We start from the raw sequence: 288,358 nt of genomic DNA, 5'->3' as shown, positions 1-288,358 counted from the left end.
TACCCCTTATTTTTAAACTGTGGCCCCTGGTTCTGGACTTCCCCAACATGGGGATTATTATCACGTGGTGCGATACAGTTTTGCACGCTATTCAATCGGATCAGATAATACTAATAAATACAATCATGTCAACCCCAAGTCCAATAGGTTGAGCAAAGGGGAAGATATACAGTATAAAATATAGTTCTCAACATTGTAGCACATCAGTTCCATGGACAAAGTCCAATGTCCTAAATAAGTTGGCCGTGAATCGGACAGCAGAATTTAACTAGAACACTGAACAAAATGGTGCCAGATTTATAGGTAGCAAAGCGACTTAAAAGAGTAGAGCAATTGTATCAAATGATGGTAGATCCTCCTCTGGGAAGAGGACGCAAACAATCGCCACGCATTGGCGCTGTCTTTTTCGTGCTTTTCCACGAAAATAATCCTTGAAAAGCTGCGCGAATTCCCCGAAAAAAATTCACAATTGCACAAAAAAAAAAGGAGACAATGCTAACGGCGAATGTGTGTTTTCATCTGCAATTAAAGCCGCTTGGTCGACACGGACAAGGTGGGCCGAATGGCCAGTTTCCGTGCTCTACTGCTCTGAGACTACGGACAGGCCATTTGCCCCACACTTTGGCCAGTTCTCATGCTACATACACCTGCTCCTCCTCTCAATCCCATTTACACCAATCCTATTATCAGAACGTCGCAATCCTTTCACCTTCATTCACCTTTCACCATTCCTCCATTTACAGGTGCCCTCCTCTAATTCCCCAATTACTGGTGCCCTACTCTAATTCCTCAATTACTGGTGCCCTCCTCTAATTCCTCATTTACAATAGACAATAGGTGCAGGAGTAGGCCATTCGGCCCTTCGAGCCAGCACCCCCATTCAATGTGATCATGGCTGATCATCCCCAATCAGTACCCCGTTCATGCCTTCTCCCCATATCCCCTGACTGCTATCTTTAAGAGCCCTATCTAGCTCTCTCTTGAAATTATCCAGAGAACCATCCTCCACCGCCCTCTGAGGCAGAGAATTCCACAGACTCACAACTCGCTGTGAGAAAAAGTTTCCTCATCTCCGTTCCAAATGGCTTAGCCTTATTCTTAAAGGGTGGCCCGCTGGTTCTGGACTCCCCCAACATCGGGAACATGTTTCCTGCCTCCATCGTGTCCAAACCCTTAACAATCTTATATGTTTCAATAAGATCCGCTCTCATCCTTCTAAACTCCAGAGTGTACAAGCCCAGCCGCTCCATTCTCTCAGCAAATGACAATCCCGCCATCCCGGGAATTAACCTTGTATTTACGGGTGCCCTCCCCTAATTCCCCATTTACGGGTGCTCTCCCCTAATTCCACATTTACGGGTGCCCTCCCCTAATTCCCCATTTACGGGTGCCCTCCCCTAATTCCCCATTTATGGGTGCCCTCCCCTAATTCCCCATTTACGGGTGCCCTCCCCTAATTCCCCATTTACGGGTGCCCACCCTTATTTCTCCATTTACTGGTGCCCTATAAAAGAGCAAAATCAACTCAGGGGCCTGTTCAGATTATGAACCACTTTGATCGAATTAACAAGAGATCTTTGTCCGTGGAAAGACCAGAAGAAGGAAAAGTAAATTCAGCCACTAATAGAAATTCAATATAGAGATTTGAAATGGAAATGGATATTCAGGGAATGGAGGAATGTTGATTGTGTGAAGGCAGAGATCAGTTTAACTTGGCATCATTTTTGGAAGTGACATCTTGGGCTGAAGGGCCTGTTCCTGACCTATGTTCTAAATCCAATTGCTCAGGGTGGTTACGAATGTTTGCTACACTTGCTGGAAGAGGGTCAGAAAGATTAATACAGATATTTTACAGCAGATTTAATTACGACTTTTAAAAGACATTTGGACAGGAAGGTCGACACCAAATGCTGGAGTAACTCAGCGGGACAGGCAGCATCTCTGGAGGGAAGGAATGTGTGACGTTTAGGGTTGAGACCCTTCTTCAGACTTAAATGGGCGATGTTTCAGGTTGAGACTCTTCTTCAGACAGGAGGGGTTTGGAGGTCTATGGGCCAAATGTTGGCAAATGAGAATCGCCCAGTTTGTGCTGGCAAAAACATGGAAAATGCGGGAAAGATTCAGCAGGTCAGGCAGCATCTTCAGAAAGGGAAACAATCAATGTTTTACTTTGAGGACCCTTCAGCCTGCCCAGTGCTGAGTCTTTCCTGCACGTTCTAGTTCTGTTTCAGATTTCTGGCAATTTAAAACATTTTTCATTTATTGCTACTAATGATGATTGTTTGAACAAGTAACATGTCTGTGGAATTCTCTGCCTCAGAGGGCGGTGGAGGCAGGTTCTCTAGATGCTTTCAAGAGAGAGCTAGATCGGGCTCTTAATAATAGCGCAGGGGATATGGGGAGAAGGCAGGAACGGGGTACTGATTGGGGATGATCAGCCATGATCACATTGAATGGCGGTGCTGGCTCGAAGGGCCGAATGGCCTACTCCTGCACCTATTACCTATTGTCTATCAACACATTGAGGAGGAAGTGGATAGGATAGTACAGGACGGAGTAGGGCTGAATGGTCTCATTTATTCCCACCGCCTGTCAGTATTGTGATAGTGTACAGCTGTCCGTGTCCACATCTCCAGCTCCCCCCCCCCCACCGAGGTTGCAGCTACTAACAACATCTCTCCTTCACACCCCATCTCCCCTCTCGGTGGAATATTTTCAAAACCTACCTTTAGATTTAAAGCCACAGCTTTCATCATCAGAGCTGCTGTCAGAGTCAAAGAGATCCCTGAATTCTTTCTTGTCTTTCTCTTTGCTCTCTTGCAACTTCCTGCGTTTGATCTCCGGGAAATGCAGGTCTTCCAGCTGGAGAGAGGCACATGAAATATAAAATAAGCAGTTACTACAAAGTCAGTCCCATGTGCAGCGGAGACTTAAAACACCAAGCCAGGGTCTGACCCCATCTCCGGTTCATTAGACAGCGATCGGCAACGACCAATTTATAAAACTAACGGCAAATGTGACATCCCTTCCAGACTGACTGACTGCTCAGGCACCTCTGTTTCATCACTGGACCCTTGGTAACTGGAAGGAAGATTATTACACTGGGACACCAAGAAAGAGAGTTTCGAAATTGGTGCCTGGAGCTATGCGGTGAATACCCCCCCCCCCCCCCCCCCCCCCCTCGCCCCCAATCTCTCAGGAAGCTCAAAACTCTTTTCGGTAAAAGAGAATTGCAAAATGTTGTGCTCCTGTTGGAACTATATATATTTTTTAAGCTTTTTTTCCTCTTTGGCAAACACTGTCAACAAGCTGATGCAGTGAATTGGTGGAATGGTTTGAAAGGATCTACCAGATTTGGCTTCATGGAACTCCTACATCAACAGATGATCACGGCACTAATATCGAAGGATTCATGTGTTGGGGACTTAAAACCCATTAGACGAGGGCATCATTGTTGAACACAAATCCTGCTGCTCACTGCCTTTTACAAGGCTCCTTGCACCTTGGATGACTGACAGACCTTGCTGCATCATTCCAAAACACTTCCCACTTTAATGTCTCGGCAACAGAGCTGTTATCTCACAGCGCCAGAGACCTGGGTTCGATCCTGACTACGGGTGCTGTTCATACGGAGTTTGTCCGGTTTGCTCCCACATTGGCGTCTCTAAATTGTCCCCAGCGTGTAGGATAGCACTAGTGTACTGGGGTGGCTGGTCGACGCAGACTTGGTGGGCCAAAGGGCCTGTTTCTGAGCCTTATGTCTAAACTAAACTAAATTAGTGCGGCTCTCGCTGTGTGAACTCAAATTGGAAAAATGATATCCATTAAAAAATTGCTAGAATTGTTCTTCCTGTTTTAATATTTGCCTTCTTGGAATGGCAACAGTGAGTCGGATTTTAAATAAGTAATATTGTTATGATAGATCTGCAAGAGAAGAAAGCAGAACCAACCTTGCACAAAACCTGCTGTGCAGAGACAAACTTAGTGTGTTAGTATTGATGATTTGATTATTTTACCACTCATCATTTTACTGTACAGTCGAAGAATCAAACAGCACACAGTCAGGCCCTTCGACCCAACTTGTCCAAGGCATCTTCCTAAGCTAGTCATAAGTCATAATTTCATAAACGATAGGAGTAGAATTAGGCCATTCGGCCCATCAAGTCTACTCTGCCATTCAATCATCTGTCTCTCCCTCCTAACTCCATTCTCCTGCCTTGTCCCCATAACCTCCGGCACCTGCCCAGTGTCATAAACTGCTGAGAGCCCCATGTGCCAGCATTTGGCCCACATCCCTCCAACTCTTTCCTCTCTATATACCTGACCAAATGACCTATATACATTGTGATTGTGCTACATGTAGGTGCTACCACTTCCTCTGGCAGTTTGTTGCCGAGACCCACCACATTCGGTGGGGATATGAAAAAATAACTTGCCCCCTTTGATCTCGATCCCTTTTGAATCTGTATCTCTCGCCTGAAACACTTGCTTCAAGTTTTAGACTTCCCTGTTCTTGGATAAAAGGTTGTGACTGTCCACCCCATCTAAGCACCTCATCGTCTTAGAAATCTCAATGAGGTCAACATTTGACATGACAATGCCAAGAGGTCACTTGTTCCAGGAAATGTCCCAGCTTCCCCGATTCCCCTTATTACTGAAGCTCTCCAGCCCTGGTATCTGCGGGTGGGATCTTTGGGTGGGTGGGACTTGTTCCAGGCCAGGACTTGATGTGATGTAGGTCTGAATGGAACATCCGCAAGCAACAAGGAGAAGGGGTCTCGACCCGAAACTTCGCCCATGCCTTCTCTCCAGAGATGCTGCCTGCCCCGCTAAGTTACTCCAGCATTTTGTGTCTATGCAGGAGACAATAGCTCGGCTTGGCAGAGCTGAACCCACTGGATCAAACTGCATAGTTATACACCATGGAAGTAGGGCCTTCACCCCAACTTGCCCATGCCGACCAAGGTGCCCCATCTACACTAGTCTCACCTGTCCGCATTTGGCCCATATCCCTCATAACCGTTCATATCCATGCACTTGTCCAAATGTATTTTACAATACCTGCCTCAACTACCTGCCCTGGCACCTTGTTCCAGATACCCACCACCCTCTGTGTGAAAACGTTGCCCCTCGGGATCCTAGAAAATCTTATCCATCGAACCTCAAACCTATGTCCTCTGTTTCCGACCCTGGGTAAAACATTACGCATCTACCCTCTCTCTTCCTCTCATGATCTTATACACCACCCCTCATCCTCCTGCGCTCCAGGGAATAATGTCCTCGCCTGCCCAACCTCGAGCAATTGAAACAAAAAATAAATTGCCCCACCCTAAACTTGTGACGATCCTAGAAAATCTTATCCTCGAACCTCAAACCTATGTCCTCTGTTTCATGATTCCCCGACCCTGGGTAAAACACTACGCATCTACCCTCTCTCTTCCTCTCACGATCTTATACACCACCCCTCATCCTCCTGTGCTCCAGGGAATAATGTCCTCGCCTGCCCAACCGAGAGCAATTGAAACAAAAAATAAATTGCATTTACCCTCTCTCTTCCTCTCGTGATTCGTCTTATATACCTTTCTAAGATCGCACCTCTATAAGATCAAATCCTAGCCTCCCCAACCTTTTCCTACATGCCTGAGCAATTGAAACTGAAAAAAGAAACTGCAGACGCAGGAAACCTGCAATAAATGGTTTATTCATCCTAGCAATTCCCCTCATGATTCTATACCTCATATAAGATTACCCCTCATCCTCCTGCGTTACGTGGGATAATGTCCCAGCTTGCCTAACCACTCCCTATCGTTTGGACCCTCAGATGGTGATGGTGGTGTTCTTTGTGGATCAGGTATCAAAGAATTCAAAGCTGTTTGGCTTAACTTGGCTTAAAACATTGTACCTGAGCAGAAATCTAACTCGTCTCTTCCCAACTTGCGAGTGATTTACGGGATCCTTATTGCTTTTACTCTGCTTATTCAATGGATGGGAGGGTCACAGGCAAGGCATTTAACACCCATGCCCCAAATGAAGAGGGCAACTTCAGAGGGAAGCTGGCAGTCAGCATTGTTGTTGGGGCCGGAGTCACAAACAGGTGGGACTGGGAGAGGGCAGCAGACCTGATAAATGGATATAAAACTATGAGTGGCATAGATAAGAGTAGACCGTTGATTTTAGTTTGGTTTACATTAGAGATACTGCGCAGAAACAGGCCCTTCGGCCCACCGAGTCCACGCCGACCAGCGATCCCCGCATACTAACATTAACCTACACACACTAGGGAACAATTTACATTTACACCAAGCCAATTAGCCCGCAAATCTGTAAGTCTTTGGAGTGTGGGAGGAAACCGAAGATCTCGGAGAAAACCCACGCAGGTCACGGGGAGAACGTATAAACTCCGTACAGACAAGCACCCGTAGTCAGGATCGAACCCGGGGCTCTGGCGCTGTAAGGCAGTATGGCTCCCTATCTCTATGCCACCGTGCCGCCCAAACCTTTTCCCCAGGGTGGAAATGGCAAGGACTGTAGGATGTAGCTTTAAGGTGGGCAAGAGGGGGCAAAGCTTAATGGAGATGCGCAGGGCAACGGGGCAAGTTTTTTCTAACACAGAACGTGGCAGGTGCCTGGCACATGCTGCCAGGGGCTGTGGGGGAGGCAGATATGATAGTGGCGTTTACGGATGGCAAGTAAAGAATTTGTCGGCGTCACTCCTCTGACTAAGCAAAGCTAAGAGGTTTTAAGATCTGAGGAAAGATTAAGAGGGTTTTTAATCGGCTGATTATATATTAAAGGAACAGAGGGATATGGATCAGAGGCGGCTAGTTGAACTTGGTATCATGCTCGGCACAGATACTGTGGGCTGAAGGGCCTGTTCCTGTGCTGTCCAGTTCTATAGCATAACATTGGGGGAAGTCCCAATCTCAAATATGGGTAAATAAAGCATTCAGGGGAACAGTGAGAAGAAATGTCTTCACCCAAAGGGGAGAATCTATAAAGCGTTCTACCCACCAAGAATAGGAAGGCTATGTTAATGAGGTCTGAAGATGGAGTTATTAAGGCATTTTGCAGTAATTAGGGGAAATGAGGTTGGTGTTGGAAAAGGGTCGCAAGGTGAAATATAGACGATGATCTGACGACTAGACACAGGAGACGCAAGGGGATGAATATTTTGCTCCTACAGTTCCCCACAAACCTGTGTAACCAGACGAGATGCTCCATAAAGGGGAGGTCTATAGTTACTATTAGCATTGTAGATCATTTATTTTCATTTAATTATTTTAATTTAGATTCCTTCGTTGTCACATAGAACAGTGCAGCTCAGGAACAGGCCCTTTGGCCCGCAGTGTCTGTGCCGAACATGATGCCAGGTTAATTTAATCTCCTCTGCCTGCACCTGATCCATATCCGTCCCTATCCAAAAGTCTCTTAATGTCCATTATCCTATCTGCCTTCACCACCACCCCTGGCAGCTCGTTCCAGGCACCTAGCACTCTCTGTAGAACAAACATGCCGCGCACATCTCCTATCAACTTAGCTCCCCTTATCTTACAACTATGCACTGTAGTCTTTGACATTTTCACCCTGGGGAAAAAGGTTCTGATTGTCTACCCTGTCTATGCTGAACATGATGTTATCAGGGTGAGTTGCTCAAGCAAAGGAGCATAGAAAAGAAGAAAATAGGTGCAGGTGTAGGCTATTTGGCCCTTCCAGCCAGCACCGCCATTCACATGATCTTGGCTGATCATCCAAAATCAGTGCCTCGTTCCTGCTTTTCCCCCCATATCCCTTGAATCCGTTAGCCCTAAGAGCTAAATCTAACTCTCTCTTGGAAACAGAGCACCAACAAGTCAACTCCCACCGAGCAGCTCGACATAGGTGCACGACGAAGCAACACGTCACACAGTGGCGCAGCGGTAGAGTTGCTGCCTTACAGCACCAGAGATCAGGGGTTCGATCCCGACTATGGGTGCTGTCTGTACAGAGTTTGTACGTTTTCCCCGAGACCTAAAAAGGGTCTCGACCCGAAACATCACCCATTCCTTCATTCCAGAGATGCTGCCTGTCCCGCTGAGTCACTCCAGCATTCTGTGTCCACATCCCCGTGACCTGCGCGGCTTCTCTCCGGGCGCTCTGGTTTCCTCCCACAGCCCAAAGACGTACAGGTTTGTGGCTAAATGTATCAGGGGGTATGGAGAGAAGGCAGGTACAGGATACTGAGTTGGAGACGTGAATTGGCCAAGATTGACTGGCAATTAATGCTAAAAGGGTTGACGGTGGATATGCAATGGAAGGCATTTAAAGACTGCATGGATGAACTACAAAAATTGTTCATCCCAGTTTGGCAAAAGAATAAATCAGGGAAGGTAGTGCATCCATGGATAACAAGGGAAATCAGGGATAGTATCAAAGCAAAGGATGATGCGTACAAACTAGCCAGAAAAAGCAGCATACCGGAGGACTGGGAGAAATTCAGAGACCAGCAGAGGAGGACGAAGGGCTTCATTAGAAAAGGAAAAATGGATTATGAAAGAAAACTGGCAGTGAACATAAAAACTGACTGCAAAAGTTTTTATAGATATGTGAAAAGAAAGAGATTAGTTAAAACAAATGTAGGTCCCTTGCAGTCAGAAACAGGTGAGTTGATCATGGGGAACCAGGATATGGCGGACCAATTGAATAACTACTTTGGTTCCGTCTTCACTAAGGAAGACATAAATGATCTGCCGGAAATAGCAGGGGCCCGCGGGTCAAAGGAGGTGGAGGAATTGAGTGAAATCCAGGTTAGTCGGGAAGTGGTGTTGGGTAAATTGAATGGATTAAAGGCCGATAAATCCCCAGGGCCAGATAGGCTGCATCCCAGAGTACTTAAGGAAGTAGCTCCATAAATAGTGGATGCATTAGTAATAATCTTTCAAAACTCTTTAGATTCTGGAGTAGTTCCAGAGGATTGGCGGGTAGCAAACGTAACCCCACTTTTTAAGAAGGGAGGGAGAGAGAAAACGGGGAATTACAGACCAGTTAGCCTAACATCGGTAGTGGGGAAGCTGCTAGAGTCAGTTATTAAAGATGGGATAGCAGCACATTTAGAAAGTGGTGAAATCATTGGACAAAGTCAGCATGGATTTACGAAAGGTAAATCATGTCTGACGAATCTTATAGAATTTTTCGAGGATGTAACTAGTAGCGTGGATAGGGGGGAGAACCAGTGGATGTGGTGTATCTGGACTTCCAGAAGGCTTTCGACAAGGTCCCACATAAGAGATTAGTATACAAACTTAAAGCACATGGCATTGGGGGTTCAGTATTGATGTGGATAGAGAACTGGCTGGCAAACAGGAAGCAAAGAGTAGGAGTAAACGGGTCCTTTTCACAATGGCAGGCAGTGACTAGTGGGGTACCGCAAGGCTCAGTACTGGGACCCCAGCTATTTACAATATATATTAATGATCTGGATGAGGGAATTGAAGGCAATATCTCCAAGTTTGCGGATGACACTAAGCTGGGGGGCAGTGTTAGGTGTGAGGAGGATGCTAGGAGACTGCAAGGTGACTTGGATAGGCTGGGTGAGTGGGCAAATGTTTGGCAGATGCAGTTTAATGTGGATAAATGTGAGGTTATCCATTTTGGTGGCAAAAACGGGAAAGCAGATTATTATCTAAACGGTGGCCGATTGGGAAAGGGGGAGATGCAGCGAGACCTGGGTGTCATGGTACACCAGTCATTGAAGGTAGGCATGCAGGTGCAGCAGGCAGTAAAGAAAGCGAATGGCATGTTGGCTTTCATAGCAAGAGGATTTGAGTATAGGAGCAGGGAGGTTCTACTGCAGTTGTATAGGGTCTTGGTGAGACCACACCTGGAGTATTGCGTGCAGTTTTGGTCTCCAAATCTGAGGAAGGACATTATTGCCATAGAGGGAGTGCAGAGAAGGTTCACCAGACTGATTCCTGGGATGTCAGGACTGTCTTATGAAGAAAGACTGGATAGACTTGGTTTATACTCTCTAGAGTTTAGGAGATTGAGAGGGGATCTTATAGAAACTTACAAAATTCTTAAGGGGTTGGACAGGCTAGATGCAGGAAGATTGTTCCCGATGTTGGGGAAGTCCAGGACAAGGGGTCACAGCTTAAGGATAAGGGGGAAATCCTTTAAAACCGAGATGAGGAGAACTTTTTTCACACAGAGAGTGGTGAATCTCTGGAACTCTCTGCCACAGGGGGTGGTTGGGGCCAGTTCATTGGCTATATTTAAGAGGGAGTTAGATGTGGCCCTTGTGGCCAAGGGGATCAGAGGGTATGGAGAAAAGGCAGGTACGGGATACTGAGTTGGATGATCAGCCATGATCATATTAAATGGCGGTGCAGGCTCGAAGGGCCGAATGGCCTACTCCTGCACCTAATGTCTATGTTTCTATGTTTCTATGGATGATCAGCCATGATCATATTGAATGGCGGTGAAGGTGAAGGGCCGAATGGCCTACTCCTGCACCTATTTTCTATGTTTCTCTGTTAATTGGCTTCTGCAAATTCTCCCTCGAGTGCAGGATAGAACCAGCGTACGGGGTGATCGCTGATCGGTGAGCACTCCGTGGGTCAAAGGGCCTGTTTCCACGCTGCGTCTCTAAACCAAACTAAACCGCGCCGCAAGTAAAAAGGTCGCAGCGACCACGGACAAAACCCGGGTCGAAGCGAGAAACATCAAAGCCGTCGAAACACTGCACGCCCACACAAGTCTGTAACTTAAAACTCTCGCAACGAGTTTTGAAAAAACAAGTCTCACTTGGTCAGATGAGCTCTGCAACTCACAACATTCACTAATTAAATCACGCGGCCAAAATTCAGAGACCTGAACCTATTAGTGTTCTATAGATAGAAACTGAAAACCTGCTCTGGTGGCAATTTAAATGTGTGTTTTTCATTAACAATCCACTCTAAAATACAGTCACAGATTCGTACAGCATTGAAACAGCATCCAACGTTGTCCATGCCGACCAGGGTGCCCCATCTGTGCTAGTCCCACCTGCCCGTGTGGGGCCAGACCCTTCACAAACATTCCTATCCATGTACCTGCACAAACGTCTTTTAAATGTTGTCTCAACTACCTCCTCTGGCAGGTACACAAAAATGCTGGAGAAACTCAGCAGGGGCAGCAGCATCAATGGAGCGAAGGAAATAGGCAACCCTTTGGGTTTCGGCTCGAAACGTTGCCTATTTCCTTCGCTGAGTTTCTCCCCCATTTTCGTGTACCTTCAATTTCCCAGCATCTGCAGTTCCTTCTTAAATACCCCCTCTGGCAGCTCGTTCCATTCACCCAGCACCCTCCATGTAGAAAAAGTTGCCCCTCAGGCTCCCGTTACATTTTTTTTTCCTTCGCACCTTAAACCCATGTCCTCTCAGCCCCGCTGAAGAAGTCTGAAGAAGGGTCGCCTATTTCCTTCGCTCCACAGATGCTGCCTCACCCGCTGAGTTTCTCCAGCATTTTTGTCTACCTCCTCTCAGCCCCGCTCTGTTACTCCAGCACTTTCTGTTTTGAGCGAGTGAGAAGTGGATACAGATGAGGAGGGGTTTGATAGGCTGATTGGGGGAGTGAGGGACAAATTCTTGTGGTGACAAAGGGGACAAAAGAGCGTCAAAGATAAGGAGAGAAGAGGAGGAGAGAAATGTAAAACCGGAGGGTGGGATAAACGAGATAGGTAGCTAACGGGCCTGTCCCACTTGGCCGACATTTGCACCTCAATTACGCGTCATATGTAAAATAAGTTGTCGCGTTGTTACGCGCGACGTCAGGCCGTCTGGTGCGCGTGACGTCATTAGATTACATTGCGGCACGCTGCGACGCACGGTTACGCACGGTGACGTAACCATGCGATACACGTGAGACGTCGGAATGCCAGCGTGTGACGCCAATGTGTCAGCGTGCAAACGCGATACGTCACTCAGGAGGCGCGCGAGGATTTCGTGCAGCACGAAATCCTGGAGCGCCACGCAATACCGCGGCGCAACTACACACTCTTCCACGCCTCTCCATGCGCCTTTCCCACGCTACCTACATGGCACCCGTGCGTCACAACGCGATGACCACATGACGCGCGCAAATGACGGCCAAGTGGGACAGGCCCTTAACCAAGCTTTGGAAATTGTTCAACACTCTCTTGCTTTGAAACGCTTGAACTTTCTTTCAAAACGCAGGACTACATGAGACATTTGATCTCTCTTATACAGTCGTAGAGTCATACAGCATGGAAACAGGCCATTCGGCCCAACTTGCCCACAGCAACCCGACATGTCACATCTACTCTAGTCCCACCTGCCTGTGCTTGGCTCATATCCCTCTAAACCTGTCCTATCCATTGACCTGTCTAAATGTTTCTTAAACGTTGCGATAGTACCTACATATTATTATATACACAGTGATACTTAATGTCTTGAGGTTAGGTCGATGTAGTTTTAAGTTAAATCAACCCTGTAGTTTATCTTGTTTAAGAAAGTACTGCAGATGCTGGTAAAATTGAACGTAGATACAAAATGCTGGGGGAACTCAGCAGGTGAGGCAGCATCTATGGAGAGAAGGAATAGGTGACGTTTCGGGTCGAGACCTCTCCATAGATGCTGCCTCACCCGCTGAGTTCTTCCAGCATTTTGTATTTAAATCTACCTGTAGTTTATCTGTAGGTCATTGGAGATGGGTGTGGCTAGCTTTGCCAGCTGTGAGGGCGTTTAAATGTCTCTCAACGTACCCGCTCCTTGCCAGTGATTTCCAGTATAATCTCCTTCTCTCTGAGTTTCTTCCAGCTGCTGTAGTACTTCTGCAGCGGCGACACCTCCTCCTTCACCGCCTTCTCCCACGAAGCCTGTGAACAAGATGCAAGAACCCGTTTAAAGTCGACAAAGCGGGGTATCTTTGCTGCAAGGTAGATGCTGGAGTAACTCGGCGGGACAGGCAGCATCTCTGGAGAGAAGGAATGGGTGACATTTCAGCTCGAGACCCTTCTTCAGACCAATAGACAATAGACAACAGGTGCAGGAGTAGGCCATTCGGCCCTTCGAACCAGCACCGCAATTCAATGTGATCATGGCTGATCATCCCCAATCAGTACCCCGTTCCTGCCTTTTCCCCATATCCCCTGACTCCGCTATCTTTAAGAGCCCTATCTAGCTCTCTCTTGAAAGCATCCAGAGAACCTGCCTCCACCGCCCTCTGAGGCAGAGAATTCCACACTCACCACTCTCTGTGAGAAGAAGTGTTTCCTCGTCTCCGTTCTAAATGGCTTACCCCTTATTCTTAAACTGTGGTTCTCAATCGTTGCTCCAACTCTCTACAACCTGAAACATAGATACCTTGGGTCCTGGATTATATTTATCTTTCAGTTTGCATCATGGAAAGCGAGTCACTGAGTCGTTCAGCACGGAATCAGGCCATTCGGCCCAACTCGTCCATGCCGCCCAAGATGCCCCATCTAAGGTAGTCCCATTTGCCAGCATTTGACCCACATCCCTCTAAACCTTTCCTCGCCATGTACCTGCGCACATGGAAGAGTGTCATTTAAATGTTGTTACGGCACTTGGGCGGCACGGTGGCGCAGCGGTAGAGTAGCTGTTTTACAGCGCTTGCAGCGCCGGAGACCCGGGTTCAATCCCGACTACGGCTGCTGTCTGTATGGAGTTTGTACGTTCTCCCCGTGACCTGCGTGGGTTTTCTCCGAGATCTTCGGTTTTCTCCCACATCCGAAAGACGTACAGGTTTGTAGGTTAATTGGCTTGGTAAATCGTCCCTGGTTTGTGTAGGAGAGTGTTAATGTGCGGGGATCGCTGGTCGGTGCGGACTCAGTGGGCTGAGGGCCTGTTTCTGCGCTGTATCTCTAAACTAAACTAAACTCCTCAGCCTGCCGCAACAACCTCCTACGGCAGCTCGTTCCGTCCTCCATACCCTGAGCGGAAACGTTGCCCCTCAGGTTGGTATCAGATCTTGTACCTCTCTCCTTTACACACCTCTTGTTTTTGATCCTTCCACCCTGGATAAATGACTGTGTGCATCCACCCGCTCTATTCCCCTCATGATTTTATACCCCACAATAAGATACACTTTGGCCAGTGAAATCCTGCTAGTGGAAACTTGCTGAGTGCAGATTGTCTGACACATCTCCTGCAGGCAGGTTTCAGCTGAGAAACATTCTCGGTTCCCATGGCATTGTGCAGAGAGCCACAGCATAGGCACGGCACGTAGAAGGAGATACTTGACTACACTGCAGTGCAGGAGATAATTTTTGCAAAAATATTTTACACCTTGCTTTCTTCCTTAAACTTTCACATAGAGCATGGAGTTTCCTTTCAGTCCTACTGTGCACACATTTGCTCCATAGGCAATTTTTATAGATTTTATTCTTGCTTGCTGCCTTGCTAACTTTCCAAGGATCAATTCCTTCAATACACAACCACTCTCCTCCCATTAAATCTTCTAGCCTGCTGTTCTGTCTGACTGCAGAGACTGACAATTTATGACTTGGGGGACAGATTGATATTGTTTTGTTTTAAACCAGCCTGTAGCTTATCTGCAGGTCATGGGTACAGCTCGCTCCGCTGGCTGTCAGGGGTTTTAAATGTTTCTCAGCTCTGGACATTCAGAAATTCCCCAAAATAGGAAGTGAAATACTTCAATAAAACTACAATTATTCAACTGAAGAATAAATATGAACAAAAACAACCTGACCAAAATATATAAATTGCAAATGTTACTCCATTGTTCAAGAAGGGAGGGAGATAAACGTTGGGAAACTATAGGCTTCAATAAAGAAGAGCTGAATGGACATCTTTAGTAGAGTTTAGTATAGACATGCAGCGGGGAAACAGGCCCTTCGGCCCACCGTGTCCGCGCCAACCAGCGATCACACCATAAGCCAGCACTATGCTACATACTGGGAACAATTTACAATTTTTTACCGGCCAATTAACCTACAAACCTGCACGTATTTGGAGTGCGGGAGGAAAGCGGAACACCCGGAGAATACTTATGCGGTCAAGGGGAGAATGTACAAACCCCGTACACACAGCACCCGTGGTCGGGATCGAACCTGTGTCTCTGACGCTGTAAGGCAGCAACCTTACTACTGCACCACCGTGCTGCCCCCTCTTTCTCAGCGAAACGAATGGGTATTCATGTGCTCACATAACTAGGCAATGGTAGCGACTCTAACCCGAGTATTTACTGCAAGTGCCATTATGTTCGAGTCTGTTTGACGCTCCTGTCACGGGTCAGAATGGGTGGATGGGTAGCGCAGTGGGTAAAGGGCCTGTCCCACTTACGCGACTGCTCAGCAACTGTCTTCGACCATCAAGCTCGAGGGCACTCGCCTGAGAAACCTCGAGCTGGATCGAACAAACGCGCGCGCGCGCGCGCACACACACACACACACACACACACACACACACACACACACACACACACACACACACACACACACACACACACACACACACACACACACACACACACACACACACACACACACACACACACACACACACACACACACACACACACACACACACACACACACACACACACACACAGCAAAAACAGGGGCCAGGGAAAGCGGAGGAGCGCTGTCTGAAATTCACACCCACGATGAACAGGAAGGTAAAAGACGGCCGGCATAGCTACGGTAAGTCCTTTAGAGAGCATGGAGGGGGGGGGGGGAGGGAAGGGGGGAGAAGGGTAGAGAAGGGAGGGAGAAGGAGTGGAGACAATTTTAAGAAGGCAGACAACTTATAATAAAGTTTAGCGGGCATTTAACCTACCGGTCGGTTTTCCTTGGTTCTGAAAACTCCAATGAGCCAATTAACATGCCTGGTCAGCGAAGGAGATTGCCTACGGCTGCCCTCGACTGCCTATAACTACATAGTGACCCCACTCCACTGCACTACGAGTTCAAAAGAACCATGCCCACCAATCTTTACTTGCGGAAAACTTTTCAGCATGCTGAGAAATTTTCCTCGATTATAATGAGGCCGCGAGTATGCGGGAACTTCTCTCGAGCATGAAGGAGAGTTACAGTGACCTCCTAGGACCACGTGTCGACCATGTTGCGAGTTTGCGGCGAGCGCAAACTCTTCTAAACTCGCAGATTAGGTCGCCATAGTAGGACAGGCCCTGAAAGCTGCTGCCTCTCAGTGCCAGAGACCTGGATTCAATTCTGACTCGCTGCTGTCTGTGTGGAGTTTGTAGGTTAATTGGCTCTTTATTCATTGATCCTAATGTATAGAGAGTGAACGTGAAAGTGAGGTAAGGGAACGAGCATGTACTCGGGTGATCAATGGTCGGTGTGGAATCAATCAATTCAAAGTCTCCACAGTGTGCGGCCTGCCAAAGCTATTGGCTTCATTTCATGTGTTGAGTGGGTATTTGGCACAATGCCACCTCCAATTTGACCAAACACCAGTCAAAATGTGTAGGACAGAACTTCAGATGCTGGTTTACACCGAAGATAGACACAAAATGCTGGTGCACTCAGGCCGTATCTCTGGAGAGAGGGAATGGGTGACATTTTGGCCTCGACCCAAAACGTCACCCATTCCTTCTATTCAAAGATGTTGCCTGTCCCGCTGAGTTACTCCAGCATCTTGTGTCTATAAACACCAGTTGAAGGTCCCCATCGCTTATCGGAGACGGGAGAATGTCAGGGGAAGTTACGAGTCTTACCACAGCCACTTTATCCACCACGCCAAACGTGGCCCTCTGCCGCCTCTTGGTGATGAAGGACGAGTTCTCCTGCACTTTCTCCAGCAGTTGCCTGATCTGCTTGCAGTAATTGGCCACTTTGCACTCCTTGAGAAAGGTCTTCAGCTGCAGGAGAAAGCCACAGTAAGTCACGAGGAACAGGCCCAGAAGGGTCGCCACCCGAAACGTCACATAACCATGTTCGCCCGAGATGCTGCCTGACCGACTGCTTTACTCCATAACCTTGTGTATGTGGAGGTGTCTGGTGGACAGAGCTGATAACATTCCGCCCACACAACAAGCTGAGCAACGGGCGTCCACATTTATGATAAGAGTGCAACCCTTACAGCAGATTAATTGAAGGATTTTAGGGGTGGCAGGGTGGCGCAGAGGTAGAGCTGCTGCCTTACAGCACCCGACACCCGGCTTCACTCCTGACCACGGGTGCTGTCTGCACGGACTTTGTACGTTCTCCCTGTGACTGCGTGGGTTTTCTCCAGGCGCTCCGGTTTCCTCCCACACTCCAAAGACTTAGGGGATTGTAAATATTGCCCCTAATGTGTAGGATAGTGTTAGTGTACGAGAGGATCGCTGGTCAGCGTGGACTTGTTGCCCGAAGTCCCTGATTCCACGCTGTATCTCTAAAGTCTTTATGGCAGAGGAACCAGCTGTTGAGTCCGCACGTCACCCAAACATTGAATCCCCTTCCCAGCTCCTGCTCTGTAGCCCTGTAGGTTGCAGCACTTCCTACAGGTTTCAGCCAAGATTTACGAGGATGTTGCCAGGACTCGAGGGTCTGAGCTACAGGGAGAGGTTGGGCAGGCTAGATCTTGTAGAGGTGTTTAAGGTCATGAGGCGAACAGATAGAGCGAATCCAGAGACATTTTCCCGGGGTAGGGGAATCAAGAACTAGACGGCACAGGTTTAACGTGAGAGGGAAAAGATTTAATAGGAAACTGGGCGACATCTTTTTTTAAAAAGAGGGTGGTGGGTATTTGGAACAAGCTGCTAGAGGAAGTGGTTGAGGCAGGTACTATAACAACATTTAAGACTTTGATACGGATGGTTTTGAGGGTTATGGGCCGAAAATGGGAAAATGGGTCTTGCTTTGATCAAAAAGCCATGATAAGTCACACACAGAACAGACCCAGAAGACTTAATGTGGAGGCTCTACAAGGCGCTGGTCAGGCCGCATTTGGAACACTGTGAGCAAATTTGGGCCCCATATCTGAGGAAGGATGTGCTGGCTCTGGAGAGGGTTCAGAAGAGGTTTACGAGAATGGTTCCAGGAATGAGTGGAGGAGCATATGAAGAGTCCTCGACAACACTGGGCCAATATTCGCTGGAGTTTAGAAGGTCGAACGGGGACCTCATTGAAACCTACAGAATAATGAAAGGCATAGATGTGGATGTGGAAAGGATGTTTCCACTGGTGGGAGAGTCTAGGATTAGAGGTCAGAGCCTCAGAATTAAAGGGCGCACTTTTAAAAAGGAGGTGAGGGGAACTTCTTTAGACAGAGGGTAGTTAATCAGTGGAACTCATTGCCACAGAGGGCTGTGGAGGCTAAGTCAGTGGATATTTTTTAAGGCAGAGAGATAGACAAGCTCTTGATTAGAACGGGTGTCAAGGTTAGGGAGAAGGCAGGAAAATGGGATTATGTGGCAGAGATCAGCCATGATTCAATGGCGAAGTAGACTCGAAGGGCCGAATGGCCCAATTCTACTCCTGTAACATGTGAGCCCTGGTCACAGCCGGTGTAACCACGCCGGCAACTGTCCAGCAGCTTTCTGCCGCACCGCTTGTCAGACGGCCACCACTGCAATCAAGGAGCCCTTTGATGTGGTAATAATTCACAATCTCCATCAAACGGGTTAAGTGCTGCATGAAGCACTAATGATCAGCATTTATTCTGGCACCTAGTGCAGGAAGTGGTAGCGATTTTTCAAAGAGTGGTGCAACATGCCATAAAAAATATCTGGCAGAGAGAGACGGAGGAGCGGCCAAACGTAGATCCTGCATCAATTCCACACAATTCTCAAACTGGGATCGACATGGCTAGCCGTCCGTCGGGGAAATCACAGTGGATCCACCCAGCACTGGTTCCACCATTGCTGAGGGTTTGTGTCTGCTACCAGGTGCCATGCTTTCGGAAGGACGTGGAGGGCTTTGCAGAGGGTGCAGAGAAGGGGCGGCACGGTGGCAAGGTTGGTAGAGCTGCTGCCTCACAGCGCCAAGGACCCAGGTTCGATACAGACCTCGGGTGCTGTCCATGTGGAGTTTGCACGTTCTCCCTGTGACCATGGGTGGGATTCCTCCGAGTGTTCCGGTTTCTTCCCACATTCCAAAGACGTGCGGGTTTTTATAGGTTAACTGGCCTCTGTAAATTGCCCCAAGTGTGTAGGATGTGCAAGTGGGATAACATAGAACTAGTGAACTGGTGATCAATGGCTGCCATGGACTCGGTGGGCCAAAGGGCTGTATCACTAAAATAAACTAATCTAATTTACCAAACTGCTGGCATGAATGAGGTCTCTAGTTCAATGGAGAAAGAAAGATTCACGATGAGATTGCCAGGATTGGAGGGCTTGTGCATTGCGAAGACGTTGCATAGGTTGGGACTGTTTACCTGGAGTAAATGAGGCCGAGGGGTGATCTTATAGAGGTCTATGAAATAACGAGCGGCATTCATAAGGTGGAAGGTCACAGTCTTTTTTCCCCCATGGTCGGGGAGTCTAAAACTCGAGGGAGGAATGTGGGAGGAAACGGATTACGGGTGAAGAGAGGGCAAAGATTTATAGAGGACCCGAGGGGCAGGTTTATCGACAGAGCGAGTGGTGGGTTTATGCAATGAGTTGCCAAAGTCTGAAGAAAGGGTCTCGACCCGAAACGTCACCCATTCCTTCTCTCCGGAGACGCTGCCTGTCCCGCTGAGTTACTCCAGCATTTTGTGTCTATTGGCGAGATGCCAGAGGAAAAGGGAGAGGCAGGAACAATTACAATGTTTAAAACAAAGATCGACATAAAGTGCTGGAAGAACTCCGCGGGTCAGGCAGCATATGTGGGAAAAAAGGATGGGTGACATTGCTCACACTTGGTAGATGTCTGGATTGCACTGCCAGGGGTGGTGGTGGAGGCAGATACGATAGTGGCATTTAAGAGGCTTTTAGATGGGCAAATAGATATGCAGAGAATACAAGGAAGTTGCCCGGACTCAAGGGTCTGAGCTATAGGGAGAGGTTGAGTAGGCTGGGACTCAATTCCCTGGAGCGCAGGAGGATGAGGGGTGACCTTAGAGAGGTGTATAAAATCATGAGAGGAATAGATCGGGTAGACGCAGAGAGTCTCTTGCCCAGAGGAGGTGAATCGAGGACCAGAGGACGTAGGTTTAAGGTGAATGGGAAAAGATCTGAGGGGTAACTTTTTCACAGTGGGTGTATGGAATGAGCTGCCAGAGGAGGCAGGGACTAATGCAACGTTTAAGAAACAGTTAGACAGGTACATGGATAGGACAGGTTTGGAGTAATTGGGACCAAACGCAGGCAGGTGGGACTGCTGTAGCTGGGACATGTTGGCCGGTGTGGGCAAGTTGGGCTGAAGGGACTGTTTTCACACTGTATCACTCTATGGAGGAATATGGAGCACATGCAGGCAGAGGAGATTGGTTGACTGCGGCAACATGTTTAGCACGGACATTGCTGCCGAAGGGCCTGTTCCTGTGCTGTTCTGTTCTATGATCTAGGTGCAAAAATCCTACAGCAGCAGCACTCTCCCTGCCCTATTCTACACCCTGCTCCCAAAGACCAGAGCTGACTGTGCCTTTGCTGTGCGTTTGCAGAGACCTGCTTCAGTTAGACTCTCTGCACTTCCCATCCCTATTGCAATTAACAACTGCAATGGGTGCTTCTATGATTCATGTCAGCTACACTGTGCTCTTGAATTTAACACCTAATTAGCCCGCAATTTTCTGCGCATCATTTTACTGGCACCACGGTCATGTCTGCGCACTGTGATTTAAATCTCTGTTCGTGATTAAATAAATACAAGGAGCTCCCTTGCTGGTGATATAAAATCTGATAACTCGGCTCCCAACTCCCCTCCTGACGTAGCTAACACCACTTGCGCCTCACACCATGTGTTCTGGGAGCGCTCTGGTTCCACCCCCTCGCTCTCTCCCACACCATGGCAGGTGGCTTGTTGTGGAATCCGCTCCTGCTGAACCTTCCAGTTCAGTAGAGTTGAGTTTGTTGTCACGTGTGCTGAGGTACAGTGAAAAGCTTTTGCTGCGTGCTAACCAGCCAGCCAGAGACAATACAAGATTACAATCGAGCTATTTACAGTATATAGATACACAATAAGGGAATAACGTTTAGTGCAAGGTAAAGCCAGCAAAGTCTGAGGGTCACCAGTCAGGTATATAGTAATTCCGGACTGCTCTCCGGCTGTGGTAGGATGATTCAGTTGCCTGATCACAGCTCCACCCAGCACTCTTGTTCATCAGATATTTTAAATGGGACCAGCTGCTGCCGTTTGCCCAAGACTGATCGTGATTCAAAGGCAGATGGGACTTTGCAAGAAGACACATCAGCACAGCACAGGCACAGACTTTAGACTTTAGAGGAGAAACAGGCCCTTCGGCCCTCTGGGTCGGTGCCGACCAGCGATCACCCTGTACCCTAGTGCACTGTCCTATGCACTAAGGACAATGAACAATATTACCAGAGCCAATTAACCTACAAACCTGCACAGCTTTGGAGTGTGGGAGGATACCTGAGCGCCCGGAGAAACCCATATGGTCACGGGAGGAACATACAACCTCTGTAGTTTGAGTACGAACATTTTTTAACGTCGTAGAAATAGTCGATACATACGATACCAGATCACGTGTATCATGCAGATTTCCATACGCACACTCATACTATATAGCCATACGCACACACACTATATACCCCCCAAACACACACGATACCACACCCAACATATACACACACACACACACACACTTGCTCGACTACCCCTTCATGCAAATATTACAAACCATGTCCACTAATCCCCCATCTACATTAAACGTCACATATTCATGAGCATCTTTGTACCTGAATGGTAACAGGCAGCACCAGCTCCGGGAAGCCGATGGTGTGTGCTTGAGTGTGTAAGTACTCCAGGGTCAGATCGTACAACTGCTCGATCAAACCATCCTGCAACGCAAAGTTTGAAACCATTAGCCACAATATTCCAGCACGTAAATATGAGCTTTGAAATTAATCTTAGGCAGCCACGGTGGCACAGCAGTAGAGTTGCTGATTTACAGCGCTGAAGATCCGGGCTCCATCCTAACTACGGGTGCTGCTGTCTGTACGGAGTTTGTGCGTTCTCCACGTGACCACGTGGGTTTTCTCCGAAATCTTCGGTTTCCTCCCACACTCCAAAGACGTACAGGTTTGAAGGTTAATTGGCTTTGTATAAATGTAAATTGTACCTAGTAGGATAGTGTTAATGTGTGGGGATCGCTGGTCGGTGCGGACTCATGGGCCGAAGGGCCTGTTTCCGTGCTGTATCTCTAAACTGAACTAATCCCTTGACCAACTGACGGTGCCAGAAGAAGGCTCCCCGACCAAAGATATCCTCTGTTCATTCCCTGCACAGATGCTGCCTGACCGCTGAATTCCTCCAGCACTTTGTGTTTTGTTCAAGGTCCCAGCCACTGCAATTCCTTGAGTCGACTGATTATTTAGTGCCTTAGTAATTGCAGTGTGTGAAACATCACTTATTTCAGAAAAACGTTGCACTTTGGGAGGCTCAATGTGAGGAGAGTATGCAGCTGATGGCAAGACCCTTAATAGCTCTGATGTGCAAAGAGATCTTAGAGTCCAAGTTCATAGCTCAATGAAGGTGGCAACAGAAGTAGATAGGGCACAGTGGCACAGTGGTAGAGTTGCTGCCTTACAGCGCTAGAGACTCAGGTTCAATCCTAACTACGGGTGCTGTCTGTATAGAGTTTGTACGTTCTCACAGCGACCTGCATGGGTTTTCTCCGGGAAGCTCCAGTTTCCTCCCACACTCCAAAGACGTGCAGGTTTTTAGGTTAATTGGCCTCTGTAAATTGTCCCTAGTGTGTGGGATTGAACTAGTGTACATGTGATCGCTGTTGGTACGGACTCGCTGGGCCGAAGGGCCTGTTTTCACGCTGCGTTTCTACACTAAACTGAAGTAAGACAGCAGTGATAGAATAAAGCATTTATTCACAACATTCAGCTCCGACTGCTGCAAATCACAAGAGCATGAATGCAAATATCACAGCAAACACGTTGTTGTTCAGCACATCCTCGGGGATAACAAAGATTCCATTTTCGTATTTCATGCTTCGCAAAGGGTTTATTTAGAGAGTGCCAACAATTGATTTGGCTGCACATGTCAACGGTTTTAGACAAACAAGAAAATAAATTGAACGGGAGAAATCTGTAACAAAAGTCTTATTCAACACCCGTGAATGAGACAAATCAAACGGCAACCCATTGAAGTGTTGATATACAGAGACAGCGTCCCACTGTCTGTGACTGCCTGACACTGTGGTGTGATCGAGGAGTTTGTGATGCACTGAGATCTATGGGATGTTAAGTAGAGTTTAGTTTTTTAGATTAGTTCAAGTTCAAGTGAGTTTATTGTCGTGTGTCCCTGTATAGGACAATGAAATTCTTGCTTTGCTTCAGCACAACATAACATAGTAGGCATTTACAAAACAGATCAATGTGTCCATATACCATAATATAAATAATACACACATGAACAAATAAAATGAAATGATAAAGTACAAATAACAGATAATTGGTTATTAATAATCAAAGTTTTGTCTGAGCCAGGTTTAATAGCCTGATACGGGCCCTTCGGCCCAGCGAGTCCGCGCCGACCAGCGATCCCCGCACACTAACACTATCCTACGCACACTAGGGACAAATTACAATGACACCAAGCCAATTAACCAACAAGCCAACAAACCACCAAGAAGAGGAAGGACTCCAACTGGGCTGCAAAATGACCAGCAAGAGGGGTAAAACGGAGGGGAGCGCTATCTACGAAACACAAAGGAAGGAGGTTGCCCACCTGATGACCCCAATGATGTTTTCACCCCTACCCCCACTCAAGATAGTAAGAAGGTGCCAATTATAGTAGGAATTGTAATATCAAGTCCCATAAGCCCACACATTGGGAGGAAACCAGAGATTGTGGTGAAAACTCACACGGGTCGCGGGGAGAACGCACGAACTCCGTGCAGACAAGCACCGGTCGTCAGGATCAAACGCGGGTCTCTGGCGCTGTAAGGCAGCAGCACTACCGCTGCACCACTGGTTCAAATTAGCCAATGGTGCAAGCTGCAGCAGTTGAGCTGCCGTTAGTTAACAGGGCAATTTTTATAGTTAACAGGAGCAACCCTGGAAGTTAATGTATCGTCAGAGTGAGAAAATTAACTCTTAGAATTCAGGAAATGTGGATACAAGGAGCGACAGAAACGGTGTTGAAATAACAGTGATCAGTGTATCTTCAACACAATGAACTTCACTTCATTCCAGAAACAAGGAATTGCAGATAGTTTACCAAAAAAAGACACATAGTGCTGGAGTAACTCAGCGAGCCAGGCAGTATCTCTGGAGAACGTGGATAGGTGGCACTTCGAGTCCCTACAATCAGTCTGAAGAAGTGTCCCGATCTGAAATGTCACCCATCCATGTTCTCCCGAGATGATGCCTGACCCGTTGAGTCACTCCAGTACTCTGTGTCTTTTCCTGGAATGCAGGTGTCATTGGAGGTTCACTTTCTCACGCTTTAGCAGATCGCCAGCAATCCTGGTCACACACTCGTTTCACCGTTGCCATCGGGGAGAAGGTACAGGAGCCTGAAATCTGTGACATCCAAGTTCAGGAACAGCTTCTTCCCGACAGCCATCAGGCTATTTAACACGACATAAAATAAGCTCTGAACAATAACAGTCTATTATTATTGCATTATATCTGTTTATTTATTGTGCATATGTGGTCTATGGTCTATAGACACACTGAACTTTTATCTTCCGTTTTGTACTATGTTTACATATTCTGTTGTGCTGCAGCAAGTAAGAATTTCATTGTCCTATCTGGCACACATGACAATAAAACTCTCTTGAATCATGTCAATACAACAGTGTCAGGGGTGATGGGGAAAAGGCCAAGATCAAAGAGCAAGATAGTCCACTCGACGAAAAAGACGTAGTACGGTCATGGGTAATCTTCGGCCCCATTTCCGTAACCGGCTTCCATCTCCGCACCAAAGATCCCGTAGCGGAGCAAAGAGACTAGTGCGGAGACGGAAGCTGGTTACGGAAACATCCTCGTAAAAATCAAAGATCTTTGGTAAAAATCTTCTCCTCATTTTCTTCTTGTCTCTCTGCCTCTCAACAAAAAGCAAAAAGATGCCTATGTTCCTTCAACAGCGTGAGGGAAGTCTGGCCCGGATCAGCACGGCTGGGACCCCAGGGGAATTTTTTTTTTTTTTTTAAACATTAAAAAAAGAAAATTAACCGAATCATAATTTATTAACACAAACTGTTCCCCCGCAACGTTAATTTCACGGCGAGGGGGATAACCAAAGTCGAGTCGGGATTACTGAAATGGCCGAAGAAATGACCCACGTTCCTCTCCATTGCGTACTACACATCAGCCCAGGAGTGCACTATCATGCTCGCTATAGGATTTTTGGCCAGAACCCCAGCACTTTGTGTGTTTTACCCATTAAATGATCATTCTGTTCCTTCATCGACGATCAGTCACCTTCCACTTACTCGGTAAGCCTTTTCCTGTAGATTTGCATTGGACAGCTTCAGAACCACAGCAAAGTTGATTGGCCGGACACTCATCCGCCCCGGTTTCTTATTAAAATCCATCTGTTGGAAAATCTGGAGAGAAAAACACAATCATAATTAGGACTCAGAAATGGCACTACCATTAGTTTACATTTCGAGCTTTAAAAAATATTCATATGGTTCGCGTTGCAGGTTATACACAAAGAGCTAATTTTCTCCAGAGATGCTGCCTGACCCACTGGGTTGCTCCAGCGTTTTGCATCTATCAAACATGATTAGTTTAGTTTAGAGATACAGCATGGAAACAGTCCCTTTGGCCCATCGAGTCCGCACCAGCCAGCGACCCCCCCCCCCCCCTCACTAACGCTATCCTACACACACACTAAGGACAATTTTACATTCATATCAAGCCAATGACCCTGCAAACCTGTACCTCTTTGGAGTGTGGGAGGAAATCGAAGATCTCGGAGAAAACTCCTGCAGTTCACAAGGAGAACGTACAAACTCCGTACTGACAGCACCTGTAGTCAGGATGGAACGCGGGTTTCTGGCGCTGTAAGGCAGTAGCTCTCTACCCACTGTGCCGCCAAAAGCAAACCCTCGTCCTCCATCAGAGAGAGAAGATCTTCATTGTTTGGCAGCAGATATCACTTCCGGAGTTCCTCAGAGCAGTGTCTTGGGCCCAGCCATCTCCAGCCGCCTCATCAATAATCTCTTGTACGTCACAAGGCCAGAAGTGAACATTGGTTGTTTAGAGTTTCAGGGAATACAATCCCTACCACAAGACCCATTCAAGAGCCATCGCAACGACAACTTTTCTTCTCATCAAAGTCCTAAATAAGCCCCACCAAAAAAAAATGAAGGACCATTTCCACCCCAGTCATTCCCTCTTCTCCCTTCTCCTGTCGGGCAGAAGACACAAAAGCTTGAAAGCACAATAGATGCAGGAGTAGGCCATTCGGCCCTTCGAGCCAGCCCTGCCATTCAATGTGATCATGGTTGTAACACCCGCTTCAGGAACAGCTTCTTCCCCACAGTTATCAGACCACCGAGGGGTCCTCGGGTGTATGTCTGTGTGGAGTTTGTACATTCTCCCCGTGACCTCGTGGGTTTCCTCCGGGTGACCCGGTTTCCTCCCACATTCCAACGAAGTGCGGGTTTGTAGGCTAATTGGCTTCTGTAAATTGTCCCCAGTGTGTAGGATGCGAAAGTGTGATAACATGGGACTAGCATATAGGTCATCGAAGGTTGCCGTGGGCCAAAGGGCCTATTTCCAGGTAGCATCTCTCAACTAAACTATCTATAAATCAGTGGCTGATAAATGTCCTGACAATGACTATTCTGAAAACCTGCTTTCATGCAGAGTGGTGTTGACCTGGAACTCAGTGCCGACAGGGAGATTGAAACAGATCGAGCATTTCCAAAGGAAATTTTATGAGCAATCAGGAAAAACTCTCTTGATTCAGGAATGGCTCTCACTGCACGCAGCCAACATGGACTTGATGGGCCATAAGTAGTCCTCCTGTGCCATCATGACTTCTTTTTTACAGCCTGTGGTGACAAAGTGAGAATTTGGTGGTGAGGTGGGGTTGTGCTGTTGGGTCCTGCACTCGAAGGTATAAATTCTCAGGTAGACACTAAAACCTGGATTAACTCAGCGGGACAGGCAGCATCTCTGGAGAGAAGGAATGGGTGACTTTTCGGGTTGAGACCCTTCTTCAGACTAGTCCAGGGATAGGGAAACGAGAGATATAGGCGGTGATGTAGAGAGATTTTAAAGATATGACACAAAAAGTAACGATGATAAAAGAAACAGGCCATTGTTAGCTGTGTGCTAGGTGAGAACGAGAAGTTGGAGCGACTTGGGTGGGAGAGGGATGGAGAGAGAGGGAATGCAGGGGTTAATTGTAGTGAGATAAATCAATATTCATACCGCTGGGTCGAGATGTTCCTCCAATTAGCCTCACTCTGACAACGGAGGAGGCCTTCGACAGAAAGGTCAGTGTAGGAATGCGAATTAAAGTGTTCGGTATAAAGTCCTAGCCTGCACAACCTCTAACAATAGCGGTGTGCCTCAGAGATGTGTACTGTGTCCATTGGGGTTTATCACTTGTATCAACGATATGGATGAGAATGTGCAAGGCCTGATTATTACGTTTGCAGATGACGCCAACCAAAAGAGGTGGTATCTTAGTCTGTCAAGAAACCTATTTAGAATTACAGAGGAACATCATCAGTTGGACAAACGGGCCGAGAAATGGCAATTAGAGTTTAATTTAAAGTGTGAGGTGCTGCATTTTGAGAAGTCAATTCACTGTGAATTGGCTGTAGAGGGGGGGGGGTTGTATTGTAGAGCAGAGGTATGTAGAAGTAAAAGTACATATTTCCCTGTCATGGCGTCATAGGTAGACAGGGTGGTGAAGATGTAGGGTTGTCAACCTCCTCACTCCCAAATAAGGGACAAATTGTCAAAATACGGGTCAAATACCCAACGGCAATTCGTTGACCGACTCGGCCGTGGCTGGGTGAATGATGAGTTGGCCCGTGTGCTGGACTACACACAAAGCCCAGCCGGCGGGCCAGCTGAAGAGTTTTGGCAAGGCCCGCGCGACATCGGCACCCCATCCAACTCATGAGCCGGTGATCGGCCATGAGAAGGTAAGTAAAGATCCAAAGGCCAGACAGCTGGCCAGGCTGCCAACCAACGGGGCCACGGGTGAGGTGCTGCTGCTGCACTCCATGGGCTGCACTACATCGGCACGGGTGAGGCAGGGCCAGACGTGGCGCTCCGACCTGACAGTCCCCTCGACCCGAGTAGTAGCCGTCAAACACGGGACAATGCCGGTCCCGTACTGGACAAACCAATTTAGCCCAATATACAGGATGTCCCGGCTAATACGGGACAGTTGCCAACCCTATGATGAAGGTTATTGACACATTGGCCTTGATCAGTCAGGGCACTGAGTACAGACATTGGAACGATCTGTTACAGTTGTGCAAAATGTTGGCGAGGCTGCACGTGGAGTATTGATTAGTTTTGGTCACTCTGCCATAGGAAGGATGACATTAAGCTGGAATGAATGCAGTGCAGATTTACGAGGATGTTGCCAGGACTCAAGGGCTTATGTTACAGGGAGAGGTTGGGCAGGCTGGGACTTTACTTGGAGCACAGGAGGCTGAGGAGCATAAAATCATAAGGGGAACAGATAGAGTGAATGCACGACACCTTTTTTTTCCCGCAGAGTAAGGTAATGATAAACTGGACTGCATAGATTTAATGTGAGGGGGGATAGATATATCAGTGTGGTATATATATGGAATGAGCTGCCAGAGGAAGTCGATGAGGCAGGTACACTGATGATATTTGGACAGATACATGAATGGAAAGGTTTAGCGGGACATGGGTCAAACATGGGCAAACATAGCTTAGATGGGGTATCTTGGTCAGCATGGATGAGTTCAGCCAAAGAGCCTGTTTCCGTGATTTAATAAGAAACACAGGGACGACATTTTTACAGGAAGGGTGGTGGGTGTATGAAATGAACTGTCAGGGGAGGTAGTTGAGGTGGGTACTATCACAACTGTAAAAAAATATTTAGACAGGGACATGCATCGGATAGGTTTAGAGGGATATGGGCCAAATGGTGAAGATGTAGGGTTGTCAACCTTCACACTCCCAAATAAGGGACAAATTGTCAAAATACGGGTCAAATCCCCAACAGCAATTCGACTGGACTGGCCCCAGCAAATTCCCAACAGCTTCTACAATAATACCATCACATTGCTGAACTCGGAGTCCCGCCGATAGACTTCTCCAGTCTCTCCGTCCACATTGTTCGATTATTGTTTGATTATTCTGTATTTTTATTTTTATTTCTATATTGCACTATACTACGGACTGACGCTAAACTGCATTTCGTTGTACCCATACTCGTATTTGTGCAATGACATTAAAGTTGAATTGAATTGAATTGAATTGAATTGAATAGAATTGAATTGAAATGCAGGCAGGTGGGACATGTTGGTCAGTGTGGGCAAGTTGGGCCGAAGGGCCTGTTTCCACGCTCTCTCACTCTATGAGATAAGATAAGATAAGATAAGATACATTTATTGTCATTTGGACCCCTTGAGGTCCAAACGAAATGCCGTTTCTGCAGCCATACATACAAACACATAGACCCAAGACACAACATAATTTACATAAACATCCATCACATCGCTGTGATGAAAGGCCAAATAAACTTATCTCTCCACTGCACTCTCCCCCCCCCCATGTCAGAGTCAAAGTCAAAGCCCCCGGCTGGCGATGGCAATTGTCCCGCGGCCATTAAAGCCACGCCGGGTGGTGCGAGGTCGCACACCGGGTCTTGGTGTTAGAGCCCCCGGTGTGCGCTCGTAGAGTCCCGCGGCCATTCCCAGCCGCGCGGGGCGGTGATGTCAGGCCCCGCTCCAGGAGCTCTTCAACCCCGCAACTCGGGCGGGGGAAGTTGCCGTTGTGAGAGCCCTGAAAAGCGGTCTCCCTCCAGGGAGCCGCGGGCTCCCGGTGCTGCCGTCCACAGACCTGTCGTTGGAGCCTCCGACTCCCCGGTAGCAGCAGCAGCAGCAGCAGCAGCGCTCCTCCACCGCTCCGGACTCGGCCAGCCCCGCGACGGCGACGGTGAGTTGTAGCACCAGAGTCCCCGGCTTCTTCCTGTTGGAGGCCGCTCCTCGTTGCGGCCCGAACGACAACGGAAACCCGACGAGAAAAGGTCGGGTCTCCAGTGCAGGGAGAGATTTAAAAAGTTTCCCCCCCCCTCCCACCCCACCCCACACCCCCCCCCACACACACGCCAACAAAAAATAACAAAAACTACATTAAAACACAGACAGAAAATAATAAAACGCGGACAGACTGCAGAGGCCGCTGCTGGCCAGAGCCGCGCCGCCCACCGGAAAATTTGGCGTTCTGCGGGAGAGAGGCAGGGAGAGAAAACACTGCACGGAGGGGTTTAAGCATTGCAGTCAATGGATGGCTCTGGCACCTGCCTAACGGCCTGTATCCCTTTCAGGCTATTGTTCGAACCAAGAACTGCATGACTAACTCCGTGAATCTTCTCCGCACCCTTTCCAGCTTGACAACATATAGACAGAGCTCTTGTTTATTATATTTGAGCAAAAATGTAAGCTGGTTTTCCGGTAAAATTCTGTCCTAGTCACCCACAAGCCTGGACCCTTGGAGCCGTACAGTCCGTACACCTCAATCAATCCAGCACTGCACTGATTGCCCCCCTCATCGTTCATTCCTCCTGGCACTGAATACCAGATGTGCAGGGTCATGAATTATTACCACGTCCTCCAGCAAACTGTTCCAGAAAGCTGCTGCCTGGGTTTTACAAAGCACATCACCTTACGGAGAGAGGCGCTGGGATGTGCACATTGCACGCTGCATTGAAATATTTATTTTCAGCGCTTTCCGAACCTTGGTAATCCCGCACAAGCACGGCCTTATCCATCACTTCAGTGAAGCCTCACAGGTCTATTAGCATCGGTTCCAATCTCTGAATTTAAGGCCCAATCTTCACACACCACTGACGATACACAGATCATCCATGCGGCACGGTGGCCCAGCGGTAGAGTTGCTGCCTCACAGCACCAGAGACCCGGGTTTGATCCTGACCACGGGCGCTTCCTGTACGGAGTTTGTACGTTCTCCCTGTGACCTGCGTGGGTTTCCTCCCACACTCCAAAGACGTGCAGGTTTGTAGGTTATTTGGCTTCGGTACGAATTGTAAATTGTCCCTGGTGTGTAGGATAGTACCAGCGTACGGGATGATCACAGGTCGACACAGACTGGGCTGAAGGGCCTGTTTCCGCACTGTATCTCGCTCCCCTCCATTGAGTCTGTCCAAAGCAAGTGTTGTCTGCGGAGGGCGCTCAGCATCGCCAAGGACTGCTCTTACCCCAACCATGGACTGTTTAACCTCCTACCATCCGGGAGGCGCTACAGGTCTCTCCGTTGCCGAACCAGCAGGTCGAGGAACAGCTTCTTCCCGGCGGCTGTCACTCTACTCAACAACGTACCTCGGTGACTGCCAATCACCACCCCCCCCCGGACACTTATTATTATTTATTTAAATCATTTGCTATGTCGCTCTTCCAGGGAGATGCTAAATGCATTTCGTTGTCTCTGTACTGTACACTGACAATGAATCTGAATCTTAAAATTGAATCTGAATCTAAACTAAAAAGTGTCAGCAAGCAGAAAGACTTCAGACCCTAAAGCGCGCCCCTGGGACCAAGCCACGCATTTATCTGGAGATGAGTTCATCGGAAATGGATAAAAGACGACAACATCATTTCTCCCAGAGAGGGAAGTTGCTGGTTACCTTCCTGCCCCTCTCTCTGATGGACCAGTCGATGGCTCAGTCTCACAGAAGCCACGGTTCAGGTCCGTAACGTATGGGGTTGCCTCAGCTGGGAAGCGACAGTGGCCTTGATGCAGCTCAACAACTCGACTCCCAGGTGACTTGCCACTCCTCAGCTCAAAGGTCTTTCTTACCCAAGGCAAGGACATTTTGTGCTCCAATCTGCTCAAGGCATTCAGGCAGATGGTGCCAGAGAGTGGGATTTTTTTTATCTGATGAAAAATATAACGCAGCCGCGGAATCCAGAGGATTCTCGACCTCAATAAAATCTAACGCTCTGCTGAATTGGTAACTCTCTCTCTCTCCTAACGCTACTTTTAGTATCTTATGTACTTGTACTCTTCGGCCCTTTAGTTCCAAAACTCTCCAAGGCTCCACCATTCACTGTGAAAGTTCTAGCTTGGAATTGCAGCACCTTGCATTCATAGAAACATAGAAAATAGGTGCTTTCGGCCCTTCGAGCCAGCACCGCCATTCAATATTCTGAAGAAGGGTTTCGGCCCGAAACGTTGCCTATTTCCTTCGCTCCATAGATGCTGCTGCACCCGCTGAGTTTCTCCAGCTTTTTTGTGTAACCGCCATTCAATATGATCACTGCTGGCCATCCAAAATCAGTACCCCGTTCCTGCTTTCTCTCCCTATGCCTTGATTACATTGGCCCAAAGAGCTAAATCTAACTCGCTCTTGAATTCATCGGAATTAAACTCCATTTGCCATTCCTCGGCCCACTTGCCCAGCTGATCAACATCGCATTCTATTTCTAAACAGCCTCTTCACTGTCTACGATACAACCTACAGGTCCACCATCGATTTTCCGGCAACTGGTGATCCGTGACCCGGGTTCAATCCTGACCACGGTTGCTGTCTGTGTGGAGTTTGTAAGTTCTCCCTGTGTGACTATATGGGTTTTCTCCAGGGGGCTCCAGTTTCCTCCTGCATCCCAAAGGCGTGTGGGTTTGTAGGTTAATTAATGTGTAAATTGTCCTTAGTGCGTAGGACAGGACTAATGTAATGGGTGATTGCTGGACGGCGCGGACCCAGTGGGCCAAAGGGCCTGTTTCCACGTTCTATCTCCAAACTAAACTAAACACTTTGGTAAGGCAGAAACAGACACCAGTGAAGTGAATATTCTTTTTTACTGAAAATTTGATGGTTGGCAAGGATAAAGGGAATTTGATTTTCTTCATTAAAAGTCCTTGAAAGGTGAATTTGACCTGAGATTTGCGCTTGCTTCTCTCCATCACACTCCAGCAGTGTCGAACAATGGCTCAGTCACAACTACAGCTCGATTCACCCGTTAAGGTCCCAGGCAGAAGGCGGAAATTCAAAAACAAGTTGCAGATGCTGGAAATGAGTCACACAGCGTGGAAACAGGCCCTTCGGCCCAACCTGCCCACGTCGACAAACATGCCCCATCGACACTAGTCCCACCTGCCTGCATTTGGCCCACATCCCTCTAAACCTTTCCTTGTTCATTGGCCACAAGAGAAACGGCAAACACTGGAATCTTGAGCAAAGAAATAAACTGCTGGATGAAGGTGGTATGTCAGGCAGCATCTGTGGAGCAATCAACAATGGATTTCTCCACAGATGCTACTTGGCATGTTGTGGTCCTCCAGCACTCTGTAGATGGAGCCACCCTGCTGCCTGCAACAAATGCAAAGTGATAATGACCAGTCCAAATATTTATGATGAATATTATTTGTCGAAAAAATATCGGAGTGGGCGGTCGAGAAATCTCCCTTGTATTTTGTATTATTTTCAGTAAAATATTTTCCCTTTTCTGTGCAGACCGCAGAGGTGGATTAAATGCTGTGTTGGCACGATGGGGCATCCAACAGTGCAGCATTCCTGCAGCACTTAGAGCTGGTAGAGCTGCTGCCTCACAGTGCCAGAGACCTGGGTTCCATCCTGACCTCTGGTGCTGCCCGCGTGGAGTTTGCACCTTCTCCCTGGGACCATCTGGGTTTCCTCCAGGTGCCCTGGTTTCTCTCCGACATCCCGATTTACAGGATAATTAACCTACCAACCTGCAAGTTAGTAGTTTAATTGTCTTCTGTAAACTACCCCCGAGTGGGTAGGAAGTGGAATGAGAAAGTGGGATGACATGAAACCTGGTGTAAACGGGCTTGGGAAAGTGGGCTAAAAGGCCTGTTTCTATGCTGCATATTCCAATCAATCAGAGACGGCACGATTCTCCGCCTTGATATTTGTGTTCAAACTATTGGAAGCTTATGCCACGCTTACGATTCAGAAGCAAGATAGCTACTCAAAACCATCCATCAGAACCACAGTAAAACAAAAGTACTTTCCGGCCTTAAATCAAAGTCAGCATTTTAAGTATTTCAAAAGATACCAACTCAATCGCTTTGGTGTACGAACCAAATAGAATTTAGCACCAGTAGCTCTTTATGCTTTCCGATAGGTTAGACAGGCCTTGTGATTCAGTGCCGCGCATGGTTTTATATAGACTGAGTTTCCATTGCAACTACGATAACCTCGACCATGAACGTTCCAGTGGTTGAAGCCAGTGATGCACAAGTATCACGTTGGCTGCTTCGTACACCCAGAGATAGGAGGGATCATACGCTGGGTTTGCAGGGGTTTTGGGCTGTCGCAAACCCCATTCCTTTGGACAATATTCCCTATTTAATCGTTCCAAGGAATTGCTGCCTTTTCCCTGCCTTTCAAGAGAGAGAGTTAGGGCGAAAGGATGTGGGGAAAAAGCAGGATCTGGGGTAGTGATTTTAGATGATCAGCCGTGATCATTTTGACCCTCGAAGGGCCAAATGGCCTATTTCTGCACCTATCTTTCTCTGGGGTGAGGGTTATCTATTGTGGCTTTTCAACCATACCGACAGAAGTATCTCAAATTATGAGAGACATCAATATGGTTGCCACGCAGAACCTGTCTACCCTATCTATATCTTTTATACACTTTTGGTAGGTCTCCCCACAACCTCTGGCATGCCAGAAAAATCAATCCAAGTCTGTCCAGCCTCTCCCTGTAGTTAATACCCCCTAATCCAGGCTTGATCCAACTGTTGCTGCTTTACAGCGCCAGAGACCTGGGTTCAATCCTGACTACGGGTGCAGTCTGTACGGAGTTTGTGCGTTCTCTCTGTGACCGCATGGGTTTTCTCCGGATGCTCCGGTTTCCTCCCACATTTGAAAGACGTGCCGGTTGTAGGTTAATTGGCTTTGGTAAGTTGGAAATGTGTAGGATAGTGTTAATGTATGGGTTGATCGATGCGGACTCGGTGAGCTGAAGGGCCTGTTTCCACGCTATACCTCTAAAGTCCTTTATCTAATGGGGCCACCAGAACTCCAGACAATACTCCAACTGTGGCCTAGCCAGAGTCCGACAGAGCTGCATGATGGCATCCTGGTCTGCCTGGATTAGGCGCAAAGTACGATGATGAGGACAGAAGCGAGGGAGAAAAAAATATTGCCTGAACGGCGACATTCAGAACGTATCTGGAAGGGAGGTCAGCATCTTTATTCCACATACACGATTTAAACACAAAGAAAAAGCGTTCATGGGACGTGTTGGCAAGGTCGATTTTGCTTCAGAGGTAAAATTAAGTTGTGCAATATCACCAGCTGCACGTGTTAACAGTTTGGAGTGAGCCTGCTAGTTAGCAGATGTGCTAATCGCTTGGAGTGATGTTGTACATACAGAATGACTGCAGAAACTTAAGAGTGTTCTCAGGCAGCATCCCCGACAACATGCATGGGTGACGTTTCAGGCTGGGACACTTCCTGACGCTGATCAGGAATCACAGAGGGAGATAGACACAAAATGCTGCAGTAACTCAGCGGGACAGGCAGCATCTCTGGAGAGAAGGAAAATGGAGAAAATCAGACTAAAGTAGGGCCTCGACTCGAAATGTCACACACTCATTTTCTCCAGAGACGTTGCTTGGCCCGCTGAATTACTCCAGCATTTTGTATCTATCTAAGGTATTAATTAAGCCAAACTCCCTATTTTTGTGCAGGAAGGAACTACGGATGCTATTTATCACCAAAGATAGACACAAAATGCTGGAGTAACTCAGCGGGACAGGCAGCATCTCTGAAAAGCAGGAACGGGTGATGTTTCGGGTCGAGACCCTTCTTCAGACCCAGATTCTAAAGAAGGTTCTTGACTCTCGCTTCTCCCCAGAGACGCTGCCTGTCCTGCTGAGTTACTCCAGCATTTTGTGTCTATCCCCATTTTTGTATCAAAACATTTTGTTAGCATTCCTAATTACTCACTGTACATACATGCCGGCCTTTTACAAACCAGTCTTCAGTTCACACTGCCACTGCCCTCAGCCTCTCACCATTTAAGGGCCTGTCCCACTTGGGCGTCATTTGCGTGTCACACAGTTGGTGGCGCACGAAGATTTTGTGAATCCCAAAATCCTGGGGCGCCGCGCATCACTGCCTACGTCACCACGCACCTTGCCCGTATAATGCGCACCATGCACGCATCACGTGCACGGCACGATGTGCTCGTTGTGCGTTGAGATGCGTAAATAACGTGCAAATGACGGGCCCTTTAGATAACACATCTCCATTTCATTCTTCCTGCTAAAATAGACAATGCCGTCTCTTCTCCAAAATTGAACTCCACCTGCTGGATCTTTGTCCACAGGCTTAACCTATTTTTCTTTGTAGCCTCCTGTGGCCTCTTCACAGTGCATGAGAACGGACGGTGACCAACATCTTCCCAGGGGCAATTAGAGATGGGTAATTAACGTTGGTGCTGCCACTATGCCATGAATGAATGATCTCTGTTGTAAATCACACACCGAGAGTGCGGATGTTGTTCTTTGCCAGATATGGTTCAGTATTTCCATTGTAGAGTACGTGAGCGGTCAGGGAATTGGAGGGGACTCTGTGCTCAAGAGACGATGTGACATTGCGTGGCGTTTCGTGAACCGGTGTGAATAAAAGCACACCAAGTGATTAATATCGGGTGGTTCCTGTGATTTCACTCAAAAGAGCAAAACGCATGAAGGAATTTAATGGGCCGGACCTCTGACTGAGGGCGAGATGCCCGACATCACCGGCCACCTGCACTGGCGGTTCGAAGCCAGCCAGGTCCCGGCCCAAAATATTGCCAATCCATGCCCAGCACAGATGATGCCTGACCTGCTGAGTTACTCCAGCACTATGAGTTCTATGCACAATTCCAGCATCTGCAGTTCCTTGTGTCACCTGAACAAGCGGTCTGAAGAAAAGTCCCGAACTGAAACATTGCCTAGCCAAGCCCAGCACAGATGTTGCCCGACCTGCTGCGTTACTCCAGCCCTTTTGACTTCTATGCAAGATTCCAGCATCTGCAGTTCTTTCTGTTACCTGGACTGATTTAGTTTAGTTTAGAGATACAGCGGGGAAACAGGCCATTCGGCCCATTGAGTCCACACCGACCAACGATCCCCGCACACTCGGACTAACCAACACACATTACGATTATACCAAAGCCAATGAACCTACAACCATGTGCAACTTTGTCGTGTGGGAGGAAACTGGAGAACCCGCAGAAAATACACGCAGGTCACGGGGAGAACGTACAAACCCGTAGTCAGGATAGGACCCGGGTCTCTGGCGTTGTAAGGCAGCAAGTCTACCGCTGCGCCACCGTGGTCAACGGTCTAAAGAAGGGTCCCGGCATGAAACGTCGCCTATCCATGCCCTACACAGATGTTGTACGATACGCTGAGTTACTCCAGCACTGTGTGTTAAAGAGTCACAGAGTGATACAGTGCGGAAACAGGCCCTTTGGCTCGATGTGGCCACACCGGCCAACATGTCCCAACTACACTAGTCCCACCTGCCCGTATTTGGTCCATATCTCTCCAAACCTGTGCAATCCATGTACCTGTCAGAACTGTTTCTTAAATATTGGGATAGACCCTGCCTCAACTACCTCCTCTGGCAGCACGTTTCAATACACCCACCACCCTTTGTGTGAAAAAGATACCCCTCAGATTCCTTTTAAATCTTTCCCCTTTCACCTTAAACCCGTGTACGCTGGTTCTCGCTTCCCTCACTCTGGCCAAAAGACTGCGTCTATCGATCTGTGCGATCATATCCCGATCTTCCAATCTACATCATTACTGCTCTTACACTTTTTTCTTCATCTGCACTTTCATGAGTGCTGTAACACTATATTTACTTTATCTGCTGCAGTCCCTGATCTTTTCCACTTCAACTTAATCCTATGTCCTCAATACAAACTCTATGTGCTCTATGCAAGATTCTGGCATTGCATTTCCTTGTCACCTAGACAAGCTGTTCCTTCTAGTGTGGTCCATGGGGGCGATCGATTTGCCGCCATTGATAGCTCCAAAGTTGTCGCAGTGCGACTCACACTGCAAATAAATCAAGCCAGCATATTCAAGGAGCACTCACACCTCTGCCAGTCTCTCTTCTCCCTTGCTCCCATCGGGTAGAGGAGCAAAAGATTTGAACGCATGCACCACCAGATTCAAAATCAGCTTCTTCCTTGCTGTTATCAGACTACGGAACAGAAGACGGGTCTCGACCAGAAACGTCACCTGTTCCTTTCCTCCTTGAGATGCTGTCTGGCCCGCTGAGTTACTGCAGCTCTTTGTGTCTGTCTTCAATCATAAACGGGGGGTTGTAGGAAACCAGAGCACCCAATGAAAACCCACGTACAAAGTCAGCACCTGTAGTCAGGATCGAACCCGGGTCTCTGGCATTGTCAGCGCTGTAAGACAGCAACTCTACCGCTGTGAAACTGTGCCACTTGATCAAGTGCAGGTATTTAGCAGTTTGATGAACAAAAGGGGGATAAAATATTTTTGAAATCCCTTATGAAAAAAAATGTCAAGCCCTCCAGTTTCAGGGCATGTGGCCAGACGGACAGCTGCGGCTTGGGGAGGGGGAGATGTCCACTGTGGGCAGCACTCATGTTGGACAAAGAGGGCAGTGGTTTTCAACAGGATGGCACGGTTACGCAGCAGTAGAGTTGCTGCCAGACGCCCCTGTCCCAATTTCCGGAGTTAATCACGAATTCTCCCTTGATTCAAACTCGGAGAATGTCCGTAGCAAGTCCCGTAGGAGTCTGTAGATATTTGGTAGCGGCTCGTAATGCCAGCCGTAGGTACGCGGGGCATCAGGAAAGTCGGGACGTTTTTTCAGCATGTTGAAAAATGTCCACGAGTAAAACAAATAGCCTACGGCTGGCATCTCCGAGTTTGAATCAAGGGGAAAACGCGGGAGAATTCGTGAGTAACTCGGGAAAGTGGGACAGGGCCTTTACAGCGCCAGAGACCCAGGTTTGATCCTGATTCTGGGTGCTGTCTGAACGGAGTTTGCACGTTTTCCCAGTGACTGCGTGGGTTTTCTCCGGGTGCTCCGGTTTCCTCCCACCTTCCAAACGTGCAGGTTTGTAGGTAAATTGGCGCCTGTAAAACGCCCCCTGGCGTGTGGGACATGGGCGAGCGTCGGTCGGAGAAAGGGCCTGTTGCCGCGATGTATCACGAAAATAAACCAAAATAGTGAGCAGAAGCTGGAAGAGGTGACGTCGGGACTCACGGGCTCGCTCAAGGATGGACTTGTCTATCGTGTGGCAGCAAGACTACTCCTTTTATGAGCCCCCACACGACCTCACCTTGGTAAAGAAGCAATGTACAGCAGGGAGACTGCCCCTGCTGGGACCTGCGACAATTAATGTTCACAGATCTTATGTTCAGAGGTCTACACAACACGGAGACCAGCTCAGCAGCCCACCTTATCCACGCTGACCAAGATCCTAGATGGCTTTAAGCCCAGAAATAGAAACGGATAATGCCAGGGATGGTGGTGGAGGCTGACACAATGGTGGCATTGAAGAGTTTAGTTTAGTTTATTGTCAGTGAAAAGCTTTTTGTCGAGTGCTACTCAGTCAGCGAAAAGGCTACAGATTACAATCGAGCCGTCCACAGTGTACAGATACAGGATGAAGGGAATAACGTTCAGTGCAAGATAAAGCCCAGTAAAGTCTGATTAGACATAGTTTGAGGGACTCCAATGAGATAGATGGTAGGTCAGGACCACTCTCTGGTTGGTGATAGGATGGTTCAGTTGCCTGGTAACAGCTGGGATGAACCTGGAGGTGTGCGATTTCACACGTCTGAACCTCTTGCCCGATGGGAGAGGGGAGAAGAGGGAGTGACCAGGGTGAGTTTGGTCCCTGATTATGTTGATGGCCTTGCTGAGGCAGCGTGAGGTGTAGATGGAGTCAATGGCAGGGAGGTTGGTTTGTGTCAGTCTGTGCTATCTATGTCCACGATTCTCTGCAATTTCTTCAAGTCGTGGACAGAGCTTTTCCCAAATCATGCTGCGATGTATTCTGATAAAATGCTTTCCACGGTGTTTCTGTAGGAGTTGGTTAGAGTTGGTGGGGGATATGCCATCGACGACATGGAGACAAGCTTAGAGATCGGCACATGATCATGCAGGGAACGGAGGGATATGGATCACGTGCAGGGTGAGGAGATTAGTTAACCCTGCATTGTGTCTGGCACGGACCTTGTGGGCCGAAGGGCCTGTTCCTCAGATGTACTGTTCTAAGTTCTTAATCTATCGCCTTTGCCACCGTTAACCCAGAACTTCACCTGCGATTACTCACGCAGGGTAAAACACAGGAAGGGCTTGGAATCTCAGCCAAGGCAGGTTTGAGGTGAGAGAGAGAGGGAGAGAGGGGGAGAGGGAGAGAGAGGGGGAGAGAGGGGAGAGGGGGAGAGGGGGAGAGGGGGAGAGGAGAGGGAGAGAGAGAGAGAGAGAGACAGAGGGGGGAGGGGGAGGGAGAGAGGCAGAGAGAGAGAGGAGAGAGAGAGAGGAGAGAGAGAGGGAGAGAGGAGAGAGAGAGAGAGAGGGAGAGAGGGAGAGAGAGAGAGAGAGAGAGAGGAGAGGGAGAGAGAGAGAGAGAGAGAGAGAGGGAGAGAGAGAGGGAGAGAGAGAGAGAGAGAGAGAGAGAGAGAGAGAGAGAGAGAGAGAAAGGAGAGAGAGAGAGAGAGAGAGAGAGAGAGAGAGAGAGAGAGAGAGAGAGAGAGAGAGAGAGAGAGAGACACACAGAGAGAGAGACAGAGACAGAGAGAGAGATGAGGGAAACCGACCAGTAGCCGCAGAAAGGCTCGCTAGAGCTGAGTGGAAATCCACTGAAGGGGTTAACGGGGTTTTGAGACGATTGGAAAATGCTTGTAAAGGCGCTGAGTGAAAGGGTTTACGATGCAAAGATTAAAAACTAAAACAAAATCAATGTGAAAAGATGAAGAGGTCCACAACGTGCGAGCAATGGGCGGACTGACGACAAAAAGCCACACAGAGCGCGTCGGATGCGGTTAGCGCTGTGGAAGGCGAGAGGAAGCAGAGAGCCGGGGCCATGTGTATACGCCACGCCGTGTTACACGGAGGCACGTTACCTTGCAGAGGCACGAGGAGCAGGAGAGAGACAAAAACAACATGCACACACACTGTCACCAGTACAACCGGCAAACATCTTGAGCAGGGGAAGGAAGGAAGTGTCACGCCGGGCGGGTCGGAGCGAGAGGGGAGCGCTGGTGCACGCTGCCGACTCTCGGCGACACACAGGATGTGGGCTCCTGCTGTGCGTGGAGCGTGGAAACCGCGGGCCGCTGCCGTCCATCCGCACGTACCGGAGGTTGGCACTGACCGCCGGCATTGGCCGCGGCGGCTCCACTTCACTCGCCCTGCCGCGTGGGCTTGGTCAGCGTGACCCTCAACCTTTCACCCCTCCTCGCCCCCACTGCCCTTCCTCTCATCAGCGCCAGCACTCCAGCAGCAGCAGAGAGCCCACGCAAAGTGTCGGCACGGTGACGGAGCAGTAGAGTTGCCGCCTCAGAGCGCCTGGAACCTGGGTTCAATCCTGACCTCGGGTGCTGTCTGTACGGAGTTTGCAAGTTCTCACTGTGCCCGCGTGGGTTTTCTCCAGTTTCCTTCCATACTCCAAAGACATGGATGTTTGTAGGTTGATTGGCTTCTGTAAATTGTCCCTAGTGTGTAGGATAGAACTAGTGTGTGGGTGTGATCGCTGGTCGGCATGGACTCGATGGGCCAAAGAGCCTGTTTCCACGCTGTATCTCTAAACTAAACCAGACGTTTTGGAAAAGGTTGAAACTGAATCCAATTAGCAGCCGGCCCAGGGCACAGGTTGGGCAGCTGGGATCTTATTTCTTGGCGCGCATGAGGCTGAGGGATGATCTGATAGAGCTGTGGAAAATCATGAGGGAACTAGAGGGGAATACAAAGTCTTTAACCCCGGGTAGGGGAATCAAGAACCAGAAAACGCGGGTTCGATCCCAACTATGGGTGCTGTCTGTACGGAGTTTGTCCGTTCTCCCCGTGACCCGCGTGGGTTTTCTCCGAGATCTTCGATTTCTTCCCACACTCCAAAGGCGTATGGGGTTAATAGGCTTGGTAAATGTAAAAATTGTCCCTTGTGTGCGGGGATCGCTGGTCAGCGCAGACCCGGTGGGCCGAAGGGCCTGTTTCTGTACTATCTCTAAATTAAAAAACTAAACTAAGTCAAGGTTGACGGTGAGAGGGGAAAAATTTCATAGGACACTGGGAGGCAGCTTTTTTTACACAGAGGGTGGTGGGTATATGGAACGAGCTGCCAGAGTAAGTAGTTGAGGTAGGTACTATAATAACATTAATGAGGTAATAGTACTATAATAACATTTAAAATCCATTTGAACAAGTAAACACACAGGACGGGCTTAGAGGTATATGGACCAAATGCAGTCAGGTGGGACTAGTGTAGATTGGGCACTTTGGTCAGCATGAGCAAGTTGGGCCGAACGGCCTGTTTCCATGCTATATCAATGACTCCATGGCTGTGAATCTCTGCAAATGTATAACCTGGAGTGCTGGGAGGGCTGAGCTACTGAATGAGTTCAAGACAGCAGAGATTTCCGATCAGGGGGAGAGGCAGCAACGTGGAGCTGTGACCAAGACCTGTGGCTGGAGAGAAGGGAGAATGGGTTTGATGGAACGAATGGCCTGCTCCCACGCCTGATTCTTACAAGACCACAGGTGCAGGGCTGCATTTGGTTTAGTTTTAGTTTAGAGATACAGCATGGAGACAGGCCCATCGGCCCACCACACCGACCAGCATTCCCTGCACACTAACACTACCCTACACATTGGAGACAATATCAATCTAAAGAAGGGTCTCGACCTGAAACGTCACCTGTTCCTTCTCTCCAGAGATGCTGTCTGACCCGCTGAGTTACTCCAGCGTATTGCGTTTACCTTCGGTTTAAACCAGCATCTGCAGTTCCTTCCTCCACAGAGACCAGTTACATTTACACCAAGCCAATTAACCTACAACCTGCACATCTTTGGAGTGTGGGAGGAAACTGGAGATCGCCGAGAAAACCCACGCAGGTCACGGGGAGAACGTGCAAACTCCGTACAGGCAGCGCCCGTAGTCGGGACTGTATTAACCGCAGCACTGGTCCTAGTTGAAGCACAGCCAAGGGGCACATGGACAAACGGCAGCAAAGTGCAAAGTCCAGGGACAAGCAGAAGCCGATACCTGGGTGGAGGGGGGGGGGGGGGGGGGGGGGGGGTGTGTGCGTAGCATGCTGCAACCCAGCCGTGCTGCATCAATATTCACCAGAGGCATTGCGACACTCTGCAATACGCGGCCAGACCCTCAAGGCTGAACAACAAGGGCCTCTCACGTCAGAATCTAAATAAACCCACCCAACCTCCCCTCCCACGGTGAAAGCTCACCGTGCTCTCTCCCCATGCATTTACTGCTGTGATTATAGTGTGGCTGCAAAATATTACAAGGCACTAGTTGACAGCCTTGCTGGGGTTGCCAGCAGCAGTCTGTGGCTTAGACAGGGTGCAGTTCGTTAGTCAGAGGGAACTCATTGCCACAGAGGGCTGTGGAGGCTGTCAGTGGATATTTCTTTACGGCAGAGGTAGACAAATTCTTGATTAGAACGGGTGTCAAGGGTCACTGGGAAAACGGGATTAGGAGGCAGAGATCAGCCATGATTGAATGTCAGAGTGGCCTTGATGGGCTCTTACCCAGATGTAGGGGAATTGAGAACCGGAAGGCACGGGTTTAAGATGAGGGGGGAAAAGATTTAGTAGGAACCCGAGGGGCAACTTTCACACAAAGGGTGGTGGGTGTATGGAACAAGCTGCCAGAGGAGGTAGTTGAGGCTGGGACTATTGCAACATTTCAGAAACAATTGGACAGAGAGATGGATAAGATAGGTTTAGAGGGAAATGGACCAAATGCAGATTGGTGGACTGGTGTAGATGGGACATGTTGGTTGGTGTGGGCAAGTTGGGCCGAAGGGCCTGTTTCCACACTGTTGGACTCTATGGCTGAATAGCCTAACTCTGCTGCTATGTCTGATGATCACCAATATCTTTTTGTGATGTTGACAGTGTTAAGTGGGGGGGGGGGGGGGGGGGGGGGGGGGGGGGGGGGGGATAGGTTTTGGTCAGGGTCATGGGAGAGTTTGCATCCAGCTCAGTGGATAGACAGCTTTACTTTGACAAGTTAACCAACAAAAACAAAGAGTGCAGCGTTTACCCAGAGCTGCAGGTACAGTCGTGGGGCAATGGGATTCTGAGGGGACGATGTTTCACACAGACTGGTCTGTCACCTGTTGGTTCATAAGGTCATAAGCTCTTGGTCCAAAATTAAACCATTTGGCCCATCACGTCTACTCCGCCATCCAATCATGGCTGACCTATCTCTCTCTCTCTCTCTCTCTCTCTCTCTCTCTCTCTCTCTCTCTCTCTCTCTCTCTCTCTCCCAACCCCATTCTCCCGTCTTCTCCCCATAACCCGTGACATCCGTACCAATCAAGAACTTGTCCACCTTAAAAATATCCACTGGTTTGGTCTCCAGAGCCGTCTGCGGCAAAGAACTCTGCAGATTCACCACCAGCCGTGCCCATTTCATGTTTCAGATCTTCTTCTGCGCCGTCTCATAAACGCAGCCAATATCATCAAAGACCCACAGTACCCTGGCCACGCTCTTAGTTCACTCCTACCATCGGCATCGAAGTAGTGGGAGTCAGGAAAACCTTGACCACCAGGTTCAAGCACAGCCTGCTCCCAATAACCATCAGGTTCTTGAACACTGCACAACACCAACCTCAACTCTGAACTTCCATGGCACTAAGGACTTCGGATTTTTTTACACTGGTATCTGGCGTCACTATTTGTGGTTATGATATATTATGATCAATGTTCATTACATTTACGGGCCTGCTGTACTGCTACAAGCAAGTATTTCATTGTTCCATTGTCGGTACATGTGACAATTAAACTCTACACATCCTTGTTCTCCTCTGATGCAAAACAAAAACGCATTTCACCGCAGCAGTAATTTTGTTGTATAAAAATATTTAAATATCAAATTGGCTGATCTTCAAGAATGGCTAATCATAAGAATTCGGGGTGGGAGATTGCAACCTTCACGTGGTCCGCCCTGTTTCGACGGATGCAATCAACCTGGCGTGCACAATCAAGGAAGATCAAATAGAACAAGTTGTCCTACATCTTTAGGCTGTGCACGCCATACGCAAGAAGATAAGAGTTCAAACTCTAATAATTATGTTTGCTCGTGTTATATTAACTAAACCATATAACCATATAACAATTACAGCACGGAAACAGGCCATCTCGGCCCTACAAGTCCGTGCCGAACAACTTTTTTTTCCCCTTAGTCCCACCTGCCTGCACTCATACCATAACCCTCCATTCCCTTCTCATCCATATGCCTATCCAATTTATTTTTAAATGATACCAATGAACCTGCCTCCACCGCTTCCACTGGAAGCTCATTCCACACCGCTACCACTCTCGGAGTAAAGAAGTTCCCCCTCATATTACCCCTAAACTTCTGTCCCTTAATTCTGAAGTCATGTCCTCTTGTTTGAATCTTCCCTATTCTCAAAGGGAAAAGCTTGTCCACATCAACTCTGTCTATCCCTCTCATCATTTTAAAGACCTCTATCAAGCCCCCCCTTAACCTTCTGCACTCCAGAGAATAAAGACCTAACTTATTCAACCTATCTCTGTAACTTAGTTGTTGAAACCCAGGCAACATTCTAGTAAATCTCCTCTGTACTCTCTCTATTTTGTTGACATCCTTCCTATAATTGGGCGACCAAAATTGTACACCATACTCCAGATTTGGTCTCACCAATGCCTTGTACAATTTTAACATTACATCCCAGCTTCTATACTCAATGCTCTGATTTATAAAGGCTAGCATACCAAAAGCTTTCTTTACCACCCTATCTATATGAGATTCCACCTTCAAGGAACTATGCACGGTTATACCCAGATCCCTCTGTTCAACTGTATTCTTCAATTCCCTACCATTTACCATGTAAAGTCACGGAGAATAACCTAATGATCACACACAGGATGGTGTGGGGCTGGGAAACAGAAACCCTCTCCATCTTTAATCTAGATGAGCATCTGATGTCCACCAGCATTTTGTGGCCTATCTTGGAATAGAAAGGGTGAATGCCCAGTGTTTTACCCAGAGTCTGGGAATCGAGAACCAGAAGACCTAGGTTTAAGGTGAGGAGGGGAAAGATTTAATTGGAACCCGAGGGGCAACTTTTAAAAAAACACACAAAGAGTGGTGGGTGTATGGAACGAGCTGCCGGAGGAGATAGTTGAGGCAGGCACTATCTCAACATTTAAGAAACATTTAGACAGGTACATGGATAGGAAAGGTTTAGAGAGATATGGGTCAAATTCAGGCAGGTGGGACTAGTGTAGATGGGGATGTGTTGGTTGGTGTGGACACTTTGGGGCAAAGGGCCTGTTTCCACCCTGTATGACTCTATCACTCTCTCTATGACTCTAAGCATTTTGGTTCTAAACAGGGATGTTGCCCGACCCACTGAGTTACTCCAACATTTTGTGTCTATCTTTGGTGTAAACCAGCATCGACAGTTCCTCGTTCTAACATTTGGAGTGATTTTTTTTTTTTTTTTTTTTTAAACTTGCAAGATTAGGAACTGGGACCCAGCAAGTGGGATCCATCTTCATTCCAGTCTGGAGATGGGCCTCAACCCAAAAAATGTCACCCATTGCTTCTCTCCAGAGATGCTGCCTGCCCCGCTGAGTTACTCCAGCAGTTTGTGTCTACCTTCGATTTAAACCAGCATCTGCAGTTCTTTCCTACACATTAACTCCAATCATGCCCACTTAAACTCTGACCTTGCTGTGCCGCTACCTAAACTGTAAAGTGCCTGTCCCACTTACGCGACCGTCACGGGTGACTGCCGGCATCCGTGATAGGCCGTGTGGTCGTGAGGGGTCTCCAAAGGGTCGTAGCGTCTTTCTGGTCGCCAGGCACCGGCAGTCGCCTGTAAAGGTCGCGTAAGTGGGACAGACCCTTCAGTCTGTAAGCACACAGTCAACGCAGAAACAATTCAGGCAGCTCCTTCTTTTTCTTCTTCTTGCGTATGGCGTGCACAGCCATGATCAATGGCAGACATCCAGGCCAGGGCAGCATCCGTTACTGGGTGGATGGCTTTGATGCCCCCATGGGGAAAAAGCCTCAGTGGGCATTCATTCCCGATGTGTGGGATGGGCTGGTGCATGGTGGTCTGGCACTTCACGAGTGTGGAAGCTTTCAGCCACAGACCATCGATGAGAGCAACATCAGTTTTCAGGGCACGTTGGAAGCCAGCCTCTATATTGGTAGCGAAGGCAAGGACTTGGGTCGGCACAGCTTCGACCAGGTCTAAAGCCAGCTTGCTCTCTGGGCAGAACAGGTTCGACCAATGGAGAAATCCTGACAAGCAGGAGGCACACAAACAATAGACAATAGGTGCAGGAGGAGGCCATTTAGCCCTTCGAGCCAGCACCGCCATTCAATGTGATCATGGCTGATCATCCCCAATCAGTGCCCCGTTCCTGCCTTCTCCCCATATCCCCTGACTCCGCTGTTTTTAAGAGCCCTGTCTAGCTCTCTCTTGAAAGCAACCAGCTTGTCAGAAGCTGGAAAGCACTTTCAGATTATCCAAAGTTGGGGGCAGAGAGCGCTGACGCAAATTGTCGAGATACATATAACGGGGAGAGAGAACAAGCAATGAGGGAAGAGGGAACTCATTGTCACAATGATAGATGACTAAAAAGAGAAGGTGGCTTAAATGCAGTATAAATCCTAGCAGTGACTAGTTGGGCCAAATGGCTTGTTCGCATTCTAAGCCTCTATGAAATCCACTGCGAATAAAAACATTTTTTTTCCACTTTGGAGATCCAGTCGGCGTATCACACCACGTATTACACTAACACTATCCTACACACTAGGAACAATTCACAATTTTACCAAAGCCAACTAACCTGCATGCCTGTGTAGGAAAGAACTGTAGATGCTGGTTTAAATCGAAGATAAGACACAAAACGCTGGAGTAACTCAGCGGGACAGACAGCATCCCTGGGGAGAAGGAATGGGTGACGTTTCGCATTGAAACCCTTCAGTCTGAAGAAGGGTCTCGATCCGAAATGTCACCCAATCCTTCTCTCCAGATATGCTGCCGGTCCCGCTGAGTTACTCCAGCATTTTGCGCCGATCTTCAACCGACATACCTGTACGTATTTGGTGGGGCATTTGGCAAAAACACAGTGGGTGCATTATCTGGTAAACTAGGCGAGAAAAGTAGGCGTTTTGAACGGCATCATGGTGATTAATCATAGTGAACAACATAGAACAGTCTCGGCCAAATAGCCCATTGAGTGAGTGTTTGGGCTTACCTCGAGCAAGAAGGGCATCACAGGGATGAAGGTGTTGGTGCAGTCAGAGAGCAGGGTCAATGCTCGAACGCAGTGCAGCCGCAGAGGGTAGTACCGAGCCGTGGGTAACAATCTGAAATACAAGGCAAGAGATAACTACCTCTGATCCGGATCCCTGCCTCTTTAACCCACATCATTTACAGTCTCTTGAATATGAAGAATGGGCTTGCAAAAGTCAACTAACATGGAATATAATAAAAGATCTCAAAGTGCAGGAGTAACTCAGCATGTCAGGCAGCAATGCATCTCTGGTTTTGGGTCCAGATTCAGATTCAGATTCAGATTCAATTTTAATTGTCATTGTCAGTGTACAGTACAGAGACAACGAAATGCATTTAGCATCTCCCTGGAAGCGCGACATAGCAAACGATTTGAATAAATAATAAGTGTCCGGGGGGGGAGTGGTGATTGGCAGTCACCGAGGTACGTTGTTGAGTAGAGTGACAGCCGCCGGAAAGAAGCTGTTCCTCGACCTGCTGGTTCGACAACGGAGAGACCTGTAGCGCCTCCCGGATGGTAGGAGGGTAAACAGTCCATGGTTGGGGTGAGAGCAGTCCTTGGCGATGCTGAGCGCCCTCCGCAGACAGCGCTTGCTTTGGACCGACTCAATGGAGGGGAGCGAGGAACCGGTGATGCGTTGGGCAATTTTCACCACCCTCTGCAATGCCTTCCAGATCCTTCTTCAGTCTGAACCAGACCCATCTCACTGCATTTGGCCCATATCCCTCTAAACCTTTAAGAAGGAACTGCAGATGCTGGAAAATGGAAGGTACACAAAAAAGCTGGAGAAACTCAGCGGGTGCAGCAGCATCTATGGAGCGAAGGAAATAGGCAACGTTTCGTCCCGAAACGTTGCCTATTTCCTTCGCTCCATAGATGCTGCTGCACCCGCTGAGTTTCTCCAGCTTTTTTGTATACCTTCCCTCTCAACCTTTCCAACCCATGTATCTGTCCAAATGTCTTTTAAATGTTGTTGTAGAATCTGCCTCAGTTACTTCTTCCAGCAGCTCGTTCCATACACGCACGGCCCTCTGTGTGAAAATGTCCCTGGTAAATATTTCCCCTCTCACCTTAAACCTATGGTTCTTGATGCCCTTCAAGATCACCCCTCATCCCCCTTGCGCTCCAAGGAATATAGTCCTAGACTGACCAAACTCTCCCTATAGCCCAGGCCCTCAGGTCCTGGAGATATCATATTCATAAGTCATGGGAGGGGAATTCACCTGCCTTCTCCCCCTAACCCCCCGACACCCCTGATCGATCTAGAAAACACACACTTACTAATCCTAATAAAGAACAGGGGGAAGATTAGATGGGCCAGTTATTCTCACTGGGACCTTGGAGTGTGAGGGGTGACAGTGCAGAGGTTTAGAAGATTACAAGGGGTTTGAGCAACATAGAAAATAGGTGCAGGAGGAGGCCATTCGGCCTTTCGAGTCAGCACCGCCATTCATTGTGATCATGGCTGGTCATCCCAAATCAATAACCCGTGCCTGCCTTCTTTGGATAGGTTAGACAGCCACACTCACCAGCTAAAGGAGGTTGTGGAGGCAGATACTGTTATGTTTAAAGCCGGTGTCTCGCGTTGCGCTCGTGCGTGATTTACGCGTTTTTAGAATAACGCGCTTATATAACGACAACCAAAGTTTAATTTTCGGTGTAACGAGCTGAAATTGATGCCTGGCACCGTCTACGTGTGTGTTGCCTGGCCTATGTTTAAGTCACGGACTGGTTTTCAAGCGCCTAACCGCCACGTAATGCACAAGTGCCTGTACGATCTTTAGAAGGTGTTTGGGCCGGTACTTGGATAAGGCAGCATAGGGGGATAGGCACCTAATACAGGCAAGTGGGATTAGTGCGGACATGGGTGTATGAGGGATGGTGATATTGCTCACCTAATGACTACTGGCTAAATTATGGGCAACTCAGTGACGACAACGCACACGGCAAAGACCCACAACCAACAATGAAGGAACTGTTCTTTCCGTTTCGGAGAAACATGGCGGAAACAGGCTCTTCGGCCCACCGAGTCAGTGCCAACCCTCCATCGCCCATCCACACTAGTTTTACGCTATACCAGTTTGCCATGCAACACACAAGGGGCAATTTTGCAGAAGCCAATTTACCGACAAACCTGCACCTCTTTGGAATGTGGGAGCAGACGGACGGAGAAAACCCATGTGCTCACAGGAAGAACGTGTAAAACCCCGTATAGACAGCACCCCAAGGCAAGATCGAACCCGGGTCACTGGCGCTGCGAGGCAGCAGCTCCACCTGCTGCACCACCGTGCCATCCTAAACCTGGGCTCAACTGTTTTGGTTGAGGGATGGGCAGCTGCCAGGACCCTTGAAGAAACTGCCACCGTCACAAGAAACTGCAGCAACCCCTCACTCCAATAATAAACCAGTATCAATGTAGAATAGAATAGAATAGAATAGTTTCTTTATTGTCATTGTAACATGAACCATGTACAACGAAATTTAAAAATGTCAGCCAGTCAGTGCACCATTCAAACATTTCTAAAAGCTAACGATACATACAAGATAAAATATTAAAAGATAAACAACTAAAATAAATATCATGAAAATAGCACGCATAAACACCCAACCCTCCATCCTTCTGTCGATTTCACAGTGTACCACAGAAGAACTACGAGTGGGATTTGAACCCTGTCTCTGTACCATATCTAAATTCTAACGACCTGAACTCCTTCTACGCTCGTTTCGAGAGGTGCAACACCACTCCAGGTCTGCCGACTATCGACAATACCGACAGCGGGCTGGCTACCGAAGCTGAAGGGAGGAATATGCACACATTCTCGCTGTCCGAGCACGACGTGAGGAGGGCATTGACACGGGTGAACACAAGAAAAGCTGCAGGCCCCGATGGCATCTCGGGGCGAGTACTCAAGTCCTGTGCTACGCAGCTAGCTCCAGTGCTCACTACATTATTCAACCTCTCCCTGGACAAGTCCGTGGTCCCTGCCTGCTTCAAAAAATCCATCATTGTACCGGTACCAAAAAATGCCTCCCCAGCCTGCCTGAATGACTACCGTCCGGTGGCCCTTACCTCGGTAGTCATGAAATGCTTTGAGAGGCTGGTGAAGAATCACATCTGCGCCTTCCTCCCTCGGAACATGGACCCGTTGCAGTTCGCATACCGTCCGAACAGGTCCACGGACGATGCTGTCTCCCAGGTCTTGCACACCGCTCTCTCCCATCTGGACAGCCAGAAGGGGGGCTACGTGAGGATGCTGTTCATAGACTACAGTTCAGCCTTCAACACGATAGTCCCCACCAGACTGGCCGGGAAGCTACTGGAATTGGGGCTCAACACCTCCCTGTGTGCCTGGGTCCTGGACTTTCTCACCGCCAGGCCCCAGGTAGTCAAGATGGGAGGGAATACATTGAAGTCCCTCGCCCTGAGCACAGGATCGCCCCAGGGTTGCGTCCTCAGCCCCCTATTGTACTCCCTGTACACACATGACTGTGTGGCTAGGTTCAGCTACAATTCAATAATTAAGTTTGCTGATGACACTGTGGTGGTGGGGCTGATCTCAGACAACGATGAGAAGGCCTACCGGGAGGAGGTGGCTGATCTAGCACTCTGGTGCCAGGATAACAGCCTCCTCTTGAACATCAAAAAAACAAAGGAGCTGATCATGGACTTTAGGAGGGCACATCATCCGAGGACGTACACTCCATTGAGTATAAATGGGGATCCTGTGGATAGGGTGAACTGTTTTAAATATCTGGGAGTCCACATCTCTGAGGATATGACATGGTCATCACACGCCTCAGCACTGGTGAGTAAGGCAAGGCAGCGCCTTTACCACCTCAGGCAATTGAGGAAATTCAGAGTGTCTCCGAGGATCCTACAGTGCTTCTACGCAGCGGCGGTGGAAAGCATCTTGTCCGGGAACATTACCATCTGGTTCGGGAATTGCTCTGCCAAGGACAAGAAGGCTATGCAGAGAGTAGTGCGTTCGGCCGAACGCACTATGGGAACTTCACTCACCCCCCTGCAGGAACTATACAACAGGAGGTGCAACTCCAGAGCAAACAAAATCATGAGAGACCTCTTCCACCCCTGCAACGGACTGTTCCAGCCGCTACGGTCAGGCAAACGCCTCCGTTGCTATGCAGTGAGAACGGAGAGGTTGAGAAGGAGTTTCTTCCCAGAGGCAATTCGGACTGTAAACGCCTTTCTCACCAGGGACTAACTCTACAGATCGTTTTTCCTTCTATTATTTATTACGTAAAAGAATATGTGTGTTATGATTGTGTTTATAATTTGTTTGGTTGTTTTGTTGTTTGCCTTTTGCACAAAAGTCCGCGAGCATTGCCACTTTCATTTCACTGCACATCTCGTATGTGTATGTGACAAATAAACTTGACTTGACTCGACTTGATATCTCCACCCCATTTCCACCCTCCCCACCCACCTCTCCACCCTTCTCTATCTCTACATCCTCTATCTCCTTGCCACTCCCCCATTCACCTCTCCACCCCACCTCCACCTTTCCACCCCATTTCCCCCTCTCCGCACCTCCTCACCAGTCCCTCTTCTCCTTTCCACCCCCTCCCCAACTCTGTCCTCTCCTCTTTCTCTCCACCCCTCCAGCCCCTCTCCCAGCCACCCACCCCCCCATCCACCTCCACACCACCCAACCCCAGCTACCGACACCGAGTCGAGACCTCCCCACTGAGCCACAGACGGCACTAATACAGAACCCAAACACTTTTGCAATAGACTCTGTGGCACAGACTATAGGATGACACATTCTGCTTTGTTGCCAGGCTGATTCACTGCCGGTGCAGATCCAGCCTCAGCAAATATTTTAAGTACAATAACAGTGTAAATAATTCAAAGGAAGGAAGACTGGAAGGGTTTTCCAACAATGACATAATGGCCCAAAAAAGAGTCAGGAACAAATTGCAAACAAAATGTTTCGATGGAGGGAATGAAAATGGAGTCTGCTTCTCTTCCCCCAACATTCTGGAGATGTTGAAAATTGGAGATAAAAGTGAGAGAGAGGGGGGGGGGGGGGGGGGGGAGGGAGAGAGAGAGGGAGAGAGGGAAGAGAGAGAGATGAGAGAGAGGAGAGAGAGAAAAGTTTTCAGAGACTTTTGAGAACGAGAGGAGGGAGAGTTCAAGAGAGAGAGAGGGGGGGAGAGGGGGAATGAGAGAGGGGGAGAGAGAGAGAGGGTGAGGGAGAGAGGGTGGGGGGGAGAGAGAGGGAAAGGGGGGGGGAGAGAGAGGGTGGGGGGAGAGAGGGTGGGGGGGAGGGAGAGAGGGTGGGGGAGAGAGGGGTGGGGGAGAGAGAGGGTGGGGGGAGAGAGGAGGGGGGGGGAGAGAGGGAGGGAGGGGGGGGGGGAGAGAGGGGGTGGGGAGAGAGGGGGTGGGGGAGAGAGAGGGTGGGGGAGAGAGGGGGGGGAGAGAGGGGTGGGGGGGGGGGGGAGAGGGGGGGGGGAGAGAGAGAGGGTGGGGGGGAGAGAGGGAGAGGGGGGGGGAGGGGAGAGAGGGGGGGGGGGAGAGAGAGGGGTGGGGGAGAGAGAGGGTGGGGGAGAGAGGGGGGGGGAGAGAGGGGGTGGGGGGGGAGAGGGTGGGGAGAGAGGGTGGGGAGGAGAGGGTGGGGAGAGAGGGTGGGGAGAGGGGAGAGAGGGTGGGTGGGGGAGAGAGGGTGGGGGAGAGAGGGGGGGGAGAGAGAGTGGAGAGAGGGTGAGAGGGGAGGGAGGGGGAGAGAGAGGGTGGGGGAGAGAGAGGGTGGGGGAGAGAGAGAGGGTGGGGGAGAGAGAGGGGAGGGAGAGAGAGGGGGGGAGAGAGAGGGGGGGGGAGAGAGGGGGGGGGGGAGAGAGGATGCTGGGGGAGAGAGGAGGGTGGGGGAGAGAGGGAGGGAGTGGGGGGGGGGGGGGGGGAGGGTGGGGGGGGAGAGAGGGTGGGGGAAAATGTCGATATTTAAGGTTTATCAGAACATTAATTCTCATGTTGGATATGTAGGAAATGAGGGATATGAATGATATAATAATAATAATAATAATAATACATTTTATTTATGGGCGCCTTTCAAGAGTCTCAAGGACACCTTACAAAAATTTTGCAGGTAGAGGAAAAACATGTAAGGGGAATGAAATAAATAGTAGAGACATGACCAGTACACAAAGTGAAGAGAATTCAATACAAAAAACAATACTAAGGCAATTAATGCACAGATGAAAAGGGAGGGGGACGTGGGGCTAAGGATAGGCAGAGGTGAAGAGATGGGTCTTGAGGCGGGACTGGAAGATGGTGAGGGACACGGAATTGCGGATCAGTTGGGGGAGGGAGTTCCAGAGCCTGGGAGCTGCCCTGGAGAAGGCTCTGTCCCCTAAACTGCGGAGGTTGGACTTGTGGATGGAGAGGAGACCGGCTGATGCGGATCTGAGGGGACCGTGAGGGTCGGTGGGGGGAGAGGAGATCAGTGAGATATGGGGGGGGGGGGGGGGGGCAGATGGTGGAGGGCTTTGTAGGTGAAGATCAGGAATTTGTAGGTGATCTGGTGGGAGATGGGAAGCCAGTGAAGTTGTTTGAGGACTGGAGTGATGTGATGCCAGGATTTGGTGTGGGTGATGAGTCGGGTATGCAGGTAGTTAAGATTTGGTTTTGGCATCTTGTTCAGCACAGACATTATGGGCAGAAGGGCCTGATCTTGTGCTGGTCTATGAAACGGTATTGACCTTAAACAATAACATTCCTCCTCTCTCCACAGATCTTGTCGGTTTATTAATGTCACGTCTAGCGTTGTACAAGGCGGCTTTGTTTTTTGCATACCATCCAAGCAGATCAGATAAGACTACACATTAATACAGTGGAGCCAGACTCGAGTGCAATCGGTCACGTGAAGGGTCCAGAGTGCAGAATATAGTTCTCGGCATGATAGAGATTTACTCCCTTTGGAATGTCCGTTCCACCGCAGCTTTAGACCAGCCACAACCCGGATAGTTTCCATAAAGTTGCTCATGGGCTGAGCAGCTGTAGAGATGCTGCCTTATGCCCCTGTCCCACTTAGGAAACCTGAACAGAAACCTCTGGAGACTTTGCGCCCCACCCAAGGTTTCCGTGCGGTTCCAGGAGGTTTTTGTCAGTCTCCCTACCTGCTTCCACTACCTGCAACCTCCGGCAACCACCTGCAACCTCGGGGAACCGCACGGAAACCTTCGGTGGGGCGCAAAGTCTCCAGAGGTTTGCGTTCAGGTTTCCTAAGTGTGACAGGGGCTTTACGGCGCCAGAGACCCGGGTTCCATCCTGAGTACGGGTGCTGTCTGTACGGAGTTTGTACGTTCTCCCCATGACCTGCGTGGGATTTCTCCAGGATCTTCGGTTTCCTCCCACTCCAAATACGTGCAGGTTTTGTAGGTTAATTGGCTTGGCCTAATTGTAAATTGTCCCTGGTGTGTGCGGGATAGTGTTAATGTGCGGGGATCGCTGGTCAGCGCGGACTCGGTCGGTCGAAGCGCCTGTTTCCGCGCTGTATCTCTAAACTAAAAATGTAAACCTCTATCTGGCTGTTCCCCACAATCCTCCATTCCGTCACAGCCCAATATATAATCTATCTTTAGGCGGCGGCATGTGCAGCTCTTGGGGCCGAGATTCTCCAGCGAGGGAGAGCCTTTGTTCAGCACCAGAGCTGCCCGCAGGGGAAGGCCCACTTTGCCACGGATGTCTAATCGGATTAGCATCCGCGCTTGTGGCCAGGGTTAGTGCAACGCTGCACACAAGACGCCGTGGACGTCTGCAACAGCACGCTATTATCACACTGTCTCCTGAAGAATTTTCCACACAGTGTCGCACAGCTTTCCGGCAATTGGATTGGTTTGCGTGCCTCAATAAGCCATGCAAATCAACCCTAAACGGACTTGTAATGTCCAAGCTGAATGGCGAGCGTTGAGAGTTTAGTTTAAAGTTACAGCACGGAAACAGGCCCTTCGGCCCACCGAGTACGTACCAACACTGATCACCCGCTCACGCTAGTTCCATGTTAACCCACTTCTGCATCCTACACCCTCTGGGCAATTTACAGAAGCCAATTAACCTACAAGTGCAGACATGGGCGTGCGAGGAGAGATGATGACTTTGCTCACCTGCCAATTACAGGCTAAATCACAGTTATAAGGGGAACTCATTAACGAGGCTGCATACGGCAAAATCCCACAACCTAAAATGAAGTGAACTATTTTGTTAGGTTTAAAGATACAGCCCTTCAGTCTACTGAGTCGAAACCAACTACTGATCGCCCGTTCACACTAGTTCTATCTTATCCCACTCTCACATCCACTCCCTGCACACCAGTGGCAATTTACAGAGTGGCCAATTAACTCACAAACCCAGACCCTCTTTAGGATGTGGGAGGAAACCCTCTAGCAAACCCACACGCTCACAGGAGGAACATGCGACCCCCACATAGACAGCACCCGAGGTCAGGATCGAACCCGGGTCACCCTGTGCAGTAGCGATCTCCATGGTCACAATGTTTAATCAATTATGTTTTATTATTTTGTCTGAAGAAGGGGTTCGGCCCGAAACGTCGCCTATTTCCTTCACTCCATAGATGCTGCTGCACCCGCTGAGTTTCTCCAGCAATTTTGTGTACCTTATGTTTTATTATTAATGTGTAATGTTTTATGTATTATTCCTAACTGTCACTGTATGTCATGATGTCACTTGCGGGCGGAGCACCAAGGCAAATTCCTTGTATGTGAATACTTGGCCAATAAACTTATTCATTCATTCAGAAGGTGTGACAGGTCACAACAGGCTCACCTTTCACAAGCAGCAACCTCTCTCTCTCTCTCGAGCAAAGAGTAAAATGCAACTGTCACAACCACAGGGACGTACTCGTCTGCCACAGGGTCACGTAGATAAGTTTGAAAGACGCGATCGAATTGATATTATTCACTTTGAATTTCGCTGCATAATGACTTGGCTTGGTACGGCAGTCACAACACACAGGAATGCAACAGACTGCAGAAAGTGGTGGGTCCACCACAGGCACAGACCTCTCCACTAATTGAAGATAGACACAAAATGCTGGAGTAACTCAGCGGGACAGGCAGCATCTCTGGAGAGAAGGAACGGGTGACGTTTCGGGTCGCGAGATGCTGCATGTCCCGTGGAGTTACTCCAGCTTGTTGTGTCCATCTTCGATTTAAACCAGCATCTGCAGCTCTTTTGTGCACATTTTGTTCCCTTCACTAATTCAATAATTCTTTATTGTCACATGCAGAAGGGCACAGGGTTAAGATGAGGGGGGGACAGATTTAATGGGAATCTGAGGGGGTATCTTTTTCTCACAAAGGGTGGTGGGTGCATGGAACGAGCTGCCAGAGGAGGTAGTTGAGTATATAGAGCCTCCATTGGCAGGTTACTGCCATCACAGCCTCTGTCCTCCACCCAACCCCCTCCACACTCCGCCCTCCCCTCCGTCCTATCATGACGATAAAGGAACCAAGGGATATGGGGAGAAAGCAGGAACGGGGCACTGATTTTGGATGATCAGCCATGATCATATTGAATGGTGGTGCTGGCTCAAAGGGCCGAATGGCCTACTCCTGCACCTAATGTCTATGTTTCTATCATAGACATTTCCTGGTTCCCCCTCTACATTACCTCCACCCAAGACCACAAGAAATTGCAGAATTGTGGACTGAGGCCAGACCGTCACACAAACCAACCTCCCTTCCATCTACACTTCACGCTGCCTCAGCAAGACCACCAGTATAATTAAGGACCAGTCTCACTCCCTCTTCTCCCCCGCTCCCATCAGGTAAGAGGCGGAGAAGTTTGAAAACGTACACCTCCAGATTCAGGGACGGTTTCTTCCCAGCTGTTAATCAGGCAACTGAACCGTCCTCTCACCAACTGGAGACATATACCTCATTGGAGACCTCTTCAATCAGACTTTACAGGGCATTATCTTGTTCTAAACGTTATTCCCTTCTCCTGTATCTGCAGACTGTGCACGGCTCGATTGTAATCATGTACAGTCTTTCCGCGGACTGGAGGGCAGGCAACAAAAAGCCCATCACTGTACCTCAGTACACACGACAATAATAAAACTCTCCTTCCCCTTCCCTCCATCCTGCCACAGACACTCTGCTCCAGCCTATTATACACTCCCTACTCTCCCCTCCCCTTCCCTCCCTCCATTCTCTCCACCACCACAATTTAAAATCTGCTGGCTGTCTCACTTTTACAGGTCTGTAGAACTGTCCTCCACCCGAGACATTAACTCCGCCTCTCCCTCCGCAGGGACCGCCTAACCTGCTGGGCCATCCCCTCCCTGCTCTCCCCAATTTCAGGGGACCGTCACAGTTCCGTGCCTTCCTGCCCGCCCGCTGTCACAGAATGGAGGGCAACGTTGATGATGGTAATTTGTTTTGTTTTTTAAGTGAGATACAGCGCGGAAACAGGCCCTTCGGCCCACCGAGTCTGCACCGACCAGCGATCCCCGCACATTAACACTATCCTGCACACACTAGGGATGATTTACACTTACACCAAGCCAATTAACTTACAAACCTGTACGTATTTGGAGTGTGGGAGGAAACAGAAGATCTCGGAGAAAAACCACGCAGTCACGGGGAGAACGTACAGACTCCGCACAGACAACAACCGTAGTCGGGATCGAACCTGGGTCTCTGGCGCTGTAAGGCCGCAACTCGGGATCGATCCTGACTACGGGTGCTGCCTGTATGGAGTTGGACAAAAATGCTGGAGAAACTATGGAGCGAAGGAATAGGTGACGTTTCCGGTCGAGACCCTTCTTCAGACTGACAGTATGGAGTTTGTACCTTCTCCCCGTGACCTGCGTGGGTTTTCTCCGGGAGCTCAGTTTTCCTCCCCACTTTCCAAAGACGGACAGGTCTGTAGTTTAATTTGCTTCGGTGACGTGTGTAGGATAGTGTTAATGTGTGGGGATCGCTGGTCGGTACGGACTCAATGGGCCGAAGGGCCTGTTCCTATGCTGTACCTCTAAACTAAACTGGAAATGTTGAGGTCAGGCAGCATCTCTGGAGAAAATGGATGGGTGACGTTTCGGGTCGAGACCCTTCTTTAGAGTTGAAAGCCCTTGCAGCTATAGACTAACATTCACCAGTACGGAGGTTGCTCTGATTTCAGTATAGGAATAAAGAGGTTATTCTGCAGTTGTATATGGCTCTGGTAAGACCACACCTGGAGTATTGTGTTCAGTTTTGGTCTCCTAATTTGAGGAAGGACATCCTTGTGATTGAGGCAGTGCAGCGTAGGTTCACAAGATTGATTACTTGGGATGGCGGGACTGTCATAGGAAGAAAGATTGAAAAGACTAGGCTTGTATTCACTGGAGTTTAGAAGGATGAAGGGGAATCTTATAGAAACATATGAAATTATAAAAGGACTGAACAAGCTAGATGCAGGAAAAATGTTCCCAATTTTGGGCGAGTCCAGAACGAGGGGCCACAGTCTTAGAATAAAGGGGAGGCCATATATGACTGGGGTGAGAAAAAACTTTTTCACCCAGAGAGTTGTGAATTTGTGGAATTCCCTGCCACAGAGAGCAGTGGAGGCCAAATCACTGGATGGATTTAAGAGAGAGTTAGAAAGAGCTCTAGGGGCTAGTGGAGTCAAGGGATATGGGTAGAAGGCAGGCCCGGGTTATTGATTGGAAATGAATGACGGTGCTGGTATGAAGGGCCGAATGGCCTCCTCCTGCATTTATTTTCTATGTTTCTATGATGCAGAGAAGAGTGACGATCTGAAAGAAGGTGGGTGGCTTCAGCAGGGGAGAGTTAGCGGGTTCCTCCCTCAACAAACCAGGCTGGTGGGTGCCTCGTCCTGTTTTGTTAAGGAACCCCCACCGAACCGTCCTGTTTGAAATCAAAACACGGCCCACGCTTTCTGTACACTACGGGGCTTTTTCCAAACACCCTCGTGGCAGCAGAGACGCCGACGGCCTGTTCGCTTCCGACAAGGCAGCCCCTTGTTCCAGGAAGCTCCGCACTCCTGCCAAGAGCCGCAGAGAGCAGCGAGAGGCCGGTATAGCAGCACCGCAGGCTGCCCTGGGCAACAGACCCAGCCCAGCCCACACCGCCCTGCTTCCTGTGCTCAGTCCCTGCATTCACTCACACGCACCGAGCAGCCCTCCCTCTGGCGGTGTTTAAACCCACCCTGCAGCATCCGAGGTCTGCCCTCTGTGTTTGATCCCAAGCAGGGGTTACAGAGTGGCTGTGGGGGTGAGGCATGACAGGGTAACACCTCATAATGCCTGAAAGACCCGCAACTATTTATTCATCTTTAATTCAGAGGCAGGCTGGCTGACATTGTTTGCGTGTGTGTGTGTGTGTGTGTGTGTGTGTGTGTGTGTGTGTGTGTGTGTGTATGTATGCATGCTCATGTGTGTATGCGTGCGTCTGTGTGTGCGTTCTCGTGTGTGTGTGCGTCTGTGTGTGCGTTCTCGTGTGTGTGCACGCGTCCGTGTGTGTGTGTGTGCGCTCGTGTGTTCTCATGTGTATGTGTGCGTGCGTGCGTCTGTATGTGTATGTGTGGTTGTGTGTGTGTGTGTGTGTGTGTGTGTGTGTGTGTGTGTGTGTGTGTGTGTGTGTGTGTGTGTGTGTGTGTGTGCGCGCGTGTGTGTGTGTGTGTGTGTGCGTGTGTGTGTGTGCGTGTGTGTGTGCGCGTGTGAGTGTGTGCGTGCGTGTGTGCGTGCGCGTGAGTGTGTGCGTTCGTGTGTGTGCGCGTGTGTGTGTGCGCGTGTGTGTGCGTTCGTGTGTGTGTGTGTGTGTTCGTGTGTGTGTGTGCAGCCACTATAATTACGAAGGCAGCCAGAGCTATTTTAACAGAGTGCTGGGTGTGGGCGGAGGGAGTCTGTGTCTACACGACAAATACCTGAAGGAGGAGGAAAGGAAATAAGCGGTGAAGGAAGAGGAGAGGACGGAGGGGGGGGGGGCTGACGCCAGCACAGGGAGTGGGGAAAAGGCTCAATGCATGTGTTTGTATGTGTGTGAGAAAGGAGGGAGAGAAGGGTGAGAGGGAGGAGGCAAGAGAAGGAGGGCATAGCGAGGCTGGGAACGAGGGGCAAGGGGATGAAGTGGTGAGGGGGCAAAGTTTGAGGGACAGTGGTGATGGGGAGGGACACAGGAAGGGCCAAAGGGGAGGGGGGGGGCACGGGGGTGGCAGAGGTGGGAGTGACTCCAAAGGAGAAAGGGGGATCCGGGGGCAGATGATGCCTGGTTGCAGGAGCAGTTAGTGGGGGGGGAGAGGGGGGAGGGGGGGGGGGATGGGGAGAGAGGCGAGTCGGGTGAAGAACATGGGAGGATGGTATCTGTGGGTAGGGGAAGAAAACTGAGGAGGGAGGAGTCCAAATATGGGAGGGGGGTGTACAAGGGGGAGGAGGAGAGGGGGCGGCCAGAGGTACGAATAAGGAAGAGTGGGGGGGGGGGGGGGGGGGGGCAGAGAGTCTGAGGAGTTGTGGAGTAGGGATGTCTGAGGGTGGTGGTGGGGTGGGGAGGGTGGTGGTGGTGCTGGGGTGGGGACTACAGGTCGGGGAAGCTGATCAACACTAAGCAAGTTTGGAACGTCTCCAGACACAAGCACAGTGGAGGCCGTCCCACTGAGATGCATCACACCTTATTTTGGGAACAGACATGGCCAAGGCTGCAAGAAATTGCAGAGTGTGGCCCAGCCCACCTCACAGACCAGACACCACACCATCAACCCTACCTACACGACCATATTCACCCGTCCTTCTTCCTTTCACTGATAGATTCGGCACTAAATGTTGTGCCGTTTATTTACTGGACTTTATCTTGCACGAAACGTTATTCCCTTTCTCTGTGCAATGTGGGCGGCTTGACTGGGATTCATGGAGTTTTTTCTTTGACTGGACACCACGCAAACAAAAGCTTTTCACCGTGCTTCAGTACACTTGACAATACGACTAAACTAAACTAAACTTCTCCCGCTCCCGTTGGGACACGTTTGAACTCACGCACCACCAGATTCAAGAACAGCTTCTTTCCAGCTGTTATCAGACTCTTGAGTGGACCTTTCATGGAGTCATAGAGTGATACAGCCCCGAAGTAGGCCCTTCGGCCCAACTTGCCAACACCGACCAACATATCCCGTTGTGTGTGTGTGTGTGTGTGTGTGTGCGCGCGCATGTCCCTGTCTGTGTGCGTCTCCGTGTGCATGTCTGTGTGTGTGTGTGTGTGTATGTGTGTCTGTGTGTGTCTGTGTGTGTGTGTCTGAGTCCCCGAAGGGCCCGTTTCCACGCTGTATCTTTAAACTAAACTAAACTAAATCATGTCAATAAGCAGGCCGTGGCCTTTGGAAACTCTATCCAATGGGTTTTTGTTTTCTGTTGCTGCAGGTGAAGTACCGACCATCCATGGGCTAACAACTAGTCTTGGTCGCAGGAGTAAAGGCATCGTGACAAGTGGTATCCAGAGGTCTGGACTAGCAAGGCGCAAGTTCAAACGTAACACAGTAGCTGGAAAATTTAACTTTGGAGAACAATACGAGAAGAATAGGTTAGGTAAATTCACAGTCTTTTGGCTAGTGTAGGGGAATCAAGAACCAGAGGGCAGAGGTTTAAAGATTTCATAGGAACCAGAGTGGTAACATTTTCACACAAAGAGTGTATGCATTGAGCTGCCGTGGGAGATAATTGAAGCAGGGGCTATCGCAACGTTTAAGAAAAACTTAGACAGGTACATGGATAGGACAAGGTTAGAGGGATATGGGTCAAATGCAGGCAGGTGGGATTAGTGTAGATGGGACATGTTGGTCGGTGTGGCATGTTGGGCTGAAGGGTTTGTTTCCACAATGTACGACTCTATGACCAGGGTGGGAGATTGCAACCTTCACGTGGTCCACCCTGTTTCGACTAATGCAATCAATCTGACGTGCACAAAGTTGAACAAGTTGGCCTACAACGTTGTGCCTGAAAGTTGCCCCTCAGGTTCCTATTAAATGTTTCCCCTCATCTTCAACCATCCTCTCATGGTAAAGGATACCAATTGGCAGAGGAATAGACTGGTGACTGCTGAGAGATCTTCAGGCTGCAGAGTCTAACCCTGGGCAAATAATCTTAGTTTGCTAGGGTAGAGTGTCAGGGGTTATGGGGAGATGGCAAGAGAGTGGGGATGATAGATCAGCCATGATAGAATGGCGGAGTAGACTTGATGGCCCGAATGGCCTAATTCAGCTCCTGGAACGTATGAAGTTGTGAACTAGGGTTTTGACCGATTGATTGAAAGAAACAGCATGGAAACAGGCCCTTCAGTCCAGAGCCCACATGGACCCATTCACACTAGTTCTATGTTATCCCACTTCCACAGGCTGTGTTCTAATATGCCTCAGTGAGTGAAATCTACTGCCCTTACCCAGATTGAACATAGTGTGAGAGGAATCTTAAAATGGCCCAGCGTCTCCCAGCTGAACGAGGCTAATAGCCACAGAAAATGTCAGCTATACTTGTATCCGATGAATAAATAATAAAAATTATGCAGCGCCCGTAATGTTAAACATCCCCAGGATCAAACAAGATCTGACACGAAAACACACAAAGTGCTGGAGTAACTCAGCGGGTCAGGCAGCATCTCTGCAGAGCATGGATAGGTGATGTTTCGGGTCAAGATCCTTCTTCAGACGGAACTAGGTTCCCGTCCCAAGACGTTACCTACCCATCTTCTTCGGAGACACTGCCTGACCAGCTGAGTTACTCCAGCACTTTGTGTCTTCCTTTGTAAACCAGCATCTGCAGTTCCGCTTTTCTACCTGGCACGTCATGTGGCCCAACCCCACCTCTCTTTCCAGCTTTCTCCCCACCTTGCTTCAACAAGTCTGAAAAAGGGTCCCGAACCGAAACATCGACTGGCTGAGTTAGAGAGAGAGCGAGAAAGAGGGTGAGAAGCATTCTGACCCCATCACCAGTAAGCAATAATGACAAGGGAGTACAGAGACACCGAGGTAGTTCAGTTTAGAGATAGAGTGTGACAACAGACCCTTCGGCCCACCGAGTCCATGCTGTACACTAAAAATAACCTACAGGCTGGGGACAATTTTACAAAAGCCAATCAACCTGCAAACTTACAAGCCTTTGGAATGTGGGAGGAAACCGGAGCAAACCCACGCAGTCACGGGGAGAACGTGCAAACTCCACACAGACAGCACCCTTAGTCAGGATCGAACGCGGGTCTCTGGCGCTGTAAGGCAGCAACTCTACCGCTGAGGTTTGTGCTGTGTCCAGCACACTGGGAGACCTAATATAAAAGTTATGAAAGGCATCGAAAGGCACACAGAGAGTGGTGAATCTCTGGAATTCTCTGCCACAGAAGGTAGTTGAGGCCAGTTCATTTGCTATATTTAAGAGGGAGTTAGATGTGGCCCTTGTGGCTAAAGGGATCAGGGGGTATGGAGAGAAGGCAGATTGGATGATCAGCCATGATCACATTGAATGGCGGTGCAGGCTCGAAGGGCCGAATGCCCTACTCCTGCACCTATTTTCTATATTTCTATTCTATGAAAGGGTGTAGAGTCAGAACCTTTTTCACCAGGATGGTGACGTAAAAACACAGAGGGTGCAACTTCATGGTGAGAGGGGCAAACCTTAAAGCAAATTGAAGTGTTTTTCTTAAGACACAGATGTAGGAATACTGGGAGTGTTATTTCCACAAGAGCGAAGAGGTTTTTAGACACCGAGATGGAAATGCCGGGAATGGAGGAATATGGATCACGTGCAGGCAGAATTTTTTCTTTACAAAAAGGACTCAAAGTGCTGGAGTAACGCAGCAGGTCAGGCAGCATCTCTGAAGAACATGGATAGGTGATATTTCAGGTCTGCTGAGTTACTCCAGCACTGTGTCTTTTTTGTGTATTGACCAGCATCTGCAGTTTCTTATTTCTACATAGACGCAACTCAGAACTTCCTGAAGAAGGGTCTCGACACGACACTTCACCGATTCCTTCTCTCCAGAGATGCTGCCTGTCCGGCTGAGTTACTCCAGCATTTTGTGTCTCCCTTCAGTTTAAACCAGTATCTTACACACTTTGTGTTTCTAAAGATTAGTTTAACTTGGCATCGCGTTCGGCACAGACATTGCGGGCTGAAGTGTCTGGTCCTGTGCTGTGCTTTCGTATGTGTAGGAACAAACTGAAGATGCTAGTTTAAACCGAAGATGGACACAAAACGCTGGAGGTAAGATTCATAAAGCTCCAAGCTTTTGTGTCTCCCTTCTGCACTATTCCAAGTTCTATATGTCGTTGCATTTCAGCCTCCGAGCCGTGCTCCTTGGGTTGAAAGAGGTTGTTTGGAGCATTTGCGGTTCACGCACCCGGCTGCCCGTAACGGCAGCTCACACTGAGCCTGGAGAAACAGAGACAGCATCACCGAAGCAAAGCAGAGGCTGCCCTCTTGTGGCACAGCACCAGAATCACAGGAGATAGACACAAAATGCTGGAGTAACTCAGTGGACAGGCAGCATCTCTGGAGAGAATCCGAAGAAGGGTCTCGACCCAAAATTCCACTCATTCCTTCTCTCCAGAGATGCTGCCTGGCCCGCTGAGGTACTCCCGCATCTTGTGTCCATCTTCGGTGTAAGCCAGCATCTGCAGTTCCTTCCTACCTGAAGCACCGAGCTCTGAGCTCTGAGCCTTTGAAGAGCGTCTTGCACGTTCAAAGATCATCCCGTTGTTAACCCCGACCAGGGCTGATCTTCTCCGAACGTCTAGTAGATGTCAGTTCAAGAGTTGCTCCCACTCAGCAAGACCACATCTTCAATGTGACACAAGAGAGAGAGAGAGAGGGAGAGAGAGAGTTACCAGCATGGCAACAGACCCTTCAGCTCACCAGAGCAGATCCTCCAGCTGATGGTCCGTTTTCACAAGATTGCTGCCTGGATTGAAGGGCTTGAGTTACAGAGAGATTGGTAAGGCTGGGTCTGCTTTCCCCCGAGTGCAGGCCGAGAGGGAGAAAGGTTGACGGGGATCCGAGGGTTGAATGTTTCACAAGCAGTGTTTGCAGGAAGGGCAACAACGTTCAAGAGGCCGTTAACTGAATGAGCAGGGTTAGAAAATGAACCTGGCAGGCATTCACCTCATCGACGCCCCGCATGATTGTATACACCTGGATAAAGTCACCACTGTGAGGAATATCCCCAGCTCCTTCTGAAACCCACCGGTCCCAAGAACATCCTTGCGTCAACCAACCTTGCGCCCTCCACTCTTCGAGATCGCCCCATTCATTCCCTTCGTCCCACTCCCCATTTTGAATAGAACCCACGTCAGTCCAGTACAGGCCCTTCAGCCCACAACGTCTGTGCTGAACATGAAGCCAAGACAAATGAACCTCCACCGCCCACACATGATCCACATCCCTCCATTCCCTGCATATCCATCCATGTTTCTATCTAAAAGCCTCTTAAACGCTACTGTATCTACCTCCGCCACCAACCTTAGCACCAATGCCAGGCACCTACCTCCCTCTGTAAAAAACTGCACCACACATTTCTTTTAAACGTTGCCCCCTCTGAACTTAAAGCTGTGCCCTTTAGTCTTTGATATTTTCCGTTCCATCTGCAATGAGGAAAGGGCACAAACTGAACCGTTAATTCGGTTTCTCCTGCCACAGATGTTGCCTGCACTTCTGCGTGTTTAGTGTTTGCTTCTTATTTCCTAAGTGTTAAGATGATAGATAAAGATGAAACTGAGAAACAACCTAGTGATGTAAATTGGAGAGGTGAAGACTTAACAGTTTGTTTTAGTTTCAGTTTGGAGATGCAGCATAGAATCAGGACCTCCTGCCCACCGAGTCAATGCGGGCCATCGATCACCCTATCCTACTCGTTCTATGTTATCCCACTTTCCCCACTCCTTACACACCAGGGACAATTTACAGAGGGCCAATTAACCTCTGGTAAGAAGAGGCTGACTCGGGAGCTCCGTGCCGCGGAGAGAGTTTCAAACGCCCCGACACGGGAGTTTCAATCACCCCGACCGGGGGCTTTGATCGTTGGCGGCGGGGGCTTTGATCGCGCCTACCACAGATAGTTTGACTGCCCCGACCGTGAGAGAACACGAGGAACTTCTACCACAGTGAGGAATGTGGAATCCACTGTGGTGGATGTTTATGTGGTTGTGTGTCCTTGTTGCTTTTCACTAAGTATGGCTGTATGGTAACTCAAATTTCACTGTACCTTAACTGGTGCATGTGACAATAAACTGGCCTTGAAACCTTGAACCTACAAACCTGCACGTCTATGGGATGTGGGAGGAAAACGGAACAGCCGGAGGAGACTCCTGCAGTCACACGAAGAATGCTCAAACACAGCATGGACAGCATCAGAGGTGAAGACTGAACCCGGGTATCGGGTGCTGTGAGGCAGCAGCTCTACCAACTGCGCCACTGCACCATTGAGGCAATATAGTCCTCATCCTTGTAGTGCCCAAGTGCCAGAGACAAGGTCCACTGGCCTAATGGTGTAGAGGTGAATCCTACAGTGCCCTAGCTTATGGGAGGCCCGTTCGGAAGTCTGATCACCAGGAAGAGAAAACTGTTCCCAAGTCTGGTGGTACGTGCTTCCAAGCTTCTGCACTTTTTGTATCGGACAGGAGCAGCGAGAGGACGGAATGACCGTGGTGGGACAAGTCTTTGATTATGTTGGGTGCTTTCCCCGAGGCAGCGTGAAGTGTAGATGGAGTCACTGGTTGGGATCTGGTCAGGGCTATGTCGACAATTCTCTGCATGTTTTTGTTGCGTTCCCGAGCAGAACTGTACCCAAACCAAGCTGCGATGCTTCCCAACAGAATGCTCTCTACGGCCCGATCACTCGCTAACCTATCACCCTCAGTGTCTACTGCTGAAGCTCGCAAGTTCAAATCCCACAGTGACAGTCACTGGATTGTTTGAATATTTGATGTCTTCAACTAATGTCACCCTCTCTCACACTGGTGCTGATTATAATGGCCACATCAGCCTCAGTGAAGGGGAAGGAATGAGCAAGGGTAGAGTGTTGGTACCGTGAAAGGTTTCCAAATAGGATAACGTGAACACACAGCAGGGGAAGAGTGCACAATTGTGTAACAGCCACAATGGATCATAGAGACATACATCTCCATAGATGCTGCCTGTCCCGCTGAGTTACTCCAGCATTTTGTGTCTATCTTCGATTTAAATCTTTCCTACACAGAGACATACAGCACGGAAACAGGCCCTTCGGCCCACCGAGTCAATACTGACCAATCCCATTATTATTATTCTCCCCACATTCTCATCCACCCTCTCTCACCCCTATGTCTTGCCATTATTTATTATGAATAAGAATATGTGTGTTATGATTGTGTTTATAATTTGTTTGGTTGTTTTGTTGTTTGTCTTTTGCACAAAAGTCCGCGAGCATTGCCACTTTCATTTCACTGCACATCTCGTATGTGTATGTGACAAATAAACTTGACTTGACTTGCCGACGACACCACTGTTGTTGGACGAATCATAGATGGGGATGAGTAGGTTTATAGAAGTGAGATCGACCGACTGACCAAATGGTGCCAGCACAACAACCTGGCTCTCAACGTCAGTAAGACCAAGGATCTGATTGTGGACTCTCGTAGGGGAAGGATGAGGACCCACAATCCTGTTCATATCAATGGGATGATGGTGGAAAGGGTCAAAAACTTCAAATTCCTGGGCATGCATATTTCCGAAGATCTTTCCTGGACCCAGCACACCAATGCAATTAGAAAGAAGGCACAGCAGCAACTCTACTTCCTGAGAAGATTACAGAGATTCGGCATGTCGAAGAGGATTCTCCTAAACATCTACAGGTGCACGGTGGAGAGCATTCTGACTGGTTGCATCGTGGTCTGGTTCGGCAACTTGAACGTTCAGGATCGAAAAAAAACTACAAAAAGTTGTGACCACTGCCCAGTCCATCACCGCCTTTCACCTCCCCAACGTTGAAGGGATCAATCGCAGTCGCTGCCTCAAACAGGCTGCCAAAATCATCAAAGACCCACACCATCCTGGCCACACACTTATCTCACCACTGCCATCAGGAAGAAGGTACAGGAGCCTGAAGACTGTAACGTCCAGGTTCAGGAATAGCTACTTCCCCACAGCCATCGGGCTATTAAACACAACAACGAACAAATAAGGTCTGAGCTGCAAAAGACTATATTATTATTGAACTATATCTGTTATTTATCGAACTTATTATTTTTTTTTCTCTTCCCCCGTTATGTAATATGTTTACATATTCACATATTCTGTTGTGCTGCAGCAAGTAAGAATTTCATTGGCCCACCCGGGACATATGACAATAAAACACTCTTGACTCCTAGATTCTACTCCACAATTAGGCGGGTTATTTTTACAGTGACTAACCTGTACTTATGAACTTATTATGGGTGTCAGAGGCTATGGGGATAAGGCAGGAGAATGGGGTTGAGAGGGAATGACACATCAGCCATGGTTGAATGGCGGATTAGACTCGATGGGCGGGATGGCCTAATTCCACTCCTATCGCTTATGAACTTTACTTTACACATACACCGCGGAAACAGGCCCTTTGGCCGACCGAGTCCACGTCAACCAGCGATCAACCAGTACAACAGCACTATCCTTATAAACTAGGAACAGTTTACAATTTTACCGAAGCCAATTAACCAACAAACCTGTACGACTTTGGAGTATGGGAGGAAACTGGAGCACGCAGGGAAATCCCACGCGGTCACGGGTAGAACGTGCAAACTCTGCACTGACAGCAGCCGTAGTCTGGATTGAACCCGGGTCTCTGGCGCTGTGAGGCGGCAGCTCTACCACTACGCCACTGTAATGCCCGACTTTGGGATGTGGGAGGGAAAGAGTCAGGAGGGTTGAACCATATGTAACGGGAACGGAATTCTTACTAGCTGCGGCTTTGCGGGTTCGTTAATGCAATAACACGACAAATAAATATACGTTGTTCATTCATCAATTAATAATCACTGTTGCTATGCAACCAGACCATAATAGTGCAAAACCAAAGAACATAATGTCACCAAAACAAAGGCCTTAGTAAGGCCTGAGCAACTGGAGGAAACCCACAAGGTCACAACGAGAAGATTCAAACTCCGGGCAGAGAACAACCGAGGCCAAGACTGAACCAGGGTCACTGGCACAGTGGCATCTACTTACAGCAAGCACTATGCACCACCTCCACCTCCCATACTGATGCCGTGACATCAACTCCATCGATAACATGGAAATGATAGTCCTGATAAAACATCCCGAACAATTAATATCGACACAAAAAGCTGGAGTAACTCAGCGGGTCAGACAGCATCTCTGGAGAAAAGGAATAGGCAACGTTTCGGGCCGAGACACTTTCATCCATCTGAAGAACGTCCCAACCCCGAAACGTTGCCTTGTGCTTTTCTCCAGAGGTGCTGCCTGACCCGCTGAGTTACTCCAGCTTTTTGTGTCTATCTTTGGATTAAACCAGCATCTGCAGTTCCTTCCAACTAATATCAACACTTACTTCCTCAACTCCTGAAATGTTCAGGATAGTTTAGTTTAGAGATACAGTGTAGAAACAGGCCCTTCAGCCCACCAAATCCATGCCGACCAGTAATCCCTGTGCACACTAACACTATCCTACACACACACACACAAGGGACAATTTACAATAACACCAAGCCAATTAATCTACAAAACAGTACGTCTTTAGTGTGGGAGGAAACCGGAGCACCCTGGGAAAACCCTCCCGTTCAGCCCCATTTCCCCATGGAATTGTTGCAAAAATCAAGGATTTACTAGGACTGTCAAGAGGACTTCTGTCTCACAGGAGTAACTCAGTGGGTCAGGCAGCATCTCTGGAGAACAGGAATAGGTGACGTTTCAGGCCAGGATCCTTCTTCAGACTGAATCAAGATCGACTGAATTTTCAGAGTGACAGAAGAGACTGGAGCCAAAGCATCATGTAATCACGTTCTCCAGCTGACCTAACATAACCTGCTGAGTTACTCCAGTACTTCGTCTCTTTTTTTTTTTTTATATGCCAGCATCTGCAGTTCCTGGTTTAGTTCAGTTTTGTTCAAATTTGAGAAAGCGTGGAAACAGGCCCTTCGACCCGCCACGTCCATGCCGACCATCAACTCCTCGTACTATGTTATTCCACTTTTACATCTCTCCAATTTACAGAAGCCAATTCACTTCCAAACCTGTACATCTTTGAGAGGTGGGAGGAAACCCGAGCGCCCAGAGAAAACCAGCGCAGTCACAGGGAGAGCTTGCAAACTCCACACAGACAGCACCCGAGGTCAGGATCGAACCCAGGTCTCTGGCGCTGAGGCAGTGGCTCTACCCGCTGCGTGGCCGTACCACCTTTGCTGCAAAGGGAATGCAGGCAGGTGGGACTAGTGCAGATGGGACATGTTGGTCGGTGTGGGCAAGTTGGTCTGAAGGGGGCGTTTCTACACCGTAAGACTCGTTGACACAATGACCTGGTCGAGCACCATACGGCGCTCAGTGTGTTGGCAAGGAGTCAGCGGTGGGAAGGAACTGCAGAGGCTGGTTTAAATCGCAGCTTGACTGAGATGCGCGTCTCTGAAGAAAAGTCAGAGACGCTGCCTGTCCCGCTGAGTTACTCCAGCATTGTGCGTCCATTACCAGTTAGTACCACTCACTTGATGCAGCCGATGATAACCTGCGTTAAAGGGTAGATGAGCGGCTCCAGAACGTCGTTGGGGTAAACCGTACTCAGCAGACGACACCACAGAAACAAGCAGTGAACGAACTGCCAGTTGTAGACAGACTGATAAGTCTCCTGCAAATAAAGACACACCAGTAGTGAAGTGAGAGAATCAAAATATTCTTAAAGCAACTTGGCAGCTAACAACCCAACGCTATGAATATTAATTTCACCAACTTCCAGTAACCCTTGCTTTCCCTCTCTCCATCCCTCCCCCACCCTAATTCTCCAACTAGTCTCACTGTCCTTCTGATTAATATTAATATCACCTTCCCCTCAGCTAACAATGAACCATTCTGCATTTCCTTAGCATCTGCTTTGATCTGCCGTTTTCACACCTTACCCCTCCATATCTCCAGACTCTCCCCCGACTCAGAAGAAGGGTCTCGACCCGAAACGTCACCCATTCCTTCCCTCCAGAGACGCTGTCTGATCCGCTGAGTTACTCCAGCATTTTGTGTCTACCTTCAAGTTATAATCTTATTTGAATCTACGGGGGACAGTCGGAGCCACCATTACGCAGCAGCAGAGACCCAAGCTAAACCCTGACCCCCTTCGGTGCTGTCTGCGTGGAGTTTGCACATTAACCACCGGGTGGCGCCAACAATGGCTGCCTCTCCAACAGTCTGACTGCCCCTTGTTGTCTTCCTTGTTGTTTTAATAGTGTGTGTTAAATGTATGTTTTTAGTGTTCTTTAGCTTGTTTTATGTGGGAGGGGTGGGGGAAGGGGTTGGGGGAAACTTTTTCTAATCTCTTGCCTCGACGGAGATGCCGTTTTTTCCGTATCATATCTCTGTCCGCACTGCAGCCTAACATCGAGGAGTTGGCGGCCTTTTGCTGGAGACCGACTTCGAGAGCTTCGCCACGGCAGCCTGCGGACTTAACATTACAGAGCTGGTGATCCCCGTCGGTGATCGACTTTGGGGCTCCAACCCCGGGTTGCTGCGGACTTTAACATCATGGAGCTCGAGGTCTCTGGTTGGAGACTGACTTCGGAAACTCCAACCCATAGGAGCTTTGACCACCCTGACCGCAATAAAATAAAGAGGAAGAAGATTGGACTTTATTGCCTTCCCTCAGTGGGGAATGTGGGGAATCCGCTGTGGTGGATGTTTATGTTAACTTTTAAGTAGTTGTGCCTTGTTTATTTTGTGTGGCTGCAGGGTAATTAGTATATCACCGTACCTTAACTGGTGACACTAAAAGACATTTGAAACCTTTAAATAGCAAACGCAGCCACTAACGTTTTTAAGGATTGAAAGGAGTTGTGCGGGTCAAGTTTTTTTACACAGAGGGTGATGAACGAGCTGGCGTACGTTGCCACGGGTGGTGGTGGAGGCAGGCACGACAGTGGCATTTAGGAGACTCTTGGGTAGGCAATTATTCAATTGTAGCGGCACCTAGTGGAGGCCTGGGGAATCAGAAGCCCTCGCTGTTGGCTGGCGTGGTCACGGGAGTGTTTCCGCGCGCGGGCTTTTCATTCATGAATTCATTCATTCAAGCTTCACCCTGTTTTCGAAGGAGCTTTGTTATTTTTGCTGTTTAAAATTTGCTCTTAAATCGCTTTTGTTACCGTTAAAAATAAAGAATTCTACTTTACTCGATCGGCTCGACTTGCCAAACAATGATCTCTCAGGGTTCTGCTGAAATACTCAACTCTGCCACCAGTTGGCAGTAGAAATAAAGAATTGAGTCTTAAAGAGAAAACATTTGTTATTTGACAAAAGCTAGAGTGAACGCGTTACCTTTTTCTTCAGGGTCATGGCGTTGCGGAGATGAATCGCTAGCTGCCGGATGTAGATGAAGGCGTGCTGGTAGGTCGCCTGATGGTCCAAGGCGTACATCTCCGTTAAGCTGCGCTGCATGAAGTTAATCATGGGCAGCACGTTCGGGGAGGTAAATTTACAGTTCTTCACGTAAGCCACGTACATTTGCTGGAGAAAGACACAGAGGGCAAGATTAGACCAGCGCCATCTTTGCAGCCGCAAGAATTTTTGAACTGAGAATTTACTTTCTCACATTCACAGTGAATGGCGGTGCTGGCTTGAAGGGCCGAATGGCCTAGTCCCGCACCTATTGTCTATAACATGGTGCAGAAATCCCCAAAAAGTTAATCTGCAAGTCGAATTGGTAGTAAGGCAGGCAAATGCAATGCTCGCATTTATATCAAGATGACGGATTAGAAAAAACAGGGCTGTAATGCTGGAGTTTCAGCTCACTTTCCACGGATTCAGAGAACAGTAAATCTGCTTACTGTGCATCAGGCCTGCTCCCTCGAACGTCCAGGACTCACATGGGACCCAGTTTTAGTCATAGGGTCGTTCAGCAAAGAAACAGGCCCTTCAGCCCAACTTGCCTATGCTGGACAAGGTCCCCGCCTGTTAGTCCCATTCACTCTCGTATCCCGCCAAATCTTTTCTATCCATGTGCTTGTGTTAGATCAGATCGATCTTTTATTTAAACAAATACAGTCATTACCTTCAGCACCAGATTGAGGTAAACGTCCTGCTTGTCCCTGGATATCTTGTTGAGGATTAGAAAGGCCAGCACTCGCACTGTCTCCTCTCCCGTGCTCCACTGCATGACCACTTGCTGAAAGGTGGCAGAGTAGAAGATGGATCCATTAGCGGGAAACCAAGAGCTTTATTAGAAACTCATCACATAACTGGCTGCAACGCTCATTAAAGTCGCCAAACAAAGTAGTTTGCACCATTAACCCTTCTCATCTTTCTCAAAGATACGAGATCTTTCTCATGTTAGAATATTGAACATAGACACAAAAAGCTGGAGTAATTCAGCGGGCGGGACAGGCAGCATCCCCGGAGAGAAGGAACAGGTGACGTTTCGGGTCGAGACACTTCTTCAGACTGAGAGCCGGGGAGAGGGAGTCTAGAGATATGGATGGGGTAAGGTGTGAAAACAACAGATCAAAGCAGACGATGGTTAGGAAATGTAGAATGGTTCATTGTTAGGTGAGGGGGGGGGGGGGGGGGGGGGGGGGGGAGGGGGAAGGTGACAATCAGTAATATGAATCAGAAGGACAGTGGAACCAGTTGGAGAACTAGGGTGGGGGAGGGATGGCGAGAGGTTCTTGATGCAAGAGATATCAAAACTCGTACCGTTGGGATGTTAGCTGCCCAAGCGAAATTACATAACAAAGGTGAAATATCAAATACTGATTGATAATAGACCTTTCAGCCCACAGAGTCCCTGCCAACCACTGAACACCCATTCACTCTAGTTACGAATAGTCAAACATACGAACATATGGAGAAAAGCATTTTTGTTGCGTGTTTTCCAATCAACATCCACTCCCTGCATATGTGGGACAATTTACAGAAGGCTAAATAACCTACAGGCCTGCACGTCTTTGGAATGTAGGAGGAAAGCGGAACAAGCGGAGGAAACCCAGGCCGTCACAGGGAGAACGTGCAAACTCCACACAGACAGCACCCGAGGTCGGGATCGAACCCGGCTGCACCAACTGTGCCGTGGGTTTTATACTCTGCAATGGTAAAAGGTTAAATCCCAGGATGGCGGGACTGTCATATGCTGAGAGAATGGAGCAGCTGGGCTTGTACACCCTGCCGTTTAGAAGGATGAGAGGGAATCTCATTGAAAGAGATATAAGATTGTTATGGGTTTAGACACGCTAGAGGCAGGAAACATGTTCCCGATGTTGGGGGAGTCCAGAATCAGGGGCCACAGTTTAAGAATAAGGAGTAAGCCATTTAGACCAGAGACGAGGAAACACTTTTTCTCACAGAGAGTGGCGAGTCTGTGGAATTTATCAAACTGAAAGTAGAGATGGGGTAGGAAAATAAACTGGAGGTTTGAAAAGGCCAGAATAAATCAGGGCTGACCACAGATGACCTCAGGAAGGGTGGAGCCCACATTGAGTTGAACTCCCTCTGATAGATTTTCCTTTCCTGACAACCATTCAAACAAGTGGGAATTAAGACTTGCCTTCAGGAGAATGCGGGAGTGTTTTGGGAAGCAGAGGTAGTAAGGTACCAGGTCATTCATGTGTCGGAGGACTGCACTAACCACCGAGACTTCGGTCAAACTGGACAGCAGCTGAAAAGAAAAGAGGAAATGGTTATGTTGCATCTGAACGTTTGTGATAGCCTTTAACTTACTCCACTGGAAACCTCCACACAGATGGTTCACTCCTGCATTGAGTTGATCCACCTTTGATATTGAGCATCTATCTTTGATATCACCTCTCACAAACTACAGTGAATAGAGTTCCATCTGGCCTGTGCCCTCTTCTTGCTGCCACCATCAGGCAGGAGAGACGGAAGCCTGAAGTCCCACACCACCAGGTTCAGGAACAGCTACTATCATCGCGGGTCAGCGTTCCTGAACCGACCTGCACAACCCTAATCGTACCTCAGCTACGGAAGACTCCAGGCCAATTCTTGAATAGTTGTGTGCTAGTTCAGTTTGGAGATACTGCGTGGAAACAGGCCCTTCGGCCCACCAAGTCCACACTGACCAGCGATCCCCGCACACTAACACTATCCTACACACAGTAGGGACAATTTACATTTATACCAAGCCAATTAGCCTGCACACCTTTACATCTTTGGAGTGTGGGAGGAAACAGAAGATCTTGGAGAAAACCCAGTTAGAACGTACAACCTCTGTACGGACAGCACCCGTAGATCGGTCTCTGGTGCTGCAAGCTCTGTAAGGCAGCAACTCTACTGCTGCACCACTAGGCTGCCCACTAATTCATGTTTCTGCACAGGCTTTTCATTCTCACCATCTTGCTGAATTAGATGTAATTTATATACAATTATATACATAACCGTGGCATCGGTCATCAGGACAGATCAATGATGAACGCCCTGGCATGCACAGTAAGGTGGACTCACCCCATGGCCATCATCCAGAGACAAACAAGAGGATATAGAATCATCCCCACAGCTTCCTCTCCTCTTTCCCTTCTGGGGTCCAGTGTTCATAAGGGGCAGGTCTGTACGATCGGGTTAATTGGTCCAATAATCCTTAATTGGACCTGGCTGTGGCTTGTTTGCCAGTGGGGCCGTGAGGGGAGCGGATCTTAAAGGGGACATGTCATCATGTAACGTTCTTGTCCACTCTCAGAGTCTATGTGTCTATGATGCTGCTGCAAGCAAGATTTTCGATATGCTGGAGTAACTCAGAGGGACAGGCAGCATCTCTGGCGAGAAGGAACGGCTGACATTTCAGGTCGAGACCCTTCTTCAGACTGAAGAAGGGTCTCAACCTGAAACACCCATTCCATCTATCCGGAAATGCCGCCTGTCCCACTGAGTTACTCCAGTATTTTGTGTCTACCTTCGGTTTAAAACAGCATCCGCAGTTCCTTCCTACAGCAAGATTTTCCATTGTAGCATACCTCCCGGTGCCAGGGCATCTGACAATAAACTCAATTTGACTGTCGTAAAACCAACTGTCGAGTTCACCAACGCGCCTGTCCTAACCCTTCTGGTCTGACCTATATGCGCCTCAAGACCAATAGCAACTATAGACCTCGTACAAACACTGGAGTAACTCAGCGGGTCAGACAGCATCTTTGGTGAAAAAGGAATAGGTGATGTGTTATGCCGAGACCTTTTGTCAGACCGAGAGTCAGGGAAAAAAAAAGATAAAAGGGTTGTAGATTGATGATGTATGTGATAAGCCAGCATCACTAACTCCACCCCACTATAATACTTATACTAACACTCATCCCAGCACTGCAGCTCAAGCAGCTAGGATGCACTGACAACTTGTCGGCCTCAACACTGCTAAGTATCAAGTGCTCATTAAAGATGTGTTTAAATTATACACTGGCTCTAGCTCTTGTTTACCCAAAACGTCACCCATTCCTTTCCTCCAAAGATGCTGCCTGACCCGCTGACTTACTGAAGCTTTCTGTGTCTATCTTCGGTTTAAACCCGCATCTGCAGTTCCTTCCTGCACACATAGACCTTATATGGTCTTTAATTGCCCTCTTAAAGGGCCCAGTAATCCACTCAGGTCGAGGGTGAATGAGAAAAGACAGGAAATGATGACCTTTTCTATCGCCTCCCGTAAATGACCTTTTACATTTTAAATTCCTTCCACACATATCTTGACTGCTGACTTTGAAATCTATATTTATTGAATTTGTCTCTTCCTCTGCAACTTTAAAACTCAACATATTCTTTCTTCATACAAGCATCCCTTTATTCCAGGAATCCTGATGAAGCATTAGATCAAAATAACTGCAGAATTGTTCAATACCATTTAAAAGAAACAGTTAATCCCAGGATTTACGTTTGTAACTTAAAAGACACTTGGGACAGATACAGGGATAGGAAAGATTCTCTGCCTCAGAGGGCGGTGGAGGCCGGTTCTCTAGATGCTTTCAAGAGAGAGCTAGGTAGGGCTTAAAAATAGTGGAGTCACGGCTCTTTTCTTCTCTATCTTAACCCGTCTCATTTTCTCTGTTAAATTTGAAACAAGAAGTTGTACATGAACTGTAATATCTCGTTATGTATTAGGTACTTATGTACTACATTATTGTACTTACTTCTAATAAAAAATATGAAATAAATAAATAAATTGAGAAGTGGAGTCAGGGGATATTGGGAGAAGGCAGGAAATGGGGTACTGATTGGGGATGATCAGCCATGATCACATTGAATGGCGGTGCTGGCTCGAAGGGCCGAATGACCTATTCCTGCACCTATTGTCTATTTCGAGGGATATGGGGAAAACGTGAATAAATGGGAGTATCTTGTATGTGGGCATGCATGGATGAGTTGGGCCGAAGGGCCTGTTTTCTCCCTTACCTGGATAAGGCCGGCCAGGTAAACACTCACATCTTGTCGGACCTTCTGCCATTGGGAGCTGCTGGAGGGTAGTAATAACCTAGGAGACACAAGCAAAGTCATTGAAGGTACCAACACAATAGGCAGTATACAGGTGGTTGGGCAACGTGATGCTACAAACAGTGTCTGCCACATCCAATGACTGGAAGCCTCAGCCCTTCCTCCCTACTCACACCCTGCCTTCCCCCCCCAACCCTAAAACACACTCACAATACAAACCTGACGTCGGGCTCTTTTGATGCAATATCCTTAAGCCCATCAACCATTTACATGGGACGAGGCCACTGCAGGAATCTTAATTTAGGAGCGTTCACTTTCACCGCAATAAAATTACCAACAATAGTCGTGCATGTGGGATACAGGCAGGATCAGCATTTAGTGGAATTGTTTGCAACAGATGGCCATGGAGGCCAAGTCAATGGATACTTTTACGGCAGAGATAGATATATTCTTGATTCGCATGGGCATCAGAGGTTACAGGGAGAAGACAGGAGAATGGGGTTGAGAGGGAAAGATAGATCAGCCATGATTGAATGGCAGAGTAGACTTGATGGGCCGAATGGCCTAATTCTGCTCCTGTCACTTATGAACTTATTACCCATATTACACCCCTAATTAACCTTGAAACCACCTTCTTGGTATTTTGGCAAGGCTATGCTTACAGTGCTGTTTGATAGGAATCCCAAGACTTAGAACTAGGAATTCTCTGTGGAATTCTCTGCCTCAGAGGGCGGTGGAGGCCGGTTCTCTAGATACCTTCAAGAGAGAGCTAGATAGGGCTCTTAAAGATAGCGGGGTCAGGGGATATGGGAAGAAGGCAGGAAAGGGGTACTGATTGGGGATGATCAGCCATGATCACATTGAATGGCGGTGCTGGCTTGAAGGGCCGAATGGCCTACTCCTGCGTCTATTGTCTATTGAATGAAGGAGCAACAATACATTTCAAGGATACACAAGACACAAGAGATATGGTCCATATCTCTCCAAACCTGTCCAATCCATGTACCTGTCAATGTTTCTTAAATGTTGGGATAGTCCCAGCCTCAACTACCTCCTCTGGCAGCATGTTCCATACATCTACCACCCTTTGTTTCAAAATGTTACCCCCTCAGATTCCTATTAAAACCTTTCCCCTTCACCTTGAACCCATGTCCTCGATATCCCTACTCTGGTCAAGAGACTCTGTGCATCTACCCGATCTATTCCTCTCACGATTTTATACACCTCTATAAGATCACACCTCATCTTCCTGTGCTCCAAGAATAGAGACCCAGCCTACTCAACCTCTCCCTATAGATCACCCTCTAGTCCTGGCAACATCCTCATAAATCTTTTCTGAACCCTTTCAAGCGTGACAATACCTTTCGTATAACATGGTGCCCAGAACTGAGTACAGTATTCCAAGTGCAGTCTCGCCAACGCCTTATACAACTGCAACATGACCTCCCAACTCATCGACGTGCCTTGTAGATGGTGCATAGGCTTTGGTGTGTCAGAAGATGACTCACCTACTGCAGGAAACTCAGCATCTAACCGCATCGCTACAGTACAGAGCACCTATGGTGCAAAGGGAGCACCATATGATCCGTCTGCATTTTTAAACGTGTTGTCTTTAAGTTATGAAGCTTCGGGTGAACATTGTTAACCCGACACATAAATTAAATAACCTTCTGCAGGAAGGAACTGCAGATGCTCAGTTTACATATATTAATATGGATGAGTATCGCATTGCCCCCTTTCATCTGGGTTTTCACACCTTACCCTTCAAAATCTCCATGTCTCCCTCTCCCGACTCTCACTCTGAGGAAGGGTCTTGACCCGAAACGTCACCTATTCCTTCTCTGAAGGGATGCTGCCTGTCCCGCTGAGTTACTTCAGCATTTTGTGTCCATCTTCAATTAACAAATCTTGCTGAGTTATCCGGCATTTCGTGTTTATCGCTGAGATGCTCCTGAATTTTGTGTCTATCATGCTATGTTACTCCAGCAGTTTCTGTTTATCACTCCAGAGATGCTGCAGGTGCCGCTGAGTTACTCCAGCAGTTTGTGTCTATCTTCGGTGTACACCGGCATCTGCAGTTCCTTCCTACGCATCAACTATTTCCCACAACACAGATACGGAGTATTACAGATACTAATTTGTTTTAATTCAAAAACTCAAATGACCCTATTAAATACTAAAGCTGAGGACTGCAACATCAAAGGACCCTTGTGGGAATAAGCAACAAGTGGCTGAAAAAGTGATTTTGGTTTGCACCGGTTACTGTGAAAGAATAGGTCTGTTGTAGACTCTGGTGCAAGAGCCTGCCATGGTCACAACTAAAATGTGTTATTAATTTTTAATATTAACACACACACCCGCTTCGAAAGATTGTACCCGGAATTTCAGCAACTTACCTCTTTTTTCCATCTGGTTTCAACTGAAGGACTTTCTGCAGAGCAGGGAGAAGATCCTGAATGCAGAACGACACCAGGGCATTGAAAACTGTGTGGAAATAAGATGACACAAGTCATTGCTTTGCTGGGAGAACAGTGCTGGAGTAACTCAGCGGGACAGGCAGCATCTCTAGGGAGTTCGGGGGGGGAACGGTCTCTGCAGAAAGCAGAAACGGGCGTGTGCGTCTCTCTGTATGTGTGTGACTGTGTTCCTGTCTGTCTGTGTCTGTGTTCCTGTGTGTGTCTGTGCCCCTCTGTGTGTGTCTGTGCCCCTCTGTGTGTGTCTGTGCCCCTCTGTGTGTGTGTGTGTGTGTGCGCGTGTGTGTCTGTGACCGTGTGTGTGTGTGTGTCCATATGTGTGTGACTGTGTTCCTGTCTGACTGCGTCTGTGTTCCTGTGTGTGTCTGTGCCCCTCTGTGTGTGTCGGTGCCCGTCTGTGTGTGTGTGTGTCTGTGTTCCTGTCCGTGTTCCTCTGCCTGTATCTGTGGCCCTCGCTGCATGTCCGTACATGTGCCTGTATGTGTGTGTGTGTGCGTGTGCGTGTGTGTGCGTGCGCGCGTGCGTGTGTGTGTGCGCGTGCACACATGAGCAATTCACATGCTCTTCCTGTGACACCTCTGTTACCCTGGTGCTCCGATTTACACCTCAAAAACATGCTGACGTGCAACTTACCCGATCAGTGTAACTTGCCTCTAGTGTGTAGGTGGTTGGCAGGAAAATCAGCGGGTAGATGGGAATGTGCAAGGGAATTGTTGTATGGAAATAAGTCTGGGAGCGCTCCGAGAGCCAGCACAGATTTGACGGGCCAAATAGCCTCCTTCACCATCATAAGAATTAGTGGAGAGGGAAGGCAGCTGGTATAAAGGGAGAGGGGAAGGGGTAAGTTAGAGGTCAGTGAATCCCTCGATTCTCCTCTCTGTACACCAGCTATCTTTCCTCCCCACTCTCAGTCCTGATAAAATGCTGACAATTCCTGTCTCACCACAAATGCCGCTCAACCTGCTGCTTGTTATTTTGCTCCAGATTCCAGCATCCGCATTCTCTCGTCACGCACTCCAAATGATACGCTTTTGCCCATAACTCGTTGGGAAGCAGAATTTAACATGCCGGATAGCACCGGCTCAATGGGCCGAAGGGCCCGTTTCCAAGCCGGGCGAGTCTTTGATTGATTGGAAAGCTACTGTAAAATGCCCCTAGTGTAGGGCAGTGGTCCTTAACCTTTTTGGCATACGTACGCTCATACGCGAAGAAAACACTGTATGTGGTATGTACCTTTGTTAGATTCCTAAAAATGGGCTCAACAAATGGAAATGTTATTTATGACCCCTTCATGTCCCCCGGTAAAGCCCCAAACGACCCCCCCATCGGGGTCCCGACCCCAAGGTTAAGGGCCACTGGTGTAGGGAACGGATGAGAAAGTGGGATAGTCGGCATGGACTCAATGGGCTGAAGGGCCTGTTTCCATGCTTTCAATCAATCGACCCAACCCCAACAGCAAGATTATTTCCCCAGCTTTAGACTCTGCAGCCTGAAGATCTCTCAGCATCCACCAGTCTGTTCCTGTGCAAACTATATCCATTTCAGTGAGAGAGGGAAAAGATTTTGTAGGGAACCCAAGGTGCAACATTTGGTAAAGAGCTGCAAGTGAAGAGAGACCAGGCTCTGTTTTTTTTTTCTCACCTCCAGCATGTCACCTCTCCCCATCCCCTACTTACAGTCTGAAGAGGGGTCTGGACCCAAAACAACAGCCATCCTTATCCCCCAGAGATGCTGCCTGAGACACTGAATTAAACCCCTGTGTCACGGTGCGAGTCCACCCACGAGTGATCCAGAGTATAAAACAAATCAAACGTTAGAATTAACGTAGCAGGAACATCGGAACTCGTAGCGCTAATGGCGGGTACTCGGGAAACTTGTTAAAATGAAAATCTTTCAACATGATGAACGATTTCCATGTGTCAAATTTACACTTGAAGCAAAATGTTTAAACTTTTAAACTCGTTGTAAGGACGTAGCAGCCCGTGAGTTTACCGTAGTGACTCGTGAGTCTACCGTAGGCACTCTTTATCTCAGCGGGACAGACAGCATCTTTGGAGAGAAGGAATGGGTGACGGGATGACGCTACCAAAATTCCGCTGCGTCTTTGTGTTACTCCAGCGTCATATTGAAAGATTTTCACGAGTTAACAAGTTTCCCCGAGTACCCGCCGTTAGCGTTACGAGTTCCGACGTTCCCGCTACGTTAATTCTACGTGATTACCACGAGTTTGATTTGTTTGAAACTCGGGGTCTCTCGTGGGTGGACTCGCACCGTGAGACAGGGCCATTACTCCAGCATTTTGTGTCTGTCTCCAGTGAGCCTTGGTAGAGAGACTAACGTTACCACTACTGCCTTCTAGATAATCTGTGCCCTCAGACCGGTGACAAAAACATCAGATCTTTTAGGCCTTGGAGAATGGATAAACCTACATACTACAAATCACTCTATAATCAATTGACAGCGAGTTGTGTTCAGTTCAATGTCAGCAATAATGCGGGGATGTAAACAAGCCAGTGTTGACCTCAGTCACATGTCAACATTCGATGTGCATGATGATTGCATTTTATTGCTGTGTATTAATATTTCTGGCATAATTACATATTGATATTCTATGCTTATAATAATCAGAGAGAGATGGTCTGAAGAAGGGTTTCAACCCCAAACATGCCGATTACCTTCGCTCCATAGATGCTGCCTCACCCGCTGAATTTCTCCAGCATTTTTGTCTACTCCAAGTTTCTCCAGCATTTTAGTCTACTTATGATATAGATCAGCCTCAGAAATGGACAGGGAAATGACAGATCGAGAGTTGAACCCCAGTAAGTGGGAGGTGTTACACTTTTGGAGGTTCAAGGGGAAAATATACAGTTAATGGCAAATCCCTCAACAGCATTGATGTTAAGGAATCTAGGGGCCCCCTAGTCCATCACACCCTGAAAGTGGCAACATGATGCCTGGATTACAGGGTCTTAGCTCCAAGGAGAGGTTGGACAAACATGGATTGCGTTCTTGAGAAGTTGAGGGATGACCCGGGAGAAGTCTCTAAAATTATAAGGGGAATAGATAGGGTAGACAGTCAGAACCATTTTCCACAGAGGGAAATGATAAAGACTGGAAGCCAAAAGATGATTTGCCCCCCCATCCCACTCCACAGAGTGGAACATGTCGCCAGTAGTGGTGATGGAGGCAAATACAACAGTGACATTTAAGAAGCATTTCGATGAGGCATATGGATATGCAGGGAATTGAGGGATAATGGTTCACATGCAGATTAGTTTGATCTGGCATCAAGTTCAGCACGCACATAGTGGGCCAAAGGGCCTGTTCCTGTGCTGGACAAGTGCTGTTCTATGCTAAGCTCTCTGCATGCTAGTATTACAGCAAGTCTACTGGGTAGTTTAGAAAACAAACACCACTTTAAAATTCAGATGGTTTCAGTTGGAATAACTTCTGCATCAGATGCAACGGAGATGAATCAGAGACGTGTTGGCACGCAGTTGCGCACTATCTTTAGCTGCAATCCCAGGACAACAGACGCTGTTCAACAGAATGTGCTCTACACGTTTAGAAAGGCAAGGTCATCGTTTGACCCCTGCTGAGCGAACCATTATTCAGCGAGACCACAGCAGATCTGTGACCTAACACCGTTCCTTGTTACCATTAGATAACAACCAATTGGATAAAAACGTGATGGATAGTCCATAACAGCAAAAATATCTAGGAAGGAACTGCAGATATGTTTAAGAAGGAACTGCAGATGATGGAAAATCGAAGGTACACAAAAATACTGGAGAAACTCAGCAGATGCAGCAGCATCTATGGAGCGAAGGAAATAGGCAACGTTTCGGGCCGAAACCCTTCTTCAGACTGAGCATTCACTGAGTCAGTCTGAAGAAGGGGTTCGGCCTGAAACGTTGCCCATTTCCTTCACTCCATAGATGCTGCTGCACTCACTGAGTTTCTCCAGCATTTTTGTGTACCAAGGAACTGCAGATGCTGGTTTAATCCGACCAGTCACAAAGTTAATTGACCAGTCTGAGTTAATCCGAAGATAGTCACAAAATTCCAGAGTATCTCAGCGGGTCAGACAGGAATAGGTGACGTTTTGGGTCGACACCTTTCTTCAGTCTGAAGGGTCTCGACCCGAAATGTCACCTACTCCTTTTCTCCGCAGATGCTGTCTGACACGCTGAGTTACTCCGCTGACACCTGCAGTGAAAACGTCCCCAGTTCTGGTCGACACACTATGGGAAGGATGCAAATGTTCTAGAGGACATTGGGGGCGAAAATCAAAAGTGCAGATGCTGAAAATCTGAAACGAAACCCTGAAAATACTGGAAGCATTCAGTGAGTCAGACGGCATCCGTGGAAAGGGTTGTAGCCAGGGATGAGATGTCAACTATCGCATCAGGCCGAGTCTGGGAATGAGGCAACACAAGCTTTTCACTGTACCTTGGTACACATGATGATAATAAACTCAACTAAACTATCTGAAGGTAGACAAAAGTGCTGGAGAAACTCAGCGGGTGAGGCAGCATCTATGGAGCAAAGGAAATACGCAACGTTTCGGGCCGAAACCCTTCTTCAGACTGACGTAGGGTGGGGAAAGAAGAAAGGAAGAGGAGGAGCCAGAGGGCTGAGGGAGAGCTGAGAAGGGGAGGAGACAATGAGGGCTATCAGAAATTGGAGAAGTCAACATTCATATCTCTGGAGAGAAGGAATGGGTGACGTTTCTGTGACCAGTCTGAAGAAAGATCTCGACCCAAAACGTTACCCATTCCTTCTCTCCAGAGATGCTGCCTGTCCACTGAGTTACTCCAGCATTTTGTGTCTATCTTTGTTTCAAACGGGCATCTGCAGTTCCTTCATACACATATGCATTCACTTTTAGTTTAGAGATACAGCGTAGACACAGGCCGTTCGGCCCACTGAGTCCATGCCGACCAATGATCACCCATGCGCCAGGTTCTATCCTACACACTAGGGTCTATTTACAGAAGCCAATTAAAAGGAGCAATCTGCTTATTTTGGTGCCACTGTAATTTGGTGTTGAATGACCAGCTCATGGGCCAACAAAAACCAGGCCCCAACATCCAGAGGTCAGAAATGGCTCAGATATTGAGAGTGCTTGAGATCTGGTGGAGATTATAATACAGAATATGGCAAGGGAACAGTCTACCCATGTTCTCCAGAGATGCTGCCTGACCCGCTGAGTTACTCCAGTATTTTGTGTCTATCTTCGGTATAAGCCAGCATCTGCAGTTCCTTGTTATTGCATGCTGTACAAACCCAGACTGAGTTAGGACGGGAGATTTCCCCAGAGGGATTCTAGAAGGCATAGGTTGAGGATGAGTGGCAAGATGTTTAGAGGGGAGATTGGAGGAAGAATATTTTCACCCACAGTGCAAGTGGAATCTAGAAACCACCGGATAGTGGGGGTGGGGGGGGGGGGGGGGGGGGGGGGCTCTGGTGACAATTAAGAAAGGTCACAATGAGCACTTCAATCACCAAGACATTGAAGGCCATGGACCAAGTGCTGATCAATGGGATTACTGTAGATAGGTCTATTTCAGTGTTACGTCTCTTGAAAAAGAAAAGCAGCTTTAATTAATTAACTGAATTTAAATTCCCCAGATACTGTGATGAAAGTAAATCACCTACAGATGATTAATCAAAGATAAAGTCATCACACCACCTTCAAAAGTAGCAATCTTTCCTTTTCATCAAAAGGCACTCTGTCATTTCATTTCACAAACCAAGGTTCTTCATGATCAATATGTTAAAAGAGTCAAGGCATCCCCTCAGGTTACAGCCCAGAGGGACAAAATGCAACAATCCTTGACCATTCAATGAAAAGATACAGACAGGAGGGTTAAAAGATTGGAGTTAGAGGAGCCCAGAGATCTTGTGAGATGTAATCTTACTAGAGAGCAGGGGATCTAGGGCAAGAGAATGGGATTGATTGAAAAACATAGCACGGAAACAGGTCCTTCACTCCACCGAATCCATTCCGACCATCAATCACACTATTACACTAGTTCTATTTTATCCCACTTTTGCATTCACTCCCCTACACGCTTTTCACAATTAACCTACAACTCCAAGCATCTTTGTAATGTGGGAGGAAACCGGAGCACCCAGAGATAATCCACACGGACACAGGTAGAACTTGCAAACTCCACACAGACAGCACCCGAGAGGTCAGGATCGAACCAGGCTCTGGAATTATGAGGCAGCAGCTCTACCAGCTGTGCCACCATAGCATAAAAAAAGGATCTGAACACAAAAGGAGAAAACTTGAAATTTAAGGCAGTTTCACACAATTTGCAATGTTAGGGAATGTATGCGAGCACAGCTTCAGGTAAACACACCTCCATGGATTTCAGTTTATTGATTCATGAAGGTCTCATGCACTCACCAGAACTGTCTTCTACTTTGTACTTCCCAAGATGCCCATCGTCATCTCCTTTCGTTGTAGAGACAGCTGCTTTAAACGCCATGACAATGTCGTGGAACAGCTTATACGTTAACTTGGCCTGCAACAGGAGAGATTTGGGGGATTTTTTTTATGACAGGAAGCTCACTCCAAAACTTGGTCGCATGCAAAACCACTTCTGTCCAAGATGCAGCCACCATTTTGACAAGTACCGCCAACATCCCACCCCAGCTCTCGCTAAGGGGTAAACTCCAGACAGCAATAGCGTGCATTTATACGCCATCCTTAAGGCAGCAATACTAAGTGAGACTCTTGACTGGCAGATATTTAAAAAAAAAAATAATGGCCTGGATAGAGTGGATGTTGAGAGGATTGTTCCACTGGTAGGCGAGTCTAGGATCAGAGGCCATAGCCTTAGAATAAAAGGAAGTACCTTTAGAAAGAAGATAAGGAGGAATTTCTTTCATCAGAGGGTGGTGATTCTGTGGATTTCATTGCCACAGATGGCTGTGCAAGCAGTCAATTAATATTTTGAAGGCAGAGATTGATAGATTTGTGATTAGTACAGATGTCAGGGGTAATGGGGAGAAGGCAGGAGAATGGGGTTGAGGGGGAAAGATAGATTAGCCATGATTGAATGGCGGAGTAGATTTGATGGGCCGAATGTCCTAATTCGGCTCCAAGAACGCATGAGCATGAACTGGCGCTGAACCTCAGGTGTTGTTAGGGGTGAGATCTTTGAGTTTAGCTGGGCAAGGAAAGAAGCATTTTAAGGAAGGTAAGCAAGAGGCAGGCAGGCAGGGCCCTACTGAATTACTCTAGTACTTTGTATACTGCTGTAGATTCCGGCATCTGCAGTTCCTTGCGTCTGCCCTCTTGATCATCGGTGAACTTAATCATTCCATTCTTAAAGCCACCGTGGTTTCAACCTCATGAACACCCAAAACATCTCCCATCACTCTCTCTTGTAACACTCTCCTTAAAATCAGGCTAGAGTCAAGTTTTGCTCACTTCCCTTGATATCTCCTTGTGAAGTTGCAAGTCAAATTATGCTCAAAAACATTTGTGCAGAACTTAGGCCGTTCTAATTAGAAACATTTGTTAAGTTGCAAGTGTATAATAGTGTAAACAAAGAAATTCAATGAATCCAACTTACCTCTGCTGCATCTCTCCAGGAGTCAACCATTCGGATAGTGATTGGTATTAAATCCCGGCCTTTTTTGCTCTTTGGGGCCGTCTCCTTCTCTTCTTCTTCCTCCTCTTCATTACTATCTACCTGGAAGTAAAAATGTTTTATAAGTTCAGACGTCACGGCAACTGAAGTAGGCCATACGGCCCATGGAGTCTGCTCCGCCATTAAATCATGGCTGATCTTTCCAACTGACCAAAAGGTGCCAACACAATAACCTGGGTCTCAACACCAGCAAAACCAAGGAACTGATTGTGGACTTTGGAAGGGGTAGGATGGGGACCCACAGTCCCGTTTATATCAATGAGTCGATGGTGGAGAGGGTCAAGAGCTTCAAATTCCTGGGCTTGCACATCTCTGAAGATCTCTCCTGGTCCGAGAACACTGATGCAATTATAAAGAAAGCACATCAGCGCCTCTACTTCCTGAGAAGATTACGGAGAGTCGGTATGTCAAGGAGGACTCTCTCTAACTTCTACAGGTGCACAGTAGAGAGCATGCTGGCTTGGTTCGGCAACTTGAGCGCGCAGGAGTGAAAAAGACTACAAAAAGTAGTAAACACTGCCCAGTCCACCATCAGCTCTGACCTGCCTACCATCGAGGGGATCTATCGCAGTCGCTGCCTCAAAAAAGGCTGGCATCATCATCAAGGACCCACACCATCCTGGCCACACACTCATCTCCCCACTACTTTCAGGTAGAAGGTACAGGAGCCTGAAGACTGCAACTTCCAGGTTCAGGAATCGCTACTTCCCCACAGTCATCAGGCTATTAAACTCAAACAAAACTCTGAACATTAATAGACCATTACCTGTTTATTTGCACTTTATCTGTTTATTTATTCATGTGTGTATATATTTATAGAATAGTATATGGCCACACTGATCTGTTCTGTATTCATGCCTACTGTATTCTGTTGTGCTGAAGCAAAGCAAGAATTTCATTGTCCTATCTGGGACACGTAACAATAAACCCTCTTGAATCTATCTCCTCTCAACCCCATTCGTAACAACCATTACTAATCAAGGATATGTCAATCTCCGCTTGAAAAATTGACCTCTACAGCCGTCTGTGGCAATGAATTCCGCAGATTCACCACTCTCTGACAAAATAAATTACTCCTCATCTCCTTTCCAAAGGGAAGTCCTTTTATTCTGATTTTTTTTTTTAAAGTTTATAATGGCAAATTTTCAACTTTCCCAGTGTCCTCTTTTCCAGTTGCCATGACAACACGGGTATGGTAGAATTAATCTTACGCAGACCTAATGAGAACAGATCTTCCAGTCGTCATTCCCAGTTCAGTTGGTTGTTTATTGAGGTAGTTGTACAAACAAAGGTTTTCCTAATTCTGCATGCAGGTTGTAGCATGCGCTCCCTCCCTGTGCCTGCCCCTTCCTGTCCCCTATACCCTTACATATACACCACCCTGTGCATCGAAGGACCACCCCCCAAGTGTCCAAAATAATACTGCAATATATATCTATGCAAAATGATATGATATGCCAACAATAAACAGAAAAGGCTCCTGCAAAGTTTAATTTTTATTTTATTTTATTTATTTTTTTAAATAAACGTGTAGGTTGTCTTGTTTGGTTCCAGATTAACACACCACCTGTATGTACCCTACCCACTGTAATAAATGTAGATTATTTATGTTCGGCCCCGTGACGACATCCAATGGTATAGGAAGCCATTCAGCCTGTTAAATGCATATTTACCATTTGGAGAAAGAAAAACAATCCAGCCAGTCCTACCCCTTTCAAACTCTACATATTATCGTTCTTTTATTGCCGAGGACGATACAGAATACTAAGGGCTTGAGATTATAAAATTCTGTTTCCCTCCCAAATGATTTGTCCATTAAATAATGAGTTACTTTGCTGCCTTCTGCCTCTTGAGACTGATCAGGTACAAATACAAAATACAAAGTGCTGGAGGAACTCAGAGGGTCAGGCAGTGCTGTGGAGGGAAGGGACATAACGCTTCGGGTCGGGAACCTCATTCAGATCAATATCAGACAGAAGGATCTCAACTCGAAACATCGCATGTCCATCCCCTCTAGAGATGCTGCCTGACCTGCTAGGTTCCTCCAGCTCTTTATATTCTACTCAAGCTTCCAGCATCTGCAGTTCCTCGTGTCTCCCTTTAAATACAAATGGGCCAAATGGCCTCTTACTCCTCCCATTCTAATGTTCTTATGGTGGTTATAAATTGCTACTTCTTTTTTCCTGGGCTCAAAATATCCACTACCCTTCATGTGAAGTACTACAAACATTGTGATGAACAATAACACAATCTCCTCCTCTCCTCATCTGGCACCATTTTGTCTCCTTTTCCCCTCAAGCCTTTGCTACTATCTCCACCGTCTCCCAGTCATCCCCCTCACCCGTATCCACCTATCACTTGCCAACCTTTGCCCCACCTCCGCCTCTCTTTTCCAGCGCTCTCCAGCCTCGACTCTGGTCAGTCTGAAGTAGGTTCCCGACCCAAAGCATCATCTGTCTTTCCCTCCATAGATGCTGCCTTGACCCTCCAAGTACCAAGGCCTTTTGTTTTTGCTGGTACTGGAGATTCCAGCATCTCATGTCAAGCATCTTGTTAAGGATGGTGCCAGCTGTTGAGGGGGGACCGCTGAGAGGGAGAACAGAGGGGGACCCGGCATGGGGGAGAAACCACCAAGAACTAAGAGGGACCACAATGGAATGTGTTGAAATGGTTTGCGTTACAATGGGAGGCTTGTTACGTTATTGATGCCCTTTATGTGGCAACCCTTTGCATACCTTGGGTGGGCAAAACAAAGAATGTCACTGTGACTTGTCACATGTGACAAAGTATCGTTCATTCAAACTATAATTCATTCATTCATTTATCTACCTTGTGTCTCCGATAATGCAAAGGAAAGCAATTGGGTCAATTAGTCAAATGAAACAGTTGCCCCAAACTAAAACATTGCTATAAGTGTGGCTGGTTGTAAGTTGTTGGGACTGTGACGTCAGCACTTCCCAAACACGTGGCCACCGCACTCACCTCCAGCTCCCCCGGCAAGACGTGCAGCTGGTTTTCACCATCGTCGTCTGAACTGTCCGTGTCGTCGAAGTTCAGCAGCTTTTTGTCGTTTTCCGCGAGGAACTTGAAGAACTCGGGATCCTTCTCCTTCAGCCGCGAGAGCTGCTCCTTGTGTTCCTGTGCGGCACCTTTTGGCTTCTCCTTCCTGTCAGGCAGGACACAACACAAACCATTATTTTGCCATTGTTCCTTGAAATGGGAAATCGCCTCACACAAAACAGAGGTTATACCTGAAGGGTGTGTAGAAAGGAACTGCATAGAAACATAGAAAATAGGTGCAGGAGCAGGCCATTCGGTCCTTCGAGCCAGCACCACCATTCAATATGATGATGGCTGATCATCCAGAATCGGTACCCCATTCCTGCTTTCTCCCCACATCCCTTGATTCCATTAGCCCCAAGAACTAAATCTAACTCTCTCTTAATGCAGATGCTGGTTTATACCGAAGATACGCACAAAGTACCGGAGTAACTCAGCTGGTCAGGCAGCATCTCTGGAGAAAAAGGATTGGTGACGTTTCAGACTCTGAGAACTTCAGACTTAGTATCTGAAGAAGGTCCCGACCCAAAACATCACCCATCCCGTTTCTCTGAAGATGCTGCCTGACCCGCTGAGTTATTCCAGCACTTTGTGTTCATCTTCTTATACTTCAAGGGCTGTCATTTTGAAGATCGTAGGCATAGCATCACCAGGCGAATGACCGTTTAAAACAGCAACCTCATAGCATTTTAAGCAGCAGAAAGCATTTTAGCAGAGTGCGTGGTTTGGGAACAGCTACATCAAAGAGCGCAATAAATTACTGAGCGTTGTGGACGTATCATCGCACAAACCAACCTCCCTTCAATTGACTCCATCTACACTTCACGCTGCCTCAGCAAGTGCCGTGCGAGGGTCCAGATGAGGTAGGTATGTTACAAAACCTACCTGAATCGTCATTGGGAATCTGCCCAAAGCCATGTCCGCGATTTTGGCGCTGTTTGGAGGGGGCGGGTTTAAAACGCGATTTTTACTAGGCTGTTCTAATCGCAGATGTTCAGCCTAGTAAATCATTAACGAAAAATCGCTGCAAGACCCGGTCGCAAAAGGTATTATTAGTTTTATAGGCCTCGATAATATAGTTATAATAGTTTTAAAATTACTCTCTCATTCCGCAACCTCTCGCAGCCCCAGGGTTTTATAAAGCAAACAATTAAAGGTATGTACCTTATTTTTACATTAAATGGGGCATATATATAACCCTCTATATCAAGTTATCTATAGCGAGTAGTTCATTTTGGGCTTTTTATATCCCGCAGTATTTTTCTCGGCATTTGAGGGCACTAATCCAGCGCGATGTGAACATTCTAAACCAGTGCGTTCACATGAACCCACTAGAAAGCCAATTTAAATGGGCATTTATTTACAGCAATTGAACACTAAATTCCTTCCATTTGGCCTATAAATTAATGTAAATTAGATATAAAAATCATGTTATATTGTGAATTATTTGTGAATAATCTTTGGACACTTAGGCTATTTAAAAATGTTATATCATTTAGGTTTAGATTTATTATTGTCACGTGTTGTCTGTTCCGTGTGCTATTGTCACATGTGCATGTTCAAAGTAACCAGCTTTGTTTTGCATGCTATCCAAACTGACCTGATATACATCAATACAATCAAGTTAAACTTAGTTACAACTCCTCCCACTCTTCAAAGACGTACAGGTTTGTAGTTTGATTGGCTCGTTAAAAATTGTTAATTGTCCCTGGTGTGTGTAGGATGGTGTTAGTGTACGGGGATCGCTGGTCGGCGCTGGCTCAGTGGGCTGAAGGGTCCGTTTCTGCGCTGTAATCTCTAAACTAAACACTGTGCTCACCTTTCTTCCTGTGTTTTAGGCTGTAGGGTTTTCTTGCCTTTACCATCTTTGACCTTCTTCCGCACTCTGGTTTTCTTCCTGCTTCCCTCTCCCGTCTCCTCTTCATCTGAGCCGCTCTGACTCCCGGAATCGAACGCCGAGGTCAGGAACTCGTCGACACTGAGCGTGGACAGCTTTCTGCAAAACACGCCGATAGCAATAATAAAAACAAAAACTAAAACTAAAATGCAAGTCACTGATTGTGGGGTCAACACACTGGCAGCACAGTCTTGAGTCCACGGCCTCAACAGCTCCTGTGAGCTGCTTTGAATCCCAATCTCCAGTGCTGTCTGGGTGGAGTTTGCATGGTTGTTCCTTTACCTCCCACGTCCCCAAAATGCGTGGGTCGGTAGATTAATTGGCTGCTACATACTGCCCGGATTATTCAGGCGAGTGGTAGAATCTGGGGTAAAATGATGGGAATTTTGGGTGAATAAAATGGGATGAGTGCACATTTTAAATAAATGGCCCGCGTGAACTCGATGGGCCAAAGGGACTGTTTCTGTGCTGTGCGTCTTCGAGAACAGCAATCTTAGCGTCCATCATTGCTATCTGTTTATTGTCACTTGTAACAAGATACAGCAATGGAGGGTTATGTTGGCTGCAGGATTTCGCAACATTTGGTTAGTTTAGAGATACAGCGCGGAAACAGGCCCTTCGGCCCACTGGGTCCGCGCCGACCAGCTATCCCCGCACATTAATACCATCCTACACCAACTAGGGACAATTTTTACATTTACCAAGCCATTTAACCTACAAACCCGTACGTCTTTGGAGTGTGGGGGGGGAAACTGAAGATCTCGGGGGAAACCAACGCAGGTCACGGGATGAACGCACAAACTCAGTACAGACAGACCCGTAGTGGGGATCTAACCCAGTTCTCTGACGCTTCCTTCGCTTGTAAGGCAGCAACTCTACCGCTGCGCCACCATGGTATCCTATGGCAACCTATGCCCTCCAGTTATTCATTCCCGAACCCTGGGAAAAAGTGTGTAGGGAGGAACTGCAGATGCTGGCTTACACCGAAGATAGGCACAAAATGCTGGGAGTAACTCAGTGGGGCCGGCAGCATGTCTGGGTAGAAGGAATGGGTGACGTTTCGGGTCCAGAAGTCTGAAGAAGGGTCTCGAGCATTTTGTGCATACCTTGGGAAAAACCTGTATGCACTCACCCTGTCTCTGGCCCTCGTAAATTTATATACCCCTAAGATCATCTCTCAGTCTTTTGTTACAAGGAATAAAGTCCAACCTCCCCCTATAACTCGGGCATGACATCTGACGTTTTAGTGTCAAAAGCATGTTGCTGCTGTTTGTGCCATGTCCAGGCAGTGTCCTTGTGAGTAAGTTGCCTCAAGGGAGCCGAGATCTCGGCGGTTGGGAACAAATTTTCAGAGGTTAATTAACCATGCCCAGAAATATCTGCAGGCCTGCAACCTCAGTTCAGCCAGTGAGGTGTTTCAACGCTCCATGGAGCAATACTGTTTGATCTAAATACACAGTGGGACCTAATCAACATACTGTATACCTGTAACTTAACATCCTTTCGTACCTTGGCTGATGAAAGACTGCATGCCAAAAGCTCTCTTCACTACCAGGTCTACCTGTGACACCACTTTCCGACCTGCTGGGTCCTTCGGCTCTACAAACACCCCTGGGGTCCTACTGTTTACAGTGAAGACCCGGAAATGGCTTGACTTGCAAAAATGTAATACCTCACTCTTAACCGAATTCAACTCCATTTGCCATTCCTCTGCCCACTTGCCCAGATGGCCAACATCCAATTTTTGATAACCATCTATTTAATGTCTACAATGTTTTACATTGAACATAGAAAAGTACAACACAGGAGCAGGCCCTTTATCCCACAAATGTCTGGATGAATGTGCATCAGTTGTGTTGAAACGTGTCCGGAGCCCAGCACCCGGGCCGATGCCTCTCTCTCCTCAAATGTTCCGCCACGATGCACCAACAACCGTGCGCCATAGGGAGCCGAGCACCGTGGTCGCGGGGCGAAGGGAAGGAGCCGAGTAACGTGGTCCCAGAGTGGAGGAACAGGGGAGTTGGTCCCTGTGCGGAGGGAGCGAAGTAACGTGGCCCCAGGGCAGAGGAGCCGGGCAGCGTGGTTCCAGAACGGAGGAAGCGGTGCAGCGTGGCCCCAGGGCGGAGGGGACCGGGTCCAGGGAGGGCTGGTCAGGGTACAAGGGTGTAGGGGATGAGAGGGCAGTAAGGACAGGGTCAGAGTGGTGCATAACGGGGGGCGTGAGGGAATCCCCGGGGCATCCCCGCACTCACCGCTTGTTGCCTTTCGCCATGTTGCAAGCGAGCTGATACATTGTAGCCACGCCGGGCCCCGCGTCCACAGCCCGGGGGAGAGGCAGGAGATGTGCGGGGAGAGGAGGCACAGACAGAGGCAAAGGGCACTGCAGGCACCAGCGCAGTTACCCACCAACTCTACACTCCCCTAATACTCTGCATTGCTCTGCATTTTGTTGCTTGCATCGCTTGTTCGGGGTTATTATTTCTCCTGTACACCCCTCCCCGATCTGCAGTGTGTTCTCTCCCCGTGAATGCCCGCCTCTCCCGCGGCGTCAGAGACCCGCGCCCGCCCTTTGATGTGCAATTTCCGATGATGCATCTCCAACCTGCTGCCAGTTAAGGTCGTATCCCTCTCCCTCGTGTGAAAGCGTGCTTGTACACACATGTGTGCATGTCATGCAAGTGTGCGCAGTGTCAACCCACAAGACTATCTACTAAAAGGATGTGTACAAAAATGCACACACATATATGTGTAGGTGATAAATATGAAATATGCACAGAAATATGAACAATACGCAAGAATAAATAATAAATACTTTATTATTGCATAAAATGCAAGATAGACACAAAATGCTAGAGTAACTCAACGGGACGGGCAGCATCTCTGGAGAGAAGGAATGGTGACGTTTCAGGTCATAGATACATAGAAACATAGACAATAGTGTAGGAGTAGGCCATTCGGCCTTTCGAGCCAGCATCGCCATTCAATGAGCTGATCATCCACAATCGGTGGGTCGTGACCCTTCCTCAGACAGATAAATTAAATAAGTAAATAAATGAAATGCATTGAGCATGAATAAACGTTAGATATATTAATATTTGATGTCTAATGTAACTAATGTGCAAGTATATATGATTAAATAATATTCCTTTATATGATGTCATTATGTATGCATCATTATGCACATAGTTTCCCCCTCCCCTGACTCACAGGCAGAAGAAGCATCTCGACCCAAAACGTCACCTATTCCTTTTCTCTAGACCCACTGACCCACTGAGTTACTCCAGTATTTTGTGTCTGTCATCGGTGTAAACCAGCATCTGTAGTTCCGTCCTATACATCTAGAGCCACAGAGTCGTACAGCACGGAAACAGGCCCTTCAGCCCAACTCATTCATGCCAACCAAGATGCCCCAGCCTAAGGTGGCCCACATTTGGCCCATATCCTTCTGAACCTTTCCTATCCATGTTCCTGTCCAAGTATCTTTTAACCATTGTTATCATACCTGCCTCAATACCTTCTCTGGCAGCTCATTCCATATGCCTACCACCATTTGCCCCTCAGATTCCTATTAAATCTCGCCCCTCTCACAAGCCTTTGTTCTCTGGTTCTTTATTATTCATGTTTTATGTCCATATGCATGGAATTTGCATGCATATTACACATGCATATGCATGTTATGTAATGCACCCCTATATAAGAATAACTTATGCATAGTTATTATGTACATATATTAATAATATGTATGTATGAAACAAGCTCACATAACAACATCCGTTCATATCAGTACAAGTATATTATGCTTGTAAACATGAATAATATCCATGCCTTATAGGAATTAATGTATATAATATAATATATATCCATATAAGGTGTTGTAGCTGGTGGCACAATGTATACACAGCATATGCATATGTAATTATTATAAAACATGCATATATTGTATATATCCTTTGCCACACATATTCTGTAAGCATATATTATCCATGTATATATTACTGCATCTATGTGCTTCTATTGTGCCAAATGTGTAGGTATAAATTTGAGTGCGTATTTATGTACAACTATATACAGTGTTTATAGGTAGATGCATTGTATATCAAATGTACATATTTGATTGTGGATTGTGGTTGTCACTTTTAGAAAAGCAATGAGGAGGGATTTATTTAGTCAGAGGATGGTGAATCTGTGGAATTCATTTCCACAGATTGCTGTGGAGGCCAAATCAATGGATATTTTTAAGGTGGAGATTGATAGATTCTTGGAATTTCTGGAGAACATGGATTAGTGTTGTTTTGGGTCGGGTTTCAAGAAGGGTCCCGACCCAAAATGATTGATTTAAAATGGAGATTGAATGGATTAGTAAGGGCTTCAAAGGTTATTGAGAGAAGGCAGGAGAATGGCATTGAGAGGGAAAAATAGATCAGCATTGGCCGAATGATGAGAGGTTTCAATGGACCGAATGGCCTAATTCTGCTCCTATGTCTTGTGATCTTCTGAAACGTTGCCTATCCGTGTTCTCCAAAAATACTGCCTAACCCACTGAGTTACTCCAGCTACTATCTACCTCATTGGAGACCATCAAACTATCTTTTATAGGACTTTACTGGTCTTTATCTTGCACTAAACGTAATTCACGTTATTCCCTTTATCATGTATCAGAACACCGTAGATAGCTCGATTGTAATCATGTATTGTTTTTCCACTGGCTGGTGGAACAAGCAACAAAGGCTTTTCACTGTACCTCGGTACACATGACAATAAACTAAACTCAACTCAACATTGTATGCTTTGTCTACTCAGTACTATCAAATCTATTGTCCTGTACATTATAAACTATGCTTCTCTTGAGTAAGACCATGGCATCTAGTCTATAGTGATGTGAAGTGTGTAAGGGTGGCTGATTAGACCAATCTGGGCTCAAAAGTTCATTTCACATAGGTAGCAGTGGCATTTAACATTAGGAAGGGAGCAGATTTAGTGAACGAGAGAAACAGTGGATGTAGAGTGGACGAGAATTGCAAAAGGATCAAAAATGACTTTATAAAATATTGTTTCACATAACATGTGATTAGGCTGCGGAATGCTCTGTCGGGGGGCCGTGGGAACGGATTCAATTGTAGTGTTCAATGTGAAGCAGGGTGCGCATCTGAACGACAGGGGTTTGTTACATTATGAGGAGCTTGGAGGAGTGGGATCAGATAGAGGGTTCTTACATTGGGCTGGGCAGACTTGATGGAAGAAACTTCTTGTTTTCCATGCTATAGCTATTATCTAAGTAATTTGAAATGATAACATATTTCCTCTTCTCCAATGAAGAAGCACTGCAACCCAATAATGGTGTAGTCTGAAGAAAGGTCTCGACATGAAATGTCACCTATTCCTTTTCTCCAGAGATGCTGTCTGACCCGCTGAGTTACTCCAGCTTTTTGTGTCTAATACGATGTAGAACACGATGCTCTCTTTCCCATTACTGATGCTGGAATCTGAACTGAAAACACCTACTATATCGCAGGAAGAACTTCATCTGCTGTTTCTCCATCTAACAGGAACCATTTTAATAAACCCCTTCTACACCCCCAACACATTTTCCCTTCAGTTAACATTCTTAATTATTGTGAAGCGATTTAGGTGTTTATAGTCTGTCCATGACAATTAACATTTTATTAATATTTAGTTTCAAAATTTACTTCAGTTGTTAAAAAAAAAAAGACACAAAGTGCTGGAGTAATCCAGTGGGTCAAGCAGTATCTCTGGAGAACATGGGTAGGTGACATTGCGGGTCGGGATTCTTCTTCAGACTCAAAACAGGAATCACAGATGGGGAGCAGTAGATGTTGGTTTATTTTTTTAAAAAGACACAAAGTGTTGGAGTAACTTGGCTGGTCAGGAGGCAAACGTGGACGGGTGACGTTTCAGGTTGAGACCTTTCCTCAGACTCTAGGATGATCCTCGATGATCTCGATGATCTTGAAAGGCACAGGTGAGGGAAGCGAATATCCGGGAATCTTGCGGGATCAATTCTGCTTCTGGATTTCATGCGGAGTTCACTAAAGAGGAATTAGACTCAACAATAATGAAAACAGAAAATGCTGAAACGCTCAGCCGGCCAGGCAGCCTCTGTGCAGAGCGAAACAGTTCATAAGTTCTAGGTGCAGAATTAGCCCATTAGGCCCATCAAGTCTACTCTGCCATTCAATCAAGGCTGCTCAATCTTCCTCTCTCAACCCCATTTCCTGCCTTCTCCCCATATCTCCCGACATGCTTACTAATCAACATTACTGATCCACGACATTGCATGGAAAAATAGGTGCAGGCGTAGGCCATTCGGCCCTTTGAGCCAACACTGCCATTCAATATGATCATGGCTGATCATCTAAAATCCATACCCCGTTCTTGCTTTCTCCCCATATCCCTTGATTCCTTTAGCCCTAGGAACTAAATCTGACTCCCTCTTGAATACATCCAGTGAATTGGCCTCCACTGCCTTCTGTGGCAGAGAATTCCACAGATTCACAACTCTCTGGGTGAAGAAATATTTCCTCATCTCTGTCCTAAATGGCCTACGCCTTATTCTTAAACTGTGACCCCTGACAACTGTCATTGTATTTTTGGATTTCCTCTTTCTCAGCCCTGGAGTACGGTCCAGACCTGAAACTGTAATTCTGTTTCTTTTTCCACAGTTGCTGCTTGATCTGCTGAGTGGTTTCAATGTTTTTAGCTTTATTTGCAGATTCCAATCTCTGCAGCTTTTCAAAAATGTCAAGTTAGTTCATTTTTGATTTTCCTACTCAGATAGATTTGTCATCCTGATACAATGATTCAGTCATGTCATATACAGTGACGGAACTTCTGTGTTTTACGTTAGTCAGCAAAATCCAGCTTGGGTGCATACTTATAACACGTGCGTGCACATATGGATATGCTTTGTCTACTTGGCAGTACCAAATCTATTGTAGATAGACACAAAATACTGGAGTAACTCAGCCGGACAGACAGCATCGCTGGAGAGAAGGAATGGGCGATGTTTCGGGTCGTGACCCTTTTTCAGTCTCGACCCGATTACTGATTAGACTAATCTCACGCCACGTCCACACAAGCGACTTGGGTACAGGGATGGTGATATCCTTGGTTCTTGACATTGTCTTTCCTCTCTCCATGCTCTGCACCTCATTACAGCGAGCACCGCTCCTTCTGCGTTCAAACCAAACCCGGTGGTCCAATATAAAACGCAAAGTGCTTGAAGAACTCAGCGGATCAGGCAGCATCTGTGGAGGGAATGGACAAGCAACTTTTCGTGTCTGGATCCTTCTTACTCGCTAGAATTTAGAAGATTGAGGGGGGATCTTATAGAAACTTGCAAAATTCTTAAGGGGTTGGACAGGCTAGATGCAGGAAGATTGTTCCCGATGTTGGGGAAGTCCAGACCAAGGGGTCACAGTTTAAGGATAAGGGGGAAATCTTTTAGGACCGAGATGAAGAAAACTTTTTTCACACAGAGAGTGGTGAATCTCTGGAATTGTCTGCCGCAGAAGGTAGTTGAGGCCAGTTCATTGGCTATATTTAAGAGGGAGTTAGATGTGGCCCTTGTGGCTAAAGGGATTAGGGGTATGGAGAGAAGGCAGGAACAGAATACTGAGTTGGATGATCAGCCATGATCATATTGAATGGCGGTGCAGGCTCGAAGGGCCGAATGGCCTACTCCTGCACCTATTTTCTATGTTTCTATGTTTCAGAGGAGACGATCTAACTAACATTTGTTGTTCCCACTGGTCGGTGGTTAGGCATTATGGTGGCTAATTATTGATGAGAGAAGGAATTTTTCAATGAGATCTTTTAAATTGGTGATCTTTATTTCCAGAATTGGTTTACCTGCGTTGAAGTTGCTCAGCGTTGAAGTCAGTTCAAACGACACTATTACTGACGGGAAATGAATGCCCGTCTGGCCGATGCCTGTGAGCGAACTAATAGTTCATAAGTGATCAATCAATCAATCAGATTCATTCATCACATACACAATAGAGTGCAGTGAAATGAACTTGGGGCAGAATTGGGCCATTCAGATTGGGGGCAGAATTGGGCCATTCGGCCCATCAAGTCTACTCCGCCATTCAATCGTGGCTGATCTATCTTTCTCACTCAACCCCATCCTCCTGCCTTCGCCCCATAACCCCTGACACCCATTTATATAATGATGTCATGCGCTAGCAACGCTCAATACCGTGCGCCCTTAAATCAAAATGGCATTGTGTTGGTGTCTGGGCTGGGAGACTGCACAAGGAATTCTCTTTACAGCGAGTGGGTTCTGCATTCGGGACAGTCCCTGACCTCTCTATCTCTCTGATCGGAGACACTGGCGAACTGGAAGCGCGATCTTCAGGTTAAAACTCCAGTTTTGTTTTATTTTGGATGTCAGTGGGAGGGGAGGGGGAGGGGGTGACTGTTAGTTAGCGATACAAGCCAAGTATCGTTGCGAATCGGACGCTGTTCTCCCTGTGTTTATCGTGCGATCACTTGTTATGGCAACATCCGACATGTACGTGATGGAAGGGTTGCCCTGATTGTATTCAGCATCTATTACGCCGGGAGAGAGAAGTGGCCGCTCGCAGGACGAGTGTGGGCTGAAACGTAGCTTTGCTTTGTTTGCCTTTCACGAGCCCGAAAATGGGCTATCCGCCCGCAAGGGGTGTGAGTGTGAGTGTGAGTGTGAATGTGAGTGTGAATGTGAGTGTGGCGGCGGGTCGGTGGAGGGAGTTGCAGGGTGCGTTTAAGAGACCTGGAGAAACTGCAGTTTGTTAAACTGCATCCCAGTCAGCCCACCAAACGTGGCCAACGCCTGTTTAAAAACCTGTTCATGTTCTCCAACACTTTCCCCGGAGGCTTTAATTTAACCCAGTCCACAGTGTTAGGTTTTCTTCCCAGCCCTGAATATAACACAATCCATGTGATTTGTTTTTGGAATGAACACCTTCCACATAAGGAAGTTGGTGAAATATGAAGGTTAAATATGCGTCTCATTGGGATTGAATGGATGTGAGTTTTTTGTTGTTGTTAATATGTCTTTACCAGGAGATTGACACAAAATGCTGAAGTAACTGAGCGGGTCAGGCAGCATCTCTGGAGAGAAGGAGCGGGTGACGTTTCGGGTCGAGACCCTTGTCCAGTTTGAAGAAGGGTCTCGACCCGAAACGTCACCTATTTCCTTCCCTCCAGAGATGCTGCCTGTCCCGTCGAGTTACTCCAGCATTTGGTGTGTGTCTTCGGTGTAAACCAACATCTGCAGTTCCTTCCCTACACTCTTACGAGCACCTTGAGGTTATTGCTTCAGTATAAAACCCTGCCCTGCTATATAAAGTGCAGCCTGCTCTCCTCTTCCTCTCTGCCCTAACCCACCCACCCACCTCCTCCTTGGATGCTGTAATAAAAAACATGGGAACGCCTGATTGATAAAAGGCAGTGAAATGAAAATCTGGCCCATTGCAGATTACAAGGCAATCTAAATAGATGCACGGCAGACACAAATTGCTGGAGTAACTCAGCGGGACAAGGCAGCATCTCAGGAGAGAAGGAATGGGTGACCCTTCAAGGGTCTCGAACCGAAACGTCACCTATGTCCTTCTCTCCAGAGATGCTGCCTGTCCCGCTGAGTTACTCCAGCATTCGGTGTACACCAGAGATCAGAGAGCAGCATCTGCAGTTCCTTCCCACACTGATGCATGTTTCTTTGAAGAGCATGACGCCCCTTGTGATGGACATGAGGGACAGCCAATCGCGGTGCTAGCCAGCGGCTGATTGACGTCATCGGACCAATCAGCAGCGGCGGGAGGCGGGACTCGGAGGGGGGGGGCGGGTGATAAGTGGATACATTGTGGATACATCTTCCAGCAGCTGCTCTGTGAGTATCCATTACATTTATTCCTCAAATGCTTGGAGCTGCATCAATTTATGTGTATGATTGCATTGAAGAAAGGGTTTCATTTATAAACTATCATGGAGGCATATGCGTCTGGAATATAAATCAATCCGGTTCTCACATCGGGGTCCAACCAATGTGAGCGATCGTGTTGGCTTCTCTACTGTAAGATACCCGGGGAAATAGACAAAGCTCCGACTAGTCCATGTGTGACATTTGGGTGCCTTGTGCTTCCCCCGGCTATAGTTGTGTGTCATTCACCATTCAAATAAAGAGGGTTTTTTTTTGTCACTCCAGATCCATACAGGATGCAGAGATCAAGGTATCATCATTCACAAAAGCGTACGATCTTTTAATGAGTTTATTTTTCCCCTGTGGCTAGGAGAAGAGGAGAAAAAAAAACCCTCTCTCATCCAGTAGCCGGCTCATGTTGAGGGGATTGTCTGCTTGATTTCATTTACCTTGGCTTTCTTTGAGCAGGGAAAAATATTCTGAGTCACTGGGCCTGGATAAGGAATAAGCAGTCTGTAGACACACAGAGCGATGGACACACACACACACACACACACACAGGGATGGACACACACATATACACATACATAGGCACAGCCATACACTGTACATGTATATATATATATACACGCTCTCACACACACACATACACACACACTCGCACAAAAAGGGTCTTGACCCAAAACGTCGCCCATTCCTTTTCTCCAGAGATGCTGCCTGTCCCACTGAGTTACTCCAGCATTTTGTGTCTACCCACACACAGGGATGGACATACATACACGGACAGACACACACACACACACACACATAAACACACACACACGTATACACACACACACACACAGGTACACACACACACACACACACACACACCCACACACACACACACACACACACACACACACACACACACATACAGTGGCTTGCAAAAGTATTCATACCCCTTGAACTTTTCCACATTTTGTCACGTTACAACCACAAACGTAAATGTATTTTATTGGGATTTTATGTGATAGACCAACACAAAGTGGCGCATAATTGTGAAGTGGAAGGAAAATGATACATGGTTTTCAAATTTTTTTACAAATACAAAACTGAAAAGTGTGGCGTGCAAAAGTATTCAGCCCCATTTACTCTGATACCCCTAAATAAAATCCAGTGCAACCAATTGCCTTCAGAAGTCACCTAATTAGTAAATAGTCCACTTGTGTGTAATCTAATCTCAGTATAAATACAGCTGTTCTGTGAAGGCCTCAGAGGTTTGTTAGAGAACATTAGTGAACAAACAGCATCATGAAGCCCAAGGAACACACCAGACAGGTCAGGGATAAAGTTGTGGAGAAGTTTATAGCAGGGTTAGGTTATAAAAAAATATCCCAAGCTTTGAACATCTCACGGAGCACTGTTCAATCCATCATCCGAAAATGGAAAGAATATGGCACAACTGCAAACCTACCAAGACATGGCTGTCCACCTAAACTGATAGGCCGGGCAAGGAGAGCATTGATCAGAGAAGCAGCCATGGTAACTCTGGAGGAGCTGCAGAGATCCACAGCTCAGGTGGGAGAATCTGTCCACAGGACAACTATTAGTCGTGCACTCCACAAATCGGGCCTTTATAGAAACATAGAAATTAGGTGCAGGAGTAGGCCATTCGGCCTTTCGAGCCTGCACCGCCATTCAATATGATCATGGCTGATCATCCAACTCAGTATCATGTTACTGCCTTCTCTCGATACCCCCTGATCCCTTTAGCCACAAGGGCCACATCTAACTCCCTCTTAAATATAGCCAATTAACTGGCCTCAACTACCCTCTGTGGCAGAGAGTTCCAGAGATTCACCACTCTCTGTGTGAAAAAAGTTCTTCTCATCTCGGTTTTAAAGGATTTCCCCCTTATCCTTAAGCTGTGACCCCTTGTCCTGGACTTCCCCAACATCGGGAACAATCTTCCTGCATCTAGCCTGTCCAACCCCTTAAGAATTTTGTAAGTTTCTATAAGATCCCCTCTCAATCTCCTAAATTCTAGAGAGTATAAACCAAGTTTATCCAGTCTTTCTTCATAAGACAGTCCTGACATCCCAGGAATCAGTCTGGTGAACCTTCTCTGCACTCCCTCTATGGCAATAATGTCCTTCCTCAGATTTGGAGACCAAAACTGTACGCAATACTCCAGGTGTGGTCTCACCAAGACCCTGTACAACTGCAGTAGAACCTCCCTGCTCCTATACTCAAATCCTTTTGCTATGAAAGCCAACATACCATTCGCTTTCTTTACTGCCTGCTGCACCTGCATGCCTACCTTCAATGACTGGTGTACCATGACACCCAGGTCTCACTGCATCTCCCCCTTTCCCAATCGGCCACCATTTAGATAACAGTCTGCTTTCCCGTTTTTGCCACCAAAATGGATAACCTCACATTTATCCACATTATACTGCATCTGCCAAAAATTTGCCCACTCACCCAGCCTATCCAAGTCACCTTGCAGTCTCCTAGCATCCTCCTCACAGCTAACACTGCCCCCCAGCTTAGTGTCATCCGCAAACTTGGAGATATTGCCTTCAATTCCCTCATCCAGATCATTAATATATATTGTAAATAGCTGGGTTCCCAGCACTGAGCCTTGCGGTACCCCACTAGTCACTGCCTGCCATTGTGAAAAGGACCCGTTTACTCCTACTCTTTGCTTCCTGTTTGCCAGCCAGTTCTCTATCCACATCAATACTGAACCCCCAATGCCATGTGCTTTAAGTTTGTATACTAATCTCTTATGTGGGACCTTGTCGAAAGCCTTCTGGAAGTCCAGATACACCACATCCACTGGTTCTCCCCTATCCACGCTACTAGCTACATCCTCGAAAAATTCTTTAAGATTCGGCAGACATGATTTACCTTTCGTAAATCCATGCTGACTTTGTCCAATGATTTCACCACTTTCCAAATGTGCTGCTATCCCATCTTTAATAACTGACTCTAGCAGTTTCCCCACTACCGATGTTAGACTAACTGGTCTGTAATTCCCCGTTTCCTCTCTCCCTCCCTTCTTAAAAAGTGGGGTTACATTTGCTACCCGCCAATCCTCTGGAACTACTCCAGAATCTAAAGAGTTTTGAAAGATTATTACTAATGCATCCACTATTTCTGGAGCTACTTCCTTAAGTACTCTGGGATGCAGCCCATCTGGCCCTGGGGATTTATCGGCCTTTAATTCATTCAATTTACCCAACACCACTTCCCGACTAACCTGGATTTCACTCAGTTCCTCCAACTCCTTTGACCCGCGGTCCCCTGCTATTTCCGGCAGATTATTTATGTCTTCCTTTGTGAAGATGGAACCAAAGTAGTTATTCAATTGGTCCGCCATATCCTTGTTCCCCATGATCAACTCACCTGTTTCTGACTGCAAGGGACCTGCATTTGTTTTAACTAATCTCTTTCTTTTCACATATCTATAAAAACTTTTGCAGTCAGTTTTTATGTTCCCTGCCAGTTTTCTTTCATAATCCATTTTTCCTTTCCTAATTAAGCCCTTTGTCCTCCTCTGCTGGTCTCTGAATTTCTCCCAGTATGCTGTTTTTTCTGGCTAATTTGTATGCATCATCCTTCGCTTTGATACTATCCCTGATTTCCCTTGTTATCCACGGATGCACTACCTTCCCTGATTTATTCTTTTGCCAAACTGGGATGAACAATTTTTGTAGTTCATCCATACAGTCTTTAAATGTCTTCCATTACATATCCACCGTCAACCCTTTTAGAATTAATTGCCAGTGAATCTTGGCCAATTCACGTCTCATACCCTCAAAGTTACCTTTCTTTAAGTTCAAAACCATTGTTTCTGAATTAACAATGTCACTCTCCATCCTAATGAAGAACTCAACCATATTATGGTCACTCTTGCCCAAGGGGCCACGCACAACAAGACTGCTAACTAACCCTTCCTCATTACTCAATACCCTGTCTAAAATAGCCTGCTCTCTCGTTGGTTCCTCTACATGTTGATTTAGATAACTATCCCGCATACATTCCAAGAAATCCTCTTCCTCAGCACCCCTGCCAATTTGATTCACCCAATCCATATGTAGATTGAAGTCACCCATTATAACTGCTTTGCCTTTGTCGCACGCATTTCTAATTTCCTGTTTGATACCATCTCCAACTTCACTACTACTGTTAGGTGGCCTGTACACAACACCCACCAGCGTTTTCTGCCCCTTAGTGTTTCGCAGCTCTGCCCATACCGATTCCACATCCTCCAAACTAATGTCCGTCCTTTCCATTGCGTTAATCTCCTCTCTAATCAGCAACGCTATCCCACCTCCTTTTCCTTTCTCTCTATCCCTCCTGAATATTGAATATCCCTGGATGTTCAGCTCCCAGCCTTGATCACCCTGGAGCCATGTCTCCGTGATCCCAACTATATCATAATCATTAATGGCTATCTGCACGTTCAACTCATCCACCTTATTACGAATACTCCTTGCATTGAGACACAAAGCCTTCAGGCTTGTTTTTACAACACTCTTACCCCTTATACAGTTATGTTGAAAAGTGGCCCTTTTTGATTTTTGCCCTGGTTTTGTCTGCCTGCCGCTTACTTTTCACCTTGCTACCTATTGCTTCTACCCTCATTTTACACCCCCCTGCCTCTCTGCTCTTGTACCCATCCCCCTGGCACATTAGTTTAAATTTATGGAAGAGTAGCAAGAAGAAAACCATTGTTGAAAAAAAGCCATAAGAAGTCCCGTTTGCAGTTTGCCACAAGCCATGTGGGGGACACAGCAAACATGTGGAGGAAGGTGCTCTGGTCAGATGAGACCAAAATTGAAGTTTTTGGCCTAAATGCAAAACGCTATCTGTGGCGGAAAACTAACACTGCACATCACCCTGAACACACCATCCCCTCTGTGAAACATGGTGGTGGCAGCATCATGCTGTGGGGATGCTTTTCTTCAGCAGTGACAGGGAAGCTGGTCAGAGTTGATGGGATGGAGCCAAATACAGGGCAATCTTGGAAGAAAACCTGTTAGAGTCTGCAAAAGACTTGAGACTGGGGCGGAGGTTCACCTTCCAGCAGGACAACGACCCTAAACATACAGCCAGAGCTACAATGGAATGGTTTAGATCAAAGCATATTCATGTGTTAGAATGGCCCAGTCAAAGTCCAGACCTAAATCCAATTGAGAATCTCTGGCAAGACTTGAAAATTGCTGTTCACAGACGCTCTCCATCCAATCTGACTGAGCTTGAGCTATTTTGCAAAGAAGAATGGGCAAACATTTCAGTCTCTAGATGTGCAAAGCTGATAGAGCCATACCCCAAAAGACTTGCAGCTGTAATTGCAGCGAAAGGTGGTTCTACAAAGTATTAACTCAGGGGGGCTGAATACTTTTGCATGCTACACTGTTCAGTTTTTTATTTGTAAAAAAATTTGAAAACCATGTATCATTTTCCTTCCACTTCAAACTTATGCAACACTTTGTGTTGGTCTATCACATAAAATCCCAATAAAATACATTTACGTTTGTGGTTGTAACGTGACAAAATGTGGAACGTTTCAAGGGGTATGAATACTTTTGCAAGCCACTGTATATATTATATATATATATATACACACACATACATACATACACACATATAGATGGACACAGACACGGACCCACACACATATATATATATACACACACCAAACACCACACACCCTGAAACGTCATCCATCCATCCCCGTCACAGATGCTGCCTGACCCGCTGTGTTCCTTCATCACTTTCCTTTTGGTGGAAATAGCAGCAGCCAGCACCTGTGAAGAGAGAAACACATCAGAATTCCTGAAAGTAGCATCATGGTCAACATAAGTATCGTGGGCCGAAGGGCCTGTTTATGTGCTGTACGGCTCTGTATTCTATTTCTCGTCATAGTCCATACTTCAGGGAAACAGGCCTTTAAGCCCAACTTGCCCACACCGACCATAATTTCCCATCTACATTAATCTCACCTGCCTGCACTTGGCCAATATCCCTCCAAGTCTTTCCTGTTCATCTACCTGTCATAAGGTCACAAGGCCATAGGTGATACGAGCAGAATGAGGCCATTTGGCCCATCACGTCTACACCGCCATTTAATCATGGCTGATCTATCTCTCCCTCCTAACCCCATTCTCCTATCTTCCCCCCATATCCCCTGACACCCGTACTAATCAAGAATGCTTTAAAAATATCCATTGACTTGGCCTCCACATCCTTCTGTGGCAAAGGATTCCACAGATTGATCTACCTCTCCCTCCTAACCCCATTCTCCTATCTTCCACCCATATCCCCTGACACCCGTACTAATCAAGAATGCTTTAAAAATATCCATTGACTTGGCCTCCACATCCTTCTGCGGCAAAGGATTCCACAGATTCACCACCCTCTTAGACTAACGAAATTCCACTTCATCTCCTTCCTAAAAGAACGTCCTTTAATTCTGAGGCTGTGACCTCTAGTTCTAGACTCTCCTACTGGTGGAAACATTCTCTCCACATTCACTCTATCCAAGCCTTTTACTATTCTGTATGTTTCAATGAGGTCCGCCCTCATTATTCCAAACTGCAGCGAGGACAGGCCCAGTGCCGTCAAACGCTCACCATAGGTTAACCCACTCATTCCTGGGATCATTCTTGTAAACCTTGTCTGGACCCTCTACAGGGCCAGCACATCCTTCCTCAGATTTGGTGCCTAAAATTGCTCACAATACTCCAAAAGCAGCCTGACCAGCACCATATAGAGCCTCAGCATCACATCCCTGTCCAAATACCTTATAAATGTTGTTATAGTACCTTCCCCTATAACAACTACCTCCTCTGGCAGCTCGTTCCACATGCCACCACCCTCTGTATGAAAAAGTCGCCCCTTGTGTTCCTATTAAATCTTTCCCCCCCTTCTCACCCTACACCCTATGCCTTCTAGTTCTTGATGCCTTTATTCTGGGTAAAAGGCTGTGTTTTTACCCTATCCATTCCCCTCGTGATCTTAGACACCTCTAAATGCGGGACAAGGTACTGGGACCGGGGAAAAGGGAATCAAAGGGTGGATCAGAGATTGGGTGGAGAGGTTGACTGACATAATTGGGGAGTTGAAGTATTGTGAATAATCTTAACAATATCTTCCTGGTTACCTATTACCAGAGTCGCATGTTTTGTTTACATAAAACCTGGAAATTTCAGTCTAGTTCCTCGTCAACAAGGATCCCAATCACTATATACCTCTGCCTTGGGGTAGACTGACTCCCCGCCCCAATCTTTGCACATCCCCAATCCTTGCCACTCATCACTTCAATTTCATGTTTCATGTGTTTGATCTTTTTATGGCTGTTGGCAGATCAATTTCCCTCCTGGGATAAATATAGTTCTATCGTATCATATCGTATACAGTTTGTCAGCAACAAATTTATTCATAAAATGCTTTAACTCGGATGAAAAATATTTCTCTTGGCTTTACAGAAATGCAATGATTAGAAATGGACTCCAACATAAGCATGAGGTTTAGTAAGACAAGGAGAATTTGCTGTTAAATTGAAGTAAAGTAAAATTTTTGCCGAGCCTTTAATGATATGAGGAAATCACGTGTTAAATTCTTTTTGGAGTGCAATTCCTGTGATTTTGTGGGAAATGAGGCAGCTAAACACAATACAACAAATTCCCACAAACAGCAAAGGCACTGCCCCGACCTTGCCCCTTGCATCTACTCAGCCCCCGAACCTGTCCCGTAGTTTACGATGATCGTAGCTGATCTCCCCCTGGTCTCATTTCCTCTTCTGAACCAGTCCAGGTGTGGCACGGTGGTGCAGTGGTAGACTTGCTGCCTCACAGCGCCAGAGACCCGGGTTCGATCCCGACTGTCTGTACGCAGTTTGTACGTTTCTCCCCGTGACTGTGTGAGTTTTCTCCGTGTGCTCCGGTTTCCTCCCACACTCCAAAGACGTCAAGGTTTGTAGGTTATTTGCTTTGGTTAAATCGTAACTGGTCCCTAGTTTGTAGGATAGAGTTAGTGTACACGGTGACCGTTGGTCGGCGCGGCACAGGGTGATCGCTGGTCGGCGCGGTGGGCTGAAGGGCCTCGTTCCGCGCTGTATCTCTAAAGTCTAAAGTACACCATCACCCACAATTCCCTAACAAAACACAGAGTGCTGGGGGAACTAGAGCAGGTCAGGCAGCATACGGGGAGGGAACGGACAGTCAACGTTTTGGGTCAAGAGCCTTATTCAAACAGCCCGATCCGAAACGAAAACAAGGGGGAAAAAAAAGTTTTGGTTTATTGTCACTGTTCAGAGTTTAGTCTCGATTAGAGATACAGCGCGGAAACACCTGGAGAAAACTCACGTGGTCACAGGGAGATCGTGCAAACTCCATGCACACAGCACCAGGCATGGTTAGGATCGAACTCAGTGCCCTGGCGCTGGAACTCAGCAAATCTGCAGCTGCGTGACTGTGCCGTCCCAAACCGCAAACGATATGATATGATGGAACTCTATTTATCCCAGGAGGGAAATGTATCTTCCAATTTACAGTCATAAAACACAAGATACATTAAATATGAAATTAAAGTGACGAGTGGAAAGGATTGGGGATGTGCAAAGATTTTTTTTTGGGGGGGGGGGAGGAGTCAGTACGGCTTTGTAATGGGAAGGGGGTGGGGGAATCGGAGCACCCAGAGGAATACCCATGCAGTCACACGGAAAACATGCAAACAGCACCAGGCATGGTTAGGATCCACCTCAGGTCTCTGGAACTGTAAGGCAGCAACTCTACCGCTGCGCCACCGTGCCGCCCCTGATGTTCTCTGTTCTATGATTTCCCAGCCAGAAAGAGCTGAGAAATAGCAAGGCAGTGTTGCCGGTGGTGCTGCCAGCTCAGGTTTGAGTGCCAGCCGACCAGGATCGATGCTGAGGAGATCAGCTTCTCTCCCGTGGGGGAGGGCAACCTTGCAGGGCTTGCTCTCTGCCGCACGAGGTGACGAGCCAAGGGCAAGGCTGCTCGTTGCTGTTGATTTCCTGTCTTTGTCGATTGGCTGGTGCTGTGCAGATGGATGGCGCACATCTCCCACTGTTAATCGATGAGGAGCACGTTCTCTCAGGAACAACACTTCACATTTCGCTTGGGCAGCTTACACCCCAGCGGTATGAACATAGACTTCTCGAACTTCAAGAAACTCTTACTTTCCCTCTCTCTCCATCCCTCCCCCTTCCCAGTTCTCCGACTAGTCTGACTGTCCTCGATTACATTTTATCTCTGTTTGCTTTGTTGTTAGCTTATCTGAGCTAACAATGATCTATTCTACATTTCCCTTGATCACCATCCCCTTTTGTCTAGTTTTCACACCTTGCACTTCCTTATCTATGTATCTCCCTCTCCCCTGACTCAGTCTGAAGAAGGGTCTTGTCCTGAAACGTCACCCATTCCTTCTCTCCAGAGATGCTGACTGTCTCGCTGAGTCACTCCAGCGTTTTGTGTCCATCTTATGTACTTCCAGTGATCAGTCTCGAGTCGATTCTCCCATCAACATCTTCAGAACTGACTTGATGTGTGACACAAGGCAACCATTTTCCCAGGGCAATTTCTTGGCTCTGAAACTCTTTGGGATATCGGGAAGGTGCCATTAAATATGGAGAAAGTGGTTAGGAAAGCAGCTCGTGACTTGGACTTATTGATACTATAAGGAGGAAGGAGACACAAGAGACTGCAGCTGCTGTAATCTTGAGCAAAAGACAAAGTCCTGGAGGAACTCGGTAGCTCAGGCAGCAACTGTGGATGGACAGGTGATGTTTCAGGTTGGGATGCTTCTTCAGACTGGAATTGGGGGAGGGAATGTAGAGGAAGGGACTGCAGATGCTGGTATAAATCGACATTAGACACAAAATGCTGGAGTAACTCAACGGGACAGGCAGCATCTCTGGAGAAAAGGAATGGGTGACGTTTCGGGTTGAGACCCTTCTTCAGACTGAGAGTCAGGGGTCACTATTTATCTATTGGGGGAGGGAAAGCAGGAAGAGAGAGGTGGGGGCAGGACAGAGTCTGGCAAGTGATAGGTGGATACAGGTGAGGATGTTTGATAGGTAGGTGGGGTAAGTGACAGTGGTTGGAGGCACAAGGGTTTCGGATAAGAAGAGAAGTGTAAAGCTGGAGGAAAGGGTGGAGATGGGATGGGAGGGAGGGAGGGAGGGAGGGAGGGATGGGAACGAGGGGAGTTAAAAGGGAAGTATGACCCTAACCATTCCCTCCATACTTAATGGCACCTTCCCGATATCCCAAAGACTTCCACAACCAGGATTTACTCTGGAAAAAATGGTTGCAATGTGTCACACGTCAAGGAGGGAGGGGTGGGGGTGGGGAGGGGTAGGAAAATGTTTCTACTGGAACTAAGAAAAGCAATTCCATGGATATATTGTGCATGAAGGTGTTCTGAAAAGATTGTCACTAGTGCGGCAGAAACACAAGTCAGCCGGCACTTGGCAACCGGGGAGAAGGGAGACCCTGCAGCTGGAAAAAATATACTGAAGGACGCAAGTGGCCTTGAAACGTCAGACTGGAATTGAAGTCTCTGCTGATGTGCCAGGTGTTTGGAGAATAACCACGCTCTCAGCCATATACAACGCAATTGTAACCCAAGGAGCTGGAGGAGGAACAGAGTCTCTTGTAAAACACGCAGGGTAAAGGGGCAGGCAACTTCCAAATGTTGTGCATTCATAAGGTCAGAAGAGATAGGTGTAGAATTAGGCCATTCGGCCCATCAAGTCTACTCCGCCACTCAATCCCTATCACTCCCTCCTAACCCCATTCTCCCCTAACCTCTGACACCCGTACCAATCAAGAATCTATCGATCTCTGACCTGGCCGTCATAGGCTTCTGTGGCAAAAAAATCCACAGATTGACCACAGACGGAGAAAGTCGCATTAATCGTGGATTAATCGTGGATTGTACATTTGTTTCGGGGCGGGGGGGAGGGGGGGGTTTGATAGACAGCTGGTTGGAACAAAAGCCAGAGATAAGCAAGGAAGGTGTGAGACGGGTACCTAGAATGTTCATACCATTGAGTTGTAAGCTATCCAAGTTGAATATGAGGTGCTGCTCCTTCAAATTGCGTGTGGCCTCACTCTGGCCTTGGGGGAGGTGCAGAACAGAAAGGTCAGTGTGGGAATGGGAAGGGGAGTTAGAATGGTCAGCAACAGGGAGATCTAACAGACCTTGGTGGACCAAGCGCAAGTGTTCAGTGAAACGCTCGCCGAGTCTATGCTTGGTCTCGCTGATGTACAAGAGGCCCACCGTGAACAGCAGATGCAGTGCATGAGGTGTACATGAACCTCTGCCTCACCTGGAAGGACTGATGTGAATCCTGGATGGATGCGAGGGGAGGAAGGTCTGGGGCAGGTCTGGGCTGGTTGAATGAAGGCAGAGGTTCATGTGGCCTTTCCCCCCTACTCCTAATCCAGTCACATACATGCACAGGTACATTCCCCTCCCTTTAGCCATGCCTATAGGTTGTTCAAGTGATATGTGAGTGTGTAGGAAGGAACTGCGGATGCTGATTTAAACCAAAGATAGACACAAAATGCTGGAGTAACTCAGCAGGACAGGCAGCATCACTGGAGAGAAGGAATGGGTGACGTTTCAGGTCGAGACCCTCCTTCAGACTGATGTCAGGAGGGAGGGAGATAGATAAGGAAGGGTAAGGTGTGAACATAGGACAAAGGGAATGGAGATCAAGAAACGTGTGGAATAGATCATTGTTAGCTGGTAGAAGGTAACAACAAAGCAAACAGAAATAAAATGTAGTCGAAGACAGTAAGACAGGTCGGAGAACTGGGAAAGGGGAGGGATGGAGAGAGAGAGAGAAAGCAAGAGTTAATTGAAGTTAGAGGGGCCAATGTTCATGCCGCTGGGTTGTAAGATTCCCAAGTGAAATATGAAGTGCTGTTCGTCCAATTTGCGCTGCGTCTCACTCTTTCTTTGTCCCTGCTCCTGTCGAGCACGAGATACAGAAGCTTGAAATGGCGCACCACCAGGCTGAGGATCCCCTCTATTATCAGGTCTTACCATAAGCTAGGCTACTGTCCGGTTCACCTCTACCCCATAGCGGACATTGCACTTTGTCTCTGTAAATTGATGTGCAGCAATGGTTAGAACTATGTTCTGCACTCTGTATCTTTCCCCTTGCTCTACCCATTGTACTTGAGATATATATATATATGATTATTTGATTTGATTGTATGGCATGCAAAACAATGCTTTTCACACGAGCTGGACTGTCCCTCTTTTACTCTCCCTCTCCTCTCGCTCTCTCCGTCTCTGTCTTGTTTCTCTCTCTCTCTTCTTTCTTCTCTCTCTCTCCCCCTCTCTTCCCTCTCTCTCCTCTCTCTCTCTCCTCTCCCCCTCCCCCCCCCCCCTCTCTCTCCCCCTCTCTCTCCCTCCCTCCTCTCTCCTCCCTCTCTCCCCCTCTCCCTCTCCCTCTCTCTCTCTCTCTCTCTCTCTCTCTCTCCCTCTCCCTCTCTCCCTCTCCTCCTCTCTCTCCTCCCCTCTCTCCCTCTCCCCCTCTCTCTCTCTCTCTCTCTCTCCCCTCTCTCTCTCCCCCTCTCTCTCTCTCTCTCTCTCCCCCTCTCCCTCCCCTCTCCCCCCTCCCCCTCTCTCCCTCTCTCTCCCTCCCTCTCTCTCCCCCTCTCTCTCCCCCTCTCCCCCTCTCTCCTCTCTCCCTCTCCCCTCTCTTCCTCCACTCTCTCTCCTTTCTTTCAGCGCACAGTCTTCCTGTATCACCTTCTGACCATCGTTCTTTGCCCAGAATGTGTCCTAATCTCTGTAAATCTCTGGCCAGATGTTCTGCCAGACCCGTCTGTATCCAATGAGGGCACTTTGTTTTGTGGTTGCCCATTTTGAATAAAATAATTTAATCCAAACTGTAGATTCCTCCAGCTTGAAACCTTTCCTTCTCACTGACGCGATTTAATTGCCCTTTTTCTTCTGAGTTCAGAACCAGCAGACTGACATCATGCCTGTTAACAAACCTCGCATAGTCTTATTAGAGCAGAGAGCTATACAGCATGGCAAGTGCATAAGATCAGTTTTTGGGGAAGAATTAGGCCATTCGGCCCATCAAATCTACTCCGCCATTTAATCATGGCTGATCTATCTTTCCTCTCAACCCCATTCCCTTGTCTTCTCCCCATAATCCTTGACACCATTACTAATCAAGGATCTGTCAATCTCCGCTTGAACATTTTTGGATTACGATATGCAGATGCCTCTTATAAAAATGTATTTAAAAAAAAAAAGAAAAATTGGCCTCCACAGCCATCCGTGGCAATGAATTCCACAGATTCGCCACCCTCTGACTAAAGAAATTTCTCCTCATCTCCTTTCCAAAGGTACATCCTTTAGTTTTGAGCCCACGCCGTCTGGTGCTAAACTCTCCCATTAGTGGAAACATCCACTCTATCCAGGCCTTTCACTATTTGGTAAGTTTCAATAAGGTTCCCCCTTCCCTTCATCCTTTTAAACTCCGGCGAGTACAGGCCCAGTGCAGTCAAACACTCATCATATGTTAACCCAATCATCCCTGGGATCATCCTCTTAAACCTCCTCTGGACCCTCCCCAATGCCAGCACATCCTTCCTCAGATATGGTGCCCAAAACGGCTCGCAGTTTATGTGTCCTTGGCCTAACTCGTCCATGCTGGCTGAGTTGACTAATCGAACAGGTCCTACTTGCCTGTCCCTGGCCCATATCCCTTCAAACCTCCCCTATCCGTGAACCATGAATCAAAGTGTCTTTTAAAATGCCGCAACAGTCTCCACCCACTCTGGCAGCTCATTCCGTGTATGCACTACCCTCTGAGTGACAAAGTTCCCCTCGGCTTCCTTTTAAATCTGACCCCTCTCACCTTAAATATTTACCCTTTAGTTTTAGACTCCCTCCCCTACACTGGAGAAAGAACTGTAGCGATTCACCTTATCTATGCCCCTGATGTTTTTATAAACCTCTATATGGTCGCCCTCAGCCTTCTACATCAGGCCTAGTAACTTCAGGCCTAGTAACTTCCTCGAAATATCTTTTGTGTAGGAGAGAACTGTAGATACTGGTTTAAATCGAAGATAGACACAAAATGCTGGTGTAACTCTGCGGGACAGGCAGCATCTCTGGAGAGAAGGAATGGGTGACGTTTTCGGGTCCAGACCCTTCTTCAGACTTGATTTTTTGCACACTCTGCAGTTTAATGACATACTTCCCACAGCAGGATTATTTAATTGTTAATCATTCGTAAGACTAAAATCACCGGACAATGGCACTCTGTTGCAAGCTCCTTATGATCACACAAACAGAATTATTCAGAAGGTGGGATCAGAAGGGATTGTGACGGGGAGGCAGCGTAGCTTCTTGAGCCCACGCTGGCACTCATGGTCGATTGATGTTGTATCCTGAGTCCTTCTTATACTCCTGGGATCGAGATGCATAGGGAGCAAATTAATCAATGAACCCCTTTCCTGCATTAAAATATCATGGGCTGTTGAGTGTTCTAACTCCACACTCCCATCTATGTCCATATCCCCTAACACCATTGACAAAACTGAAATCACATCGATGGAGCGGGTAGTGCTGCTGCCTCTTGGATCCAGGGACCAAAGTCCGACCCTGACATCTCTGAGACCACGTGGGCATCCCCTTAGCTTCTCTGGATTTCTCCCACATCCCAATGACGTGCAGATCACAAAAGATAGGCGTAGAATTAGACCATTCGGCCCATCAAGTCTACTCCGCTATTCAATCATGGCTGATTCTATCTCTCCCTCCCAACCCCATTCTCCTGCCTTCTCCCTATAATCTCTGACACCTGGACTCATCAAGAATCTATCTATCTCTGCCTTAAAAACATCAACTGAAGGTTTACAGACAGGTGACAACCGCTATAAGTTACCCTAGCTGTAAATGTCAGTCAAAAGAATCAAGAGGGGTAACGATGGAAAGGTGAGAGAGAGTAGAAAAATCCAAGGCCTACAATTAGTATACAGAGGGAGAATGGGAATGATAGAACTGCCCACCAGGCAGATAGAGGGCCAAATGGCCTCCTGTGTATTATTACAGGTACAGAAGCCTAAAGTCCAACACCACCAGGTTCAGGAATAGTTACTTTCCGACAACTATCATGTTCTTGAACCGACCTGCCCATCCCTAATCCTACCTCGGCAGAAGAACACAACCAACAACTTCTTGAGCTACCAGGGATTATTTTTCTAACTTGGTTTTGCACCAGGGGTGTTAATTTTGTGCAGTCTTTTTCCTTTCATTGTTTTGCTGGATTGACGCAGAATAATACGCAGAAGGAGGCCATTTGATTCTTAGATTAGAGTTTAGAAATACAATAGACAATAGACAATAGGTGCAGGAGTAGGCCATTCGGCCCTTCGAGCCAGCACCGCCATTCAATGTGATCATGGCTGATCATCCACAATCAGTTTCCCGTTCCTGCCTTCTCTCCATATCCCTTGACTCCGCTATCTTTATGAGCTCCATCTAACTCTTGAAAGCATCCAGAGAATCGGCCTCCACTGCCTTCTGAGGCAGAGAATTACACAGATTCACAACTCTCTGGGTGAAAACGTTTTTCCTCATCTCCATTCTAAATAGCCTACCCCTTATTCTTAAACAGTGGCCCCTGGTTCTGGACTCCCCCAACATCAGGAACGTTTCCTGCGTCTAGCATGTCCAATCCCTTAATAATCTTATATGTTTCAATAAGATTCCCTCTCGTCCTTCTAAATTCCAGTGTATACAAGCCCAGTCGCTCCATTCTTTCAACATATCACTCTCCCTCCCTCTCCCTTCACATTCAATGTGATCATGGCTGATCATCCACAATCAATACCCCGTTCCTGCCTTCTCCCCATATCCCCTGATTCCGCTATTTTTAAGAGCCCTATAGAAACATAGAAACATAGAAACATAGAAATTAGGTGCAGGAGTAGGCCATTCGGCCCTTCGAGCCTGCACCGCCATTCAATATGATCATGGCTGATCATCCAACTCAGTATCCCGTACCTGCCTTCTCTCCATACCCTCTGATCCCCTTAGCCACAAGGGCCACATCTAACTCCCTCTTAAATATAGCCAATGAACTGGCCTCAATTACCCTCTGTGGCAGAGAGTTCCAGAGATTCACCACTCTCTGCGTGAAAAAAGTTCTTCTCATCTCGGTTTTAAAGGATTTCCCCTTTATCCTTGAGCTGTGACCCCTTGTCCTGGACTTCCCTAACATCGGGAACAATCTACCTGCATCTAGCCTGTCCAACCCCTTAAGAATTTTGTAAGTTTCTATAAGATCCCCTCTCAATCTTCTAAATTCTAGAGAGTATAAACCAAGTCTATCCAGTCTTTCTTCATAAGACAGTCCTGACATCCCAGGAATCAGTCTGATGAACCGTCTCTGCACTCCCTCTATGGCAATAATGTCCTTCCTCAGATTTGGAGACCAACACTGTACGCAATACTCCAGGTGTGGTCTCACCAAGACCCTGTACAACTGCAGTAGAACCTCTCTGCTCCTATACTCAAATCCTTTTGCAATGAAAGCTAACATACCATTCGCTTTCTTTACTGCCTGCTGCACCTGCATGCCTACCTTCAATGACTGGTGTACCATGACACCCAGGTCTCGCTGCTTCTCCCCCTTTCCCAATCGGCCACCATTTAGATAATAGTCTGCTTTCCTGTTTTTGCCACCAAAATGGATAACCTCACATTTATCCACATTATACTGCATCTGCCAAACATTTGCCCACTCACCCAGCCTATCCAAGTCACCCTGCAGTCTCCTAGCATCCTCCTCACAGCTAACACTGCCCCCCAGCTTAGTGTCAACCGCAAACTTGGAGATATTGCCTTCAATTCCCTCATCCAGTTCATTAATATATATTGTAAATAGCTGGGGTCCCAGTACTGAGCCTTGGGGTACCCCACTAGTCACTGCCTGCCATTGTGAAAAGGACCCGTTTACTCCTACTCTTTGCTTCCTGTTTGCCAGCCAGTTCTCTATCCACATCAATACTGAACCCCCAATGCCTTGTGCTTTAAGTTTGTATACTAATCTCTTATGTGGGACCTTGTCGAAAGCCTTCTGGAAGTCCAGATACACCACATCCACTGGTTCTCCCCTATCCACGCTACTAGTTACATCCTCGAAAAATTCTATAAGATTCGTCAGACATGATTTACCTTTCGTAAATCCATGCTGACTTTGGCCAATGATTTCACCACTTTCCAAATGTGCTGCTATCCCATCTTTAATAACTGACTCTAGCAGTTTCCCCACTACCGATGTTAGACTAACTGGTCTGTAATTCCCCTTCTCTCTCCCTCCCTTCTTAAAAACTGGGGTTACGTTTGCTACCCGCCAATCTTCAGGAACTACTCCAGAATCTAAAGAGTTTTGAAAGATTATTACTAATGCATCCACTATTTCTGGAGCTACTTCCTTAAGTACTCTGGGATGCAGCCTATCTGGCCCTGTGGATTTATCGGCCTTTAATCCATTCAATTTACCCAACACCACTTCCCGACTAACCTGGATTTCACTCAATTCCTCCAAATCCTTTGTCCCCTGCTATTTCCGGCAAATTATTTATGTCTTCCTTAGTGAAGACGGAACCAAAGTAGTTATTCAATTGGTCCGCCATATCCTTGTTCCCCTATCTAGCTCTTTCTTGAAAGCATCCAGAGAACCCGCCTCCACCGCCCTCTGAGGCAGAGAATTCCACACACACCACTCTCTGTGAGAAAAAGTGTTTCCTCGTCTCTAAATGGTTTACTCCTTATTCTTAAACTGTGGCCCTTCGCAGGCCCCACCGAGTCCGCACCGCCCTGCGATCCCCGCACATTCGCGCTATCCTACAGACACTCAGAACGATTTTTACACTTATACCAAACTAATCAACCTACAAACCTGTACGTCTTTGGAGTGTGGGAGGAAACCGGAGCACCCGGAGGAAACCCACGCAGTTCACGGGGAAAATGTACAAACTCCGTACAGACAGCACCCGTAGTCAGGATCGAACCCGGGTCTCTGGCGCCGTGAGGCAGCAACTCTACCACTGCGCCACCGTGGTGCCCGATTCTGTTGACCATAAGACACAGGAGCAGAATTAGTACATATGACCCACTAAATCTACTCCACCGTCCTCTCATGGCTGATCTAACTTTCCCTCTCACTCCATTCTCCTGCCTTTCCCCCGTTACCTTTGACACCTTTAAAACTGACGGGTGGCACAGTAGTACAGCGGTAGAGTTGCTGCCCCACAGCGCCAGAGACCCGGGTTCCACCCTGACTGTGGGTGCTGTCTGCCTGTGCAGAGTTGAGCACATGGGATCTGTCCGGGTGCTCCGGTTTCCTCCCACATTCCAAAACGCGCAGGTTTGTAGGTGAATTTGCTTCTTTAATTTGCCCCCAGTGTGTAGTATGCGAAAGTAGGATAACATAGAACTATAGTGAACTGGTGATCGATGGTTGGGGTAGACTTGGTGTGTTAAAGGACCAGCTTCCATGTTGTATCTTTAGCTAAACTAAACTAAATTAATCATGAACATAGCAATCTCCACTGTAAAAATACCCAAATGACTTAAGGGCCTGTCCCACTTGGTGAGTTTTTCGGCAACTGCCGGCATCATTGACTGACGTATCAGGTCACCGAAAAACACGCGGCGCGATGCGTCGGTGATGTGGCGTGATGACGTATGACGCGCGGTGATGCAACAGTTTTGTTTGTCGCTGCTGGATTTTAAAATGTTCAAAATCTTTTGTCGACACTGATATGACATCGGCAGTAGTCAAAAAAATCGCCAAGTGGGACAGGCCCTTAGTCTAGTCTCCACTTGGCTGCGGCAATGAATTCCACAAAATTACCACCCTCTGGCTAAGGAAATTCCTTCTCCGATCCATTCTATACGTAACAACTTGTTTCTCTCCAGCGTGGGTGGCACGGTGGCGCAGCGGTAGAGTTGCTGCCTTAAGGGCCTGTCCCACTTTCACGACTTAATTCACGGCCGTTTTTACTCGTGGACATTTTTCATCATGTTAGAAAAACGCCCCGACCTACTTGATGCCACGAGTACGTACGCCTAGCATCACGACCTACCTACGACCTACCTACAACCTCCTACGACCTTGTGACGACCATACTGCGAGTATGAGTCAAGGGCAAACTCGGCTGAGGTCGTGAATTAGGTAGTGAATGTGGGACACGCCCTTTACAGCGCCAGAGACCCGGGTTTGATCCTGACTAGGCATGCTGTCTGTGCGGAGTTTGTACGATCTCCCTGTGACCGCGTGGGGTTTTCTCCGGGTGCTCCGGTTTCCTCCCACACTCCAAAAACGTACAGGTTTATCTGTTAATTGGTTTCAGTAAAAATTATAAATCGTCCCTAGTATGTAGGATAGTGCAGTGTACGGGGATTGCTGGTCGGCGCAGACTCAGTGGACTGTACCTCGAAAGTCTAAAGGTGTAGTCTAAATGTGTAGGAAGGAACTGCAGGTGCAAGTTTACACCAAAGATAGAGACACAAATGCTGAAGTAACCCCTCACACCCCTCACAGAAGGGAAGGGATATTAACACAGGCTGGCTACTTGTGTGGCTATGATGCTTGGTTTAAGGATATCCACTGGTCTGGCACCACCGAGGTTCATATCAATGTAGGAAGGAACTGCAGATGCTGGTTTAAGCCGAAGACAGTCACAAAAGCTGGAGTAACTCAGCGGGACGGGCAGCATCTCTGGAGAGAAGGAATGGGTGATGTTTCGGGTCTACAAACACAAACCCATTTTGCTGAAATCTCGCTTGTTTTCCACAGTCGCAAAGAGCGAAAGCAACAGAGGAGGGCGGAGTGGAGCGTGTCCCTGTGATGGAGAGCGGAATGCAGCTGCTGAACCGTGACGGGCACAGCATCTCGCACAACTCCAAGCGGCACTACCACGATGCCTTCGTCTCCATGAACCGCATGAGGCAGCGCGGACTGCTGTGCGACATCGTGCTGCACGTGGGTAACAAGGAAATCAAGGGCCACAAACTGGTGCTAGCCTCCTGCAGCCCTTACTTCCACGCCATGTTTACCAGTAAGTCGCCATGTTTGTTGGTGGGGGGGTGTTGGCTTTGCATGGCATTTAACTGCCCATCCCTAGCGGAGACCGTGGTGGTGAGTGGCCGCCTTCAACCACTTGAGGGGTGTGGGTTTACCCATAATATTCGCTAAGGAGGGAGTTGTTACAAGGATGTTGCCCGGACTCGAACGATGTGGAAAGGTTGGGTGGGCTAAGACTATATAGAATAGAATAGAATGCCTTTTATTGGCATTCAAACAGACAAGGTTTGAACGAAATTTCATTCCTGCAATCATGACATTACAAAAAAAAAAAAAAACCAAGACACACACTTAACACAATTTACACAAACATCCATCACAGTGAATCTCCAACACCTCCTCACTGTGATGGAAGGCAAAAGTCTTATCTCTTCCCATTGTTCTTCTCCTGCGGTCCAGCAGTCCAACTGCAGCGTCGAGGTGATTGGCGCTCACAATGTTAAAGCCCCCGGCGGGCGATGGTAAGTCCTGCGGCCGTTTAAGCCGCACCGGGGCGAAGTTAGGCCCCGCTCCGAGTCCTTTAAACCCCGCGATTCCGGCGGGAGAAGTTGCCGTTTGCGGGATCTCCGGAAAGCGGTCTCCCTCAGGAGGGCAGGAGGCTGATGCGCTGTTTGGTGGACCCCGTTGCTCCTCCTGTGCGGCGCCACCTGCTGCACGGGAGCAGCAACGGGTCCTCCCATCCCACACAGTCCAAACCAAAGATCCTATAGCAGAGCAAGATGGGTTACTCTCACGCAAAGGTGTAGTACGCTCATGGGCGGATTCATGGGTGATTTTATGACTCATTTTAGCAACCAGCCCCCGCCATCTTGTTCCGCCATCTTGCTCAGCCATCTCGCTTCCGGCCAAAGATTGGATCCGCAGCGGGGAGAGGGAGTGCGGGCCCGGGGCAGCAGGAGAGGGAGTGTGGGGTCCGGGGCAGCGGGAGAGGGAGTGTGGGGTCCGGGGCAGTGGGAGAGGAAGAGCGGGGAGAGGGGGGAGACATTGTAGCGTGGAGGCAGGCGAGGGAGTGCCGGGGGGTGGGGGGGGGGGGGATAAGGCCTAGTATGTGTGAAGTTGCGGGGAGGTTTACAATGTTTCTTATTTAATGTCCCTTGTCTAGTCTGAAATAAAGTTCATTATTGGATCAGAAGAAATATAATTCTGTGTGTTATATGATTATATAGATTTATATAATTTTCATGTATGTGTGTTTATAAACATTTTATTCTTTAACAAGAATTAACAGAATTATGAATCTGACCCTATATCACACACAAAAACTTTCCCCGCAATGTCAATTACCCTGCGAGTCGGGTCGGTTCCGGTTACCACAAAATCAACTCAAACATTGCTTATGAGCCATTTAAAAAGAAATGATTTAAAAAACATTAAAAAAGGCAATTACCAGAGTCAAATTTTATTCTTGACAAGAAGTTTGAACTGACAGATTTATGAATCTAACCCACACAAACTGTTGCCCCGCAACATTGATTACACTGCGAGTTGGGTCGGGTTAGGTAGGCTCAGGTTACTAAAATGGGCGGGGAAAAATGCCCAGGATCCCCTCCATAGCGTACTACACGTCAGCCCATTGCATTTAGCAGGAGTAGCCTATCTTGCTCTGCTATAGGATCTTTGGTCCAAACATCACAGCTGATGAGTGATCTTCCCAAGGTTGGGTAAAAGATTCTATGCATTCACTCTATAAATGGGATGATATATATAAATTATGTATATGATAGATGACAAGGTGATTTATAGATGATCTCCTCACGATCATGTACACCTCCATATAATATAATGAGGGGAATAGATAGGGTGTGTACACAGTCTTTTACCATGGGTTTGGGAATCAGCAACCAGGAGACTATAGGTTTAAGGTGAGAGGAACAAGATTTCATAGGAACCAGAGGGGCATTTTTTACACACAAAGGGTGGTGGGTATATGGAACGAGCTGCCACAGGTGGTAGTTGGGGCAAGTACTATAATAACATTGAAAAGATACTTGGACAGATAAACGGATAGGAACGTTTCAAAGGTTGAAAGAAGGAAGGAGGGGTAGAGATGGGGAAGGGGAGGGGGAGAGGGGAAGAGAGATACAGAGAGAATGTGCTAGGGAGTGGGAGGGAGAGAGAGAGAGACAGGGATGGAGAAGGGGTGAAGGGAGAGGGAGGGAGAGTAATATGTTGAAAGAATATAGCGACTGGGCTTGTATACGCTGGAATTTAGAAGGACGAGAGGGGATCTTATTGAAACATATAAGATTATTAAGGGATTGGACATGCTAGATGCAGGAAACGTTCCTGATGTTGGGGGAGTCCAGAACCAGGGGCCACTGTTTAAGAATAAAGGGTAGGCCATTTAGAATGGAGATGAGGAAAAACGTTTTCACCCAGAGAGTTGTGAATCTGTGTAATTCTCTGCCTCAGAAGGCAGTGGAGGCCGATTCTCTGGATGCTTTCAAGAGTTAGCTAGGGCTCTTAAAGATAGCAGAGTCAAGGGATATGGAGAGAAGGCAGGAACGGGGAACTGATTGTGGATGATCAGCCATGATAACAGTGAATGGTGGTAATGGCTCGAAGGGCCGAATGCCCTACTCCTGCACCTATTGTCTATTGTCTATTGAGAGAGGGAGGAGAGGAATATGTGTTATGGAGTTGCTGAATTAATGCTTGAAGATGCTCAATGAAGCATATAAAGTGGCCTGAGTGTGATAGGAGGGCCTCTTTCAGTACCATAACTACTCTACAATGCAACTCATTACAACAGAGATCAGCAGGGTACAAGGACAGGCCATTCAGCCCACGATGTCTGTGCTGACCATGATGCCAAATGAAACAAACCCCATGGGCCTCTGTAGATTGCCTCGAGTGTGTCGGGAGTGGATGTGAAGTTGGGACAACATGGAGTTAGACCGAACAGGGGATCGCTGGTCGGTGTGGGCGGAAGGGGCATTTCCATGGACCTATCTGTGGTTCTGCATCCCTCCCTGCCTCCTCCAACTCTGTAGCAAAAAGACAAAGTGTGCAGGGTGTGGGAAGGAGCTGCCGATGCTGATTTACTCCAAAGATGGACACAAAGTGTTGGGGTAACTCAGCGGGTCAGGCAGCATCTCTGGAGTAAAGGGTGGCACAGCGGTAGAGTTGCTGCCTTACAGCGCTTGCAGTGCCGGTGACTTGGATTCGATCCGGGCTACCGGTGCTGTCTGTACGGAGTTTGTACGTTCTCCCCGTGACCTCGTGTGTTTTCTCTGAGATCTTCGGTTTCCTCCCGCACTCCAAAGACGTACAGGTTCGTGGGTTAATTGGCTTGTGTTTGTATACTTTGTATAAGTGTTAAATTGTCCCTATTGTGTGTAGGATAGTGCTAATGTGCGGAGATCGCTGGTCGGCATGGGCTCGGTGGGCCAAAGGGCCTGTTTCCGCGCTGTATCTCGAAACTTAAAAAAAAAACTAAAAAGGATTGTCTGAGACAATGTGTGATATCGTCGCCGATTTCCCTATCTTGTTTTGCTTTGCTTGCAGATGAGATGAGTGAGAGTCGTCAAACACATGTGACGTTGCATGATATCGACCCGCAAGCCTTGGAGCAGCTCATACAATATGCGTACACGGCCGAGATTGTAGTCGGAGAAGGAAACGTGCAGGTGGGTGGTTGACTTTCTCTCGTCTTTCCTGTGCATTTGTGTTTTGTTTTAGCTTAGAGATACAGCGCGGATACAATACAGGACCTTCCCCCATCCCCCATCCCCTCCCCCAACTACGCACCGACCAGCGATCGACGTACATTGACACTACCCTACACACACGAGGGGCAATTGTACATTTTCTTACCGTCAATTAAAGGACAAAGCCGCACGTCTTTGCAGTGTGGGAGCAAACCGAAGATCTTGGAGAAAACCCACACGGTCACGAGGCCGAACGTACAAACTCCGTACAGACAGCAGCCGTAGTTAGAGGGAGTTAGAGGTGGCCCTTGTGGCTAAAGGGATCAGGGGGTATGGAGAGAAGGCAGGTACAGGATACTGAGTTGGATGATCATATTGAATGGCGGTGTAGGCTCGAAGGGCCGAATGGCCTACTCCTGCACCTATTTTCTATGTTTCTATGTAGTCCAGATCGAAGCCGGACTACATCTCTGATGCTGTAAATGCTGTAAGGCAGCAACTCTGCCTCTGCGCATTGAATGGTAAATGTTTTCACAGTATCTTGCATTATATACAGTTATTGTCGAACTCATTCATCATTCCTTGAACGTTTCATTCAGTAAAAGGATATGGTGATCCCTGGAAAGGCCAACGTTTCCTGCTTTTCCTTGTCCATGGCACATACTCCAGCAACCGGGCACCCATAAGTCTTTAAAGTGGTGGATTAGGTGCCGAAAAAGTGTGAGAGTGGGTTTACCCTGAGTGGGGTTCATCTTCCTGAAGCAGGGAAGTAGGGGGTGTTCCATGGCACTCCTGACTTGTGACCCGAATGGCTCTGCCCAAGACCGCAAGGAATTGAAGAGAGTTGTGGATTTAGCCCAGTCCATCACACAGACCCAGACTCCCCAACAGTGACCCCATCTACACATCTCGCTACCTCGAGTAAGCAGCTAACGTAATCAAGGACCTATCCCACCCGGGTCATTCCTTCTTCTCCCTTCTTCCATCGGGCAGACGTCATGGAAGCTTGAAATGTCGCACAACCAGACTCAGGAACAGCTTCTTCCCCTCTGTTATCGGCTTCTGAATGGTGCTTCCATAAACTAGGGCACAGTCCTGATTCTCCAACCTACCTCATCGGGATGGTACAGCGATGCAGCAGTAGGGCTGTTGCAGATACCCGGGTTCGATTCTACTGCGGGTGCTGTCTGTACGGAGTTTGTACATTCCCCCTGTGACCGTGTGGGTTTTCTCAGGGTGCTCCGGTTTCCTCCCACACCCCAAAGATGTACAGGTTTTCAGGTTAATTGGCTTCTGTAAATTGTAAATTGTCCCTCGTGTGTAGGGTGGTGTTAATTGTTGGTCGGCGTAGACTTGATGGGCCGAAGGGTCTGTTTCCGCGCTCTACCTCTAAAGTCTCATGTGGCCATTGGGCTTTTTCTTGGCAACTGTTATGCTTTAATGCCAAGCATGTCTGAACTCTGGAGATAGACATAAAGTGCTGGAGTAACTCAGTGGGTCAAGCAGCATCTCTGGAGAAAAAGAATAGGTGACCTTTCGGGTCCGAACCCTTCTGAACTCTAGTTTCTCTCTATCTTTTGAGCTTGTGTTTGACTTGATTGTACTTATGTATAGTATTACTGTATCTGATTTGATTGGATAGCATGCAAACAAATGCTTTTCACTGTAGCCTGGTACACGTGACAATAATATAGCTAAACCTAGGTGGAAAAGGCTTGGGGTGTTGTTAGGAGGTGTATCATTCACCATAGGATATCCAGCCTCTTGGAGTGATGGTGATTAAGTGGCTGGGTAGGTTAACTTTCTGCTCAATGGTGAGTAATACTTTATCATCATATGTGACATGTCAAAGTGAAATTCTTTGTTTTGCATACCATACAGACAGTATGCAAAGAGTCGCTATGTATAGGACACTGACAAAGTTACAAAGTGTTCATTGTAGTCCCCCATGGTCCTGCTTCATTCTGAATCGCCCCCTTCCCCCTTACTCCGGGACCCTCTTTGTTCTCTTGACGGCATGTTCTCGACCAACGTCCATGTATCTCCGCAGGCCCGACCGACCTCTGGCACTAACCGCAGACCCGTCCGCATTGCCGTGAATGTAAATTCTCCAGTTGCAAGATCCTGGCACTATCATGACAAGTACCATTTAAGCCACTTGTCATGGTGCACATGTTGGTCGGCGTGGGCAAGTTGGCCTGAAGAGCCTGTTTCCATGCTGTATGACTCTATGACTCCATAGACCAGGACTTCACAATCACAATAATACTTTATTAGCCGAGTATGTTTTGCAACATACGAGGAATTTCATTTGCCAGGCAAATAAAAAGCAACGGAACACACAAAACACATTTTAACATAAACATCCATCAGTGCCTCCTCCACATTCCTCACTTATGGGCGACTACATACCTTGGGTATTGACTGTGACGCTGTATCTGTGACTTCAAGCCCTGTCGAGCAGGTCTCATTGCAGCCAAGCTGAAATTGCTGATTTTCTGCAGAGTTGAAAATAGTGTTGCATCCACCAGCAAACACCTGCACTTTCGATCTTGCGGCACAGAAATGGATGAAACAGTGTAAGATATAGAACATTGTTTCAATGCCACATCCTCACAAGCAGCCCCACCGCATTGACAACACCAGCAGGCACGTGAGAACCTCACAAACTGCAGGGTCCCCTCTAAGTCCTGATATTGAATTGAATTGAATTGAATACTTTATTGTCACATGTGGTAAGTCACAGTGAATACCCAAGTAAGTAGTTGCCCATAAATGGCACTTAAAAAGTTACAAATCCCTTCCCCCCTGTGCCAGGTCCCCCGTTTGTTCACCCCGGCAGGGTAGGCAGTGCCTACCCTGAATAAAATTATAAAATGGTAACTATTGAATATAAATAGTAAAGGCACGGGAGAATTATGTTTCCCTAAGAGATCGGTCTCTTCGGTCGGCATAATTGTCCCGTGCCTTTCATCCGCAGGACATTTAACACGCGGAAGTATGTGCTGCTCACGTTCCGTCGACGCTGCTTCAAGCCATCCGTGGCAAGGGTCTATAAAGGCAGCTGAAATTCTGCCTTTACACCATGGACTGCGTGCATATGCTGTGCGGCGCACTGCGCATACCACGTGTTAAAAGTTTCTTTTAAAAGCCGACTGACAGCTCACCAGGGAGAGAACAACCTGCGCATGCACGGTTTTCAAGATTTAAAAAAAAATGCCGACTGACCAAAGATACTGACTGCCTACCCTGACTGATCGCTCACGGCACGTGCCTGGTTCCCACCCCCCCCCCCCCCCCCCCCTTTCTCTCCGGTGGTCCCCCCCCGACAGCGGGTCCTCACTTCCTTTGTTCCTTCCCCCGTCGCCAGCTGACCGCGTCCGCACACTTCCACGTGTCCGTCCTGGCCCCGTCCGGTCGTCCCCCATCGCCGACCCAGGCCTCAGCCGCCGATCCTCTCCACTATCGCCAGCCGCGGGCTCCGTCTCCTGAGGCCCCCCGCTTGGCACCGACCCAGGCCCCAGCCGCGGGATCCGCTGACCCAGGTACTGATGGCCGTGGGCTTCGTTGACTTGCAAGGTTCATAGAGTCATACAGCGTGGAAACACCCCACGCCCACCAACTTGTCCCATCTACACTAGTCCCACCTGCTTGCATTTTCCGATATCCCTCTAATCCTCTCCTATACATGTACCTGTCTAAATGTTTCATAAACATTGCAATAGTCCCTGCCTCAACTACCTCCACCGGCACCTCGTTCCATATCCCCACCACCCTTTGTGTAAAAACGTTACTCCTCAGCCTCCTATTAAATCTTTCCCGCTTCACCTTAAACCTATGTGCTGTGGTTCTCGATTCTCCTACTTTCGTCAAAAAGACTTGTTTGTTTATTAAATTAATTTAGTTTAGAGATACAGCATGTAAACAGCTGGCCCAGCAATCGACAGTAGCCGCTTAACCTATCAAAACCCACACATCTTTGAGATGTGGGAGGAATCCAGAGCACTCAGGGGAAGCCACAGATACAGCGTGCAAACTCCACATGGACAGCACCTGAGGTCAGGATCGAACCTGCATTGCATGAGCTGATCCATCAGTTGCGTCTCTGTACGATTTGCGTCCCCCATGACCTATGAAACACTTAGGGCGGCACAGCGGTGCAGCGGTAGAGCTATTACCTCATAGCGCCAGAGACCGGATTCAATCCTGACTACGGCTGCTGTCTGTACGGAGTTTGTCCATTCTCCCCGTGACCGCGTGGCTGCTTTGGTTTCCTCCCACAGTCAGACATGCAGGTTTGTAGGTTAATTGCCTTCTGTAAATTGTCACTAGAATGTAGAATAGAATTAGTGTACAGTGATCGCTGGGCCGAACAGCCTGTTAATACACTGTATCACGAAACTTAAACTAAACTAAACTAAACTAATCTTTTTCCTGATCTCACCCATTAACCCTGCATGGAAACATTTGTCCCCCATCCCCTCCCCTCCGCTTGTCCCATGGTTTGGTTTAGAGATACAGCACAGAAACAGGCCCTTTGGCCCACCAAGTCCATGCCAACCAATGATCACCTCATATACTAACACCATCCTACACACTAGGTACAATTTACAATTTACAGAAGCCAATTAACCTGCAAACCTGAGTGTGGGAAGAAACCGGAGCGCCTGGGCAAAACCCACATGGTCACAGGGACAACGTACAAAGTCCGTGCAAAGAGACACCTGTAGTCAGGATCGAACCCGGGTCTCTGTTGCTGTGAGGCAGCGACTCTACCGCTGTGCCACCCGTGCCGCATGGATGTTTGAGCAATTCAAGGCGTGGTTATATTTTAAAACGTTGAGCGATGTACTCCATCTCCCTGCCAGACGCTGCTTCCTGCCGCAAGCCTCCTGCAGCTGAACGGGGTCCGGGACGCCTGCTGCAAATTCCTCCTGAGCCAGCTCGACCCGTCCAACAGCTTGGGAATCCGGGGATTCGCCGACACACATTCCTGCAGTGAGCTGCTGAAGTCCGCGCACAAGTACGTGCTCCAGCACTTTGTGGAGGTTTCCAAGACCGAGGAGTTCATGTTGCTGCCACTTAAACAGGTACTGAACCAGGAGCCGGGCACAGGTGGCGAGGGCTAGGGCAAGGACACAAGGAAGACAAGTTGAGTTTATTGTCACTGAAGATAGGCAATAAATGCTGCAGTAACTCAGCGGGTCAGGCAGCGTCTCTGGAGAAAATCGATAGGTCAACGTTTCGGGTCTCCAGACTGATGAATAACAAATTCCTACCAAAAAAAACAAAACACAGAGTGCTGGGGTCATCCTTCTTCAGACTGAGAGTCAGGGGAGAGTCACAGCCACACATAGGAAGATACATTCTGCTACAGACTGATAGAAAAACCAAGAAATTAGTGCAAAAGATATATAATTTGTAAAACAACTGCTCTAAGGTAGTGCAAGAGGTGGTCAATAGACAATAGACAATAGAGGTAGGAGTAGGCCCTTGGGCTCTTCAAGCCAGCACCGCCATTCACTGTGATCATGGCTGATCATCCACAATCAGTACCCCGTTCCTGCCTTCTCCCCATATCCCCTGACTCCGCTATCTTTAAGAGCTCTATCTAACTCTCTCTTGAAAGCATCCAGAGGATTGGCCTCCACTGCCTTCTGAGGCAGAGAATTCCACAGATTCACAACTCTCTGGGTGAAAAAGTGTTTCCTCGTCTCCGTTCTAAATGGCCTACCCCTTATTCTTAAACTGTGTGGCCCCTAGTTCTGGACTCCCCCAACATCGGGAACATGTTTCCTGACTCTAGCGTGTCCAAACTCCCAATGGTCCATAGTGTTCCATTGTTGAGGTAGGATTAGGGTTGTGCAGGTTGGTTTAAGAACCTGATGGTTGTAGGAAAAGTAGGTGTTACTGAAGCTGGTGGTGTCAGTTGTCTGTATCTAATGTAGCAGTGAGAAGAGGGCATGGCCTGGGTAGAGGGGATGATCATTGCTGCCTTTTTGAGGTAGAACCTTGTAGATTCTAAAGATAGTTTAGGCTGAGTACATAAGTATTATTATCAGGACAGAAAGCTTGGGGTTGGGACACAAGAACTCAGATACAAGTGTTCGAATTTCTTGAGGTGTCGCGGCTGAAGGCTTGTTGGTCGACAGCCCCCCGCCCGTGGGCTTGTCGGTCGGTGGTACCGGGAGGGAGGGTGGAGACGTCGGATGCGAGGAGGGTAAACCCGGGTGATGACTCCAGGGCTTTCGTTGGCTGAAGGAGGCCCCTCTGCCGGCTGGACACACAGACGGTGGGTTGAGGTTGACCCTTGCTGATCGTGATAGTTTGGGTTAGTGAAATGGGGTAGTTGGGAATACACGCATGTGAGCACAAAGATGGAATCCAGTGTTTAAGAAGGAACTGCAGATGCTGGAGAATCGAAGGTTACACAAAAAAAAAAAAAGCTGGAGAAACTCAACGGGTGCAGCAGCATCTATGGAGCGAAGGAAATAGGCAACGTTTCGTCCCGAAACGTTGCCTATTTCCTTCGCTCCATAGATGCTGCTGCACCCGCTGAGTTTCTCCAGCTTTTTTTTTTGTGTAACCCAAGATGGAATCCAGGTTTGGCAGCTGTGTTTGCATGACCTCCTGTGATTAGGGTTGCCGTTAATGCACCTTCCTCACCCAGAGAGTTGTGAATCTGTGGCATTCTCTGCCACAGAAGGCAGTGAGGGCCAATTCACAGGATGTTTTCAAGAGAGAGTTAGATATGGATCTCAGGGCTAACGGAATCAAGGGATATGGAGAGAAAGCAGGAACTGGGTACTGATTTAGGATGATCAACCATGATCATATTGAATGGGGGTACTGGCTCGAAGGGCCGAATGGCCTACTCCTGCACCTATATTCCATATTTCTATGTTTCTACCATTAGTTTCTTTTTCTGTAGTCACCCAGCGCTTTGCCTGAGTGATGTGAAACTCCTGACACTTTGTCAACAACACACTGTTACCCTTCTAGAAAGGAAATCTGCAAACTCTGCCCTATCTGGCCAATATATGTCTCCAGACCCAACTATGTGGCTGTTTCTTCAGCTCAAGGACACACAGATATGAACAATGAATGGTGGCATTGCCAGCAATGTCTACATCCCGTGAATGAATGCATTCATTAAAAATTGTCCTGTAAAAAAACATTCAATGAAAAAGTTAAAACTTGCAACTTTCCCACTCATAACAAGGGTCGAGAGTGTTTCATTGTCGGGAACAGAGCGACAAAATTCTTACTTGTTGCAGCTTTAGAGGCACATTAACGCAATGTCACAACAAAGTATACAATAGTTAATAGTATCATAAATGGTCAGTGGCACCGGGTAACCAGGTCATAGCAGTGCAAACCGAATTATATAGGTTCGAACAAAACATAGTACAGGTCAGCCTTGGGAGCAGACACCGTAATTCGGAACGGAATGGAAATAGGTTCGACCAGTGGGTAGAAAACAACGCGAGTCTGCGCCTTACATAGTCGCGAGTTTGAATCTCTGGAATGTCTGTTCTGCAGTGTGTTGAATGAATTCCACAGAAGCATTGTCTCGTTGTCACCCTAGCGGGGCCATGCCCTTCATTGGCTTTACTCTTTTAAGAGGAGTTGGCGCCAAACGTGATGTGGCCCGTCCAGGTGGCTAAAGGGATCAGGGGGTATGGAGACCTCTGTGGAAGGCACTCAACTTTGTGGGATTCCTACTCTCTCCCGCGCAATATACCCTCACCTTCTCTGAATGGGGATTTAGTTCCCCTTTTGGAGGTTCCGCTGATCAGCCTGGGATGATCAAACAGCACAATATCCCCCTCCAACTGAATCCGCTCCCCGATGGCGGTGCAGGCTCGATGGGAACCGAATGGCCTACTCCTGCACCTGTTTTCTATGTTTCTATGTTTCCATAGTAGGAAGGAACTGCAAATGCTAGTTTACAGCAAAGAAAGACACAAAATGCCCCGAGTAACTCAGCTCACCAGGCAGCATCCCTGGAGAGAAGGAATGGGTGATGTTTTGGGTCGAGACCCTTCTTTAGACCGAATCTGAAGTCTGAAGACGGGTTTTGACCAGAAAACGTCAACCATTCCTCCTCTCCAGAGATGCTGCCTGTTATTCCAGAGTTTTATGTCACAGCCTGTGGTAGATGGCTTCTGTAGGTAGGCTGTGGTTTGGGAGCAGCCACCTGGTCCAAGAGCCTGATAGCTGATGGGAAGAAGCTGCTCTTGAACCTGGAGGGAAGCTGTTCTTGAACCTGGGAGGTTGAAGAACAGGTTTATAAGTTTGCATGTTCTGGTGGAGAACGGAGAGGAAAGTAAGTGTGGGCCACGCAGAGAAAACGGGAATCGGAAACCCACCAGCAACGTGCAAGGAATTCAGAGACGTTTCTGAGCTGCTTTTCCCTGTTTTACAGGTGCTCGATCTTATCTCCAGTGACAACCTTAACGTCCCATCAGAAGAAGAGGTCTACAGGGCGGTGCTGAGTTGGGTCAAGCACGATGTGGACAGCAGGCGCCAGCACGTTCCTCGAGTAAGAAACCAAAACAAATAACTATCCCCATCAATAATCTTACGCCTTTCCATGGAGGTTTAAGAAAGAACTGCAGATGCTGGCAAATCGATGGTAGACAAAAATTCTGGAGAAACTCAGCGGGTGAGGCAGCATCTATGGAGCGAAGGAATCCTTCGCTGCCTTTCCTTGGATGTCAACTTTTCCAGACTCAATACACGAGTCAAGAGCGTTTAATTGTCTGGAACGGAGCAACAAAATTCTTACTTGTTGCAGCTTTGGTGGCATATTAACGCAATGTCACAACATAGTATACAATAGTTAATACTATAATAAATGATCACTACTACTGGGTAAACAGGCCATAATAGTGCAAACCATAGTACATAGGTTTGACCAAAACAAACCTTGTAGTAGGAAGGAACTGCAGATACTGGTTTACACTGAAGATAGACACTAGTCTATGTCATGTACTAGTAATGTAAGAAAGAAACATAGTTAGTAGACACAAGGAATTGCAGACGCTCATATTCTGCACTCTGTTTTTTTTAGTTTATTGTCCATTGTCACGTAAGGTACAATGAAAAGCTTTCTTGTTGCGTGCTATCCAGTCAGCAGAAAGATTACACATCATTACAATTACACGGTCCACAGTGTACAGATACAGGATAATGGGAATAATGTTAAGTGTAAGATAATGTCCAGCAAAAGTCTGATTAAAGATAGTGCGAGGGTCTTCAATGAGATGTACTTGAGATTGCCTTGATTGCATTGCCGGAGATGTCGATGGTATACATAATCTGGACGGAGTTCTCCCTAGTAGAGTTTTCTCCAAAGATCCTTTCCCACACTGTACAGGTTTGTAGGGTAATTGACGGTGTATGAGTGTAAATTGTCCCTAAAGTGTGTAGGATAGTGGTCGGCACGGACTTGGTGGGCCAAAGGGTCTGTTTTCGCGCTGCCTTCTTCAGAGGCTGAGAGTCCCTGGTCTGTGGGAAAGGGTTAGTTAGCATTACGGATTAATCTATTATATTTTTGATTACTATACCTTATCTGTGTGAGATGTAGGTGAAGACGGACAGAGACAGGAGCATCTCTGGGTAGAAGGAATGGGTGGCATTTTTGGTCGAGACCCTTCTTCCGACTGAGAGTCTGGGGAAAAGGAAACGAGAGATGGTGGGGGAGGGACAGAGAGAGAGAGAGAGAGAGAAAGCAAGGGTTACTTGAAGTTAGAGAAGTCAAAGATTTGTACCGCGGAGAGGTATATGCGATCTGTTTGGATAGAATCAAGAGAGTCGAGAGTGTTTTGTTGTCATATGTCCCAGATAGAACAATGAAATTCTTACTTGCTGCAGCACAACAGGATATGTAAACATAGTACACTGTAAACAATGTAATAAATGGGAGAGAATAAAAAGTTCAGTGTGTGTAGACCGAATGCAACACAAAGCTGGATACACGTGGCTGTAATGAACCTGAAGCTAAAACTCAGTGCATTCCCACAGTTGATGAAATGCGTGCGCCTGCCGCTGTTGACCCGGGATTTTCTGATGAGCAATGTGGACACGGAGCTGCTGGTCAGACACCACTCGGAGTGCAAGGACCTCCTCATCGAGGCCCTCAAGTACCACCTCATGCCCGAGCAGCGTGGCGTGCTGAGCAACGGCAGGACCAGGCCCCGGCACTGCGAAGGGGCCAGTCCCGTGCTCTTTGCTGTGGGTAAGTACTCTTCCTCCATCCACCCTTTTGTCACCTCCACCGATTTCTCCTGATTTGGCTCGGTGTCCCATTTGAATGCGTCGCAGAGTCTTCTCACACTAACGACGTTACATCACCGCAAGTTGTTGGTCGTAGAGTCATACATTGTGAAATCTGGGCCAGCATGTCCACACCGGCCAAAAGAAATGGCACGATAGCGCAGCGGTAGAGTTGCTGCCTCTCAGCGCCGGAGACCCGGGTTCAATCCTGACCAGGGGTGCTGTCTGTATGGAGTTTGTACGTTCTCCCTGTGACCTGCGTGGGTTTTCTCCAGTATCTCCAGTTTCCCCGGGTATAATTGTAACTGCCCCTAGCTTGTTAATGCACGGGGATCGTAGGTTGGCGCGGACTCGGTGGGCCGAAGGGCCTGTTTCAACGTTGTATCTCTAAACTTTAACTAAAGCAAAAGATCTATGCATGAAGGATCAATTTACATTCAATACTCCACCCCTTCCTGAGGTCATCTGCTGCCGACCCTGGTTTGTTCTGGCCACCTCTGTCTTCCAGTCTGAAGAAGGGTTCAGACACAAAACGTTGCCTAATCCTTTTATCCAGAGATGCTGCCTGACCAGTTGAGTTACTCCAGCACTGTGTCTATCTTGGGGATCTATTCGCCTTGGGAGCTGCGTAGATGAGAAGAGGGCGGAGATGGGGTTTGGGGGAGTGACTTGAAATTGTAGAATTGTGGGCGGCACAACGATGCAGCGGGTAGAGCTGCTGCCTCACTGCGCCAGAGACCCGGGTAGGACCCTGACCTTGGGTGCTGTCAGTGTGGAGTTTGCACGTTCTCCTCTGTGACCGCGTGGGTTTCTTCCGAATGCTCCGGTTTCCCACAACATTCCAAAAACCTGCAGGATTCTAGGTTAATTGGCTTCTGGAATGTGTAAGGTAGAACATGGGGTGATTGCTGGTCATTGCAGACTCGGTGGGCTGAAGGGCCTGTTTCCGTGCTGTATCTGTCTAACCTCGAATGCTGTCAATGTGGAGTTTGCACGTTCTCTCTGTGAGCGCAATTCTTCCGGGTGCTCTGCAAACTCCACGCAGACAGCACCTGAGGTCAGGATCTAATCTGGCCTCTGGCGCTGTGCGGAATCAGCTCTACTATCCACCCCTATGTGGGGCGGGAGGTGTACAGATTGGCAAGTGTGTACAAGTTGCTTGCTGCTGGGGATGTTATTGTTGTATAATCGGACACATCAAAGTGTGATGAATTCTGCACACAAGGAACCACAGATGCTGATTCGTAACAAAAAGACACAAAGTGCTGGGGTAACTCAGCGAATCAGGCAGTGTCTCTTGGAAACATGAATAGATGACGTTTTGGGTCAGCTTCAGATTGAAATGGGCCCTGTCTCGAAACATCACCTGTTCATGTTTTCCAGAGATGCTGCCTGACCCTCTGAGTTACTTCAGCATTCTGTCTCTTGCTTTGTGTAGTAATTGGTTATTCTTCACACAGTAGACAATAGGTGCAGGAGTAGGCCATTCGGCCCTTCAAGCCAGCACCGCCATTCACTGTGATCATGGCAGATCATTCACAATCAGTTCCCCGTTCCTGCCTTCTCCACATATCCCAGGACTCTGCAGTCTTTAAGAGCTCTATTTAACTCTCTTAAAAACATCCAGAGAATTGGCCTCCACTGCCTTCTGAGGCAGAGAATTCCACAGAGTCATAACTCGCTGGGTGATTTTTCCTCATCTCCGTTCTAAATGGCCTACCCCTTATTCTTAAACTGTGGCCCCAGGTTCTGGACTCCCCCAACATCGGGAACATGTTTTTTGCCTCTAGCATGTCCAAACCCTTAATAATCTTACATGTTTCAATAAGATCCCCATCATCCTTCTATATTCCAGTGTATACAAGCCCAGTTGCTCCATTCTTTCAACATATGACAGTACCGCAATACCGAGAATTAACCTCGTGAACCTACGCTGCACTCCCTCAATAACAAGAATGTCCTTCCTCAAATTTGGAGACCAAATCTGCACACAATACTCCAGGTGTGGTCTCACCAGGGCCCTGTATAACTGCAGAAGGACGTCTTTGCTCCTTTTCTCAACTCCTCGTGTTATGAAGGTCAACATGCCATTAGCTTTCTTCACTGCCTGCTGTAACTGCACGCTTACTTTCAGTGTTTTAAGAAGGAACTGCAGATGGTGGAAAATCGAAAGTAGACAAAAGTGCTGGAGAAACTCAGTGGGTGCAGCAGCATCTTTGTTAAGAAGGAGCTGCAGATGCTGGAAAATCATAGAAGGAACTGCAGAAGAAGGGTTTTGGCCTGAAACGTTACCTATTTCCTTCGCTCCATAGATGCTGCTGCACCCGCTGAGTTTCTCCAGCACTTTTGTCCACCTTCGCTTACTTTCAGTGACCAATGATGAACAAGGACACCCAGATCACGTTGTACTTCCCCTTTTCCTAACTTGACACCATTCCGATGATAATCTGCCTTCCTGTTCTTGCCACCAAAGTGGATAACCTCACATTGATGCCGGCAGATGCAGTGGCATCTCTTGGCAAGAGGAGGGATTTGCTGAGTGAATGCTCTGCTCTTTCTCCGTCTGGGCGCAGTTACTACAGCGCACAGCGAGGATAACGGTGACTCACGTGAAGCGGCAGGCAGGAGAGAGAGAGAGAGAGATGAAACGGAGAGATTAATGAGCTGTCAGCCCCCCTGGAAGTACAGAAATAGGAGGTGTGCAGAGCTGAAACCCTCCCTGCCGAGCTTGTACCCAGCGGCTTGTTCAGAAACAGAACTGCTGATTAAATTACTTCATTCACCTGGATACACTGTAGATTTGTTTCTCAACACCATTCATCAAACTGACTTTCTGCACAACCTACGTTGGTTTCCCAAGGACCAAAAATCCTCCACTCTCCATCCTCCCTGGGTATACACTCCATTAAAGAAAAGGCACAGCAATCCCTTCCTGCTAGTCTAATAGTTGTGACTATGGATTCACAGGGAGTAGAGGGGTCTGCATCACGTGCAGGGAGAGGGGGGATTAGTTTAAACTTGGCGTCATGTTCGGCAGGGACATCGCGGGCTGAAGGGCCTGTGTCTGTGCTGTACTGATCAACACAGATACAAGACACTAAATGCTGGAGTAACTCAGAGGGACAGGCAGCATCTCTGGAGAGAAGGATTGGGTGACGTTTCGGGGAGAGACCCTTCTTCAAACTGATGTCAGGGTAGTGTGTGGTACAGAGATAAAATGTAGTCAGAGACAGTAAGACTGGTCGGAGGAGTGGGAAGCGAGAGGGGGGAGGGGATGGGGAGAGAGGGAAAGCAAGGGGCTATTTGTAGGTATGTTACAAAACCTACCTGAATCGTCATTGGGAATCTGCCCTCAGCCATGTCGGCGATTTTGGCGCTGTTTGGAGGGGGCGGGTTTAAAACGCGATTTTTACTAGGCTGTACTAATCGCACATGTTCAGCCTAGTAAATCATTAACGAAAAATCGCTGCAAGACCCGGTCGCAAAAGGTATTATTAGTTTTATAGGCCTCGATAATATAGTTATAATAGTTTTAAAATTACTCTCTGATTTCGCAACCTCTCGCAGCCCCAGGGTTTTATAAAGACAATTAAAGGAGTACATTAAATGGGGCATATATATAACCCTGAATATCAAGTTATCTAAACGGTCATTTTGGCGCTTTTTATAGTATCCCGCAGTATTTTTCGGGCATTTGAGGGCACTAATGCGCTATGTCAACGGGCGCGTTCCACATGAACCCACTAAAGCTGATTTAAATGGGCATTTATTTACAGCAATTGAACACTAAATTCCTTCCATTTGGCCTATAAATTAATGTAAATGAGATATAAAAATCATGTTATATTGTGAATTATTTGTGAATAATCTTTGGACACTTAGGCTATTTAAAAATGTTAATCTTTCCTTAAGAAATGGGCGTTTGACTATCCAAGATCACAGCTTTTTTGTAATGTCCATTGAAAATCAATAGGGAACAAGATGCTAATTTCCGAGTATGAAAATGGTCATAACTTTTTTAATACTTGAGATATGAAAGTGAATTTGGTGTCAAATTAAACTTATTGTTATGCTTTTTCTGATGGGATAAATTGCAGACTTGATTTTTTAAATCTCAAAATTTTGTAACATTGCTACTATTTGAAGTTAGAGAAGTCAATGTTCTCTGGGGTGTAAGGGGTGCCGCTGGGGTGTAAGCTGCCCAAGCGAAATATGAGGTGGTGTTCTTCCACTTTGCACTGAGCCTCACTCTGACAATGGAGTAGACCCAGGACAGAAAGGTCAGTGTGGGAATGGGAGGGGGCGTTAAAGTGTTGAGCAACCGGGAGATCAGATAGGTTTCAGGCGGACTGAGCGGTTAGGTCGGTGGCTCGGCGATCGTTTCGCTGAACACCTCCGCTCAAGACACTGCAGACGCTGGTTTACAAAGAGAGACAGCAAGTTCTGGAGTAACTCAGCAGATCAGGCAGCATCTCTGGAGAAAAGGAATAGGTGGCCTTTTGGGTCGAGACATTTCATCGGACTGGGAGGGGACAATTAGAGGTATGGGGCGGTGCAGAACAAAGTCTTCCTATACCTCTGATATCCCCCTACCCGACTCTCAGTCTGATGAATGGTCTCAACCCGAAACATCACCAATTCCTTTCCTTGACCCACTGAGTTACTCCAGCACTTTGGGTCTATCGTCAGTGTAAAACACCATCTGCAGTTCTTTCCTACACATGACATTGTGGGCAGAAGGGGCTGTTTCTGTGTTGTACTGTTCTATGTTCCCTGATCTGTCTGTATTAGTTCATGGTGCACTGGCACAGAGCAGCCTCCTCAACATTGATCTCACCATATGGGTGGGTGATGCTGTTCTTTGCGACAGAATTTCAACACTCTCAGCGGTGTGACCCACACATAAGATCATAAGTGACAGGAGTAGAATTAGGCCATTCGGCCCATCAAATCTACTCCGCCAATCAATCATGGCTGTTCTATCTCTCCCTCCTAACCCCATTCTCCTGCCTTCTCCCCATAACCCCTGACACCCGTACTAATCAAAGATCTATCTATCTCTGCCTTAAAAATATCCACTGACTTGGCCTCCACAGCCTTCCGTGGCAAAGAATCACACAGATTCACCACCCTCCGACCATGAAACAGGCCCAGTGCCGACAAACGCTCATCACAGGTTAACCTACTCATTCCTGGGATCATTTTTGTAAACCTCCTCTGGACCCTCTCCAGAGCCAGCACATCCATCCTCAGATATGGTGCCCAAAATTGCTCACAATATTCCAAATGCGGCCTTACTAGTGCTTGAAATTACAACACAGGAACAGGCCCTCCAGCATTACATCCCTGTTTTTGTATACAAGCCCTCTTGAAATAATTGCCAGCATTGAGTTTGCTTTCTTTACTACCGGGATTGTCCCAAACCCCACAGAGTGATAGATGAATATAACATGAAAACAGACCCTTTGGCCCAACTGCTCTGTGCCGACCATTACGTCTGTCCATAGAGGAACCTGCTGTCCTTACTCGGCCCAGCCTATATGTGCTTTCAGACCCAACAATGGTGTTGACTCCAACTGACCTCTGAATTAGCACAGCAGTCCACTCAGTTGACTCATAACAACTGCACGAAGGACTGTGGTGGCTCAAGAGCGTGTGTGTTAACCAGCTTCTCGAGGGATGGGCAATAGACAGAGTAGACTTCTCAGTCATGCCCGGATCCTGAAAGATGAATATGCAAAACAAAAATCTTTCATTCTCCCTTACACCCATCACTGCTGCTGGAACGAAACAATACTAGGACAATTATTCTTGTCAACAAAAAAAAGTGCAAGGGCTACAATGAGGTAGGTCGGAGGGTTGGGACCACATCCTCAGTTATGGGAGGACTGTTTGGTGGTCTGATAGGGATTGGGCAGTAGAGCCACTTTCCGTGCTGTGTGACTCTGTTGGGAGGATTGTTCGGTGGTCTGATAGCAGCAGGTTAGAAACTGTCCATGAATCAGGTGGTATGTGCCTTCCCATACAACCTAGCTCATAGTAGCCCTCGCACTTTAACATAATATGAACTTTCTCCAACTATAACGCTATAAAGCTGTAACATTATATTCTGTACTCTGCACTTTTTCGCCTTACACTACCTGTTATACTTTTTTATAGTTTGAATATACTCATGTACAGTATCGTCTGATTCGACTACATGGCTTGCAAACAAAGAATTACTTTGTAACTCAGAACTTACAACACGAATAATCCAATAACAATACTAATTATAACATTTAAAATACATTTGGCAGGTTCATGGAAAGGAAAGGTTGAGTGGAACATGGGCCAAAAGTAGGCAAATGGGACTAGCTCAGACACCTTGGTCAGTACGGGCAGGTTAGGCGTCAGGGCTATTTTCGGTGCTGTGTGACTCTATACCTATATGACGGCAATGGGCAGGGTCTGTGTCGGTGGAGGATGGTCTGATACTGTGTGCAGTGGGGAGATGGCTAACAGTACGAGGGATCTCTGTGTTTGCAGGTGGTGGCAGCCTGTTTGCCATCCATGGAGACTGCGAAGCCTATGACACGAGGACGGACCGATGGCACATGGTGGCCTCCATGTCCACGAGGCGAGCGCGGGTTGGCGTGGCAGCGATTGGGAACGGACTCTACGCAGTGGGGGGGTAAGCAACCACTGAGACATCGTCCTATGTTCACTTAACCAGCTCCTCAAGGGGGATGAGCAATGGACTGCCCAGTAATGCCCGGACCCTGAAAGATGAATATGTATTAAAAAATATCTTTAATTCTCCCTTCCATCCATTGCTGCCGGAAGGAACCAGTAATAGATCAGGACATTGGTATTGGTATTGGATTATTATTGTTAACAAGGGACACAATGAGAAAGGCTGGAAGGTTGGGACTACATCCTAGATTCTGGAAGTACTGTTCAGTAGTCTGATAACAGGGTGTTCCTGATAAACCATCTCCACATAGAAGCCTAAGTGCTCTTGATTAGACAATAGACAATAAGTGCAGGAGTAGGTCATTCGGCCCTTCGAGCCAGCACCACCATTCAATGTGATCATGGCTGATCATCCCCAATCAGTACCCCCTTCCTGCCTTCTCCCGATATCCCCATGACTCCGCTATCTTTAAGCCCTATCTAGCTCTCTCTTGAAAGTATCCAGAGAAGCTTCCACCGCCCTCTGAGGCAGAGAATTCCACAGACTCACAACACTATGTGAGAAAAAGTGTTTCCTTGTCTCCGTTCTAAATGGCTCACCCCTTATTCTTAAACCCTGGTTCTGGACTCCCCCAACACCAGGAACATGTTTCCTGCCTCTAGCGTGTCCAAACCCTGAACAATCTTATATGTTTCAATAAGATGCCCTCTCATCCTTCTAAACTCCAGAGTGTATAAGCCCAGCCGCTCCATTCTCTCAGCATATGACAGTCCCGCCATCCCGGGAATTAACCTTGTAAACCTACGCTGCACTCCCTCACGTACTGTCTTCTCGCTGACTGGATAGCACGTGACAAAAAAGCTTTTCACTGTACCTCGGTACACATGACAGTAATAAACTAAACTAAACCTACATGTCCCATCGCAATTCACTGCCTAGTGAAGGCCAATGTACCAAAACCTTTCTTCAACACCCTATGGACCTGTAACGCCCCCTTCAGGGTATTGGGTACTAGTGTACTCCTGGATCACTCGACCACACACTCCCAGGGCCCGACCATTCACTGTGAAAAAGACAAGTCGGAGACAATTGAGACAATATTATTTTCGTCATTCAGTAATGGTGAGGGGTTTTGAACTCTCGCTCAAAGTGTGGATGATGTAGAATGTTTTAATCCTTTTAAGGCAGAAGTGGAAATGTCCGTGAGTGGCAAGGGTGAAGTTGCTGCAATATAATTAAGTGGGCCGATATTCCAGTCAGATCAGCGATGATCACAATGAGCGGTAGAGCAGACTTGAGCGGCTGAATGGGTTGTATCAGTTGGGGAAAACATAATACTTAATGGAGTGGCAGTCATAGAATCATGCAGCATGGAAACAGGCCCATCTTGCCCGCGCTGACCAAGGTGCTCCATCTACACTAGTTTGACCTGCCCACATTTTGCCCATATCCCTCTAAACCTTTCCTCTCCATGAATATGCCCAAATGTCTTTCAAATGCTATTTTAGCACCGACCTCAACCAACTCCTGTGGCAGCTCATTCCATATACCGACCACCCTCTGTGTGTAAAAGTTGCCCCATAGGTTCATATTAAATCTTTCCCCCTCACACGTTAAACCTATGTTGCCCGGTTCTTGATTCCCTGACCCTGGGTGAAAGACTGGGCATTCACACCCTATTTATTCCCCTCATGATCCTGTACACTAGGTGGCAGTAGTTGGCATCATTGCAAGGATGGAGAGGGGAGTTCCTGGTCGTCTATATATATCACAAACAGCAGATGTCCCAGCACAGATTCCTGCGGAACTCCACTGGTCACAGACCTCCAGCCTGAACATCAGTCTGAAGAAGGGTCTCGCCCCGAAACGTCACCTATTCCTTCGCTCCATAGATGTTGCCTCACCCGCTGAGTTTCTCCAGCATTTTTGTCTGCCTTCGATTTTTCCAGCATCTGCAATTTTTTCTTAAACATCTTACTTCCTCCACTGTCATTTATGAATAAGCTGGTTCCGAACTCATACGAACAAGTCATCATAGATCCTGTGCATCGTAATCTTCTGGATCAGCCTACTATCAGGGACGTTAGCAAAAGCCTTACTAACATCCATGTAGACGATACAATATGAAATAACGTAATTTATCCCAGGTGGGAAATTGATCTGCCAACAGTCATAAAAGCACAAAATACATGAAATATGAAGTGGAAAGGATTGGCGGATGTGCGAAGATTGGAGAGGGGGGGGGGTGGGAGGGGGGTCAAAGGTCATGTTTCCATGTATTTTTAAACAAAACTAAAAAAAAAGGTTCCAACCCAAAAGATCACCCTATCCATTTCCATCCTCAGATATTGCCCGACCCACCCCATCACTTTGTTTTTAGCTGAAGATTGCAGCATCTGCAGTCTATTGTGTCCCTCATGTTTCTCTTCAGTTGGAGCTGAATAAATAGACTGAGTTTTTTCTGCTGTTTGTTTACACTTGTTACCACATGTATAAGGTCTTCTATTTATTGATTGGGGACGATCAGCCATGATCACAATGAATGTCGGTGCTGGCTCGAAGGGCTGAATGGCCTCCTCCTGCACCTATTTTCTATGTTTCTATGTTTCTACCTGGAGCCTGTGTGTATAAAATCACATGGGGAACAGACAGGGTGAGTGCACAGGGGAGGGGAATCAAGAACCACAGGACACAGGTTTAAGGTGAGAGGGGCAGGATTTAATAGGAACCCGAGGAGTAACCTTTTTCACTCAGAGGGTATGGGAGAGTATGGAATAGGCTGTCAGAAGGGGTAGTTGAGACAGGTACAAAAACAACATTTAAAAGACATTTGGACAGGAAAGGTTTGGATGGATATTGACCAAATGCGGGCTAATGGGACTAGGTTCGATGAGGCATGTAAAAGGAACTGCACATTCTGGTTTTCAGGCTGAAGAAGGGACAACCCAAAATGTAATTCATTCATTCTCTCCAGATATGCTGCCTGTCCCATTGTTATTCCAGTATTTTGTGTCTATCTACAGTGGGTTAGATGAGGCATGGATAAGCTGGGGCCTGTTTCCATGTTGTATAATTCTTTGACTCTCTAAGTTGCAATAACATTCCTGCTTCCATTACCCATCATGTGTAGGATGTGTATGTATGTGTATGTATGTATGTATGTGTCGGCTCTGGTTTGGCTGTTGGTGGCAAGATTGTCTTCATGGGACTAATGGTCGAGGACAGACACAAAATGCTGGATGGAGTAACTCAGCGGGACAGGCAGCATCTCTGGAGAGAAGGAATGGGTGACATTTTCAGGTCGAATGATCGAGGTAGCAGGGTAGTGAACACCGCTCGAGAGGTGTAACCGGTTCCCTTTGCTGCCCTCTGTTACGCAGGTACGATGGGACTTCCGACCTGTCCACCGTCGAGTCCTACGATCCGGTCACCAATTCCTGGCAGCCGGAGGTCGCCATGGGAACGAGACGGAGCTGCCTTGGCGTGGCGGTACTGCACGGCTTGCTCTATGCAGTGGGTGGATATGATGGTGCATCATGTTTAAACAGGTACTTCCTTGTATGTGTCGGCTTTATCTCGCTGATCTTTCATTGTCCACTTGGAGGCGCTAACTGCCAGTGGCTGATTCACACGCGCTGTCCAAGGGCGCTCTGGGGGATTTCTGGGACCGCTGGGCACCGCGCGGGACGTAATGTATCCTTAATAAGGATGCAGATATAGTTGTATAGTGGTTTACTTGGTATGTTTGTTTGACGTATTATGGTGGTGTTTTTCTTTTGATTTATCTCTTACTGTACATAATATTGTAAATAATTGATTAAAGAAAAATGGGTAAAACATACCGCACGGTGCCAGGTCCCGTGAACATAGAACAGTACAGCACGGAAACAGGCCCTTCGGCCCGTAATGTCTGTACCGAACACAATGCCAAGTTATACTAATCTCCTCAGCCTGCACGCGATCCATATCTCTCCATTCCTTGCCTATCATAGATCATAGAACAGTACTGCACAGGCCCTTCGGCCCGCGATATCCATACTGAACACAATGCCAAGTTAAACTAATCTCTTCTGCCTGTACATGAGACATGTCCCTGTGATTCTGTGTTTCCGTCTTCATCATCTGAAACATAAACACACATCTACTCGGTGAGAAGTGATGATGAATGTGCGGCACGGTGGCGCAGCGGTAGAGTCGCTGCCTTACGGCACCAGAGACCCGGGTTCGATCCTGACTACGGATGCTGTCTGTACGGAGTTTGTACGCTCTCCTCTTGGCTTTGGTAAAAATTGTAAAACTGTCCCTAGTGTGTGCAGGATAGTGTGAATGTGAGAGGATTGCTGATCAGCCTGGACTCGCTGGGCTGAAAGGCCTGTTTTTGCCCTCTGTCTCTAAAGTAAAAAACACGAAACTCAGAAATGAGACTGTTGGCGATAACCCATGCCTCCGTGTATCCACAGTGCGGAGAGGTTCGACCCACTGACAGGAACCTGGTCGTCCATTGCTGCCATGAACACAAGGAGGCGCTATGTCAGGATTGCAACATTAGGTAGGAAACACAAGGAACTGCAGATGCCAGAATCTTCAACAAAACACAAAGTGCTGGAGGAACTCAGTGGCCAGGCAGCTTCTGAGGAGGGAATGGACAGACCATGTTTGAAATCGTGACCCTTCTTCAGGCTGATAGTAGTGTGGGGCGTGGGGGGTGAAGGGAGCTGGAAAAGAGGTGGGGAGCGGGACAAAGCCTGGTAAGTGATAGGTGGATACAGGTGGGGGGGAGGGGGTTGATAGGACAAAGGCTAGAGATGAAAAGTTGTCTGAGAGAGATGAGAAGGGAAATGGAAAGCCAGAGAGTGGAATATCGGTGGAATAGAACAGGGTGGGTGGATGGGGGGGGGGTGGGTGGGGGCGGGGGGGGGGCGGGGGAGGGTCGGGGGTATGAAGGGTCAGACCAGGTGCATTTAATGCAACATCATTACGAGGTATTACATGCGCTGTCCTTTCAGATGGAAACCTCTACGCTGTTGGTGGATATGACAGCTCCTCGCACTTAGCCACGGTGGAAAAATACGACCCTCAGGTAATTAAATGCATGAATGTGGCCGCTAATGTCCAGCACCACCCGGCTATACGTAATACCTCGTAAGATAGGGACCAGTTACAGCTCCTGGAGATTCAAAGCGTGGCACAGCAGGTAGTGCTGCTTCCTCACAGTGTCAGAGACACGGGTTCGATCCTGACCTCGGGCGCTGTCTGTATGGCGTTTGTACATCCTCACTGTGACCGTGTGGATTTACTCCAGGTTCTCCTCCCACGCTCCCGCCCGCAAAGGTTTACAGGTTTGTATGTAAAGCTCCTGTCCCACTGTACGAGGTCATTCGAGAGAATTCTCCCGAGTTTTCCCCTGATTCGAACTCGGAGAATGTCCGTAGCGGGTCCGTAGGAGTTCGTGGATGTCTCGTCGCGGTTCGTAAAGCTAATGGTAGGTACAAAAAGTAACAATTTGTTTCATCACAAGTATTTTTTTTACTCGTGGACATTTTTTGCAGGGATGAAAAAAACGTTACGAGGTACTGGATGTCCCAAGTACCTACCGTTAGCATTACGAGCCGCTATGAGACATCCACGAACTCCTACGGACCCGCTACGGACATTCTCCGAGTTCGAATCAGGGGAAAACTCGGGAGAACTCTCGAATTACCTCGTACAGTGGGACAGGGGCTTTAATTGGCGTTTTGTGAAAATGTGTCCCTGATATGTAGGGAGTGGACAGGACAGTGGGATAACATAGAACTAGTGTGAACGGGTGATCAGTGCGGACTCAGTGGGCCAGTTTCCACACTGTATCTCTAAACTAAATGAAACTAAACACATTTTACACACAAGCGGAAACAAAGCATTTTAAAAAAGCATTTGGACAAATAATTTAGTTTAGTTCAGTTTAGTTTAAGAGATGCAGTGTGGAAATAGGCCCTTCGACCCACCCAGTCCTTGCCGACTAGTGATCTCTGTACGCTAGTTCTAACCTACACTCCTGAGATGATTAACCTACAAACATGCACGTCTTGTGGGAGTAAACCGGAGCACCCGGAGAAAGCTTATGTGGTCACGTGGATAACGTATAAACACTGTACAGACTGCACCCAGAGTCATGATCCAACCCAAATCACTGGCACTGAAAGGCAGCAACTCTACCGCTGCGCCACCATGCCACCCTTTGGCTATGACAGGTTTAGAGGGCTAATGCCTAAATTCAGGCAAATGGGTCAAGTCTACTCTGCTAACTTGGCATTGAAAACCTATGCAGGTCACGGGGAGAACCTACAAACTCTGTACAGACAGCACCCGCAGTCAGGATCGAACTTGGGTCTCTCGCGCTGTAAGGCAGTAACTCTACAGCTCCACAGTGGCCCAACCTCATTGTACCTACCTCAACTAATTCTTCTGGCAGTTCGTTCCCTATACCCTCCCCCACTCTCTGTGGGGAACTGCAGAAGCTTTACAACAAAAGGCACAACGTGCTGGAGTAACTCAGCTGGTCGTTCAGCATCCCCGGAGTACATGGCTAGGTGGTGATTCACAATTCGCAATTCTTCAATCCTTTTTTCTCACACGCAAAGAGGTTGCATAAGTTCATACATTTTCAAGAGAGAGTTTGATATAGCTCTTCGGGCTAATGGAATCAAGAGATATGGGGAAAAAAGGAGGAATGGGGTACTGATTCTGGATGATCAGCCATGATCATATTGAATGGTGGTGCTGGCTCGAAGGGCCAAATGACGTACTCCTGCACCTATTATCTATGTTTCTATATTTCTAAGTTCATACCATATGGGTAGGTTGGCCATTCTGCCCATCGAGTCTAGTTTACCATTCAATCATGGTTGATCTATCTTTCCCTCTCAACCCCATTCTCCTGCTTTTTCCCCGCAACCCTTGACACCCTTAAGGGATTGTCCCACTTGGGCGTCATTACCCGTCATTTACGTGACATTTACGCCCAAGTGGGACAGGCCCTTTACTAATCAAAAATCTCCATCTTAAAAAATACCCAATGACTTGGCCTCCACAACCGTCTGTGGCAGATGGCAGAATCTGGAACAGAAAACAAACAGCTGGAGGAACTCAGTGTTTCAAACTTAAAACAGAAAATGTATAAACAAGGAACTGCAGATGCCGGTTTTATGTTTGAAACAGAAAATGCTGAAAACACTCAGCAGGTCAGGCAGCATCTGCGGGGACAGAAAGAATGGAGTTTCCACATCATGGACTATTCTTTATTGTTAGACAGCTGAGAAAGCAGGTTTATTTTAAGTTACAGAGAGAGGGTGGAGGTGGAGAGAAGGGAGAGCACGTCAGCAAAAGGGTTCAGACCTCAGTGATCAACTACTTGAAAACTACTTGGGAAACCACAGAAGTAGAAAAAGAAGAAAACAAACAGAAACTGGTGCTGCCACATCTGCCGAGAGAGAAAAAATAAAAACTTTTTTTTACTCAGCAGTCAAACATCTGACTTCAGTCTGGGCATGTTTTGGGACTCAATACTGCTCATAATTTCTGGTAAATGCTCTCTTTTTCCCTCTCCACAGTTGTGGTGCTGCTTTCAGTTTCAATTTTTCCCCTTCTCTCTTCTGCCCAGGATCGCCATTGCCTACACCTATGCACCGATGTTCCCTGCCGTTCTCTCCACCGCTGACCCTCTCCGCGCTTTAAAACATTTCGCCTGGTTTAGTTTAGTTTAGAGATAGAGCGCGGAAACAGGCCCTTCAGCTGTTCCACGCCGACCAGCGATCCCCGCACATTAACACTAGCCTACACACACACCAGCGACAATTTTAATTACATTTTCCAAGCCAATTAGCCTATAAACCTGTACGTCTTTGGAATGTGGAAGGAAACCGAAAATCTCGGAGAAAACCCACGCAGGTCACGGGGAGAAGTTCTGTACAAACTCCGTACAGATAGCACCAGTAGTTGGGATCGAACCCGGGTCTCCGGCGCTGCAAGCGCTGTAACGCAGCAACTCTACCGCTGCGCCACTGTGCCGCCTTCCTCCGGGTCTGACGTATGGTCCTTCACCCAGAGGGTCCGCTCCCGTTCCTCTTCTCCGCCGACGCTGCCCGACCCGCTGGGCCGCTGCCCCAGAGGTCTGTCACTGTTCATTGTCCCCTCCGCTTGCAGACCAACACCTGGAGCACCATCGCCAACATGCTGAGTCGGCGGAGTAGCGCAGGGGTGGCCGTGCTGGAGGGGATGCTGTACGTCGCCGGGGGCAACGATGGCACCAGCTGCCTTAACTCCGTGGAGAGATACAACCCAAAGACCAACACCTGGGAGAGTGTGGCGCCCATGAACATCAGGCGGTAGGTGCCAGCTTAAGACATTTTCATGACTCCTGGAGACCGACGGCTGATAGCTCGCCGTGATCTCGAAAGAATGAATGACTGAATGCTGAATGAATGAATGTATGAATGAATGAATGAGTAGAAACATAGAAAATAGGTGCAGGAGTAGGCCATTCGGCCAGCAGCGTCATTCAATATGATCATGGCTGATCATCCAAAATCAGTGCCCCGTTCCTGCCTTCTCCCCATATATCTTGATTCCGTTAGCCCCAAGAGCTCACCGTGAAATTCATTGCTTGCATAACCAAGGTATGCAAATAGTCGCCCTTAAAGGGCACTTACAAAGTTAGAAAGCTAGCACACCGGGTCCACCTTTGTTCTTTCCCCTGGCAGCAGCTTCCTTACTTCCACATCTCCGTTGGCCGGAACCATCATCGACTGCCGCACTGACCTCTCCACTATTGCCGCCGGGTCCCCTCCTGATGCCTCCGTGGCACCGACCCAGGACCCAGGCCCCAGATCTCAATTCATGTGCATCGAACAATGGAGCTCAGCGGAGTAGCTGCGTTTTGGGTAGCCATCCTGGCCACTTAGTTAGTTCAGTTCAGTTCAGTTTAGCTTATTGCCACGTGTACCGAGGTACAGTGAAAAGCTCTGACCAGTGCTAACCAGTCTGAAAAGACCCCCATGATTACATCGAGCCCAGTGTATAGATACATGGCAGGCAACCATTTATCACATTTCATACATTCATCAAAGTGCATCGACTAAATGGAGCTCAGCGGCAAAAAGTAGCTGCGTTTTGGGTAGCAGAAAATAAAATGAACTAAAAAGAAAAGAAAAGCAAAAATTAAAAATGCATTATAAAAAGTGCAAAAGTTAAAAGTGCAATGTAGTTAAGATTTAGCTGAAAGCTTTCCACCCAGTTTTTCAAAGTTTTCAGTCTTATTTTAAAAGTGGTCAAAGTTGAGGCCAGTCTTAAATCTTCAGGAAGTTTATTCCAGCTATTTGTTGCAGTTCTAAATCCTGCTTTCCCATGTTTTGTATTTACTTGAATCACTAACAGATTGTTTTCAGAAGATCTTAGCGGTCTAGAAGGCTTATATAGTGGAAGCATGTCAGTGATAAAGCTCTAAACCATGTAGTGCTAGGTGAGCAGCAGGATTTTAAAATCAATTCTCTGACATACAGGGAGCCAATGTAAGGATTTAAGAATTGGTGTAATGTGTTCAAATTTTTTGGTCTTTGTTAGAACTCTAGCAACAGCGTTCTGAACAAGCTGTAGCTGCCTGACAGTGTTTTTAGGAAGACCTGCAAGGAGACCGTTACAATAATCTAGCCTGCTATTAATAAAGGCATGTACAAGTTTTTCTAAGTCTTGAGCTGACACGAGTCCTCTTAATCTTGCTACGTTTTTGAGGTGATAGTAGGCCGATTTTGTTACTGATTTGATGTGACTGTCGAAATTTAAATCTGAATCCATAATGATCCCAAGATTTCTGGATTTGTTTGACGTTTTCAGGGTCAGAGAGTGTAGGTGTTGGGTTACTCTAAGCCTTTCTTTTTTAGCACCAAAAACAATTATCTCCGTTTTGTCCTTATTTAGTTGGAGACAATTTTGGCACATCAGTCTTTGACTTGCTCAATGCACTGGCACAGCAGATCTATGGGGCGATAGTCATTTGGTGATAGCGCTAGATAGATTTGAGTGTCATCGGCATAGAAGTGGTTGTCAATATTATTATTTCGCATGATTTGCCCTAGTGGGAGCATGTAGATGTTGAATAAAGAGGGCCCTAAGATCGAACCTTGCGGGACTCCACACGTCACGTTGGTTGGTTCTGATACAAAGTCACCAATGGAAACAAAATAGTTCCTATCTTGTAAATATGACCTGAACCAACTTAAGACTGTGCCTGAGAGCCCCACCCATTTTTCCAACCTGTCCAAAAGTATTGAGTGATCAACAGTGTCGAATGCAGCACTGATAAGGGAATGACATTTAGTGCAAGGTGAAGCCAATAAAGTCCAATAAAAGATAGTGCGATGTTTCACCAATGAGGTAGTTAGTAGTTTAGCAATTATCTCTAGTCGTGGTAAGATGGTTCAGTTGCCTGGTAACAGCTGGGGCGAAACTGTCCCTGAATCTGGGGGGAGGTGCGTTTTCACACTTCTGTACCTTTTGCCCAATGGGAGAGGGGAGGAGAGGGTGGCCAGGGTGCGACTCGTCCTTGATTATGTTGCTGACCTTGTTGAGGCAGCGTGAGGTGTAAATGGAGTCAATGGAAGGGAGGTTGGTTTGCGGGCTGCGTCCGCAATTCGCTGCAATTTCTTGCGGTCCTGGGTGTAGCTGCTCCCAAACCAAGCTGCGATGCACCCCGATAATATGGGGGGTACATTGAGAAATGGAGAGCTCAGCAGAGTAGCTGTGGTCTGGGTAACCAGCCTGGCCACTTAGATAAGGCACTTTGCCTTCCTTACTCAGTTTAGTTTCTCATATTGCCTTAAATTACAGTTTTACAACCATTCTCAAACAAATTAATCTTCCTCTTCTTCTTGCGAATGAAACATAAACCAAAGGAATAGTTAGATCTTAAGCCGGTTGTTGTCTCTGTTGGTGTCAATGTCTGCCAGGCCCTGAGCTCCATTTGGTGGGTGGTAGAGCGGGCACCCAGAGATGACATGGTTGGCTGTCTGGTTGTTCTGCTCCACATTCACAGGCTGGGCTCTGGCGGAGGGAGCCCCCATCTCCACACGCTGGCATTGAAACGCCCAACTCCAGTACAAAGTCTGTTGAGCTTCACCCATGCTCCTCTGGGGAGGTCAGACCCTGGACAGCTTTTATCTGGTGAAGAGATGTAGCTGTGTAATGGAGATGAGGTTGCCTTCCACTCCTGTGACCACTTGGTGGCTATCCAGTGTGCTTTTGGCTCAGTTGGCTGGATGGATGCTAGGAGTTATTTTCCATGTGGAGCAAAGGGGTGACGGGGCTTCAGTCGGGGTGGCCTCTGCTCTCTGCTGATAGCCTGATGGAGGAGGTGATCTGGGTCCATGGCACAATGAGATAGTGCCAGAGTTGTTGCTTGCCTTCGGATCCCTGCAGGCGGAATGCCTGTAAGTATAGGGAGCTGCTCGACTGGAGTAGGTTGAAGGTACCCAGTGATGGTTCACAAGGTGCTGTTCAGGCTCGTGTCTACCAGGCTAGTACAGGTATATCTACTACTGCTCCATACTGGTGCGCAGTACTCAGCTGGGGCATACACAAGAGCTAAGACAGAGGTGCGAAGAGTTGATGGACTGGCTCCCCAACTTGTTCCTGCCAGGCATCGGATGAGGCCGCTACGTGCCATGACCTTGTCGCGGAGACCAGCCAGGTGTTGACGAAATGTAAGCGACCTGTCCAGCTTTACACCCAGGTAAGTGGGTGTTTGTTGGAAGTCCAAGCGCCTGTTGTTAACGGACAGCTCGCTCTCGCTAAGCTTCCTTGTTGTTTAGATGGAATGCTGCTGACACTGTTTTGCCTTCGCTCAGCTTTAGATGCCACTGTCGTAGGTATACTGCCAAAGTGCCCATGTTTTGAACAAGAGGCCGAAACAAAGAACTGCAGATGCTGGTTTATACCAATGATAGACACAAAGTGCTGGAGTAACTCAGCGGGTCAGGCAGCATCTCTGGAGAGAAAGGAATAGGTGATGTTTCAGGTCGAGACCCTTCTTCAGATGGAGGCGCAGTCAGACGTGCCCTGACCCGAAACGTCACCTGACCCACTGAGTTACTCCAGCACTTTGTTATTAAGTTCATAAGATATCGCAACAGAATTAGGCCATTCAGCCCATCGAGTCTGCTCTGCCATTCAATCACGGCTGATCTATCTTTCCCTCTCAACCCCATTCTACTGCCTTCTCCCCATAACCCCCGTCACCCGTACTAATGAAGAATCTGTCAATCTGCGTCTTAAAAACATCCATTGACTTGGCCTCCACAGCCGTCTGTGGCAATGAATTCCACAGTTTCACCACCCTCTGACTAAAGAAATTCCTCCTCATCTCCTTTCTAAAGGTACGTCCTTTTACTCTGAGGCTGTGCCCTCTGGTCCTAGATTCTCCCACGAGAGGAAACATCATCTCCACATCAATTCTATCCAGGCCTTTCAATATTCGTTAAGTTTCAATGAGGCCTCCCCCCCATCCTTCTAAACTCCAGCGAGTACAGGCCCAGTACCGTCAAACGCTCATTATATGTTAACCCACTCATCCCTTTGTGTCTGTCAGGAGAATAAGGGGTATTTACAAGCAAGGTCATCGATCCTTATCATATCCTTCAACTCATCTACAGTTCAATCTTTGCCGTTCCACGAAGCACTATCGCAATGATCTACGTGGATGACTGCACTGTTTTTGAAGGCAGCAACTGGGAATCTACCTCTCAATCGAAAGAGATAAGGGTTCAGCAAAGATCCAGAGATACTGAGGGAAAGCGGTTTTAAAGGCGTCAAGGATAAAATTACACAAACAACTTCCAAAGAAAGCCCACATGGCAAGATCTTTCGTTGAGACTTGCAGAGGGCACGATTGAATAGATTAGAAGTTTCCGACCACAACATACAGGTTTATTATTCTCCACCATTACTTTCCCTTGCAGACTGGATTAAAATATTATGCACTCTGTTTATTTTCTCCTTTGCACTCCACGTATGATTGCACGCGTGTGTGATATGATCTGTGTGGATAACACGCACTGATTTCCACTGTATCTCGGCGCACACATGACAATAAGTCAAGTCGACTTTGTTACACACACATATACAGTGAGGTGTTAGTACAATGAAAATATCACCCTACTTGTGCAGATGGACACCAATAATATGTTGATAAAATTATATCAGCAATTAGCTAAAGAAACCCACGTGACACGGATACCCGTTGTATGTGATGTCATTAAAAAGATCAGTAGACAGTGTTGAAGGACGCCAAGTGCAGGAGTACTGTAACCCAGCGGGTCAGGCGACATCTCTGGAGAAGGTGGATAAGTGACGGTTTCAGGTCTCCTTTAGTCCCGAAACGTCACCAACATCCATGTTCTCCAGAGATGCTGCCTGACCTGCTGAGTTTAGTTTAGTGTAGTTTGGAGTTATGGTGTGAAAACAGGCTCTTCGGCCCATCGTGTCCACACTGACCAGCGATCACCCCGTACACTAGCGATATCCTACACACTAGGAACAACTTAGAGAAGCCAATTTAACCCACAAACCCGCACGACTTTGGAATGTGGGAGGAAACCAGAGCACCCGGAGAAAACCCACGTAGTCACAGGGAGTACGTGCAAACTCCGCATGCTTAGTCAGGATTGAGGCAGGGTCCCTGGCACTGTAAGGCAGCAATTGTACCACTGTGCCACCATGCCGCCCTAAGTTACTCCAGCACTTTTGTGTCTTTTTTGTTTGTCAATTCGCATCTGCAGTTCCTTGTGTCAGGAGATGATCGTTTTACTATCATATCGAATCGATGATATAAACCAAAGATAAAATATTTAGCAAAACTGGGAGTGAGTAACTGTTTGCGAGATTCCAGATAGAAGCTTGGCACCGTGCAACCACTGTGTGGGAACAGCTGACGGCGGACCTTACATTCCTGGCGGTATCTTCACTGGGATGAATGAGTGGTGGCAGCTTTGTGGCTGGGAGTCGCTCCCTCTGGGCTCCTTCCATCCCTCGCTCTCTGCCTGTAGACGTAACAGTGTCTGTGCCCGCGTGGACCGAGTGTTGGCTTACGCACTGTCTCAGCCACAGTGTGAGAAACAGCGGCAGCAGGCAGAGTGAGCAAAGCAGGTGACTTTGGACGGCTTGGATGGATGCGAAAATATGGAAAGGTATAAGTCATGGAGTCATGGAATCATAGAGTGATACAGCGTGGAAACAGGCCCTTTGGCTCAACTTGGCCACACTGGCCAACATGTCCCAGCTACACTAGTCCCACCTGCCAGCGTTTAGCCTATATCTCTCCAAACCAAACCAAACCAAAAGTTGTGCTGCTTTTTATAGTGTCGGTCACCAGGATGTAACTAGGACTGGAGGGCTTGAGTTATAAGGAGGCACTGGATAGAGGCTGGGGCTGTTTACCCCTGGGGTGATGGAGGGTGGGGAGGAGAGAGCTTATAGAGGTTTATAAAACCATGTGGAGCATGGATAAGATTAATACAACGCACACAGAATCATTTAGCACAGGAACAGGCTTTTAGTTTAGTGCAAGATAAAGCCCAATTAATGATTAGAAACATAGAAAATAGGTGCAGGAGGAGGCCATTCGGCCCTTCGAGCCCGCACCACCATTCAATATGATCATGGCTGATCATCCAATTCAGTATCCCGTACCTGCCTTCTCTCCATACCCCCTGATCCCTTTAGCCACAAGGGCCACATCTAACTGGAAGGTACACAAAAATGCTGGAGAAACTTAGCGGGTGCAGCAGCATCTATGGAGCGAAGGAAATGGGTGACGTTTCGGGACGAAACGTTGCCTATTTCCTTCGCTCCATAGATGCTGCTGCACCCGCTGAGTTTCTCCAGCACTTTTGTCTATCTACGGTCAGTTGGTTAATTAGCGACTTACGCCCCCGTCCCACTTAGGAAACCTGAACGGAAACCTCTGGAGACTTTGCGTCCCCACCCAAGGTTTCCGTGCGGTTCTTGGAGGTTGCAGGTGGTTGCCGGAGGTTGCAGGTAGTGGAAGCGGGTAAGGAGACTGACAAAAACCTCCGGGAACTGCACGGAAACCTTGGGTGGGGCGCAAAGTCTCCAGTGGTTTCTGTTCAGGTTTCCTAAGTGGGACAGGGGCATAAGGCCTGGTGTCTGGGTGATCAGTAGAATCTTGGAGAGTGGGAACTGTGAAGTGAATAAGTGGGATAAATGGGTGTAGGAGTGGTGTAAATGGGTGTCCGATGGCCGGCATGGCCTCGGTGGGCCGAAGGGCCTGTTTCTGTTCTTTATGAGCCTATACTTTAATGTAGTGCGACTAAGAGCATAGAGACTCGTCGAGTTGAGACTCAAATATTCATTCAGTTTAGAGATACAGCATAGAAACAGACCCTTTGGTCCACTGAGTCCACGCCGACCATCGATCTCCCGTTCACACTAGTTCCATGCTATCCCACTTTCCCATCCACTCCCTACACACCAGGGGCATTTTACAGAGGCCAATTAACCTACAAACCCGTTCGTCTTTGGAATGTGGGAGATAACGGGAGCAGCCGGAGGAAACCCTTGCGGTCACAGGGAGAACGTGCTAACTCCACACAGACAGCAGCCGAGTTCAGAATCGAACCCTGGTCTATGGTGCTGTGAGGCAGCGGCTCTACCAGCTGCGTCGCTGTGCCGTAGCTAAAGGCGTGTCCAGTTCATTTACGGTGCTCATGGTACTGCATGCATGTTGTGAATGATGTCACGCGTGTAACGTTTATGACAACCTCTGCCGTCCTCAGGAGCACGCATGACCTGGTGGCGATGGACGGGTGGCTCTACGCGGTCGGCGGGAACGACGGGAGCTCCAGCCTTAACTCTATCGAGAAGTACAACCCTCGCACCAACAAGTGGGTGGCAGCTTCCTGCATGTTCACCCGGCGCAGCAGTGTGGGAGTGGCCGTACTGGAACTGCTCAACTTCCCCCCTCCCTCCTCGCCCACTCTCTCAGTCTCTTCCACCAGCCTCTAACGCTGGAGATGACAACCAGCCATTACCTCAGTATCAACACACATACACACACACACACGTGCGCATGTACATGCACACATACGTACACAGGCACGCACACACATTCACGCACACATACACATATTCACATACACACACATTAACATGCACATACACACACTCATTCACATGCAGATACACAGCCACATGCACAAGCACAGATACACACTACATACACTAATGCACATACACACGCATATACATGCAGACACACTCACACACACACATACACACTCTCACAATCACATGTCCACTCACACATTCACTTACAAGCACACAAACCCGTGCACATACAAACGCACATACACACACACAAAACATATGTACTCACACATACACACACACACTCACACTCACGCACACACACTCTCACACACACACACACTCACACACACACACACACACACTCACTCACTCACACACACACACACACACACACACACACACACACTCACACACACACACACACACACACACACACACACACACACACACACACACACACACACACACACACACACACACACACACACACACACACACACACACACACACCTTAAAGCAACCAGCCTCTGCCAGGGTACTTTGGTAAGGAGGCTGTCTCTGGTGCAAGTTACTCTTAGATATCATCAGCATCCACATCAGCAACAAGCCACGTGCCGAGGGTGAGGGGAGCGTGACCGCACTGTGCCGCTACTGCCACGCCGGATGCAGTGAAACACCGCGGCCACCGCCTGACCGCCCGCCACACGAGGGGGGGGGGGGGGGGGTGGGGGTTGTTATTGGAGGTGACTGGTGCCAGTTCTGGATCCTCCAGATCACGGACGGGGTTCTGAATTCCTCTCATCCCGACGTCACCTCAAGAGGTCGGGAATTGCCGCGATTGGCGACGGAGTCACCGGGAGCTCGGCCAATTACCGAGAGAATCCACAAGAAAACCTCCCCCCCCCCCCCCCCCCCCCCCCCCCCCCCCCCCCCCCCCCATCCACTACTGAGCAAACAGTGCTAATTCCCAGAGCTGCATCCCATGTCGGAGGTCGCTACCTTTCACGGCATGTGTTGCACGATTATTTAATTTCAAAGCAAATCAGTGGTAGCCTACATGTAACGAGAAGTGTCGTGCCTACCAGGTGCTGTGGTGGACACCAGAATCCTTCCCCAAAATAACTCTCTTAATATTGCTGTTATTTTCAGAGCTATGTAGCATTACCGATTATACCACATATCAGCTCCTTCACAATGACCTTGGCTAAACTAGAATGCAGAATGCAAGGAAAGAGAAGGTGCAGGTGAATGTATTGTTACATTCCCCACCTTTCGGGTTTCAAACATATACAAATAATGCAGAAACATATAGCCTCATTTGGTACTGACATTCACCAGAAGGTTGCTATCATAGACCGTGGAACTATACAGCACGGGAACAGGCCCTTCAGCCCACAATGTCTGTGCCGAACATGACGCCAAGTTCAACGATTCGATTCTGCCCGCACTTGACCCTGTCACCTTTGTCACTTACTCCACCCATTTACCGGTCAAACCCTCCCCTCACCTGTATCCACCTATCACTTGAAGACACTAGGACATCAGTGTATCACTCCACGCTATCGCTCACCAGTGGAAAGAAACATGTTTAATGTTTACATTTTAAATGGGAATTATTTTGCCTTTTATGTTTTTTCAGAACTTAAAGTTTAAGTGATTGTCCTCTGTTGAACGTGTTGTCAGGTTGATGGAGGTACACACTGATGATTGTGAATCTTATTGGGGAAGCGAGGGTGGAGGATAATCCACTGAATACTAGATCTTTATTGACCTCTCCCCGAGATGCAGGAAAGTTGTGGAACATTAAGCAGTGTTTGTTGTTTACATTTTTGTTTTAAGCTTTTATTTATTTTGTTTCATTTCTCTTGAACGAATGAATGAATGAATGTGTGAATGAATGATTGAATGTATGAATGAGTGAATGAATGAATGAATGAATGATGACTACTTTATTGTCACAGGTGACAAGTCACAGTGAAATTCTTTGTTTTGCATACCTAAGGTATGCAAAGAGTTGCTACATAAAGGGCGCAAGGTTACAATGTATCCCAGCGCCCCCTCCCCCTTCCCCCTCCCCCACGCCGAGAACTTTTTTCCCAAAAGTTTTGATGTTTAGGCTTCTGGGGAGACGATTCAGCCCACTCTGGGAATGTGAGGAGTGCTTTAGAAAACCATTGTAGACCCAAAATGCTGGAGTAACTCGGCGGGACAGGCAGCATATCTGGAGAGAAGAAATGGGTGACGTTTCAGGTCGAGACCCTTCTTCCAACCTGAAACGTCACCCATCCCTTCTCTCCAGAGATGCTGCTTGTCCCGCTGAGTTACTCCAGCTTTTTGTGTCTATCTTTGGTGTAAACCAGCATCTGCAGATCCTTCCTACACATTTAGAAATTCATTGCCCACTTCTCTCTGGAGTGGAAGATGCCCGGAAGGTTAATCTCATAATCCTTGCGAATCCTTTTGAGAACTTCACTTGAAAATCACTGTCAGCACTTTGACAGCGTGCCTCTTAACACACTGAGAAATATGCATCATTTAATCAGAGATTTTGTCAGACTTAATGGGAAGGTTATGGTGTAAAGGCAACATTTATTGCTCCTGCTGGTTACACTCCATTGACCACAGTGTCTTGCTCATCCATCTCAGAGGGCAGAGAATGACCATCGTGGTGGGTTTGGAGCCAGACATAGGTCAGGTTCAGGCTCCCGTCCCTGAAGAACAATGGAGAATCAATTAAGATTTTTACAAGACTGGTTTTTACTTGACAACCCGAGTAACTATGGGTTTTTGGATGACATAGAAACATAGAAAATAGGTGCATGAGTGGGCCATTCGGCCCTTCAAGCCAGCACCGCCATTCAATATGATCATGGCTGATCATCCAGAATCAGTACCCCCCGTTCCTGTTTTATAGTTTGGAGACACAGCATGGAAAAAGATCCTTTGGACCATCGAATCCACGCAGACCATTGATCACCCCTAGTTTCATGGTCGCCATTACTGATATAGGCTTCTCATCCCTGTTATTTCACAACTTGGATTTAAGTGCCGTGTTTGTCATGGAAAGAGGTTGAGCCCCCCCCAGCCACTTCCCGCTTCCCTCTCTCCAACCCTAACCTCCCCCTACCCTCCAACCCCAGGCTGGTGGTTCAGTTTGCAATTCGATTGCAGAAACCGCTACCTGGCTGATTTGAATGTCAAGATTCAGGGGCGCTGATCTTTCCAGGGTAACGTTGGAAAGCACATCTCCTGACTCACACCAGGAACCTTACACCAGTGACAGTAGAGGCCAGTTCACTCAGTTCAGTTGTAAATGTGAGGTCGATTAACAAGAACAACCAACGAACAAAGTATCGATTGATGGGGAGGGCATCAAATGAGTTTTATTAGCCGTGCGTTTATTGACCAACTCAATGGCGCAGCGGTAGATAGAGTTGCTGCCTTACAAGCGCCAGAGACCCGGGTTCGATCCTGACTACGGGTGCTGTCTGTATGGAGTTTGTACGTTCTCCCCTTGACCTGCGACCTGCGTGGGTTTTCTCCGAGTGGTCCGGTTTTCACACACACACTCCAAAGACGTACAGGTTTGCAGGTTAATTGACTCCGGTAAAATTGTCCGCAGTGTAGAACAGAATGGAATACTTTATTGTCACAAGGTACAGTGAAATTCTTTGCTTGCTTACACCCATGCAGGATAATACAAGTATTCGGGGATTGCTGGTAGGCGCGGACTCGATGGGCCGAAGGGCCTGTTTCCACGCTGTATCTCTAAACTAGAAAGACAGAGTGAAACGGCTTCATCCTGCTCCTCGTTCCCGATCTTCCTGCTGTTTCCGGATGGATATGTAGAGGTTTTTTATACCAGCGAAGGGCAGACTGACCAGAACAAACTGTGTGCGTAACAACTGTGTACGACACTTGCTTCATCTGTCGCAAAATCCCTTTCACGCAGCAAACCCTTTAGTACCCAGAATACTGAGAATAACCATTTACAATCTGAGGATTTTTTTAAAAGTTGCAGATGCTGGAAATCTGAAATAAAAACAAAAATCCTGGAAACCCAGCAGGACAGGCAGCATCTGAGGGAATGGATACAGAGTTTCTGCTCGTCCTCCTTATCTGACATCCTTCTGTCTCCTTTTCATCTCTAGCCTTCATCCACCTATCTGCAGCCATTCAAACTCCTGCCCCTCTCACCTGTGTCCACCTATCACTTACCAAGACTTTGTCCCAATCCCATCTCTCTTTTCCAGCTTTCTTTCCCCCTCCCCACCCCCACGGCAATCTGTCTGAAGAAGGCTCCTGACCTGAGATGTTTGTTTGTCCATTCCCTCTACAGAGGCTGCCTGACCCCCTGGGTTACTCCAGCACTGTGTTTTGTGAAAGAAACAGTGAACATTTCAGATCAAAACCCTTTTGTCGTAACTGAGTTGGTGACATAGAGAGGGAGTTTAGTTTAGTTGAATGTAGTTTAGAGATACAGCGCGGAAACGGCCCACTGAGTCTGCTCCGCCCGGCGATCCCTGCACACCAACACTATGCTACACGCACTAGGGCCAATTTACAATGTTATCGAAGCCAGTTAACCTTCGAACCTGTACGTCTTTGGAGTGTGGGAGGAAACCGGAGATCCCTGAGAAAACCCACGTGGGTCACGGGGAGAACGTACAAACTCCGTACGGACAGCACCCGCAGTCGGGATGGAGCCCGGGTGTTTGGCGCTGTGAGGCAGCAACTCGACCGCTGCTCCACGGTGCCGCCGAGTTATTCTGCGTGAGGTGAGAGTGCGGCGACTCTGCTGTCTATACGGTCGGTCCCAAATTATTTTGTAATGTTGCACTTCACACATCTATCTGTACGCCTCCGTTTTGTCCCTTGTACTCGTTTAAATTTTGCACTCCCGTACGCCCCTGTGCAATGACTCCGCTTTTACATGTGCTGGTGTGAAGAAAATGAGATGTTCGAACTGGGTGGTAAAGAACCACGGGTTTATTATAATTTACTGTTAATATTTGTGAAATTGTTGCTTATTTATGGGTAATTTATGTTATGTGAAATGTTTTTCATTATCTTTGCACTAAAAGAGATAGCAATACAAGCTGTTATGTGAAATAAATGTTCTTTTCTATTAACTGGTCGACTTGGTCTTATTCGTTTTAATTTTAGAGGTACAGCGCGGAACCAGGCACTTCGGCCCACCAAGCCCACACTGACCAGCGATCCCCGCACATGAAAGGGCCTGTCCCACTTTCACAACCTTTTTTACTCGTGGACATTTTTCATCAGGCTAGAAAAACACCCCGACCTACTTGATGCCACGAGTACCTACGACTAGCAACATGACCTCCTACGACCTACCTACGACTCGTGACGACCATGCTGCGAGTATGAGTCACGGGCAAAGTGGAACAGGCCCTTAACACTACCCTACACACGCTAGTTACCATTTTACATTTACTAAGCTAATTAACCTACAAACCTGTTTGTTTGCTTGGCTTGGTTTCCAAATATTCACTCAAATGAAATATTAAAATCATAAGACCATAAGACATAGGAGGAGAATTAGGCCATTTGGCCCATCGTGTCTGCTCCGCCATTCAATCATGCCTGATCTATTGTTCCTTTTCAACACCATTCTCCTTCCTTCTCCCCGTAACCTTTGACTCCATTACTAATTAAGAAGTCACGGAGATACTGCTCAGAAACAGGCTCCACCGCCACTAGATTATTAACCATCAGTTATTAACCATCATCCTCCCACGTTCTTACGGGATATACCACTCACCAACATGTATGGGGAATTTACAGTAATCAATTAACTTAGCAACCAGCAGGAATTTGGGATGTGGGAGGAAATTTCACCACCACCAGGAAATCCATTTAGGTCACAGGGAGAACTTGCAAACTCCACACAGACAGTACCCGAGGTCAGGATTGACCACAGGTCTGCGTGAGAGTAGGGCTCTATTAACTGCACCCCTGTGTCCCATGTGAGTATTATCCAAAACCAACATTTAGGAGTAAAACACATATTTAAGTTGCTCTTTGATAGATGGCGTGGATCGATGGCACAACTCAGTATTGGTTTATTATTGTCACTTGCACTGAGATACACTAATCCACTCAAAACATATTATTAGTACAATCAAGTTGCATTACAGGTAGTTTGAGAAAATAGATGGCGTGTTATACCATATAATTGCAGAAACTCAGACTATTGGTTTAGGTATTGGAAGATCAGGACTCCATCCAGTTTTGAGATACGATCAGTGTGGGCGGAAAAACTGTGCAGCGGCCTGCTATCTGTCCGCAATTATTTTCTGTCTGTGTTTTTATGTAGTTTTTGTTATTTTTTGTTGGGGTGTGTGTGTGTGGGGGGGGGGTGGGGTGGGAGGGGGGGGGGGAAACTTTTTAAATCTCTCCGTGCACACCCGACCATTCTCGTCGGGTTTCCGTTGTGGGGCCACAACGAGGAGCGGCCTCCAACAGGAAGAGATCGGGGAGTGCTACGAGAATCACCGTGGGCTGGCCGAGTCCGGAGCGGGTGGAGCAGCGGAGGAGCGCTGCTGCTGCTGCTGCTATGCTTGCAGAGAGTCGGAGGCTCCAAATGGACGGCGGCACCGGGAGCCCGCGGGTCCCTAGACCGCTTTTCAAACTTCAGTTGCGGGGTTGAAGAGTCTTGGAGCGGGGCCAATCACTGCCCCGCGTAGGTTGGAATGGATCGGGACTCTGTGAGCGCATCCGGGGGCTCTAACACCAAGACCCGGTGTTCGCACCACCCCGGCGTGGCTTTAATGGCCGCGGGACAATCGCCATCGCCAGCCGGGGGCTTTGACTTTGGCTCTGACATGGGGGGGGGGTGCAGTGGGGAGATAAGTTTATTTGGCCTTCCATCACAGCGATGTGATGGAGGTTTTTGTAAATTATGTTGGGTCTTGGGTCTATGTGTTGGTAATGTATGGCTGCAGAAACGGCATTTCGTTTGGACATCAAGGGGTCCAAATGACAATTAAATGTATCTTGTATCTTGTATAACAATGGTTTTTGTGCTGTGTAAGAAGGAACTGCAGATGCTGGTTTACACCAAAGATAGACACAAAATGCTGGGGTAACTCTGGAGAAAAGGAATAGGTGATGTTTCAAGTTGAGATCCTTCTTCAAGAAATATGAAGAGGAGTCTCGACCCAAAACGTCACCTGTTCTTGTGCTGTGCTGTTCTATCTATGTTCTATGTTCTTCTTCTTTTGTATGACGTGCACAGCCTAAAGTTGGACAACTTGTTCTATTTGATCTTCCGTTTGTGCAAGTCGAGTTGATTGCATTAGTCGAAACAGGGCGGACCACGTGAAGGTTCCAATCTTCCACCCCTATGTTCTATGTTGATCTATTTGTCCCCTTCTTTCTCACTGCTTTTCCAACCTCTCCCACGGTGTCTTTATGCTACTCACATAAACCATTTGGTATTATTGGTAACCATCAGAACTTGAGCTGATGACAAACCTGACCATAAAACTCAAAACAAGGTTTGTATCAACTCTCATATTTTCTGAATAACCGTGGATTCTCGGAAAAGGAAACAGTGAATACCATGGCGTAATTTCCTGAACACAACCTATTATTCCCTGTGTAGGTGGACAGACTGGTGAAGTAGGCATACGGATTGCTTGCCATCATCGGCTGAGGTTTTAGGTGTGGGGAGTTGGCACGTCATGTTGCAGTTGTACCAATTGTTGGGAAAGCTGCAATTGGTGCATTGTGTGCAGTTCGGATGCCACAGCGCAGGAAGGATGTGATTACGTTAGAGAGGCCACAGAAAAGATTCCCAGGAATGTTGCCTAGCCTGGACTTACAGGGAAAGTTTGGAGAGGCTGGGATTACTTTCCCTGGGGCAAAGGAGGCTGAGGGGTGACCTTATAGAGGCTTGGGAAAGCGAGAGGGGCATAGATACCCCCTTTTCCCAGGGTGGGAGGAGTCTAAAACCAGAAGGCAAAGGTGTAAGGTGAGTGGGGTACAATTTAGAGGGCTTGTGTGGTAAGTGGTACATGGACAAGCTACAGGGGGGAGTGACAGAGGCAGACACAATTACAATGTTTTAATGACATAGATTTGCCACAGAAGGCTGTGTGGTCATGACAATAGATATTTTTAAGGGGGAGATAGATAGATTCTTGACTAGTTCGGGTGTCAGGGGTTACGGGGAGAAGGCGAGACATAATGATACGAAAACAGGCGGGAAGGTAGGTAGTGTAGAGAAAGCAGGGACTCTGCAGAAGGACCGGTTGGGAGAGTGGGCAGAGAAGTGGCAGATGGAAAAAAAAGGGTCGCAAAGTGTCGAGTTATGCATTTTGGTAATAGGAATAAAAGTGTAGACAATTTTCTAAATGGTGAGTGCAAAGGGACTTGGGAGTGCTGGTGCGAGTTTCCCAAAATGTTAATCTGCAAGTCCAATCGCTAGTAAAGAAAGCAAACTAAATGCTAGCATTTATTTCAAGAGGGCTTGTATACAAAAACAGGGATGTAATGCTGAGGCTCTATAAGGCGCTGGTAAGGCCGCATTTGGAATATTGTGAGCGATTTTGGGCACCATATCTGAGGAAGGATTTGCTAGCTCCAGAGATTTACAAGAATGATCCCAGGAATGAGTAGGTTAATGTATGATGAGTGTTTGTCGGCACGGGGCCTATACTTGCTCAGTTTAGTTTATTGTCATGTGTACCGAGGTACAGGGAAAAGCTTTTTGTTGCGTGCTAACCTGTCAGCAGAAAGCGAATACATGATTACATACTATCCATTTGCAGTGTGTAGATATATGATGAGGGAACAACGTTTACTGCAAGGTAAAGCCAGCTAAGTCCAATCAAGGATAGTCTGAGGGACATCATTCACCATTGCCTGATAACAACTGGGAAGAAACTGTGCCTGAATCTGGAGGTGTGCGTTTTCACACTTTTATACATCTTGCCTGATGGGAGAGGGGAGAAGAGTGAGTGGCCAGTGTGCGACTCATCCTTGATTATGCTGCTGGCCTTGCCGAGGCAGCATGAGGTGTAAATGCAATGAATCGAAGGTCGTGGGGTTACAGCCGGCGTGCTTGTATATTTCCTGCTCCCTTTAGACTCACTGGAAAATCTCCTACACCACTAAAATAGTGAAACAAAAGTGGGTTTGAGCATTAATAGCAGTAACATGCAGTAGTCCAGAAAATCCACTGGTTTGGCACCACCAAGGTTCATGGGATGTGTAGGAAGCAACCGCAGATGCTGGTTTAAACCGAAGATAGACACACAAAGCTGGAGTAACTCAACGGGTCAGGCAGCATCTCTGGAGAAAAGGAATAGGTGACGTTTCGGGTCGAGACTCTTCTTCAGACCGAGAGTCAGGGGAGAGGGAAACGAGAGATATAGACGGTGATTTATAGGATGCTGGATTGAAAAAAAATTTTATCATAAGATCTGGAGTTTCGAGGAATGAGAGGTGAGCTCATAGAATGTGTACAGGATAATGATGAGTTTGAAGTTACCTCAGATGGGCCTTTCTAGAAATAGATGTCACAGACTCGGGCCATTCAGGACTGAGATGAGCAGTACTTTCTTCACGGAGGAGGTTATTAAACTTTGGACCTCTCTGTCAGGGGTACTAGTGGAGGGTCAGTCACTGAGACTATCCTTGAAGGACAGAAATAGATCTTTAGATATTAAGAGGATCAACGGAAATGGGGAGGCGCTGAGGTAAAAGATCAGCCCAGCCCAGATCTAATGGAACGGCAGAGAAGAAAGGAAGGGCCGAATGCCCACTCGACGGGCCGAATGGCCTTATTCTGCTTCTATGTCTTATGGTTCGGCCACTTCTTGTGCGCAATCAAAGGGAGATCTGTTTCCAGTAAAACACAAAGTGCTGGAAGAACTCAGCTGGCCGGGCAGCATCTGCGGAGGGAAATGGTCAGGTAGATATTTTGAGTCGGGACACTTTTTTAAGGGCCTGCCCCACTTGGGCGACCTAATCCGCGTGTTCTGGCGAGTTTGCCCTTGACTCATACCCGCAGCATGGTCGACATGAGATCGTAGGAGGTCATTGTAACTCTCCTTCATGCTCAAGAGTAATCCCCACGTACTCGAGGCCTCAGCTAGGTCGCGGCGTTTTTTTCAATATGTTAATAAATGCTCGCGAGTAAAAGGTCGCCATAGAAAAAATCGATACTTTTTTTACTCGTAGGTTTAGTCGTAGTAGATCGTAGCAAGTCGGCATGTTAGTCGTAGGTAATCGAGGGTAGTTGAAGGTAGTCGTAGATAGTCTTCATCATAGTCGAAGGGAGATCGAAGGAGGTCGTCTTCACTCTCCACTATTCGGTGTCCAATTTTCCCGAAGTTAGTCGAAGCTAGTCTTCAACATAGTCAAAGGAGGTCTTCAACATGTCTTTTTTTCAAACTCTTCTAAACTCGCCAATTAGGTCGCCCAAGTGGGACAGCCCCTTTAGATTGATGAAGGATTTTGACCCGAAACACCTTCCGTCCATTCCTTCCATACATGCTGCCTGACCCGATGCGTTTCTCCAGTACTTTGTGCTTTGCTCAAGATTCCAGCATCTGAAGTCTCTTGTGTCTCTTGTTTAAGGTTTTGTCTCCGCATTCGTTGACTTTATCACATGTGCTTCCATTTGTCTCTTCGAGCTGCGTGGACCTGTCGAGGCATGCATCCGATTACGTTGGTAACTGGCAGGTATTGGCAAAAACGGGAAAGCAGACTATTATCTAAATGGTGGCCGATTGGGAAAGGGGGAGATGCAGCGAGACCTGGGTGTCATGGTACACCAGTCATTGAAGGTAGGCATGCAGGTGCAGCAGGCAGTAAAGAAATCAAATGGTATGTTGGCTTTCATAGCAAAAGGATTTGAGTATAGGAGCATGGCGGTTCTCCTGAGATGTATAGGGTCTTGGTGAGACCACACCTGGAGTATTGCGTACAGTTTTGTTCTCCAAATCTGAGGAAGGACATTATTTGCCATAGAGGGAGTGCAGAGACGGTTCACCAGACTGATTCCTGGGATGTCAGGACTGTCTTATGAAGAAAGACTGGATAGACTTGTTTTATACTCACTAGAATTTAGGAGATTGAGAGGGGATCTTATAGAAACTTACAAAATTCTTAAGGGGTTGGACAGACTAGATGCAGGAAGATTGTTCCCGATGTTGGGGAAGTCCAGGACAAGGGGTCACAGCTTAAGGATAAGGGGGAAATCCTTTAAAACCGAGATGAGGAGAACGTTTTTCACACAGAGAGTGGTGAATCTCTGGAACTCTCTGCCACAGAGGGTAGTTGAGGCCAGTTTATTGGCTATATTTAAGAGGGAGTTAGATGTGGCCCTTGTGACCAAGGGGATCAGAGGGTATGGAGAGAAGGCAGGTACGGGATACTGAGTTGGATGATCAGCCATGATCATATTGAATGGCGGTGCAGGCTCGAAGGGCCGAATGGCCTACTCCTGCACCTAATTTCTATGTTTCTATGTTTCTATGATGTGGACTATATTTCTTGCGAATTGCAACCACCGAACTGTTGCGTCAATAATGGTTACTGGATGCATAGGTCATGAGGTAGGAGCAGAAATAGGCCATTTGGCCCATCAGGTCTACTCCGCCATCCAATCATGGCTGAGCTATCTCTCCCCCCTAACCCCATTCTCCTGCCTTCTCCCCTTAATCCCTGCTGTGTTTGAAAGTACAGAGAAGTACAAGTACATGTAGCTTCTTTGGCACAGTCGGTCCCGTTATTCTCTGTTTGCTAAAGGCGCTGACTGAAACTTCAAGTCACATCGAGCGGAGTTTATTGCTATTTACACAAATACAGTGAGGTACAGGTACAATGAAAAGCTTGCTTGCAGCAGCATCACAGGCACATAAACGACACTCATATAAATTATATGTAAATTATACATCTGCAATACAGTGCAGAGTGAATGTGTGGAATTCATTGCAACAGACGGCTGTGGAGGCAGAGTCATTTGGCTATTTTTAAAGTGATTGACAAAATTCTTGATTGTAATGGCATCAAAGGTTATGGGAGAAGGCAGAGAGAATTTGAGAGGGGAAGAGAGTCATCCATTTAAACTTACAAAATTCTTAAGGGGTTGGACAGGCTAGATGCAGGAAGATTGTTCCCGATGTTAGGGAAGTCCAGGACAAGGGGTCACAGCTTAAGGATAAGGGGGAAATCCTTTAAAACCGAGATGAGAAGAACTTTTTTCATCAGAGAGTGGTGAATCTCTGGAACTCTCTGCCACAGAGGGTAGTTTGAGGGCCAGTTCATTGGCTATATTGAAGAGGGAGTTAGATGTGGCCCTTGTGGCTAAAGGGATCGAGGGGGTATGGAGAGAAGGCAGGTACAGGATACTGAGTTAGATGATCAGCCATGATCATATTGAATGGCGGTGCACTCGATGGGCCGAATGGCTTAATTCTGCTCCTATGACATAAACATAAGAAAAAAGTGGCGTGCAAAAATATTAGTCTAAAGATATTAGTCTAAAACAAAATTAGAAAGCAAGTCCATGATAGTGCAAGAGGTGGTCCGTGCAGTTAGAGGTAGGGTTAGAATTCAAGAACCCGGTGGTTTAAGATTGTAGCTGTTCCTGAATATAGCAGATAGTTCGAGCAGGACTACTCTGGACTAAAATTTGTCCTCTGATTTATCTGCTAAAACCTATCCTTTAAAATGTGAAGCCTGCTCAAAAAAAGCAACGTGGCAAGAGACTGCAGATGTTGGAATCTTGAGCAAAAGTCAAAGTGCTGGAGGAATTCTTTGGGCCAAGAGGGAAATGGAGACAACATTTTGGGCTTCGACCCTGCTTCAGGCTAAAGATGACATTTTGGGTTTGGACCCCTCTTCAATCATTTGGGTATTTTTAAAGTGGAGATTGACAAATTCTTGATTAGTAATGGCATCAAAGGTTATGGGGAGAAGGTTCATGTGATACGAGCCAAATTATGCCATTCGGCCCATCAACTCTACGCCATTCGATCATGGGTGATCTATCTATCCCTCTCATCCACATTCTCCTGCCTGCTCCCCCATAGCCATTGAAAAGATAGCATTTGTGGTTGGGACCCTTCTTCAGCCTAAAGAAGGGTCCCGACGCGAAACATTGTCTGTTCATTTCCCCTCCGCAGATGTCGCCTGACCTGCTGAGTTCCTCCAGCACTTTCTTTACAGCTACAAATTGCAAGAGAGTGAACTATGGAGGAAAGTTTAGAATGAATCCAATGGGGAGAAATGGTAGGTGATTCCTTCACTGGCCGTTTGGCAGGTTTGGTGGATTGGCAACAAAAGGAAGTGGTCCAGGAGAATAGTTGAGTGCATTCTAAAGGGAATTGGATGAGTTAATGAGAGAAGAAAGCGACAGTCTGAAGAAGGGTCTCGACCCGAAAAGTCACCCATTCCTTCTCTCCAGAGATGCTGCCTGTCCCGCTGAGTTACTCCAGCTTTTTGTGTCTATCTTCAGTTTAAACCAGCATCTGCAGTTCCTTCTTACACAACATCAAAAGCAATGTTGAAAGGCTAATGTGAAATATGTGGCGAGCTGTGTAGAGATGGAAGCCAAGGTTTATAGACCAAATAGTCAAGAGTGTTTTATCGTTATGTGTCCCGAAATAGAACAATGAAATTCTTATATGCAACAGCACAACAGCTGTGCAAACATAGTGTTCTCGAAACACACACATATATATTATACGTATATATAAAAAGCTGGAGTAACTCAGTGGGACAGACAGCATCTCTGGAGAGAAGGAAAGGGTGACGTTTCAGGTCGACGCCGAGTCTGAAGAAGGGTCTCGACCCGAAATGTCAACATTTCCTTCTCTCCGGAGATGCTACCTGTCCTGCTGAGTTACTCCAGCTTTTTGTGTTTATCTTTGGTGGGGAAGGGTTGACTAGCAGTTACTACATGGAGTAAAGGGCCTGTCCCATTTATTTAGGCGACCGTATTTGCGAGTTCAGGAGACTCTGTGCCCGCCACAAGCTCCCCACATGGTCGTAGGTGGTCTCAGGCGAGTCTCCTTCATTGTCGAGAGGAGTTCCCGCACGGTGGTTACTATTCGCGGCCTCAGCATGGTCGCGCAAAAATTTTCAACATGTTGAAAAATTTTCCGCAACCAAAAATTGATCGCCATGGAGAAAATCGATATTTTTGAAGTTGCAGTGTAGTGGTAGTGGGGTCGCCATGTCGTGGTAGGTAGTCGACGTAGCCGTAGGTAATCTCCTTTGCTGACCCGGCATTTTAATTGACTCATTGGGGGACGAAAAACGTAAGCATGAGTTTTCAGAACCAAGGATAACCGACCGGTAATGTTAAATGCCCGCTAAACTTCACAGCTGTGTATCTCTGGTTTATTAAAAGTTGTCTGGCTTCTTAAAAGTTTCTCCCCCCCCCCTCCTCCCCTGCCCCCCTCCCCCCTCCCTCCTTCTCCCCCCCCCTGCCCCCTCCCCTCTCCTTCCCCCCTTCCCCCCTCCCTCCCCCTCCTTTCCCCTCCCCCCCCCCTCCCTCCTTCTCCCCCCCCCCCTTCTCCCCTGCCCCCCCTCCTCTCCCTCTCCCCTCCCTCCCTCCCTCCCTCTCCTCCCTCCCTCCTCTCTCCCCCCCCCCCTCCCTCCCCCTCCCCCCCCTCTCCCCCCCTTCTCCCCTTCCTCATTCCCCCCTCCCCGCTCTTTTGAAGGACTTGGCATACACTGTGCTAGCCGTCTTTAACCTTCCTGTTCATCGTGGGTATCACATTGGCTTTGCAACGTGTGAATTTCAGACAACACGCTAAAACATAGATTGTGCATACATTATAGAGGAATTATACATACATACATTTTTACAGGACGGTGAATTCTACATACATTTTACAATTGGTACAAACTTACACAATTGGTAAACAAGTCCATGGCAGTGCACCGGGTGGTCCGTAGAGTTACGTTGCTGAGTTATGATTACTTGGTTCAAGAACCTGATGGTTGTCGGAAAGTAGCTGCTCCTGAACCTGGTGGTGTGGGATTACAGGCGTCTGGAACGCTCAGACACAATGGGCACAAACTGCTGGAGTACCTCAGCAGGACAGGCGGCATCTCTGGATAGAAGGGTTGGGTGACGTTTTGGGTCGAGACCCTTCTTCAGACTGAGAATCGGGGGAGGGAGAAACGAGGGATATGGAAGGGTAAGGTGTGAAAACGAACGATCAAAGAGGACGAAGATCATGGAAAATGTAGAATAGATCATTGTTCGCCAGGGGAAGTTGACACCGAGGCATTCAAAGTAAAATTTAATCAGGACAGTCAAACTAGTTGGAGAACTAGGATGGGTGGGGGGGGAGGTGGAGAGTGAGGGAAAGCAAGGGTTACTTGAAGATGGAGAAGTCAATATTGATACCGCTGGGTTGTAAGCTGCCCAAGCGAAATATGAGGTGCTGTTCCTCCAATTTGTATTTGGGCCTCACTCTGACAACTCTTTCCTGATGAGCATCGAGAAGAGGGCATGGATATATGTGTTTAAATTATATAAGTGGTTGGAAGGGAAGAGCTGCTGCCTCGTACCTCCAATATCCCGGTTCAATCCCGAACTTATGTGGAGTTTGTATGTTCTCCCTGTGACGCTGTGAGTTTCCGCCCACACATCCCAAACACGTGCAGGTTGGGAGGTTAAATTGCCTCCAGCATGCGGATTTGTCATTGTTCCTGGGGGGAATTGATAGGAATGTCGGAAAAATACATTTGTGCATAAAATGATGAGAGGACTAGGTCGGGTAGTTGCACAGTGTCTCTTGCCCAGAGTAGGTGAATCGAGGACCAGAGGACATAGGTTTAAGGTGAAGGGGAAAAGATTTAATAGGCATCTGAGGGGTAACTTTTTCCACACAAAGGTTGGTGGGTGTATGGAACGTGCTGCCAGAGGAGGTATTTGAGGCAAGGAGTATCCCAACTTTTAAGAAACAGATAGACAGGTATATGGGTTGTACAGGTTTGGTGGGACATGGTCTAGTGTAGCTGGGACATGTTAGCCGGTGTGGGCAAGTAGGGATGAAGGGCCTGTTTCCACACTGCATCATTCTATGGCGCTATGACTCTAATAACATAATATCAGTGTATGGGGGGGGGGGATAGAAACAGGCCTTTTGGCCCATCCAGTCTGTGCCGACCAGCAACAATCTATTTACATGAATACCATTTTATTCTACCCATATTTCCCAAAACTCCCCCAGATTCTACAAGTCATCTTTACATAATTTACCGATACCAATTCACCTAGTAAGCTGCACATCTTTGGGAAGTGGGTGGAAACCAGAGCATCAGGGGAACCCCAATGTGGTCACAGAGAAAATGCAAACTCATCATTGAGAGCTGTAAGGCAACAAGCCTAGCGCTGTGCCACTTTGAGCCTTGCTGAATGAATCTATGACAATGTACGGCCATGACCTTGTATTCAACTAGAGGGTGGTCCTGACCTCCTATCTACCTCCTTGGATGATCTTTTATCAACCCTTGGTGGACTTTGTCATCCACTAAATGCTATTTATTCCCTTTATCCTGTATCTGTTCTCTGTGGATTGTACTCAGAATCATTTCTAGTCTTTTCACTGACTGGATGGCACACACAACTGGGTAGAGCTGTTCACTGTACCTCAGCACATGTGACAATAACAAACTAAACTACACTAACTAAACTAAACTGAAGAAGTCTGAACTGAATTAGTTTGATAAAGGGTCCAGACCTGAAACGTCACCCATCCTTTTGTTCCATAGATGCCGCCTGACTTGCTGAGTTACTCCAGCACTTTGTGTCTACCTTTAATCTAAATTACACTAGCCACGGGAGTAGGTTGTGGCTGGCCACATCTGTATTTCAATGATTCAACGATACATTATTGTCCCATGTACCTAGCTATAGTGAAATTCTTTGTTTTTGCATACAATGCGCAAAGTATGCAAAGATACACCACGTATCTGGTGCCGACAGAATTGCAAACGTTACTCATTATAGTCCTGATGCATCCTCGTTGTGTCGGTGAACCCCCACCCCCCCCCCCCCCCTCCTCCATCCGGTCCTTTTGTTTTCTCAGCAGCGCCCCCTCAAACTCAGCAGTGTGACCCATATACCATATCTATTTTTCTTTGGATCTGAATTCAAACATGGACCACACCTGCAGATTTTCCTTCAAGGAAAAAAAAAATCAGGGAATCAGATGGATGTCGATACCAGCTCAATAGTTCCAATAGTCAAGACTGACTGACAACGGAGGAGGCCCAGGACAGAGAGTCTGAAGAAGGGTCTCGACCCAAAACATCACCTATTCCTTTTCTCCAGAGATGCTGTCTGCCCCGCTGAGTTATTCCACCATCTTGCGTCTGTCTCCAGTTTAAACCAACATCTGCAGTTCCTTTTTTTGTGGCAGCAACCCCCTGCAGATCACTTCAACGGTGGATCATCATTTGTGAAGGAAGGAACTGCAGGTGCTGGTTTAAACCAAAGATAGACACAAAGTGCTGGAGTAACTCAGTGGGTCATCATTTGTGATACTGACTTTTTTTCACACTTGTTAAACTATTTGGATTTAAATCCCTCCATTGCTGCTGTTGGGATTCAGACTCATTTCTCCACATCAGTAACTCACCGTAGTTCCAGGAACTTAATCACATGGTACTGTTCCACAATTCAGTGCAGTGGTGATATTTACCTGCTATTTACCTGCCTCCGTCCCACACGTTTTATGACCTGTAATTAAGTAAAAATCCATCAGCCTCAGTAATTAAACGTAATGACTGATCCAGCGTCATATGGCCACTGGCCGTTGAACAATTCCAAATATTCATTGTCTTTGGAGGACGAGGTGGAATTGGCAGGACATAACCGCAGAAGTATTGTGCAGCCAATATGTCCACAGCTAGCTGCCACAAACGGTGCTGAGATTAGGCCCAGCCAATCTGTTTTCGTTGTCGTATTAAATTGGGAATAAAGGCGAAGACTATTTTCTCAATGGGGAGAGGATTCAGAAATTGGAGGTGCAAAGTTTTGTTTAGTTGAGTTTAGTTTATTGTCACGTGTACCGAGGTACAGTGAAAAGCTTTTGTTGCGTGCAAACAAGCCAGCTGAAAGACAATACATGATTACAGTCAATAGACAATAGGTGCAGGCATAGGCCATTCGGCCCTTCGAACCAGCACCGCCATTCACTGTAATCATGGCTGATCATCCACAATCAATACCCCATTCCTGCCTTCTCCCCATATCCATTGACTCCGCTATCATTAAGAGCTCTATCTAACTCTCTCTTGAAAGCATCCAGAGAATTGGCCTCCACCGCCTAATCGAGCCATTTGCAATGACTTGGGTGTGCTGCTGCAGGGTTCCCAAAAAGTTCATTTGCAACTTGAATCGGTAATAAGGAAGGCAAATGCAATGTTGCAATATTGCGAAACGACTAGAATATAAATACAGGAATGTAATGCTGAGGCTTGGAAAGGCACAGGTCAGGCTGCATTTGGAGTATTGTGAGCAGTTTTGGGCCTCATATCTGAGGAAGGATGCGCAAGTGTTGGCGAGCATCCAGAGGAGGTTAGCGAGATTGATCAAGATTGATGCGAGGGATGAGTGGGTTAACATACGATTTGTATTTGACAACACTGGGCCTGTACTCGGTGGAGTTTAGGATGAGGTGGGACCTCATTGAAACTTTCCGAACAGCGAATGTCCTGGATAGGGTGGATGTGGAGAGAATGTTTCCACTGGTGGGAGATCTAGAACCAGAGGGCATAGCCTCAGAATAAAAGGACATACCTTTAGGAAGGAGATTTCTCTTTGTGGAGGAATTTCTTTAGTCAGAGGTTTGGTGAATCTGTGGAATTCATTGCGATTTTAGAGTGCGATTTGATGGATGGCATACAGAACAAGCATTTCACGCAATCTGTTCACGTGACAATAAAAAACTATTGAACCTTTGATTCACTTGCTTTGCGCACTACCACAGCAAGTACCATCGAAAGCAAGCAATCCACCAAAACATGACTCAACGGCTTCTGAAAGTCATAAAAGTCACTAATCAAATCCAGCCTCTCCTCTGACATTTGGAAGTAGAAATACCATCCACCCAAAATTCAAAGAAGTGTTTGGATAGATCAGATAATCGCACAATGAAGTTTGTCACAACGTCAGTGCTGACTCGTTCAGTCGTTGGGTTTCAGAGCGCTCCCTCAGTCCTTTCTGAAAGGAGGGCTGATGAATTTGCTTGTAGCTGCTTGGACTTGTTCAGAGTTGCACAAGGAACGAGAAGACTGCGGAAAAATTGTGCCAAGCCGCAATATTCCGCTATGTTGTAACAACTGATGAGTATCTGTTACGTACTCTCCAGCCTGGGCAAAGATTGGCGTGATATGTAGAAAGAAGGAACTGAAGATTCTGGTTAATACATAGAAGGATACAAAGTGCTGGAGTAACATGGATAGGATAGTAACTCAGCAGGTCAGGCAGCATCTCTGGAGAACATGGATAGGACCATCAAATACTGGAGTAACTGTTCTCCAGTGATGTTCTCCGGAGATGCTGCCTGATCTACTGAGTTACTCCAGCACTTTGTGCCCTCCTGACGTGGTGTGGTTAGATTTGATCAGATGGGTCAAGAGGCTTGTTCTACGTATGAATCTTCTGATTTGCCAACGCCTTCAATTTAAAATCCTTGTCCTTGTTTGGACATTAGAATCAAAGGAAATGGAGGCAAGGGTGGGAAGGTTGAGGCAACCTAGCAGTCATGATCGTATCACATTACAGAACAGGTTAGAAGTGCCAGTGGTTACTCTTCTTCCTCCTGCCAGTGGCAGAGGCAGGAGAATTGATCATGGAGAATGAGGAAATGGCAGAGCAATTGTGCCAGAACTATTAGAGAATCAAGGGGAGAGCAAGAATGAGGAAGTGAGGAAAATAAATACGTCAAAAAATCATTTTAGAGATGAAATTCTCTTTATTCTAAGAAGAGAGGTACAAGGACTGCAGATGCAGAAATCTTGAGCAAAACACAAAGTGCTCTTTGAGGAGTCACCGATCCTCAATCCAGTGATCCCATCATCCACCGTGCTCTGTTATTGCATCATAGAGTCACTGAACATGGAAACAGGACTTGCAGCTCATTGAATCTATGTCGACCAACAAGCACCCATTTGCACTAATCCTACACTAATCCTAATTCATTCTCCCAACATTACCATCAAGTCCCTCTAGATTCTGCCCCTCAACCACACATAAGGCATCTAGCAGTGGCTGTATATTTTTTTGTGATATGAGAAACGAGAGCGCCCAAAGGAAGCCCACACCGTTTACGGGACGAACATGCAAACATATACAATGCCAGAGGCCAAAATTGAACCTGGAATACCGGATGTATGAGGCAGAGGCTCTACTAGCTTTAGCACAGCGCCACTGCAACAAGAATGAAAAAAAGTTACAGATGCTGAAAATCTGAAAAACAGAGATTGCTGGAAATACTCAGTGGGGTCAGACAGCATCTGTGGACGGATGTACCCCAAAAAAACATCTCATCCACAGACAGAACATAGAATGTGCAGCGCGGGGGTCGGGTTGGCACATAAGTCGGGCCTGCGGTCGAGGGCGAGGATGGCATTGGCGGTCGTGGACAAGCTAAGTGGGTACCGGAGGTCGGACACTCTGCCGAGAACAAAGGGGGACCAGGATTGGGGGGGAACAGCTGAGAGGGAGAACAAATGGAGGACCCGACGTGGGAGGAACCGCTGAGAACTTCGGGGGACCACAAATGGAATGTGTTAAAAATAGTCTGTGTTGAAATAGGATACATGTAATTTTGTCTACGCCCTTTGTGTGGTGACTCTTTGCACACCTTGGGTACGCAAAACAAAGAATATGACTTGTCACATGTGACAATAAAGTTTCATTCATTCATTCATTCATTCATTCATCATTCATTCATTCATTCAATCATCCATGTCCTATCCAGATGCACCTCAGCTTTCTATGGCAACTGCTCTGCCTAAGTCCATAACAAATTGCAGACACTTGTGAACACAACCCAGTCCACCACATACAGACCAGCCTCCCTCCCATCGACTCCATCTGCACTTCAGGTTGCCTCGGAAAACAAACCAACATTATCACGAACCACTCACACCCCGGACATTCCCTCTTCTCCTCTATCAGTTGGGCTGAGATATAAAAGTTTGACAGCGCTTACCACCAGATTCCAGAGCAGCTTTGCCTCCCTGTTATCAGACTCTTGAGTGCACGTCTCATCTGCAAAGGATGAATTTCCCAACCTTGTTTGTTTACTTTTGTCACGTGTACCAAGATACAGTGAAAGGCTTTTGTTTGTGTGTTATCTCGTCACGAAAAGACGATACTTGAATATAATCAAGCCGTCCACAGTGCAAAGATAAAGAATAATGGGTACAATATTTAGTGCACAGATATAACATTGACGTCCGATGAAGACTGATTAAAGAAAGTTCAAAGGTCTCCAATGAAGTAGATGGGAGGTCAGGACCGCACTCTAGCTGATGAGACGATCGTTCAGTTGCCAGATAACAGCTGGGAAGACACTGTTCCAGAATCTCGTGGTATGTGTTTTCAAACTTCTGTATCTCCTTCAGATGGGAGAGGGGAGAAGAGGGAGCGGCAGGGACTAGATTGGTCCTTGATTTTGCTGGTGGCCATGCCAACCTTACAGCGTGAAGAGTAGACGGACTTGATTGAAGGGAGACTGGCAAGTTGCAAAATAAGGGCATTGGAGAAATCTTCCAATCTACCTCACTGCTGCCATTACACTTTTTCCCCCCATTATCTGGACTTTCTATTAGCGGCAACTCTAAATTGTGCACTACCTGATGTACTCGTATGGTATAATTTGACTGGATAGCACGCAAAACAAAGTTTTTTTCAAATTGTATCTCGGTCTACGTGCCATTAATAAACCAATAAATAGTACTGGTAAGAAACGGTTAATCTGGGACTTTTCTCCATGGCCCCCATTTTGCAACTTACCAGATGCTTAGCACCTCTAACCTTTAAACTGGAGCTGAACAGATATCCATCTCTGAGGAAAGATGATTTCAAATTACGGGGATGGAAAATGCTCTTGTACTCTGGAAGTTGTGATCAATTGTCCCAGACAGTGAATCTAAATGGACACCCCCACAGTTTTATTTTCTCTTGTGCAACTGGTTTGTCCCTCTCTGCCCCAGGAAGCAGTGTTGCTCAGGGTTGGGTGAGGGAGGGTGGATGTGAGGTTTCAATGCCCAAGGGTCTGGTGGGTTTGAATGGCCTGCTGGAGTTCCGCTGTAAGCTAATCGGTGTTTGGATGAAATGACACACTCGGATGTATATTCCTTTCCAGTTGTTCCATGTACTGACACCCACACTATAAATCAACCAGCGCCACTTGACACTCTGTAAAATTAGTAACTGGGTGGGACATATGGCCTTAGCATCCTAAAACCAGCAGGACAATTCAATTATAAACCCTCATGGCGTGTCAGCTCTGCACACAAAACAAGTTTGTGCAGTCAAACCAAAAAGACAACACAAGCAAAAAAAAAAACAACTTTTCATCACACCGTCCACCTGCATTTGTCTACCTGTAGAGGCATTTAGATGTTGCATGCATCTGGGAAAAAAAAATAAGACCTTTAACCTAATCACTCCCATCCCCCATCAGGTTTGTCGACGATGCCACACCCACTGGAATCATTACCTTATAAGCGGAAATTGGGAATGTGTTAATGCACCGTGTAGTCAGACGACCTTGAGTCTGCTATCGAGTTGTGATCGTCTCGGGGGGAAACTTGGAGTTTCCTCAGCGGGCGACAGAGGACAGAAGACAGAGCCGCAGTACGAATGGGCAACTCCAACTCCTGCATCCCCAGGAGGTTGAAGCGGCCGAAGAAGCGGAGAAAGCGATTGAGAGAGAATCGGTACGTAGTCCCACAACGTGAGACATCGTGTTCGCAGCGACAGAACCCAGTTAACCTTTAAACCAAGGCAGCGCTGTCAAAGGGGAGCCGTGTGCGCTGTAAAAACAGCAATAACATTTCAACTAGACTTTGCTAATTTTCGTAAATGCTTTAATTGGATTTTTCGGTGATGTTTTCTTAAGTAAAATGTGGACAATCATGAATGGAACTTGAACTTACACAACCTAAAAAACTTAGAAACACTGCAACCTCTAAGTGAGCTTTGAACTACATTGGCTTGAGGGCATTGGCTTGGACTTTTTTATTTTATTACTGTTTGTATGTGTAGATATACATTGTGTGTGTATGTATGTGTAGATATACATGTGTAGATATACATTGTGTATGTATGTGTAGATATACATTGTGTGTATGTATATGTAGATATACCTTGTGTGTATGTATATATCTTAAATTTTATAATATAAAAAGGTTCTATATATGTATATACATCTACTAATCTTTAAATTTTGCAATATAATAAAGGATATATTGAACTTTTATTATATTGTTTACAGAGTGATATTGTTACATATAATAATATTATGCTGCTGCAAGTAAGAATTTGATTGTTCTGTTTGGGACATATGAGAAACCATGACTAATCTGAAACATTATTATGACTGGAATTCAATTTTAAAGATAAAACTGTGGAAAAATACTGAAAGTGAGATAGTGTGGGAATATAGATGAATGTACGTGACTAACACCATGGTAATTTAATCACCGACCCAGATAACCCTGAACGGCACAGCCCCCAGTGCCTGATATATGAACTCCTGGATTAGACCAATTCCTCTTTGACTTTACTACAGTGTGAGGTTTACAGCCGTCTGATTAATTTGCTGTCTGGCCATGTATTTTTAAGCGGGCTAACGAGATTATTGAACAATCCACAAAACCATGTTGCCACAGTGCACTTCCAGACACAATTAAAAATTTTTTTTTTTTTTTAAGATTCCTTGGAGTAATTTTATTTTCCTTTCACTTAGACTTTCTATGTCGGAGGCATTGATTGTGCTTCAGGTGATACTTAAATTAATTGACCAGATGGTAAATTACTCTGCATTTTCTGGGCTACTTTCTTTGCAGCGGCAGCTGGAGTTACTTCTGCAGAGTACAGAGGGAGTGTCTGGGGCTATAATGGGGAGATTCTTTGCTTTGTCGCTACTCAAATGTAATAAACCTTGGTTTAGTACAGTCATAGCTGAATTGTGGATAGACACAAAAAGCTGGAGTAACACTGCGGGGCAGGCAGCATCTCTGGAGAGAAGGAATACGTGATGTTTTGGGTCGAGATTTCAGAACGGTCTCTTTCCTTCTCCAGAGATGCTGCCTGTCCCGCTGAGTTTCTCCAGCTTTTTGTGTCTTCGGTTTAAACCTGCACCTGTTCCTTCCTACACGGAGCACAATCCATTCCCATCTATCTATTGGAGTCCTGGAGCTGTACAGATCCTTTGGCCCACCTTGTTCATGCATACTGGGCTAGTCCCGTATGCCTGCATTTGGCACATATCTCTCCAAACAATTCCTATCCTTGATTAGTACAGGGAGAAGGCAGGAGTGTGGGGTTAGGAGGATCAGCCATGATTGATTGGCAGAGTTGACTTGATGGGCTGAATGGCCTAATTCTGCCCCTATCGCTTATGAACATCCATCTAAATGTCTTTAAAGATTGTAATAGTTTCTGCATCTACAGCTTTCCCTGGAAATTCATTCTAGATAAGGACTACTCGGAGTGGACAAAGTTGCTTTTTTCAAATCTCTCCCCTCTTGCCTTAAGTCCATGCCCTCTAGTTTTTGATTACTGTATCCTAAAAGGTGGGAAAAGACTGAGCATTCGCCTTGTATATGCTCCTCGTGATCTTGTACCCTTCAATATCATATCTCTGTCTCCTACACGTCTACAAAACAAAGTGCCAATATTTCCCTGCAACTCGGGCATGCAAGCCCAATCAACATCCTGGTGAATCTCTTCTGCACTCTTTCCAATGTGTTTGCTCAATGACACATATTTACGCAGACAGATGGAATTGAATTATTTTGACAAAGTCCACTTTGTATTTGAGTCCTCTATCACAAGCCAGTTAGTTGCTGCCTGAATGGTGAACGGAAGTCACATGACACTTTCCCATTCATAATGTGAATCATTTTGGCTCTTGGTTCACTTGGACTCTGACCCTTGCTAACAAAGCATGCAACCTTTCCATTTAAAATGATCACTGTGAAGAGCAATTGTTTCTTCTGGTTCTGTTTCCCCCTCAACAACACACACCTGGAGGTGATCACCTCCTTTTTCAATAGCACTCTAGCCATTGCAAGGAAACTTCTCCCTCCTGGACAGCCCAGAACCCTTAACGTTAGTGGCAATGAAAAATAGATCCACTTGTTTCTGAATTTTTTTATTTTTTTTTTAATATAGTGCCAAAATTACACTAAACTCTTACTTTGGATCACTGAAAAATGGTTGATGGAGAAGGTTGAGCTGTAATGGTGTATGTGTAACATTCATAGGGTGCGATAGCACAGAAGGAGGTCCTTCAGCTCGCCAAGTCCATGCTGACTATCAGCCACCCATTTACACTAACATTGGATGAATCCCACTTTACCCCATCCATCCATCCCCAGGTTCTGTCACTCACTTACTACATATTTAGAGTGGCTGATTAACTTGCAACCCGCACGTCTTTGGGGAATGGGAGGAAACGCGTGTGGTCACAGGACAAGCATGCAAACTCCACATAGAAAGCACTCAAGAACAGTGTTGCTGGTAATTGGCCCCAGGTTGCACACTGATCCTTATGGGACTGGGAACAATCAAAATGCATTGCTCCTTGGAGGTACGTGCATACATAGTCTTAATGCCATTAGGTATATTTTATACAGCACATGGCTGATTATTGGGGGGGGAAGCAGGGAGCAAGCACTCTGTTCGCCCACCTCCATTTACCTGCTTCAATGGGACCTCTAGTCAACAGAATCAAGAGTATTTAACTGTTGCATGTACTAGCAACAGAATAATGAAATTCTTACAGTAATTGCTGCAGCAGATCGGGCCATGACAACAGAATAACACGATTAAATAAATAATACAATAAATTAATAATAGCAAAACCATAATAGTGCAAACTATATGTTGACGAAACAAAGTGCAGGCTCGGCAATTGTTTTGTTGAACACCTCCATGGCGCTCAGTCCGACACGCTCAGTCCCACATGCTCTAGGCCCACACGATCCCGATTTGCTGATTGCGAAACACCTTAACTCCCCTTCCTATTCCCACATTGACCTTTCTGTCCTGGGCCTCCTCCACTGTCAGAATGAGGGCCAATACAAATTGGAGGAACAGCACCTCATATTTCACTTGAGCAGGTTATAACCCAGCGGTATGAATATTGATTTCTCCAACTTCAAGTCGCCCTTGCTTTCCCTCCCTCCCCCACCCTAGTTCTCTGATTAATATCACTGTCCTTCTGATTAATTTTTCTGATTGTATGCCTTGTTGTCAGCTAACAATGAACTATTCTACATATCCTTGAACATCGTCTGCTTTGATCTGTCATTTTCACACCTTGCCCGTCAATATCTCTAGTCTCCTTCTCCCCTGACTCTCAGTCTGAAGAAGGGTCCTGACCAAAATGGCACCCATTCCTTCTCTCCAGAGATGCTGCCTGTCCCGCTGAGTTACTTCAGCATTTTGTGTCCCTATTTGATAGAATTATGTGCAGGCAGATAAAGAGTTGATCATGGCATCATGTTCGGCACAGAGGAGCCTGTTCCTGTGCAATATTGTTGTCTGCTTCCACTCTAACTTGGTCACAAACATTTGTAGCTGAAATGTGTCTGCAGCAATATCTCTGAAGTAAGATATCTCCAAAGGGCTTTGTTTATAGTTGATCTTTCTCTATCTCTCAGCGAACAAGTACAGGAACAGATTTATAGCAAGTTGCCAAACGGGTTGGAGACTGATCAGAATCATGACTACTTCAGCTTGCAAGCAGAAACATGTTCGCTTCAGGTAAGATCCCATAACTTATGGTGCTTGTGATATTTTTTTTAAAACACATGCGTGTATATCAATGTAGAATAACTTGCTTCCTTGTCTTCTGTTTTCAATCCATCTTAATATGTACCTTCTGTAGGAAACAAAAGGCTTGCCTTTCTATAGCACCTGTTGTATCAGTCCATGCCAATGGCTGTGGCAATCAAAAGTGTCAGAGGTTATGGGGAATGGGGTTAGAACAATTTGCAGTTCCTTGTGCGTTAATGTCGACTGTACCAACATAGACATAGAAACATTGAAAATAGGTGCAGGGGTAGGCCATTTGTCCCTTCGAGCTAGCATCGCCATTCAGTATGATCCTGGCTGATCATCCAAATCAGTACCCCGTTTCTGCCTTCTCCCCCTATCCCTTGATTCCGTTAGTCCTAAGAGCTATATCTAACTCTCTATTGAAAATATCCAGGGAATGACCTTCACTGTGGCAGAGAATTCCACACATTCACAACTCTGGGTGAAAATATTTTTCCTCATCTCAGTCCTAAATGGCCTACCCCTTATTCTTAAACTGTGACCCGCTGGTTCTGGACTCCACTAACATCAGGAACATTTTTCCTGCATCTAGCCTGTACAATCCCTTAAGAATTTTGCATGTTTCTATAAGATATCCTCTCATCCTTCTAAGCCCAGTCGATCCATTCTTTCATCACATTGAAGAGTAGATATTGACGGGCCTGCTGCTGTTTTGAAGCTTTTCCTTCCGAATTCACCCGGGAGAGCAGTTGTGCTTGAATTATCGTTGTCTTATGAGTATTTAGTTAGAAAGAATAGTTATAAAGAAAGGATCATCCCCTTGATACAGTCATGATAATTGAGATTATTAACCAGCACACACTGGTGCTGCCTTTAGTAAAGCACAAAGTGCTGGAGGAACTTAGCAGGTCAGGCTGCACCTGTGGAGGGAATGGACAAATGACTTCCTGAATGTGGCAACTTGAGCAGACTGGTAGAAAATGCATAGAGTTTCCTTGTCTTCACTGGTTGGGGCACTATGGCAGATACGTTGCAGCTTTATAGGACTTTGCCTGGCTGGCAGTTGGAGTATTGTGAAGACAGATACAAAATGCTGGAGTAATTCAGCGGGTCAGGCAGTATCTGTGGAGAGAAAGAATGAGTAACATTTTGGGTGGGAACTCTTCTTCAGACCTTCAAGAATTTTGCGTGCAGTTCTGGAAGGATGGGGAGGCTTTGGAAAGATGCAAAGGAATTGGCTATAAACACTGGTTACTCCCAACCCAACCTGTGCCTGCATGTACGTTTGTGAAGGCAGTTTTTTTTATTGTCATGTCTACTGTGTACAGCGAAAAGCCTTTGCCTGCTAACCAGTCAGTAGAAAGGCAAGACATGATTGCAATTGAGCCATTTACAGTGCACAGATACATTATATCTGTATAATGTACACTGAATAACCTTTAGTGCAAGGTCAAGCCAACAAAGTCAGATCAAAGATAGTCCGAGCATCACCAATGTGGTCGATGGTAGTTCAGGACTGCTCTCTAGTTGTGGTAGGGTAGGATTCCTCTCTCGGACCAAGCGAGCACTGCATCTGCCTGTAGCTCAGACCGATACTGCGTTCCAAATAATTCGCTTGCTCTAAATGTTTCGACACACCTCGGTGAGAGCGGCGCAACGATGCAAGTTTTCAACTTTTTCCCTATTTCAATACAAGTAGGAGGTGTGGCACTTGGCAACACTACACAGCCTCGTATTGTTGATAGCAAGCCAGCATTTGGCTGTTGCATGATGGCTCCCAAGACCATGCCTGCCGAGCAATTATATGCTGGGAACATTTTAACACCGTCACCCCGTTTCCTCTCTTCTTTCCTGTGGCGTGCACAGCCGAAAGTTGTAGGACAACTTGTTCTATTTGATCTTCCGTTTGTGCACGTCGAGTTGATTGCATTAGTCAAAACAGGGCGGTTGCAATCTTTCGCCCCGCCCCTCTGTCTGAAACACAGAAGCCTCTGTTCGATCAGTGGCAAAGGTGAGGTTTAACGAAAATCAAACCGTGTGTTTTGAACGCTGTTTGTACTTTGAACATCCAAATGAACTGTTGTCAAATGCTTTGTGCTTCGTTCACAGAATGTTGATGTTGGCATTGATGTTGTTGGCATATTTATATTTAAAATATAAATGTTTTTATATTGTCAAAAATACACATTGTACAGAGTAAAAAAATGTACAAAGCAAAAGCTGCAAACATTCTCGCCCAGCTTGCCCACACCGACCAACATGCCCCATCTACACTAGTCCCTCTAGAACTGTCTTAATTGTTTCTTCAACATTGCAATGGTTCCTGCCCCAACGACCTCCTCTGGCAGCTCGTTCCATACACTCATCATCCTCTGTGTGAAAAATGTTACCCCTCTGGTTCCTATTAAACCTTTCCCCCCCCTCACCTTAAACCTGTGTCCTCTGGTTCTCAATTCCCCTACTCTGTGCAAGAGACTCTGAGCGTCTATCCGATCTATTCCTCATGGATTTTATACACCTCTACACAATCACCCCTTATCCTCCTGCGTCCCAATGAATAGTGTGAACATAGAACAGTACTGCACAGCAACACGCTGTTCGGCCCACTGTGTCCGTGCCGAACATTATGCCGGATTAAACTAATCTCTTCTGCCTGCACGTGGTCCATATCCCTTCCATTCAATGCACTTATCCAAAAGCCTCTTAAATTCCACTGGCATCTGTGCTTCCACCGCCACTCCCTTGGCAGTATATTCCAAGCAGCCAGTAGCCTCTATAAAATAAAAAGTTGCCCTGCAAATCTGCACTAAACGTTGCCCCTCAACCTCAGAGCTTGGTTTAGGTTGTGTCTTGTTGCATGTTATCCACTTAGTGGAACAAATCTACATGATTATCATCGAGCCGTCTGCAGTGTTTAGATATAGGATAAAGGGAATAATGTTTGGTGCAAGATAAAGTCCTTAGAGAAACCCCTCTGGTCCTTGGCATTTCCACCTTGAGGTGGGGGGGGGGGGGGGGGGGGGGGGGGAGGTCTTTTTATGGGGACCTCTTCACCCCATAATCAAAAATTTAAATTGGGGACATTCTCCTCCCCCCAAGTTTTTGTGATCCCGATTTTAAAAATCTCCACTTTCCGCGAGGCAGTGAGGGTGGGACTGAGGATGGAGCGCGATGATTGGAGGAGGGAGACGTGACACAGACCTGCGCCTCATCCACAGGCAGGATCGATCCCGGCCGGGTCTCCGGCTCTGTCCCGAGTGGGGCCCCCCCCCCATGGGTGGCCAGAGAGGTCTGGAGTCTGACGCGAGCTGTACCCCCAGGCCCATAGCCAGCGCAGAGAAGCGGTGCTAAACCCAGCTCAACTCTGCCTGTCCCGCCAGGTTAACCTGCCTGGGCTTGCGGGAAATATGGCCAGCGCGGAGAAGCAGAGCTGGTGTCCCGTCAGTCTAGACAGGGCCGTAGTTAACCCGGTGAGACGGGCAGAGTTGAGATTGAGCTCCTCTAGTATCTTTGATTGAGCCTCCGAAGCCTCGCGCGTGTGTGTGTATGCGCATGCGCGCGCGGCCGCCAAAAAATTCTGTCCCCCGTCCCCTCCATGTTTTGATAGCGAGTTCCGCTCTTGCTTCAGCCCACCGAGATCACACTGACCCTCAAACTCTCTAGTGCTAATTTTACACTAATCCTAATTTTATCCTCTCCATATTCCCATCAACTTCAACTGGATTCCATTGTTCCACTACAGACCAGGGTCAATTCACAGCAGGCAATAACTCTATAAACTGGAATGGGCTGACGGCGTTTTGAATTGGGAACCTTCTTCAGTCTGAAGAAGGGTCTCGACCCAAAACATTGTCTATACATTACCCCTCCACAGTTAAGTTTAGTTTAGAGGTACAGTGTGGAAACGGGCTCTTCAGCTCACCGAGTCCGTGCCGATCAGTGATCACCCATACACTAGTTCTATCCTACACACTCGGGACAATTTACCGAGGGCCAATTAACCTATCCTTTGGAATGTGGGAGGAAACCGGAGCGCCTGGAGAAAACCCACGTAGTCACAACGAGAACGTATAAACAGCATGCATACGGCACCTGTAGTCGGGATCGAACCCGGGTCTCTGGCGCTGTAATGCAGCAGCTCTACTGCTGCGCCACAGTGCCGCTCATTTCATTACTAAGTCAGCGGAACCCTCTCAGACTGTGAATAAACCCAGGAGTGACAGACCTTTCTCTAACATGGAGAAAGGAATGTGTTTACAGCAGCACACATTCCAACTTGGCAATGAAAGCTGCCAAACGAATAATATCGCCCAGAAAGAAAGCTGCTGATCCTGAAAATATGAAGTGCTGGAAAGATTCAGCAGGTCAGGCAGCCAACGCGAAGGAAAACAGTAAATAACTAGTGTCCAGATTGTTGCTTCTCTTCCTGAGGATTCCACCCCCGAGATGCTGTTTCTGGAGTTGTCTGTTTGTTTGATTTCGTGTGGGAAGTTGTGACCAGTCTGTAACAGTGAATGGCCTCAGTCAGTCACTTCCTGCTATTGCCTCCTACCCCTCCTGCTTTGCCTGAAGAATCCGTTTAGTTTAGAGATACAGCGTGGATACAGGCCCTTCGGCCCACCGAGTCTGTACCGACCAGAGATCCCCGCACATTAGATTTGAGCTTTGGAGCAAAGAGGTCCTTCTGCATTTGTATTGGGGCCCCGGTGAGACCACACCTGGAGCATTGTGTGCAGTTTTGGTCTCTTAGTTTGAGGAAGGATATCCTTGCTATTGAGGGAGTGCAGCGTACGTTCACCAGGTTAATTCCCGGGACGGCGGTACTGTCATATGATGAAAGCATGGAATGACTGGGTTTGTATTCACTGGAATTTAGAAGGATGAGAGGATATCTTATAGAAACATATAAAATTATTAAGGGATTAGACACGCTAGATGCAGGAAACCTGTTCCCAATATTGGGGGAGTCCAGAACCAGGGTCCATAGTTTAAGAATAAGGGGTAGGCCATTTTCAACAGAAATGAGGAAAAACTTTTTCACCCTGAGAGTTGTGAATCTGTGGAATTCTCTACCTCAGAAGGCAGTGAGGCCGATTCACTGGATGCATTCAAAAGAGTTAGATAGAGCTCTTGGGGTAACGGAATCAAGGGATATGGGGAGAAAGCAGGAACGGGGTACTGATTGTGGATGATCAGCCATGATCACATTGAATGGCGGTGCTGGCTCGAAGGGCCAAATGGCCTACTCCTGCACCTATTTTCTGTGTATGTATATATGAACCCTATTCTACACACGCTAGGGACAATTGACACATACACCAAGCCAATTAACCTACAAACCTGTACATCTTTGGAGTGTGGGAGGAAACTGAAGATCTTGGAGAAAAATCACGGGGAGAACGTACAAACTCTGCACAGCCAGCACCCGTGGTCGGGATTGAACCTGGGTCTCTGACGCTGTAGGGTAGAAACTCTACCACTGTGCAGCCTTGTTTTAAATTTACCCAAAATAAATGAAAGGAAGGAATGATATTATTTTCATGATCTAGGTTCCATAAATGCTTTGGCTTCAATAAGATCGTATTAGAAGGTGGTACAAGGAATTGCATGGTAATTAAAAAATGGTATTAAATGGTAACTTGAGCAAAACACAGTGCTGGAGGAACTCGGTGGGTCAGGTAACATCTGTGGATGGAATGGGCAGACGCCATTTTCTGTCAGGACGCTTCGAAGGGAAGTCGCTGTTGGGCTGAAAGAGACGTGGCAGTTAATTTGTGTGCAGTTTGCTCTCGCAACTAACGTGGGTTAAGGGGTAAAAATCGACTTGGACCCCTGTTCATTGAGCTGGTGGCTCTAGGTCATGACATTCTCTTGCTGGGATCCCATTCCTAATCCAGCTCTTGGCTGCCAGTTGTGGATTAAACTTGGTTGGGAGCTAGTGCTGGGAAACTCCTGAAGAAAGAGAGAAAATCATAAGTGTTCAATCTTCAATGTTCAATCTTTCTGCTGGCTGGTTAGCACGCAACAAAAGTTTTGCACTGTACCTCAGTACATGTAACAATAAATAAATCATCAGTCTGAAGAAGGGTCTTGACCCGAAACGTCGCCGATTCCTTCTCTCCATAAACTGCGTCGCCCACTGAGTTACTCCAGCATTTTGTGTCTACATTCAATAAATAAACTGAACGGAGTCAAACGCATTGGTAGCAATGTACGCAGCAGATTATGAAATTTGTAAAGGGAAAGGAGATGTTTAGTGATGCAATGTGGAAACGGGCCCTTTGGCCCTTGGAGTCCACGCCGACCAGCGATTTCCCCCACACACTAACGCTATCCTATACACTAGGGGCAGTTTTACCATGATACCAAGCCAATTGGCTTATAAATCTGTACGTCTTTGGAATGTGGGAGGAAGCCAGAGCACCCGTAGAATACCAGGTCACGGGGAGAACGTGCAAACTACTTGAGGGCCTGTCCCACTTGGGCGTAGATGGCGTGCGAGGATTTTGGAAATCCCAAAATTCCGGGGCGTCACGTGCTACCGCGGGTCACTGCCTACTCCACCACGCGCCGTGCATGCGTAATGCGCGTCGTGTCCCATAAATTATGTCACGTAAATGACGCGCAAATAATGCCCAAGTGCGACAGGCCCTTTACAGACAGCACCCGCAGTCGGGATCAAACACGGGTCTCTGGCGCTGTGAGGCAGCAACTCTACCGCTGGTTACTGTGCCAACGTTTTGTCATTCTATGTATGCCTTCTGTGTGGACAGATATGATTATTGTTGGTATTTAATTTATTATTGTCACGTGTACTGGAATAACCAGACAAATCAACCAAGATCTAAATACAATCAAGAAATACGCAAGTGATTAGCTTTTCGCTCCCTTTAATGGTGTTTGAAGTGAAGAAAGGGAAAGGCTAATCAGCTGTATATTGCTTGATTGCACTCGGGTGCGGTTTGCTTTGCTCAATGATTTGGGTTCAAGGTAGAATTTACCCATCTTGAGTTGGAAAGTTGCGTTTCAAATTCCTCGAACGTTAATCCAGTCCGACGCTCCAAAACAGAACTGAGGGAATACTTTAAATGGCAGCAGAACTATCTTTTAGATAGGATTGTGATTGAGTCCTCAACTATTGGGGCCATGTTAAAGATCCCATGAGGAAGAATGGATGCGGTACAGTGGTGCAGTGGTAGAGTTGCTGCCTTGGTGCAGCGCCAGAGACCCAGGTTTGATCCTGACCACATGTGCTGCTTATATGGAGTTTGTACATTCTTCCTATGACTGCATGGGTTTGCTCCAGGACTACAGGTCATAGCCTCTGAATTAAAAGAAGTTCTTTTAGGAAGCAGATGAGGAGAAATTTATTTAGTCGGAGGGTGGTGAATCTGCGGAATTCTTTGCACAGAAGTCTGAAGAGGCCAAGTTAGTGGATATTTTTAAGGCAGAGATAGATTCTTGATTGGTACAGGTGTCGGAGGTTATGAGGAGAGGGCAGGAGAATGGGGTTGGGGGAGAGATGGATTGAATTGTGTAGATTTGATGGGCTGAATGGCCTATTTTTACTCCTATTCCTTATGACCTTAATCCAAAGACATACAGGCCCTACACTGTCTTGTAGGCTAGGTGGCTTCAGCTAAATTGTTCCTAGTGTGTAGGATAGTGCTAGTGTACGAGGTGGTCGCTGGTCGGTGCAGATTTGGTGGTGGACTGAAGCGCCTGTTTGCACGCTGTATCTCTAAAGTCTAAAAGAAAGCTCTGAATGGAGTCCTGGTCAATGTATCCATCAGCCAGTAATCGCCAAGATTAGATTACATGATTATTTGTAGAACATTGAACATCGAGTACAGCACAGGAAAGAGCCCTTTGGCCCACGTCTATGCCAAATGCAATGCTAAAATCATCTGTCTGCACATAATCCACTTCCCTCCTTTCCCTGCATATCCATGTGCCCATCAAAATAGTTGGGCACCATATCTGAGGAAGGATGTACTGGCTCTGGAGTGGGACCAGAGGAGGTTTACAAGAATGATCTCAGGAATGAGTAGGTTAACCTATGCTGAAATTTTGTCGGCACTGGGCCTGTACTCCAGCCTGCATTCGCTGGTGTTTAGAAGAATGAGGGGGGACCTCATTGAAACATACAGGATAGTGAAATGCGTGGATAGTGGATGTGGACAGGATGTTTCCACTAGTGGGAGAGTCTAGGACTAGAGCTCATGGCCTCGGAATTAAAGGGTGTTCTTTGAGGAAGGAGATGAGGAGAAATTTCTTTAGTCGGAGGGTGGTGAATCTGTGGAATTCATTGCCACAGAAGGCTATGGAGGCCAAGTCGGAGGATATTTTTAAGCAGTGATATATAGATTATTGATCGGTATGGGTGTTGGAGGTTATGGGGAGAAGGCAGGAGAGTGGGGTTTGGAGGGAGATATAGATTAGCCGTGATTGAATGGCAGAGGAGAGACTTGATGGGCCGAATGGGCTAATTCTACTCTTATCACTTATGACCTTATGACTTTTAAACACCATTATTGTAGCTGCCTCCAACGCCAGCCCGGGTGGCATATCTGCTACCCACCTGTATGTGAATTAAAAAAAAAAAAACGTGCCCAGCTCATTTCTTTTAAAATTTGTCACTCTCATCTTAAATCAATGTCCTCCAGCCTTTGACATTTGCTCCCTGGGAATTCTGTGCTGTCTTAAGGCCCTGTCCCACTTTCACGACTAAATTCACGACCTTTTTTATTCGTGGACATTTTTCATCATACTAGAAAAACGCCCCGATCTACTTGATGCCTACGACAAGCATCTACGGCTAGCATCACGGCCGGCTTACGACCTTGTGACGACCATGCTGCGAGTATGAGTCGAGGGCAAACTTGGCAGAGGTCGTGAAACTGGGACAGGCCCTTTACTGTTTCTGTATCTCTCATAATTGTATATATTTCTATCAAGTCTCCCCACAATCTTGGACGTGGCAGAGAAAACAATCCATGTTTGTCCAGCCTCTCCTTGTATCTAATGTCCTCTAATCCAGGCAGCATTCTGGTAAAACCTGTATGCTGTTGTGGGAGATTTATGAATACAGGCTCTTTGGCTTTTCCTTTAAGAATAACATTCTTAAAGGATAGGACAGGCTAGATGCAGGAATAATGTTCCTGATGTTGGGGGTGTCCAGAACCAGGGGTCACAGTTTAAGAATAAGGGGTAGGCCATCAGATGAGGAAAAACATTTTCACCCAGAGTTGTGAATCTGTGGAATTCTCTGCCACAGAAGGCAGTGGAGGCCAATTCTCTGGATGTATTCAAGAGAGAGTTGGATATAGCCCTTGGGGCTAATGGAATCCATGGGGAGAAAGCAGGAACGGGGTACTGTTTAGGATGATCAGCCATGTTTTCTATGTTTCTTTGCGAACTCCCACCACTTGCTGTCTGCTGTTTAAACTCCCAACAGGAGGCAGAGGCCTCCCTTTGCTGCCTTGAAGCCAGATGTTGGCCAGAGAACATCTGCCCAACCTCTCCAGTATCTGGCCCACAGCACACTTGGCCAGGCAACGGGTCTCTCATGCAGACCAGATGCTGCACTAATTATATTTGGGTGGGACCCGCATCAATTTTCGAGCTAAAATTGAGAGGCCGTCTTGGCTAACATTCTGTGCACTGTTCCCCTACATTCCGGACACACCTGCACTCTCCGTAGTTCCAGAGTTTGTCAAACTCTATTCATTCCCGATCCATCCCCGAGAAGGCACACGGCTTATTTGTTAAGTTTACTTTAGTTTAGAGATGAGGCGAGGAAAACGGGGGGCCCCTCTGGCCCAGCGGGTCTGTGCCGACCTGCCGATCACCCATTTTATCCCACAAACTAGGGACAATTAACCTACAAACCTGCACGTCTTTGGAGTGTGGGAGGAAACCGGAGCTCCCAGAGAAAACCCACGCGGTCCCATGGCGAACGTACCAGCTCCACACAGACAGCACCCGTAGTCGGGATCGAACCTGGGACCCCGACGCTGTAAGGCAGAAACTTTACTGTTGTACCACCGTGCTGCCTGAGCTAATTCACAAAATGTCTCATAGTTAGAGGCGTGCAGCTTGTTGGGTCACTGCCTAGGTGCTTGAAACCTGGGTTCAATTCTGACCTTGGAGACTGCCTGTGTGGAGTTTGCAGGTTCTCCCTGCGACCCTGTGCCCTTTCCCCGGGTGCTCCACTTTCCTCCCAGGTTTCAAGGTCATGCTGGCTGGTCGGTAAACCAGCCTCTGCAAATTGTTCTCTGAGTGTGGGCGAGTGGTAGAATCTGAGGAGTGGTGAGAATTAGAAAATGGGTCTAAAGTAGGATTAATGTGAATGTGTGGTTGATGGTCGGTGCTGACCCGTTGGGCCGAAGGGCCTGTTTCCGTGCTGCAACTTGCAGAGACTCTAAAAAATCAAGTCGTCTTATCGGTTTTCAGAAGAACTTTGTTCTTCACCTGAAGCGTAGCTGGGATTTGAACTCGCGGGTGATGGAAACTGAGACATTCACCCTGAAGTGAGCAGCTCTCTACTAAACCTCTCAGAGCAATGGAATGAGAGCTGGATAATGGGATTAGGTCTAAATGCAAGGGCTGAATTCCTAGTTCATTTGAACCATTAATCCTCCTTTTGATTTAAAATAAAAACCAAACAAGTTTCACACATTGTAGTGATACCTATTAGTTATGAACATGAACTGAAGAGCCTTCCTAAATTCCATGGGCTTGGCGAACCATAGAGAGGAAGCACCTAAATAGGCCATTCGGCCTGGCGTTTTCATACTGACCCTCAACACCCATTTACACTAACACTACTTTAACTTGTTTTAGTCTCTCCATATTCCCAAGAGTTAATCTAGATTCTACCATTCATCTGCAGTTCAATGGTTCTATATTGCCAGGAATGCACTGCAGAGTTAAATTGTTTTTGCACAGCTCACACATGCACGAGTCACAATATTTTGGCGCCATTTACAAAACTGAGCAAGTTAAAAACGTGTTCGATGTTCTGTAGCGGCCAAAATCCTCTTAAGCCCCAGGCTGCTGCAGGGTCTCCTTGACAGGCTCAAAGGCGCTGGAGGCAATACCCTGTTGCCTCTCCTACTTGCCCACCCCTTGCGTCTGTTGTCGCCAGCAGTCTTGAGGCTCTCAAGGGCAATGGTAAGAGAATTGTTACCGTCAACTTAGACCGAATTAGTGGACCTCCGCAATGGTGTATTTCTGGGGCTTGAGTCTTTTGAATTTTATTATTAGTTCAATTCAGGGTTGTTTTTTAGTTTTTATTATTTTGGGGAAATTGAGTGTTTTCATCTCGAGATGCATCAACTTTCAGTTTCTATGGTTGAACCCAACTTGAAATCAGTACAAGTAACCGTGGTAAACATCAATCACTCTCTTGACTAGGATAATTTCCTTAAAGTAATCCTAGGCATCTCTTGCATATTGTTCCATTTCCGTACGCACTTTGATTCTTCTGGCCGTTTTCATTGCCGTCGTACCGCTGACCAAACTTCAGGCTGATGGGTGACACGAGAGACTGCAGGTGCTGGAATCTTGAGCAAAAGACAAAGTGCTGGAGGCATGCCGTGGGTTCGGCAGCAACTGCGTAGGGAGATGCTGCTCAACCAATTGAGTTGGTCCATCCTTTGTGTTCTGTTATAAATTGTCAGGTTAATTCCAATACCAAATATCTTTGTTTAGTATGCAATGGTTGGCATATTCAAGAGGAGAAGAGAAGACATTATGTTGGGCTGTGATTGATTACCAAATAATTGAAGAGCCTATGTATAGCAAGGAACTGCAGATGCTGGTTTAAACCAAAGATAGACACAAAATGCTGGAGTAACTCCGCAGGACAGGCAGCATCTAGAGAGAAGGAATGGGTGATGTTTTTGGATCGAGACCCTTCTTCAGACTCTAAGATTGATTTGTGATTAATCCCACTGCTGATTGTCAGGTGAACTGTGGGACTTTTTATCTGAACTCTTTTATCTGATCTTTTATTTATTTTTTACCATCAGGCAGCAGAGCAAAATGATCAATGTGAAACAGAGAGAACCCTACTCTCCAGTTCCATCAAGGAATGGGATCAAAGTGGGATGAAGCAGGAAGATTTGGGGAAAATGATCCATTGCTCCAAGGTCAAGATCAGTCGCCACTCCTGCAAGGTAAGAAGTCTTAAATGAAGCACAAAGATGCAAAGTGCTGGAGTAACTCAATGGATCAGGCAACATCTGTGGAGAACATGCATAGGTGACATTTTAGATCTGATCCTTTCTTCAGACCCAATGAAACGTCACCTATCCATCTCCTCCAAGAGAAAGTGCCTGACCTGCTGAGTTACTCCACCGCTGTGTGTGTTTTTTTTTTTTTGTGAACTGGCATCTGCAGTTCCTTGTGTCTACATGGAGCACGGATGTTTCTAATTGGCTGGTTTCATGTATGGGAAGTCTGGTGGAAAGTGCCTAAATATTGGGAATGTTCAATGGGAAATGGAGGAGGGAAGGAGAATCAGACCAGGACGCAGGATGTAAATCTTGATATTTTAGGTTTTTGACTGTTGTCAGCACTCTTTCATGAGTCGGAGTAATGTTCATAATTCATAAGTTATAGGAGCAGAATTAGGCCATTCGGCCCATTGACTACTCCACCATTAAATCATGGCTGATCTATCTTTCCTCTAAACCCCATTCTCCGGCCTTCTCCTCATGACCCCTGTTGCCGTACTGATCAAGAATCTGTCAATCCCTACCTTAAAAATAGCAATTGATGGCCTCCGCAGCCTTCTGTGGCAATGAATTCCACATATTCACCACCCTCTGACTAAAGAAATTCCTCCTCGTCTCCTTTCAAAAGTACGTTCTTTTATTCTGAATCTATTGCCTTTGGCCCTGGACATTGCCTTTGGCCCTGGACATTGCCTTTGGCCCTGGACATTGCCTTTGGCCCTGGGCCCAAGGGTCTGCTCCATGCTGCATTACTAAACCAAACTAAGCCAAATGAAGCAAGCGACGGGATGTGCAAGAAGAAACTGCAGGTGCTGTTTTTTTTCACACCGAAGGTAGACACAAAGTGCTGGAGTAACTCAGCGGGTCAGGCAGCATCTCTGGAGACGAGGAATAGGTGGGAAGGTTTGATAGCTCTACACAATTACTCATCGACAACTAAAATTCTTTAAATGTAAGTTTAGAACTTGTGTGTTATTTTATTAAGTGTGGGATTTCATAGACTGATTGTTCCAGTGAAACTTGATCTCTTAATTTAAACCAACAGAAGATCTAACCCCAGTCACTTGCGTCTGGTGTAGTGTGTTGAAATTTGTTCGCTGAGTGTGTTCCAATACAGTGTTTAGTTTGGTGGCTGCTGCTGACAAAGGGATCTGTCTCTCTCCTTACAGGATATCTATGACAGGCGTTTGGTGCTCTTCCCAAACCACCTGCTTATTCTCTCCGAAGACTTCCATGGTTTCACTTATCAGGTAATTCTTAGTTAAACTTGACAATGGAGTTATTTATTATTCTTTCATGGGTGTAAGCCTTGCAGGCAAAGCAGTCCGCGCCCTTCCCCAACTGCCTTCTACCTTGAGCAGCTGCAGTCATAGCGGTGAACAGGTTTGGTGTGGTTTAGAGGCACGGCATGAGAACAGACCTTTGCTCACCTGACGGTAGACACAAAGCTGGAGCAAATCAGCAGCTCAGACAGCGCCTCTGGAGAAAAGGAATAGGTGATGTTTCGGGTTGAGACCCCTCTGCAACATCCAGGTTTAGGAACAGCTGCTTCCCCTCGGCCATCAGACTAAACTCAACTCAAACAACAATCTGAACTTTCTTGCACTTTATATGCGTATTTATGTGTGTTGCTGCAACTCTAAAACTAAATTTGGGACAATTTACAAAGATCAATTAACCTACAAACCCAAAACATAGAGAGATAGTGTGGAAACAGGCCCAACCTATGTCCCCTAGTCCTCGATTTCCCTACCCTGGGCAAAAGACTCTGTGCATCTACCCGATCTATTCATCTCATGATTTTGTACACCTCTGGAAGATCTCCCCTCATCCTCCTGTGCTCCATAGTATAGAGACCCAGCCTACTCAACTTCTCCCTATAGCTCACACCCACTGGTCCTGGCATCATCCTTGTAAATCCTTTCTGCACTCTTTCAAGCATGACAATATCTTTCCTATAACATGGTGCCCAGAACTGAACACAATATTCTAACTGCAGTCTCACCAACGTCTTATACAACTGCAATATGACCTCCCAACTTCTATGCTCAATACCCTGACTGATGAAGGCCAAAGTACTAAAAGCCTTTTTGACCACCTTATCTACCTGCGACTCCAACTTCAAGGAACCACACACCGTGCCAAAATAAAGCAAGACGTTAGTGCAACAATATAATTCAGAATTTATTTTTTAGATCGCAGTTCAAGAGATGGTCTATAATGGTCCATTGTCAGGATAGGATCAAGGTTGTGTAGGGCTGGTTTAAGAACCTGGCTTGTTGGAATGTAGCCGTTCTTGCTCTTGGTGGTGTGGGACTTGAGGTTTCTGTACTTCCTGCCCGATGGTGGCAATGAGAAGAGGGCATGGCCCTCTAGATGGTGGGCACCCTTGATGATGGATGCTGCCTGCTCTATTGAGACTGTGGCTCTTGTGGATGGGTTTTTGATGGTGGGGAGGGCTGTGCCTGTGATGGACCTACCAGAAGCTATATGTAACTCCATCTTCTCCATTCTATTGACAGGGGATGCTGCCTTTAGCGGGGATCTCGGTGCACGCTGTGGACAGATCGGGCGACACTTCAGGCCAGCGCCACGCATTTCAAATAACAGGTGAGCAGCCAATGTCCAAATGAACCAATGAAGGTACCATTCCACTTTATCCAGAGCGGCACAGTAGCACAGCAGGTAGAGCTGCTGCCTCACAGCGCCAGGGACCTGGGTTCGATGCTGACCACAGGTGCTCTGTGTGGACTATTCACGTTCTCCCTTTGACCGCGTGCGTTTCATCCTGGTGCTCCGGTTTCCTCCCACATCCCAAAGATGTGCAGGTTTGCAGATGAATTGGCCTGTGTAAATTGAAAATATTACCCCTAATGTTTAGGGGGGGGGGGGGGCGAAAATAGCATCACCTACAACTAGTGTGATCGGGTGATTAATGGTCAGCATGGACTCGCCGGGCCAAAAGGCCTGTTTCTATACCATATCCTTAAACTAAGCTAAATAGAAAAATCCTTTATAATTGAAGCATTAAGCATTTGTTAAATATCATAGTGAACAGAGATTTTACAGCAAAAGTTTCTGTTTAAAGAGTGATTGGACTTGATTGAAGATTGAACCAAATTTTAGTTTAAGCATTTAGTTTAACATTTTTTTTTTTAAAATCCTATTTCACCCTCGCCCCAACTCGTGCAGTTAGGTTCCCTGGTGTCCATTAATCACGGAGACCTTATCAATTATTGCTTTCATTGTGGTTGTGTCGAGATGATTCATATTTTTGCAAATGTATTGCGTCATATCAGTTACACAGAGCATGAGTCGGTCTTGGTGATGACAACTTTTGCCAGTGATTTGCAAAATTAATCCTAGATGGATGTGCAAACTGTAAAATAACCGTCAAGAGTTTTATTGTCATGTGTCCCAGATAGAACAATGAAATTCTTACTCACTGCAGCACTGCAGAATATGTAAACATAGTACACTGTAAACAATATAATAAACGAGAGAGAGAAAAACGTTCAGTGTCTGTGTGTGTGTATATATATGTATATATTTTGTGTGTATGTACACATGCATTTATCTATATAGACACACACGTACACGTAAATAAACAAACAATAATAGTTCAAAAAGACAAAACCAATTCTATGTCATTCAGAACTTATTTGGAGGTTGCCGTGTTTAATAGCCTGATGGCTGAAGGGAAGAAGCTGTCCCTGCACAAGAGCGTAGTTTGAGGCTGGAATCTTATCTCGCAATTGAGACGATGATGCAAAAACACTTGAGGACTGTCCTTGTTGGTCAGTGTTTATTTTGAGCTCCTCTGTGTGACTGGGGTCTTGTAATCTGCTGAATGATCCCTTATCTTGTAGAACTCCAGTTGTTCAGTAACTCGCTTGGCCTGTTCAGTGGTACATTAGTAACTAGCTCTCGGCTGATCTCAAACAAAGAGCCAATTTGTACAACAATTTGTGGATAGACACAAAATACTTGAGTAACTCGGGGGGGGTCGGGCAGCATCTCTGGAGAAAAGGAATGGGATGATGTTTTGGGTCAGAACCCTTCTTCAGACCTTATTTAAGTCTTAAACTCGAAACGCCACCTATACAGTGTTCTGAATGACAAAGGTTCAGGATGGGATGGCAGATGATTGCGCTGAATGACCACTCGCCCTACAATCAGTCTGAACAAAGGTCCCAACCCAAAGCGTCATCTGCCCATTCTCTCCAAAGATGCAGCCTGACCCACTGAGTTGCTCCAGCACTTTGCATTTTGCTCAAGTACCCAGCATCTGCAGTTCCTTGTGTCTCCAAGATAGTTTCTGTAAAGTTAATCCTCAAACTGTCTGAATACTCTTAGACCTATCTGGTTCACTAATGGAAAGAGATGCTGTCATCCATGCCCATGTAAGATCTTCATATGACTCCAGACTCGTTTAGTTTAGAGATACAGTGCGGAAACAGACCCTTTGACCCACTGAGTCTGCACTGACCAGCGATCCCCGCACATTAACACTGCCCTACACCAGGGACAATTTTGCATTTATGCCAAGCCAGTTAATCTACGAACCTGTACGTTTTTGGAGCGCGAGTAAAAACCGGAGATCTCGAGGTCTCGGGGAGATTGTACAAGCTCTGTACAGATAGCACCCGTAGACGGGATCAAACCCATGTCCCTGGCTCTGTAAGGCAGCAACTCAACTGCAGCACTCCCCTCATTGATGTGGTGGACTTGTACTTGGCCTAAGAGGCGATCAGGAGGTGGACAATAAATAACGTTCTTGCATCTGATGCCCATGTACTCGTCAACAACATGCTGCTTTCTATCTGATCATCCACCTACCATTTATTGTGATTCCAGGCCCATTGCTACACCCTTTTACTGTTTACTGCTCAACTAAAGAGGAAGTGAAGGAATGGCTTTATTACCTTGGAAGGCAGAGGCAAGAGAGCAGAAAGATACCAGGAACATCTCGGGTACCCACGTCGAGGAATACTAATGTAAGTATGATTTCAGTTGTCTCTTCACAGGAATGTGGGGGATTCTTGCTTTGAGGAACTGGGATCCGGTGCAATCACCTCCAGCACAATAATGGCTGTGAGTTCAGGGGAGAACCAGAGACCGGGCGTTTCTTGCAACTAATAAATGTGATTAATTGCAAAGCAGCAATAGAGCCCTCTAAACCTATCCTATCCGTGCACCTGTCCAAATGTTTCTTAAACATTGCGGTAGTCTCAACTAACTCCTCCCGCAGCTTGTTTCATATACCCACCACCCACCACCCTATTTTCCTCGTGACACCAACATGTTCACGGTGGCGCAGTGGTAGAGTTGCTGCCTTGCAGCGCCAGGGACCCGGGTTCGATCCTGACTACGGGTGCTGTCTGTACGGAGTTTGTACGTTCTCCCCACGACCTGCGTGCGTTTTCTCCGAGATCTCCAGTTTCCTCCCACACTCCAAAGACGTACAGGTTTGTAGGTTAATTGGTTTTAGTACAGATTGTAAATTGAAAATTGTCCCTAGTGTGTGTCGGGTAGTGCTAGTGTGTGGAGATCGTTGGTCGGTGCGGACTCGGTGGGCCGAAGGGCCTGTTTCCATTGCTGTATCTCTCCAAACTAAACTAAAGTCCACCAGCTCAGACTGAATGGCCCAGACAGAGCAGCAGGTTTCAGGAGAAAACTAATCACGTGCTGGTGTGTGCAAAGGGGTCAAGTATGTTTTACCCTGAGGTGGTGTTTGCCTATAAACTCGGGAACCTGAGCCCTGCTATGCCCGAGGCCTCTTTCTCACAAAGACCAGTCTCCCCTGCAAACCGGCCTTATCTCCGGTTTCCTTTGTGGCGAACTTAAGCACAAGGCAAGCCTTTCCAGGGCTCGGATTACTGAGCCTTCCATCAGCTCTCCACCTTAAATGACTTTGGGCTATTTGAGAAGAGCAGAAAGAAGATTATTCTAGGTGTGTCGTCCATGAGGTATCTTCCATTGTCACTGCCGGGGTATGGGAAGCGGTAAAGAAACGGGTGCATCAGTTATTTATGTGGCCCTGATGTATCAATAACTAGTTCTTTGCTGCAACTACTGCAAGGTTCTCAAGGTAATCCGCAGGCTGCCATGCATCATTGTTTTTTTTTTCAATCGGGGACTATTGTGGCCTTGAACCACAGGGAACTCGATACCACAATGGGCTACAGTGTGGATGTGAGCAGTTCTGCAGAGCAAATGTAGTTTAATTTATATAGACACCAAATGTTGGAGTAACTCAGCGGGCCAGACAGCATCTCTGGAGGGAAGGAATGGATGAAGTTTCGGGTCGAGGCTCTTGTTCAAACTGAGAGTCGGGGGCGACGAAGTTTAGAGATATGGAAGGGTAAGGTGTGAAAACGACAGATCAAAGCAGATGATTCTAAGGAAATGCAGAATTGTTCATCGTTGGCTGAGGGGAAGGTGACAACACGGCATACAATCAGCAATATTTAATCAGGAGGACAGTAAAACTAGTCTGAGAACTAGGCCGGGGGAGGTACAGATCGTATGTATCGAGGTACTGTGAAAAGCTTTTGCGTGCTAACCAGTCAGCGGAAGTACTGTACATGATTACAATCGAGCCATCCACAGCGTGCTGATACATGATAAAGGGAATAAAGCTTAGTGTAGGATAAAGCCCAGTAAAGTCCAGTTGACGATAGTCCGATGGTCTCCAGTGAGGTAGATTGTAGCTCGAGACCAATGGCGATGGTTGATTAGAATCGGACAGACTCCGGGAACTGCAGATGCTGGAATCCTGGGCAAAACACAAAGTGCTGGAGGAACTGATAGTCGGGCAGCAGAGTGGAGGAAATGGACAGGCAACAATAGCATGGTTCAGCCCATCATCCGAGATGCCGCCTATCCATTTACCTCCACAGATGCTGCCTGGCCTGCTGAGTTCCTCGTGCACTTGGTGTTTTGCTCGAAATTCCAGTATCAGCAGTCACTTAAGACTTTAGAGATACAGCATGGAAACGGGTCCTATTGCCCACCGAGTCCGCACCGACCAATGGTCACCCCGCACACTAGCACAGTTCTACACACAAATAAAAGTCACGCTGTCACAGGGCGAACATGCAAACTCCGTACAGACAGCACCTGGAGTCGGAATGGAACCCGGGTCTCTGGCGCTGTAAGGCAGCAACTCTACCCCCCGCCTCTTATGTCAGCCTGGCATCTACATTGGCTTCTGATTACACGGGCCCATCTGTGCCCCTCCCCCATTCTTCCCCAGTGCCCTTGTACATGTTTCCCTCAAGTGCCTACCTGATTTTCTCTTGAACATACTGATGGATTCAGATCACCAGCTCACTGGGCAGCAGGTTCCTCATATCACTGAAGAAGGGTCTCGACCCAAAACGTCACCTATTCCTTCACTCCATAGATGCTGCCTTACCCACCGAGTTTCTCCAGCTTTTCTTTTGTCTACGTTCAATTTTTTCCAGCATCTGCAGTTCCTTCTTAGAAACAAGTAGGGCACCTTAACATCACCTTGACAGGACCACATCTCTGGCAATGCTGTACCCCCTTGTGTTTAGTGGTTGGATTCCCCAGGTTTAACACTATAGTCTGCAGCTGGGATTGAAGCTGTAACTTTATTTTTCTGTATATTAAAAACTGTTTTAAAATGTCCCAGTGTCATAATAAGTAGTATCTTGTACACAGCTGATCCTGACTCATTGATTGCCAGCACAACATTGAAGCTGTAACAATTTAACTCTGACGTTGGTGTCATTCAATGATTGGTACCACACAGTCAAATACTAGTGTCACAGGTAATTACTCACCTGCTGAGACACTGTCCCGACTGGGTCATTTGGTGACATTTGTGGCATTCAATTAAAGTGTGATTACTTCCTGTCTACCTCTTGGATAATAGGTATGCCAATTACTACTATTTTTTTTTAACTTTATCTATCACTTGCTGAAATCCCGCCATTCAGAATTGTAGTTACGATGCTACAATCGCCCAGAGTACGGGCGGCATGGTGGGGCAGCGGCAGAGTTGCTGCCTTTCAGCGCCAGAGACCCTGGTTCGATCCTGACTACAGGTGCTTGTTTGTATGAAGTTTGTGTGTTCTCCCCGTGACCTCCGTGGGTTTTCTCCGGGACCTCTGGTTTCCTCCCACACTCTAAAGACGTAGAGGTTTGTAGCACAAATAGAAGCATAGCAAATAGGTGCAGGACTAGGCCATTAGGCCCTTCTAGCCAGCACCGCCATGGCTGATCATCCTAAATCAGTGTCCCGTTCCTGCCTTCACCCCATATCCTTTGATTCCGTTAGCCCTAAGAGCTATATATTTTGCATAGTGTGGATAGTGATACAGTGTGGAAACAGGCCCTTCGGCCCAACTTGCCTACACTGGCCAACGTGTCCCAGCTACACTAGTCCCACCTACCTGCGTTTAGTCCATAGCCCTCCAAACCTGTCCTATCCATGTATCTGTCTAACTGTTTCTTAAATGCTGGGATAGTCCCAGTCTCAACTACCTCCTGTGATAGCATGTTCTATACACCCACCTCCCTTTGTGTGGAAAAAGTTACCCTTCAGATTCCCATTAAATCTTTTCCCCTTCACCTTAAACCTTTGTCCTCTGGTCCTCGATTTGCCTACTCTGGGCAAGAGACTCTGCCCGATCTATCTCCCTCATGATGTTATCCATTATCCAGGGTGGATAGTGCCTGGGATGCACTGCCAGGAGTGGTAGTGGACACGGGGATGATAGTAGAATTAAAGAGACTTCAGGATAGGCAAGGGAATAGAGGGACGTGGATTATGTGTAGGGTGGAATTGCTGATACAGGTTTAAACCAAAGACAGACACAAATAGCTGGAGTAACTCAGCGGATCTCAGAGAAGGAATAGATGACGTTTTGGGTCGAGAAATGTCTGAAGAAAGGTCTCGACCCGAAACGTCACCTATTCCTTCTCTCCAGAGATGATGCCTGACCCACTACGTTACTCCAGCATTTTGTGCCTGTCTTCGATATGGGTTATGTGGAGGCAGATAAGAGTTGGTCTGGGCTTCATGTTTGGCACAGGTATTGCGTGCCATGGGGCCTGTTCCTGTGCTGTACTGCTCTATGTCCGATGTTCAGGTCCACTATTAGTCAGCTCAATGTTTATTTCTGAGCCTCGGCATCCACAGTTATTTTTGTTTTAATGTGCCGTGAGTAATTCACAAGTTTGTTTCACACAGAGCAACTCCCTGCGACTACGCCGTCAAAATGTGGACTGGAAGACTGTAGTGCTGAGCCAGTCGATTCACGGAGGCGAGAGGACACGCATCAACTCCCTGGGTGAGATCATCTGGATATCAGAAGCGTCGCTGCAGCATTTACCTTCTCAGGTACACGCATCTGGGCTAACAATGTCGCTGTTCGGCAGGGCTGCCAGCTCCGTGCATGTGGTCCCACCTCCAGCTGCCTTGCTTCAACCTTCTCTACAACCCTCTAGACCAGGGGTTGTCAACCTTGTTCTGCGTAGGGGCCGGGACGCATGTCTGTGAGCAGATGGCGGGCCACATCTATCACGTGTACACATGGATCCCGCCCCTGATGGCAGGCATCAAATCGTGTGTTCGCAGAAGGTGGGCAAAAATGCTGGAGAAACTCAACGGGTGAGGCAGCCTCATGCAATCCTTGCATGTCTCATTCTGAATTTCTCCAGCATTTTTGTTTACCTTCGATTTTTCCAGCATCTGCAGTTCTTTCTTAAACGTGTCCGCAGAAGGTGCGCGGCCGTGCTGGCGGCTTTGCGCAGGATGCGGTGCAGCCAGAGCTCGGCCGGGCCGGACGAATACGGGAAACAAAATCCGCCTGCGGGCCGGATGATTTCGGGTTGCGGGCCGCATTCGGCCCGGGGGCCGTAGGTTGCCGACCCTTGCTCTAGACTCCAGGATGAACCTGAAGTTTTTCAAACCCACCTCCTTCCTGGAGGGCAGATCAGTTTGAGCGCGCGGAGGGGACTCGTTAGGACGTTGCCAAGATTTGAGAGTGGTAGTTTGAAGCGAGATCTGTTTGGTTGGTCTGAAGAAGGCTCTCGACCCGAAACATCACCCATTCCTTCTCTCCAGAGATGCTGCCTGTCCCGTTGAGTTACTCCAGCATTTTGTGTCCATCTTCGGTTTAAACCAGCATCTGCAGTTCCTTCCTGTGCTCTGTTTGGTTTGCTGTCCCTTGGACATGGGATGCTGAAGGATAACCATATAGATGTTTATGAACTAATGAGGAACTTGGATGGGATAGACAGCGAGAATCTTTTTCCCAGGACCTACACACAATGTTAGAAAGAAGCTGCACTTGAACCTGGATCCTGGACCTTGCGGTTCTCAGGCTCCTACACCACCGTCCCGATGGCAAGAGTGAAACGATAGTGTGGCCAGGGTGGTGTGGGTCTCTGACGATGCTGGCTGCCTTCTTGAGGCACCGACCCCTGTACATCCCTTCAGCGGTGGGGAGGTCGGTACCCGTGATGGACTGGGCAGTGTTCAAATGGTCTATGCCTGCTTCATGTTTGTAATGACAACTGTGTTGTGTGTGTCTCTGTCTGCAGGAGAAACACGATCGTCTCTTGGTCCTCTTCCCTGCAACGCTCCTCATCCTGTCGCAGGAAGACCGTGCCCTTTATTACAAGGTAAGCAGCGGCCCCCCCAACACACCCCGTCACCTCTGGAGAATTTCTCTCTCGCCATTTGCCACATGCTCTGAGGTTCTCCAACATCTATTCAAAGGAGATATTTTGTAGTTCCCCAAGCTGGGTGGGGGTGGGGAACGGCTGATTTAAAAAAAATGGGCCGAGGGGAGCGGCACGGTGGTGCAGCGGCAGAGTTGCTGCCTTACAGCGCCAGACCCCCATGTTCGATCCTGACTACGTGTGCTGTCTGTATGGAGTTTGCACGTTCTCCCTGTGACCACGTGGGTTTTCACCAGGTGCTTTAGTTTCCTCCCACACTCCAACGACGTACGGCTCTGTAGGGTCATTGGCTTCTGTAAATGGTAAATTGCCCCTAGTGTGTCGGATAGTGCTAGTGTACAGGGTGAATGTTAGTTGGTGCAAACCCAGAGGGCCAAAAGGCTTGTTTTCGCGCTGTATCTCTGAAGTCTAAAAGTCTAAAGTTTAAAGAGAGAATGGAAAGACATTCATCCTAGAACAGTATTAGTGTGCAAGGGTCGCTGGTCGGCGTGGATTCGGTGACTGAAGGGCCTGTTTCTGTGCTGTATCTCTAAAGTAAACTAAATGAAACTTAAATCCTGAATCTACATCCTCACCAACATTGTGGGCGTACCAACACTTTGCGAACTGTAGCCGTTTTTTTTTTTTGTTTAATTTTTTTATTATTGGAGATAGGTACATAATCCATTACATCATTACTGTCTTACATTTTTAAATTGATAATATTGTCAGTTATTATTACATTGTCTCCAATACTTTTTGCATTTTTCTTCGTTTTTTTTTTATAACTAGATAGAACTAAAGGGATAGATGAAATAGAGAGAGAGAAGGAAAAAGAAAGCTAAAATAAAAAAAAAGGAAGAGGAGTGAAAGAGGTAATTGAAGAAGAATGGAAAAATTTGTTAGAGTTTAAAAACATCATTCGAGATATGTTCGTACATTTCGGAGTATAGCATTTCATCCAATCTTTAGTCCGGTTGCTAGTCAGGTTCCTGTGCTGAACTATTCTGACCCTTTAAGTAATCAATAAAAGGAGACCATATTCCAACGAATAATTCCTGTTTGTCCAACAGGGAAAATCTGATTCTTTCCACGTTTAAGGTCTCCGTCATTTCTATAATCCACATTTTGATTGTGTAGCCGTTCAACAAGGCAGCGAATCACCACCTTATCAAGGACAATTAAATGTTGGCACAGCCTGCAAAGACCACTACTTTCTTTTAAATGAATGGAAAAGAACATGTGTTTTTTAATTTATTTATTCTATGTTGTGCTGTTTTACAGGGGGAGCTTTCTCTCAACGCTGTAACAATATCTGAACACGAAGCATCCGAGATTAATTCAAGGACATTGATTATCGAAGGTAGGTGGAGTAATAATGTCCACATTCTACAGTAGCGACTTGTACCACTGTTTCTTCAACACAGTTTCAAAAGCCTGATGTTTTTAGGTTTAGATTTATTATTGCTACCTGTGCCGAGGTACAGTGAAAAACCTTGTTTGCATGCCATCCAAGCAGATCAAATATTCCATGCGTAGATACAATCAGTTCAGAGTACATTAGATAGCAAAGGGGAAGATACAGAGTGCAGAATATAGTTCAGAATACACAGCATTGCAGGACATCACTCGTGCGAGAAGAAGTATTGAGCAAGTATAAAGGTTTAGAGTTAGAGTTGAGGTCCCCTGAGGGAGCGCTGTATGTATTGTTAGATCTATGTATCACTGTATGTAGCACTGATGTGAAGCACTTTGGTCCACGAGAGTAGTTTTTAAATGTGCAATAGAAATAAAATTGACTTGACTTGATAGTGTGGAAACTGGCTCTTCAGCCCACCAAGTCCATGCTGACCTGCAATCACCCTTGCACTAGTTAAAGATTTATTTTGCATACAGCAAAACTATCGCCATACATGAGCTGCATGCATAACCCCCCGGTTAGACCAGAATGTACAGGGCAGCCACTGAGTCTGTATGCAAGAGGCGCTATTTTGTCCTGCGTCTCTCAGCCCTGTACTGCATGTTCCACACGACACCGCCAAGTCACTAACTCCTTCATCTTTCCCTGCCTCTCCTGCCCCTGTGCTTCTGCAGGTAGAATGATCAACCAGATCGTGGTGACCTGCCCAAGTGGGACAGTGCATCGGAGCCTCATTCACCAGCTCCACTCCGCGGGGGTCACCGTCCACCAATCCTCACCATTCACTACGGGAGGGGGTGGTAAAAGCTCGGTGCAATGCAAAGACCAGGTAGGTGCCGCTGGTAATCTGTGCAAAAACATCCGACGGGCAGAATGCCTGCAAACAGTTCACTATCTACATAGGAGAATGATTGTTGTTCTTTGAAAAATAAGGCTACCTTCCCTAATTTAGCCATTCTCAGTCGGAATAGTAAGCATATTCTAATGTCAGCATATTAGTTATTTGCATGTGACTTTATTCACGGTCCCATTGTCGGGAGATTATGTCGTTCGCCATTGTTCAGTCAATCCAACTAATTTCTATAGTTAAAAAGATGTTGCTGCGTTATCTATTGCTTCTCATTGACTGAAACGTTTTTCGCTTTCAGTTTGCAGACAAAGGTAATCCTTTACTGGGATCACAAGCAGTCGACATCAGCCCGGGACAAGTGTACGGAGTCTTCACCTTTCCCAAAAAGCCAATTGAAATGATCTCTGTCTCGGAGAACCTTCCCGCGCTGGTTGCCGAGAAGGAGCGGTGCCTCTCCCCTGACTATTCGGAGCCCTACACTCCCCCGCCATCGCGACTCCAGGCACCGCCCGCCCATTTCATGCTCCCGCCTGTAAGTATGCATCCGTCTACGCAGTCGCGCGAGCACTCCACAACTTTATGCAAACATTGCTGAGAATGTTTCCTTTTAATTATCAACGTGGAAAGCTGACGGGTTACTCGGCTATTCACCACTTCCTTCAGGGAAAATCCCCAAAGTTCACGATGCCTGGCTGACATCACAAACAGCAGATGCTGAAATATTGAGACAATTTGAGGCAAGTTGGGAGGTCATGTTGCAGTTAGATAAGACGTTGGTGAGGCCACAATTTGCATATTAGGTTCAGTTCTGGGCACCATGTTCATAAGTTCATGAGTGATAGGAGCAGAATTAGGCCATTCAGCCCATCAAGTCTACTCCTCCATTCAATCATGGCTGATCTATCTCTCCCTCCTAACCCCATCCTCCTGTCTTCTCCCCATAACCTCTGATGCCCGTATAAATCAAGAAACTATCTATCTCTGCCTTAAGAATATCCATTGACTTGGCCTCCACCGTGTTCTTTGGCAATTAATTTCATAGATTTGCCCCTCAGTGACTAAAGAAATTCCTCTTCACCTCTATCCCTTAATTCTGAGGCCATGACCTCTAGTCCTAGTCTCTCACTAGTGGAAACATCTTCTCCACGTCCACTCTATCCAAGTCTTTCACTATTTGATACTTTTCAATGAGGTCCCCCCTCATTTTTCTAAACTCCAGCGAGTACGGGCCCAGTGCCATCAAATACTCATATGTTAATCCACTCATTCCTGGGATAATTCTTGTAACCCTCCTCTGGACTCTCGCAAGAGCCAGCAAGCACATCCTTACTCAGATATGGTGCCCAAATGTTATAGGAAAGATGTTGTCCAGCTGGAAAGAGTGCAGAGAGTTACAAGGATGTTGCCAGGACTCGGGGCTCCTAGCTACAGCGAGAGGCCGAGCAGGCTAAGACTCTATTCCTTGATGTGCAGGAGGATGAGGGGTGATCTTATAGAGGTGAGCAAAATAATGAGAGGAATAGATCGGGTAGACGCATGGATGCTTTTTCCCCAGAGTCACAGAATCCTGAACCAGAGGACAGAGGTTTAAAGTGAGGGGGGGGATTAATTAATAGGAACCTTGGGGGTAACCTTTTCGCGGAGGTGGTGGTAGTGGGTTTATGGAACAAGCTGCCAGAGGAGGAAGTTGAGGCGGGTAGTAATACAAACTGGTACGTGGAAAGGGCGGGTTTGGAGGGATATGGGCCAAATGCAGGCAGGTGGGACTAGTGTAGATGGGACATGTTGGTCGGTGTGGGCAAGTTGGGCTGAAGAGCCTGTTTCCACACTGTATGACTCTATGACACAAATGTGTAAGGGCAACTTAGCGGGTCAGGCAGCATCTGTGGAGAGAAGGAATGGGTGACATTTCGGGTGGAGACTGAAGGATCTCGACCCGAAAAATCACCCATTCCTTCTCTCCAGAGATTCTTGATGGTTTTGGCACAATCTGAAGAAGGGTCCCGAACTGAAATGGTACTGGTCCATTCCCTCCACGGATGCTGCCTGACCCGCTGGGTTTCTCCAGCGCTTTGTGTTTTACTCAATGACTTGCTTAGTTAATTGACTACTATGTTGTAGATAACCTGTCTACACATTGCAGCATTGAAATCCTCCACCAGTTAATCTCTTTTGAGTTTGTTGTTTGGAAGGAAAAGTACTGCGAGAATTCCGTTCAGATGGCGTGATAAAATGTTTCTGCCAACTCCAGCTACCCTTGCAGAACAGTCAGAGTTGAGTTAAACGGCTCACCCAGGGGCCAGCAAGTGGAAAGCACACCTCGACCAAAAAAAGTGATCAATATTTTTAACCAAAAGCATGAACATGGGGATATTGAAAGCAAACGCAGAACATGGATCAGTGCAGCACAGAAAAGGGCACTTTGTTCCACTGTTCCTATCCTTGTATCCCTCTTGTCATCACACCTTCCCCAGCCAACAATGGACCATTATGGACTCCACCCTTCCAGGGGCCATCTGTTGCTGACCCTTGACTTGTCCTGACTTTTCTAGCCTCCAGTTTATTTCCGCTCCACCCCGTCTCACCAGCTTCGTTTTCACCCAACAAACAGCTAACAAGTGGCCTATTTCTTTATCTTCGTTACTTTTTTGTATATCTTTCATTCATTGTTCTTTATCTCTCTCTCTCTATCTCTCGTTACCTTTAACCCTAACCAGTCTGAAGAAGGGTCGTGACCCAAAACGTCTCCAGAGGTGCTGCCTGTCCCGCTGAGTTACTCCAGCTTTTTGTGTCTATCTTTGGATTAAACCAGCACCTGCAGTTTCCTTCCTGCAACATTTGCAGTTCCTTGTGTCTCAATGTCGACTGTACCAACATAGACACATAGGTTGGCCATTTGGCTCTTCAAGCCAGCACCGCCATTCAATATGATCATGGCTGATCATCCAGGTTCAGTACCCCATTCCTGCTTTCTCCCCATATTCCTTGATTCTGTTAGCCCTAAGAGCAATATCTAAATCTCTCTTGACAAACATCCAGTGAATTGGCCTCCACTGCTCTTCTGTGGCAGAGAGTTCCACAGATTATCTTTGAGTGTTGCGATGGTTTGGTAATGTTGTGCTCTCGCTCAGTTTGCAGACAAGCACAAGTCTTCACCTCTGCCGGCATGGGGAGCCTCTATGGTGCCAGCGGGCCGTAAGCTGCATGCTTTGTCCCAGCCTCCACCCTTGCCCAGCGCAGCATCGGACGAGCTGCTCGTGACGGGAAACCGCCTTTCCTTTGGCTACGCAGAACCATTTGCCGCTCAGACGACAGAGGCAGCCGTTCCCGTGGACACGTTTACCCGCCCACACGTGAGTTCAGGGTCAACGCTAACATTGTTGAAGGGGTTGGTTTATTATTGTCATGTACACTGAGGTACAGGGAAAAGCTTTTGGTTGCATGCTATCTAGTCAGTGGAAAGGCTATACGTGATTACAAGTGTACAGGGTTAAGGGCTAGCGTTTAGTGCAGGGTGGAGCCCGATTAAAGATAGTCCGAGGGCCTCCAATGAAGTAGACGGTAGGTCAGGACTGCGGTGATAGAATGGGTTCAGTTGCCAGGGAGGGGGGAGGGAGAGTGAAGGAAGGAACAAAACAAACCCTTCGGCCCACCAAGTCCATGCCGACCAGTGAGCCCCATACACTAGTTCTATCCTACACACATTAGGGACAAATTACAGAAGCCAATTAATGAACTGTACACTGCAAGGGTTTACCCCCCCCTCCTCCATTGATGAACTGTACATTGCAAGGGCCCGGAAGCGAGCGGGTAAGATCATCTCTGACCACTCTCGCCCTGCCCACAAACTCTTTGAACCACTTCCCTCTGGAAGGCAACTCCGGACGGTCAAAGCTGCCGCAGCCAGACATATAAACAGCTTTTTTCCACGAGCAGTAGCTCTACTCAACAGCTGAAAGACTGTAGCCTCCTCGTGCTCTGGTATTTTATTTCATTCTTCACATGTTTAAATTATAATGTTTATTTTTAATTTTCTGCTGTATATAATGTTGTTACTCGCGAGCGAAGCACCAGGGCAAATTCCTTGTATGTATACATACTTGGCTAATAAATTTATTCAATTCAATTAACCTGCAAACATGCACGCCTTTGGAATCTCTTTGTCTTTGTGGCTCCAATGATTCTTGTATAACATTTTATTAACTTAATGTCTGTGATTTTTTTTTGTTATGAAATATTATAATTTTGGCCAATGAGTTAACACAAATCTATCTTTAATTACAGTCTATCGACACCAGGGATCCTTTAATGAAGTGGGAACAAAATACCAATAGGACGTCGGGGTCCGATATCTCCCGGCCATCTCGTGTCTCGTCACAACTCGGCAACACCACGGCTAACCATGGTTTACCTGACGGTGAATGTTTCAGCAACCCCCTGCCTCCAACCTACGCCGAGCCCTACATGCCATTTAAGCTACAACCAGCCCCACCAGCAAAACCCCTCTGGCTTCGAGAGGTAAGCAAAGCTTCACCAGTGTCTCAGTTGTGCCTTGGTCAATTATACATTGCTTCTTTGACCTTGAAGATAGGAGTGATTGAAATATCAGAGAACTAAGTACGATGTGGGTTGACCACCGATTTTCTGGCATTTGGTGGTCCGGCACTGGACAAAATTACCAGAGAGCGCTCTTAAAGTCTCAGTAGGGGCTAGCGGAATCGAGGGATATGGGGAGAAGGCAGGCACAGGTTACTGATTGTGGATGATCAGTCATGATCACAGTGAATGGCAGTGCTGGCTCGAAGGGCCAAATGGCCTCCTCCTGCACCTATTTTTTATGTTTCTATTAGTGCTGATTTAGTTTGGTTTTAGTTTCGAGGTGCAGCGTGGAAGCAAGCCCTTCGGCCCACTGAGTCCATGCTGACCAGCCATCGCCCTGTACACTAGCACTATCCTACACTATGGGGACAATTTACAATCTTTTCTGAAACCGATCAACCTTTGGAGCGCGCGAGGAAACTGGAGCACCTGGAGAAAACCCACGTGGTCACGGGGAGGGAAAAGTACAAACTCAGTGCAGACAGCACCCGTAGCCGGGATCGAATACAGGTTTCCGGTGCTGTAGGCGGCAACTCTACTGCTGCCCCACTGAGTATTTGTGCTGTTTTTATTTCAGATTGCCAGCGTCATATTGTCAAAGTCTAAAACTCTAGTAAAGTTCTTTGCAAAATCCGTACAGGGACAATGAATACTTTTCTTGCCTTTCAGCCTGTGATCCGACACAGTTCTTCATGCTTACCGGCCTGGGGGTGCGATCAGGACCTGTCTTTGTCACAGCTGCCCAGTTCCTCCAACTGTGCATTGAGGAGGGACCGCTACTCGCAGAGAGCTGGCCAGCAGGCTGCCCCGTTACCGCCAGTGTACGCCAAGCCCTTCGCAGCCGCCAGCAAAGAGTCAGCTCCATCTGCGGCACGACTCTCCGCTGCGGCTGTAAGTACATTTCCGACAGATACACGTTGTAACCAATGCGGTTTGGGTTCAGCTGCATACTGCCGCCAGTAACTGATCAACATGGACAGAATGCTGGATAAATGGGACTCGTCCCGAAACGTCACCCATTCCTTCTCTCCAGAGATGCTGCCTGCCCTGCTGGGTTACTCCAGCATTTTGTGTCTATCTTAGGAATACAGGTGCATGGTTCCCCAAAAGTGACGAGTTAGATGGGCAGAATGGTGAAGAAGCCGCTAGGCGCACTTGCCTTCGTTGGGCAGGGTGTTGAGTACAGAGATGGGATATTATAATGGAGTGGGACAAGTCGTTGGTGAGACAACATTTGGGCTACCCTGTGCAGTTCTGGTCCTCCAGCTATAGCAAGGATGTCCCTAAGTGGAAAGGGCACTGAAGAGATTCACCAGTTATAGAAGCAAACTTTTAAAAGCCATTTTGGGCAATTACATGGATAGGGCAGGTTTAGAGGGATATGGACCAAATGTAGGCAATCTCTACTAGCACAGAAGGCTATATTGGCCGGCATGGACAAGGTGGAGTGAAGAGCCTGTTTCCGTGGTGTACAGCTCCGTGAGTCTATGACTCGGAGTCTGACTCTTCATGTGATGTGAGGTTGATGCATTTCCTCCAGCCAACAATAGATAACTTTAATCATCCCACGATTCTAATCTCGCCCATCAATGCACTCAGCCATAAATATGTGAACCATCCCTGGTTAAAGGATGACAGGAAATGGTTTAGTCATCTGCAAAGTTTGAGGTTTGCTAACACAACACAAATTCATACATCATACTTGAATTAGCAGGTGGCTTAATGGTATAAACTTCTCATAGCCAATGCATTGTTGTTCTTCAGGCAATTTAGTGTATGGCTGGTTATTAACCACTTAATTCCGCAATAGACTGAAGTCTCTGGTAAATCCTTTTTTAACTTTTAACTTTAGATATCCAGATGGGACAAGTATAGATGTGACATGCTGGTCAGTGTGGGCAAGGTGGGCCTGTTTCCATGCTGTCTGACTATAAAATTGTAGAACAAAATACTCAAGGTATTATTTTTCTTTTTATTTGTAGACTTTCAAACAAGGTGATTTATCGAGTACGGACCATTGGAGCAACAGGCGAACATCAGCAGAGTCTAGACCATCTCTGCCATCGGGTTCTGGATCAGAAAGCAGCTCCTATGCACACGTGAATGGGGAGCCCTCCTGTGATCCCCTATCTCCTATGTATGCTGAACCCTACCATTCTTTCAAGTATCAGTCAGTGCCTCTCCCGGACCTCTTCTGGATGAGGGATGTGAGTATCATGCGGACAGTCACGTTGACGGTTGCCAATGCAGCCATTGAGATCAAATCGGCTAAATCATTGCATACAAATGTGGCGCAGCGGTGGTGTTGCTGCCTTCTAGCACCAGAGACCGGGTTCGATCCTGACTGCAAGTGCTGTGTGTATGGAGTTTGCATGTTCTCCCCGTGACCACATGGGATTCCTCCCACATTCCAAAGACATGCAGATTAATTGGCTTCTGTAAATTGTCCCCAGTTTGTGTAGAATAGAACTAGTGTACTGGGTGGTTGCTGGTTGGCGCAGACTCAGTTTCCACGCTGTATCTCTAAAATATCGCCTCCTGTTTCCTCCTCAAAGTCCCTCTTTAACCAATGTTGCTATTTGAACACTCGCCTGTTCCCTGCATTGTCCATTGCAGGGCTAAGTTTGACCCACTGGTCCATTGACCACTCATTACCTAGGATTAAGAGTTCACCGTTTTTTGTGATAAGGTAAATGGAGGCTGCAAACAGCAGCATGGAAAGCACGAGACTAGCAACAATCCCAGTGGACAACACATTGGATGGTCTTCATTTTTTTTTTCTCTCTCCATTAGTTCCAGTGCTGAGTTTAATGTTTCCAGCAGTAACCGGGTCTCACACTTGGAGTCACAGAGTGATACAGCGTGGAAACTGGCCCTTCGGCCCACCTTGCCCACACTGGCCAACGTGTTCCATCTACACTAGTCCCACCTGCCCGCATTTGGTCCGTATCCCTTCAAACCTGTCTTGTCCATGAACCTGCCTAACCGTTTCTTAAAAGTTGGGATAGTCCCAGCCTCAACTACCTCCTCTGGCAGCTTGTTCCATCCACCCACCGCCCTATGTGTGAAAACATTATCCTTCAGATTACTATTAAATCTTTTCCCCTCTCACCTTAAACCTATGTCCTCTGGGCTTCCATGCACAAGAGCTCCTGTCTGTTGCTGTAATCTGATTGCCATGGCGACTGCACTTGGGGTTTGAGGAAAGATGATGGGGAAAGTGAGTGAGATGTGAGTGGACACCCTTCCTTCCCATGAGGGACCCTGAGCCACAAACGCCATCGAGCAACTGTGGGGTGAAGCCTCCAAGTGTCCAGAGGCTGGCAACAAGGTCTCGCACTGTGGTGCGTTTCACAGAGCTGCTGCAATCCTTGCCGGGGAATACCTGAAGCAAAAATGCAGCAAATGTAAACAATGGCAGTGGAGTCTGCAGCCAAAACTATGAAACCTCAGGGGAAAACCTCAATTACATTTCAATGCTGTCATGCCCCTTGTTTTCAAAGAGGGAACCAAGATGCTGGGGTAACTCAGCAGGACAGGCAGCATCTCTGGAGAGAAGGAATGGGTGACGTTTCGGGTCGAGCCACTTCTCCTCGTTTTACTTTAGCTTAGTTTAGTTTAGAGATACACCGCACAAACAGGCTCTTCGATCCACCGAGTCCACGCCAACCAGTGATCCACACACATTAACACTATCCTACACACTAGGGACAATTTCCGCTTCATCCAAACCTACAAACCTGTACGTCTTTTGGAATGCGGGAAGAACACTGGAGCACCCTGAGAAAACCCACGCAGCTCATGGGAAGAGCGTACAAACTCCGTACAGGCAGCACCCGTAGTCAGGATCTAAACCGGGCCTCTGGTGCTGTAAGGCAGCAACTCTACCGATGAGCCGCCTGTACTCTGATTATAAATTCAGGTTATAAGTTGAGCATTATCACACCAAGTCCCTTTGGTGAGATTAGCTTAGTGGTCCATCCTGAATGTTTAAATGACAACAATTTAATTTGAAAATGATCAGGAAGACAGCCATTGTGCTAGAATGAATTACACCTTGGACATGACACAAAATGCTGGAGTAACTCAGCGGGACGGGCAGCTTCTCTGGAGAGAAGGAATAGATGACGTTTCAGGAGGTAACCCTTCAGAGTCTCCTTTGGGTGACGTTTCGGGTCAAGACCCTTCTTCAGAGTCTGAAGAAGGGTCTTGACCCGAAACGTCACCCATTCCTACTATCCAGAGATGCTGCCTGTTCTGCTGAGTTACTCCAGCATTTTGTGTCTATCTTCGGTGTAAACCAGCATCTGCAGTTCCTTCCTACGCCTTGGATATGTCTGGTCCAGTTTCCATGGGAAGGTTTTCTGGTAAATTTGCAGCGAAATGTGGATGAAATGAGTTATGTATGATGTGTGCACGAGGAATGAATAAACGATGGGTCCAACGTTTCTGCTTCTATGTTAGTAAATATCTTCTGAACGAGAGGCTTGTAGACACAATCATGTTGATTATTTAAAGCACTGTTTATTCAACGCTGTTCTGAAACATCCCTTGTCTTTTGCAGGAAGTATCCAGGGAAGGAAGTTCTGAGTTTCCTGTCCATTGCTCCAAAGGTACAAAACCCCCTTAAAAAGTGATGAATAATTTTGCCGTAAGGTGCGTCTTCCAATAGACTGGATCATGATGTTTTGACCAATGGGCTAGGGATCTGAACTTGACCAAACAGCAAGGTTCTGGGATGGGAGTTCCAATTGGTCAGGTCCCGTGGTTCTGTCCAATAGAATGGGATACCCATTTGGTCATGTACTAATGATTTCTCCAATGGGATGGGATATCCAATGGATCTATTGATCCATTAGATCTATTGATCCATTGGTTGATCTATACTAATGATCTGTCCAATGGGATATTGATTTGGTCAGGTATTGTGGCTCTCTCCAATGGAATATGTAGGAAAGAACTACACATGTTGGTTTACACTGAACATAGACACACAATGCTGGAGTAACTCAGCGGGGCAGGCAGCATCTCTGGAGAGAAGGAATGGGTGACGTGTCGGGTCAAGACCCTTCTTTAGACTGGGAGTCGGGGAAGAGTGAGTCTAGTGATATGGAAAGGTAAGGTGTGAAAACGACAGAGCAAAGCAGATGATAAGGAAATGTAAAACTGTTTGTTCCCTCTCTCTCCTTCTCCCCCACCCCACCCCACCTAGTTATCCAACTAGTTTAACCATCCTGATTAATTTTGCTGATTTTGTGCCATGTTTTCACTTCCCCCTCAGCTAACAATGAATCATTCTACACTTCCTTATCATTGTCTGTTCTGACTTGTCGTTTTCACACCTTACCTCCGCATATGTGTTTTCTCCAGGTGCTCCGGTTTCCTCCCACATCCCAAAAATGCACAGGTTTGCAGGTTAAACGGCTTCTGTAAATTGTCCCTAAGATAGAACTGGAGTACGGGGTGATCATTGGCTAGCATGGACTTGGTTGGCCGAATGGCCTGTTTGCACGCTATAAAAACAAAAAATAGTGTAGGAGGAGCTTTTGAAATTGCTGAATATTTAGTTCCAAATTATGGTGATTTTGCCATTTTTAATATCATTGATTTATTTATTTAAACCAACTAAATATTACTCTTTTATATCTGATAAGATTAAAAAAAAACACCATCCAAATGGTTAAAAAGGAACCAATTGAGACCGTTTGGCCCATCAAGTCTACTCCGCCATTCAATCATGACTGATCTACCTTTCCCTCAGCCCCATGCTCCTGCCTTATCCTCATAACCCCGGAATCATTGAAACTAATAAATAAATAATAAAGCATAACTACTTGCCTGTCCTCAGGAGCTGATGGATTCCCACCATTAGGTAAATAGGGGCTGCCGAACTTTCCCCAAGATTAACGCAAGATGGATTCCTCGGGCTAGGTCTAACAATGGACAGTTTTCCAAACCGAGAGCTGGGAGATAGGTGGAAGATCCAGTGTCCTCTGGAGTGGAGAAGAGCTTGGGGGCTGCTGGTCAGGAGGGGTGGACCCTAGACGCTGATGCCAATGTGGGCATAACTCTAAATCCAGGCGGGTATTAGTGCTGGCATCGGGGAGCAAGATCTACCCCTGAAGGGCACGAAATGCTGGAGTAACCCAATGGGACATGCGGCATCTTCAGATAGAGGAATGGGTGATGTTTCAGGTCGAGACCCTTCTTCAGTGGTGGTAGCTTTCTAAGTTGGTCATACATTGGAAAGATTGATACTTTCCTCAAAATGTCCCTTCTAAGTTACCACCGTACCGAAGATGAACGGCTTGGTACGATAATTGACCATCCGTGTTGACGTTGATTGGTGGAACGTTAAGGGCATTGATAGAAATATGGAGGCTTAGTATGAATGGTGGGTTGATGTTCAGTACTGAATTGATGGGCCAAAGGGCCTGTTTTCATGCTCCATCATTCTGTGCCTCTAATCATGCACAGAACCTCTTTAATAAACCCTTTGGGCAGATGCAATTGATAGGAAGATGGGCCACATGCAGGCAAATGGGACGCGCAGTTGGTCGGCATGGACAAGGTGGGCTGAAGGGCCTGTTTCCGTGCTGTGCAGCTCAATGAGTTTAATCCTGAAAATATGAACTTTAAAAAAAAAAAAAAAAAAAAGTTAACTTTGAAATAACGGATTAAATAATTCAACCCAGATATTTATGGTTAATCCCACTTGAGTGATAATTCACAGGCTTCTATTTATTGTGGGATTTGCTCGGGGAATTAGACTGCGGGATGTACTGCGTGCATGTGTGATCACTTACTGTTCATACAAGGAAGAAGCCAGCATTGACATGATATTGAAATGAGTATTTGTAGTTGAATTTGAATAAGAAAGAGACTTAGCATTGTTTTTCTCTCCTTTTTCCAGATGACACCTCTGAATATTTTGCAATTATGGAAGTTTTAGATAGCTACAGAGAAGGTGAATAATATTCAGTGTTATCAAATCGCGATTTTGCTTGCAGTGATAATTCACCAGTAGTGGGTGTGGCAAAGGTTTAATGAATCCCAATGATCCAAGCTTGATCCCCAGTGATCAGTTAGTTCCTTCATATGGATCTGACCCTCCAGCACTTGCTCAGGGCTAAGTCTACCTTATTGTTGAAGACCAAACCCAGCTGATGCTCTTGATCCAGATTCAGCCAGTTGTGGATACTGGTAATGATTCGATACACCCCACGCTACCTGTAGTGTCTGAGTTTGCTGACCTCTATGTGTTGGAATCAGTTAAATTTAGAGATACAGCGTGGAAACGGGCCCTTCGGCCCATCGAGTCCGCGCCGACCAGTGGTCCCCGCACATTAACGTGATCCTACACACACTCGGGACAATTTACACATACGCCAAGCCAAATAACCTACAAACCTGTACATGCGTCTTTGTCGTGTGGGAGGAAACCGAAGATCTTGGAGAAAACCCACGTGGTCATGGGGAGAACATAGTATTGATTGAGAAACGAGGAACTGCAGATACTGTTTTACAAAAAAAGTACACAGTGCCGGAGTAACTCAGCAGGCCAGGCAGCATCTCACAGATGGGTGAATATTTAGATCTGGCACCTTCTTCCGTATTCATTGACAAGACTGCATCATTGTTGACAAAAGGTGGGGTGCGATATGTGATCCACAGTAACCAGTAACAGGAAAGAGGCAAGAGATACCAGTGCAACTTCCCCCCCCCCCCAGTAAAAACGTTAATGATTTTCTCTGTAATGTGCTCCACTGCCAGTTTATCCCACATGTTGGAACTCAAGAAAACAAATGGGTAATTAAGCCACCTTTACAAATTGCCCTTGTGACTGGATACGAACGGGTTCCTTGAAGGTGGAATCTTGTATAGATAGGGTGGTAAAGAAAGCTTTTGGTATGCTAGCCTTTATAAATCAGAGCATTGAGTATAGAAGCTGGGATGTAATGTTAAAATTGTACAAGGCATTGGTGAGACCAAATCTGGAGTATGGTGTACAATTTTGGTCGCCCAATTATAGGAAGGATGTCAACAAAATAGAGAGAGTACAGAGGAGATTTACTAGAATGTTGCCTGGGTTTCAACAAACTAAGTTACGGAGATAGGTTGAACAAGTTAGGTCTTTATTCTCTGGAGCGCAGAAGGTTAAGGGGGGACTTGATAGAGGTCTTTAAAATGATGAGAGGGATAGACAGAGTTGATGGGGACAAGCTTTTCCCTTTGAGAATAGGGAAGATTCAAACAAGAGGACATCACTTCAGAATTAAGGGACAGAAGTTTAGGGGTAATATGAGGGGGAACTTCTTTACTCAGAGAGTGGTAGCGGTGTGGAATGAGCTTCCAGTGGAAGTGGTGGAGGCAGGTTCGTTGGTATCATTTAAAAATAAATTGGATAGGCATATGGATGAGAAGAGAATGGAGGGTTATGGTATGAGTGCAGGCAGGTGGGACTAAGGGAAAAAAAGTTGTTCGGCATGGACTTGTAGGGCCGAGATGGCCTGTTTCCGTACTGTAATTGTTATATGGTTTACATGGATAGGAAAGGTTTAGAGGGATATGGGCCAAATGCGGGAAAATGGGACTGGTTTAGATGGGGCACCTTGGTTGGCATGAATGTGTTGGGACGAAGAGCTGTCTGCGTCTCTGTCTGATTCTTATAAAACAACATACACTAAAGCCCAGACAGTGCTCCAAGTTCAAGTTGGCCGGATCTAAAAGCCAACCCAGGGAAGATTTAGAAACCGATCCCTGACAAAGTGTCGACTCCTCCCTTCTCGGTAACCTTGTCCCCAGCTGCATCGATGCTTCTCACCTGAAGCCCTGACTGGGTTGAACTAAACTCGGAGCACCAGGATGGTCTCTGGATTACTCTGTGTAAATATTAACCCCAAGGGAGGTGACGACTTTATGTAGAACCACCTTTCGGAGAAGTCATTTCCCAACAAGTGTACACCCAGTCTGAGTATGTGAAGCATTTAATATTTTCAGCGGGTAATCATGGGGCTTTCTAGGTCTTATGTTTTTGGCTTCCTGTCATGGCGCCTGTTGTTGTATTTTCTCTGAAACCCTCCAATTCCTTCATTGGGAAGATGTGTGAACAGTGGAAGGAGCACACTGCCATCCCAAAGCTGTCTCCTCCATATACACCTTCCATGAGTCATCCACAATACTGAGAACGTAGACCACAGTCAATGGACAGTGTGTCAAGTCACGAGAGTTTATTGTCATGTGTCCCAGATAGGACAATGACTTCTTGCTTGCTTGTATAGAACATAGACCACAGTGTATGCACAATGGCACAGTCTATGCACAATAGAACAGTGCAGCACAGGAACAGGCTCTTTGGCCCACAGTGCTCATGCCGATCGTGTTGCTATGTTGCTATTTTCCTGCCTGCATGTGATCCATATCCCTCCATTCCCTGCATATCCGTGTCCCTGTCTAAAAGCTTCTTAAATACCAAGTTTGAATCTGCCTCCACCACCACCCGCAGTGCGTTCCAGGCCCCCACCACTCTATGTAAAAAAAAAAAAAAAAAAAAATATTGTTCTGCACATCTCCTTTGAACTTTGCCCCTCTCTCGAACCTTAACGCAATCCCCTCTAAACCAAACTTCCCCAGTCTTGTCTTGGACCTTTGTGGTTGGTGGGTGGTGTTGCAGGTTCGCGGCTGTTTGGCAGAGTAGCTTCGTTTTGTGAATGTTCGTTGCACGGCCCATCCTCTCGAACGCTCAGAGAATGAGCTGATGGTGACTTGGTGTGTGTCTGATGTTTTCACTGGTGAAATTAAGGAGAGGATGAATGAAGAAGGGAGAGAGGTTTCTGTCATCAGTATCCAAACAAGTCCTTCATGCTTCCCAAGGTGAAAGTATACTTTTGGGGCATATCTTGAACTTTTGGGGCATGTTCATCTCTGGTGAATGAGGATGTTTCCAGGACTAGAGGGTATGAGCTAAATAAAGGGAGAGGTTGAGTAGGCTGGGTCTCTATTCCATGGAGTGTAGGGGGATGAGGTGAGATCTTATAGAGGTATACAAAATCATGAGAGGAATAGATCTGGTAGATACAGTCTTTTACCTATAGGGGAATCGAGTACCAGGGAACATAGGGTCAAGGTGAAGGGGAAAAGATTTAATAGGAAACCAAGCGGTAACTTTTTCACAAAAAAGTGGGTGTATGGAACAAGCTGCCAGATGAGGCTGGGACTATCCCAACATTTAAGAAACAGTTGGACAGGATACATGGATAGGTCGGGTTTGGAGGGATATGGACCAAGCGCAGGCAAGTGGGTCAAGGGCAGCTGGGACATCGTGGGTGAGTTGGGCCGAAGGGCCTGTTTCCATGCTGTATCGCACTATGACTGGGCGAGTCCAGAACCAGGGGCCATAGTCTTAGAATAAAGGGGAGGTCATTTAAGACTGAGGTGAGAAAAAACATTTTCACCCAGAGTTGTGAATTTATGGAGGCCTATAAGAGTTGGGCATGACATCATGTTCAGAGCTGACATTGTGGCTGAAGGACCTGCTCCTGTGCTGCACTGTTCCATGTTCTATGGAACACAAAATAAGAGCTTTGTGCAAAAATGCACAATTAGAGACCAAGTTGATGGTAGTGCACGGGTCGGCCTGAGTGTTCTATTGTGCAGGTCAGTTGATGAACTGATGCTTCCTGAACCTGGTGGTGTGGGGCTTCTGTAGCTCCTGCACAATGGTAACAATGAGAAGAGGGCAGGGCCCACATCTCACTGCTGTTAACGTTCACCAATATCAATTAATCCGCTCGCTGAATGAAGTGGTGCGGTGGTAGAGTCGCTGCCTCACAGCGCCAGAGACCAGGGTTCGATCCTGACTACGGAGGCTGTCTGTACGGAGTTTGTCCTTTCTCCCCGTGACCGTGTGGGTTTGCTCCGGGTGCTCTGGTTTCCTCCCACACCCCAAAGACGTACAGATTTTGCTCTCGAATTGACTTTGGTAGTTGTAAAATTGTCCCTAGTGTGTAGGAAAGTGTGGGGTGATCGATGGCTGGTGCGGACTTGGTGGGTCGAAGGGCCTGTTTCTCTGCGCTGTCTCTCTAAAGTCTAATGTGCTGAGTGAAGCTGCCCGGCAGTGTTTAACGTCTAAACTTTCTCCCACAGAGAAGTCGTCTAACAGATACAGTGACGACACCAGGTTCTCCTTCACCTCGTCTGAACCCACCTACGCAGAGCTCGAGAGCCCACAGGCTGACGGCGATGACAGATTCTGGGACTTCAAGCAACAAATAATGCCCTGTCTCTCTCCCGCCACCCTCAGGAAGCTACGCCAGCGGGGGGTGGCCGAGTCGAGGCAGCAAGGAATGCTGCACAGATGGTCGTGAATGCCTTCCCGGAAACTGGATCTGGCCATAACCTTCGGAACAGTGCCCAGTCCTGGAGTAATGTGAAGCTGCAACACTTGACCAAACCTGTGGTCGCTCACCTATGTTTATTTCCACGTGTTTTCCCAAGAGGTCCTTGATGTGTCACTGGACTACACGGAACGCTGAACACAGCACAGGAACAGGCCCTTCGGCCCGCGATGTCCATGCAAACACGATGCCGAGTTGAACGAATCTCCCTGCCTGCACGTGATCCATATCCCACCATTCCCTGCATATCCCTGTACCTATCTAAACGCTTCTTAAACATCACTATTGTGTCTGCTTCCAACCTAAGAACCATTGTCAATGCAGCACAGGAAAAGGCCCTATGGCCTGACTTGCCCATGCTGACCTAGCTACCCCATCTACGCTAGTCCCACCTGGGCCAGATCCCGCAAAAGCTTTCCTATCCATGTACCTGCCCAAATATCTTTTCACCTTCCCTGAGTGTGTTCCAGTCTTAGTATATAAACAGAAACTTGCCACCAACATCTCCTTTAAACGTTGCCTCTGTCACCGTACAGCTAAGCCCATTGAGTCTTTGATATTTCTAACCTGAGGAACAACGGTTTTGTCCGTCTGCCCTGTCTGTGATTCAAAGGCGTTACGTGTCGCGACAACTTTCTTGTTTATTGTTTCCTCGGTTCATGTTTTATTTGCTTCTACAGGTGTCCCCTCAACCTCCGGCATTCCTGAGAAGGCACTTCCTGATGCAGAGTGTAATACTGACCTAGACATCTGCCTGCCATAAAGTAGCTGAGGATAGAGTTCCCTGCACCTCTAGTGTGGTGATTTTTTTTTTTTTTTTTTTAGTTGAGTTTAGTTTATTATCAAGGTACAGTGAAACATTTTTTATTTGTTTTTGTCATGTGCTATCCAGTCAGTGGAAAGACTGTACATGATTACAATTGAACCGTCCACAATGTTGATACAGGATCAAGAGAATTTATAGTGCAAGATAAAATCCGATCAAAGTCCGGTCTTTGTGGGAACATTAAGCGATATGGATCTCAGGCAGGCTAAAGATCAAATCCTGCTCTAGTCTATTGGCATCTGTGACTCAATTGGCAGCTTACTGCCCAGCGGAATTAATATTGATTTATCTACCTTCAAGTAACCCCGACATTCCCCCTCTCTCCATCCCTCCCCCACTTAAGTCGCACCAGCTTCTCGTTTTCACCCAAGAAACAGCTAACAATGAGTCTGAAGAAGGGTTTCGGCCCAAAACGTCACCCATTCCTTCTCTCCAGAGATGCTGCCTGTCCCGCTGAGTTACTCCTGCTTTTTGTCCCTATCTTCAGTTTTAAACCGGCATCTGCAGTTCCTTCCCGCACACGCGATGGACTGAGCAAGCTCAGAATGTTCCTGTGTGATTAATGGTAGCTGTGACAAGACTCGTCAAGTGATCGAGAGTGTACGGGTTTAGCTGCTTGCTATTTGAGGACCAGACACAAATCAAAACCGTTTACACTCGCGTGGAAATATTTGGTGAAATTTTATATGATGTGAGCGGGCCTTATATCATTCTGTTGTATTTAACTGTTAATATTTGTATTGTTTATTTTTAAAATATTCTTATGTGCTTTGTCATAAATAAATTCCTATGGTTTAATGCAACTTGTGTTAAATTTCATAAAAGACTGTTGAAGCTAATGTTATTGAGATAATTTATCTGGCACTGTCGTTTGTAAGTTCTCCCTGTGACCGCGTGGGTTTTCTCTTCGGTTTAGTTTAGTTCATACAGTGCAGAAACGGGACCTTCGGCCCACTGAGTCAACACCGACCAGCGATCCCCATGCATTAACGCTATCTACACACAGCACACACACACACACACACACACACACACACACACACACACACACACACACACACACACACACACACACACACACACACACACTCTCACACTGAGGACAATTTACACTTATAACAAGTATATACAAACCCAAGCCAATTAACCTACAAACCTGTGCGTCTTTTGGAATGTGGGAGGAAACCGAAGATCTCTGAGAAAACCCTCGCGGGTCATGGGGAGAACGTACAAACTCCGTACAGACAGCACCAGTAATCCGGATTGAATCCGGGTCTCCAGCGCTGTAAGGCAGCAACTCTACCGCTACGCCACCAAACCGCCCACCATGCCGTGACCTTTGCTTCCTCCCACACTTCAAAGGCGTGCAGGTTTGTAGGTTAATTGGCTTTGTATAAATGTAAATTGTCCCTAATGTGTGTAGTACACTGTTAGTGTACGGGGATCGCTGGTCAGCATGGACTCAGTGGGCCGAAGGGCCTGTTTCCACTCTGTATCTCTAAACTTAAAAACTGCCTTTTTAACTAACTGTATATTATCAAAAACAAACTGCTGGAGGAACTCTGCCGGTCAGGCAGCATCTGTGGAGGCAGAGAAATGGTTGGGACTCTAGTGTGTTGGCAGTGGATGATAACGTGGGCTAATATAGAACTAGTGTGAAAGAGTGACCGGTGGTCAGTGTGGACTCAGTGGGCTGAAGGGCCTGTTCCCATGCTGTGTCTCTAATACTAAAACACTGCCCCTGCTTATTCAGTGTTCTCTGAAATGCATCTCTGCTGACATCTTGCGGTTCTATAAATAAACATGAATGATCAGGGAGAGGATTGGGAATGTACAGTAACAGCTGTATTCCCAAGTGGGACAATCCTTCTTCCCAAAATCCAGCTGATTTGATTTAGCTTGGATGTACAGTGTGGAAATAAGGTCTTCGGCCTAATGAGTCCAGGATGACCATCGATCACCTCTACACTAGGTCTACCCTACACATTAGGGGCAATTTACAGAAGCCAATTAACCTACACATCTTTGGATTGTGGGAGGAAACCAGAGGATCCGGAGAAAACCCAGATTGCACGTTCAAACTCTGTACAGATGGCACCCGTAGTCTGGATCAAACCCGGGTCCCTGGCGATGTGAGGCAGCAGCTCTACCACTGCACCACCGTGCCACTGCTGGCATCTGCTGCACTTTTGCTGTCAAGTCAACTATTTATTGTCACATGCACAAGTCTGCTGGGGTTCAGGGATGATGATAAATGCTGCTCGCTGCAATGTCGCGGGTACATGGAGTCACTTATCTGGACAGAGTTCAGGTAGGAAACTAGTGTACCAGAGTGGTTCTGCTTCATATACACAGAGCATTGAACAGGCCCTTTGGCCCACACTGTCCATGGTGCCAAATTAAACTATTCCCCTCTGCCTGCACATGATCCATATCCCTCCATTCCCTGCTCATCCCTTTGCCTATCGAAAAGCCTCTTAACCATCTCAATCCTATTGGGCTCCATCGCCACCCCGGTCAACATTCCCAACACCTACCTACCTCTGTGTAAACAAAAACATGTACCGTATGTCTCCCTTAAACATTGCCACTCACCTTGAAGCTGTACCCTTTAGTCATTGACATTCACACCCTAGAAAAAAAAGTTTGACTGCCTACCCCACCTGTGCTTCTCATAATTTTATACACATCTATCCGATCTGCCCTCAGCCTCTGAGGCTCTTTTAGACATGGATATGCAGCAAATGGGAGGCATGTGGATCATGAGCAGGCAGAAGAGATCAGTTTAACTTTGTATCTTGTTCGGCATGGACATTGTTTGCCGAAGGGCCTGTTGATGTGCTGTTCTGTTCTATATTCTATCTTCACTCAAGCAGCTTACAAACAGAGTGGAAATTTTCTTCCTCAGATCTTCAAATCTCCTGCTCCTCACTTAAACCTAAGGTGGCTGTTGACACATGTGTCTAAAATTTCTTTGGACTTCAGAGATAGTGCGGAAACAGGCCCTTCTGCCCCCTGTACACTAACACTATCCTATGCACGAGGGACATATTACAAATTTAGCGAAGCCAATTAACCATCAAACCTGCACGTCTTTGGAGTGTGGGAGGAAACAAGCACCTGGAGAAAACCCACACGGTCACAGGGAGAAAGTACAAACTCTGTACAGACAGCACCCGTAGTCAGGATCAAATCTGGGTTTCTGGCGCTGTAAGGCAGCAACTCTACCGCTGCACCACTGTGCTGCCCAGATTCTTTCTATGCCTCCCTTATGTACACCTCTGTCCGTAGGCACATGTCCTCCACAGTCTTCATTTAAAAATGTGATAATATTTGTTTCAAAAAAATATTATCCTTATGTTTTAATTCTTTCAGAGCATTTATCAATATTTGCAACTGTCAAAGGCTTATTATCGGTGTGTTTGGTCTCTGGACATATATGATGATGGATGGGCTGTTTATGCCAAGACTATTTGGATTTTATTTTAGAACTTTGACTAGTGTCTAAACAAATGCAACGGCACTAACAATTGCTTTTGTGTTCAGACGTGAGTGGGGAAAGACGTTAGAGGGAAAAGCTAAACATTGTTTTTGTTAGTAATAAGACAACATGGATTCCTTGTCACAGGGTTAGTGTATGTGTAATTAACTCTTCCTCACTTTGACAGATAACACACAAGGAATTCTCTTAAAGCACAGCCTCGCTGTAGTCGGGTCATTACCAGCTATTTATAACCGTGTGGTATGTGCATCAGATCCCTGCTTGGACATGGACCAGTGTAACAATGTTCACCACGCACGTGCTTGTATAAATGGCCACCGTGTCTTTGACCAAAGTCATCGGCTCCAATAAAAATAGGTCGCCGTTTTATTAGCGATCCTGTCGAGAGAACTTCACAAAATAATTCAAGGCCCTGGAATGTTATCTGGTTAGAGACAAAAGAGGTTGGCATTTGGAGCAACAAACAGTCAGCTGGAGGAACTGAATGAGTGAAAGATTTCCTACTCATGTAGGAAAGAAATTGGCATTTTTTTTATTGTAGGGAGAGGGGAGAGGAGGAGGAGGGGGGGAGAGCGAGGGGAGCTGAGTGGGCTGAGGGTGAGCGGGCTGCTGGGCCCACGTGAGCGGGCTGCGGGGCCCACAGTGAGCTGACGGCAGAGACTCGCGGGAGGCCGCGGGCAGGCGGGATCTGAGAACGGTCAAAAGCAGCGGAGGGCCGGCCGATCGTGGCTTCCGCGAGGCTAAGCCCACCCAACGGCGTGACTGACGATCGGGCGGGGGAGACGGTGTGGAGGTCATCCCCCATGATGGCCAGGGATCGCCAGGTGGGATCGGGATCACCAGCGAGGAAAAGGCGTCACTATTCCCCGAGTCCCTGCGATTGACGGAGGAACCGCAGGTCTCCCTAGACGGCCTCTCCCAGGGTCACCTTCCCACCGCACTGCCCCGCACCCTCATGCCGCTGCCATGTTCTAGAACTTCAAGGAGCCCAGCGGAGCGCGCAGCACGACCGGAGCAACAGTTTAAAAACACGAAGTGACAAATTTAAAGAAGTGAAAAGTTAAGAAGCCAGGAAGCACAGAAAACAGAACAGGGGTGACGTCACTCACAGCGCAAGCAGCGGCAGGCAGATCCATTATGATGTCATCAGCGAGACCATACTGTTATTTTCTAAGTTATTTGAGATTTGTGAACATTTCATAAATAACTCGAGAAATAGTGCATGAAATTTTCCGATAGGGCGAGTTTTGACATCAAGGCGTAAATCTCTATCGGAATATGTACAAATGTCACTGTTAGTGCATTGTGTTTTCGAGGAGATGTGAATCGCACACGAACATCACACAAATAAATACACATCCAAGCTTAGAGTTTTCTAAATATAAAGATATATATATATATACGAACACACACACACACAAATGCAAATTGGAGGAACAGCACCTCATATTTTGCTTGAGCAGCTTACACCCCAGCGGTATGAATATTGATTAAAGTAACCCCATCTATGCCCTTCATGCTCCTATAAACCCCTCTAGCTTCACCCCTCAACCCCCAGCCTCTCCTGATGTTTAGTTTGTTTTTGTTTGGAGATAGAGCATGGAAACAGGCCCTTTAGCCCACCGAGTCTGCGCCGACCAGCGATCCCCATAAACTAGTTCTATCTTACACACTAGGGACAATTTACAGAAGCCAATTAACCTACAAACCTGCACATCTTTGGAATATGGGACACTGGAGCACCCGGAGAAACCCCACGTGGTCATGGGGTGAACATACAAACTCCGTACAGATAGCACCCGTAGTCAGGATCGAACCAGGATCTCTGGCGCTGTGAGGTAGAAGCGTTACCGCTGCTCCACTGCGCTGTTCCATGTTGAAGTCATCTTTTGCAAACTTCATCGCTGCCTCGGACAACACACACGTGGCAACCTCTGGATTGATTCATTATTTCTTACCTCTCTGCTAATTTCAAGAAAATGTCTCACAGCAGATTATGATAATTCATATTTATTGCCAAACCCTGTCGCGGACTCGTTTACAGCATTGGAAACCTTCACATGTTAGACAGAATTAACGCACGGGCATCGTGACGTTTGAAAGGACATCTCTCTGTTCACGTGCCCGGCACCAGATTTCAGAAACATATAGGTTATGTGCCGAGTTTTGTGTAGGAAGGAACTGCAGATGCTGGTTTAAACCGAAGATAGACTCAAATTGCTGGAGTAACTCAGCAGGACAGGCAGCATCTTTGGAGAGAAGGAGTGGGTGACATTTTGGGTCGGGACTCTTCCACAGACTCTGCTGAGATTGGTCGTGGAAAGTGTCTCCAAGAGGACCAAGGAAAAGGTTCAAAGAGATGCCTGTCGTCTCCTTGATAGTTGTAACATCCTCACATGACTCCTGGGACTCCCTGGACCATCACCAAAGTGGAGAAAGGATAGTATTGGGAACCTAGTGGCCATGAAGTGGAAGCATTCTGTGTACGCAGCAGAGGAACTTCCCCCCCCCACTTACAAACCACCCCGAGGATATCAGTCATTCTCTGTCCCATCTGAGGAAGTGTCCACACTTCCCACGTTGGCCTCATTGGCAGCTCCTGTACACAAAGACCTGCAGGTACATTATCCTCAAGAGTATAGTATCGCTAAAATGGAGAAGAGGAATCGGGTCATAAGTGATAGGAGTAGAATTAGGCCATTCGGCCCATACTCCGCCATTCAATCTTGGCTGATCTATCTCTCCCTCCAAACCCCATTCTCCTTACTCCATCCCATCACCTCCGACCCCTCAACTAATCAAGAATCTATCTATTTCCAACTTAAAAATATCTACTGACGGCCTCCACAGCCTTCTGTGGCAAAGAATTCCACAGACTCATCACCCTCTGACGAAATAAATTTTCTCCTCATCTCCTTCCTAAAAGAATGTCCTTTAATTCTGAGGCTATGCCCTCTAGACTTAGACTCTCCCACTAGTGGAAACATCCTCTCCGCATCCACTCTATCCAAGCCTTTCACTATTCTGTACGTTTCAGTGAGGTCCCCCCTCATTCTTCTAAACTCTGGCGAGTACAGGCCCAGTGCCAACAAACGCTCATCATTTGTCAACCTACTCATTCCTTGAATCATTCTTGTAAACCTCCTCTGGAAACATGTATACCTTCCTCAGATACTTCCTTCCTCATTCTCAAAATTGCTTACAATATTCCAGGTGCGACCAGCGCCTTATAGAGCCTCAACATTACATCCCTGTTGAATCTCTTTGCCTCTTGAATTCTGCCCATGTCGTCATTCTTCCACTTTCAGTTGAAAGACCATTGTTAGCCCGACAGTGGTCTTGTGCGATGGACACAAAGTGCTGGAGTAACTCAACAGGACAGATAGCATCTCTGGAAACATAGAAACATAGGTGCAGAAGTAGGCTATTTGACCCTCCAAGCCAGCACCGCCATTCAATAAGTTCATGGCTGATCATCTAAAATCAATACCCTGTTCCTGCTTTTTCCCCATATCCCTTGATTCCCTTAGCCTTAAGAGTTAAATCTAACTCTCTCTTGAGAAAATGAAAAGGACGGGCCGATACCCGTCCAGTAAGTCTGAGGAAAGGTCCTGACCCTTTCAGGCAACTGAATCATCCTGGCACCAGAGAGCAGTGTTGAACTACTATCTACATCTTTGATGATCGTCGGACTATCCTTGATTGGACTTTACCTTGCACTAAACTGTAAATGGATCGATTGTAACCATGTATTGTCTTTCTGCTGACTGGTCAGCATGCAACAAAAACTTTTCATTGTACCTCGGTATTTGTGATAATAAACTAAACTGAACTGAAACGGCACCAGTCCATTCCCTCCATAGATGCTGCCTGGCCTGCCGAGTTTCTCCAGCACTTTGTCCTGTGAGTTTCGAGTCGATGAGCTCTTGTCAAGTAGCTTTTCTTTGCTCTCCGAAAAGCTAAGGTACAATCCCGATCTTCCAACCTACCTTATTGCCGCCCTTGCACTTTTTCTCCGTAACTGTAATGCTGTAGCTCTATATTCTGCACTCTGGTAATTTTTTTATCCTCGCACTACTTGTACTTGTGCATGGTATGACTATACACACGTATGGTATGATTGCACTGGACACCACACAAAAACAGGATTTTCGCTGTGGAGTTGAGCTTTTGCGGAGGTTAGAGATAACAGCATGGAAACAGAACCTTCAGCCCAACAAGCCTGTGCCAGCCATTGATCACCCTAGTTCCATGTTATCCTACTCACTCATCCACTCCCCACACGCTAGGAGCAATTTACTAAGGCCCATTAACCTACAAGCCTGGACGTTTTGGGGCTGTGGGAAGAAACTGAAGTACCCAGAAGGAACCCAGAAGTTTGCACAGGGAGAATGTGCAAACTTCGCGCGGACAGCAGCCGAGGTCAGGATCGAACCCGGGTCCCCCTGCGCCGTGAAGCAGCAGCTCTACCTGCTGCACCACTGTGGTACATGTGGCAATAACAAACCAATACCAATGGCAATCCCTCTCCTGCCCACAGACCTGCTCCAGACAAACAGACAAACATGTGTTGCAACAGAACTGAAAACCCTGGAAACATTCGACAGGTTTGGGCAGTGCCTGTGGGGAGAGTGATGGGATAGGGGCACAGGGTTTTTGACCAAACTGCTGAGTATTTTGTACTTTTGTACAGAATATTGTGATATTCAATATCTGCTGTTGATTTCCATGAGATAACAGCAAGTTGACAAAGGGAACTGCAGATGCTGGTTTACAAAAAAAAAGATACAATGTGCTGGAATAACATTGGAGGCCAGGCAGCATCTCTGGAGAATATGGATAGGTGACGTTTAGGGTCAGGACCCTTCTTCAGACTGTCAGCAACATGTTGGCCTGGCTTATTTCACAGCATCAAAACTATGAACATGGTAAACTGGTCTTTTGTTTATTTTAGAGTCCGCCGAGTCCACACCTACCAGCGATCACCCCATACACTAGCGCTATCCTACACATATGGGGACAATTTACAATCATACCAAACCAAACACCCTACATACCTGTACGTCTTTGGAGTGTGGGAGGAAACCGGAGATCCCGGAGAAAACCCAGGCAGGTTACGGGTTGAACGTACAAACACTGCACAGACAGCACCCGTAGTCAGGATCGAACCCGGGACTCTGGAGTTGTAAGACAGCAACTCTACCGCTGCCTCTCCACTGCCTTCTAATTACACGAAAGTCAAAACCGCAGTCAAACAAGTGCCCCCCTGTTTTACATGGGTTCATACTTTCACAGAGAAACCTGCAAACTGATGTAACCGTTTGGCACAGGAGTGTCACTGGGTATCCGGGAGGGCCACGATGTTTGAGTCTTCTCGCTGCACGTGTCTCCTGAAGTATCTCACAGTGAAAATGGTACTGAGGTTCACCAGCAACGCTGCAGAAACACAAAACACAAACCTTGCAGATGAAACGTGAAGGAAGGAACTGCCGATGCTGGTTTATAACAAAGATAGTTAAACTCAGTGAGTCAGGCAGCATCTTTGGAGAGGAAGGTTGGGTGGCGAGTTGGGTCAGAACCTTTCTTTAGATTGGGTCGACCCGAAACGTCGCCCATCCTTTTTCACCACAGATGCTGCCTGACACTCTGAGTTACTCCAGCATTTTGAGCCTCCTTGCAGATGTAAAATTGTTTGTTATTTATGCACCCCATACCCTACTGACCCCTTTCCTGTGATGTTCCGTGCTTTAGACTTTAGATTTGTCATTTTGGAGACACAGACTTAGATCCTCTGGCCCACCGAGTCCACACCGACAAGTGATCACTTTAACCATATAATATAACCATATAACAATTACAGCACGGAAACAGGCCATCTCGACCCTTCTAGTCCGTGCCGAACACATAATCTCCCCTAGTCCCATATACCTGCGCTCAGACCATAACCCTCCATTCCCTTCCCATCCATATAACTATCCACTTTGTACACTAGCACCATCCTACACACACTATGGACAATTAACAATTTACAGAAGCCAATTAACCTACAAGCCTGCACGTCTTTGGAGCGTGGGAGCAAACTGGAGCACCCGGAGGAAACCCACGCGATCACAGGGGAGAGCGTGCAAACTCCACACAGACAGCATCTGAAGTCAGGACGAGCCCGGCTCTGCGGCTCTGTGAGGCAGCGGCCCTACCCACTGCGTTGGGATGTCCCGACATTATCCCACACTGAGGTAACACTCACCGGCTTTCCACATGTCGGAATTGGAAGTTGCAGATTTCAAGGCCCACGATGCACAGGCAAAGCAGAAGAGACACACGTTGTTCTGGATGCAGGAGCGACACAGACCTCCTCTCCCTAGATGTGATCATAAGGTGATAAGGTTATGTGATAGGAGTAGAATTAGTCCATTCGGCCCATCCGCCATTCAATCCTGGCTGATCTATCTCTCCTTCCTAACCCCATTCCCCTGCCTTCTCCCCATAACCTCTGACACCTGTACTAATGAAGAATCTATCTCTCTCTGCCTTAAAAATATTCACTGACTTGGCCCCCCAGCCTTCTGTGACAAAGAATTCCACAGATTCATAACCCTCCGACTAAATACATTTCTCCTCATCTCCTTCCTAAAATAACGTCCTTTAATTCTGTGTCTATGATCTCTAGTCCTAGACTCCCCCACTCTTGGGATACAAGATACAACCATACTGCCATGGAGCTCAATTCTAATGTTTGTTTGAGGAAAATGCTGATGCGTAGAGAATTACAGAGTCGTGCAGCACAGAAACAGGCCCTTCGGCCCACCTTGTGCATGCTGACCAATATGCCCCGTCTAAGCTAGTCGCATATTTCCACGTTGGGCCCATATCCCTCTAAATCTTTCCCATCCATGTACTTGCTAAGTGTCTTTTGGTATCTGCCTCAATTACCTCCTCTGGCAGCTTGTTCCATATACCCACCACTCTATGAGTGAAGAAGTTGCCTCTCAGGTAGGAGTTGATAGAAGTATATAAAATTATGGAAGGCATAGATAGGGTAGACAGTCAGAACCATTTTCCCATGATGGAAATGTCCAACACTAGAAGGCAAAGCTATGAAGTGAGAGGGACAAAGTTTAATGGGGAAGTGTAGAGTAGGGTTTTTACACAGAGAGCAGTGGGGGCCTGGAACCTATTGCTAGGGGGTGGTGGTGCAAGCAGATATAATCATGGTGCTTTTAGATAGGCTTATGGAAGAGCAGGGAATAGAAGGATTGGGATCATGTGCAGACAGGTTTCCACGCTGTATGACTCTGTTATGAACAGTGCTCAGAAACTAAACCCAGTCCTAACCTGGTGACTGTTGTGGATTGGGTAATGCCCCTGTCAACCAAGTTAACAAAGACACTGCTGAAACAGTTCCACGTTAGTTAATTTTAATGCATTCACTGTAGATTTTGGAAGAAATCCCTTGTTTTGACTGGGAGAAGTTGCCGTGGTTTCTGTTTCCTGAAATGCCTGGATTTGGGTGTATTAGCTACAGGGAGGGGTTGGACAGACTTGGATTGTTTTCCCTGGAACGCCGCAGATTGTGGGGGAGACCTGATAAAAGCATATAAAATTATGAAAGGCACAGAGAGGGTCGACAGAATCTTTTTCCCAGGGTGGAAAAATCAAATACTAGAGGGGATAGGTATAAAGCCTCTGTCCCACGATACAAGTTTACCCATGAACTCCCCCGAGTTTTAAAAAAAAATCAAACTCATGGTAAGTGCGTAGAATGCACGTAGCGGGTACGTCGGAGCTCGTGGATATCTCGTGGCAGCTCGTAATGTTAACGGCAGGAACTGGGGAAACGCAGCAACTCGTGAAGTTTTTTCAACACTGTGAAAAGTGACCAAGAGTAAAATAATACTAGTGATAACGTTTTTTTTTTTTTTTTAACTCATGGGTAAGGGAGCTCTTGGGTAAACTCGCATTGTGGTACAGGGGCTTTAGGTGAGAGGGACAAAGTTTAAAGGAGATGTGCAGAGCACTTTTTTAACCAGAGTGTGGTGAGTGCCTGGAACATGCTGTCAGTGGTGGTGGTTGTGGCATTTAAGAGACCTTTGAATGAATTAATAAGTTTGTTGGCCAAGTATTCACATACAAGGAATTTGCCTTGGTGCTCCGCCCGATAGACACATGGACATGCGGGGAATGGAGGGTTATAGATTATGTGTGGATAGATAAATGATGGTCTTGGCATCATATTCGGCACAGATATTGGGGCCAAAGAACCTGTTTTTCTGCTGTAATGTTCTATGTTCTAAATTGATACATTTTCAAAATTCAAAGGCAGAGATGCATGGGATTTAGTCTCAGATGAGACAACATTGAACGGTCGAACAAGGCGGCACGGCATCATATTACAACCCTGCTTCACCCTGACTACCAACTACCTGACTACCCTCAATGTATCCGCAACTCATCCATAGGCCATTAAACAGATACTTTAGATTACATCCACTGTTGTTAGCAGTTCCCCATGACTAACTGGGGAAAACATCGAGCTGAAGGCTTAATGATGTCAGATAAAATATTTAATGTAACATAGACGTGTATGGGTTAGTTAGTAAGTTTACAGATGACCACAATATTTCTGGGGTCACAGGCTGTGAAGAAGGTTGTCTAGGTATACACCGGGATATAGATCAGCTACAGGGTGGGGAAATAGCAGATGAAGTTTAGTCCAAACAGGGCGGCATGGTGGCGCAGCGGTACAGTTGCTGTCTTACAGCACTTGCAGCTCCGGAGACCCGGGTTCGATCCCGACTATGGGTGCTGTCTGTACTGAGATTGTACGTTCTCCCTATGACCTACGTGGGTTTCTCTGAGATCTTCGGTGTCCTCCCATACTCCAAAGACGTACAGGTTTGTAGATTAATTGGCTTGGTGTAAGAGTAAATTGTCCCGAGTGTGTGCAGGATGGTGTTAATGCGCAGGGACCGCTGGTCAGTGCGGACTCGGTGGGCCGAAGCGCCCGTTTCCACGCTGTAACTTGAAACTAAACTAAACTAAACAAAAGTGTACGGTAGGTCTAGTGTAAGGGGAACATATACAATTAAATCATGAACCTTAACAGCATCGATATACAGCGGGACCTTGGGGCTTGCCTATAACTCCTTGAAAGTGCAACACAGGTAGATACAGTGGTAAAGAAGGCATATGGTAGGCTTGCCTTCATAGGTATAGAGTCTAAGAGTCAGGAAGTCATATTGCCGCTTTATAGTACTTTGGTTAAGCCACATTTTGAGTACTGTGTGCAATTTTGCTTGTCCCGTTATAGGAGGATTTGGATATGGTGCAGTGGAGGTTTACATGAACAATGCCTGGATTCGCTACAGGAAGAGGCTGGACACAGCTGGATTGTTTTTTTCCAGGAATGCCGTAGTTGTGGGGGGGAGCTGAAGGAAGTAGATGAAATTGTGAGAGGAGTAGATAGGGTGGACAGTCAGAACCTTTTTCCCAGGATGGAAAACTCAAACACCAGAGGGCGTAGCTTTATGGTGAGAGGGGCAAAGTTTAAAGGAGATGTACGGGGCAAGTATTTTGCACAGAGTGTGGGCATGGGGGACATTTGCCTGGGCTGGTGGTGGAGGTAGATGCCGTTTAGGAGACATTTGGATAGGCACATGGATATGCAGGGGATGGAGGGATATAGGTTATGTGCAGACAGATAAGAGTTGGTCTTGGCATCATGTTGGGCACAGACATTGCGGGCATGAGGGGCATATATAATGCTGTACTCTTTTCTGTTAACCTGTTACACAAGCACAATGTACCTTCCCGCACAAAGCCTTCCAGCATGGTCTGGCTTCCATCAGCTGGTGTGTACATCATCAGTGCCCCATCCGACGGACTGGGGTCAGGGTAGGCATTGAACTTTGCCAAGGCAGAGGTGTTGGACGTGCCAGCGGGCGTTACTGCCGAGTGCGCTTGCCTCGACGCCGGCAAGTGCTTCGATACAAAGATCTTGAGAGCTTTCAGGAAGTTCATCTCCCTGCGCTGTCGACGGCCGCGCTCTGCAGGGTCGGGGGGCACGAGCAAGGAGAGAGTGCTCCGATCCGCCTGCTCGCCACCGTCTGTGTAAAAATACTCGTAGATCTCTGGGACTGTGATGGAGTAATCTGTCTCGCATTTCCCTGCTTCCGCTAAACCTTCAGGCGTCGATTCTCCTCCGCCTGTTGTTGGCTCGCTGCTTATTGGAAAGGGGACGCCGCTTAAGTCACTGACAAAGGTCGGTGTCACCATCTCCTCCCCCAACGTGCTTTGATGAAGACCCTCGACGAGCTCGGCAGAGTGTTGGCCGTCCTCACTGGGCTGCCTTTGGTCACGTGTGCCTTCCTGCAGAGTGTCCTCACAATCCCCAGATCCCCGTGTGTCTCGAGTGCGTTTAAATCCAGGGCCAAAGACCTCCCTCTTGCCCCCCTGTAAATGGTAGTCACTGTGAAGGTCACCTCCAATGTAGCCCCCCATCCCCATGGCGGCACTGGATCCAACACTGGCACCTGCCGCATGACACTGGCATGGACGGTGACACCCAGATATGGACATTCGCGTGGAACGCATGGATTCAGTCGTGGGGACCACGGGCCACTGGCTTTTGGAAGGATGTACCTGCGTACCAGAGATCAAGATCACATGCGGGCTCCTGGGCTCATCATCCTTCGGCATGGCCTCACCTCTGGCCATGAGAAACTGATTTACGAAGGCCAGTTCCAAATCTTCTTCACTGCCAGACCAGACATCCTCGCTGGGGTAGAGTGGACACTGGCTCTCTGGGGAGAACGGGATTCCCCACGCGGGCGCCACCGGCCTATTCCGCGGCGCCGGTTCCCCCAGTTCCCCGCCAGTGGCCCCCCATTCACCCGCCGGGCCCTTGGCCGGGGTCTGGTGGAACCTGCGCACGTTGATCCTCCCTCTCCGCTTGTGGCGGGAGGGCAAGGTCCTCTCGGGGTCGTCGCTGAGGTCAGTATCTTCGGAGGTCACCAGGGACGGTTGCCGGATGCTTCTGCAGGCTTCGGTGACCCGGTCAAACAAAGGCCAGTCTCTCTCGCACTGGAAACTGTAGCCAAAATTATCCATCTCTGAAACAACAAATGGGGTTTGGGAATTGAGATGGAGATGGAGATACTCTTACCGTCACTAGTGAGATGCTTTGTTGTGCAAACCAAAGATCCTAGAGGAGCTCCTCTATAATCTTTGGTGCAAACCTAGGCGTTACAAAGAGTCGTCACTAGAGGGCGCTGACAAAGTTACAAAGCACCCTTTATTTTCCCCAAAGGTCACCCCCTCACCCCTTAGTTCTCGACACTGTCCTCCAACCAGCCCCCCCCAAACCCCCCCCACCCCCCAGGCCAGGTCCTGCATTCATTTTAACTATGGAAATTCGATGGATGCAAAGAGCAGCCAGCATCATCAAAGTCAAGTCAAGTCACATTTATTTATGTAGCACATTTAAAAAACAACTCTCGTTGGTCAAAGTGCTTTACATTTGTTATAAGAATAGTATAAACAAACAAACTACATATATATACACATGTAGCCCTCACTCAGAGGATGTCAAGAAAGGCTTGGGAGTACAGATGAGTTTTTAGTCTCGACTTAAAGGAGTCGATGGAGGGGGCAGTTCTGATGGGAAAGGGGATGCTGTTCCACAGTCTAGGAGCTGCAACCGCAAAGACGCGGTCGCCCCTGAGCTTATGCCTAGACCGCGGGATATTCAGCAGCCCCAAGTTGGCCGATTTTATGGACCTGGAGGTGGTGTGGTGGGTGAGCAGACTTTTAATGTAGGTGGGGGCAAGCCCATTGAGGGCTTTGTAGACATAAAGGAGGATATTGAAATTTATTCGGAACCGCACAGGGAGCCAGTGGAGTAGAGGCCAGGATCTGGGTGATGTGGTCCCTTTTTCGGGTGCCCGTCAGGAGTCTCGCTGTGGCCCGCATCAAAGACCCACATCACCCTGGCCACACTCTCATTTCACTCCTACTGTCTGGAAGAAGGGACAGGAGTCTGAAAACCGTGACCAGCAGGTTCAAGAGCAGCTTCTTCTCAACGACCATCAGGCACTTGTACATCTAGCGGAGGATGAAGTGAAGCAGTGGGGAGCTCACCATTTGTGTGTGTACTTTCCGTTCAGTTTAGAGATACTACCAAGTCCGCGCCGACCAGCGATCACCACATATTAACACACTTGTGCACGCACTCGGGACAATTTACAAATTTACCAAAGCCAATTAACCTACAAACCTGTCCGCCTTTGGAGTGTGGGAGGAAACCGGAGCACCAGGGGAAAACCATGCATGTCACGGGTATAACGTACAAACTCCGTAAGGATAGCACCCATGGTCAGGATCGAACCCAGGCCTCTGGTGCTGTGAGGCAGTAACTTTACCGCTGCTATTTTGATAGCTGATGCCAAAAATACGGTAATCCTTTATCCAACTACCTGGAATTTCTCTTTAAGAAGGAACTGCAGATGCTGGAAAATCGAAGGTAGACAAAAACTCAGAGGGTGAGGCAGCATCTATGGAGTGAAGGAAATAGGCAACGTTTCGGGTCGAAACCCTGAAGGGTTTCGACCCGAAACGTTGCCTATTTCCTACGCTCCATTGATGCTGCCTCACCCGCTGAGTTTCTCCAACATTTTTGCCTATCTGGAGTTCCCAATGGTTCAACATCTGGTTTACAAGATGCTCATTCTTGCACTCCCTTTCACATCTGGCTCTCCAAATCTCTAAATCTGTTCTCTCTACATCACTGACGACCCTGATCCTGCGGTCTCAGGAAATCCACTTTGTTCTGTTTCCCATCGAAGCCGCCCAACCTGCTGAGTAACTCCAGGATTTTTTTGTCTTCATCCCGATTCCCGGCACCTCTCGCGTTCAGCCCCTTGACGGAGTTTCGGGAAATTGTCCATCCCCCACCAAATGTAAAGCACCGAAGGTTAATGGGGACTGCCGCACCTCAGAGGGAAGACCTCACCTCCGTCACTATGTACTTTGAACTACCCAATTGGCCTCTTGCCCGGGATTGAGTTGTCTTAAAAACTACCCGAAATTCTCCTTTTCACATCACCATCTCTTGAGAAAATTCTCGAGATTCCTGACTCCCGCCCGCCCTCCCAGATGTGAGATTCTTACTCCAGATGGCGTCCAGATCTGAAGAATGTGGTCCTTCCAGATGTGGGCTGCTGGTAACAGTCTTGCTTAGAACAAGGGCCCGTGTCTGCTACGGCTCAGGATAGTCAATAAAAGAGCTACATTTTTCTGGTTTGTGTGGCAGACTGGATTATGTTTGTGTTCTTTGTTTTAGTCCCTCATGTGGCATGTGGCCTCTCTGTATCCTAGCATCCATAAGATCTTAAGAGTAGGCTGCGCCCTTCAAACTGGCTTCACCACTCAATAGTTTAATAAGGAACTGCAGATGCGGGAAAAATCGAAGGTAGACAAAAATGCTGGAGAAACACAGCGGGTGAGGCAGCATCTATGGAGCGAAGTAATGGATGACGTTTCAGGTCGAGACCCTTCTTCAGACTGGGGGAGTCTGAAGAAGGGTCTCGACCCGAAACGTCACCTATTCCTTCGCTCCATAGATGCTCCTTCGCCACTCAATAGGATCATGGCTGACCTGACTTTCCTTATGGTTAATTGACACAAAGTGCTGGAGTAACCCAGCGGGACAGGCAGCATCTCTGGAGAGAAGGAATAGGTGACGATTCGGGTCGAGACCCTTCTTCAGACTGAGAGTCAGGGGAAAGGGGAACAAGAGACAGAGATGGTGATTATAGAGAAACATAGAAACATATGCAAACGTAATTAATGTCAAAGAAACGGTCCAATGTTCATCGTTACTTTTTGCTGTGGCTCAGCGGTAGAGTTGCTCCCCCACAGCGCCAGGGACGCAGGTTCGATCCTAACCTCGGATGCTGTCTACACGGAGTTTGCATGTTCCTCCTGTGACCGCATGGGGTTTCCTCCTAGTGTTCCGGTTTACTCCCACATTCCATGGACGTGCGGGTTTGCAGATTAATTCTTTCCGCTGACTGGTCAGCACGCAACATAAGCTTTTCACTGTATCTTGGTACCCCTGACAATAAACTAAACTGAAACTGACCTGAAACGGCACCAGTCCATTGCCTCCAGAGATGCTGCCTGGCCTGCCGAGTTTCCCCAGCACTTTGTCCTGTGAGCTTTGACGGGCTCTTGTCAAGTACCAGAAATCACGTCTTGACTTTGTACGGTCGAGTGAGAAACAGCAATAAAAGAAAAAATGGAAACTCAAGAGACTGCAGATGCTGGATCCAGGACCAAACCACGGCTTGCTGCCAATTCAACAGAACAATGAGGCAGTTATGTGTTTTAAGATTAAAAAAAAGCCACTCACCCTGCTTGCAGCTGAGCCACTCGGCAAAGGACAGTGAGGAGGGCTCGCTCGCACTCCTCAACTTGCACGTCCCAGAAATTGACCTTTGATGGGACGTAGTGTCCTGCAGCAGTGGTTCCATTGGAACATTAAAAATAGCTCTGGCCATCATCACGTGGACTGCACTTTGCTGCGAGACTGTCAGCAGCGTGTGATAGTATTACAGGTCGCTAATAGAAATCATACCACAGACAGGAAGTCAGAAGCAGATCCCAGTGAAGTGCACGGGGACTAAACTCCAAAGGGGCCGAGTGCCTGAAAGGAACCGCAGATGCTGGTTTACACCGAAGATAGACAAAAAAGTGCAGGAGTAACTCAGCGGGTCAGGTAGCATCTGTGGAGGAAAAAGAAATGGGTGACGTTTCGGGTCGGGACCCTTCCTAAGACAGGACTGACCACCCCCCCCCCCCCCCTTCCCCCCCCCCCCCTCTCCCCCCCCCCCCCCCCAACCCCCCCCCCCCCTCCTCCCTCCCTCTCCCCCCCTCCCCCCCCCCCTCACCCTCCCCCTCCCCCCCCCCCTTCCCCCCCCTACCCCTCCCCCTCCCCCCCCCCTTTTGTTATCTCCTTCATTCTTGGGTGTTCAAATAAGATCAAACAGGGAACAGGGAGGATCTATTCCTTGGCCTGGTTGTGGTTACCATCACTGACATATGCCATGAGGTCATCAGTGATAGGAGTGGAATTAGACCATTCGGCCCATCAAGGCTACTCTGCCATTCCATCTCTCCTTCCTAAGCACATTCTCCTGTCTTCTCCCCATAACCTCTGACACCTGTACTAATGAAGAATCTACCTATCTCCGCTTTAAAAAATATCCACTGATGGCCTCCACAACCTTCTGCGGAAAATAATTCCACAGATTCATCACCCTCTGAAAGAAATTTCTCCTCAACGCCTTCCTAAAAGAATGTCCTTTAATTCTGAGGCTACGCCCTCTAGTCCTAGACTCTCCCACTAGTGGAAACATCCTCTCCACGTCCACTTTATCCAAGCCTTTCACTATTCTGTACGTTTCAATGAGGTCCCCCTTCATTCTTCCAAACTCCAGCGAGTACAGGCCCAGTGCCGACAAAAACGCTTATCGCAGGTTAACCTACTCATTCCTGGGATCATTCTTGTAAACCTCCTCTGGATCCTCTCCAGAGCCAGTACATCCTTCCTCAGATATGGGGCCCAAAATTGTTCACAATATTCCAAATTTGGCCTTACCAGCGCCCTATAAAGATAGCGGAGTCAGGAGATATGGGGCGAAGGCAGGAACGGGGTACTGATTGGGGATGATCAGCCATGATCACATTGAATGGCGGTGCTGGCTCAAAGGGCCGAATGGCCTACTCATGCATCTATTGTCTATTGAGCCTCAGCATTATATCCCTGTTTTTGTATACAAGCCCTCTTGAAATTGCCTGACCTCTTGGCACTGATTCAAGGCCCTGTTGGTCACTTGATACGCTCTTCCTGACAACATACCGTCTATCCCAGCGAGTTGGAAAGCAGAACAGTCCCCAGCTTCCCTGCTGAATGATACAACGTGATTGAACAAACGCGGACAACTGTGGCAAAGTCCTAGAGCTCCCCCATGTGGTGCAAGAGGAAACTCACAGCAGAAGTAATCCTTGCTGACCATGCAAAATATTGTAGGGCTGATGTAGGGAATTCTGGACATTATAAGTAAATTGGTCTAGCTTGTGATAAGTTTAACCCACGAGTTTATACTGGAGAAGCATGATAGTAAAATAAAGTCCATCGTTGTGAAGGTGAATCAAAGGTCATGTTACGAGAGGCAATAGATAGATTTAGGAAGTATTTTAATTGCAAGGGATAGGTAGCTGGAGTAAAGATGAACATTGGATGTTGTAATGTGTAGGAAGGAACTGCAGATGAATGTGTAAACTGAATATAGACACAAAATGCTTCAGTCTGAAGAAGGGTCTCGACCCGAAACATCACCTAATCTTTTCTCCATGGATGCTCCATATAGATATTACAGGTTTAGGGGGATATGGACCAAACGCAGGCAGGTGGGACTAGTGTAGCTGGGACACATTGGCCAATGTGAGCAAGTTGGGCCGAAGGGCCTGTTTCCACTCTGTATCCCTCTTGCCTCTGTGCCTCTATGACTCTATGTTTAAGAAGGAACTGCAGATGCTGGAAAATCGAAGGTAGACAAAATTGCTGGAGAAACTCAACGGGTGCGGCAGCATCTGTAGAGCTCCATAGATACTGCCGCACCCGCTGAGTTTATCTATGACTCTACGCTGTCTGACCCGCTGAGTTACTCCAGCTTTACTGGATGTTGTAAACCAGGTTGAGCGAAATAAAACTGATCACGAGATAAGAGAAGTTACTTTATGATGTCCATTTGACAAATAACTAGGCGATTGGATTCTCAACAACAGGAAACAGAAGGTTGGGGCACATAAACAGGCCATTCGGCCCACAATGTCCATGCCAAACATGATGTCAGGTTAAACTAATCTCCTCTCCTGCAGGTAATCCATATCCCTGCCCCTCCGTCAAATCTAGGAGTCTCATCAAAAATCTCATAAATGCCACTGTTGTATCTGCCTCCACCACATTACCCCTGACAGCATGTTCCAGGCACCCACCCCGCACTGTGTAGAAACGTGCTCTGCACATCTCCATTCAACTTTGTCCCTCTCACCTTAAAGCTATGCCCTCAAGTCTTTGATATTTCCACTCTGGGAAAAAGATTCTGATGGTCTACCCCATCTATGCTTTGCATCATATTATATGCTTCTATCAGAACCCCCTCTCAAGCTCCGACGTTCCATAGAAATTATGACAAGCTTGTCCAACCTCTCATTATAGCAAACAACCTCTAATCCAGGTTATGTACTGGTAAACCTCTTCAAAGCCTCCACATCCTTCCTGGAATGAGGCAACCAGAACTGTGCACAACAGTCCGGATGCCACCAAAGTGCTATCATATAAATATTATATATAATATAATATATTACCATATATATTATATAAGATGTATAACATATAATATAATATAATGGATTAGAATATAAGATGATAGAATATAATAGAATTTTCACACAGAGAGTGGTGAATCTCTGGAATATAGTTGAGAGTTCATTGGCTATATGAAGAGGGAGTTAGATAAGGGGATCATATGGAGAGAAGGCATACGGGATACTGAGTTGGATGATCAGCCATGATCATATTGAATGGCGGTGCAGGCTCGAAGGGCCGAATGGCCTACTCCTGCACCTAATTTCTATGTTTCTATGTTTCTATATGGTATGATATAATTTTGATATATTATAATATAGTATATATAATATAAATACATATAAAGCTGCAATGTGACTTTGCGATACTTATACCCAAAGCTCCGACCGATGAAGGCAAGCATACACGTTCTTTACCACTTTATCTGCTGCTCTCAGGGAACTATGGACTTGGGCCCCAAGATCCGGCTGTAATCAATGCCATTTACTGTGTATCTTATCCCTCTTGGTGTGTCATATTTTCCATATTCATTCTCCTCACTGGAACTTGCCAGTCCTGGACGTTGGTCAGCTGGACTTTAAACCACTCTCGCATGTCTGACGTCGCCTCGCACAATAACGGCTGCTCCCGATTTACTCTCCCCAGCTAATAGTGGTGGTGTAATTTGTCCTTGCACATTATAGCAGAGATCTCAGCAGGTCAGGCAGCATCTGAGGGGGGAAAGGGGCATTTTGGGAGCCTTCGTTTTGGACCAAAGGAGCAGAGTGGAGGCAAGAAGTATGTAGGGGGTTTTAATAAGAGACTGGACAGGAGTGGGTTAAGGTATTATAGGTTACACAAAAAAGCTGGAGAAACTCAGCGGGTGCAGCAGCATCTATGGAGCAAAGGAAATAAGCAACGTTTTGGGCCGAAACCCTTCTTCAGACCATGCTCCATAGATGCTGCTGCACCTGCTGAGTTTCTCCAGCTTTTTTGTGTAACCTTCGATTCTCCAGCATCTGCAGTTCCCTCTTAAACCCTAAGGTATTATAGGCCGTTTTGAGCAGAGGTTGGCAAATGGAGTTGGGGGGGGGGGAAGTGTGCAAATACATGGGGGGGGGGGGGGGGGGGGGGGAAGAATGAAGGAGGATCTGACATGGGGAGACCACCGTGAGGGGGGAGGGGGGAAGAACTATGGAGGACCCAGCTCGGGGGAACTGCCATGAGGGGGGAGGGGGGTGAGCCAAGGAGGACACTGGCTTGGGATACTTTGTAATTTTGTCAGTGCCTGTTATGTAGCGACTATTTTCATACCTTGCATATGCAAGCAACAAACTTCACTGTGACTTGTCACATGTGACAATAATGCATTAATTGATTAATTCATTCATTCATTCAATCATTTATTCAAATGGCGAATGGCTTGCTGGAGACTGGTTTTAAGGTATGAATGAAGGTATGAATGAGTATAAAGAGATGGGCAGAGACTTCGACACCTTGGAGCTTGCTAACGTCATGGGCGCCGAAACACGGAGGTGCCAAACAGAGAACGAGGCGTGTGATGGAATGGAATGGATTTAACAGTGGGATATGGGGGAAATGAGTGTGGTATGTATAGAGAACCTTGGGAACGGAGTGGGGGTATGGAGAGGACTTTGGGAATGAACATTAGATGATGTTCATAAGTTATAAGAGCAGAAAATAGGCCATTCGGCCCAATAAGTCTACTCTGCCATTCAATCATGGCTGATCTATCTTCCCCTCTCAACCCTATTCTCCTGCCTTCTGCCCAGGACCCATGACACATGTACTAATCTAGAAAGCGCCTGCTGCAGTTCAGGAACTGAACCAGTAATGTAGGATTGCTCGGACAAGGATGGGACCTTGAGGAGGTGGGACCATTTATAATATCATCGAGTGGAGGGTGAGTGGAGGATGCAGAGATGAGTCTGATGGGGTTGCTGGATGAGGAAAGAGTGGTCAGAAAGTTCAGCCGTGGCCACTCTAAGAGAACAGTGAAGATTGCAACGTGTTTCCAAGTCCCATCAAGGGCTGGGAGAAGTCAGAGTGAAGTGCGAGCCCCACAATCATTTCCAGAAGCATTTTTATTTTCCTTGGAAAATGGATCAGTCAGCACACTAGCTCGTATTCCTGAAACACACCAGCTTCCAAGAGCAGTAGATTTGCTCAGTGACGCTCACTAACGTCAATGCCCAGAATGTTGGCAGCTGTTTTGAGGTGACAATGTGGGAAGTGTACTCCGCAGGACGTCACGTTGTTGATTGCGATGGTTCACCAGACTGATTCCTGGGATGGCAGGACTTTCATATGAAGAAAGACTGGATAGACTCGGTTTGTACTCGCTAGAATTTCGAAGATTGAGGGGGGGATCTTATAAAAACTTACTAAATTCTTAAGGGGTTGGACAGGCTAGATGCAGGAAGATTATTCCCGATGTTGGAGAAGTCCAGAACAAGGGGTCACAGTTTAAGGATAAGAGGGAAATCTTTTAGGACCGAGATGAGAAAATCATTTTTTACACAGAGAGTGGTGAATCTGTGGAATTCTCTGCCACAGAAGGTAGTTGAGGCCAGTTCATTGGCTATATTTAAGAGGGAGTTAGATGTGGCCCTTGTGGCTAATGTGATCAGGAGGTATGGAGAGAAGGCAGGTATGGGATACTGAGTTGGATGATCAGCCATGATCATATTGAAAGGCGGTGCAGGCTCGAAGGGCTGAATGGCCTACTCCTGCACCTATTTTCTATGTTTCTATGTTTCTATGATGTGGGGGGGAGGGGGGGGGGGAATAAATACCGAAATGTTGGAATTTCAATCCCATTGATCCGATCCTGGTTCATATGACAATTAAACACTCATTCATACTGACTCTTGAAATGTTCGGCAGGTCAGGCAGCATCTGTGGGGGGGAGAAGGATTATGTTGAATGGATGGGGCAGCATTTAGTGAGAAAAGGACTTTAAGAAGGAACTGCAGATGCTGGAAAATCGAAGGTAGACAAAAGTGCTGGAGAAACCCAGCGGGTGCAGCAGCATCTATGGAGCGAAGGAAATAGGCAACATTTCGGCCTGAAACGTTGCCTCTTTCCTTTGCTCCATAGATGCTGGTGCACCCGCTGAGTTTCTCCAGCACTTTTGTTTACCTATGCAGAAAAGGAGTAGGCCGCTGAGTTTCTCCAGCATTTTTTGTCTACTTTCGTTTTTTCCAGCATCTGCAGTTCCTTCTTAAACAGATGTTCAATGGATACTCATCATTTGTGATCACTCACAGTCGCATGAGGGTCTTGAGATGGCTGAAGATGGCCGATCCTGGAACTACAGGCCTTTAATGGTTCAATGACTCTATGGTTCTTTATTATCACATGTAGCAAGGAATGATACAAGTATGAGATTCCTTTTTTTGTAAAATACAGATCAGTAAGATTATTGCCAGACATGAGTGTAATCCCCAGTTAAGTATAGAATGCATAGGATTAGCGCACTGAGTCTATGGCCAAGAGTCTCCAGGTTTTGGCATCATTTTCAAAGCCCTAGCTGTATCTGGCCATAAAGACCATTTGTATCTGGATCAACCATCGTTCCCTCTCCTCGCCCGGCCACCTTTGACCTTTGTGCTCTGGGGGCTCCTTCCGCAGCCGACCTTGAGGACGCAGAAGGTATGAGTAAGACCCCTGGTTTTTGTCCGAGCGACCGCCGCCATCACCAATTCCCTCCTCCCTCGCGTCCGGTTCTCTGGTCCTCAGGGGACGAGCGGGACCCGGCTCAGTGGCTCCCTCTACAGGTGGGCTCCTGGTTCTGCTGCGGGCGAACCAGGCCTGTGGCCTGTCAGATTCAGATTCAGATTCAGACTTTATTGTCATTGTGCAGTGTACAGTACAGAGACAACAAGCTTCTGCCTCACGGGAGCTTTACCCTCCAGGCACGATACCCTCCTCTCCCGTTGTGGTGCTACACCCTCCAGCCGGCCGCCATTCTCCGCCTGTTTCGTCAACGAAACTTCCCCTTGCTCTGCCCAACACGGGTGACCCAGCCAGGAGCACAACGCTAGACGGTTTAGCTCTCAGAATTGGTTGAATCGATTGAAAGACACAGCATGGAAACACCGAGTCCATGCCGACCATCGTTCACCGGGTCACACTAGTTCTATGTTATCCCACTTTCACATCCACTCCCTCCGCACCAGGAGCAATTAGCAGAGGCTGATTAACCTAGGGCTAAGTCGGTGCTGTGCCTCCTGAAGTCGACAATGAGCTCTTTTGTTTTCCTGGTGTTCTGAGCCAGATTGTTTTCTGAGCACCAGGTTGTCAACCTCAGGACTTCCTCTCTGTAGGCTGCCTCGTCTCCCTTTGAAATAAGTCCGACCACAGTAGTGTCGTCAGCAAATTTGACCGATGCGGTTGTTGTTGTGGGCGGACTACGTCGTAGGTGTAGAGACCGTAAAGGGGTGCTTAGCAGACAGGAACCGGTACTCCCGCACGTCTTTGGGGATGTGGGAGGAAACAAGAGCGTACAGACGAAACCCACGCGGTCACAAGTAGAACGTGCAAACTCCACAAAATGGTCAGGATCGAACCCGGGTCTCTGGCGCTGTGAGGCAGTGGCTCTACCACTGCGCCGCCATTAAGGATCTTGGGCACGCACATTGTTCTCCACCACGACAAGATGGGGACTCCCACGGCCGACGTGTCCAATATCATGTGTGGCACAGCGTGTCCGTGATGTTAAACTTCTGTTCATATTTTAGTGTTGACTTCTAAATACAAAGCCAAATCCGCAGACTGGATAGACTGAATGGACCCATTCTGCACCTATGTCTTATGAAATGGCCAAAGACTGCGTTTGTGTTCTACTTGTGTTTGTTCAAGGTGTGGCTTAAAGGAATTAATAAAGGGTGGATTAGATACAGTGTTTTGTTCTGGAAGGACTGTATCACAGGTCGGACGGTGGGGTCAAAACCAGGTGAGGGGTCTTGGTCAGAGTATTTATGTAATTGGGTCAGGGGTCCAGTATCTTGTTGAGGGATAAGATTCAATGAGGAGTTTTAGTTTAGTTTACTTTTGTTTATTATTGTACCGAGGTAAATAGAAACGTAGAAGATAGTTGCAGGAGTAGGCCATTCAGCCCTTCGAGCCAGCACACGCCATTCAATATGATCATGGCTGATCATCTAGAATCAGTACAGTACAGTACAGTATAATGTGGATAAATGTGAGGTTATCCACTTTGGTGGCAAAAACAGGAAAATAGACTATTATCTGAATGGTGGCCGATTAGGAAAGGGGGAGATGCAACGAGGCCTGGGTGTCATGGTACACCAGTCATTAAAAGTATGCATGCAGGTGCAGCTGGCAGTGAAGAAGGCGAATGGTATGTTAGCATTTATAGCAAAAGGATTTGAGTATAGGAGCAGGGAGGTTCTACTGCAGTTGTACAGGGTCTTGGTGAGACCACACCTGGAGTATTGCGTACAGTTTTGGTCTCCTAATCTGAGGAAGGACATTCTTGCCATAGAGGGAGTACAGAGAAGGTTCACCAGACTGATTCCTGGGATGTCAGGACTTTCATATGAAGAAAGACTGGATAGACTCGGTTTGTCCTCGCTAGAATTTAGAAGATTGAGGGGGGATCTTATAGAAACGTACAAAATTCTTAAGGGGTTGGACAGGCTAGATGCAGGAAGATTGTTCCTGATGTTGGGGAAGTCCAGAACAAGGGGTCACAGTTTAAGGATAAGGGGGAAATCTTTTAGAACCGAGATGAGGAAAACATTTTTCACACAGAGAGTGGTGAATCTCTGGAATTCTCTGCCCCAGAAGGTAGTTGAGGCCAGTTCATTGGCTATATTTAAGAGGGAGTTAGATGTGGCCCTTGTGGCTAAAGGGATCAGGGGGTATGGAGAGAAGGCAGGTACAGGATACTGAGTTGGATGATGAGCCATGATCATATTGAATGGCGGTGCAGGCTCGAAGGGCCGAATGGCCTACTCCTGCACCTATTTTCTATGTTTCTATGTTTCTATGTTCCTGCCTTCTCCCCATATCACTTGATTCCATTAGCCCTAAGAGCTATATCTAATTCTCTCTTGAAAACATCCAGTGAATTGGCCTCCACCGCCTGCCGTGGCAGAGAATTCCACAGATTCACAACTCTCTGGCTGACCAGGTTTTTCCACATCTCAGTCCTAAATGGTCTACCCCTTTTTCTAAAACTGTGACCCCTGGTTCTGGACTCCCCCAACATGGGGAACATTTTTCCTGTACGGTGAAAAGCTTTTTGTTGCGTGCTATCCAGGCAGTGGAAAGACCCAGACATGGATACAGGCTAGTTGTTCACAGTGTACAGATACCGTCGTGATAACAGGTATAAAGGTTAGTGTAAGATAAAGTCCAGTAGCATAAATAGTGTAAGAAATGCTGCTGCTGAAATAAACATTTAAAAGAGTGGAGCGATTGTAATGCAGGAGTCCACTTCCAGGACCGGCACACACACACAGTCGCCTTGCTCTGGCTGCCATCTTGGACTACAGGGGTCCATGGTTTTGAATAGGAAGTCAAAGGTCAGAGGTAAGGAGGACGGGGCACGATCTTTGGTTCAGGGGTCAGTCCGAGCAGAGAAGAGAACAAGAGGGGGTCATCGGTGAGGGGTCAGGGGTGAATGTCGTGATTAGGGTCCAAGATTCAGTACAATCGGGAGAAAGGGGTCAAAGTATTCACGTAAAAGGTCATGGGTCAAAGTGGAGAGGTGAGAGGTGAGAGGTCAGGGTTTGAATCTGCTAAATTGACCCTTTTTATTGGAGGCACAAAGAACGGCAGATGCTGGAATCTTGAGCAAAAAGTGCTGGAGGAACTCAGCGGGTCAGGGTCGGAAGAAGGGTCCCAACCCGAAACGTCGCCTGTCCATTCCCTCCCCATATGCTGCTTGTCCCGCTGAATTCCTCCGGCATTTTAAGGTTGGATTTAAGGTTGAAAAGTTTGAACGAGGGGCAGAGACAGATGCAAAGAACTTGCCCCCGAATCTCAGACTGTGATACCGCACCCTAGAATTCCAGAGGCGATCTCTGCAATAAATCATGTTTTTTTTGTCGATGGGAATATCTGACAAATCTATTCTCCAAACCGAAAACAAAAATACCCAGAACCTGAGATCTTACAAACAGCCAAAGTTTCATGGGAAACGGTGACTCTCCCGGTTCACAGGAGTTCCTGGGACAAGTCGAGACTTGCTCTCTAACCACAGACAGACTTTCTCATCTTTCCTGTGAAACTCAGTGTGAAAGCTGCTCCCTTGTCCCAGGGCTAGGAGTCAAGATTATGTAGCTCCCTCCCCCCTCCCTTTAGTTTTAGTTTAGTTTAGTTTAGAGATACAGCGTGAAAACAGGCCCTTCAGCCCACCGAGTCGGCACCAACCAGCGACCCCCCACACATTAACACTATCCTACACACACTAGGAACTATTTCACAATTTTACCAAGCCAATTAGCTGACAAAGCTTTCTGCAGGAGGAAACTGCAAATGCTGGCTTAAAGAAGGGCCTCGACCCGAAACGTCACCCAATCCTTCCATCCACTCCTGTCCTATCCTCTGCTGTCCCGCTGAGTTTCTCCAGCATTTTGTGCCAGCCTAAAAAGATATACATCTTTGGAGTGTGGGAGGAAACCAGAGCACCTGGAGAAAACCCACGCAATTACGGGGAGAACGGACAAACTCTGTACCGACAGCAGCTGTAATCAGGATCAAACCCGGGTCTCTGGCGCAGGAAGGCAGCAACTCTACCGCTGCGCCACTGTAGCGCTCTGCTGCATTATATTTCACGTGGTTAAATTGTTACAATGTGCATTTTGTTACATTATATTTGATGTGGTTTTCAATGGCATTCATGTTCATTTATACCTGAGGTCCATGTCCACTTGTCACCTGCTTGTTCCACAAGGCTTTGCAAAAACTTAATGCTTACAGAGTTTTTGCTCAGTTCCCTTTGTGAATCTTTCTGGACTCTGCCTCCACTGCTCTTTCTGGCAATGCATTCAGCGTGGGGAGTATGAGACTACTTGGAGTGCGGAGGAACCTCGTAGAGGCGTACAAAGTGAAGAACAAAGTGCTGGAGGAACTCAGCTGTCAGGCAGCATCTGTGGAAGGGAAATGGACAGTTAAAGTTTTGCGTTGGGACCTTTCTTCAGACTGATTTGTATACCACTGTCATCACTCAGAGGGATACAAAATTCTGAATGTCATAGATAGGGTAGATTGTAGGAATGTTTTGCCCATAGTAGAGGAGTGTATTATACTAGAGGGCGTAGGGTGAGGGTGAGCAGCAAGAAGATCAAAGGGCCCTCCTATTTCGTGGCACTCCTTCAAGTCTCCGACATTTGAGGTGAACATGAAGAACATTAATAAATCATTTACCGTATAATGTACAATAGACAATAGGTGCAGGAGTAGGCCATTCGGCCCCTCGGGCCAGCACCGCCATTCAATGTGATCATGGCTGATCATCCACAATCAGTACCCCGTTCCTGCCTTCTCCCCATATCCCTTGACTCCGCTATCTTTAAGAACTCTGTCTAGCTCTCTCTTGAAAGCATTCAGAGAATTAGCCTCCACCGCCTACTGAGGCAGAGAATTCCACAGATTCACAACTCTCTGCATCAAAAGAACTTCGTTCTAAATGGCTTACCCCTTATTCTTAAACTGTGGCCTTGGTTCTGGACTCCCCCAACATCGGGAACATGTTTCCCGCCTCTAGCGTGTCCAAACCCTTAATAATCTTATATGTTTCAATAAGCTTCCCTCTCATCCTTCTAAATTCCAGAGTATACAAGCCCAGCCGCTCCATTCTATCAACATATGACAGTCCCGCCATCTCGGGAACACTTTCATCACCAGCCTCGATCCTCACAGACTCTTTGGTTTGGCGATTATAGAATCACATAATGAATTTGTATGAAAACTCTTACTCCAAAGAGGTCCTTTGGACCAACTTGCCCAAGCCGACCAAGAAGCCCCATCTACACTCGTCACACCTATTTCTAAACAAAACACCATTGCCACATGTGGCCTCCTGGAGTGATATCCCTTCCCAAGCTTGCTGTGGACCGTGAACCCACGCTGCAGGCCGGGAACCCACCCGGAATGCCCAGCTCACCCGCCCAGAGAGGAAGGGGTTGGACGGGGGGCCAGCGAGCAGACGAGCTGCGGGAGGGAGTGCACGGCCTTGACGGGGGGAGTGGCCGCTGGAGGCCCTGCAACAGCCTGGGGCTCGGTTGGACCGGACGTGGCCTACAGCGGTGGAGCAGCAGCGGCGGACACCATGGCTACTCTCGGCCAGACCGACACTGCAACTCTACCAGGACAATGAACCTTCACGGTCAGATCAAGATCCCTGCGCTTACAACAACTGGGACGTGAAAGTGGCCCCAAATCTGGAGACTCTGTGTATACTGCCTCAGTGTACTACTACTGTACACCGCTATTGTGCGGGAAGGAACTGCAGTTGCTGGTTTATACCGGATAGATACAATATATACTGGGGTTACCCAGCAGGACAGGCAGCATCTCTGGAGAACAGAAATAGGTGACGTTGTGGGTTGTGACCCTTCTTCAGTGAGAGTTAAGGGAGAGGGAAACTAGAGGTATCTTGTACTGTATCTACAATGTATCTAAGTGTTTATGTGTCGTGATACTTGTACTGAACTGTATACAAACATGAATGTCACTGTACCTCAGTACACGTGACAAATAAAGTTACATTGAACCATTGTACCCCCCCGATGTCCAGCAGCGGAGGGACCCTAGACTGTGGTCCTCCCCTTGGTGTTGGCTGCGCCGAGCTTCAGTGCGTCCCTCAGCACGTACTCCTGCAGTCTGGAGCAGGACAGTCGGCAACATTCCCCGACGGGCATCTCGCTCCGCTGGGAGACCAACAGGTTTCGGGCAGAACAGAGAGAGGAGCGTCTGTTTGTGATGGGAGTGATCGTTATAAAAGCAGGCAAACTGGTTCACTCGGCCCGGGCAAGGCATTCGCACCTGCATCCTCTCCTGACACACGTAAGGGAAAGGGCGAGGTGAGACTGGGCCACCTGACCGAAACCCGAATACAGACAGACACGGAGAGAGGTTTCGCGTCAGGTCCGTACTTGTGATCTCGCTGCCTCTTGACGGGTGTCTGTTGTCTCTCGGTGTTTATTTAAACTCCTTCCTCGTGTTCCCTGCCAATTCCCACAGCAGAAGATGCCAACCCTTCACACTTAGTTTAGTTTTAGAGATACAGTGCGAAAACAGGCCCTTCGGCCCACCGGGTCCGTGCCGGCCAGCGATCCCCGCACAGTGACACTATCCTACACACATAAGTCTCAGTCTACCCCACGACAGAATGGGGAGGAGTTGTAAAGTTTGATCGCTACAGGGAAGAAGGATCTTCCTGGCTGCCTGTATGGTGTTTGTACATTATCCCTATGTGACCACATGGGTTTTGCCCGGATGCTCCGGTTTCCTCCCACACTCCAATTATGCACAGGTTTGTAGGTTAATCAGCATTGATGAAGATTGTAAATTGTCCGCAATGAGTAGGATAGTGTTAGTCATAAGGAATAGAAGTAGAATTAGGCCAATCGGCCCATCAAGTCTACTCCGCCAATCAATCTTGGCTGATCTATCTCTCCCTCCTAACCCCAATCTCCTGCCTTCTCCCCATAAACTCTGACACCCGGACTAATCAAGAATTTATTTATCTCTGCCTTAAAAATATCCACTGACTTGGCCTCTACAGCCTTCTGTGGCAAAGAATTCCACAGATTCACCACCCTCTGGCGAAAGAAATTTCCCCTCATCTCCTTCCCAAAGAATGTCCTTTAATTCTGAGGTTATGACCTCCAGTTCTAGACTCTCCCACCAGTGGAAACAATGTTCTAGACCCTCCCACCAGTGGAAACACCTCCATTAGTGTATGGGAACCGCTAGTCGGCAGGATTCGATGGGCCAAAGGGCCTGTTTCCACACTGTATCTCTAAACTAATCTAAACTAAGATGAGATTTGGCAGCCAATTTGTACACGACAAGCTTCTACGAACAGCACCACCATGAAATAGAACACATAACAGAGAACAGTAAGCCCCAGAACATGTCCTTTGGCCCACAAAGCCTATGCGAACAAGATGCCAATACCATCTCTTATCCAAATAAATACACAAAGTGCTGGACTACCTCAAGCCTATCCATATCCATGCTGGACTACATCACCTATCCATGTTCTCCACAGATGCTGCCAGCATCTGTGGAGAACATGGATAGGTGATGTGGAGAACATGGTTAATAGGGTCTCGACCCTCAACATCCTCAACCCTGTTCTGCAGAGATGCTGCCTGACCCGCTGAGTTACTCCAGCACTTTGCGTAAACTAGCATCTGCAGCTCCTTGTTTAGTTTAGTTTAGTTTGGAGAACAGGCCCTTCGGCCCACCGAGTCCGTGCCGACCAGTGATCCCCGCACACTAACACTGTCCTACACACACTGGGGACAATGTTTACACTTACACCAAGCCAATTAACCTACAAACCTGTACATCTCTGGAGTGTGGGAGGAAAGAGAAGATCTTGGAGAAAACTTATGCAGGTCACGGGGAGAACGCAAAAACTCCGTACAGTCAGCGCCCATAGTCAGGATTGAACCGGGGTCACTGGCGCTGTAAGGCAGTAGCTCTACCGCTGCGCCACCGTGCTGCACCCTCTCCATCTCTTATCTACCTACACATGATCCATATCCCCCTTCATTCCGTGCATATCCATACGCCTATCCAAAAGCCCCTTAAATGTTACCATCTTATCAGTCTCAAACACTCACTACCCTCTGTGTAAAAAAACTTGCCGCGCGCATCCCCTTGAAACGTTGCCCTTCCCACCTTAAATCTATGCCCTCTTGGTAAAAAGATGTTTTCATCCTGGGAAATGGTTTCTGACGGTGCTGGAACCAATCTGCTTAATTGGCTTCTGTAAATTGCCCCCAATGTGTAGGGAGTGGATGAGAAAGTGTCATAACATAGAACGATGTCGTGGAGTCCAAGTCATTGGATATTTTTAAGGCGGAGATAGATAGATTCTTGATTAGTACGGGTGTCGGGGGTTATGGGGAGAAGGTGGGAGAGGGAAAGATAAATCAGCCAAGATTGAATGGCAGAGCACACCTGATGGGCTGAATGGCCTAATTCTGCTCCTACACTTATGAACTTATGAATTAAAGGTTTCAAAGGTATTTTATTGTCACGTGTACCAATTAAGGTGATATGCAAATTACCATACAGCCATACTGGTGTGAACGGATCAATGGTTAGCCTAGGCTCGGTGGGCCGAAGGGCCTATTTTTACACGTGATCAAGATCAATTCATTCCCTGTGTATCCATTTGCCCATCTAAGCTCGCAACAAAAGCTTTTCACTGTACCTCGGTACACGTGACAATAAACAAAACCTCACCTGCTGAGTTTCTCCAGCATTTTTGTCTACTTTTGAAATAAACCTAAAGCCTGTAAAACCATCATGTCTGTTTCCCCGAACAACCCTGGCAGCACATTCCATGTACCCACCATGCTCTGTGTCAAGAAACCTGCCCCTATATCCTCCAGCATATGTGCAGCAGAGTCCAGTCAATACTTCAACCTCCTGAAGAAGTCTGAAGAAGGGCCTCGACTCGGAACGTCACCCATTCCTTCTCTCCTGAGATGCTGCCCGTCCCGCTGAGTTACTCCAGATTTTTGTGACTGACTTCAACCTCCGTCCCCTGTGCGAGGATGGTGCATAAGACATGATAAGGTCGCAGCCTTGAGTTGTGTTCAAAGTGCCGGGGTTAATGGTGAAGGACGGAGGATGTGTTTTAAGCAGGGTGTGCTGGATGAGGAAGATTTATGGTGTCACCATGGGCTCTGAACAACCCTTCACTCTCACACTATCGATCGATCGCGGCTAAATTACAGACCAAGCTCACACCCCAACTAATGACCCGTGATTAGCGTCGGGACGAGTTTGATCTCTGGGTTTAGATGATTCTTCAGCTTAACACCACACCCGGTTGTCTTTGGCACCTAGGGTCAAAATGTTGCCCTTGGGTAAACGCCTTGGCTCTCTTCCCAGTTTCTAATGGGTGAACGGCCTGTGTTTCACTTGCAATCCATTAGTCACCAACACACAGGAGACTCCCGCTTCCACTGCACCACTAATTACAAGGATTTATGGCTTTCAGTTTTAGGGAGAGGATGCATAGGCAGGGACATTTTTTCTTTGGAGTGTAGGAGGCTGAAGGGTGACCTTACTGAGGTGTGCAGGATCATGAAGGGAACGGATCAAGTGAACATTCACAGTTTTGTTTCCCAGCGTAGAGGATTATAAAACTTGAGGGCGTCGGCTTAGTGTAAGGGGAGAGATTTCAGACCAACCTCAGGGGCAATTTCTTCACCCAAGTGGGGAGTCCGTATCTGAAACCTACAGAAGTGGATACAATTATAACATTTAAACGATATTTTTAACTTGATTAGTAAGGGTGTCAGGGATAAGGAGAGAAGGCAAGAGAATGGGGTTAATAGATCAGCTATGATTGAATGGCGGAGTAGACTCGATGGGCCGAATTGCCATAATTCGACTCCTAGAACATATGAACAAATGAATTTAAACAGCCTCGCCAACAGTCTGTCTGTCGTTTTGTCTCTTTTTAATTATTTTTAGTGTGTTTTAAAAGTTTGTGTTAATGTACTCGGGTTTGTTTTATGTGGGGGGTGGGAGAGGGGGTCAGGTAAAACTTTTTTTCAGTCTCTCACCTTGTCGGAGATGTGATTTGTTTTCCGGATCGTATCTCTGGTCACTCTGCGGCCTATCATCATGGAGCTGTAGGCCTCGCTCGGGACTGACTTTGAGCCCCACCGCGGGGACGTGGACATACCATCGGAGCCGGACCCTTGCCTGGGATCCGACGCTCCAACCACGGCCTGCGGACTTTAACATCAAGGACTCGCAGTCTCGGGAGAGACCGAGTCGGGAAGCTCCAAACGATGCGGAAGGTTCGACCAGCCCCAACCCGGAGTCGATCGTTGCCGCGGGGGGAGCTGAGATCCCGGAATCATTCATTACAATTGCACCACTCTTTTAAACCTCTACTCCAACAGCAGCATTTCTTCCTCTAATCTCACTTTATCCTGTATCTGTACACTGTGGATGGCTTGATTGTAATCATGCGTGGTCTTCCCGCTGACTAGCTAGCACACATCTTCGGTGTCAATCTTCAGTGGAAACCAGCATCTGCAGTTCCTTCCCACCATTCAGTGTGATGGTGCCTGAACGAAGTAGATGAGGTCCACTCCCAACCGCGACTGCACTTAGTCTGCACTTTAGCCCCACGCTCCTGATCGAGGGTTCTGCCCGAGTCGGCTGCTGCCTACTCTTCCGGGCCTACAGTAGGTCCGTGCCCGCGTGTCCCTGGAGAGGGAAGACGCGTTGTCCACGGGGACTCTCGAGGCAATAGGCAATACACAATACACAATATGTGCAGGAGTAGGCCATTCGGCCCTTCGAGCCAGCACCGCCATTCAATGTGATCATGGCTGATCATCCACAATCAGTACCCCGTTCCTGCCTTCTCCCCATATCCTCTGACTCCGCTATTTTTAAGAGCCCTATCTAGCTCTCTCTTGAAAGCATTCAGAGAACCCACCTCCACCGCCCTCTGAAGCAGAGAATTCCACTCTCTGTGAGAAAAAGTGTTTCCTCGTCTCCATTCTAAATGGCTTACTTCTTATTCTTAATCTGTGGCCCCTGGTTCTGGACTCCCCCAACACCGGGAACATGTTTCCTGCCTCTAGCATGTCCAAGCCCTTAGCAATCTTATATGTTTCAAGGCCTTCTGTGAACACTGGTTCCCATGGGGGGGGGATGGTTGGGTGTATTGTAGATAAAGTGGACAATATTTTAATCTGATAAATATTTGACTGTAAATTGCCAACGGCAGTCTTGAATAAACGCATTTTTATAATTAAAAAACCATTCACCACCAGAGGGCCACGCATCCAAAAGTTTAACACACATTGCTGCTTGAAATCTTCAGACTTTAAACTTTTGAGATACAGCGTGGAAACAGGCCCTTCGGCCCACCGAGTCCATGCCTATCAGCGATCACCTGTTCACCAGCATTAACACACTACACACTAGGGACAATTTCCAATTTTGACAGAAGCCAACATTGTGTGCCTCATTGTCACCTTCCCCTCAGCTAACAATGAACCATTCTGCATTTCCTTATCATCGTCTGCTTTGATCTGTCGTTTACACACCTAACCTGTCCATATCTCTGGACACCCTCCACCTTGAGTCTCAGACTGAAGAAGTGGCGCAACCTAAAATGTCACTCATTCCTTCTCACCAGAGATGCTGCCTGTCCCACTGAGTTACTCCATCATTTTGTGTCTATCCAACTTACAAGCCTGTGTGTCTTTGGAGTGCGAGAGGAAACTGGAACACCCGGAGAAAACCTACGTGGTCACAGGGAGAACTTATAAACTCCATCCAGACAGCAACCGTAGTCAGGATCGAACTCAGGTCTCTGGCGCTGTAAGGCAGCAACTCTACCAATGCGCCACTGTTCCATCCAATCTGAGTCCCGTCCTGATGTAGTAAGATTAAAAAACAAAGTTGGATGTCCTTTCCACGACACCTTATGCAGTCTCAAACTCTCAAAGCCCTTTTACAACTAATTAAATAATCTTTGCAAGACGGCAGCAATTAATTTGTGCACGGCATATTCCTGTATAAAGCAAAACGCAGCAGAATCGATGTGGCGTGGGAAGGAAACAATGGTGGTGTTTAATAAAAGCAGCAGCTCAGTCTGGTTCCCCATCTCTTGGCCTGGCATAATTGTAGGTGAAGGCTGCTTGGTGCATCATCTTTGGTTCTTGAACTAATCAGTTCCTCTGCAGCCTCCCTGCTTCCTCAACTCTACCTGCCCCTCCACCTGCCTTCGTATTTGCCACAAACCTGGCCACAAAGCCCTCCATCCCCTCATCGGTTCTTTAACTGACCACATAGCAGAAGCGTCCACGTCGCGGGGGCTGGAAACTGGAAGTAACCGGAGCTAATTCTGCTACCACCATCATCTATTGCAACAAGTGATGGCTTCCACTGATTGTCGCCGGAAGCTTGTGTCCTTGTCAGGGTGGACGATGACAGCGATGTCAAAATTTGAAACATGGAAGATGGACATGAAGGAAGAAGTTCTTCAACTATTCAGTTAGCCTTGCGTAGAATACGGGGTAATCTATTTTTTGGTTTAGTTTGGAGATACAGTGCAGAAACAGGCCCTTCGGCCCATCAAGTCCATACTGACCAGCGATCCCTGCAAATTAATATTATCCCTCACACGCATGCGGATATGCAGGAAATGGAGGAATATGTTTCATGTGCACTCAGAGGTGATTAATTTTCCAGCATCATCTTCGATATGGACATCTTGGGCTGAAGGGCCTGTCCCTGTGCTGTACGGTTCTAATTAAGAGTTTGAAATCACAGTAACTGTAGAATTGACATTGACATAGAGTAACACAGCACAGAAACTCGCCCCTCGGACCAACGCCCAAACCTAACCTGCCCAAGATGCCTCATAAAACGTTAGTCCCACCTGCCCGTATTTGGACCATATCCCTTTAAATCTTTATATGTACCTGTCCAAATGTCTTTTAAATGTTGTCATAGTCAACCAAATAAACCTGGAATAAAAACTGGTCTTGCTGATTGTGAATGAGATTACTGAATGGTTGCAGAAACTAATCTGGTTCATGTAAGAGGCATCCTGATGTTAATGGTGCTATAAAAGGTTTAACTCCCATCTCCTCAAGGCAGGGTTGGGCAACAAATGCTGGCCTTACCTGAAACTCCCACTCCCAATGAACTGATGAATGGAGAAACGATGTCATTGTACTTTTAACTGGAATGGACTCTAATCAAGAATCGCATGCCCTTTTGCATTATATTTCAGAATTGCATTACCTGAACAAGGTAAACCTGAGTGTAGACAATGGACAATAGACAATAGGTGCAGGAGGAGGTCATTTGGCCCTTCGAGGCAGCACCGCCATTCAATGTGATCATGGCTGACCATCCCCAATCAGTACCCCGTTCCTGACTTCTCCACATATCCCCTGACTCCGCTATTTTTAAGAGCCCTATCTAGCTCCCTCTTGAAAACATCCAGAGAACCTGCCTGCACCGCCCTCGGCCCTCCTTAGAAACAAGGAAGTGCAGATGCTGGTTTAACAAGGAAAGACACAAAGTGTGGGAGTAACTCTGTTGGTCCGGCAGCATCTCAGTATAACATGGATAATAGGTGACGTTTTGGGTTGGGAATCTTCTCCCCTCTCCTATCAGGCGAGAGGTACAGAAGTGTGAAAACGCACACCTCCAGATTCAGCCAATGTTTCTTCACGGCACTGAACCAACCTATCACCAACTAGAGAGTGGTCCTGACCTATCACCTACCTCTTTGGAGACCCTTGGATGTCTTTAATTGGAGTTTACTGGATTTAATCGGATTGTACGAAACATAATTTGCTTAATCCTGTATCTGTACACTGTGGACGGCTTGATTGTAATCATGTATAGTGATTCCGCTGACTAGATAGCATGCAGCGAAATAAATTTTCACTGTACCTCGGTACACATAGCAATAAACTAAACTAAGCTAAGAATGGAATGGCAGTGGAAGGCCACGTCTACTGGGATGGGAGAAGTTCTGCAGCAGACAGGGTGATTTTGAGGTGGATTTTCTCGAGTATAAAATTAAACCCTTCCCCGAAGTTGAATTGTATTGTATTGTATTGTATTCAAATTTATTATCATTGTCTCAATTTGAGACAACGAAATTAATTTCCCTTACAGGCAGTATCATAAAAAAAATCACACACACAAAAAAATAAATAATAAACCATATTAAAACATATCAAAATAAAAAATAAATAAATAAATAAATAAATAAATAAATAAATGAGTAGATAGATAAATAAACGAATAGACAGATAGATGAATAAATAAATGAAACGAATAAATAAATAAATAAATGAACAGACAGATAAATAAATAAATAAATAAATGGGTGGATGAATAAAAATTGAAGATAAATAAATAAATAAATAAATAGATAAATAAATAAATTAAATAAAAAGTAAATAGATAAAATAAATAAAATAAAATAAAATAAAATAAAATAAAATAAAATAAATAAATCACTATGGCGAATCTAAATCCAGCCCAAGCTAAGGACTGGTGCAGAAGATAGACACGAAAAGCAGGAGTAACTCAGCGGGACAGGCGGCATCTCTGGAGTGAAGGAATGGGTGATTTGTTTCGGGTCGAGACCCTTCTGAGTCTGAAGAAGGGTCCCGACCCGAAATGTCACCCATTCCTTTTCTCCAGAGATGCTGCCTGTCCCGTTGAGTTACTCCAGCCTTTTGTGTCTGTCTACGGTTTGCGAACAGCTCCATTCAAGACAGCAATTGATCCCTTGTTCGCTGAGTCTCTCCAGCACTTTTGTCTACCAGAAATAAAATGAAGATCGACAGAAAATGATGGAGGAACTCAGCGGGACAGGCAGCATCTCTGGTTAGAAGGGAAAAGGGTGACGATTTGTATCGAGACCCTTCTACAGATGACCCGAAACGTCACGTTTCGGGTCATCTGTAGAAGGGTCTCGACACATTCCTTCCCTCCAGAGATGCTGCCTGTCCCGCTAAGTTACTCCAGCACTTTGTGTCAATCCTTTGGTGTAAACCAGCATCTGCAGTTCCTTCCTACGCATTCTACAGAGATGCTGCCCGACACACTGAGCTACTCCAGTGCTTTTGTGCCTCGCTTTGGAATAGAAACATAGAAACATAGAAAATAGGTGCAGGAGTAGGTCATTCGGCCCTTCGAGCCTGCACCGCCATTCAATATGATCATGGCTGATCATCCAACTCAGTATCCCATCCCTGCCTTCTCTCCATACCCCCTAATCACATTAGCCACAAGGGCCACATCTAACTCCCTCTTAAATATAGCCAATGAACTGGCCTCAACTACCTTCTGTGGCAGAGAATTCCACAGATTCACCACTCTCTGTGTAAAAAATGATTTTCTCATCTCGGTCCTAAAAGACTTCCCTCTTATCATTAAACTGTGTCCCCTATTTCTGGACTTCCCCAACATCGGGAACAATCTTCCTGCATCTAGCCTGTCCAACCCTTTAAGAATTTTGTAAGTTTCTATAAGATCCCCCTTCAATCTTCTGAATTCTAGCGTGTACAAGCCGAGTCTATCCAGTCTTTCTTCATATGAAAGTCCTGCCATCCCAGGAATCAGTCTGGTGAACCTTCTCTGTACTCCCTCTATGGCAAGAATGTCTTTCCTCAGATTGGGAGACCAAAACTGTACGCAATACTCCAAGTGTGGTCTCACCAAGACCCTGTACAACTGCAGTAGAACCTCCCTGCACTTATACTCAAATCCTTTTGCTATGAATGCTAACATACCATTTGCTTTCTTCACTGAATGAAATAAGTTGTTCGCAAGGGCTGCGGACACAGAGTTCCTGTCCTGTTACAGCTCGATAACTTCCGCAGCCGAAGAAAACAGTTTCCCTCGAGCGCACACTCTTGAACTTCCTTAAGGGAAATTGGTTGGAAAGCCGGTGAATACCTGGGAGAGGAAGCAGGCTTGTTGACCAGGCCACTGACACGGTGCGGCAAGCGAGGCATGTTCCTGCCTCTCGCACGATTGGGGAAGGCCAACACACGCCCAAACAGTCATGAACTTCCCCTTCACCATCGACCTGGCAAGGCTGCCGGGAGACATAACGAAGGGTCAGCCTGCTAGGAGCAGAGAGATCTGCTGCAACAAAGCAACTTGAAGCAAAAAATAAATTTGGAAGTGGGTGCGCCAAGGAAGGCTTTGAACTTAAATTAAATTCCAGAACGTTTTCATCAGAGAGCAATTTCTGTGTCCCCAGTTGTATTAGTAATCATGATACATTCTCTAGTGTGACAATCACAGTAAATGGCACAAACAAGAAGCAAACTTTCTTCTGACAGTAAAACCAGGCACAACTCCAGACTAACTGATGGGCTGACACACTCTGCATTTAGTTCTGTTTAGTTTAGAGATACAGCGCAGAAAAAGGCCCTTTCGCCCAATGAGTCCGCACCGACCAGCGATCCCGGCACATTGGCACTATTTTACACACACTAGGGACAATTTTACATTTATACCAAGCCAATTAATCTGCAAACCTGTATGTCTTTGAAACTGAAGATCTCAGAGAAAACCCACGCAGGTCACGGGGATGATGTACAAACTCCTTACAGACAGCACCCGTGGTTAGGATTGAACCCGGGTCTCTGGTGCTGTAAGGCAGCATTGACTGACGTAACAGGCCACCGAAAAATTAGCGACGTGATGTGGCGTGGCGCGGCGCGGCGTGATGACGTATGAGGCGCGGTCGTCGAAAAAATCGCCAAGTGGGACAGGCCCTTAAAGAGGGATATGGGCCAAACGCGGGAGGGCGGGACTAGTGTAGATGGGGCATCTTGGTCGGCATGTTCCCGTGCTGTGCGACTCTGTGACTGTAACTGGTCTCTCACAAAGAAATTTCCACGCTGCTTTAAAGCGCTGAGCCCAGAAGGTTTGGCAAGTGGGGGGAAAAATTCCTTTCCAAGCTGCCTGCAGATGCAGGGAGTTCAGTTAAATGTCAGCTCGGCACCGCGAGAGGGGATTTACAGTGGAGGTGGTGAGGGGGGGGGGGGGGGTATGTCTTTCTTTCTCTCAGCTAACCCTTCTCAACAGGGCCCCTGCTACCAGGTCACCGGTACTAATTTGCTGACTTGTTAAGGAAACCTGTTGATGGGCACAACCATCTGATCATCAGCTTAGTTTTCGAGGCCAACTAATTACCTGCGATTTGATGGATCAGGGTTGGTGCCACCGGGCTGTTCAGGGGGTCTGACCGTGCCAAATAATTGTAGCCGAGATACCTTTCACGGAGGAGAGGTTAAATTAGAAATATGCCTGACCCAGCCTCAGGCGACCATGCTCCCCACAGTCTTCATGCCAGTAGGACTGGTTCTTGGGACCCGACCCACAGAGCTATCATGTTGTGTTATTGATCAAGGAGACTTGCTTTATAAGAAAATGCTTTTTTAATTTACTGCAATGGAGACAGGCATTGTTCTCAGGACAGCATGGGTTCTGAGAGCTACAGGCTGACCGAACAGTGAAAGGCCTGGATAGAGTGGACGCAGGCGGAGAGGATGCTTCCACTAGTGGGACAGTCCAGGACCAGAGGCCACAGCCTCGGAATAAAAGGACGTCCCTTCAGAAAGGAGATGAGGAGGAATTTCTTTAGTCGGAGGATGGGGAATCTGTGGAATTCATTGCCACAGACAGCTCTGGTGGCTAAGTCAACAGGTATTTTTAAGGCAGAGATTGATAAATTCTTGATCAGCATCGGTGTCAGAGGTTATGTGGAGAAGGCAGGAGAATGGGGCTGAGAGGGAGAGATAGAACAGCCATGATTGAATGGCAGACTAGACTTGATGGGCCTAATTCTGTTCATAGAACTTATGAATTTACGAAGGTCTCAAACAGCCACGCAGCATGGAAACAGGCTCTTCGGCCCATCGTGTTATGTGCAGGCCACCGAGCACCCATCCACACTGATTGCATCTTCCCAGATTCCTATCAGCTTCCCACACTCAGGTTCTACCACCCACCCACACACTCGGGGCAATTTACAGCACCTTATTGACGCCCCCATCCTACGTGCCTTTGAGAATGTGGGAGGAAACGAGAAAACCTGAGGTGAACTCGTATTGTGGCAGGGAGAACGAGCAAACTCCACACAAACAGCAGCTGAGGGCAGGATCGAACCTGCCTCTCTGGGGCTGTGAGATGGCAGCTCTACTAGTTGTGTCACCATGCCGCCCAGTGTTGATGGTCGAGAAGCTAAGGTTGTTCTGCTCGGAGCTAAATAGGTTGGTAGGAACTTGGTCATATGACGCTGGCAAGTTTGGGTAACGTTGAACGTAGAATATAGAAGATACAATATAGCACACAGCACATACAACATACACCGTAGAACACGGAACATACAACATAGAACACAGAACATACAACATACACCGTAGAACATGGAACATACAACATAGAACACAGAACATACAACATAGAACACAGAACATACAACATGCAACATACAACATAGAACACAGAACATACAACATAGAACACTGAACATACAACATAGAACACTGAACATACAACATACACCGTAGAACACAGAACATACAACATAGAACACAGAACATACAACATAGAACACAGAACATACAACATAGAACACAGAACATACAACACGCAACATACAACATACACCATAGAACACAGAACATACAACATAGAACACGGAACATACAACATAGAACACAGAACATACAACATACACCATAGAACACAGAACATACAACATAGAACACTGAACATACAAAGTAGAACACAGACCATACAACATGCAACATACAACATACAACACAACATTCAACAAACAACCATGCAACAGCACAGCACAGGAACGACCCTTCAGCCAACAATGTTTGTGTAGCATGATGCCGAACATAATACACAGTTAAACTGATCTCATCTGCCAGTACATGATCCATATCCCTCTATTTCCTGCACTTCCATGTGCCTATACAAAAGCCTCTATCGTAACTGCCTCCACCATTTCCCCTGGCAGCACATCCCAGGCCCCCACCACCCCGTGTAGAAAACCTGCCCCGCACATCTCCTTTCAACGTTCCCCCTCTCACCTTTAAGCAATGCTCTCAAATGTTGGATATTTCCACATGAGGAAAATGGCTCCGAATATTGACCCTATCTCTACCTCTCATCATTTTGTATACGCCTTATATCAGGTCTTCCTCAGCCTCTGATGTTCCAGTAAAAACAATCCATCTGTCCAAATTGTCCCTGTGGCTGAAACCCTCTAATCTGGACAGCATTCTGGTAAACCTCTTCTGCACTCTATCTAAAGTCTACACATCTTTCTTGTAATGGGGTGACCAGAAATGCATGCAATGCTCCGTACAATGTAATATTTAGCAAAACGTAGATGACACAAACTACTATCATTCAGTGATGATATAAGGGTACAGGGAGGTGTGAGGTTGAGGGCGAGCAGTTAGTGAAGACACAGAAGTGAAGAAGGACTCCTTTTATGCAATGGAAACTCACTGCCTTGGAGGTAGCAAGCCGAGACTGCGACTTCTTTAAAAGCTTCGGATGTTCGGCATGTCCCCAACAACTCTCACCAACTTCTACAGATGCGCCGTTGGTAGAAAGCATTTTATCGGGATAGTCAGTGTAGTCAGAACAGACTATCTTTGTTCTGAATATACTGGACTTTATCTTGCATTAAATGTTCCATCATGTTACTCCTTTTATCATGTACCTGTACATTGTGCACGGCCCGATTGTAATCATGTATAGTCTTTTCCGTTGACTGGAAAGCATGCAACAAAAGCTTTGCACTGTACATTGGTAGACGTGACAATAAACTAAACTCAATTGTAGACAATCACTGATTTCACAAGGAAATTGAATCACCAAACGCTATGGGGGGTGGAATGTACTGTCCAACTGGCCAAGATACTGTATGGCTGTGCTGGCTTCCGTACATGCTGTAGTATCTCAATGGCAAATTGAGAGTTGTCATGGCAACTAGATAGTCAGAGACATTGACATAGAACAGTTCAGCATAGGAACCATCAAGGACGGCCACAGTAGCGCAGTGGTAGAGTTGCTGCCTTGCCGCGCTCTCAGCGCCGGAGAGCCGGGTTCGATCCCGACTACGTGTGCCATCTGTACGGAGTTTGTACATTCTCCCCATGACCGCGTGGGTTTTCTCCGAGATCTTCTGCTTCCTCCCAAACTCCAAAGACGTACGGGTTTGTAGGCTAATTAGCTTGGTGTATGTGTAAAATTGTGCCTAGTGTGTGTAGGATAGCGTTAATGTGCGGGGATCGCTGGTTGGTGCGGACTCGGTGGTCATAGACAGTACTATATTACCTATGACTGCACACCTGTACATGGTACTAACACCATCATCAAGTATGCAGATGATACAACGGTGATTGGCCTCATCAGCAACAACGATGAGCTGGCCTACAGGGAGGAGGTACAGCACTTAGCAGCATGGTGCGCTGACAACAACCTGGCCCTTAACTCCAAGAAGACCAAGGAGCTCATTGTAGACTTCAGGAAGTCCAGAGGCGGCACGCACACCCCCATCCACATTAACGGGACGGAGGTGGAACGTGTTTCTAGCTTCAGGTTCCTGGGAGTCAACATCTCTGATGACCTCTCTTGGACCCACAATACCTCTACTCTGATCAAGAAGGCTCATCAGCGTCTCTTCTTCCTGAGGAGACTGAAGAAGGTCCATCTGTCTCCTCAGATCCTGGTGAACTTCTACCGCTGCACCATCGAGAGCATCCTTACCAACTGCATCACAGTATGGTATGGCAACTGCTCTGTCTCCGACCGGAAGGCATTGCAGAGGGTGGTGAAAATTGCCCAACGCATCACCGGTTCCACGCTCCCCTCCATTGAGTCTGTCCAAAGCAAGCGCTGTCTGCGGAGGGCGCTCAGCATCGCCAAGGACTGCTCTCCCCCCGACCATGGACTGTTTACCCTCCTACCATCCGGGAGGCGCTACAGGTCTCTCCGTTGCCGAACCAGCAGGTCGAGGAACAGCTTCTTTCTGGCGGCTGTCACTCTACTAAACAACGTACCTCGGTGACTGCCAATCACCACCCCCCCCCCGGACACTTATTATTATTATTTTTTTTATTCAAATCGTTTGCTATGTCGCTCTTCAAGGGAGATGCTAAATGCATTTCGTTGTCTCTGTACTGTACACTGACAATGACAATTAAAATTGAATCTGAATCTGAATCTGGTACTGTTACAGCACAGATCTCACTGGTCTGAAGAAGGATCTCGACCCGAAACGTTACCTATTCCTTTTCTCCAGGGATGCTGCCTAACCCGCTGAGTTACTCTAGAGATTTGTGTCTATTCTCACTGAACTGTGCTGAGTTACACTGTTGGAGATTGCTGTTCCTGGTTTGCAGGAGGTAATTCACGAGTCCACCCAGCCGGGATGCATACAACACCCTGCTGTTCCAAGCCAACTCAACTCAACTCAACTCAAGTCGGGTTTAATGTCACATGCACAAATAAGGTGAGGTACAGGCACAATGACAATCTTGCCTGCAGTAGCTTGCGGTAGAATAGTGATAGGCTTGGATAGAGTGGATGTGGAGAGGATGTTTCCACTAGTGGTAGAGTCTAGGACCAGAAGTCATAGCCTCAGAATTAAAGGACATTCCTTTAGGAAGTAGATGAGGAGGGATTTCTTTAGATAGACCACAAAACGCTGCAGTAACTCAGCGGGGCAGGCAGCATCTCTGGAGAGAAGGAAAGGGTGACATTTTGGGTCAAGACCTTTCTTCATCCTGGTTCGGGATAAGAGTAACGAGGGATATAGACGGTGATGTGGAGAGATAAAGAACAATGAATGAAAGATATGCAAAAAGGTAATGATGATAAAACAAACAGGCCATTGTTAAGTGTTTGTAGGGTGAAAATGAGAAGCTATTGTGCGACTTGTCGGAGGGTGGTGAATCGGTGGAATTCTTTGCCACAGAAGGCGGTGGAGGCCAAGTCAGTGGATATTTTTTAAGGCAGAGATAGATAGATTCTTGATTAGTACAGGTGTCAGGGGTTGTGGGGAGAAGGCAGGAGAATGGGGTTAGGAGGGAGAGATAGATCAGCCATGATTGAATGGCGGAGTAGGCTTGATGGGCCGAATGGCCTAAATCTGCACCTATCACATGACCTTTTGACCTTATGAACAAGAACAGTTATCAGGCAACTGACCCTTCCTACCACTAACTAGAGAGCAGTCCTGACCTGCCATCTACCTAATCTACCTCAAGCTATCTTTAATCGGACTTTATGAAATGTTATCTTACATGAAACATTATACCCTTTATCCTGGGACTGTGGACGGCTTGATTGTAATTGTGTGTAGTCTTTTCGTTAACTGGATGGTAGGCGACAAAAATGCTTTTCACTGTAGCTCGGTACACATGACAGTAAACAAAACTAAACTAAAAGGAATTTCAGATGCTGGTTAATAAAATTAAAGACACAAAGTGTTGGAGTAACTCAGCCGGTCAGGCAGTATCACTGGACAAATTGGATAGGCAGTGTTTTGGGTCGAGACCCTTCTTCAGTCAATCAATGGTCAATGCTTCGACAGGTTTCTTCATTGTCACGTGTACCTAGGTACAGCAAAATATATATTTTTGCATACAGCTGAGCAAGACTATCCTTGTACATAAGCACAATCACTCCAGTCAGTACAGACCTGCCAACAGAGCCCGCAGTAGAATAGAGTAGATGAGTGTGGCCAGGCATGTCGTAGGCTGGGGGTTTCTTGTGCTCGACAGGACTGCTGAGCGGACCACTGCTGGGCACTGGACGCACAATCAGCTTGAAGCAGAAATTTAGTAATTAGACCTTCCTTGTGGTTTCCCTGGAATGCCGAACATACCCAGCTTCCTGCGTTTCCATAGTCCCAGGAATTTTACAGCCAAAACGTGCGGCTGAGTACAGCTCGGTAATGGACCTGGATTCCTTGCGATTATTAAAACTGGTTTAAAACATCTGCGGGCTGTGTCAGAGGTCTCTGCAATATTGGTGACCTTGGATATCAAACAGATACGGGGCATTGAGAGGAGAGGGTTACTGCCACCGGGAAGCTGACAGGGCCAATGTGCAGTTGGACTTGCATTCACATCTATCTCTTTTTGCACGACCCAAAGCATTCCATGACCAATTCAATCATTTTGAAGTGTTAACAACACCCTGCAGATGCTGGTTTATACCAAAGAAAGAAACAAAATCCTTGAAGATAGGCACAAAATGCCGGAGTAACTCGGCAGGACAGGCAGCATCTCTGGATAGAAGGAATGGGTGACATCTCAGTTTGAGACCCTTCTTCAGAGTGAGAGTCTGGGGAGAGGGAAACACAAGACATGGAAGGGTAAGGTGTGAAAACAAGAGATCAAATGGGAAGAAGCTCAAAGAAAACCAATGCAAGGTCAGCCAGGCTTCAGGGGGGAAGGGTGTTCTTGGCGGAGAACGGGAATGGGGAAAGAGGCTGTAGTGGGTTAAGGGCCTGTCCCACTTGGCGATTTTTTCGCCGACCACCAGCGTCATATCAGCGTCGCCAAAAGATTTTGAACATTTCAAAATTCATCGGCTCATACTCCGCCATCAATCAAAGCTGATCTAATTTTACCACTCAACCCCATTCTTCTGCCTTCTCCCCATAACCCCTGACACCCATACTAGTCAACAATCTATCAATCAGCCCCGCCAAAAGATTTCCATTTCAAAATCCAGCGGCGATGCAATGAAAAACAGTTCGCCACCCTTGAAAAATCTAAAAATTACGCCACCTCACTCCGCATCACGCCGCTTCATTTTTGCTGAGGCTGTGCCCTCTGGTCAATGAAGCCGACAGTCGCCGAAAAAACCAGCAAGTGGAAGGCCGTTTAGTTAAACATCCAGTTTCTATCTGCAGGCCTTTCCTATGCGGTACCTGATCTCCATGGAGTGTTGTTTCAGAAACTTTTAGGGAAGCAAGAGTGCTCTGGAGCGATCCTGCCGGACTGTTTGCATTGATGCTGAGTCAGGTCTGGCTAGGAGCATCTTGTGCCCTCCGTGGAGGCTTTGGAAATGCAGTTGCAGGTTTAAATCAGAGATGTTACACTGGATTAGAGGGTTTCAGCCTCAGGGAGGGTTGGATAGGCAGAGTCTCTGGAGAGAAGGAATGGGTTGACGTTTCGGGTCGACTTTGATCAAGAAGGTCCCGATCAAATTGTGGGCCCTCCCGACGGAAAGCTAATGCTATGCTGGCTTTCATAGCAAAAGGATAAAATTATAGGAGCAGGGAGGTTCTACTGCAGTTGTACCATCGGCTTGGTACAGACCCATCAATCAAAGTATTGCATACATTTTTTGGTCTCCACCCCATTCTTCTTCATTATTGCCATAGAGGGGGTGCAAAGAAGGTTCACCAGACAGATTCCTGGGATGTCAGAACTCTCCCCTTAAAAAGAAAGACTGGATTGACTTGGCCTCCATACTCTCGAATTTATGAGATCCACAGACTCGGGGATCTTATAGAAACTAAACAAAATTCCTCCTCATGGACATTCTAAATGCAGGCATTCATTTTATGCTGAGGGGGTGCCCAGGACTGGGGTCACAGCTTCCCACTAATGGGGAAAATCCTTAAATCGAGATGAGAAGGCCTTTTTTTCACACAGATCTGGTGGAGCTGTTGTGCACTCTCTGAGGGAAGCAAGTAGTGCTCTCAGTTCATTGCCTATGTTTAAGAGGGAGTTAGATGTGGTTTTGGCTAGGAGCATGCCTTGGGTAAAAGGTGTGTAGGAAGAGAACTGCAGGTTGCGGGTTTTTTTTAAACTGAAGATAGACACAAAAAGCCATGAACATCAGCGGGGCGGGCAGCGTCTCTCGGAGGGCCGAATGGGGACTTTCGGGCGAGACCCTTCTTCTGACTCAAGAAGGGTCCCGACCCGAAATGTCACCCATTCCTTCTCTCCAGATTTATGCCTTGTAAAATCTTCATTTGCTCAGTCAAAAGGCTTTGATTAAAGTCGGCACGCGGTGGGCTGGGACAGGGAGGGCGAGACAGGTCAGGGGTATGGAGGTCTCCAGATGATAGATGGGGAGAAGGCTGGGGAATTGCACATCCCCTGGTGCCGCAGGTCTGAAAGCCTCTGGGTTTGATCGTCCCTTTGTCTGGCAGCTCGCTTCAGGCCAGTGCATGGACAGAGATTAAAGTGGTGGAAGGCATACGGTGGAGTTAATCTCCCTGGGTTCATCCCTGCTGAGTGAGGCCAGCAATTCAATCACATGTAACCAATTGATTAGCTGCCATTAACCAATCGGCTGTTTTCCTGTCTTGGTATTAAAGTAGGCAGACACAAAAAGCTGGAGGAACTCAGCGGGACAGACAGCAACTCTGGAGAGAAGGAATGGGCGACGTTTCGGGTCGAGACCCTTCTGCAGACTCTATTTTGCCGTCTCTCTGAGCTCTCAACCGGCCATGTTTCGGTGACTGAGACTTGATCAGCATCAATTAGCACATAGGGCACAATCTTATCAGTTTTCATTAAACATCCCACAAAGACCAACGTAAAAAAAATATTTCCCTTCTTCTTGTAACGCTAATAATACCGCGCTGGCAGTTTATTATGTGATTCAAACGTGCAATTTTATTCAACTTCGGAAATCGAGACGTTGTACTGAGATCTCTAAACCAATAGTCTGTGCAAAACATCCAGTGCTGGAGGAACTCAGTGGGTCAAGCAGCATCTGGGGAAGGAAATGGACAAAGAAAAGTGGGTTGGGAGTCACCCTTCTTCAGGCAGAGGAGTTTAGTTTAGTTTAGTTTAGTTTAGTTTAGTTTAGTTTAGTTTAGTTTAGTTTAGTTTAGCTCATTATTGTCACGTGTATCGAGGTACAGTGAAAAGCTTTTTTATTGCGTGCTATCCAGTCATCAAAATGACCAGGGTTTCGGCCTGAAACGTTGGCTATTTCCTTTGCTCCATTGATGCCGCTGCACCCGCTGAGTTTCTTCAGCATTTTCGTGTACCTTCGATTTTCCAGCATCTGCAGTTCCTTCTTAAACATCAAAATGACTATACATGATTATAATCAAGCCGTCTACAGTGTATAGATAAAGGATGAAGGGAGATTAAGAAGAGCATACGCAATGTGTTGGAAGGATCTGCAGATGCCGGTTTAAACTGATGATAGACACAAAAAGCTGGAGTAACTCCGCGGGACACACAGCATCTCTGGGGAGAAGGAATGGCTGCCTTTGGGGTCAGCATCTACAGTTCCTTCCTACACGGGATTAGGGTTGTTCAGGACGTTTCAAGAACCTGATGGTTGTAGGAAAGTAGCTGTTCCTGTACCTGGTGGTGTGGGACTTCAGGCCTCTGTACCTCTATCTCCTGCCCGACGGTAGTAGTGAGAAGAGGGCATGACCTGGATGGGGGGGATCCTTGATGATAGATGCCGCCTTCTTGAGGCAGCGCCTCTTGCACATGCTATCGATGGTGGTGAAGGCTGTGCCCGTGATAGACTGGGCTGAGTCCAGCACTCTGCAGCCTCTCATGTTGCCATCTGTTAGGATTACCATCACTGGCCTTGATACCAGTCAGCATACTTTCTACAATGCACATGTGGAACTTTGTTAGAGCATTTGGTGACATACCCAATCTTAGTTTAGAAATACAGCATAGAAACAGGCCCTTCGGCCCATCAAGCACGTGCCAACCAGTGATCCCAGCACACTAACACTATCCTATACACCCGAAGGACAATTTACAATTGTCTGAAGCCAATTACTTCAAAACCTGTATGTCTTTGGAGTGTGGGAGGTAACCTGAGCACCGGAGAAAACCTACGCAGATCATGGGGAGAACATACAGACTCCGTACAGACAGCACCCGCAGTCTGGATCAAACCTGGTTCTCTGACGCTGTAAGGCAGCAACTCTACCGCTGCGCCACTAAACTTCTAAGAAAGTAGAGGCATTGTTGAGTGCTTCTTTGTGCTGGGCCCAGGATAGGTCATCTGAGACGTTAGCACCCAGGAATCTGAAGCTGTCTCCACCAATGAAAATTGCTGCCTCATAGCTCCAGCAACCCAGGTTCAATCCTGACCTCGGGTGCTGTCTGTGTGGAGTTTGCACGTTCTCCCATTGACCATGTGGGTTTCCTCCGGGTCCTCTGGTTTCCTCCCACATCCCAAAGATGGACGGGTTTGCAGGTTAATTGGCTTCAGTAAATTGCCCCGAGTGTGTAAGAATTGGATGAGAAAGTGGGATAACATCGAACTAGTGTGAACGTGTGATTGACAGTCGACGTGGTAGCCACTAGCCTGAAGGCCCTGTTTCCATGTTGTATCTCTAATCAAAATATTGAAAATTGGTGTGTGGTCTCCAAACCTCTCCTTCCTTGAGCCAATGATTAGTTCCTTGGTTTTATTGTTTGAGTCCTGTCCAGTCCTTTATATTATCTGCCTTCTTGGTTGCTCCGTAACTAAGCGGGCATTAGAGGGCCACATGAGTGGCAAAGGTGCCGGGAATAATTATGGTTTTCATGGAACACTGCCAAACATAATGTGAACTAATGTATGGTTAACCCTGGAGAATGTACGAGGAATTTTGCACAGTTCTTGTTTTTTTCCTGAATAAAGTTTATTTTGATGTTTAAAAAAAATGATGATTGGTACAACCTTTCAGATTCCTCGTCACCAGCTTCTTATTTTAACTTCACTGATTTGACTTTGAACTGAAACAATGCATTTTTCCCCTTTCCGTTTTCTGTTTGATGTGGTAGCATTGGTTTATGATCGGAAGCACATCTTGTCTCTCACTCTCACTTTCAGGTGGTTGTGATATGAAGGCGGGCGTACTGCCTGACGCCCTGATGGAAATTTATCTTTCACCCACCCTCACTGAAACAGGCTGACGGGCTTTTATGACGTTATTTATTTTCAAAGATACAGCACGGAAACAGGCCCTTTGGCCCACCGAGTCCACGCCGACCATCGATCACCCATTCGCACTCGTTCTGTGTTATTCCACTTTCTCCTTCACTCCCTTCACATGAGGGGCAATTTACAGAGGGCCGTTTAACCTGACACAGATGCTGCCTGGCCCACTAAGGTCCTCCTGTACTTTGTTTTTGTTTAGTTCAAGATTCCAGCATCTGTCATCTCTTATATCTTCAGTGAATTTCAGAAGTAATTTGCTGCTCGTGAAAATTTGGGATGTCCCACAGATGTGAGATGATGTACCTGGAAAGGCAGTATGGCAAAGTATCAAAACAATAAGATGATCTACAACTGTAATCCTATCCATATCTTGTCTCCTAGTCGCGATGATTTCATTGACTCTCAAAGGGCAAGACCTTATTGATTTGCGCATCTGGACTCGCTGAGGTGATGTTCCAGCTATCGGCAGCAGCCCGACTCGGAGCTGAAGCGGTGGCGGCCCGACTCGCTGAGGCGGCGTTCCGACTTTCGGCAGCGGCCTGAATCGGAGCTGCGGCAGCGGCGACATCACTTTGGAGGTTCGGCCGCGGGCCCAGTGGACGATCGGGAGTTCGCAGGTTACAGGTTGGTGACCTGTTTCCGGAGCTCCCGCAACTACAGCTGCGTCCGCTGGGCTGGAGGGCGGCATCTTCGGCCTGGATTACCTCAGCGCAGAGGGAGAACAAGGAGGGAAGAGACAGAGACTAAGACTTTTGCCTCCATCACAGTGAGGATGTGCTTGGTGAACTCACTGTGGTGGATGTTAATTTGTGTTTATTGTATGTTTTGTTATTTATTATTATTGTGTATGACTGCAGGCAATGAAATTTCGTCCAGACCGAAAGGTCTGAATGACAATAAAGGAATCTAAGTCTAAGTCTAAGCTGTACCTGCTGCAGGAAATGTATCTGACATATTCCACCATCATATGCAGTGCGGTGGTTGTTATCTCCATGGGATCATAAGTTCATGTTCATAATTGATCGGAGCGGAATTAGGCCATTCGGCCCATCAAGTCTACTGCACCATTCAATCATGGCTGATCTATCTTTCCCTCTTAACCCCATTCTCCTGCCTTCTCCCCATAACCCCTGACAACCATACTAATCAAGAATCTATCTATCTCTGCCTTAAAAATATCCATTGACTTGGCCTCTACAGCCGTCTGTCGCTATGAATTCCACAGATTCACCACCCTCTGACTAAAGAAGTTCCTCCTCATCTCGGGAAAATTGGACACCGAATAGTGGAGAATGAAGACAACCTCCTTCGATCTCCTTCGACCTCTCTTCAACTATGATGAAGACTATTTACGACTACCTTCGACTACCCTCGATTACGTACGACGAACATGCAGACCTACTACTACTAAACCTACGAGTAAAAAAAGTATCGATTTTTTCCATTACTCGCGGGCATTTTTTAACATATTAACATTTTTAACTCCCGCTGAGTTACTCCAGCTTTCAGCTTCTGTCTTCTTCTCTTCTTGTTGAAACATAAACCAAAGGAATAGTTAGATCTCAAGCCGTGTGTTGAGCAGCCAGATTGTTGTGTCTGTTGGCGTCAATGTCTGCCAGGCCCTGAGCTCCATTGGGTAGGTGGTAGAGCGGGCACCCAGAGATGACATGGTTGGCTATCTGTTGTTCTGCTCCGCATTCACAGGCTGGGCTCTAGCAGAGCCCCCATCTCCACACGCTGGCATTGGAACGCCCACCTCCAGTACCAAGTTTGTTGAGTTTCACCCATGCTCCTCTGGGGAGGTCAGGCCTAGGACAGCTTTTATCTGGTGAAGAGATGTAGCTGTATCTTCTGTCAAATCTATTAACGTCTTAAACTACTCAGTTATACCACTCCTATCCTCTTAGGTCCAGAAGTGTATTCTAAGTCACGTGCATGGATGATATAATTGTTTTGGGTCCAGAAGTATTGTGCTACACCCCTCTTTCCAAGAACACCCTCTCCTCCAAAGGTTCGGTGCCCAGAATTTAACGGTGCTCCAGATGTTGTCCACAGGGCTTTGCACAACTCTAATGTTGGTGCTATTGAGGGTGGGACTGCTGAATGCATGTTAGGATATAAGACGTGAGTGAGGTGCATTGACAGGGCAGACTGCTATTTAAGTGAAATGCAAAAGAACTGCAAATGCTTTTGCTGGTGAAATGAAATAGACAGTAAACATTGGAAACACTCAGGATAGACAAAAGGTGCTGGAGTAACTCAACGGGTCAGGCATCATCTCTGGAGAAACGTTTTGGGCAGAGCCCCTTCTTCAAACACTCAGTAGATCAGGCTGCGTCTTTGGGAATTGATTCATTGAAAGATACAGCATGGAAACAGGACCTTTGCTCAACCCTGTCTCTGCAAACCATCAATCACCTGTTCATACAAATAGTAAGATTAAACGAGAACTTACCAGTTCGAAGTTTGATCGTTATTTTATGAGGAGTACGTTGAGGGAATACGTGAAGAACCCCGCCAGGACGCATGCGTGTCATTCTTCAAAGCAGCGATGTGAAATCACAGATAACTGTAATGACTGAACATAGTACGATTAGAGAAGAAATACCAGTTGAGTACATGATCATGGGTGGGAGCGGAGGGCACGTATTCCCTCAACGTACTCCTCATAAAATACCGATCAAACTTCGAACTGGTAAGTTCTCGTTTAATCTTACTATTTTACTTCGGAGTCATGTGAGTGACTACGTGAAGATTTCAAAGCTCTGTGATTTCATGCCGTGGAAACGAGTCCATGCATCACATCTGCCTTAATGACTGTGGGAGGAATTGTGTCAACATAATTTAGACATGAATCCGACATTGAAATCCATGAAAAATTTATTAACACCAAATTATAGCCCCTATTTATGGGGTAAATTAAATTACAGAACTTAAAATTGTTTCTGCAAACGTTCCAGGTTTAATGACTGGTTTATGATAAAATAGTTGGAATGTTTTTTCCCCTGACCATCCTGCTGTCTTGAGGATTTGGTCCATTGGTACATCCAACTGCATAGCTGCCGATGTAGCTGCAGCCCTGGTGGAATGAGATTTAAAAATATTAGTATCCACCCCAGCCTGTGTTAGAACCTGTTTCAGCCATCTTGAGATGGTCTGGACCGTCACTTTTTTGTGTAGTTGCTTGTGGCTGATTAAAAGTGCCTTCTCATTGCCTCTGATAATTTTCGTGTTCTCCATGTATAACAACAAATGTCTTACTATACAGAGATCTGTTGGATAAGACCTAAATTCTATATGGAGACCTGTCTGTTCTGCTTAACTAATTCATAAATATGAAACGTAATATTTCCAGATGAAGAAGTCATGTTGTCCAGTCTTAATTTATGTAACGACTGTACCCTTTGTGCCGTGACCAAAGCCATTAGCATGACTGTTTTTAATGTCAGTCTATGTAGGGACAGAGCTGTTGCTGGAGAACAATTCCTTAGCATCGTCAGGACAATACTCACATCCCATATTTGAGAGTACCTGGTTCTTGGGGGATTGGTATTAAAAATTCCCCTAAGTTTTGTTACCAGGGGGTGAGTCCCAACAGAATGACGCTCTGTTCCTTGCCATAGATAAGTTGATAGGGCACTTCTGGCGCAGTTGATGGCACTATAACTGAGCCCCTCATCATAATGGAGGCCTGCCAGGAATTCCAGAACAGACGGGGTGTTCATTGATCTGTAGGTGATGCTGTTTCTGTGACAATACATCTCCCATTTCCTGATATAGAGCAGATGCTGTTTTTTGGTGGACTGTCTGTGGGCCGCCGAGATTATGTTCACTGTTCGGTCCGTCAGTCCCAGCTGTAGTAGAGGTATTTTTAGACTCTACAAATGAGTAAATTCATATAGCTATGACATGGGTGGCTATCCCTTGTTACGGGATGAACCAATAAATCTGGTCTATTCGGGATGGTGATACATGGTTCTAATACCATGTTGAGTATCACAGGGAACCATGGTTGAGTTGGCCAATCGGGTACTACCAAAATACCAGACACAGAGTCTTGCTGTATTTTCCTTAATCCCCGACTGATGAGGCAGAAAGAAGGGAATGCATAAATAAACAATTTCCCCCAATACAGCGAAAATGCATCTGTCGCCGCTGCCCCAGGGTCTTTACATTAAATTTACGTGACCTGGTGTCTGCCACTAAATTTAGTTTACCTGGTAGGTAAGTAACTGATATCCAAATATGTCTCTGGATACACCATTGCCAGATTGTATTAGCCAGATTGTCACATGATGTCGATTTGCTTCCACCCATGTGGTTGATATATGCTACCACGGTGGTATTGTCTATCTGTAGTCAAACATGCTGGTGATATAACCCAGAACAATATGACTTTAGGCCATGGAATGCACCCAACATTTCCAGGTAGTTTATACGCAGTGTTTGTAATAATGATGCCTGCTGTGTAGTCCATCTACCTCCACAGCTGGAGATGGAATTGGTGGCACCCCAACCAAGTGCACTGGCATCAGTTTGTAGCACCATGCTGATAATGATTGGATTGAAACAAAGCCGAATGTTATCTTTCCACCATTTTAGTTCCATTATAGCTTTGATTGGTAGCTTCATTGGTCTGTCAAAATGACCAGCATTAATTTTGAGTGCTCGTATTTTTGCTCTCTGTAAATTTTGGTAATGTAAAGGTCCGAATTGTGTGGCTGGAAAAGCAGCCACCATTTTGCCAATTACTTTTGCTACCAATCTGATGGACGGTTTACTGATGTCAATGAGGTTATTGCAAGCCTCTATTAAGTCTATAGCCTTTCCCTTTGGCAAAGTCACCGACATGTGAACTGAGTCAATGGTGAACCCCAAATAGTCCATAGTAGTGGAAGGCGTTAATTTAGATTTAACTGGATGGATAATAAACCCCAGTTTTTCAAATAACTGTTTTGTGGCTGTTACGGTTTGTTTGGCCAATTCCAAAGTTTTGCCCACAATAAGTATGTCATCTAGATATGCCATGACCATGTGTTTTTGTTTCCGTAGAAACGCTAGGGCTGGTTTCAAAATTTTTGTGAACAGCCTGGGGGCTGATGTTAACCCATTTGGCAGCGCTCTATACTGCCAGTGCTGTCCCATCCAGTTGAATTTTAAGTAACATCTGTGGTCACCTCGTATAGGCACTGAATAGTAAGCATCTTTTAAATCGATGCTAGCCATGAAGTAACCTTTGGAAATCAATTGTTTTGCAGTAACAAAGGTTTCCATTTTAAAATGAATATATTGTGCAAATGTATTCAATTTGATCAAATCTATGATGACGCGACAACCACCATCTTTTTTGTTTTTGGTAAAGATATTGGACACGAATTCTAGCGATA

The 288,358-nt window shown here is 47.1% G+C and overlaps 4 protein-coding genes across 8 annotated transcripts in view; 2 read left to right on the top strand and 2 right to left on the bottom strand.

Annotated features, from left to right (window-relative positions):
* noc2l (NOC2-like nucleolar associated transcriptional repressor) overlaps positions 1-96,970 on the bottom strand; it is a 124,566-nt gene extending 27,596 nt beyond the window's left edge. The window contains exons 1-17 of the mRNA XM_055659597.1: positions 96,707-96,970; positions 94,377-94,553; positions 92,480-92,663; positions 89,420-89,539; positions 88,246-88,363; positions 81,750-81,837; positions 79,315-79,393; positions 76,475-76,585; positions 74,987-75,100; positions 74,254-74,442; positions 72,444-72,583; positions 48,725-48,836; positions 25,524-25,637; positions 21,808-21,909; positions 16,696-16,839; positions 12,737-12,850; positions 2,727-2,862 (exon numbers count right to left, since the gene is read on the bottom strand). Coding sequence (XP_055515572.1) covers positions 2,727-2,862; positions 12,737-12,850; positions 16,696-16,839; positions 21,808-21,909; positions 25,524-25,637; positions 48,725-48,836; positions 72,444-72,583; positions 74,254-74,442; positions 74,987-75,100; positions 76,475-76,585; positions 79,315-79,393; positions 81,750-81,837; positions 88,246-88,363; positions 89,420-89,539; positions 92,480-92,663; positions 94,377-94,553; positions 96,707-96,747 — 2,083 coding nt within the window. The 5' untranslated portion in view covers positions 96,748-96,970. The remainder of the gene's footprint in view (positions 1-2,726; positions 2,863-12,736; positions 12,851-16,695; positions 16,840-21,807; positions 21,910-25,523; positions 25,638-48,724; positions 48,837-72,443; positions 72,584-74,253; positions 74,443-74,986; positions 75,101-76,474; positions 76,586-79,314; positions 79,394-81,749; positions 81,838-88,245; positions 88,364-89,419; positions 89,540-92,479; positions 92,664-94,376; positions 94,554-96,706) is intronic.
* A 5,684-nt stretch (positions 96,971-102,654) lies between these two features.
* Positions 102,655-162,184, top strand: klhl17 (kelch-like family member 17). Of its 3 annotated transcripts, none has more exons than XM_055659594.1 (12): positions 102,655-102,831; positions 124,241-124,502; positions 128,036-128,157; positions 133,047-133,268; positions 136,607-136,723; positions 138,208-138,421; positions 144,985-145,129; positions 148,513-148,680; positions 149,593-149,681; positions 150,139-150,212; positions 153,314-153,495; positions 160,954-162,184. In XM_055659594.1, exons 2-12 carry the CDS (start codon positions 124,292-124,294, stop codon positions 161,180-161,182), a joined length of 1,773 nt encoding a protein of 590 aa, XP_055515569.1. In that variant the 5' UTR covers positions 102,655-102,831; positions 124,241-124,291; the 3' UTR covers positions 161,183-162,184. The 3 variants fall into 3 exon arrangements, with proteins under 3 accessions (XP_055515569.1, XP_055515571.1, XP_055515570.1); XM_055659595.1 differs by lacking the exon at positions 102,655-102,831 and adding an exon at positions 104,301-104,346; XM_055659596.1 differs by lacking the exon at positions 160,954-162,184 and having other exon boundaries at positions 153,314-154,145.
* Positions 162,185-183,985: 21,801 nt separating this feature from the next.
* plekhn1 (pleckstrin homology domain containing, family N member 1) lies at positions 183,986-231,232 on the top strand. 3 transcript variants are annotated; one of them, XR_008725912.1, is made up of 18 exons: positions 183,986-184,222; positions 188,177-188,279; positions 200,330-200,476; positions 201,706-201,786; positions 203,059-203,146; positions 205,394-205,533; positions 209,760-209,909; positions 211,115-211,195; positions 212,519-212,601; positions 213,333-213,483; positions 213,803-214,036; positions 216,636-216,857; positions 217,789-218,022; positions 218,773-218,994; positions 220,086-220,310; positions 222,668-222,759; positions 225,017-225,070; positions 229,249-229,328. XR_008725912.1 is itself a non-coding variant. In XM_055659592.1 (18 exons), exons 1-18 carry the CDS (start codon positions 184,146-184,148, stop codon positions 229,467-229,469), a joined length of 2,562 nt encoding a protein of 853 aa, XP_055515567.1. In that variant the 5' UTR covers positions 183,987-184,145; the 3' UTR covers positions 229,470-231,232. The 3 variants fall into 3 exon arrangements, 2 of the variants coding, with proteins under 2 accessions (XP_055515567.1, XP_055515568.1); XM_055659592.1 differs by having other exon boundaries at positions 183,987-184,222; positions 222,668-222,716; positions 229,249-231,232; XM_055659593.1 differs by lacking the exon at positions 225,017-225,070 and having other exon boundaries at positions 183,987-184,222; positions 222,668-222,716; positions 229,249-231,232.
* A 7,157-nt stretch (positions 231,233-238,389) lies between these two features.
* Positions 238,390-248,385, bottom strand: perm1 (PPARGC1 and ESRR induced regulator, muscle 1). Its single transcript, XM_055659019.1, has 4 exons — positions 248,238-248,385; positions 243,634-244,938; positions 240,075-240,188; positions 238,390-239,263 (listed from the first exon to the last, which is right to left on the bottom strand). The coding sequence occupies exons 1-4, from the start codon at positions 248,383-248,385 to the stop codon at positions 239,163-239,165; spliced, it is 1,668 nt and encodes a 555-aa protein (XP_055514994.1). The 3' UTR covers positions 238,390-239,162.
* Between the last annotated feature and the right edge of the window lie 39,973 nt (positions 248,386-288,358).

Source organism: Leucoraja erinacea, chromosome 30, assembly GCF_028641065.1.
Source record: "Leucoraja erinacea ecotype New England chromosome 30, Leri_hhj_1, whole genome shotgun sequence".
Classification (NCBI taxonomy): Eukaryota; Metazoa; Chordata; class Chondrichthyes; order Rajiformes; family Rajidae; genus Leucoraja; species Leucoraja erinaceus.
The sequence above is the reverse complement of the archived record's forward strand: the minus strand, read 5'-3'. Positions and strand labels throughout refer to the sequence as shown.

Excerpts from the sequence above, each read along its gene's own strand:
- plekhn1 (XM_055659592.1), top strand. The coding sequence starts at position 184,146 with ATGGGCAACTCCAACTCCTGCATCCCCAGGAGGTTGAAGCGGCCGAAG. Across the intron at positions 211,196-212,518 it reads ACCGTGCCCTTTATTACAAG|GGGGAGCTTTCTCTCAACGC; the intron begins GTAAGCAGCGGC and ends GCTGTTTTACAG. Across the intron at positions 212,602-213,332 it reads ACATTGATTATCGAAGGTAG|AATGATCAACCAGATCGTGG; the intron begins GTGGAGTAATAA and ends TTCTGCAGGTAG.
- perm1 (XM_055659019.1), bottom strand. The coding sequence starts at position 248,385 with ATGGCCAGAGCTATTTTTAATGTTCCAATGGAACCACTGCTGCAGGAC. Across the intron at positions 240,189-243,633 it reads GGAAGGCTTTGTGCGGGAAG|GGAGAGGAGGTCTGTGTCGC; the intron begins GTACATTGTGCT and ends GATCACATCTAG. Across the intron at positions 239,264-240,074 it reads TTCCGACATGTGGAAAGCCG|CGTTGCTGGTGAACCTCAGT; the intron begins GTGAGTGTTACC and ends GTGTTTCTGCAG.
- klhl17 (XM_055659594.1), top strand. The coding sequence starts at position 124,292 with ATGGAGAGCGGAATGCAGCTGCTGAACCGTGACGGGCACAGCATCTCG. Across the intron at positions 124,503-128,035 it reads CTTCCACGCCATGTTTACCA|ATGAGATGAGTGAGAGTCGT; the intron begins GTAAGTCGCCAT and ends CTTTGCTTGCAG. Across the intron at positions 133,269-136,606 it reads TGTTGCTGCCACTTAAACAG|GTGCTCGATCTTATCTCCAG; the intron begins GTACTGAACCAG and ends CCTGTTTTACAG.